This window comes from Budorcas taxicolor, chromosome 3 (genome assembly GCF_023091745.1).
Source record: "Budorcas taxicolor isolate Tak-1 chromosome 3, Takin1.1, whole genome shotgun sequence".
Classification (NCBI taxonomy): Eukaryota; Metazoa; Chordata; class Mammalia; order Artiodactyla; family Bovidae; genus Budorcas; species Budorcas taxicolor.
The window spans coordinates 26,128,109-26,416,466 of NC_068912.1; the positions used below are offsets into that span (position 1 = coordinate 26,128,109).

Consider the following 288,358-nt stretch of genomic DNA (forward strand, 5'->3'; position numbering starts at 1 on the left):
AGTATGAAAGGGGAAATTAACAGTAACACAATAATAGTGAGAGACTTTAATACCCCACTCACACCTATGGACAGATCAACTAAACAGAAAATTAACAAGGAAACACAAACTTTAAGTGATACAATGGACCAGTTAGACCTAATTGATATCTATAGGACATTTCACCCCAAAACAATGAATTTCACCTTTTTCTCAAGCACACACAGAACCTTCTCCAGTATAGATCACATCCTGGGCCATAAATCTAGCCTTGGTAAATTCAAAAAAAATGAAATCATTCCAAGTATCTTTTCTGACCACAATGCAATAAGATTAGATCTCAATTACAGGAGAAAAACTATTAATACTTCCACCATATGGAGGCTGAACAACACACTGCTGAATAACCAACAGACCACAGAAGAAATCAAAAAAGAAACCAAAATATGCATAGAAACGAATGAAAATGAAAACACAACAACCCAAAACATGTGGGACACTGTAAAAGCAGTGCTAAGGGGAAGGTTCATAGCAATACAGGCATATCTCAAGAAACAAGAAAAAAAAGTCAAATAAATAACCTAACTCTACACCTAAAGCAACTAGAAAAGGAAGAAATGGATAACCCCAGGTTTAGTAGAAGGAAAGAGATCTTAAAAATTAGGGCAGAAATAATGGCAAAAGAAACAAAAGAGACCATAGCAAAACTCAACAAAGCCAAAAGCTGGTTCTTGGAAAGGATAAATAAAATTGACAAACCATTAGACAGACTCATCAAGAAACAAAGGGAGAAAAATCAACTCAATAAAATTAGAAATGAAAATGGAGAGATCACAACAGACAACACAGAAATACAAAGGATCATAAGAGACTACTATCAGCAACTATATGCCAGTAAAACGGACAACTTGGAAGAAATGGACAAATTCTTAGAAAAGTACAACTTTCCAAAACTGAACCAGGAAGAAATAGAAAATCTTAACAAACCCATCACAAGCACAGAAATTGAAACTATAATCAGAAATCTTCCAGCAAACAAAAGCCCAGGACCAGACGGCTTCACAGATGAATTCTACCAAAAATTTAGAGAAGAGCTAACACCTATTCTACTCAAACTCTTCCAGAAAACTGCAGAGGAAGGTAAACTTCCAAACTCATTCTATGAGGCCACTATCACCCTAATACCAAAACATGACAAAGATACCACACACAAAAAGAAAACTACAGGCCAATATTACTGATGAACATAGATGCAAAAATCCTTAACAAAATTCTAGCAAACAGAACCCAACAACACATTAAAAAGATCATACACCATGACCAAGTGGGCTTTATCCCAGGGATGCAAGGATTCTTCAATATCTGCAAACCAATCAATGTAATATACCACATTAACAAATTGAAAAATAAAAGCCATATGATTATCTCAATAGATGCAGAGAAAGCCTTTGACAAAATTCAACATCGATTTATGATAAAAAAAAAAATCCTCCAGAAAGCAGGAATAGAAGGAACATACCTCAACATAATAAAAACTATATATGACAAACCCACAGCAAACATTATCCTCAATGGTGAAAAACTGAAAGCATTTCCCCTAAAGTCAGGAACAAGACAAGCGTGCCCACTCTCCCCACTACTATTCAACATAATTTTGGAAGTTTTGGCCACAGCAATCAGAGCAGAAAAAGAAATAAAAGGAATCCAAGTTGGAAAGAAGAAGTAAAACTCTCACTGTTTGCAGATAACATGATCCGCTACATAGAAAACCCTAAAGACTCCACCAGAAAATTACTAGAGCTAATCAATGAATAGAGCAAAGTTGCAGGATATAAAATCAACACACAGAAATCCCTTGCATTCCTATACACTAATGATGAGAAAATAGAGAAATTAAGGAATCAATTTCATTCACCATTGCAATGAAAAGAAGAAAATACTTAGGAATATATCTACCTAAAGAAACAAAAGACCTATATATAGAAAACTATAAAACACTGGTGAAAGAAATCAGAGAGGACACAAATAGGTGGAGAAATATGCCATGTTCATGGATCAGAAGAATCAATATAGTGAAATTGAGTATGCTACCCAAAGCAATCTACAGATTCAATGCAATCCCAATCAAGCTACCAATGGTATTTTTCACAGAACTAGGACAAATAATTTCACAATTTGTACGGAAATACAAAAAAACCTTGAATAGGCAAAGCAATCTTGAGGAAGAAGAATGGAACTGGAGGAATGAACCTACTTGACTTCAGGCTCTACTACAAAGCCACAGTCATCAAGACAGTATAGTATGGTACTGGCACAAAGACAGAAATACAGATCAACGGAACAAAATAGAAAGCCCGGAGATAAATCCACGAATCTATGGACACCTTATCTTTGACAAAGGAGGCAAGAATATATAATGGAGAAAAGACAATCTCTTTAACTAGTAGTGCTGGGAAAACTGGTCAACCACTGGTAAAAGAATGAAACTAGAACACTTTCTAACACCATACACAAAAATAAACTCAAAATGGATTAACGATCTAAACATTAAGACCAGAAACTATAAAACTCCTGGAGGAGAACATAGGCAAAACACTCTCTGACATAAACCACAACAGGTCCTCTATGACCCACCTCACAGAATATTGGAAATAAAAGCAAAAATAAACAAATGGGACCTAATTAAAATTAAACGCTTCTGCACAACAAAGGAAACTATAAGCAAGGTGAAAAGACAGCCTTCAGAATGGGAGAAAATAACAGCAAACGAAGCAATTGACAAAGAATTAGTCTGAAAAATATACAAGCAACTTATGCAGCTTAATTCCATAAAAATAAATGACCCAATCAAAAAATGGGCTAAAGAACTAAACAGACATTTCTCCAAAGAAGACATATGGATGGCTAACAAACACATGAAAAGATGCTCAACATCACTTATTATCAGTGAAATGCAAATCAAAACCACAATGAGGTACCATTTCATGCCAATCAGAATGGCTGTGATCCAAAAGTCTACAAGCAATAAATGCTGGAGAGGGTGTGGAGAAAAGGGAACCCTCTTACACTGTTGATGGGAATGCAAACTAGTACCGCCACTATGGAGAACAGTGTGGAGATTCCTTAAAAATCTAGAAATAGAACTGCCATATGACCCAGCAATCCCACTGCTGGGCATACACACTGAGGAAACCAGAATTGAAAGAGACACATGTACCCCAGTGTTCATCGCAGCATTGTTTATAATAGCCAGGACATGGAAGCAACGTAGATGTCCAGCAGCAGGTGAACGGATGAGAAAGCTGTGGTACATATACACAAAGGAGTATTACTCAGCCATTAAAAAGAATACATTTGAATCAGTTCTAATGAGGTGGATGAAACTGGAGCCAAGTACAGAGTGAAGTAAGCCAGAGTGAGTGAAGTAATACAGAGTGAAGTAAGCCAAAAGAAAAACACCAATACAGTATAATAATGCATGTACATGGAATTTAGAAAGAGGGTAACGATAACTCTGTATGTGGGACAGCAAGAGAGACACAGATGTGTAGAACAGTCTTTTGGACTCTGTGGGAGAGGGTTCAGTTCAGTTCAGTTCAGTCGCTCAGTCGTGTCCGACTCTTTGTGACCCCCCAGCATGCCAGCATTGAAACTTGTATATTATCATATGTGAAACGAATCACCAGTCCAGGTTCAATGCATGATACAGGGTGCTCAGGGCTGGTGCACTGGGTTGACCCAGAGGGAGGGGATGGGAAGGGAGGTGGGAGGCGGGTTCAGGATGGGGAACACATGTACACCCGTAGTGGATTCATGTCAATGTATGGCAAAACCAATACAATATTGTAAAGTAAAAACAAATAAATAAAAGTTAAAGACGCAAATGGCAAAGTAATTCTCTTATATCCTTGCCACAAAAAGATAACTGCTGTTAACTTTCAGGTTTTTTTCCCTCTGTGTTTTAACAAAATGTTCTACCATACAGTTTTAAAACTGATTGGTTCACATATATTAATATATTTGTGTGTCATTAATAACAAAACTGCATGGACCACTTCATGAAACGATACATGATGAAACTGAAAACCACTTTGGGGATCATCCAATGCCTTAATTTTACCCCCTTTTGGTTTCATTTCCTTACATATAAAACAAGGAAGTTTTAGAACTAATTTTGTTGGTTCTTTGCTGCCCTGAACCTCTTTATTAAATTTTTTCTACTTCTTTTGGAATTATTACTCCAATCTGTTGCTAACATAATTTAAAAATAGCAACTAACATTGCAAACTTATTTCAGCCTGGATACATGGATTTTTCATATTTAATTCTCCTAAAAAATCTGTATTATCTTCCTTTTACAATAAAAAATTAAGATTTTCTTAGGGTTAAGAAATTCTCTTGAGGGAAGGAGAGAATGGGAAATTATTGCTCAATGGTTACAGAGATTGGAGTGATGAAAAAATGTTGTAGATTGATACTGGTGATGGTTGAATAACACTGTCAATGTAATTATTAACACTACTGGGTTATACACAAATATGGCTGAAGTGGCAAACTTTATACTTAATTACAAAAAACTTTTAAAGACATTTGTTAAGTCAGCCAACAGGACCCTCTTTTTTTTTTTTTAACAGCCTTAATGAGGTACAATTGGCATAACATGCTGTGAATTGAAGCTGTATATGGTATGATATATGCATACACTGTGTAATGATTACAACAGTAACATATTCATCACCTCACATACATTTTTTGGTGTGAGATGGTGTTAAACCTTCTAGTAACTTTCAAGTATGTTTGCATGTTGTTAACAACTTTCCATGTTGTTAACTATAGCCATCATGCTATACATTACATCTCTTCAACTGACCTTACAAATGGAAGCTTGTACCATTTGACCAACATCTCCCCACCCCTCAGACTCTGGCAATCACCAATGTACTGTTTCTATGAACCCATACTCTTTAACATGAATGCTATTTGCACGGTGACAGTGTTTCGTAACCCAGTGAAATAATGGTGAAAATCTGATACCTGACAGAGGCTCAGATTTTATAGTCACTCAAGCTTCCGAAAAGGTAAGTCCACAATTAATTTTAATACATCTAATACTTCAAATTTCCTAGTTTAAATTTTTGATCATTAAAAGCCACTGTGGCAGGAAGAAGACGACTTCAGGGATGTAAACTGGTTATTTTGGCTTTATACTACCCTATTTGATGATTCAGGGATACAGTTTTAAATATCCTTGGACTGCAAGGAGACCCAACCAGTCCATTCTAAAGGAGATCAGCCCTGGGATTTCTTTGGAAGGATGCTGAAGCTGAAACTCCAGTACTTTGGCCACCTCATGCGAAGAGTTGACTTACTGGAAAAGACTCTGACGCTGGGAGGGATTGGGGGCAAGAGGAAAAGGGGACGACAGAGGATGAGATGGCTGGATGGCATCACTGACTCGATGGACGTGAGTCTGAGTGAACTCTGGGAGTTGGTGATGGCCAGAGAGGCCTGGTGTGCTGCGATTCATGGGGTTGCAAAGAGTCGGACACGACTGAGCGACTGAACTGAACTTTACAGTATTGATAGGTTAAACCACTATCTGTATTATAGCTGATTCTATTCCTCAAGTCCCATAGGCCTGTTTTTGCTCAAGAATCACTTAAGAGTCAGATAACAGAAAGTGATCCAGTGATTATATAATTTTTAAGCTTGATGGTCTCAGAGGTTGGAGTAGACTAGATAAAAATGTCACACAAGCCTATAGTTTGTTTTCTTAAAATTAGATGGCACGAAGATTTCATCTGGCAAGCGCTCATCTTTCTGTAACATTGCGGAATATTAAGATTAGCTGAACCAGAACAAATAACTCTCTGAATGTTCCCAGTCTCCCAACTGAAAGTCCAAGTTGTTCTAGAAACAGGAAGACTGAACTGTGCTGTCATCAGTGGGTACAAATAAAGGATAAACAGACTTTTCACTTAAAGAACATCTTTATTTAATCTTTAATATACAATATTACCTTTAATTTATAAAAATTACGTATGGAGGACATAACTGGAAATCAGTTCAGGAGTGGCCGGTGGGTACCGATTTAGGAGGTTATACTTGCCCCACTTATTAGTTTAGGGAAAAATTATACCAGTGAATTTGAGACCAGTAAGACTGAGAAATGGCATTTCAACTTCTGAATCCAGTATTAAAACTGGGGATGCTTTATTCAACTTATCCAACAAAAACTAATTTCTAAATTTTCTAAAAAATAACTTTTCCCAAGAGGTGAGCTTATCTCCATGGATTTTTCTGATATATAATTTGCAGTAGAAGTCTGTAGCTTTCAAACAGCTGTAACACATTTTTAATTATTTAAAATCTTCTGCATATTAACATGTACGTATGTGGGTGTACGTCTGTGTCCTCACTTACATTCACACTGATTCACACTGAGCCAAAGCCATCTGTATTGTATGCTGGACCTAGAAAGGTAATTCATTTATGGTGTGTGTCCCCCCCTGTCATTCTGGGTACAGGCTTCCCCTCTTCTAGGATTTCCAAATATAGTGAAATATTTGGTAAACTTCTTTGTGAAAAAAGCTATCCTCAGGAAGCTCGGTGCACTGCAATGTACATACGTACTAGCAATGTGGTATCGTGTAATTTCATGAGTTCTGCTGGGCTCAAAGGTTAAAGTGGATTAGTTGTTAAGCAGTTAAAAGACTGAGGATGCTTTAATTTAAATATAATGCACACTGACATTCTGAAATAATTTTGACTTGAAAAGGATTGAGCAAGTGCAAGAAGAGAAAGGAACTCTTCTTTTGGACACATCTTTTTCTCTGCATTTCTCAGATTTAGGCTGTTGCAGAGGCAACAAGGACAACAGTACCTTTCTGCAGTCTAAAAAGGAATAGTAGTCGCCACATGGCAACTGAGCCATATAACCCATTTTCTGTTGCTTAAAATTTTTTCAGGAGATTGACTTCTGTAGCACAAAGGTCAGAAATATAATTTCACTTTCTTGCCATAGGGCCCTAAGAGTATTCAAGCGGAGGAATTTTTGCAGCTCCATCCATCCAGAGTCCTGGTCCAAAGGTCAATGAGCAGGCAGAACCTGGAGCAAATACACTAATTTTGATACCACAGAGATCCTTCCTTTTACATGGAGACTCTGGAATTGTGGCATTAAATGACAAGAAAGGATAAGGGCTGACAGCATACCCCACAAACAAACAAAATGCCTCTTTCAAGATAGTTGTACCATACTGAAACCTGAATAGCCTCCAGAGTATAGCTATTTTCAAGACAACAAATATATAGCTTTAGGTTACACAAATACATATGATCGTACATACACGACTATTTTTTTGCTTTAAAAATGAATTACGTATTCAAAACACAGATAAAAGATGCATATCAAAGATTATAGGGTCTTACACAAATTAAAATTGGGATCAGGGTTAACAACTATGATCCATGGGCCAAATCTAGTCCTCCATGTTCCAGAAAATAAAGTTTTATTGGAAAACAGCCACCGACACTCCTTCCTTTACATGTTGTCTATACTTGCTTTGATGGCTCAAAAGCAGAACTGAGTAGTAGAGATAGAGACTGTATGGCTCACAAAGCCTGAAATATTCACCGTCTGACTCTGTGGAGGAAAGCTTGCTAATCCATAGATCACAGAGAACATGACCTGAATGAGTTGAAGGAACAGAAAATCATCTTCATCAGTGTTCCAGAACCAAGCACATTAAAATATCTCCAGATCATATTTGGTTACTCAAATACTCTGCTTAAAATCTGTGCAGCCAAAAGTAGTTAACAACAGTGTTCGTTAATTAACAGAGACAATACTAAAAATCTTTCCGTGTATCATTGTATTTATGTATGTATCTACATAAAGAGTGGATTAAGATATGAGCTAGCCAATCTGAGTGTAAGGAAACCTAAAGAAAAATAAGAACTCAAAATACCATTACTAGGAACTGTTATTAGGAACTCAGAAATATTTCAGTATATTCTTCTTTTATATTTAACAGCATGAGACCATTGCTAGGAACCACAGCAGAGCATAAACAATTTACAACTAACTGCAAATTTTACCCATTTAATTATGTGACAAAATTTTTTGAATATAAAATAACCAGCATTTCTATAAAACATTAACTTTTAATTATGTAATTAAAGTGATAATAGCAAAATAAGAATGTTTTTATTTCTAAAGTATATATTTTAGTCAAAGTTGCATCAGAAATCAAGTATTTCTTTTGACATTTTTCAAGAGACTTTAGTTATTAACTACAATTATAGCTGTTAGTAGTATATAGTAACACATTGTTTAAAATATATTATAAACCATTTCTTTTCTTCTTTAATTTAAAGGAAATATAAAATTAAGGGTTTTGTAACATGAATCATACTGTAAAACACTTAAAATGGTATGAACAACTCTTATACAGAAAATGCCACTGGAATCACAAAGTGTTCTAACACTTGAAAGTGCCGAGCACAGTGCTTGGCACACATTAGGTATGCTGTGCTTGTTCACTCACTCACTCACTCATTCATTCATAAGGAATCCACGCCTAAGGAGAAACTCCAAGGGCAAGCACAACAAATTTTACCAACAAATTTGAAGTTTTGACAAAGACTTTGGCAATGGAGAATGAGAGAGGAGACGTTAATGATCAAAATTTCAAACTGCTTGGTTAAAATCTACCAACTGAAGCCCTGGGTTGTCCTAGAGAACATCACAGAGAATCAGGGTCAATATTCCACAACAGAAATATATTCCTTCAATACCCAGGCTTTGCTTTTACACATAAACATCTGCTCAAAGACAAGAATAAGTTGGTGTCAGACATAAGACAGCACATCTCTGCAACCCACCAGAAAGTACCCCTGACTGGGTACCTATTTTTCTGCACTGAGACTTCTTTTTGGTTGGGACCACATTGTCTTGGTTTTAACAACTTAATACTGGTTTGAACCAAAAACGTGATTCTAAAATTCTTAAAGAAAGAAAAATAAATATAGAAGGTAGAGAGGTGTTCAACATCTATTTTTTTCTCTTGTATACCAAATGATTTATCTACTCTGCACATTTGTGCCAAAGGCACAAAGTAATATGTCTGCTTTTGAGGAGGCACCTGGAAAGGAGCATTTCTAGGCTCTTTGCAGAAGGTCTTAAAAATGTAACGAATGTTTAACCTGAGTCATAAGGTCTACAAAATGCAAAGGACTGTAAAGGACAGAAAAAAGTAAAGAATAAGCTCAGAAACTAGCAGAATATGGGAATGATATAGGATAAGGATTGATCTTGGAGAAAAGAAAATTTTAAATCCTTAACAAAAATGAAACACGAAACTGGCAACTTGTAGCTGACTTAAATGTAATTGCCTTTGGTATTCAGAGAAGAAAAAAAAGAAAAAGGAAGCACTGTCATAAGCTCTAGTCTTCTCACCATCACAAGGAAGATAAGGAGATGATGAAGACTCTTCCTCTGTCCCTCTCAAGAGTTTTTGCTTGTACTAGAACTAGCCATGCTCATACACCTCTGTCTTTTCTTGAGCTCCAGAAAGACAAACAGAGCACTTGGTGTGGGGGTTTTGTCTTCTCATTCCTTGAGAAGTTCCTGGGGAACCAAGAAGGTTCCTTTACTCTGCATTCTTCTAAACGAAGTGAGGAAGTGTTCACTGCCATCTACAAAGCTGTTCTGGGTCTTTTGCCAAGTCAAGTTATTCATTTTTTTAAAGTGACTCATAAGTGGGCTTGTGCTATTTTTAGGAGCAAAGCTGATGTTTTTTGAGAACCAAACACTTTTCCTTTCTCTTCTAAAGTTAGTCATCTACCCTTTTCATTTAAAATTTTTAGTTTTTCAACTAGTAAAAGATATTATAATTTCAAAATATGTACTAAAATTTAAGTTTCCTAAAGATTTAAATAATGCAACTGGCTCTACATCCTTACTTTCTATGTAGAGTGAAAATCTTAAGGTGGTTATCATTTATGGATCATTTTCTGAACTATGTGAACTGTTTTGACTATTTGTGGTATAAGATGAACACCCTGAAAATATTTAATCATATTAATTTACTACATCTTTTTCCAATATAAATCTACCACATGCTAATAAAAAAATTAAAAAAACTATCAAAATAAGACAATAAACCTTCAGAACTCTAAAGTGGGCTTCCTACACATTGTTTTATGAAATCTTCAAATTCATAGTAAATATTAGACTAATACTACTACTCCCAACTATTACTGCAAATGGAGGCTGTTTGTATTAAATATAAGGAAGAAAAAGCATCTTGTACTGTGACATAAATTTAAGGGGCAGAAAATTTATAAGCCTTATTTATCTTTTAGTTCCTGATAAAATTTAAGTTATTCCCCCACAAATATAAAGAAATATTGCAAAATCTATTGATGGTAAGAGAAAGCCCCTTAGATATATTTCAAATTTAGTGTAATATAATGAAATTATACCACATTTTAATTACTAAATATTACTTTGAAACTACTCTAATTCTTTGGATTTATATAAACATCCTTGGGGGAAAAAAGTTGAATTTATTTTTTACATAAAATGTTTATGAAAAGCTCACTCATCTGATGGGATAATAAAGGATCCCCTGTCCCAAAAACAGTTAAGGAAATTTCACTACATTTTGTTTTTGATTTAATAAATTGTTAAAGTAATCTGGTTCATCAAGGTAAATTCAGAGCTGCATAACAGTGCAATGAATTTTGCTAAGCCACACAAAGAGCTGAAAATTGAGGGAGTCTATTAAGGTCAAAGTGAACAAAATTTACTTGGTAGATTTGCTGGTTTGAAAAAATAATCTCCTACCAACAAAACCAAAGCTTTCTCTTAGAACAGGTTTCAAGGCAACAAACTGCAGCATTTTCCCCACTTTTTGTCATGCTACCAACACGAGACTGAACAACATGCACGGAATTCCAAACCCAGGCTCGTAAGTAGTGGTGATGATAAATAGTAGTTTCAGTGATTCCATATGGAGACAAAGACTTGAAGAGTATTCTTTGTGAATCATGTCCCCAGAGAAATCAAATTTAACCAAGAAATTTCAATGGACTAGACTGCGATTTGAAATGGCTGCCAGTCTGCATCTAATGGGAACTTGAACCTTCAGAGAGGAATAGGTATTCTGTTTCTTTTTCCAGTCTTCTGTGGTCTATGCAGTTACATTGTTCTTTTGCTCTTGTTTATTTTAATCCATTCCATTATTAAAAATGGAGGGGAAAAGAGGACAAACAATGTGTAAATATTGTGACTTGAGAGCTGCTCCACTTTGGGAGGAAACTAATGTGTAATTGGTTCCAAAGGCCATCTCCAACTCCTGCAAGGTGCTCCACATTCTTTGCTTATTCTTAGGAAGTATAGCCTCCAGATTCCAGGACTCTAGAAACAACAGCAACAGGCATAATTTTTCAAGTGACCATCTCATTAAGAATCAAAGCACATCAGGTCTCTGTCTTACATACACCAGAATATGTTTTGGTCAGGTATAAAATGGAATCATTTCAAAGTTGAAATATCTACAAGTTGAAAAGTCTTGCAAGGAATAGTCATGTTTCACCCTGCCATGTTGACTTAAGAGGTCCAGGTTTCCAAAAGGCCCCTCTCCAGACTAATTTCTGTAGTGGTCCATGTAAACAAAACACAGGTGAGAATGGTCTTTCTGGAGCTGCATTCATCGAACAGCAGGATTTCTTGAAAGTGTGGTGTTGGCTAAATGCAACACGGGCAGAGGGTGAGCCTCTGTATTAAATACCCAGTGGTCTAAAGGTAAAAGGTCATCACCGGAGAACAGCAGATACAAATACCTGAAAATTTAAAGGAAAAAAAATGAGTTTCAACTAGAATTCAACAAGATCAGGTGATCTCAGTTATAATGGGAGAATACACCAGTAACCTATTTTGAGCAACTTTGATGAAAAACAGGCTTCCCTAGTGGCTTAGACGGTAAAGCGTCTGTCTGCAATGCAGGAGACCCGGGTTCGATCCCTGGGTTGGGAAGATCCCCCTGGAGAAGGAAATGGCAGCCCACTCCAGTATTCTTCGCTGGAAAATCCCATGGACCACGGAGCCCTGTAGGTTACCATCCATGGCGTCGCAAAGAGTCGGACACGACTGAGAGACTTCACTTTCACTTTCACTTTGATGAAAAACACACCAGAAAATGAACCTCAGTCATTCAAATGATTAAAAACAGAAAAGCAATGTATTCCAGAAAAATGCCTAATAAAATTCAGTAAGATGAACAACTAGACCTCTGAAAGAAGGCAGTTAAAAAGCAAATTCCACATACCTGTCTGAAGCACATAAAACAATAATGCTGTAAAATGGCATAAAACAAACCAAATCCATGGTTTTTTAGAGACATTCTTTTAAAATTCAGATGTACTATCAATCATATGTTTTGGCAGCTTACAGAGATCACAACATAACTTCAAATTAATGTGTGTGTGTGTGTTAGTTGCTCAGTCTTGTCCGACTCTTTGGGACCTCATGGACTGCAGCCTGACAGACTCCTTCGTCCATGGGATTTCCTAGGCAAGGATATTGGAGTGGGTTGCCACTCCTTTCTCCAAGGTATCTTCCCAGCCCAGGGATCAAACCCAGATTAATAAACACTAAAGAAAGTAAGTGAAGCATATTATTTGGACATAGCAATGACTTTATATACTCCTAATACATTAGTTTTTATAGTTCTTGGAGCAGATATTACAAACTGTTCAAAAAAAATTTCTAGAAACATTATGGATTTACAGGAGGGTTAATCATTTATTAGTCTCTCTTAATAGGTAATAGCATTGTTTATATTTACACCTCTCCATGAACACTGCAGGGCACAGGGGTAACTTAGAAATTTAAAACAGTTTACACAACAATTCTTACTGTTATAGGTAAAAACATTATATGTATATCACATTATATATTATAATTGGGCAAATTCCAATATGAATTCTATTAGGGGGTTATCAAAGTGAGCATAAAACAACTATACAGAGTTGGCAATCTGGGTTATAACTCTTGATCTTAGCAGTAAGTAGCTGGGCTTTACTTAAGGCTTTGGTGAAGATTTCTTTTACAGTATTTTAGCTAAACTTTCTTTATTTTAAAAATAGGCACATTAACATCTTTTCATTTTACTGTTACAGTTCTTGACGAGAGAGTAAAACCATACAGCACTGCGGTAAATGGAGGCTGCTTATCAACTGGTACAGCTGGAAAGGAGAGTAACAGGGCCTCTAGTTTCCCTCTTTGATCCCACACCTTGAGATCTGCTTGACTGACTTACTCACCAGGTAACAGGCAGAGAAGCTGGAACTGAAAAAGGCTTGGATGGACACAGCAAGAGAGACTGCTGGGTCTGCTTACTGTATGGAGATGAGAAGCACAAGCTCTCTGTGTTCTGGGTGCAAACATGTCTAGGAAAGCTATGTTCTGTGCAGTTTCACGTCTTTTGGCTAAATGTGGGCTAATGTAGCAGGCTCCCTCTAATTGTAACACTTCTTGGGAGAGGAGTAGGTTTAAGGAATAGAGAGAAAATGCAGTTTCTTGTAAAATTATTTCTTTACATTGGAAAGTGCTATAGAAGTACCTTATGTAAATACACAAAAAGCTTTAGATAACAGAAAGTGGTATTTTATTTTTAAACAATCATGAAACAATCTTAATAAAACTGTAGTGGGTTGAGGAGCCCCCTTATTCCTCAACTCATGTCCATCTGGTGCCTCAGAATGTCACTTTATTTGGAAATAGGGTCTCTGGTATATAATTAGTCAAGAATCTGAAGAGGAACCCATCCTTGATTTAGTGTGGGCCCTAAAACCAATGGCTTCTATCTGTACAAGGGAAAGGAGAGTGAGTGATCTGGACCCAGAGACATGAAAATCATGTGAAGGCAGAGGCAAAGAGTCAAGTTAAGCTCCCACCATCCAAGGAATACCTTCAGAGGAAAATTATTTCAGACTTCTGACCTGCAGAGCTGTGAGAGAAAAACTTCTGTAATGCCACCAAGTTTGTGGTGATTTGTTACTGCAGCTCTAGGAAATCAATACAACTTTCATGCCAAGCCTCCAGAGGATTCCTCTGGACCTTAACCTCTGGGTTTGAACGAACTAATTGGACAATCAAATAGGCCCTAGACAGCAGGAGGTAGACTATAGATACATATTTAAAAATTTATAGCAACATAAATGTTTGAAATTAAAGTAAAATAGCTAAACAACTCATGTCAAGGCCATGGTACATTATTACTGACAGAGATTTTTAACTTGGATTTTAAATACAGAACAACCGGAGAGTGTGATCTTTGCTGTGAAAGTTGAGAAAAATCTAATTCAAATAAGCTGTCAGACTACTAGATCCTCTAATAAGTATTTTTTATAACTACAGTTCAAAGTTGGAGATAACAGATGACAAACGGCATTGCCAAAGGCCTGTAAGTATATAAAAAGGCTGCTATTAAGTACCTCGGTTTTACTGGATGTCTTGCTTGCTTTTTAGAACTATTTTAAAATGCTGTTCAAAAAAAATAAATAAATAAAATAAAATGCTGTTCACATATGTCTTTTTTATCTATAAAGACAAGACCTTCAGAGGAGGTGATGGTACCAGAAGTAATCTCAACTAAGTGTCGGTAGCATTCACCAAATAGGAAAGTTTTACAGTCAAACAGGAAAGAACAGTCAACCAAATCTGAGAAGAAACATTTAAGTGTCTATGGAGAAATGCTAAGGCTAAAAAAGAACCAACTACCAAGCTACTGTGTTCTTTACTTAATTCTTTATGTCTATCAAATGAGCCTAGCTGACTTGTTTATTCTTTTCCACAACTACCAGGGGCAGTGTTCAGGGTATTGTGGATAGATGCTACAACCCTAAATGCTTGCATTAAGGACTACAACTAACTCACAAGAAAATCTCAGACTGTCTGAAAAATAATTTACTGAAATCTTCCATTTCATTTATACTCCTAATGTTTAAATAATGTCTTAGGATGGATAAACTGAAGACATGCAGTGGAAATTATATTCTAAAAGAGGATAAATTAAAATATACAATTATTAATCTCTCCAAAAGATCTGTCCCTCTCTGCCCTTCTTAAATCTTAAAGTTGTTTCCTGGTAGGAAAGGGTGGGGAAGAAAAAAACATTGAAACAAACATGGCAGTACTGTGGATTCAAATCCATTTTTTTTGAAAGATAAACTGGAAGTGGAACATTTGTGATATTCAGACACAAAGGGGCTGGGAAAAATTCATCTTCCTCTCCTTTAGGGGTCAAATAATTTAGGGTGACTTTCCTATAGGTCAGAGAACACTGAAACTACATAAACAGTTGGGATTATTTCTTATAACAAAAAGCCCAGAGGTAGGTGGTAATCTTGGTTAAATATTAATGAAAAAATATTAATTTTTTTCCGGGTGCCAAAAGGCCTTATCTCTTTTTCCCTTTTCTTAGGTCACTGCCTTGAGAAAACTTCTAACTGTCCCTTTGATACATATGTAAATCTTTTTTTAAAGCTTCATAAACCTCTTGCCAGTGTTACAATCCAGGAATGTTTTTCTTAAAAGGCCTGGGAGCCATGCCTCTGAAATATAAACATCAAGGAAGATAGCACCCCAATCTCTCTGTCACTGTGAGTTTAGCTTAGGTAACTTCCTCTAACCTCTAATTAACCCCTTGTGATAAATATAGAAGTACTACTTTTCCTTTGGATAAAGAGAATTAACACACATGGCCTCCCCAGTTACCTTATGAATTCAGAATGAACTAAGTATAGCAAATGGTGCTGTCAAGAAAACTACCCGTTTCTCATTACACTGCCTTTGTACCTTTGTCAAAAATATGTCTTTCCACCACTTCCTAGATCCTGTTTCAAATATTTGTCCATCAATTATTACTATTTCACCAATACACACTGGTCTAATAATGATAGCTTTATAGTTAAGTCTTGAAATCAGGCAGTATTAGGCTTTCAACTTTGCTTTTTTTTGAAACTTGTTTTGGTTATTCTAAGTTCTTTGTATTTCCATATGAAATTTAGAAACAGTTTATTGATTTCTACCCAAAAGAATCTCCAGGAATTTTGATTGGGATTATGTACTACAGAATAATTGAGGGAGAGTTGACAATACTGAATTCTCAGAACCATAAAGTGAATATCTCCATTTATTTAGATCTTTAATTTCTCTTAGCAATGATTTTTAGTTTTCAGTGTACAGGTCTTTAATGTGTTTTGGCAAGATATCCCTAAAATTTCATATCATTTCATATGCTATTATAAGGGGAAATTTTTTCAGTTTCAATTTCTTGATTGCTCACTGCTAGTATATATAATTGATTTTAATATATTAATCTTCTGTCCACAACCCTGCTAAATTAACTTACTAGTTCTAGTAACTTTTTGAGAAACTCCATAGGATTTTCAAAGATGACAATCGTCCTCTACAAAAAAAGTGTTTTCTTTTGTCTGGCTGCAGATAGAACCTCCATTACAAGGCTAAATAGAAGTGAAGAGAACAGACATCCTTGTCTTGTTCCTAATCTTAGGAAGATCTTAGTTCTTCAGTATGATGTAACTATACATTCTTCATACATGCCATTTATCAAGTTCAGAAAGTTCCTTTCTATTTTTTGTTTGCTAAGAATTTTATCAGGAATGGATATTGGATTTTGTCAAGTGATTTTTCTGTCTATTGAGGTAAGCATATAGTTTTTGTTTTACAGTTCACTGACTGATTTTCAAATGTTAAATCAAGCCTCCATACTTGGAATAAACCCACTTGGGTCATGATGTATTAACTATTTAATACGTTGTTAGACTTGATTTGCTAAAATCTTGTTTAGCTATTTTATAGTTAACTAAGTTCATGAGGGATATCAGTCTTGCTTTCAACGAGGACTCTGTCATTGTTATATTTATTCCTTTTTGCTAATTTGTCTTTACCCTCTGGTTGCTTTTAAGATTTTTTTCTTTAGCACTATTTTTGAGCAATGTGATTACAATGTGCCTTGGATTAAGCATTTTTTATGTTCCTTTTCCTTGAAGTTTAGTCTGCGAGTATAGTATTTGCAGCAAGTTTGAAAAGATTGGGATCAGTTTTTCATCCATACCGCTGTCCTCTTTGCCAGAGACTCCACTTTCACATATTTTAAACCATGTGCAGTTGTTACACAGCTCACAATATTCTTTTCATTTTTCTAAGATTCTTTCTTTTGTTGTTGTTCTTGTTTCATTTTGATTTCTATTCCTATGTTTTCAAATTCACTAACCTTTTTTTCCTGCAATGTCTAATGTGCTATTAATCCTATTTGGTATATTTATTTTCCAATCCAGACATTGTAGTTTTCATTTCCGGAAGTGTGATTTGGGTTTTAACATCTTCCACATCTATACTTAATGTTTTGAATACACAGAATACTGTTATAATAACTATTTTAATACTATCTGCTAATTCTAACATGTCTATGAGTTCCAAGTTAATTTCAATTGATAACCTCCGTGTTTGTTCCTGGATAGTTTTCTATCACTATAAATCTTAAGTTTTGTTCAGGAATATCATTAAGTTACTAGGAAACAGTTTGATCCTTTCAGGTCTTGTTTTTATGATTTGTTATGTAGATTCAAAGCTGTAGATTATTCCCCTCTACTGAGGCACAAGCTGGATTTAGAAAAGGCAGAGGAACCAGAGATAAAATTGCCAACATACATAGAATCACAGAAAAAGCAAGGGAATTCCCAAAAAAATCTACTTCTGCTTCACTATGCTAAAGCCTTTGATTGGGTGGATCACAACAAACTGTGGAATATTCTTAATGAGATGAGAATACCAGACCATATTACCAGCCTCCTGAGAAACCTGTATGCAGGACAAGAAGCAACACTTAGAACTGGACATGGAAAAACAGACTGCTTCAAAACTGGTAAAGGAGGACGTCTAGGCTGTATACTATCATCCTGCTTATTTAACTTATATGTAGAGTACATCATGTGAAATGATGGGCTGAATGAATCACAAGCTGCAATCAAGATTGCTGGGAGAAATATCAACAATCTCAGACATGCAGATGATACAACTTTAATGGCAGAAAGTGAAGAGGAACTAAGAGCCTCTTTATGAAAGTGAAAGAGGAGAGTGAAAAAGCTAGCTTAAAACTCAACATTCAAAAACTATGATCATGGCATCTGGTCCTATCACTTCATGGCAAACAGATGGGGAAAATGTGGAAAGTGTCAGATTTCATTTTCTCGGGCTTCAAAATTACTGCGGACGGTGACTGCAGGCATGAAATTAAAAGACACTTGCTCCTTGGAAGAGTAGCTACGAGAAACCTAGACAGTGTATTAAAAAGCAGAGACATCACTTTGCTGACAAAGGTCCATATAGTCAAATGTGGATTTTTGGTTTTTCCAGTAGTCATGTATGTATGGATGTGAGAGCTGGACCATAATATACAAGGCTGAGGGCCGAAGAGTTAATGCTTTCGAACTATGGTGCTGGAGAAGACTCTTGAGAGTTCCTTGGACAGCAAGGAGATCAAACCAGTCAATCCTAAAGGAAATCAACCCTGAATATTGATGCTGAAGCTGAAGCTCCAATACTTTGGCCACCTGATGTGAAGAGGTGACTCACTGGAAAAGACCCTGATGCTGGAAAGATTGAGGGCAAGAAGAGAAGGCGGTGACAGAGGATGAGATGGTTGGATGGCATCACTGACTCAATGGACATGAGCTTAAGCAAACTTCGGGAGATAGTGAAAGACAGGGAAGCCTGGCATGCTGCAGTTCATGCTCTTCATGATCACTGATTCTTCTCTAAAGACTTCATACCATGACCTTCTAGAATTTTGTGAAAATGGACATTAAGTTCATCTATCTTCATTTTTCTCAATCCAACTTTTCCCTTCTTTAAAATTATATATCTATTCTGTTGGGCTTCTCTCCACCATTCCCGAAAGAACATTAATACTGATTACAAAATCATATTTGTAGTAGTACCTTGGTGTGTAATTTCTTTGGATAATTGCAATCATTTAAAATAACAAGTTACCTTTCTCCTTTTGGGCCTCTCTCTGTCATATCTGTTTTCCTTTCATTACATTCCAGGGTAAGCTATAGGGAATGCAGTTAAAAGTACAGATGCTTTGGCTTTTTTTTTAAAGTTCCCTTGGTAGCATGCCACTGATTCTCTAATTTTTCATTGGTGTAAAAACACACAACATAAAATTTACCATCTTAACCATTTTTAAGTTCAGTAGTATTATGTATATTCACATTATGTGAAACAGAGCTCCAAAACTTTTTCATCTTGCAAAACTGAAACTCTATACCCTTTAAACAACAACTTCTCTTGTCCTCCTCTCCATCTTCTACTTTCTTTTTCTATGAAACTTATTATGGATATTTCAGGTAAGTGGAATCATAACAGTATTTGTCTTTTTGTGACTGGTTTATTTCACTTTATATAATGTCCTCAGCATTCATCCATATTCTTGCCTCCCTAATTTTGATTCTAGAATCTTAGCTTCCATTACTTCTAGTGAATATTCTTTAGTCAGGCTAGTATTCTTCCTGTATTTTTAAAGAAAGGTAGCATTTATTTTCTCAAGCTGGATCCATGAAATGACGTTCTGCTTTACCTCACTTATTAATACCTTATGCATTACTTACCATCATTTCAATCTTTTGTCATGACTACTCCAGCTCACACCAAAGTTCCTTTCTCTGAATTTCCAAAACATTTATATTCTCTTGAGCACTATTCGTGCACACGCACACACACACATTTTATACTTTTACTGAGTTTGTCCATGACCAGAAGTAAGAGATTTCTTAACCAGATTGTAAGCTCATGCGTATAGTGTATGTTTCATATATTTAATTCTCAAATAGCACAATTCTGAGAGTACAGCTACTTAATAAATACTTTTGACTTGATTCAGTTTATAAATCAGCTTTCAAGGGTTAAGTGAGCAGAGAATAGCAGAAAACAGGAGATTTAAAGCTACTTTTCTCATCTAGCTGGAAAAATAGTTCTCTCATGTTAGAAAGCTAACTTTAAGATACAGTTACAGATAAGTTTATAAAAGATAAATGGAAGAGAATAGTGGCTTTGTTTTTTCAATCTTCCCTCTTGCACTATTTTTCCTGTGTAAGAATTCTCACCCCAATAATCTATCTCATTGATTCTTCCTCTCTCACAAATAAATTACTAAGACACTTCTGATAACAAACTTGAATACTACTCTTGATGCTTTGTTGACAAAACCACTATCAAAACTGTCTTTGAACCTACTTCAAAGACAATTTTAATAGTCTGATAGCTGGCTAACTATACATTCATTTATGTATATGGAGAATAACTTTACAGGCAAAGGAAGATAACTAGCTATAAAAAGAATTAACTGAAACTACTACAGGAAATGACAACAATATCAGCAACAATATCTGGCTTCTGGATAACAATTTACTATCTTTTCCCTCCTCCCACCTCAATATTATAAAACTTTCAAACCTACAGAAATTTGGAAAGAATTTTACAGTGAAAACCATACACATTCCCTTTCTAGATATTACCATTAACATTCTGTAATCTCCTTATCACAAAGCTATTACTCTATTCAAGTATTACTAAAATAGTCCCCTAGAAAAAGCATCTAATTATTCAACTTAGCTAAGTATCAAGAAAAACATACTCAGTAAAAATGCTTGCAGGACTTCCTAATGGTACAGTGGATAGCAATCTGTCTGCCAATGCAGAGAGTAAGGGTTGAACTCCTGGTCCAGGAAGATTCCATGTCATGAAGCAACTAACTCTCACCATAACTACTGAGGCCCTGCACCAGAACTCCTGGAGCCTGTGTGACCTAGGGCCTGAGAGTCAGAACTACTGAGCCTGCGTGCTGCAACTACTGAAGCTGGAACGTGGCTAGAGCCCACATGGCCTATCTACGGAAGCCCGTGTACCTAGAGCCTATACTCTGCAACAAGGGAAGCCACTGCAATGAGAAGCCTGTGCTCCACAACCAGAGAAAGCCCACATGGAGCAACAAAGACCCAGCCAACCAAAAATTAATAAATTAATTTAATTTTTTAAAAAATTGCTTGTGAAGGGAGAAACAGAAGTCTCACTAGAGTTTGTTTGTTTTTTTAAACCAAAACAAACTTAGGACAAACTTCAGTCAACAATATTTACTGGAGTTTTGAGAAGATTGTTGCCACGAACTTTAACTCTCTGTCATCTCTGCTCTAAGAAGCACCAAGATTTTTAGAATTTTACTTAATAGCAAATTATTTGATAGTAGCAAAATAGATGACATTAATTAGTTTTAAGGAAAGAATAAAACATTTCTAGATAGAAAAAACTAAGATTAAGACACTTATATGCAGTCAAACATAATTCCTTTTTTCTAGATTCCTTTCAAAAGTATATGATTAACGGACCACCAGTAAGTGAATAAATAAATAAAATGTGGTTAGCCAGCCATATAACAGAATACTTAGCGACAGAAAGGAATATACTGATGCATGCAACACCAATTGATCTAAAAAAAAAATTTATGCTAAAAAGAATGTCAAACAAAGATAAGTGCATAATGCATGATTGCAATTATATGAAATTCCAGAATAAGCAACCTACAGTGACACAAAGCAGCTATGTGTTCAGGGACTCACTGGAAGATGAGGACAGAAATGTTCCATATTACCTGTGGTTGTAGTTACTCAGGCTTATATACTTGCCAAAATAAAATGAACTGTACACTTAGAATACTTCAATAAAGCCAATTTTTAAAGTTAAAAAAAAAGATTGATGGAAAAGAAAAATAATCTTATTATGTGTTTGTTACTGCTACATAAGTACAATTTGAGTTGTAGCTCCCTCTACTGCAGGAAAAGAAAACTGGCAAGGACATTTCAAAATACAGTTTGGAAACTGAAAAAATACTCATATTAAGCAGTGAAGTGAAATCCATTGTGTGTGTGTGTGTCCCTTAGCGTCTATTATTTAGATTGCACTGACATCGTAAGTCCTGCATGCTTAGTCACTTCAGTCATGTCTGACCCTCTGCGACCCTATGGACTGTAGCCTGCCATGCTTCTCTGTCCATGGGATTCTCCAGGCAAGAATTCTGGAGTGGGTTGTTATTTCCTTCTCCAGGGAATCTTCCCAACTCAGGGATCAAACCTGCATCTCTTATGTCTCCTGGACTGGCAAGCAGGTTATTTACCACTAGCACCACCTGGGAAGCCCCAGGTTAAGTCCTAAGAGGGATTAAAAAATGTGGAGACCATGGCTGTGGTCCTTCAGTATACCACTTCAGGAGACTGGACTACATAAATATAACACTTGAGCAATGATTTGCTCACCTGACCTCACGGTATACTAGCTATTCCTTGTCAGGATAGGTAATTCCTTGATCCCTAATTGCTTCCATTAAGTGGTTTCCTGAGTCACAGATATCAGTGGTTCCCGAAGTGTGATCCTCCAGACGGCAGCATCAGTGTCACCTGGTAACTTGTTACAAATGCAGATTCTCAGACTCCACTCTAACCTGCTAATCAGCAACTCTGGCGAGGGAGTCCAGGATCTGTGTTTTAAGTAGCTTTCCAAGTGACTGTGATGCATGCTCAAGTTTAAGAACCACTGCCCTAGGTTTACCAATTTTTGTGACTTGTAACACCACTTAGTTTGTACTGTTTCTGCTTTTCTCCCTCATCTTGGCATCTGAATCTGTGACTCTCTACTGAAAACAGGTCAACTTTCTTGATTCTCTCACTTTTCACATCTTGCCTTCTTTTTTTTGCTTTATCAGTTTCTTGACTTATTATTAGCTATATTATCTAGCACTAACTGAATTCACACACTGAGTCTCAAGCAGGAAATAAAATAGGTCTATTAGTCTCTTCTTCCCACTCCCATTTTGGCAAAATCTTATAAAATTGCTGTTTTTCCGCTCTCGCTCTCTTGGAATCAAATAATTCCAATGCTTTATCCCACAAATATTTAATACTGAAACAAGTATATATGACTTCACCATTGATGCTGGGGATACAACAATAACTAAAATACACAAAAACACCGTCCTTGTCAGTTCATATTCTAAGGCATATATTCTTATATCCCTAGGGAAATTTTATACTATACTAGAATATAGATGCTATGGTGAAAATTAAAGTAACAGAAAATGAGAGAATAAGGGGACAATTTGAAATTTTACATAGGAAATCAGGAATGCTTTAAAAATTAGTTAGAAATGATAAAGTGATACAATTAAAAACTACTACTTAAGATTTGAAACTATAAGATGCCTAAAAGAAAAAAGAGAAACTGCTTCTTGACAGGGGTCTTGGCAATGAATTTTTTGGATATGACACCAAAAGCACAAGCAACAAAGGCAAAAATAAGTCTAACTATATCAAATTAAAAAGCTTCTGCAGCGCAAAAGACTCCAAAAAATGAAAAGGCAACCTACAGAATGGGAGAAGATAATTGCAAGTCATGTATCTGGCAGGAGTTAACACCCAAAATATATAAAAAATACACCTCAATAGCTAAAAACTAAATAACCCAATTAAAAACAGGCAAAGGAATTGAGTAGATATTTTCCCAAAAATACACAGAAATGGCCAATAGTTATATATGCAAAGATGCTCAACATTATTAATCATTAGGAAAATGCAAACCAAAACCACAATGAGGTATCACCTCACACCTGTTTCAATGACTTACCAAAAAGGCAAGAAATAACAAGTGCTGGTGAAGATGGGAAGAAAAAGAAACCCCTGTGGACTGTTGGTGGGAAGGTAGTACAAGTCTTGCACATAATGTTCCACACGAAGAATACTTAAATGATGATGACGATGACATAAGAACATCTCATTCCATACAGTTCTTGCTGTATAGTTATTAGGTTTTCACAGAGACAAGCACATGCACATACAGGTAGGTTTAGTAACTAAACAGCATGATGATCTATTCATTAAGTGGAAGTGGATCATCATAAAGGTCTCCATCCTCATTATCCTCATGCTGAGTAGGCTGAGGATGAAGAGGAAGAGGAGAGGTTGGTCTTGACATCTCAGAGGTGGAAAGGAAGGCAGGTACTCAGTATAGCTTTATGGAAATACAGCATAAATTCTGACTTTTTTCCTTTTGCATTTCTCTAAAAATGTTTCTATGTGGTACCAATTACTCATATCATAGAAGGCCCATGTCATAAAAGAATTCAAAAGCTGTTTTAAATAATCAGAACCCTCCTACGAGGTACTCTAGGGTCAATTTGTTTCCCGGAACTACTTCTTCCACATCATCTGCCACTGGTTTGGAAGGGCTCATCTTCTGTTAATTCTTCTGGTGTGATGTCTAATAGCTCTTAAATTTCTGCAAGATCCATATCTTGAAACCCCTCACGTCTTTTTTAATTTTTTTCCCCCATATCCACAATTTCTCTCATGATTTCCTTGACTGGCTCTGTTGTAGATCCTGTGAAGTCATGCCTAACATCTGGACAGTTTTCTCCAGCAAGGATTTACTGTTTTGGGCTTGATGGCTTTCATGGCTTTTCTTTAACAATGATGGCATCTTCAAGGCTGTAATCCTTCCATTCATGATGTCTCTACTGGGGTTCTCATTCACAGTATTAAGTCTTTTATATAAGTACCCTGTGTAATGAGTCTAAAACATCTGTATGACCCCCTAATCTAGAGGCTGACTTAGAGACGTTGTGTTTGGAGGCAAGTAGACCACTTTGATGCCTTTGGTGGTGAACTCTGGGGTTCTAGGTGGCCAGGGTCATTGACCAATAATGAAAGAATTCTAAAAAGCAGTCTCTTATTGGCAAGGTACTTTCTGACTTCAGGGACAAAGCAACGATGAAACAAATTCAGAAAAGGGTTCTCCTCCAGGCCTTCTTATTGTGCAACCAAAAGATGCTGTTTTTCTTTTTCCTTCAAGGCTCAAGAGTACAAGAGCTTTGTACATCAAGGCAGTTCTGATCAACCCAACTGCATTTGCACAAAATAGCAGAGTTAGCAGTTAACAGTAGAGCTATCTCTTCCTGCCTTAAATCCTGGTGCTTACTTGTCTTCTTTACTAATAAAGGACCTCTGTGGCATTTTTTCCTCCTAGAATAGGGCTCTTTTGTTTGCATTAAAAACCTGTTTAGCCAGATATTCTTTCTCCTCAATGATTTTCTCAGTGGTGTCTGGGAACTCATCTGCTGCCTCTTGGTCGGCAGAAGCTGCTTCTCTTGTTATCTTGACATTTTTTAAAGCCAAAATCTCTTTCTAAAATTTAGCAAACCATCCTTTATTGGCATTAAATCCTCCAGCTTCAGATCCTTCACCTTCCTTTTGCTTTGTCTTATACTCATTTTTTTTCCCTCAAATTATACTAGTCTATAGGAATGCCTTTCTTACAGCAATCCTGCATCCACATAAAAAGCTGCATTTTCAAGGCAAGATAAAAGGTATTTTGCAAAAAGTGCAAGGTTTTTGTGTCTGCTGATCTAGCTGCAGAGATGAATCCATGAATTTCTTTTTCTTTCCCACAATCATCCTTACACAGATTCATTTATCATGCAGTGAGAAACCCTAGCCACAGACCTCAATCTATAGTAAATGTCAAGCAATTCAATTTTTTCTTGCAATGTCAATGACTTTACTTCTTAGGAACATGTTCGGCATCACTAGTGGCACTGTAGGGGTGCCACAGTGTTATTTACAGTTCAGAATATTGCACTAAACATGATGAAAAATATTTAAAAACTACGAGACCACTTTTTCCTTGATAACACAATTTACTAGAGAGATGAACTGCTCCTATGGAGATGATTAGCATCACTCTTCATTTTAAGCATATACGCAAATCACTGGACTGCAAATATAGTGCCATGTATATAGTCTGTGTCAGTGTGAGTTTTGAGAAATTTTAATTTTAATAATAGATCTGTATATATTTCATGGCAGTCTATGATAAAATAGACTAGTATGTACATATACTTTATGAATTCATGATGTACCTGATTTTTTTCCCTTAATTTTTTCAATACATTTGCAAGTTTTTTCAAATTGCCACCAAACTCCGAAAAACTTTCCAATATATTTATTAAAAATAACCTATATATAAGTGAATCTGCACAGCTGAACCTAAGTTTTTCTAGGGTCAACTATAACTATCTTTGGGAAGTAAAACTAGATGCGGCATACTGAAAAACTTTATTTTTCATTTTTTCTGTTCCATACTACTTAATTCATTTTGCTACATCCACAGACTATTTTTACACTTTAAAAATCTCAACATTCAAAAAACTAAGATCATGACATCTGGTCCCTTAACTTCACAACAAATAGACGGGGAAAATGTAGAAACAGTGAAAAACTATTTTCTTGGGCTCCAAAATCACTGCGGACAGTGACTGTAGCCATGAAATTAAGACACTTGCTCCTTGGAAGAAAAGCTATGATAAACCTAGACAGCATTAAAAAGCAGAGACATCATTTTGTTGACAAAGGTCTGTCAACTCAAAGCTATGGTTTTTCCAGTAGTCATGTACATATGTGAGAGAAGGACCATAAAGAAGGCTGAGCACCAAAAAAGTGATGCTTTCAACCTTGGTCCTGGAGAAGACGCTTGAGAATCCCTTGGACAATACGGAGATCGAACCAGTCAATCCTAAAAGAAATCAACCCTGAATATTCATTGGAAGGACTGATGCTAAAGCTGAAGCTCCAATATACTTTGCCCAGCTGATGTGAAGAGTCAACTCACTGGAAAAAACCCTGATTCTGGGAAAGATTGAGGGTAGGAGGAGGAGGGGGTGACAGAGGATAAGATGGTTTGATGGCATCACTAATCAATGGACATGAGGCGAGCAGACTCCAGGAGATGGCTAGGGACAGGGAAGCCTGGTGTGCTTCAGTCCATGGGCTCACAAAGAGTCAGAGATGACTTGGTGACTGAAAAACAACAACAACAGACTGTTTTTATACTTTAAAAATATCTGTATTAAACAACCATATTAGCCTTGATTACTGAGGAGCTACACAAGACAAAGAAAACAGATGTTTATCTGACTAATGTTAATGTGACAAGTGCTATGCTCTTCATTCTGTATAGTTCAACAAATGTTTGTGGAGTGTATGTACACTCTATCCCAAACATGAAGCAGTGATGATATTCATATTTGCAGACTATCAAAACAAAGGAAGTACTGTAAGTATACATAAAGATGGCTCAATTCTGTCTTAGTTTTGGAGAGGACTCCCAGAGACAGTGATATTTGAGCTAGACCTTGAAAAAGTAATAGAATTTTGTAAGGGATATAAAAAATAAATGATAAATTTCATGCACAAGTGAAAGCAAGAATAAAGACACACACACTCAACAAATGTTTGTTGAAAGGTACAGAATGAACAGCAGAGCACTTGTCACATTAAAATTAGTCAGATAAACATCTATTTCCTCTGCCTTGTGTAGCTCCTAAGAAATCAAGACTCATGTTAATTGTTTTTAATACAGATATCTCTAAAGCATAAAAATAGTATGCAGATATAGCAAAATGAATTAAATAGTATGAAACAGAAAACATACAGTAGGCAGGTATGGATCAAATAAATACAGGGGGAAAGTGGTGTAGTAGCAGATGTGACTAAAAAGGTACATGCAGAACTCACTCAATCTTAATCATTCAGTAAAATAGGAAGGAATATAAAAAACACAGAAATAAGGAACAAACTTTTTTGTCCATCTTTCTCACTTGTGCAAGTATACCTGTAGGATAATGTCTAGAAGTAGGATTACTGAGGCAAAAATAATATGCTGTTAATAGTTCGACACGTCCTTTGTAAAAGATTTCCCCACCCACAACAAACAATGTACACTGTCACTTCCAGTGCTTTTAAGTGACTAGATCCATACGTTCTTATTAACACCAGAATGCAAACTTTTAAAATCTTAAGTAACTGATAGGGAAACATGGTATTTAATTATTCATTTCATTTCTTTATGAGTGGGTCAAATATGTATTTTTCATGTATTTATGGTATTTCCCATCTGTTTTCCAGTGAACTGCCTTAAGTTTTTCCTTATAAGAAAATTTACCCATTGGCAAGCAAAAGTATTGCAAATATATTTACACTGTAAAAGACAGTGTATCAACTGTCTTTTACTTTGTCTGATGTTCTTCCCCACCATTCCCCACCGCAACCCTTGCAGATGTTTATTTTTCTGCAGTTAAAAATTTAAACCTTTTCTTCCATGGTTTCTGGGTCGTGTGTCCTGCCATCTTCATCCCAACAGCTGGGGAGTAAAAAAAAACTTTGAGTTGTTTTAGAATTTTACTTCATTTTTAATATTTAAAGCTATGTTTTATATAATTTCAGTTTTACTATTTACAGGAACCCAGTTTTTTTTCTAATGGATAATTTTTCTAACTTCATTTATTAAATTATTTAACTTTTCCTTAATGATCTGAACTGCCTTTTTTCAAAGATAACATTTCCACATATAAGTGGACTTATTTTTGAAATCTATCGTGTTTCACTGTTTATTCTTACATGACTTCTAAACCTTTTTAATTAGCATAGCTTTATAATACACTTTTAAAATGATCTATTTTATATACAAATATTGTATACTATATGATATTAAGTAGGTTATATTTTTCATTATCTACAAGATTTGTCTCATGTGGTGATCATACTTTGTCAGCATAGCTAAGATGGAACTATATTTGTCAGAATTACCTTCTCTGTACAATTCTGAGTTAGGGTTTGCTACAAAAAACATACATATGATGTGGAGGAAGAAAAAGCATGAGCCATTATGCTCTCAGGGGCAGTGCAGGGTTGCCACATGCTGTTAAAGTTATGCATATTGTCAGTGATTACCTGGCTCACCTTGGAGGTGTGGGGCAGCTGCAAGACCTGCAGTTTCTACAGTTCCTACTGGAGTTCCTCATCAATTTCTCCAATTTCCAAGACAGGCTTGTATAGCCCCATGGCAGAAGGTGCCAAGTACTTCTGCAAGTCACCTGCTTATCAACACTGGAGGAAGTGAGACAGATGTGGGATCGCTTGTCCTTGTGAGTTCTCCAGCTTGTCCTCATTCTCCTTTGCTTCACATCTGCCTTCTTTCCCCAGCTCCTAGCCACACTGTTCTATAGCCACTTTATATCTTCCACCTTGTATTTTGTGCCAGGTATAACTCTAAGGGCTGTGCTGTATTAATCCTCATAACAACCCTTTTAGGTGATACAATTATTAATTCCTCTTTTACAGATGATGAAACTGAGGTAGAGATATGAAGTAACTTGTCCAAAGTCACACAACTATTAAGAAAAAAAGTTGGGAAAAAAAGATAAATATGAACTGGTTAAGAATACATGGTTAGATGTCTTTAATGTTTGATTAACTTGGGTACATACAGAAAAGACATACCTATTAAATCTGTGCATGACACAAAGCTGGAATAGATAATACACTAAAAGAAAAACTCAAGGGTTCAAAAAATTTTCAATTAATTAGAATATGTTAAATCTACCAAAATAAAATTTAATGATGAAGGAAGGGAAAAGGTAATTAAATTTCAGAAAAGCTAATCATACCAATGTAAGAGAAAAAATAATTATCTTAGTTCATATTTAAAAGAAAAAAGACCTACAGCAAAATTTCAAGATATATTATCATGGCTATCATAAAACAGAATACAATACTATCTTCACGTGTAAGTATGGCTGAGCCCCTTTGCTGTCCACCTGAAACTGTCAGAACATTGTCAATCAGCTATACTCCAATAAAAAATAAAAAGTTTAAATAAATAAATGGTTTTTTAAGAAAGAATATAATAGTATCTTGCACTAATGAAGGTATAATGAGCAACTTAGTGACTAGTACTCTGCACTGGTTTATTCACATCTTATACAGTGTTCAGTCTAGGAAACCATGGAATCATTCTCCAGAGAAACCAACCAAAATGGTATCAGAAACAAATAATTCAGAAACTTGTCATCTTTAGCCTAATATATGCAAATATTTTTAGTTAACATCCATGTAGAAGACTCCATATTTCCAAACGGTAAAGCATGGAACATAGAATAGAACTCACAGTGAAGCAGATTTTTAACTCAATATAAGAAACATGCTTCTAGTAAAGAGAATTCAAATTGGAAAAGTTAACTGTCACTATTCGCAGATGACATGATACTATACACAGAAGATCCAAAGGATGTTATCAGAAAACTACCATCAGAGCTCAGAGCTCTGGAATGAATTATCAGAGCTCAGCAATGAATCTGGTAAAGTTCCAGGTTACAAAATTGATACACAGAAATCTGCTGCATTTCTATACATTAACAATGAAAGATCAGAGAGAGAAATTCAAGAAGCAATTCCATTTACCATCATTCTTTGCATCACAAAGAATAAAATATCTAGGAATAAACCTACCTAAGGAGACAAAAGACCTGTACCCTGAAAACCATAAGATGCTGATGAAAGAAATCAAAGGAGATATAACAGATTGAAAGGTATACCATGTTCGTGTTTTGGAAGAATCAATACTGTCAAAATGACTATACTACCCAAGGCAATCTGAGATTCAATGAAACCCTTATTAAATTACCAGTGGCTTTTTTCACAGAACTAGAACAAAAAAAAAAAAAGTCTCAAAATTTGTATGGAGACATGAAAGACCCTGAAGAGTCAAAGTAATCTTGAAAAAGAAAAATGGAGCTGGAGGAATCAGGTTCCCTGACTTCAGACTATACTATAAAGCTACAGTCATCAAAACAGTATGGTACCACATAAAACCAGAAATATAGATCAATGGAATAGGATAGAAAATCCAGAAATAAGGCCATGCACCCACAGTCAATTAATCTATGACAAAGGAGGCAAGATGATACAATGTTGGAAAGACAGTCTCTTCAACAAAGGGTGCTGGGAAAAGTGGACAGCCATATGTAAAAAAAAAAAAAGAAAAAAAAGAAATTAGATCATTCCTTAACTCCAAACACAAAAAGAAGCTCAAAATGGATTAGAGACCTAAATGTTAGACCAGACACTATAAAACTCTGAGGAAAACATAGGCAGAACACTCTCCAATATATATCACAGCAACATCTTTTTTAATCCATCTCCCAGAATAATGGAAATTAAAGCAAAAATAAACAAATGGGGTCTATTTAAACTCAAAAATTTGTACAGCAAAAGAAACAATAAACAAAATGAAAAGACAACCCACAGACTGACTGGGAGAAAATATTTGCAAATGATATGACTGATAAGGGATTAGTCTCCAAAATTTACGAACAACTTATTACATTTAATAGCATCACAACAAGAAACCCACTCAAAAAATGGGTAGAAGACCTGAATAGACATTTCTCTAAAGAGGACATACAGCCAAGAGGCACATGAAAAGATGTTCAACATTGCTAGTTATTAGCGAAATGCAAATCAAAACTACAATGAGATATCATCTCATACCAGTCAGAATGGCTATCATCAAAAAATCCACAAACAACAAATGTTGGAGAGAGTGTGGAGAGATGGGAGCTCTCCCGCACTGCTGGTGGGAATGTAAATTGGTACACCCACTATAGAGAACAGTACAGAGGTTCCTTAAAAAACTAAAAACAAAACTACCGTATGACCCTGCAATCCCATTCCTGGGCATACATCCAGAAAAAAACATGGTCCAAAAAGATACAAGCACTTCAAGGTTCCTGCAGCACTGTTTACAATAGCCAAGACATGGAAACAACCTCAATGTCCATCAACAGAGGAATGGATAAAGATGTAGTACATATAGGCAATGGAATATTACTCAGCCACTAAAAAGAATGAAATAAGGTCATCTGCAGCAACATGCGTGGACCTAGAGAGTCATATTGTGTGAAGTAAGTAAGAGAGAAGGAGAAATATCATATGACATCCTTTATATCTGGGATCTAAGAAGAAATGATACAAATGAACTTACTTACAAAACAGGAAAAGACTCTCAGACTTAGAAAACAAATTCATAGTTGCCAGCGGGTTGGGGGTGAAGGGTGGGGTGGAGCGATAGCTAAGGACTTCAGGAAGGTCATGTACACATTGCTATATTTAAAATGGATAACCAACAAAAACCTACTACATAGCACATGGACTCTGCTCAATGTTATGTGCCAGCCTGGATGGTAGGTTTAGGGGAGAACGGATACATATTATGTATGGCTGAGTCCCTTTGCTGTTCAACTAAAACTATCACAACATTGTTAATCAGCTATACCCCAATATAAAATGTTTTGGTGTTAAAAAAAATAAAATTAAAAACATGAATGTGCTTCAAATATTAATAATAGAAGCTTCTGAACAATGTAATGTTAGCCTTATAAGGCAGTGATGTGCTTTATCATCTAATGAGATTAACAAAACACCTTATGACATACTTTTCTTTATGTTGTAAAGAGATCTGTAGCATTGGGAATGTCCATATGTAGAGAGGAGGAATGGACTGCAATGGTGTTTGCTGGATCTCTCAATTTTTTGCAGCTCAAAAAATTTCTTTTGATTCTAGGCATAAAGACAGCAACTGAATTTGAGGCAGGGAAATAAGCAGTTTAATTTATTTTTACCTGATAACAAAAGCAAAACCAGAAAAGGATCTAAAAGAATAATACCAATTAAGGTATATCACAGTATACATTTTGATGTTGTTGAAATACATATTAAGATATTCATCTACATATGTATATGTATATATGCACTTAATAGCCTACTTAATATTATACTGTGAAGAGTCTGTAATATCCATTGTGGATGTGCAATAACTTATTTAACTTTCCAACTAATACTAACCCAACAGTAACTTTTTATAAACATTCAATAAACATTCATGTACATAAATCTTTTTCCATAGCCTTGACTATTTAAGAGTATTGATGTATTCTTATTTGGCTTTCCAAGAATTCTGCCATTATATTCAAATACTGAATTTTAAGATAGACAGGGTGAAAAGGCACACAAGCAAGATACACAGGCACACATATGCAAAATAATTTCTGCCCCAGAGATTATGATACCAGTGAAAACAGACACACCATAGTCAGTTGCTCTTGATTTTATGCATTTCTTTTTTAACAGTAAATTTGTTAAGACAATGTTAATGCATAGTAAAGGGCTAAAGACAAAATAAAGGTACTCTTCTCTGACAAAGTAAGAGTCTAAGTCTAAGTCATTCTTCCATAAGATGAAACTAAAAATTGAAGATTCAACTATATAAGACTTCACTATATACTTGGAATAAAATTTACTGGAATAAAACATAGTCACAATTGATCATGTACTGACCACATAGCAAAACCAGCCTACAGTTTAAAAAAATTTTACAGCATCTACTTACTTTAATGTTTCAGCAAGAAAGAAGCTCTGCTGTACATCATCATGCGTAGGAGTAGAGGAGTACACATCCTTCACCCCAGAAAATCCGCCACTGACTCGGCAATACTTTTCAATAGCCTGTGAAAGAGATCAGACAAGAGTCAGTTCCACAGAATTTCAAGTTTTGAAGGACAAGTTAAGGAACTATAGTCAAAAGTTCAGAGAATCTCTATGAGAATTTTACAGTTTCAGAATAAGACTTTTTAAATCAAATGGAAATAGCCTTGCACTAGAAAAATTAACTGAAGCATCCTGTTTGATGTATGTCTCTCTCTCCAAAACTCTTAAATCTTTTTAAGACATTTTATATTTTCCTAAATTAGGAGTCAAATTTAGTCTGTTCACACTGAGTCAGAGATCTGTCTGGTACAATAAAACCTCATTAATTCTGACAAATCAAGAGGGAAGTCAGTTTGAATTAAAAATTTTAAACGCAATTTTATCACTTCCAAGGATAAACAACAATCCAAATCATACTAAAAAGTGTATTACTGAAGGAGCTCTCCACAGCAACAGCAATATGATATTTACTGTAAACATACTATATGCCAGACAGTGTATTATCATAATCCTATGAATTAAGCATTATAGTTGGTATAAACTGGCAGGAAGAGCCCACCCTCACACCTATTACAAGAATAATCACAAATATTGAGAGTTAACAATCATTAAGAATTTACTATATGCTGAAGGCTTAAGAGCTTTAAACCTATTAACAATTAAATTTCTAACAACCCTATGAGGCTATCTTAATAGCTTTACTATTCAGATGGGAAAACTGAGGCAAAGAGTAGTTTGCTCCACATTATTATTAACTACTATGTTCTACTGCCCAAAGGGGAGTTCATATTCTTAATTTGTCTTTCTTCATCTTTGAACATATCTGAATAAAATATTCTGAATTAAACAGAATCTATTCAAAACCCTGTTAACTCAAAACTATCAAACATTCTGCTTTTGTAGGTGTATTACACTTTACAATTAAGCCATACAGAGAAAGCTGAAAGCACATATGGTTCTTTTCTTTCTCTACTCCACCAAACCCAGAGAAACTGAATGAAGGTATGGTTATTTAACTCATCATTTTGCTGTGGCTTACTGTTTCTAGCCTTGCTACTTTTCTTATGTGGTCTTCCTCCTTTCTGAAGAAGAGCTAATTAACATTTAAACTATTCATTTTTACATAATTCCTCTAAATAAGAAGCATTAAATGTTAGGGGACATTCAAGTCATATTCATTGCGGGATTACCTTACCTCTTTCCCCTATACTGGAGAACGGAATGGCAATCTACTCCAGTATTCTTGCCTGGAGAATCCCATGGACAGAGGAGCCTGGTGGGCTACAGTCCATGGGGTCGCAAAGAGTCAGACACAACTGAGCAACTAACACTCACTCACTTCTCCTATATATTGGTTTACCTCAGCACTAGTAAGCCGTTACTACACAACAGAAGTGTGTGTGTGTCCTATTCTCAAACCACTGTGCCAACACTGTGTCTCTTTCTCAACTGCGGCAGGACCCTCCTGCACAAAGTTCCCCTAACAGCTGTGTTCCTAATTTTGGACCCAGGCAGAGAAAAGCAGCAACAATAAATGCTTTGTCTGTTCCTGCTCTGTATTTGTGATCACCTTGCTTCTGTTAATAAGTCTCTTAAACTCCATAAAGAACATCTACGTCTGAATGACAAATGACACATAAATGTCCTCACCTTAGTTCAAGTCTTTATCACATCATTTCTACATTATTGCAATGGTCTCCAAAACCCACCAACTTGCAGATTACAATCAGATCCTTTTGTTGTGTTACTCCCCACTAAAAAGTCTTCAACAGTTCCTTCCCCTTTCAAAAACCTTTAGAAGTCCCAGGATGGACTCTTAAAGATAAGGAGTTTTAGTGGGTAAGAGACGGAGAAGAAAAAGATCAGAGAGATTGTGAGCTAGGCAAAGGACCTTCTACCCCTACTTTGCAAATGAGAAACACTTGCATAGTACATGAGAAAAGTGTGTGTGTATGATGTCTGAACACTGAGTAAAGCATTCATGCCTTGACCTGACATGCAAAACTATCTACATAATGGCTCCAAACTTTTGTTTGTCTAGTTGACCCGTGAAACCTTCTTTTTACATAAATTGGGCTATATTCTGACCTAAAATACATCTTACACATTCTCGTCTGCACAATTTATTAACACTATCTATCTCACCTAGAATGTCTTTGGTTCTATCTAGACTCCAAGTTTAAGGTAAATAATTTGAATACGACTATCCATTGTAATTAGTACTATTTATCATAATTAGTATCTCAGAGAATAAAACACTTCCTCACTTCCAGTGATAAGCTATACTTTCATGAAAAATCTTATTGATTTTTCTTTCTCCCAGGTACTGATGACAAAGGAATTCTCTGAAAGGTTAGCGTTTTATAAGTAAACCATTTGCTTACTTTACTTACTAACCATTAAAAATTCCTCATTTCTAATATATGTACGTGAATAAACACACCCCGGTGGCACAGTGGTAGAGAATCTGCATGCCAATACAGGAGACACAAGAGAGGTGGTGGGTCTGATCCCTAGGTCAGAAAGATCCTCTGAAGTAGGAAATGGCAACCCATTCCAGTATTCTTGCCTGGAAAATCCCATGGACAGAGGAGCCTAGGGGGCTACAGTCCACAGGGTTGTGGTCAGACATGACTGAGCATGCACACAACACACACACATATATGGAGAGATAGAGAGTATGTGTGTGTGTTGGCTTTATCTTTCAGTGTAGAAAAATTTTAACAATTCAATAATCCTTATAGTGCCACTAAGGAATTACTCTGAACACAAACTGAAGTGAATGGGGGTTAATCTACCTAAGCTGTGAATCTGGGCAATTTTACAATGATTTTACTTTACTCTAGAGGTTAATCATTAATAGTCAAGTATAGAAATTTTATAATCATAGTGAAAAACTGCCATTTAAATGATTCTAAACATGAAGTAACATGGATGAGGACACACGGCACTGTAAGAGGCTTAATTTAACAGTCTTGCACATAAAATGAAATACTGGCTTATTTACCAGTGCTGCTTCCCAGCCCCACTCCCGGTATCTTGGATCGTGAGTGAATCGCCACAGGTACCAATAGGTTTCAATGACTTCTGGACGGAGGATGTAATACTTTTCAGCCTGCCGGACTGCCACAGCTTCTACTGCACCATCAAACTTGAATGATTCAGGACCAAGCTTTAATGCTGTAACATTACGGAAGAAATAAATGAGCACAATAAACCATTTTTGTTGGGTTTGCCAGAGATGTTTCCTCCCTTGAAAGAATACAGTATGAAGTAATTTTAGAGCTGTTTTATTGTTGCTGTTTTGTAAAATCAGTGACTTTAAAAGCTCCACATTTTCTTATAAATATTTCTATTATTCTGACATGAAATATTTTCCATAAATAATATATATCAACATACTGCTACATCTAACTAAAGTGACAAGAGTCTAGTAATTCTTTAGAAACAAATGTAAGGCTAGACATAAGCACATTACATTTCTGTTTTGGTCAAAAATCAAATGAAACAGATAAATGACTGTATTGTGCAAAATTACTTTTTAGAAAGTCAAGACAATTTAAGTCTTTTTAACATAACACATACATGTAAAAAAACATTTCAGAGCTCAGATTTTGAGTTAGATTTAGTTGCAGATTATAATCTTTTAAAGTATACCATAGTACGTTAAGAAGCAATACATCTTAAAACTTAAGCTAGTTTTAAAAATCATCTCTCTTCTATAACCTCTGTATATACAGCTAGGAAGAGGTTCAAATCGCCAACCACTAAGAATTTCATCAGTAAACTGCCCATTTATCAGTCTGAATAAATACCTGAAACTAACAATACTGTAAATCAACTACAGTTAAAGAAAAAAGAAATATGGCCATTACACATATATAACATTACATAAAATACCTTAAATGATATGATTTCCATTCAGGCTGGAATATCGTACTACATGAAAGACTTTTGAAAAACCTCTTTCTAATCACACCCAGCACTCTAAACCAGGGCAATATAAAAATCAACCTCCACTGGGATGTTGGAGTCACACACAATTACCACTCTCAGCTCTCACCTTTCTTTCTTTTTACTAGTTTGTATCCATGCCAAATAATTTCAAGGTCTCTCACTTCTTTCAAGAAATGCTAGATACTTTTTTATTTTCTCAGAAAAGGTAGCATAAGAACCATGCCAAAACAAAAGCATGCCACAGTTGTTAGCATGACGTTTGCAATGGCCAAATTTTAGCATTGTAAGGGTGACATCATAAACTCCAAATAATCATAATTAAAATAAAGCATTTCATATCACTGCCCACACTGAAGAAAAAACACAAAACCAAAAAACAATGTAGTGATGGTAGCTCTATTAAAAGCAAACCATGATCCAGAAGAGAGCTAAAAACCAAGTTATTATTGCTAAGTCTTGGAGAACTAAAGTAGAACCTAAGCGTTTTTAACCTGAGGACATAACTCCATGGTAGGCTTTCGAAGAGGGAGATAATGTTGTGTCTGAGAAGCCTCTGAAATTGCATGCAAAACCTTATGTGTGCTCATATAGTTCTGACCACCTCCTCAATGGGATGTAAGGTAAGGACTAACCAAGAAATTATCAATATATTGTAAGAAAACTTCTACTCAGCTTACTGACAAGATCTGGCATACAATCAAATATTGTTTGTCATTTAAAAATGTTTTTAAAATAAGAAAAGTCAAACAAACATCATAGGCACCGAAATGAGAGCAATCCAATAAATAGGAAGAAAAGTCATTTATTCTGGGTTTCATGTTTTCCTTTTCTCAAAGACCAGGACTGTTAAGTGATTGTATGGAGTTTTCAAATGTTAACCTTTTAAGGCTAACTTTAAATTAGATAATAATCCCATAATCATAATGATATCACTTGAATTAAAGTAGACATTGGCTGTGTGGAACTAATATTTTAGACTTCTTACTAAAATTTATTTCACTGATTAATCATTCATAACTTCATTCATGAGGAGTTGGTGAGTAAAAACATATAAGTCTAATACACATACCATATCCATTATTTTTGCCAAATCATTGCTTTGATGTTTCTGAGGGCATTACTTCTCAGGTGCTCTTTTGCTTAAGCAATGTTGTAAACAATAATTTCATAACATTCTACCTCTACTTAATTTCTATTCCTTACCTAAAATTTCCCACTTACAATTGATACATCATTTCTAAAAGGAAAATAATTAATCCAACAAGTAAAAATTGAGTCAAAATCATAAATAATTCAGTGCTTGAGTAAAAAGAACTCTAGAGGATGCAAAAATCATATAATGAAGGTGAAGGAAAGAGATACGCACAAATTTTAAAAATGAAAGTAAAATATCAATTGAAATAAAAAGTCAGTTGTAAGACAGTAAGAGATAATTTTAAAGCAGGCACAGGTTTGTAAAGTCATGGGAAATATTCATGTGTCCTTCAAGGCAGGTAGAATCTGTAGAGATGGAAAAATTTAAGTCAACAAAGGATATTTAACAAAAGCTAAAAAACACATGACAAAGAGGATGAGATGGTTGGATGGCATCACTGACTCAAAGGACTTGAGTCTGAGTAAACTCCAGGAGTTGGTGAGGGACACAGAAGTCTGGCGTGCTGCAGCCCATGGGGTCACAAAGAGTCGGACACGACTGAACGACTGAACTGAACCGAAAAAGCACAAAGAATATTCTTGGACATGCAATCTTACTACAGTTTGAAAGGTCTAATAGCAAGAGAAGAATTTAAACTATTTTCCTGTATCCTTTCCCATCAACTTCTCTTAAGGAAACAATAGCTGTAAAAACTCTTAAAATATGTCCATTTCTCCATGTTCAATGGATGTTGTCCATTGGATGTGTTATATCTAAACAGATTAAATTCCCGCCCCCCAAGATGTGACAGCACATAGTCTAAGGAAGGTTTTATCCAATTCCAATGTGAAGTAATTAAGTTATATAATGGTCATTTTTTTTAATGTCCAGCAGTTGTCTGTCTTTTTAATCTAGAAACCCAGATAGAGAAAGTACTATATTCTGGAAGTCTTAAGATCTGGTTTGGCATTTATTTTGCATTATACCTCAGAATATGGGCTTCCCTGGTGGCTCAGATGGTAAAGAATCTGCCTGCAATGCAGGGAACCCGAGTTCAATCCCTGGGTCAGGAAGTTCTCTGGAGAAGGAATTTGCAACTCACTCCAGTATTCTTGCCTGGAAAATTCTATGGACAGTGGAATCAGCAGGCTTATAGTTTATGGGGTTGCAAAGAGTTGGACATCACTGAGTGACCAACACTTTCACTTTTCACACCTGAGGTATGAATAAACTAAAACAATGTATCAATCTAGCTTCCCATGTAGATATAATGTCTTCCCAGGTGGCACTAGTGGTAAAGAACCCACTGGCCAATGCAGGAGACATACAGGACATGGGTTCGATCCCTGGGTCGGGAAGATCCCCTGGAGGAGGGCATGGCAACCCACTCCAGTATTTTTGCCTGAAGAATTCACAAGGACAGAGGAGCCTGGTGGACTACAGTCCATGGGTTCACAAAGAGTCAAACACAACTGAAGCAACCTAGCACACAACACTAAATTACTGCTCTGTTTCATGAAGATTCAGCAGTGTTTCCTACAAACCTAGCTAAATATTAAGCAGTAGGCCATGTTTATCAGTAAGCGGAATATATGAAGAATACCAGATTTTGAAATAATGTTAATTCTAATTCCAACAAACTGAAGTGAAATCCCAAGGCAGTAATTACTGCATGAAATTAACTCAAATAACTACTAAGAAGTGGATATATTTTTAAACAAGTTAGCCAAAAATTATAGCACAGCTATAAGAAAATACAGCAGAAGATGTAATAACCTGGCGGGAAGTAAGCAAAACTAGGACTGTACTTTTTAATTAAAAGATCTAAGCTGGAGATTAAAGATAAGTAAAAACCGTGAAAGACTTGAAAATACAGGATACTAATCAAATAGTAATCTTTTGGGGCATACCATGGGAAAGAGAGCCACAGGTTCATTGACCGGCAATATGAAAATGACATCAGAACAAGCACGACAGCAACAACCATAGACTGCATTTTCAAAAATCGTATTTAAACTCAAAACATTCTGTAGAAGACAGGTTGGATATTATTATCCCAATATTTTGCAGATGGAGCAGCTGAGGCTTAGGAAGGTTAAATGATTTGCCTAAGACTCAGATAATAAATAGTGGAACATGGGACTTTTCAACCTAGTTCACACGTTCTTTTCATAGTATCAGTGTTTCAAATCAGCACTGGCAATATCATTATGAAATGTGAAAGTCACAACTGTACAGTAATATGAGGAATCCTTTCATAACGCTGGTATTCTATGAATTTTTCAAAGGCAAGGAAGACATCTGTTCACACTTTAACCCATAAGAATCCAGCATAATGCTCAGCACAAAATATGTGCTTCATGTTTAATAGAATGAATGATTAAGTATAATAACCATAATAGACCATATTTTAATGTGTTTGTTGCATGAAATCCTACTATTTTAGATCCAGTATTTGATTTGTGGTCAAAATTTGCATAACAAGTACTATTATCATGGGTCCTAGTACAAACCCTTAATATCCATTCTGTTCCTCTATGTCATACTAATTTCAGCTATATTTTAAGTATGTATTTGATATTCTACAATATATTTTAATTTCCATTTCTAACTCAGGTCACTGAATTCAGATGCATTATGTACTAAGTTAAATCACCACAAAACGATCTCTGCTTCAATGTCCTTTTGACTTAGTTATATTTTGTCAAGAAATGGAATCTTCACTTAGTTACTGAGATAAAATGAAAGGTCAACTTCTTAGTAAGTTCAATTCCTTATTATATAAAAATATGACAGATTAATAAACTAGGATAAATTTTAAACCAATCATATCAGTTTCATAGTACCTGATGATATATTAACTCTGAAACACAAATTTAGTTATTTAACTAAAGCAACAATTCAATTTCTGCAATCACAATAGAAATTCCCAGCTTTCAGTTTTTCAGGGAGCCCATTATCCATTATTTCATGCACATTCATTTTTAAAGCCAGAGGAAAAACTCGGAAGTCCTTGCTCAGTGTTTCTCAATGCTACTCTTCAGGCTTTTATTTAAATCTAATTGCCTTCTCCTTCAATGAAATTCTATATTTAACAAATAGATATATACTATCTATCTATGACTAAATGCATGAATGTATACGTGTGTGTGCACAGGCGCACATACAACAATGTTTTTCACCCTCAGGAACCAACTTTTGTCACCTGTAAAACTGAGAATCATTTCATTTTTTTAGGTGAGGACACTGAAGTCCAGAAATGTCACCTATTTCCCTAAAGCAACATGAAAACTTCTTTTTAAAGGCACAAACAACTTAAAAATTATTGGTGAACTAAGAGACAAACTACCAGTTATCTAGATACCAATTATATATTCAATTTAACTAATATCTTTTGGCTATTCCTATTTTCACAAGATAGGCAAGGCATGTAACCTAAATCAATTCTATATTCTTTTAAGCAACTCATTTTATAGAAGTGGAAATAAACTAACTTTTCTATATTAAAATAATGTTATCCCATACATTAAGCCCTACCTACTGTCTTTAAAACAACTTCTTCAAAATCTTTATTTAAAAAAACAGAATTCAGAAAAATAATTTAAAAAAATATTCAGGAACACATATTTAGAATTAAAATTCAAGTTTAAAAAAATAATTTACTATGTTAGAATAAATTATTTTGATGTGAAAAATGCCTATTTATTTTCCTTCTAATTTCTGGACATATTTTTATCTTAAGATTATTTTAAACTAAACAATTAGCATTATTAATATTCTTACCAGTTCTGTCATAGGACTCATGACATGTACGTGCAATTTCCGCCCCTAGCTCTAAATAATGTCCAGCTTTATCCATTCTGGAACCATCTGCTCCTAGTACAAACATTCCCCCAGCAAAGCAGGCCAAATGCCCCATCTTCTTTTCCAAGTGCCCATTCTTCCATTCTCCAATAAAGGTAAGACCTCCACGAGACTTCCTAATAAGATGTTTTTCTATAGCCTATAAGAAAGAGTAGATATTCAAAATTTTAGAGGCAAAGTGTTAGTATTTACCACATCCTTCTGGCACAAAACCTTGGTAAGACGATATTCTACAAAGCAGTAACTATCCTGAACTGAAAGACTTAATTTACAATAATTAAGTTTGGGAATGAACAATCAAGTTACATATAATCTTAAACAAGTATTTCAATCACTACTATAATGAGACAAGGTGGGAGAGAGGAGACTGGCCTGAAGATAACCTTTCAACATAACACTACTCATATTACTGTTTTTCTTTTCTTGCTCTAAATGAAATGCATAATAATCAGTCAGTTGAGGTCATGATGACAAGTTATAACTCAGAGACCCTGCTAACTTATTTTCTATTTCATACAACAAAATGGGAAGAGAAAGAATAACACTCAGGTTAAACAGAAAAATATGATTTTGATAATTAGTTAAAATGGCTTCTTTTTCATATAATTGTTCAAGTATTTTAAGAAGGTTTAGTAGGTGAAATATCTTAATGTTACAAAATTTAGAAAAATAAACTGAAAGTTCGAACATAACTCCTTAGTCCCTTACTTCAAAAACTCAGGCGTTTGTTTTGGAGGCTGTGCCATGGTTAAGAGAGGCCATGAGATAATATCAATTTTATCCATTCTCCTAAAATGTCAATTTTACTTCTTCCGAAATGTGAACTTTACTTAAAGGAATGGGAATGATGAGAGAAATCTTTATTAAACCTGAATATAACACAAAGTAGAGTCCAACAATCACGCTTAATTTTAAAAATGAAAAATTTTAAGAGCTTTGTTCCTTTGGACCATGTTCTTAGATTTTGTTGAGAGGGGCTAAAGATTAATTCTTCACCTTCTTTGTAAAACTATAAGGAACTGCATTGATTTAATTCTCTTTAGTAGAAATTATTATACATGATTAAATATTATACTTTTCTGATAATAAAAGGTACTAAGACTCAACTCATATTTATTATGGGCTGTTCTCTGACAAGCTCAATAATGATCAGCTTTCAAATGTTTTTTCTATATTCTTTGTCACAATAATGTTTGTTTTACAGAAACATAAGGACTATGCCTTATTCGTCATCTTACACTCCACAAGCCCTGCAGGATACCTTCAATGATTGTTTAAGTCATTTTATAAATAAGTAGTACTCTTTGATAATTTTATGTAGCCTGTTGAGCAAAGAGGGGTAGCTGATAATCATAATGATAATAAACATTCATTGTTGCTTTAACTGTAATATTCAAGCACAAATGAAAAATTAGTTTTTATAATGAAAAGATTACTTCCTTTTGAATACAAGGACAATGTTTTTTTTTTAATCTTTCTGGACCTCATGGTATCCAGCATGTCTTCCATATATAAAGTGAAAGTGAAAGTCGCTCAGTTGTATTCAGCTCCAAAGAGCCCATGGACTATACAGTCCACGGAATTCCCCAGGCCAGAATACTGGAGTGGATAGCCTATTCCTTCTCCAGTGGATCTTCCCAACCCAGGAATTGAACTGGAGTCTCCTGCATTGCAGGCGATTCTTTACCAACTGAGCTACGAGGGAAGCCTGTATATATGTGTATATATATATATGGCACCCAATAAATGCCGAAAGGACAATATCCATAGTTTAGATTCTAAATCTTTGTGTGATATTTGTATCACTTTGTTACTTCTGCTCATCACAGTAATATAGTATAGTAGATTTACAGTAATATAAATATATTTATAGTAATTTTTAGAGTAATTTATAGTTAATTACTATTTATAGTAATATAAATCTTACTATGTTATGAGTAAAAGATATCTAAACATATCCCCATTGGCCTACTGGGGTTAAAGTAGAAGGCGGGTAAAGACAAGACTTTGTACCAACAATTCTCTAACAGACTCCTAAAATTTCTTGTACAGCTCCCTTGTCTCTAAAAATGAGACAAAAGCCTAAGAGTTCAATTTAAGAGTAACTGCCATTCAGAAGTTTGACATTTTTTGAACAAGTGTGAGCAAGAAAGTAATGCTCCAAAAGGACTGAATAAAAGGTATAGTTTTTGCTATTTCAAATAAGGACTAAATATAAACTTGATCAGAATATAAAATCCATAACTACACAATTTTTAAAAAGAAAGCTAACATGTAAGAACCAAGGATGTGGATACCTGTAAGTATAGAGGAAGGCCAGACGAGGATGGAATAATTTAAATACACTAGTTTAGAAAGACAAATTTACAAATGATTTATCTTAAATTAGAATGAATCTTAAAATTCATAATCATTCCTATCTCCTCCATGCATATAACATGTCATTAATTTTACTATCTGTATATACTCTATCTTCTAACATAATTGTTATCAAAGATAATTAACATTGCAAAAACTGCATACACGTCTCAAAATGAAAGTTAGCTAACTGGTTATTTAATAGGTGCCCATTTTCGACCTAAGGACTAATAAAAACAGGATACAGAAAACAAATATAGAAAGAAAATTAGGACATATAACTTATATAGCAGATGATTCATGGAAAATAAATTTTAATTTATGAGATTAACTTTCAAAACAGGCATCATGCTTTTAAAAGTATTAATATATATAATTTTAAAACAAGGACAAATAGGTTCTTTTCCCTGTAGGAAAAATTATTAAAAATAAAAAAGAAAATGTTTTCAGATTTGAATTATTACAAGAAAGCAGCAAACTATGAAGGAAAAAATGATTACACAATATATGACATGTCACACTTTATCAAAAATAAAAATATTAAATATACTCATTTATCAAATACTTACTGAATACCTATTGTTTCAGGTCATGCAAGACAATAAGAAATAAATTAGTCTGTCTTCAAAGAAGCCACAGTCTAGTGGGGTTGATATGGGTGGCTATTTTCAACACTGTGATACTAAAAATACTACATTCTTCCTAGATAGTAACTTTATACCTGCATCATAAAAATTTCTAGGTTTAAAGTTTAATAACAGAATAAAATTCTTCAACTTTTCAAAATGTAAGTCTTCATAAAGAATTTTAGAAGTCATCTACTAAGGTACAGATTCCTGATTATAATTTAGTTCATTTTCTTAGTCAACACACTCCTTCAAGAAACATTTATACCTGGTAGGCAAACCAGTACAATGCAACATATCAGTTCAACTCCTGTGCATTTTTATAAAACTACAGAGATTAGTTCCTTAAAAAGTGAGGATATGTATGGGTAATAAGATCCTTGGTTTAACTTAAAGACAAAAGAACTATAACTCTGAGTATGGGTCATTGACTAGAGTCAGAATGGTGTTGCTGTGTATAAAATATACAACTTTTAAAAGTGGTTAAATGATTAAAGGAATACGGGTTTATACTAGATCAGAAGCAGATAATTTATAAAGTGACTAACACTTGGAAATGCCACATATAAGTGTTTCCAAGAATGAAATCTGTCCCGATTTTAAATTACCACAACACTGTAGCACAAGGTTACATAAATATAAAATATACAACAGGGGTTAAGAGTACAGGCTCTGGACCTAGACTGTTCAGATATGGGTTCCATCACTAACTAAGCTATGCAAACTTTACTTCTCTGCACCTTGAGGTCTCATGAGTAAAACGGTAGAGAAGATTAAATGATTTCACATATGTAAAAGGAATCAGAACAGTGCAAATACTATAAAATGTAAAAAATACTGTAAGAGTTTTGTCCTCACATTTCACCTATAAGGCTCTCGATGTGTAGGTTTAATTGGTCATTTCAAAATAGAAATGTTTATGGAAAAGTATGTTAAGTCAGAAGTTTTTCCAGGCTCTGCAGAAAATAGCTACAAATAACTGAAATAAATTTTCATACATAAATATGCTACACTAAATTCCCCAACAATTAAAGTGCTACAATAAAGGAAAACAATACATGACTATTATATTGAAATACTAACAAACTCTAAGTGAATGTAAATAATAAAATATGTACAGGATGTTCATCAATTTCTATCAAATACATAATATATTTGAGATGTTAAGCAGGTAAATGTTCCGATAATAATTACCTCAACAGCATCATCATACATTTTTCTGGCTTCATGGTCTGTTTTATCCGACATCAACCATGCTTTTAGTAAGTACTCATAAAAACTGTCTCCTAGCCCGCCAACTGATGTATGATCTGCAACAGAAAAAGGATGGAGGTGGAAGAAAGAGAAGATAGAGGACAAAAAATATTTTTTAATTACAATGACTATATTATGTATCAATAATTTAAACATTATTTTGACAGCCCTGTTGCCAACATACTTCAAATTTAATCCAGTAGGAGGGTACCATAATCACTCTTCTCTACATCTGAACCCAATTTTCTAGAAAATCTTTTTCTGCTGGATGTGATATTTTACACGGTTAGTAGTCTTTTTCAAGTATTGATGAGTACGTGGAAGACCACCACTGATGGGAATGTAAAATGGTACATCCACTTTGGAAAACAATTTCTTTAAAAGATAAACATATATATCTACCATAAAATACAAATATTCCACTCTTGGATTTTTACTCATGAGAAAAAAAAGGACATACATCCACTAGAAGGCTTGTGTGTTCACAGCACTTTATCTGTAACAGCCCCAAAGTGAAAATAACCCAAATGTCCATCAACAGGTGAATGGATAAACAAATTCCACAAAGTGGGATTACATTCAGAACTACTGATACACACAACATGGATGAAGCTCAAAATAATTATGCTGAGTTAAAGAAGCCAGAAAAAATATAAGTACATACAAAGGATTGCATTTATAGAAGATTCTAAAAAATACAAACCTGTCTATAATGATAGAAAGCAGATCACTGGTTGCTTGAGAAAGGAGTGAGAAGAGAAGTAACAGAAAAAATCACAAAGGCGCATGAGGAAGTCTTTTGGGGTGAACATATGTTCATTATTTTGATTGGAGTGATAGTTTTCATAAGCATATACTTATTTTAAAGCTTACTGAAATGTATACTTCAAACACATACAGCTTATTGTATGTCAATTTTACCTTAATAAAACTGTTTTTACAAAAGCAAGTAAACAAAATAAAAAGGATATTTGGAATCAGTCCAAATTGATCAGTAATATCAACAAACTTAATTTGTTTTAATTCATCTTTTAAAATAAACTGAGACTCACTCTGGAATTTTTTTTAATTCTATCTTCTTAATCTATATAAATACTTTTTAATAAAGACATACATAAATACTAAAATTGTGCAGGAAATTAAAAAGAAATGGTGAAAAGACAGATGAGGGTGGATAGAAGTTTTATACAGAAGATTTAAAGAGACTAAAGAAAAAGAAAGTAAACTGATCAAAGTTAGAGCTGTCAGGGGTACTGGTAATCCAGTTAGAATTGCAGATTATAAATTTGTAGTCATCTTAGTCGTTCAGTTGTGTCTGACTTTTTGCAAGCCCACCAGGTTCCTCTGTACATGGGATTTTCCAGGCAAGAATACTGGAGTGGGTTGCCATTTCCTTTTCCAGGGGCTCTTCCTGACCCAGGGATCGAACCCAGGTCTCCTGCATTGCAGGCAGATTCTTTACTGTCCAAGACACTAGGACCCAGTTTTGTTATAAATTTGTAGTGACTTTAACCTTTATTATTGATGATTTTCACAAGCAATGCTCAGCTGACTATAGATGAATGAAAAAGGTACACAGCTGAGTTGATACACGCATTGGATTTGTAGGATAGATAACACAGAAGACTAAAGGTATTCTCACATTGGTTCAGATACTATACAGTCTAGGCTGGATAGGAAAGGAAGCAACAGGTGATCTTTACTCCACTGTTTACCTATTGCACCCAGCCAGTAAAATGTCAGCCCACCTGAGAGTCTACTTTGCTATTATCCTCAAATTCACAATTTTCACCATCAATGAGAACCTCTGCACTGCTTGTCAAGTTTTCTATGACCCCTTAATTTGTGATCTTTCCCATTCCCTAAAGCAGAGATTTTAAATCTCTTTTTCAAAAGGGTCCCTCTAAGGGACTTCCCTGGCAGTCTAGTGGTTAAAAATCTGTTTTGCAATGCAGGGGATGTGCATTTGATCCCTGGTTGTGGAACTAAGACCCATGTGCCACGGAGCAACTAGGCCCGTGTGCTGCAACTACTGAGCCTGTGTGTTCCAGAGCTCATGTGCCACAACTAGAATCCGTGCTCTGGAACGAAGATCCTGCGTGCTGCAACTAAGACCCAACATGGGAAATTAAATAAAGAATAATAATAAAAAAAGACCTCTACAGCTCTACCTCTTCCTCATCTCAGCAGACAAACAAAACTTCAAATTCACAGAAAAAATACAGATCACTGACCCCCAAAATGCATCTTTCAACTATCTGTACCCCCATCTATTAATTTATCTGTTTCTCTTGCCTGTTAAAGAGGAAAAAATGTTCCTTCTCAACTGTATACACTCTGCCTAGCTCTGAACACTAACTACTTCTCTTTCCTTTTCAGGAATCTCTCTCTTGGTTTATCTCTAACTTCTACCTGTCAACTGAAACTACCTCTTATTATTAACACCTTAAAATAATCTATCTTTCCTGACTCTACCATAATCTTTGGTTTGATATCTATCAGGTATTTACTGAAAGGATGAAGAAAGAGAAGTCATGGATGAAGTCTAGATTTCTTGCTGAGGCAAATGACTGAATGAACAGCGGCGCTCTTCCCTGAAATTGGGAATACTAGAGGGGGAAATGACTTAAAGTGGAAGGAGTCTGAATCCTGGGCATGATGAATCTGAGGGACTAAATGGATATCTAAATGGGTATAAAAAAGATGGAAATCCAGAGAGATAAGTTAGCGGTATACCTTTGGGAGTTGTAAAATTGGGATTTATAAAAATATATCTGAGCCATCGTGGAGTTCACTCAGACAGCATGTAAGACATGATCAAAGGACACAAATGGTCCTTTGGAACATAAGAGTTATAAAAGTAATTAAAATAATATGTAGTGCAGTTAAAAATTTTGCACTTTGGCCTCACACATATATATCTCAATATATTGTAGATCTAAGGATTAACAAATGAGCAGGAGAAGAAAACAAAAAATTAAAGTAGATGAACTAATGAGAAAAACCTTGGAAAGGTAAATGTCTTGTCATCACCGTTTGGAGGCAATGATTTTTAGATATGTGAATTATTGCCAGGGTTTACAGATTTAGTTACAGGTTACTTAGGTTATAGGCTGCAGTCCCAGTCCTGCCTAACAGGTTCTCGTCAGCTCTTCTAGAATGTTATTTCAGTAGATGTTTATATATTCAATAAATAAATTCACAGCAGAAGCCTGAGATCTTTAGTTAACTATGGAATTTATCGCCCAGTAGTCTGACTTTATTTGAACCACTAACCCATGCCTGCCTTGGTGTCAAATTTGATGTACCTTGTCACTCCCTGATCCTTTTGAAATTCAGAAACAGATAACACATTAGAAAGTACTACTAAATACCAATGGTTACATTCTCTGCCTTAACATGTCATAAAGTTAATGAGGTTCTAAGAAGCTAATTCTTAAAGTGTTCTTATAGGAAATTCTAGAATAAACATGATCTCTGTTCGTTTCCAAGGCAAACCATTCAATATCACAGTAATCCAAGTCTATGCCCCAACCAGTAACGCTGAAGAAGCTGAAGTTGAATGGTTCTATGAAGACCTATAAGACCTTTCAGAAGTAACACCCAAAAAAGATGTCCTTTTCATTATAGGGGACTGGAATGCAAAAGTAGGAAGTCAAGAAACACCTGGAGTAACAGGCAAATTTGGCCTTGGAATGCGGAATGAAGCAGGGCAAAGACTAATAAGAGTTTTGCCAAGAGAACGCACTGGTCACAGCAAACACCCTCTTCCAACAACACAAGAGAAGACTCTGCACATGGACATCACCAGATGGTCAACACTGAAATCAGACTGATTATATTCTCTGCAGCAAAAGATGGAGAAGCTCTATACAGTCAACAAAAACGAGACCAGGAGCTGGCTGTGGCTCAGACCATGAACTCCTTATTGCCAAATTCAGACTCAAATTGAAGAAAGTAGGGAAAACCGCTAGACCATTCAGGTATGACCTAAATCAAATCCCTTATGATTATACAGTGGAAGTGAGAAATAGATTTAAGGGCCTAGATCTGATAGACAGAGTGCCTGATGAACTATGGAATGAGGTTCATGACATTGTACAGGAGACAGGGATCAAGACCATCCCCATGGAAAAGAAATGCAAAAAATCAAAATGGCTGTCTAGGGAAGCCTTACAAATATCTGTGAAAAGAAGAGAAGCAAAAAGCCAAGGAGAAAAGGAAATATGTAAGCATCTGAATGCAGAGTTCCAAAGAACAGCAAGAAGAGATAAGAAAGCCTTCTTCAGCGATCAATGCAAAGAAATCGAGGAAAAGAACAGAATGGGAAAGACTAGAGATCTCTTCAAGAAAATTAGAGATACCAAGGGAACATTTCATGCAAAGATGGGCTCGATAAAAGACAAAAATGGTATGGACCTAACAGAAGCAGAAGATATTAAGCAGAGGTGGCAAGAATACACAGAAGAACTGTACAAAAAAGATCTTCATGACCTGGATAATCACGATGGTGTGATCACTCATCTAGAGCCAGACATCCTGGAATGTGAAGTCAAGTGGGCCTTAGAAAGCATTACTACGAACAAAGCTAGTGGAGGTGATGGAATTCCAGTTGAGCTATTCCAAATCCTGAAACATGATGCTGTGAAAGTGCTGCACTCAATATGCCACCAAATTTGGAAAACTCAGCAGTGGCCACAGGACTGGAAAAGGTCAGTTTTCATTCCAATCCCAAAGAAAGGCAATGCCAAAGAATGCTCAAACTACCGCACAATTGCACTCATCTCACATGCTAGTAAAGTAATGCTCAAAATTCTCCAAGCCAGGCTTCAGCAATACGTGAACCATGAACTTCCTGATGTTCAAGCTGGTTTTAGAAAAGGCAGAGGAACCAGAGATCAAATTGCCAACATCCACTGGATCATCGAAAAAGCAAGAGTTCCAGAAAAACATCTATTTCTGCTTTATTGACTATGCCAAAGCCTTGACTGTGTGGATCACAATAAACTGTGGAAAATTCTGAGAGAGATGGGAATACCAGACCACCTGACCTGCCTCTTGAAAAACCTGTATGCAGGTCAGGAAGCAACAGTTAGAACTGGACATGGAACAACAGACTGGTTCCAAATAGGAAAAGGAGTACATCAAGGCTGTATATTGTCACCCTGCTTATTCAACTTATATGCAGAGTACATCATAAGAAATGCTAGACTGGAAGAAACACAAGCTGGAATCAAGATTGCCGGGAGAAATATCAATAACCTCAGATATGCAGATGACACCACCCTTATGGCAGAAAGTGAAGAGGAACTAAAAAGCCTCTTGATGAAAGTAAAAGAGGAGAGTGAAAAAGTTGGCTTAAAGCTCAATATTCAGAAAATGAAGATCACGGCATCCGGTTCCATCACTTCATGGGAAATAGATGCGGATACAGTGAAAACAGTGTCAGACTTTATTTTTTCGGGCTCCAAAATCACTGCAGATGGTGATTGCAGCCATGAAATTAAAAGATGCTTACTCCTTGGAAGAAAAGTTATGAGCAACCTAGATAGCATATTCAAAAGCAGAGACATTACTTTGCCAACTAAGGTCCGCCTAGTCAAGGCTATGGTTTTTCCAGTGGTCATGTATGGATGTGAGAGTTGGACTGTGAAGAAGGCTGAGCACCGAAGAATTGATGCCTTTGAACTGCGGTGGTGGAGAAGACTCTTGAGAGTCCCTTGGACTGCAAGGAGATCCAACCAGTCCATTCTGAAGATCAACCCTGGGATTTCTTTGGAAGGAATGATGCTAAAGCCGAAGCTCCAGTACTTTGGCCACCTCATGCGAAGAGTTGACTCATTGGAAAAGACTCTGATGCTGGGAGGGATTGGGGGCAGGAGGAGAAGGGGACGACAGAGGATGAGATGGCTGGATGGCATCACCTACTCGATGGACGCAAGTCTGAGTGAACTCCGGGAGTTGGTGACGGACAGGGAGGCCTGGTGTGCTGCGATTCATGGGGTCGCAAAGAGTCGGACACGACTGAGAGACTGAACTGAACTGAACTGAATAAACATATCTGTATCATATGCTTTATAGTTTATGAAGTATTTTTTAAATATATTCATTATCTCATAAATATGATTCACCTTACTGTCTTAATAAAATAAGTACAAATAACAGATGAAGGAACAAAGGCATGAGGTTAATTAAGTTACCTAAGTTATTAGGCAGAAAAACCTGGATTAGTCTTTCAACTCCAAGTATTATACCCATTCTTACTTTTTTCACATTTTAAATCAGTAGTATGAAATTTAATGAATCAGTAATGATAAGTTTCCTATATCTTTTTCACTTAAGTCATTAAATGGCATAGGTTAAGTACTGTATTTAGAAAACTAGTGAAAAAATGAAGCAAAAAAAAAGATATTAATGATGTGCCTTTAAATCTAGGTTGCTTACTACATTCTTTTATATCTGTTGCTAAGTACTTTTCCTGAAGGTAATTACCATAATTCTTCTGTGATTGCTATGTGCATGTCACAGACATTATCATTACTCTAATTATAATACAGTTAGCCAAAGCTGAATTGTTAAATTTCAGTTCAATTCAGTTTGTTTTGCAGACTATTTATAGTTATGACAGATGCCTACTGCTCAAAGATAATAATGGAATTTGATATACTTTTCAGAAGCTGATATGAAATATACAGAAACACCAAAAGGGACAAACTGAACAATTTAATAAGGACTGCAGCTGCTAAAGGGATATCAGGGTAGCTCCCCTAAAATTGTAAAGACCTCTTGCCGAAACAACCAGTTAATAGTTCTTTTTGCAAGATTCTCAAAATTAATAACTGCTGCGGGTGAAGAAATTCTAAAGAAGTAATCTGGATTCATTTTGTGGGAAAAAAACAAGGATGAATAAAAGAATTGTTTTTTACTGTAAGTTTTACTGTGGTAAATATATGCATATAACATGAATGTTGCCATTTTACCATTTTTTAAGTGTACTATTCAGTGGCATTAATTACATTTACAATGTGGTACAAACATTGTCATTATTTCCAAAACTTTCTCATCACCCCAAACAGAAATGCCGTACCTATTAAGCAATAACTCCATTCTCCTCTCAGCCAAGCCCCTGATAACCCCCAATACACTTTCTGTCTCTCTAAATTTGACTACTCTAGCTGTTTGATATAACTGGAATTATATAATATTTGTCATTTTGCAACTGGCTTTCATTTTAGAATATTTTCAAGGTTCATCTACATTGTAGCACGTATAAGAACTTCATTCATTTTTATAATTAAAAAACATACCACTGTATATATATACCACATTTTATTTATCCATTTGAAGGACACTAGTAAATGGTAAAATGGTGTAGCCACTGTGAAAAACAGTTTGGTGGTTTCACAAAAAGTTAAGCATAAAATCCATATGATCGAGCAATTAAACTGCTAGATAGATACCCAAAAGATTTGAAAGCAAAGACACAGAGAGCTATTTGCATGCCAGTGTTCACAGCAACATTATACACAATACCGGTGGAATCAAGAAGTAAGTAAAGTCACTCAGTCGTGTCCGACTCTTTGCGACCCCGTGGTGGGCTGCAGTCCGACTCTTTGCGACCCCGTGGTGGGCTGCAGTCCAACTCTTTGCGACCCCGTGGTGGGCTGCAGTCCGACTCTTTGCGACCCCGTGGTGGGCTGCAGTCCACAGGGTCGCAAAGAGTCGGACACGACTGAGTGACTTTACTTACTTACTTCTTGATTCCACCGGTATTGTGAATAATGTTGCTGTGAACACTGGCGTGCAAATAGCTCTCTGTGTCTTTGCTTTCAAATCTTTTGGGTATCTATCTAGCAGTTGAATTGCTCGATCATATGGAATTTTATGCTTAACTTTTTGTGAAACCACCAAACTGTTTTTCACAATGGCTACACCATTTTACATTTACTAGTAGTATAAGAGGGTCCCAATTTTTCCACATCCTCACCCACACTTATCTGTCCTTTTGATTACAATCTTCCTAGTAGGTGTGAAGTGACATCTCATTATGCTTTGATTTGCATTTTCCTAATGAATAATGATGTTGAGCATTTTTTTCATGTGTTTATTTTCCATTTGAATATCTTCTTTGGAGAAAACTCTATTCAAGTTCTTTATCCACTTTTAATTGAGCGTTTGTCTTTTTGCTGTTGAGTTTCAACATGAGTTTGAGAAGTTCTTTATACATTCTGGATATTAAACCCTTATCAAATATATGGTTTGCAAATATTATTTCTTTACAAATAAACTCTCATTCTGTGGGTTGTCTTTCAATCTCATAATAATATCCTTTGATGCACAAATGTTTCTAACTTTAATGAAATCCAGTTTATTTTTTCTATTGTTGCCTGTACTTTTGAAGAATTCACTGCCAAATCCAAGGTCATGAAGATTTGTCCTTCTAAGAGTTTTATAGTTTTGGTTCTTAAATTTAGGGTCTTTGATGCATTTTGACTTAATTTTTGAATGTGGTATAAGGTAAGGACCCAACTTCATTCCTTTTCATGTGGCTATCCAGTTTTCACAATACCATTTGACGAAGAGAAAGAGTTATAATTTTAATTAAGATGCCATCAATGAGATACTGTTGGTCATTTGAAAGGCTGGTAATTCTCAAACAGTGGTTTATTTTTCAGTATTCTAAGATTTTGGTGTGCAAGACAGCATCTTCATCTTATTTAAAAATGCTTTTACTTCAAGAGTAACAGATATCCATTATCAGATTAGGTTAATAGAGGTAAACAAAATTAGAAAATAAAAACAAACATTCAGAAAAAAAACACAGGGAACACTCTGGTTCCTATTCTTGTGGTGTTTGTTTTCTCTGTTTTCCTAAATATCTTTCTGCCTCTGCTGCTGCTAAGTCGCCTCAGTCGTGTCCGACTCTGTGCAACCCCACAGACGTCAGCCCACCAGGCTCCCCTGTCCACACAATTCTCCAGGCAAGAATACTGGAGTGGGTTGCCGGTTCCTTCTCCAATGCATGTGTGCACGCTAAGTCGCTTCAGTCGTGTCCGACTCTGTGCGACCCCATAGACGGCAGCCTACTAGGCTCCCCTGCCCATGGGATTCTCCAGGCAAGAATACTGGAGTGGGTTGCCATTTCCTTCTCCCAAATATCTTTCTAGATACTTCATATTTATCTATGTCAAGTATTCTAATAACATAACTTTTAATATCTATATAGTATATCACATCTGGAGGGATATAACCTAACCAAATCTCTTTCACAAGAAGTTTAAAAACTGCACTGTCCAATGTGGTAGGCTTTAGTCACAAATAGCTAATTAAACAGAACATTTTCTTCATCACAGAAAGTTCCAATGAACAGGAGTGCTTTAGAATGTTTCCAAATTATCCCTATTATATATATATATATATGTGTGTGTGTGTGTCTGTGTATGTATACACAGACACACATACACACACAGGTCTGAAAATTTTTTGGAATAAATGTCTAGAAATGAGTCACTGCTTCAAAGGTCATACAAATTTTCATATTTTCTGAAGCACTAGATATACTGGGATGTGTCCATTCTGTTTATCAATTTAATAGAAAAAAAACAGTATCTTCTGTTTAAAAGCTTCACTGATTTGCTTAGGGACACAGGAAAGTGGAAAGACAGCAACAAAGGTCTCTGATGACCAAACTAAGGAGATGCTACAAATATGGTACTAAACATAGCAGTCTTTTGTACATTCTACTGAAGTAGCACAGAAGGAGTGCATTGTCTCTGTGTCACTTATCTTCGTTACACCACTCTTAGGATTAAATAGGAACGTCTGTATACTGTCCATTTGTGTTTTGCTTTTTCATAAACTAACTACAAGAGATTAGTTTCATGTTTTTCATGAAAACTTTGTTTAATGTTTCTGGAAAATCACTTCCTTTAAAGATCAGTTCTAAAACTCTAATGAGATATCATCACCCCCTTCCCAAACAAAACACAGTCTCCCGAGACAGAGGAAATCACTTCTACCACAGTCTCACCTAACAACTGGTACATTTCCTCTACTATAACATTTATTTCATTATATAAAGGCTGCTTGCTAGCCTGAGAGCTGCCTGAATTCAAAGTCCTATATATTCTTTCCCAATCTCCAGTCTCATCCAAAAGCCTGGTAAATAACAGACACTGACGCTGCTGTTCACTCAGTCATGTCCGACTGTTTGTGACCCCATGGACTGTAGCACGCCAGGCTTCCCTGTCCTTCACCATTTCCCAGAGCTTGCTCAAACTCATGTCCATTGAGTTGGTGATGCCATCCAACCATCTCATCCTTTGTCGCCCCCTTCTCCTCCTGCCTTCAATCTTTCCAGCATCAGGGTCTTTTCTAATGAGTTGACTTATTGCATTAGGTAGCCAAAGTACTGGGGCTTCAGCTTCAGCATCAGTCGTTCCAATGAATATTCAGGACTGATTTCCTTTAGGATGGACTGATTTGATCTCCTTGCAGTCCAAGGGACTCTCAAGAGTCTTCTTTAACACCACAGTTCAAAAGCATCAGTTCTTCAGCACTCAGCCTTCTTTATGGCCCATGTCTCACATCCATACAGGACTACCAGAAAAACCATAGCTTTGCATACACGGACCTTTGTTGGCAAAGAAATGTCTCTGCTTTGTAATATGCTGTCTAGGTTTGTCATAGATGCTTGCTTTTCTTTCAAGGAGCAAGTGTCTTGTAATTTCATGGCTGCAGTCACCATCTGCAGTGATTTTGGAGCCCAAGAAAAGAAAGTCTGTCACTGTTACCTTTTAAAATGAATGATCAGATGTGGCTTGTCTAAGAGCAAGCACACTATTTTCTAGTCATTTAACACACACAACCCTTCTTCATATTACTTAACTAAATACTTATCTCAAGCAATGCTCTTATTTATACCAAGGTACAGTTTACAAATAAGGGCCTAAAAGTACAACCCTTTGCAAACGTCACACTATATTTTAGCAAAGTACCTACACATACATGAAATAAAATACTCTCGTGAGAGGGGTTATTACTATTTCCATTTTAAAAATATAAAAACTGAAACTGCCAGAGATGAGAAACTTGCCAAAGGTCACAGGACAGATCATAGGGTCATATACAACCTGGGGTTTCTAATACTACATGTAGTGTACTTACCACTACATCAAGCACAAGTTTTCAGACCACCTTTCAACAGAGCATCAGTTGTAACAGAAATACTTACATTGACCCCAGCGACCTGTTCTTGGGTTCAAATAATTTGGATAAAGACCATTTGGACGATCCATTTTCTGAAGTAGTTTCCGAATGTGCATGACCTAAGCAAAATAAATGCAATCATGAAGAAAAAAACACTAAAGTTTTATATTAATCTGGGTTTTGGTTTTTTTCCCCCTCACTCAGAACCTACACTCCTACCCCCCGACTGTGTGTGTGTGTGAGACAGACAATAAGTCTTCTCTTTTTTAAATGACTCATTATTTTTATAAGATAGAATATGCGGAGAAGGCAATGGCATACCACTCCAGTACTCTTGCCTGGAAAATCCCATGGACGGAGAAGCCTGAGCATTATTTAAAAATAATAAATAAGCAACAGTAAAGCACAAAGAAAAGGGCATAGAAACCAATTTAAATTTCAACATTCTACTCTCCAGAAATAGTCATCAGAAACATCATTGGTAAACATTATTCTAGACATATTCAATATGTACATGACTAAATGTTAAGAACAGAAACAATTTCATAAACATATAATCATAATAGAATATTTGTAATAAAAAGTATGAAACCACTCTGAAGTTAACAGATGAAAAAGTAAAACTAAATTGCTGAACTTTAAACATTGATCCCATAATAGACATCCCTAAATTCCTAGAATTCCTAAACTTCCAAACCCTAAAAGGTATTCCTTAAGTTAAGGAGGGGAAATCATGAAATATATTAAGAAGCTGGAGACTTTTCCAGGGACTTCATTTTGATTCATCTCTAGATTGGATGATGGATTTTTTAAGTGCTTAAAAAAAATTTTTTTTAAAGCACAAACGTGTTCTTTCTTGTATTCTTGTTTTAGAATGTTATCATCACATCTGAATGATAACCTAGTTGGCATAAATGACTTGAGGAAACATTTTTTTATTCACAGGGCCTTATATATACACTTCACTATTTTCTGGACTTGAGCACAGCACTAACCCTTTTAACTTACAGTTTCCAATCTTCTTTTATTCAACTGGATTCTGTCATCATGGAGTTCTAGGAATTGGCTCAGGGATGCTTATTACTTGTGTTCTAACAAATCTATGTACAACAATCTCAATCTGAATAATCCATGAACCAGGTTTAGTCAGTTCTCTCGTCTTCTGAAAATTATGCATACATTGAATCCCCTCTGCTTCTTTTCCACGTCTATCATTTCCTTTGCAAACCTTTTTACCTATCTTTTAATTTCCATGTTCACTAGCTTATCTCCATTTTGCCTTCCAAGTCTCTCACTATGTTTTGAATGCGTTCTTTGTATTGTTTCCATTTTGTCCTTCATTTTGACTATAATTTGATTTTTTCTTACACTCTATTACTGATATGGTATCTTATTATCTCTGCGTACCTGTATCTCTGTTTATATTCTGGTTTCACATAAATGAGAGCTTCATTATCTTCTCTCTCATAGTGATGTTTGGTCAGTTCTTTAATTGCTGTTTTCTGATAAATATCTTTTGGCCATCATTTATTTTTCACATTCCTTCCCTTTTTTTCTGGTAATATTTTTGTATAAATTCTATGTGTTCTTTTTTGATGACTTATTACTATTTTTCTTGAGTCAGCAATTCACAAGAGCTCTGACATGAAAGGGTAGGTAAAGTCCAGATGTGAAAGTGGTTCCTTAAGCCTTTGTTTCTCATCAGGCAACTGAAACCAGGAATGCAGCACTAGAGAATCATGTCATTCATTGCTCTTCTGTCACTAAAGTATACAAGTGCAAATACAGCTTGTCAGTGAGATCCTTAACTGAGTCATTTTTCTAGCTTCTCAACGCATCATATTTAGTGGGGTTCAAAGAAGAGTCTACCATCAGTCTGTACCCTGTTCCCACTGCTGCTAATGAGGATTTGGTTTTGTACCTCAAGATGTACCACTTAAAGAACTGCTCTACGAGCTTTTATTTTTGAAAGCTACAGCCACCAATATCCTCTCCTCAGTTACCCAAACCACGCTCTGACCTTGATTGCTTATGCCAACCTTTCTTCCTATTTTGTTACATGAAATATCAAGTATCTCAATTTTGTTAAAAACAAGTTAATAGTTCCATTTCTCCTTTTGTTGTTTTCAGGCGATTTCTATGCGTTAGGTTAAGATTTCTCCACTTAAGAAATATCATATGCTAGATTATTTCTATTTTACAAATTTATCGTTTTAAAAAGTCCCTTTATGTTTTTCCTTATTTTCACAATGGTTATCTCTTGGCCTTTATTTCATGCCAATAATTCAGTTTTCAACTATGTTCAGGTTACTTGATATTGTTCATTTGTTTTACGGAAGCATATAAGGTCTCAATTTGCTTTGTAGCTCTACTGTCTTCCTGTACGATTTTATTTTTGGCTTTGTAGCGTCTACACTGGGCTCTTCATCAGTCTCTTACTTGTGATCTACCAGCCTGCTCTTGTCTCCTACAGCATGTCTGCATAATTGCCATGCTTTCTCTTTTACCTCGCTCATGTTCAACTGGGTCAGCGCTAACCTGAACTTCGGATAACACAGTGGAGCTGAGCTGTCCTCAAATTCCTTCCTGTTGTGTGCATGTGGTGGGGGGTAGGGTGGGGCAGGGGGAGGTGTATCTCCCCTCCAGGATACACCAAGATTTGGAATACTAGTGTACTAGCTCATTTCCTGAGGCCTAAGTGCTCATGGAGGACGGAAGGTGAGAACACATTTGGAGCTGTGGGCAGTTGTATACTATGGCACTGTTCTCCCTTGTAAGATTAATAGGGAATATCAGGAATTTATAGACTTTCTCTGCCCAGTAAGGATTCAGGATAGGGCAAGAGACAGACTTAAGATACCACAGCCGAAATCTTCTATTTTTTATGGCTATCACATGTTTATGACATAAGGTTTCAGCCTTTCCTTCTTTCATTGTTACTGATTAATTTTTGCTGGTCTTTATTATCTTTCTTGTTATTGCTAATTTAATCAAGAAAGGGAAAATTCTGTGATTTGGCTCCCTTTTGCTATCTTTACCTGAAAATTTTTCTGACTGATAAAATATTTCATACACAGAAAGGATTATATAGAGAGATTCTAGTCATACTCATTTTAAGAAATACAACACGACATAACCTTTGCTATTCTGTTTACCATTACACATTCACATATCACTGACTCTTTCCGAGATGTGGTCACAGTCTTGAATTTTACATTCGTTATTATCTTGATTCTATTAAAATCACTTTTGAATCCCTAAACAATATTCTCTTCAGCTCTGCCTCAACTTTTTAAGAATTGTATTATATATACTCTTTTTATTAATTAATGTGACCATAATTAATTTTCACTGCTGTATTGAATCTTATCATATAAACTGCTAATACAAACAATGATTATATATGTATGATGTAAAGGTACATACCAAAGACTGGGCCATAGAGTATATGTATTTTCAGCTTTACTAGATTTTGTATTTTAAATTTACGTCTTTAATGCTCCTAGAATCGTTATCATCTACAAAGGTACCATTGTCACACTTCCACATATATGTGGGGCTCTTTGAGGGCTATTTATTCTGTTTATCAGTTTTACTTGTCTCTATGTACCAACACTAATATTGGTAGTGTTGATAATTGAGTAATACAAATCCATCCATCCTGTTTTTGTTCAGAAGTATTTTGAATGTTTCTCTCCTGTTTAAATTCTAGAAATGTCTAGTCAAGTTTCATTAAAAAAAAAAAAAAAAGGCACCGGGAAACTGACTGGCATTGAATTGAGGCTACAGATAAATCTGGAGGTAACTGACATTTGCATGTTTCCCTATATATGAATATAATGCATCTCTCCATTTACTTAGGGCCAACTCAGTGTCATTTAGCAGTTTTGAACTTTGCTTCTCTGTTGTTAGATTTACTTGTGGAAAACTTACACTTTTGTTCCTACTACATAAGACATGTTTTTATAAGTGATACATTTTTGCCTGCTGCAGCTGGTATAGAGAAATACTACTGACTTTTAATATGTATATTGGTCTTTTGGCTTCCCAGGTGGCGCTAGTGATAAAGAAACCGCCTGCCAATGAAAGTCATATAAGAAAAGTGAAGTGAAAGTTGCTCAGTCATGTCTAACTCTGAGACTTCATGGGCTATACAGTCCATGGAATTCTCCAGGCCAGAATACTGGGGAGGGTAGCCTTTCCCTTCTCCAGGGGATCTTCCCAACTCAACCCAGGGATCAAACCCAGCTTTCCCGCATTGCAGGCGGATTCTTTACCAGCTGAGCCAGGAGGGAAGCACAAGAATACTGGAGTAGCAGCCTATCCCTTCACCAGGGGAATCTTCCCAACCCAGGAATTGAATCAGGGTCTCCTGCATTGCAGGTGGATTCTTTACCAACTGAGCTATCAGGGGGAGATATAGGAGACACAGGTTTAATCCCTGGGTTGGGAAGATCCCCTGGAGGAGGAGATGGCAACCCATTCCACTGTTCTTTGCCTGGAGAATCCCATGGACACAGGAACCTGGCGGGGTACAATCCATGGAGTCACAAAGAGTAGGACACGACTGAAGCGACTGAGCAGAGCACATCATGTTCATCTTTTATTCAAAACATAAATTAAGCTCTTGTTTAATAATTTAAGTGTGAAAGTGAAAGTCTCAGTTGCTCAGTCGTGTCCGACTCCTGCAATCTTATGGGCTGTAACCCGCAAGGTTCCTCTGATTATCTTAATATTTTAGGTAATCATTTAATCTGTGAGTAATTACTGTTTTCTTTCTTCCTTTTCAATCTACCTTTTTGTTCACTTTGTCTTATTTTACCATACTGACTAGGAACTTCAGCACAATGCTAAATAGAGACTATAATGTAATTTCTTGAAAACCTACTAGTGATTATATCTTCTCAGATAAGAGAAAATATATCAAATCTGTTCTAAATATACGATACATTTCTTTATATAATTTTTAAAAAGGCAAATATTTTCTAAGCATTAATCAAATCTCTGGAGTACTCTTATAACAAAGAAAAGAAAGCAAGAATACTAACCTTTTTGTAGTAAATTGGGTTTCCTGTCAAGTAGCTAAGGTGGACAAACTCCATATGTAGTGTGCCAAATTCAGCAAGAATGCTGCTACCTGCAGATGCCCAGCCCCAGTTTCGTCCTACTCCACTGAATGAAAGAAAAGGTAAAAGGAGACAGAATTAGGAAAAGACCAAAACATTTTTTCAATGAGTATATAACGTTTAAATAACTCTCTCAGAAATTATCGCAACATAATAGATTATTGTACCTAAAATCTTACTATTTTAAAATTATTTTGAATAGAATATTCACATGTCCTAAAAATCAAAACAATGTAAAACGTATATGTTAAGTATTTCACCCCACTCTCATCTCTCTTCCCCTTACAAGCCCACAATATAATCATTCATTAGCTTCTTATATGTTAGCATAGAAATTTCTATGCATAAATAAGCAGTCCGAATACATATTCTTCTTTTCCCTCCTTTCTTAAAATACAGCAAAGTATATTTACTGCTCTGTACGTTAGATTTTAAGTAACATTTTAATGAGGTAAGATGTACCTCATTCGGCTTTCCAAAGTTTATAAACAACTTTCTTTTATTTTTTACTTACAAATGCATAGAATTCCATGACATTAACGATTTTCAATTGAAATGTCTCATTCACACAAAAATGTGTGAGGGCATTCTAAGTAGTTTCAAACCTTGAAAGTACAACTCACATTTATTATGCTGGGACCACTGATGTTACAGGACAGTATCATGAGAAAGAATTGTCTTGCCTCCACTGCTGATAGTGTATGAAAACTACTATATTATACAAATAGATATACTTCAATCAATCCTCTATTACTGGTCCTCTGGCACATTTCTAGTATTTTGCTATTATGAAAACTTTTATAGTGAATAATCTTGTGTGCACTTCATTTGCGCAGATATATTTCTAGGATATCTTTTTTTTTTCCCCAGGGTGCCTTATAAATTTTTTACTGGAAGGCAAACTATAGAAATGAAAAGTACAGACTCTTTGGATGTTATCCTCTTTCCCAGAGGGTTAAGCTTCCTCTGAAACATAGATTGAGTACAGGCAGATAACCTTGGCTCTGAGCTTTGTTAAGGGTTAAAACTATTCTGGTTTTACCTATACTTCCAGGAAGTGGCCCTATGGGATCTCAGCTGAAAGCCTGGGGTGTTTACCAAGGGCCCTTCACCATGGCAGCTTCAAATACTAACTCTGACTCCTCAGTACCATGTAGTTGTTAAACTTTCTTCTTTATATCTACTTGTATACTGGCAATTCAATACACTATGTTGTATTTATCCATGTGGAGAAGACACTGAAATAGGTATCAGGATACCACTACCTTAAAGTTCTTTAATTTTTTTGGTGCTATTTTTGTACTGTTTTTGAAAGTATGAAAGGCAAATACCACTAACAGATTTTTTAGAAGCCAGACATAAGAATCAAAGAAGAAATATGGATATAGTAACTATGTAGGACAGTCATTCATTTCACAAATATAAAGTACCTACTCATATCTGGGAAATATAACAGTGAACTCAGAGGGTAAAACGTCTGTCTGCAATGTGGGAGACCTGGGTTTGATCCCTGGGTCAGGAAGATCCCCTGGAGATGGAAATGGCAACCCACTCCAATATTCTTACCTGGAAAATCCCATGGATGTAGGAGCCTGGTAGGCTACAGCCCATGGGGTCACAAAGAGTCGGATACAACTAAGCAAATTCTCTCTTCTCTAACATATAACATTACTGTTCCCATAACAAATGATAATTGTTATGAAGAAAATTAAACATAGAATATTGAGTTGAATAGAATACTGAGTACTAGTGATAGAGGATGAGTTTAAAGACTTTATGTATAATGTTCAAAGAGTTTCTAAAATGACACAATTTAAACTGAGAACTGAATGATTAGGAGGAGCCAGTGATGAGTAGATCTGGAAGAAGAGAATTCTCAGTAGAGGAAAGAGCAGTTGGAATGGCCCTGAGGAAAAAAGTTGGTTAGTGTGGCTAGATTATTCAATGCAAAGTCTATTGTCGAAACTGAAGCTCCAATACTTTGGCCACCAACTCATTGGAAAAGACCCTGATTCTGGGAAATATTTAAAGCAAAAGGAGAAGTGGGTGGCAGAGGTTGAAATAGTTAGATAGCATCACCAACTCAATGGACATGAATTTAAGCAAATTCCAGAAGATAATAGAGGACAGAGGAGCCTGGCGTGCTACACTGCATGAGGTCGCGAAGAGCTGGCTGAACAACAATTACAAGGCAGTTTGGCTGGAGCTCAGGAAGGAGAAATGATGATATAGGATGAGGTTAGAGAGCTGGGTATAATCTAGACTGTGTAGAAATTCTGTTGGCTATGGTGAAATTTAAGTATGAAGGAATATCATATAGAATTTTAATGAATGTAACATAATATTTAAAGGATAAAGCATACCATTTGGAAAGAATACCTAGGCATCAGCAATGTGAATGGATTATAGTGGAGTCAAGTATAAATACAAAATCTCATTTCCATGTAAAAACTTTCTATCTCAAAGTTTCATTCATAGTGCATATAAGCACTATCAAAACTCTAAGTTCTAAAAACATTTTTTCGTATTTTTACATACAACCTCACAGGGCCCTTCACCTTGGCAGCCTTAGACAATACCAGTTCAGTTCAGTTCAGTCGCTCAGTTGTGTCCAATTCTTTGCGACCCCATGAACTGTGATTCACGCCAGGCCTCCCTGTCCATCACCAACTCCCGGAGTTCACCCAAACTCATATCCATCAAGTCGGCGATGCCATCCAGCCATCTCATCCTCTGTCATCCCCTTCTCCTCCTGCCCCCAGTCCCTCCCAGCATCAGAGCCTTTTCCAATGAGTCAACTCTTCACATGAGGTGGCCAAAGTACTGGAGTTTCAGCCTCAGCATCAGTCCTTCCAATGAACACTCAGGACTGATCTCCTTTAGGATGGACTAGGTGGATCTCCTTGCAGTCCAAGGGACTCTCAAGAGTCTTCTCCAGCACCACAGTTCAAAAGCATCAATTCTTCGGTGCTCAGCTTTCTTCACAGTCCAACTCTCACATCCATACATGACCACTGGAAAAATCATAGCCTTGACTAGACGGATGTTTGTTGGCAAAGTAATATCTCTGCTTTTTAATATGCTATCTAGGTTGGTCATAACTTTCCTTCCAAGGAGTAAGCGTCTTTTAATTTCATGGCTGCAGTCACCATCTGCAGTGATTTTGGAGCCCCCAAAAATAAAGTCTGACACTGTTTCCACTGTTTCCCCATCATTTCCCATGAAGTGATGGGACCAGATGCCATGATCTTAGTTTTCTGAATGTTGAGCTTTAAGCCAAATTTCCCAATACCCAGTAGCTGTTAAATTTTCTCCTTTGCCCTTCAGCCTCCAAATGCTGTTTTCTAGTTTATTTCTTTGTCCCATGCATGTGCAGGTACACAATCAGCCAACAACAGGAGGAAAATCTGTAGATAAATTTTGGGGCTTTTCCTCTGCAATTCCTTCCTGATTTGAGATACTCATCCCTTGTATCTCAGCCCTTTTGGCAGTTCCAAGACCTGATCACAGTCTTCTTTGTTCTACATGAGTACTGTTTTAGGGTTGGCCTCAATCACACTCAATTTAGAATATACCCTTAGGGGAAAAGCCAGCTTTCTACAGTGATGAGCTTCAAGTAGGCCCTTTGGGTTCGCCCTTAGGTATTGCTCTCCAATCCCTTCAAACCATTTTGTTGGGCTTTTGTGATTACTTTTGATGGGAGAGTTAACCTGATATAAGTTACCTCAGGGCTGGAACTGGAAGTCTAGATTCATTATTCAAGAAAGTCATGGTTATTCCCACTAGAACTCTAAAACCATTCTCTAGGGTCTTTTCTGTTTTTAGGAGGAAATGAAAAATATAAATCTTTCTCTCATAGAAAGATGGACACTTTTGGTTTCAGCTTTTCTAGCACTAGTGAAAGTGAAAGTGAAGTTGCTCAGTCGTGTCTGACTCTGTCCGACCCCATGGACTGTAGCCTACCAGGCTCCTCTGTCCATGGGATTTTCCAGGCAAGAGTACTGGAGTGGACTGCCATTTCCTTCTCCAGGAGATCGTCCCGACCCAGGGATCGAACCCGGGTCTCCTGCATTGTAGACAGAAGCTTTACTGTCTGAGCCACCAGGGAACTAGTTGATTTTAATTTAAACTCTGTATCACCTAGAATAATATTAAATTAGGTGAGTCGAATGACAAATACAGAATAAATATGAGCTTTTCAGAGACAAGAATCTTAAAATAACCACTAAAATGTATGCAGAAAAGAGTAATACATGACTTGGTAGAGAAGTTGAAGTACATGTAGAAGGTGAGGACACAACCTTAATACTGATGTAGCACATAGGCTCCTACTCCTGCCGTTAATGAACTGAACGACCTTGAGCAAGATTTCCTTCTCTGAGACTCAGTTTCCTCATCCATAATATAAGGTTTTATGATAACTAGTTCACATGACTGTTAGGAAAATTAAAGACATTTAAGATTGTGAAAACACCTCACAAAGAGCCTAGCAAGAATAGTATCTAATGAGTTTTTGAATAATTTTATTCTAAGTTATTTTAAGTTTATCTAGAGGAAAAAAAATTTCCTGAATCTGCTAAAGGCAACTGATAAAAAAAAAAAGCTACAGCCAACATGATATTGATAATTTAAAAAAATATATATTATAAAAACATTTTATGGAAATCCAGGAGACTATAAAATACAGGTGAAGATAATCTTTTTAACCAACATTGAAAACCTCAAAGTTATAAAAGACATATTTGAATATATAAAAAATCAAAACTTAAGGATGACAAATTATTATAAAAACAACAAACAAGCAGTAGAACAGGGGGGAAAAGTAACTCTATAATCTGTAAGGCTCTTTTATAAGCTAACTAGAAAAACACAACTCAATCAACACTTGCTGCTGCTGCTGCTGCTAAGTTGCTTCAGTCGTGTCTGACTCTGTGTGACCCAATAGACGGCAACCCACCAGGCTCCCCCGTCCCTGGGATTCTCCAGGCAAGAACACTGGAGTGGGTTGCCATTTCCTTCTCCAATGCATGAAAGAGGAAAGTGAAAAGTGAAAATGAAGTTTGTCAGTCATGTCTGACTCTTAGCGACCCCATGGACTGCAGCCTACCAGGCTCCTCCGTCCATGGGATTTTCCAGGCAAGAGTACTGGAGTGGGTTGCCATTGCCTTCTCCACAATCAACACTTAGGAATAGACAATTCAGAAAAAAATATCTAGATGTCCAATAAATTTATGAAAAGGTGCTTGAACTCACTAAGCAGAAAATACAAATGAAAATAACAATGGTAACATTTCATAGCCATTATTCTCTTGAAAATTAAACAGAACATATAGACATTTTGGTACTCTCACATACTGCTGGTGGAAATATGATGAATTACAGCCTTTTGGAAAATATGTGGGGAGTAACTACTAAACTCAAAAATACATATAGCCTTTGATCCAGCAATTCCACACTTGGGAAATCTATCCTACAAAAAAAAAAAAGAAGACATATGCCCTTTGATATAGCAATCATATTCTTAAGAATCATTTTCAGAAAAACCTCCTCACTCTACGAGGACATATATGGTGGTGGTTTAGTCACTGAGTCGTGTCCGACTCTGTGACCCCATGGACTGTAGCCTGCCAGACTCCTCTGTCCATGGGATTCTCCAGGCAAGAACACCGGAGTGGGTTGCCATTTCCTTCTCCAGGGGATCTTTCCGACTGAGGGATCAGACCCGGGGTCTCCTGCATTGCAGGCAGATCTTTTATTGAGTGAGCTACAAGGGAAGGAAATATATAACAGGATGCTACTGTAACTTTTATGGTAGCAAAATAATGGAAATAAACAAATACCACTGATATGGAATAATTAAATAAATCATGGTATAACCTATGTATTTACAGTATATCCTATCTTCTACTCTGTAGTTATCACAAAGTTTGATTTAAAGCTCTGTGGCATGACCTGGATGAGTATTTCCGTGAGATTTTGCTGAGTGAGAAAAATAAGAAGTAGAAAGAAAATAAGAAAAAAAAACAAGTATCCAAACAAATCATATAAAATTTTAAAAGCTCCACCAGTACGTATGTATGTATGTGCTTCTGTGTGCTAATCATATTGCAAGAGATAAATAATGCTAGATTATTAACATAGGTTGGATTTCAGACATCAAGACTGGAATAAAGTCTACGTGAGAGATATGTATAATTCAATCAAAACACAAAAGCAAAAACCTTTAAAAATAGGTAAATACATCTATGCTCTATAAACTCAAGTAAAATATGTATTTTGTATGAATATATAAAGATATAGTATGAAAATTAAGCTTATGTTCAAGACATGGTCCTTGAAAACTCTACTACTTTTTTGTCTCAATCTAAATTTGAAGTTTTGCAATGCTGGACTTTTGGTTACTGTTTATCTAGATAATAACAATATCCTGCATATTTCTTCATCTCAAAGTTAAACTGTAATTTAATTAAAATTCTAATCATATAAGAAAGTTATATGACTGACAATGCTACTGAAGGAAACACCAGAAAATCTGGAATGAAACTAAGAACAAAAGAGAACAGGTATGTGCTTAATACCTTTGGCCATATCCTTTTGTGGAGGCTGGTATGGAACTCTAGCTAGCTTTTTCCTCACAAAGAGTTAGTTTACATTATATATAGTGTATGACAGCAAAGAACAGTAAAGTTAGATTTCATGGTATAAAATAATGACTTCTTGATGAAAATCAAAACTTCATCAAGTTCTCCATTAAAAAAAAATTCATTTTCCCAAATAAAGCTGTCAGAGAATCATGCTTCACTTTGAACTTCAATAATTTGGATATCATAAAAAGGACCCTACAGTCAATGTCATGAGTTATGTCTTCCCTTATCATTAGTAAGACATTCAGCAACAGGAAGCCCTGATTTTAAGGTATGTTGTGTTCTATTCCGACTTAGAAAAAAAATAAGTAGTATACAAAAAAGGAAGAGAGGGAAAGCACTTTAATCCATTCCAGCACTAAGTAGACATAAATAAGCAATCTTAAAGAAACAACTATATTGTTAACAATAAAGGTGTGGGAGAGAAATCTAGACTTACAGAAACAAGCAGTAGAAATGAAATAATAGTTTTACTGTTTCAAAGCAAAGAATGTATTTTAAAAATCAGGCAATGCTTTAAAGAAATATGCTTCTGTATACATACAGAGAAAAACAGTTTTAAGTCTTAAAAAGGATGGTGAAGGCTCAAAAAAATCAGTTAATCTAATATATTTAGAACAAGAATAACCATATAAAAATAGAATTTACCTTTTCAGATTCACCATTGCCCAAGGAATTCCCGTAGGTGTGTTAAAGGCAGGAAGGAGTTTCTCAGCCAACTGGACTGCTTTAATCTTGAATATCTGGGACAAAAACACAAACATTCATAAATTATGAAATTACTGCTGTCAAAATTTCCTGATCTCTTCTACAATGCATACCACAACATACTGGATATATGAAAGCACTGAGGGAAAAATGGCATCTCTTAGTACCATGGAGTATCCAGCAATCAGAGAAAATTGTTGTAAAGTGGATGGATAGTGAAGAAAAAGCTGAAAGTGAAATGGCCTGAAAACTATAATTAATTGAAAGGGAAGGACTGGTTTTGGTGTTAATATCTGTATTTTCAGCTGGCAAAAAAATCTGAGAGAAAACACTAGGCTATGAAATTCATCCATGGTATCAAGCTCAGAACAAATATTAAAACAAAACAAAGAGTTGCAATTGAATTTCATAAATGCCCTTGAATTACTATAATCATGTTTCTATCTTACACATTTATATCTTGACATTCTCCATCAAGGTTCACCCATAATTATTAAATGAAAAGAAAATATTTATGTTCACATTCCAAGCTTATTTTATGAGTTATAAATGCTTCACCCCTTGGTCCCAATTACTGCTTTTTTTGGTATACAAAACAATAAGCTGCTGAAATATCAATGGTTCTTAAACTTTTAAAATCAAGGTACTATTACCAATACATTTATAGTATAATTTCTAATATTCTTAACAAGTATCTCATTTTAGAGATTACTGACTTAGAGACTCAAAACACCCTGCTAAGAAAAGCGGCATATTCTTCTACACGCCTCAAGGCTACCCTCTCAAAATCATCCAACACGCAAGGCTCCATCTTTTCACTGTGGCCAAGTACTGTTGATAAAATATTATTGGATTTTTCAAATAAGTAAGTAGTTGAAAGAATGGTCTAGATCAAATTCCTAAGTTGAGATGATATTAAAACACACCTACATTACTGGGGGTATAAACTAGAGAGGAGTATGTGCAAGTATACAAAGCAATATGACATTAATATATTTTGAAAAGTTTCTCAAATGATAAGAAATTTTAAGCAGAATTTCAAACTAGATATTCTTATACATCCACAATTTACCACTTCCTTGAATACCTACATAAATACTACTAACAGTTATATGTTAGTAAAGAGAAATTGAGGGTTTCCCTTGTGGCTCAGATGGTGAAGAAACTGCCTGCAATGAGAGACATCCTGGTTGGATCCCTGGGTTTTGGAAGATCCCCTGGAGAAGGGAATGGCTACCCACTCCAATATTTTGCCTGGAAAATTCCACAGAGAAACCTGGCAGGCTACAGTCCATGGGGTCACAGAGTCGGACACGACTAAGTGACTAACATGCACAAAGAGACATTACGTTATTATTGAATAGCACTTCTTCTTTATCTCACACTTTAGCAGCGAGGCAAAGGGACCAAGTTCTTAACTAAGAACTAATAACACTAATGACATGTGTTTGCTGATCATATCTTTTACATGTAAAACTAATATTCCAAACAGTAAAATAACTTACAAACATAAGCTTTTTTCTAAACAGAAAGTATTCTTATTTCACTTCAAGAAGTAATTAGTAACATAGTGACATATTTTCTAATTTTCAATTACCTATGTCAGTTAACTTACATAGTACCAATAATAATAATACACAACTCAATGAAAGCACCATCCCAATGTCACTGAGGAAAAAAAATTCCTTACCTAGAAGGCTTAATACAAAATCTTTAATGATAAATATACCACAGCCTTACAGTTCCTATATTCACATTTTGGCAGACAACAGCAACAGCTAATTTAAAACAAATTAGCTAGTATGCAATGCAAGAGAATAATACAAATTTAAAACGTATCAAAGTAAAAGGTAAGTCTCTTTTCTAGTCCTAACTCTTGATCACACAATTCCTTCTACAATGCAAACAGATATTAACTTATTGAGTATCTAGTAAATATTCTGTGCTAAAATCAGTTCCAAGGTATACATGACTCCTAGCATGTCACACCAAATCCTCATTTTCCATTTCTCAGAATAGAAATTCTATTACAGTTTTCACACACACAGTCTTCTGCCTCTGTTTCCCTCTCTCTCAAAGAATATCATATACACTATTCTTAACTTGCTTCTTTCACTTATTGTATATTGGAGATCTTTCCATATCATTCCACCTCGTTCTCTCTAGTGGCTATCAAATTTATCCTTGCATAGATAATACTGTAATTTACTTAATCAGTCTTCTATTCATAGACATATGTTTCCAAAACTATGTACCTCTATAAGATAAATCATGAGTGGAATTACTGAAGCCATGTATATTCATTTGTAATTTCGATAATTAATGCCAACTTGTTCACATATTTCACATATTCACATTTCTATCAGAATTTATGACCTGCTGTTTCTCTGTATTTTTGTGAACATAAGAGTTGTCAAACTTTTGATTGCTGCTAACCTGAGAGTTGAAAAAGACTACTTCACTGTCAATTTTATTTTCATTTCTTTTAATATGATGTGGTAATATTCAGTTCAGTTCAGTTCAGTTCAGTCGCTCAGTCGTGTCCAACTCTGTGACCCCATGAATCACAGCACACCAGGCCTCCCTGTCCATCACCAACTCCCGGAGTCTACTCAAACTCATGTCCATTGAGTCGGTGATGCCATCCAGCCATCTCATCCTCTGTCGTCCCCTTCTCCTCCTGCCCCCAATCCCTCCCAGCATCAGAGCCTTTTCCAATGAGTCAACTTTTTGCATGAGGTGGCCAAAGTATTGGAGTTTCAGCCTCAGCATCAGTCCTTCCAATGAACACTCAGGACTGATCTCCTTTAGGATGGACTCGGTGGATCTCCTTGCAGTCCAAGGGACTCTCAAGAGTTTTCTCCAACACCACAACTCAAAAGCATCAATTCTTTGGCACTCAGCTTTCTTCACAGTCCAACTCTCACATCCATACATGACCACTGCAAAAACCATAGCCTTGACTAGATGGACCTTTGTTGGCAAAGTAATGTCTCTGCTTTTAAATATGCTATCTAGGTTGGTCATAACTTTCCTTTCAAGGAGTATTCTTTTCAAGCAAAATTCATAACACTGCAGAGGATGGAAAACTATACATAACATTTCCCAGATTTCATCCCACCTAAACTTCAAGATAAGGCCTAGGCATTGGTAAGTATACATAAATAAGCAATATCTGGATGGAAGAAGTAAACAATTTGAAGCAGTGGTCTTTCATGCACAGATGCCTGATTCTGATATGGTAGCTCTGACAGAAGTTCTAATGACTAGTCCCAAGTTTCAAAGATAACATGTGGGCAACGGAGGGAATGGGTCTGGATCATATCATAAAAGCCACAAGATAAGCTTTAAGCATTCAAGTACTGCATTTCGGACTCTTTTGTTGACTATGATGGCTACTGCATTTCCTCTAAGGGATTCTTGCCCACAGTAATAGATATAATGGTCATCTAAGTTAAATTCATTCATTCTACTCCATTTTAGTTCGTTGATTCCTAAAGTGTCGATGTTCACTCTTGCCATCTCATGTTTGACTACTTTCAATTTGTCTTGATTCATGGACCTAACATTCCAGGTTCCTATGCAATATTGCTTTTCACAGCATTGGACTTTACTTTCAACACCATTCACATCCACAAGTGGGTGCTGTTTTTGCTTTGGCTCCGTCTCTTCATTCTTTGTGGAGTTATTTCTCCACTGATCTTCAGTAGCATATTGGGCACCTACTGACTCTGGAAGGAATGATGCTAAAGCTGAAACTTCGGTACTTTGGCCACCTCATGAGAAGAGTTGACTCATTGGAAAAGACTGATGCTGGGAGGGACTGGGGGCAGGAGGAAAAGGGGACGACAGAGTATGAGATGGCTGGATGGCATCACTGACTTGATGGACGTGAGTCTGAGTGAACTCTGGGAGTTGGTGATGGACAGGGAGGCCTGGAGTGCTGTGATTCATGCGGCCGCAAAGAGTTGGACACGACTGAGCAACTGAACTGAACTGAACTGAACTGACCTGGTGAGTTCATCTTTCAGTGTTCTCTGTTTCTTCCTTTTCATACTGTTCATGGGGTTCTCAAGGCAAGAATACTGAAGTGGTTTGCCATTCCTTTCTCCAGTGGACCACGTTTTGTCAGAACTCTCCACCATGACCCATCTGTCTTGGGTGGCCCTACAAGGCATGGCTCATAGTTTCACTGAGATAGACAATGCTGTGGTCCATGTGATCAGATTGGTTAGTTTTCTGCGACTGTGGTTTTCAACCTGTCTGCCCTCTGAGGGAGAAGGATAAGAGGCTTAAGGAAGCTTCCTGATGGGAGAGACTGAGGGGAAAATTGGGTCTTGTTCTGGTGGGTGGGGCCATGCTCAGTAAAACTTTAATACAATTTTCTGTTGATGGGTGGGTCTGTGTTCCTTCCCTGTTATTTACATGGGGGCAAACTATGAGGCAATGCCAAAGAATGCTCAAACTACCACACAACTGCACTCATCTCACATGTTCAGTTCAGTTCAGTCGCTCAGTCGTGTCAGAATCTTTGCGACGCCATGAATTGCAGCACGCCAGGCCTTCCTCTCCATCACCAACTCCTGGAGTTCACTCAGACTCACGTCCATCAAGTCAGTGATGCCATCCAGCCATCTCATACTCTGTCGTCCCCTTTTCCTCCTGCCCTCAATCCCTCCCAGCATCAGAGTCTTTTCCAATGAGTCAACTCTTTGCATGAGGTGGCCACAGCACTGGAGTTTCAGCTTTAGCATCATTCCTTCTAAAGAAATCCCAGGGCTGATCTCCTTCAGAATGGACTGGTTGGATCTCCTTGCAGTCCAGGGGACTCTAAAGAGTCTTCTCCAACACCACAGTTCAAGCGCATCAATTCTTCGGCGCTCAGCCTTCTTCACAGTCCAACTCTCACATCCATACATGACCACAGGAAAAACCATAGCCTTGACTAGACGGACCTTAGTCGGCAAAGTAATGTCTCTGCTTTTGAATATGCTATCTAGGTTGATCATAACTTTTCTTCCAAGGAGTAAGCGTCTTTTAATTTCATGGCTGCAATCACCATCTGCAGTGATTTTGGAGCCCCCCAAAATAAAGCCTGACACTGTTTCCACTGTTTCCCCATCTATTTCCCATGAAGTGATGGGACCGGATGCCATGATCTTCATTTTCTGAAAGTTGAGCTTTAAGCCAACTTTTTCACTCTCCTCTTTCATTTTCATCAAGAGGCTTTTTAGTTCCTCTTCACTTTCTGCCATAAGGGTGGTGTCATCTGTATATCTGAAGTCATTGATATTTCTCCCGGCAATCTTGATTCCAGCTTGTGTTTCTTCCAGTCCAGCGTTTCTCATGATGTACTCTGCATAGAAGTTAAATAAACAGGGTGACAGTATACAGCCTTGACGTACTCCTTTTCCTATTTGGAACCAGTCTGTTGTTCCATGTCCAGTTCTACCTGTTGCTTCCTGGCCTGCATGCAGATTTCTCAAGAGGCAGGTCAGGTGGTCTGGTATTCCCATCTCTTAAAGAATTTTCCACAGTTTATTGTGATCCACACAGTCAAAGCCTTTGGCATAGTCAATAAAGCAGAAATATGTTTTTCTGGAACTCTCTTGCTTTTTCCATGATCTAGCAGATGTGGGCAATTTGATCTCTGGTTCCTCTGCCTTTTCTAGAACCAGCTTGAACATCTGGAAGTTCATGGTTCACATATTGTTGAAGCCTGGCTTGGAGAATTTTGAGCATTACTTTACTAGCGTGTGAGATGAGTGCAATTGTGCGGTAGTTTGAGCATTCTTTGGCATTGCTTTTCTCTGGGATTTGAATGAAAACTGACCTTTTCCAGTCCTGTGGCCACTGCTGAGTTTTCCAAATTTGGTGGCATATTGAGTGCAGCATGTTCACAGCATCATCTTTCAGGATTTGGAATAGCTCAACTGGAATTCCATCACCTCCACTAGCTTTGTTCGTAGTGATGCTTTCTAAGGCCCACTTGACTTCACATTCCAGGATCTCTGGCTCTAGATGAGTGATCATACCATCGTGATTATCCGGGTCGTGAAGATCTTTTTTGTACAGTTCTTCTGTGTATTCTTGCCACCTCTTAATATCTTCTGCTTCTATTAGGTCCATACCATTTCTGTCCTTTATCAAGCCCATCTTTGCATGAAATGTTCCCTTGGTGTCTCTAACTTAACTGAAGAGATCTCTAGTCTCTCCCATTCTGTTGTTTCTCTTGATTTCTTTGCACTGATTGCTGAAGAAGGCTTTCTTATCTCTTCTTGCTGTTCTTTGGAACTCTGCATTCAGATGCTTATATCTTTCCTTCTCTCCTTGGCTTTTTGCTTCTCTTCTTTTCACAGATATTTGTAAGTTCTCCTCAGACAGCGATTTTGTTTTTTTGCATTTCTATTCGATGGAGATGGTCTTGATCCCTGTCTCCTGTACAATGTCATGAACCTCATTCCGTAGTTCATTAGGCACTCTATCTATCAGATCTAGGCCCTTAAATCTATTTCTCACTTCCACTGTATAATCATAAGGGATTTGATTTAGGTCATACCTGAATGGTCTAGCGGTGTTCCCTACTTTCTTCAATTTAAGTCTGAATTTGGCAATAAGGAGTTCATGGTCTGAGCCACAGCCAGCTCCTGGTCTTGTTTTTGCTGCCTGTATAGAGCTTCTCCATCTTTGGCTGCAAAGAATAAAATCAATCTGATTTCGGTGTTGACCATCTGGTGATGTCCATGTGCAGAGTCTTCTCTTGTGTTGTTGGAAGAGGGTGTTTGCTATGACCAGTGCGTTCTCTTGGCAAAACTCTATTAGTCTTTGCCCTGCTTCATTCCACATTCCAAGGCCAAATTTGCCTGTTACTCCAGGTGTTTCCTGACTTCCTACTTTTGCATTCCAGTCCCCTATAATGAAAAGGACATCTTTTTTGGGTGTTAGTTCTAAAAGGTCTTGTAGGTCTTCACAGAACCATTCAACTTCACCTTCTTCAGCATTACTGGCTGGGGCATAGACTTGGATTACGGTGATACTGAATGGTCTGCCTTGGAAACGAACAGAGATCATTCTGTCGTTTTTGAGATTACATCCAAATACTGCATTTTGGAATCTGACAGAATGTGGTCCACTGGAGAAGGGAATGGCGAACCACTTCAGTATTCTTGCCTTGAGAACCCCATGAACAGTATGAAAAGGCAAAATAATAGGATACTGAATGAGGAACTCCCCAGGTCAGTAGGTGCCCAATATGCTACTGGAGATCAGTGGAGAAATAACTCCAGAAAGAATGAAGGGATGGAGCCAAAGCAAAAACAATACTCAGCTGTGGATGTGACTGGTGACAGAAACGAAGTCCTATGCTGTAAAGAACAATATTGCATAGGAACCTGGAATATCAGGTCCATGAATCAAGGCAAATTGGAAGTGGTCAAACAAGAGATGGCAAGAGTGAACATCGATATTCTAGGAATCAGCGAACTAAAATGGACTGGAATGGGTGAGTTTAACTCAGATGACCATCATATCTACTACTGTGGGCAGGAATCCCTCAGAAGAAATCTCACACGTTAGTAAAGTGAAAGAAAGTGAAAGTGAAGTCCCTCAGTCATGTCCGACTCTTTGCGACCCCATGGACTGTAGCCTACCAGGCTCCTCCCTCCATGGGATTCTTCAGACAAGAATACTGGAGTGGGTTGCCATTTCCTTCTCCAGGGGATCTTCCCGACACAGGGATCAAACCCGGGTCTCCCACATTCCAGGCAGACGCTTTAACCACATGTTAGTAAAGTAATGCTCAAAATTCTTCAAGCCAGGCTTCAACAGTACATGAACTGTGAACTTCCAGATGTCCAATCTGGTTTGAGAAAAGGCAGAGAAACCAGAGATCAAACTGCCAACATCCGCTGGATTATCAAAAGAGCAAGAGAATTTCAAAAAAAATATCTACTTCTGCTTTATTGACTATGCCAAAGCCTTTGACTGTGTGGATCACCATAAACTGGAAAATTCTTAAAGAGTTGAGAATACCAAACCACCTGACCTGCCTCCTGAGAAATCTGTATGCAGATCAGGAAGCAACAATTAGAACTGGACATGGAACAACAGACTGGTTCCAAATAGCAAAAGGAGTACATCAAGGCTGTGTACTGTCACCCTGCTTATTTAACCTCTATGCAGAGTACATCATGAGAAATGCTGGGGTGGATGAAGCACAAGCTGGAATCAAGATTGCCGGGAGAAATATCAATCTCAGATATGCAGATGACACCACCCTTACGGCAGAAAGCGAAGAAGAATTAAAAAGCCTCTTGATCAAAGTCAAAGAGGAGAGTGAAAAAGTTGGCTTAAAGCTCAACATTCAGAAAACGAAGATCATGGCATCTGGTCCCATCACTCCATGGCAAATAGATGGGGAAACAGTGGAAATAGCAACAGTATTTTCAAGGGCTGCAAAGTCACTGCAGATGGTGACTGTAGCCATGAAATTAAGAAACGCTTGCTCCTTTGAAAAAGCCCAACCTAGACAGCATATTAAAAGCAGAGACATAACTTTGCCAATAAATGTCTGTCTAGTCAAAGATATGGTTTTTCCAGTAGTCACGTATGGATGTGAGAGTTGGACTATAAAGAAAGCTGAGCACCAAAGAGTTTATGCTTTTGAACTGTGGTGTTGGAGAAGACTCTTGAGAGTCCCTTGGACTGCAAGGAGATCCAACCAGTCCATCCTAAAGGAAATCAGTCCCGAATATTCACTGGAAGGACTGGTGCTGAAGCTGAAACTCCAATATTTTGTCCACTTGATGTGAAGAACTGACTCGTTTGAAAAGACCCTGATTTGGGAAATATTGAAGGTGGGAGGAGAAGGGGACGACAGAGGATGAAAATGGTTAGATGGCATCACAGACTCAATGGACATGAGCTTGACTAAACTCCAGGAGTTGGTGATGGACTGTGAGGCCTGGTGTGCTATAGTCCATGGGGTCACAAAGAGTTGGACATGACTGAGCAACTGAACTGGTGTTTGAGCATTTCTCCTGGCTGCATGTTTTCAAGCTATAAGTAGATGATTTTGTGACCCTCCCAAAGATTCTGTTAGCTGGTCAGTACCTTCTAATAAATCACTAGATAAAATACATTGTTTTCTGCAACTACAACTCTTGACTAATAAGATGATGAAAATGTTTAAGAGTTTCAACATTTAAATGAAGATTTCCAAAACATTTATTTATAGAAAAAACTTTTATGTATTCATCATCCATTATATAAAATCTCCTAGTTATTTTTACTGGAACAATTTGTAAGGAACATTAATGCTGTGAAAGAATGCTTCTGAGTCCACCTTATGTATCCATGTTGTTACTTTCAGATAATAAGATTCCTAAAGTACATTATTGGGACACAGAATTTTAAATGTTTATTTAACAGAAGCTTAATTATTTTTCAAAAAGTTTGTATCATTTGTATTCCCTCCAAAAGTATATCAGACATTTGTCAAAATTTAAATATAATTATATACTATACTTTTAAACTGGATGCATTTTCTTGTATATAAATTAACTTCAATAGAACTGTTTAACATAAACAAATTTGTAAGTTTAAGCTCACAAGCTTTTTTAAGTGCTTTACCAGGCAGAGAATGTGGAAGGTTAAAGTCTTTTTCAGGCAAAAAATTAAGGTATAGCTCTAAAATCACATAGGGAAATAAAACAATGTGGTCTAAACACACAGTTTAGTGAATGCAGAATTTGGGGCTTCTCTGTGGCTCTCTTCTGTCCTGGATTTTATGCCTAAATTTCTGGTAGCTCTAAACTCTGTCTTCTGACAAGATTTTAAACAGGATTTTTAACTTTCTGATATTTCACTGTTGGTGTGAAGAAATGCAACAGATTTCTTTACATTAATCATGTATCCTGATACCTTGCTGAGTTCATTTATTAGTTCCAATAGTCTTTGTGTGGATACTTTAAGGTTCTCTATATAGAGTATCATGCCATCTGCGTATAATGACAATTTTACTACTTCTTCCCTTCCAATTTAGACACCTTTTATTTCTTTTTCTTGTCTGACTGCTATAGCTAGGACTTGCAATACAATGTGGAACAGAGGTGGTAAGAGTGGGCATCCTTCCCTTGTGTCAGAATTTAGTAGGAAAACTTACAGTTTTTTTCACTGAGTACTATGTTGCCTGCAGATCTGCCATAAATGGCTTTTATTATGTTGAGGTATGCTCCCTCTATGCTCATTCTGGTGAGAGTTTCTATCATGAATGGATGCTGAATTTCACCAACTGCTTTTTCTGCATCTACTGGATGATCATATGGTAAACTCTATCTTCTGATCAAACCGGTAATCGTAACGGTAATCAATTGTGAATTGGTATTACTACTGTGACTTTGAACATGTAAGAATGTATACAAACATGTAGATGAAGTCACACATATAAGCAGAAATGTTGGAGAGTGTATTTAAAATGGGATACCAAAGCTTGGTGGAATGTTTTGTCCAACTACCAACACATCTAGAGAAAATGCAGAGGTCAAATTTTGAATGGAAATTGCAGTAACTTCTAAAGCAAAAATAAAATGAAAATCAGTGCAGTAAGGACAATGATGGCTAACATTTAAACCAAGAAAAATTAACACTCTAATGTTTCTCTTTTTTTATTTAGAACTTAAGGGCAAAAAAAGGGACCTCTTTGTGTCTTAGAAAATATCCCTGAACTTTTTCAGAAATGACCTTACCTGCAGACAACAAAGTACACATTTGTGTTTTAGTAAAGAAAAATTTGGCTGTTGATGCTGTTTATTTTGTTTTTATATTCTGTGAAACATGTATTAAACTCTACATAACCATTTCTCTATTTTATCTGACAGATTTCAGACGTTGTTATCCACATAAATTACATTATTATCTTACTCAGGAAAGGATGCCACTTTGATAACCATTAAAAAATGAGAAGAGACAATACTGTTAAAGAAATGTCATATATTTGAGGCGCATCAAGTAAACATAATAAATCATCAAGATTTTTAAACTTGTGAATATTTAAAATAAAGTCTTGTTCTGAGAAAATAAAATGATAAAGTTTCACATTTATAATATTAATAAATCATAGGACAGAGGAACACTTTGTTAGGATAGCATATAACCCTCATTTGGTTCACTATACAAGAACATATTAATAGAATGTATGCAAAATGTTCTTTGTTCTAGTTACACTCGTCCTAAATATAATAAAGCTACTTTGGCATGTTATAAATTATAGTTAATTTTCTGTCTTATTTGAGATATAGGGATTTATTATCTATCCAGTATTAGAATAATCTTATATTCAATGTTTTACTTATTATTAACAGATCTCAAGGATTTATTGTTTGTCTCCTGGAACAGACATGGATCACAGCTTTCAATATAAAATGATGAAGCAGAAAAGTTAATCCACTGTCTAGAGACAAAGCAACTGACAATCCAGACTCAATGAGGTTGAAATAATCATAAACAATTTTAAATGACTATAATTACTATGTTAAAAGACCTAGTAGATAAGGTAGAAAACATGCATAAAAACAATGAGGAATTTTAGCAGAGAAATGAAAACTGTAAAGGTCCAATGAAGTATTAGAAATAATAATTTTAAAAATCAAGATAAAATAGTGATGAAAAATGCCTCCAACACACTCATAGGTTAGAAGATATATCACGTGACATTACCTGAAAGAAACAGTAACTATAACAGAATCAGACACACTAAAGATAGAAAGAATATGAACAGGGATTAAAAACTAAAACAATAAAAAAAACCAGATTAACCAAGGAGACAACAATCCTAAATATGTACACACTTAAGAACAGATCTCCAAAATAAAGTAAAAACTGATAGGACTGAATGAGAAACAAACAAATTCATAATTTTAGTCAGAGACTTCAAGACTCCTCAACTTAGTATTCGACAGAACAAGTAAACAGAAAATTAGTAAATTTACAGAAGTTCTGAGCAACGTAATTATCTAGTTTGACCTAACTGAAGTTTTAACCCAACCACGGCAGAATAAACTTCTTTTCAAGCACATATTTTTTTGATAGACCATATTTTGGCTCATGAAACAAGCTTTAACAAACTCAATAGATTTTTTCTCTATTCATTGCCCATTAAACAAACTAGAAATCAATAACAAAGATATGTTGAAAATTCTCAAATACCTGGAAATTTAACAATATACTTCTAAATAACTCACCAATAATAAGGAAGAGAAATAAGAAAATATTTTGAATAAAAGGAAAACAAAAACATATCAAAATTCATAGGCTGCAACTAAAGCAAGGCTGAGAAGCAAATCTTTGATTATTAATGCTTATAGACTATTAGGAAAAAATTAAGTTACAAGGATTTAATGTATAGCACAGGGAACATAGTCAATATCTTAAAATAACTTTGATGAAGTATATGCTATAAAAATGTTGTATTACTATGTGTACATTTGAAACTAACAGAATATTGTAAGTGAACACTACTTCAGTAAAAAGATAAAAACAAAATAAAAAAAGGTATCAGATTAATGATCTTACAAGCTTCAACCATAAGAAACTGGGGGCAGCAGGGAGAATAGGGAAAAAGGTGCAACTTAACCCCAAAGAAAGCAGAAGTAAAGATATAAGAAAAATTAATAAAACTGAACACACAAAAGTAGAGAAAAATCAATGAAACAAAAACTAATTCTCTGAAATAATAATATTAATACACTTGTAGCCAGACTGACAGCCAAAGAGAAGATGAGAACCCCATAGACGGTAGCCCACCAGGCTCCTCTGTCCATGAAATTTTCCAGGCAAGAATACTGGAGTGGGTTGCCATTCCCTTCTCCAGGGGATCTTCCCAACCCAGAGATTGAACCCTGGTCTCCTGCATTGCAGGCAGATTCTTTACTGCCTGAGTCACCAGGGAAGCCTGAAATAATATTAATACACTTTGTAGCCAGACTGACAACCAAAGAGAAAATGAAACAGGGAACATTACTAAAGACCCTACAGATATGAAAAGGGTAATAACAAATTATGTCCACAATTTAGCAGAAACACATTCCCTGAAATAAACAACAAAAGCCACACAAACTTACAAAAGCCACCTAAGAAGAAAAAACATGAATAGTACTGTATCTACTGAAGAAATTGAATACATACATTGTAAAACTTAGTGGGAAAAAACAAAAAACTCCAACCTCACCTGGTTTCACTGGGAAGTTCTACCAAACACTGGAGCAGGAAATGGAAACCCCCTCTAGTATTCTCGCCTGGGAACCGCCCTGGACAAAGGAGCCTGGTGGGCTACAGTCCATGAGACTAAGAGACTAACTGAGAGACAAACTAAAAGACTAACCAACAATAATATACAAACTTCTCCAGTAGAAAGAAACACCTGAACTCATTTCACATCGTCACCATTACTCTTACACGAAACACATACATACACAAAAAGATATGTAAACTATAGATCAATATCTCATACCAACATATACGTAAAAAATTCTCAACAATGCATCATCAAATCAATTCCAGCAATATTTAAAGAGGATAATACAACATGACCAAATGGAATTTCTCCCACAAAATGCAAGGTGATTTCAAAAATCAACTAGTATAATTCACATTATCAGCAAATAAAGAAGAAACATCATATAATCATCTAATTAAAAGCCAAAAACATTTGACAACATTTGATACCCATTCATGAGTTTTTAAATCTCAGCAAAAAGGAATGGCAGGGAATTTCTTCAAGATGATGAAGGGCATCTACCAAAAAACCCATTATGCTTAATGGTGAAAAACTAAATGCTCTTCCCCTCTTATCAGGAACCAGACAAGGAATACACTCTCATCACTCCCATTTAGCTTTGTATTTAGTGTAGGTTCTAGGCAATGAAAAGAAAAAAGAACTATACAAATAAAACAGTTTTCTATATAGAGAAATAAAACACCTCTGTTCCCTGATGACATGATTCTTTAAAAAGAAATTCCCAAAGAATCTATTGAAAGGAAGGAAGGAAAAGATCACTAAGTTTTGTCCAACTCTTTGCGACACCATGGACTGTAGGTTCCTCTGTCCACAGGATTTCCCAGGCAAGAATACTGGAGTGGGTTGCCACTTACTCAGGGAGCAAACCCACGTCTCCTGCATTGGCAATCAGATTCTTTACTGCTGAGCCACCAAGGAAGCCCCAAAGAACCTATTAAAAATCCATTTAAAAGTGACTAGAATTAACTAGTAAATATAGGATAATCTCAGGCCACAAGATCAATGTAAAAATCAACTGCACAGTGCACAACAATGTGAATGCTATTTTATTATATTATGTACATTTTACCACTTTAAAAAAAAGATAGCATCAGAAAAGTTATCCAGAGAAGAAAAAAATGTCCTGAGCCAGCTGCAAACTTAAACTTTTATTAAAAGCTGTTTTAAATCAATTGTAATTATATATACTGACATTGTACAATCAGCAATTAAAATTTAAAAATGAAGTACCACTTTTAACAGCATCAAGAAACATGAAATATAAACCCATCAAAATATATATAAGATCTATAAAATCTAGGCACACCAACAAACAAAATTAAAGAACTAAATAAATGTAGAGATATGTTACGTTCATGCATTGGAAGATATCAATTTTCTTTAAACTTACTGACAAACTCAATATAATCCCAATCAAAATTCCAGCAAGATTATTTTGTGGCAATCAGGAAACTGATTCTAAAGTTTATATAGAAAATAAAACTAAAATAGCCAAAATAATGCTGAAAAGGAACAAAGTTGTAGGATTCATACAACCTAATTATGAGACCATAAAGACCATGATTTCAATTCCATAAATTCATAATTACGAACACAGAATGGTAATGACAAAAGGACAGACATAAGGATCAACAGAGCAGAGTCTAGAAGTACATCCACACTTGGTCAATAGATTTCATATATGGTCAATTAATTTCGAAAAAGGTGCAAAGTCAATTAAATAGAGAAAGGCTAGTCTTTTCAACAATGGCTGGATTTTCAAATTCTAGCAATGGATATCTATAATGGAATGAGACGAATCTCAATCTCTACCCAACAGCATGTAAAATTTAACTCAAAATGGACTATAGATTTAAAAGTATAATAAAGTAAAACTATAATGTATTTAGAAGAAAATTAGAGAAAATTTTTGTGACCTTGAATTAGGCAAACATTTCTTGAACAAAGTATCAAATACTTTGTACCAAATACAAAGTATCAAATGAACCATAAAAGATAAAACTGATAAACTGGACTAATTCAAGATGTGACAACTTCAGTTCTTCAAAAGATACTGTTAAGTCACAGAAAAGCCACAGAGAGAAAATACTTGAAAACACACAGGTTATAAAGTCCTAAATCCAGAATATACAGAATATAAAATTTAAAAAAAAAAACAAAAAACTCTGACCATTCAAAAATAATAAAACAAAATTTAATGGCCAAAGACTGAACAATTAAAAAAGATATATGAATGACAAGCACATGAAAAGGTGCTCAACATGATCTGTCATTAGAAAAAAGGAAAAAAAGACCATAATGAGATACTACTACACACCTATAGCTAAAAACAATAAAGAAACTGTCAATAGCAAGTACTAGTCATGATAGAAGACAATTGTTGGAAAAAGAATCTGGTGAGTTCTTCCAAAGTTTACTAACCATTTGATCCAGCAATCCCACTTCTAGATATTTACCCAAGAGACATAAAAATTTATGATCCCACAGAAACCTAATGCAAATATTTATAGCGGCTCTATTCATAAATTCCAAAACTAAAATCCACTGGTGAATGGATAAACTACCTTACAGTTACACAATGCAATACTATAGACAGCAGTAAAAAAAAAAAAGGCTACTAAATACATGAATAAATCTCAAATGCATTGTACTACAGAAAGAAGCCAGTATTCCCCCCTGTAGGAATGGAAAACCTATCAATTGTTACCAGCGGCTGGTGGTAATGGTAAAAGGGAATTTCATGGGATGATAAATTCCTGTATATCTTACTTGCACTTACTAGATTGTATGCCCTGTCAAAATTCATGTAAGTATACACTAAAGTGGGTGAATTTTACTGTCTATGTAACACTTCAGTAAGTCTGACAAAAAAAAATCCTATCTATTAACTTACTATGATTTTATTGATGAAAGTGAGGTATACTTGTTAAGTATGTTTCAAGTACTCCTTGTTAAAGGTGATTTTTGGAAATGATGGTTCTGTACTTTGAGAAACTCTAAACTCTAAAAGCTGGGTCAGAATTTCTCAAAGTACAGAACCATCATTTCCAAAAATCACCTTTAACAAGGAGTACTTGAAACATACTTAATAAGCAAATACAACCTTTAACAAGGGTACTTAAAAACATAAATAATGGTCTCTATTTCAAACCAACCGAATTTCAGTCCAAGACTTCCAAAAAGGAGAATTTAGAGTTGTGGGTGTTTTATTTTTTTAATTTACAGCAATAAATTGCATTCAATTTCCAAAGTGAAGTGAAATGAAGTCGCTCAGTCGTGTCTGACTCTTTGCGACCCCATGGACTGTAGCCTACCAGGGTCCTCTGCCCGTGGGATTTTCCCGGCAATATTCCTGGAGTAGATTGCCATTTCCTTCTCCAGGGGATCTTCCCAACCCAGGGATCGAACCCGGGTCTCCCGCATTGTAGACAGACACTTTACCATCTGAGCCACCAGGGAAGTCAACTTCCAAACAGACACTTTTAACAAAATTTTTGGACTAAGGAGGATCGTTCATTCTTACTGATTCATTCCTTAATTCTAATCTTACTGATTCATTTTCTCCTTTTGTTTCAACCATGTAATTAACTGCAATGGCAAATTCTAGAGGATTACTCCTATAGAGGAGACATAGTGTACATACTGTTAGGATCTGTGATAAATTTGTCTTACTAATATTCTCAAAATGAAGAAATCATTATCCCCAAGGAACAGAGCTCTATCTGAAGATCTAGTTATTTCAGCAAACCTGTAGATTAGTTCAATATTAGACAATTTTAAAAGATGACATGCTGCTAGGGAAATCTTTCATTTTACTAAATTTCATTCACAACCTTTTCCCCCAAACAATTTATTACTTGATTTTGCTTACCTCCTCTCCTGAAAGGTAGTACGCTGCAAGTAAGCCTCCAATAAATCGAATGTTGACTTCAAACACAGACACTTCTGAATTCTGTGAAAACATATTGAAAATGCTAACATATACACAAAGCTGTAAAGGTTTCAAAATATCTTCAGTACTTCATATGTTTCTCACAAACACACTGGGGAGAATTTTTTTTTTCCACTTTTTACATCTTCATTTCTCATGCAACTGAAATCTCACCTCCGATTTGTTAATGCTACTGAAACTCCTCTACACCTATCAGCACAGCTCCTAGTTGCCATAACCAATGGGCCATTTTCATGTGCCTTACATACGATTATGAAATTAGCAAGATATTTGATGACTTGACTATTCTCCCTCATGAAAGCCTCCATTTCTTAAATTTTGAAATAGTGTTCTATCTACTGGCCCCTCTCTGTTCTATACTATATTCACTACACTATAATATACATTCAGTAAACTGTATGTCCATTTTTACTTCTATCTCTTCTCATGAATTTTAAACACTTTTCTAGTATGTATAAGTTAATCAATGTTAAAGGAGGTACCAAAAAGTAATGACAAGATGATAGATTTTTCAATTAATAATGTTGAAAAACTGACTCCTAGATGAGAAATTTGACTCTCATATATGATATATACATATTTATCAAAGTGAAACCAAAATAATTTAGAAGTAAACACAGAAGTACAAAAAAAAAAAAAGTAGGAGAAAATGTGACAATATATCTATACTCCCTTGAGAAAGCAGGTACTTTATAAGCATATAAGCAATGGCACTGATAACAAATAATGATAGAAAGACTTGAATTTCCCCATAATGAAAATTACCTATAACAAAAAAATCATGAACAAAATTAAAAGGCAAGAAACAAACAGAAGGGTATCCGCCACAAATATAGAATAACTTACCACATATAGTCTACAGGTTTGTATTTAGATATGGATAAAGATATTGCTGAGAAAGATTCTAATGCATGGAAAGAAAATTGAAGAAGTGGCGAAGAACATGACCAAAGAATCCACAGAATATACAAAATTGACTAAAATAGAAAAATAATATTTCTAATTAACTTTTAAATAAAAATTAAAAGGAAATATGTATTACCCTCAAGTCTTTCCAATATTCACAGGGAGAAGACATCATTTGCTAACACAAGCATAATTCTCTAATATATAACTTTCACAATATAATTATAACATAAACTGTTATCCCATCCTCAAAAGCAAAGCATTTATATTACTTCATATATTCCCAATATAAAGCATACTGCAGGATATATAGTAGACATTCACTAAATATAGAGAGGAAGTGAAAGAGGGAGAGAGGGCCTCTGCCACTCACTCGAACAATAATACCTTCTAACCAGTTTCCCTGATTTCATCCTTCCCAGCACTCTATTTGTTCAGTGCTGTACAGCTAGAGCGTAATGTAACTTTTCAATCTTAAGTCAGCATAGATTACCACTCTGTGCAAACTTTTACAATGATTTCTGGTTACACTTGTGATAAAATGACTTATTAGACCCAACATAATCAGATTCCCCACAACCTCTCTGACATTATCTCCTAACAAACATCCCTCTGACTCACTTTACAATTGCACCAAATGGGCCTACCTGCCATTTGAGAATTGTCGAATTCACTTCTGTGTCAGTCTTTACACAACTTGCACATCTCTATGAGCAAATTGCACTTAGAAAGTTTTTCTGACCACACAATATAAAATAGTGAAGTAGATTTATCTCTGGGCTTTCTATTTTGCTCCATTGATCTATATTTCTGACTTTGTGCCAGTACCATACTGTCTTGATGACTGTGGCTTTGTAGTAGAGCCTGAAGTCAGGCAGGTTGATTCCCCCAGTTCCATTCTTCTTTTTCAAGATTGCTTTGGCTATTCGAGGTTTTTTGTATTTCCATACAAATTGTGAAATTATTTGTTCTAGCTCTGTGAAAAATACCATTGGTAGCTTGATAGGGATTGCATTGAATCTGTAGATTGCTTTGGGTAGTATACTCATTTTCACTATATTGATTCTTCTGATCCATGAACATAGCATATTTCTCCATCTATTAGTGTTCTCTTTGATTTCTTTCACCAGTGTTTTATAGTTTTCTATATATAGGTCTTTTGTTTCTTTAGATAGATATATTCCTAAGTATTTAATTCTTTTCATTGCAATGGTGAATGGAATTGATTCCTTAATTTCTCTATTTTCTCATTATTAGTGTATAGGAATGCAAGGGATTTCTGTGTGTTGATTTTATATCCTGCCACTTTACTATATTCATTGATTAGCTCTAGTAATTTTCTGGTGGAGTCTTTAGGGTTTTCTATGTAGAGGATCATGCCATTTGCAAACAGTGAGAGTTTTACTTCTTTTCCAATTTGGATTCCTTTTATTTCTTTTTCTGCTCTGATTGCTGTGGCCAAAACTTCCAAAACTATGCTGGATAGAAGCAGTGAGAGTGGGCACCTTTGTCTTGTTCCTGACTTTAGGGGAAATGCTTTCAATTTTTTACCATTGAGGGTAATGTTTGCTGTGGGTTTGTCATATATAGCCTTTATTATGTTGAGGTATGTTCCTTCTATTCCTGCTTTCTGGAGAGTTTTTATCATAAATGGATGTTGAATTTTGTCAAAGGCTTTCTCTGCATCTATTGAGATAATCATATGGTTTTTATTTTTCAATTTGTTAATGTGGTGTATTACATTGATTGATTTGCAGATATTGAAGAATCCTTGCATCCCTGGGATAAAGCCCACTTGGTCATGGTGTATGACCTTTTTAATGTGTTGTTGGATTCTGTTTGCTACAATTTTGTTAAGGATTTTTGCATCTATGTTCATCAGTGATATTGGCCTGTAGTTTTCTCTTTTTGTGGCATCTTTGTCAGGTTTTGGTATTAGGGTGATAGTGGCCTCATAAAATGCGTTTGGAAGTTTACCTTCCTCTGCAATTTACTGGAAGAGTTTGAGTAGGACAATCTCTTTAACAAGTGGTGCTGGGAAAACTGGTCAGCCACTTGTAAAAGAATGAAACTAGAACACTTTCTAACACCATACACAAACTTAAAATGGATTAAAGATCTAAACGTAAGACCAGAAAGTATAAAACTCCTAGAGGAGAACATAGGCAAAACACTCTCCGACATAAATCATAGCAGGATCCTCTATGACCCACCTCCCAGAATATTGGAAATAACAGCAAAAATAAACAAATGGGACCTAATTAAAATTAAAAGCTTCTGCACAACAAAGGAAACTGTAAGCAAGGTGAAGGACAGTGTTTGGAATGGGAGAAAATAATAGCAAATGAAGCAACTGACAAACAACTAATCTCAAAAATATATAAGCAACTCCTGCAGCTCAATTCCAGAAAAATAAATGACCCAATCAAAAACTGGGCTAAAGAACTAAATAGACATTTCTCCAAAGAAGACATACAGATGGCTAACAAACACATGAAAAGATGCTCAACATCACTCATTATTAGAGAAATGCAAATCAAAACCACACTGAGGTACCATTTCACGCCAGTCAGAATGGCTGCGATTCAAAAGTCTACAAGCAATATATGCTGGAGAGGGTGTGGAGAAAACTGCTGGTGGGAATGCAAACTAGTACAGCCATTATGGAGAACAGTGTGGAGATTCCTTAAAAAACTACAAATAGAACTGCCTTATGACCCAGCACTCCCACTGCTGGGTATACACACCGAGGAAACCAGAATTGAAAGAGACACATGTACCCCAATGTTCCTCGCAGCACTGTTTATAATAGCCAGGACATGGAAGTAACCTAGATGTCCATCAGCAGATGAATGGCTAAGAAAGCTGTGGCACATATACACAAAGGAGTTATTACTCAGCCATTAAAAAGAATACATTTGAATCAGTTCTAGTGAGGTGGATGAAACTGGAGCCTATTATACAGAGTAAAGTAAGCCAGAAAGAAAAACACCAATACAGTATACTAACGCATATATATGGAATTTAGAAAGATGGTAACGATAACCCTGTATTCGAGACAGCAAAAGAGACACAGATGTATAGAACAGTCTTTTGGACTCTGTGGGAGAGAGAGAGGGTAGGATGACTTGGGGGAATGGCATGGAAGCATGTATAATATCATATAAGAAACGAATCACCAGTCCAGGTTCAATACAGGATCCTTGGGGCTGGTGCACTGGGATGGTACAGGGAGGGAGGTGGGAGAGGGGTTCAGGATCAGGAACATGTGTATGCCCATGGCGGATTCATGTTGATGTGTGGCAGAACCAATACAATATTGTAAAATAATTAGCCTCCAATTAAAATAAATAAATTTAAATTTTAAAAAAATAGTGAAGTAATCCCTCATCACTAATATTCTTTATTCTGTACTATTTCCCCAATTAACACTTATCATCATCTTAATATGATATAATTCTTTATTTGTAAAATTCAAACCTTTCCTTACAAGAAACAGAAGAGAAAGTCTAGAGAACAGATCAGAGAGGATGAGGAAGAAACATTATTTACAGGAATAAAGAGAGAATCTTCCTAAAGTGCTGAAAACAAAAGTCCTCAGACTAAAGAATATTATGAGTCCTTTACAGAACGATCTAAATACAGAATGGTAAAGAAACTGTAGAAAAACAAAGCAAAGAAAGAAAGTGTTAACAAGGGGAGAAAAGACAGATTACTTTTTAAAAATTAAACTGACAGCATACTTTTCAACAGCATATTAGAAAGACAGTGAGACTGTATGTTTAAAAGTTTAAGAGAAAAGAATCATCAACCTCTAATTTTATACTCAACTATAATATCTATTAGGAGAAAGTTTGGCTCTCATATCCACATGGCTCCCCTTGGGTACCTTCTTAGAAATGTTATTACCTTCAATAGTCATCAGATATAAAAACAGCAACTTCTCACCACTGCTTACTCCTGTTTACTCACCAATTTACTCACCAATCTAATTTATTTACTCTTCTTTAAGAGTAAGAACTTATCATTACCTGATATGTTATATATAACTTGAATATGCATTTACATTTTTCTCCCATACTAGAATATAAACTAGTATAAACTAGAGATAAAACTCTGTTTTGCTCATTCCTATATCCATAGATCCAGAACAGTGTCTGTCACAGAGGAAGCACTCAATAAATATGTTTATTTTTCTAATCATTACCTAATTTGTCTATTCATTACTTTAAACGAAAGCTGGGACCAACAAGACAACAATTACACATAAGACAAGAAGCAGATCAGCTAAATTATATTTTTCAGAAGAAAGAGAAACTGATTTATTTTAAACTTTGGTAAGTATACCTATTAAAATTTCAAGAGTAACCCCAAAATAAACAGAAATGGAAAGTATATAATCAAACTAGTAGAGGTAAAAAGAGATACAAACTAAAAAATAGAGGAAAAAACAGACATGAAGTAATTTAATCTAAAATAAGAAAGAGAGAAAGTAAAGGCAAATGAGAAGCACAATAATAATATAGGTAGCAAAATAATGATGGAAGATCCAACTCCAAAGATATGTTACCATACTAAATGTAAATATTTCAAATTTAACAGTTAAAAGATTGCAAGACTGGATAAAAGCAACAAAATCTAAGTACATATCATATGTAAAATATACAGCTAAAACAAATAACACAGAAAGGCTAAAAGTAAAAGAATGGAAAATAACTGTGCTGATTATTAAGCTATTTTTTCCTCAGCTTCAAATCCATCCTTTAACATTCTACTTTGGTATACAGAAACTAGAACTCTTCAAATGCATTTCTCATTTGCCAGTGGGCTCCCTAAGAGGCCCTGCCAATGACAAGAAGTGCTATAAAGATAATACAAGGATGAAGGAAGGAAAAGGAACTTATTCCTTCTAGTTTACTTCTGGTTTCTGACAGTGTCTAACCAGCCATGGTTCTTCACCCTGGCATTTGCTTCCAGGTTACAGTTCCCCTGTCACAGACACATTCCCCAAATCGGCCTCTTTAAGCCCTTTTGAGATACCAAGCTCTAGCTAGGCACCTCTTCTTCATATGTCTGAGCCCTAGCTCCAAGAGGATCCTTTTAAGAACTCCTAAATTATCAAAAACAGAGCCCCAAGCTACTAAATTTTAATGATCTCAACCTCTTTTGATTGTTCTCAGAGTTCCAGGGATGGCAGCTATTTATTGCCATTATTAATACTACCTCTTGTAATACAATAATGTTCTAATTGTCTTTTCAGTGCCCCATTACTTGGTTAACAATTCTAAACAATAAATCCTCTCATTTAAAAAACTGTACAGTTTTGGTTCTTGATTTAGCCAACTGACACAAGATACCAACAAATTATCAGGCATAATAAAACTGCCATGTTAACAAACAGGAGTGTCTGAGAGTCACAAATGCCAATTCTCTCCAAATTATTCTATAAACTGAATGCAATCCTCATCAAAATTTCAACAGGGTTTTCCAGAGCTTAAAAGAACAAAGAACTGAGAACCGCTAAGATAATTTCCTAGTAGAATAACATCAATAATACCAAGATTCAAATATAGATATCAAGTTGTCTTATAAAAATATTATAGCTAAGAGTATAATAAATATTTAGACTGCTAAAATATTCATGTAGGGATAAAGAAGAGAGCCAGTAGAAAACAACAGACTATAACTAATACACGACTAATGTGGCATGTATAAATAGCAGGGAAATATTAATAAACAAAATCAACTATTTGCTGATCAACTGATAATTGCCTATCATATTCTACCTACAAATTCAATTATATAAGGACTAAAGACCCAAATGCAGAAGTTTAGAATTAAACATTGGAATATATATTCATGACCATGAAGTAAGGATATCTTAAATAAGATAAAAAAAGCATAATCTCTAAAGGCTACATAACTATACGGGGTGGGGAGGTGGGGTGGTGTGGAGAAGGGTGGATGGACTACATTTCTCAATCCCCTTTATAATAAGATGGGGCCACATGAGTAAGATTCACTCACTAATACACAAGCAAAAATGGGGTAACCGACTTCTGAACAGTCACGTATCTTTTCTCTATCCCTTCCTTCCTCCTTACTGCCACTAAGCACTTATCCACCTTATCTTGAGGAATCATCTATGAAGATGAAGCTTTATACTGTAGTTGATAGAGCAGTAAGACAAAGGATCCTAAATCAATGAAAGTGAAAGTGAAGTCGCTCAGTCATGTCCGACTCTTTGCAACCCCATGGACTGTAGCCTGCCAGGCTTCTTCGTTTTTGAGATTCTCCAGGCAAGAATACTGGAGTGGGTTGGCATTTCCTTCTTCAAGGGATCTTCCTGACCCAGGGATCAAACCCGGGTCTCCCGCATTGTAGACAGATGCTTTACCATCTGAGCCACCAGGGAAGCTACCCAAATCAGTCCTAAACTGCTTATCTCTGCACTTGATTTTCAGGAAACAGAGATAAATTCTCTCTTGCTTAAGCTGTTTCATACTAGATTTTCTGTTCTGCACAGCCAAACCAAAACCTGATAATAAAAACTGTTGTGATATATGCTCAAAATGCTAAAATAATACAAAAGAAGGTAATCAGTTTTTGTCTAATTAGCATCAGGAAAGGCATCAGAAAAGAAATAATTACAGATTTAAATCATAATTTGAATGATACAGAGTCTGCCAAAGAGAAAAACACATAAAGGAGTGGTTTCTCACTACAGTCAAGAGGAACAGAAAGTACAAATATCATGAAAGATAATAATGAATATGACAAAATAGCCCACACATCTTTTAGGTGAAGACTGGTAGCAATGAAAATAACTGCTATCATTTACTGAACACTGAAAATGTAGCAGATTATCTCAAATAATCCTCACAATACTGTGACAGGATACAAATTTTATGACAAGTTTAGAAAGTAGCACTTACTTGCAGGTAGATTTCCCAAGGAGTACTAGAATGTAGCTGTGCTGGGCTTCAAACCTAAGCAGTACCACTTAACAACTATGCCAAAATTCCAGGATGATGAGCACATGCCTATGAAGACTCATCAAAACTGTGCCATATTCACAACACTTCAACTATCAGTCAGTCAGTTCAGTCGCTCAGTCATGTCCGACTCTTTGCAACCCTATGAATCGCAGCACGCCAGGCCTCCCTGTCCATCACCAACTCCCGGAGTTCACTCAGACTCACGTCCATCGAGTCAGTGATGCCATCCAGCCATCTCATCCTCTGTCGTCCCCTTCTCCTCCTGCCCCCAATCCCTCCCAGCACCAGAGTCTTTTCCAATGAGTCAACTCTTCGCATGAGGTGAGATTCAGCTGATTCAACTACACTTCAATTTAAAAAATAACATTTTTAAAAGACGTTAAAAAAAAAAAAAACTGTGCCAAATCACTCTATCTTTAAAAAAATAAAATATTTATTTTAAAGTTAATTTATGATTTTCCTATATTTGCAGTTCAATGTGCTTTTTCCCCCTAACTCTTGCTTTTAACACACTCAACGTGTTACCTTAAATGATAAGAGCAAGAAAAGTAAAACGAAAATGCTGAGAAAAGGTGTCTATTTTATGCAAAAACTAAACAACTGACAACTGCAAAAGAAGAAAGGAGACTTGGGATTTCCTTAAACTCAGTATAATACTCAAAACTATTGTTAGAGACTGTGTTTTTCTTTATAGTCAACTGAATAAATTATGAACTGTATACTCACCACACTGAAATCAAGGTTGTTTTCAATCCATTTTTGCCCATCTCGGAATTCATCATGAAGTCCCATGATATAAAGGGTATCCAAAGCATCTACTATAGTAGCACCCATTTGTGAAGTTCCTATATTTAGAGAAAAATGTCATTAAAAAGATACCCCTCGTACAAGACTTATTTTCATTTTTCATATATATAGAAAGTAAACCAAAGTAGGAATATAGGGATTAAAAAAATATCCAACATCGTCTACTTTTCCATTAGAATAGACAATATACATTGTTTAAAACATTCTTCTAAAGAGACACATTGATAACTAATAGGAAGATAAAGGAAAACTAAAACTGTAATTCTTCTTAATTTTCTTCCTGGTTCAGAAAATGAAATCTCTCTGTTTAACTGAGATAGATCAAAAAAAAAAAAAAAGGATTAATTTTAAAAATGGTGAGGGTGGTTCAAGATGGTAAGCTAAGTCATAAGACAACCATGAACCATGCTCTTTTGATCCAAATTCATAGAAAGGGCAAAAAATATACTTAAAATAATAATAAAAGTAAAACAAGGCTATATAACTGTAGTGGAAATATAAAGTATAATAATCCTTAACAATCAAAAAGCAGATAGAACATATTTTAAAAGAAGGAAGTCATAAAATCTGAGTAGAGAAAATCAAAGTACTAAGATCTGCCTGTCTTCAAAAAGAGATCATCTTGATCTTAAAGAAAATGTTTCAGGGAAGGAGGAATTAATTGAACAAAACTAGCCTAACTGATACCAAAACCAGATACTGGACACACAAGAAAATAGAACAGGCCCATTTTACTAATGAATATAACTGCAAAAACCCTGAATAAGATACTAGTAAGACAAATCTAGTAGCACAGTAAAAGAACAAATAACAGGAGCAACTGGGTCCTACCTAGCCCTAGGAATGAAATTATTATTTCTACCTTCTGAGAATGAAAATCACCCACACAGCTTACTGCCTATATTAACATAACTTTATTATTACACTGTCTTCATTAATGAGTTTATTCTTACAGGAAACATACTCAGAAAGACAGAAGTTACAAAATGAGTTTATTGTTCATTCCAGGAACTTCTTCAAAGATCCATCAACTCTTTAACAGAAAGTATCAAATGATGGCTAACACTTCAAAACTCTAAACCTCTTTCCTTTAAATTCTCTGATCATGTTGTTGTTGTTTAGTTGCTAAGTCATGTCTGACTCTTTTGGAATCCTATGAATGGTAGCCCACCAGGCTCCTCTATCTATGGAGTTTCCCAGGCAAGAAATACTGAAGTGGATTGCCATTTCCATCTCCAGGGGATCTTCCAGGGATCGAACTCACATCTCCTGAATTAGCAGGTGGATTCTTTCGCATTGAGCTACTAGGTAAGCGCATAACATAATAATCCTTTCACAATCATAACCAAGATATAATCAACCATAATCCACCAATTGAAGGGCCCTTACTAAGCAAGACTTAAAATCTCAATATATATCTCAACTTCGTCCTTCCCTGTCTAACAGGCTACTAAGGTTCTGCTGAGGGAGTGATCTCCCTTACCATGGTAAACATTATCCTCAGCTAGGGCTTCTCTGATAGTTCAGTTGGTAAAGAATCCACCTGCAATGCAGGAGACTCCGGTTTGATTCCTGTGTCAGGCTTCCCTTGTGGCTAAGCTGGTAAAGAATCCGCCTGCAATGCAGGAGACCTGGGTTCAATCCCTGAGTTGGGAAGATCCCCTGGAGAAGGGAAAGGCTACCCACTCCAGTATTCTGGCCTAGAGGATTCCATGGGCTATATAGTTCATGGGATCACAAAGAGTCAGACACGACTAAGCAACTTTCACTTTGTCTTATCAACAAGTTACCTTGGTGATATTTTAGGAATCTATATTCAATACTACTTACCTTCACTGTTGTTACTGTTTAATCATTCATCATGTCTTCACTCTTTTGCAACCCCATGGAATGTAGCCTGTCAGGCTTGTCTATCCATGGGATTTTACAGGCATGGATTCTAGAATGGGTTGCTATTTCCTTCTCCAGAGGATCTTCCAGATCCAAAGATCAAATTCGCATCTCCTTCGTTGGCAGACAGATTATTTAACACTGAGCCACTAGGTTCAGGCAGATTCTTTACCACTGAAGACTATTTAGGTTCACATCTTCCATTTAATATTCCTTCTATCTGTTTATTTATTTTGGCCACACGGCACTGCATGTGGAACTTCTCTAAACAGGAATCGAACCCATGCCCCCTGTAGCAGAAGCTCAAACTCTTAGCCACTGGACTACCAGGGAAGCCCTTTATTTTCCTTCTTAATTCCATACTTTCTTCCCCAAATGTTTTCTTATGATGGTTTAAAGCTATACAAGTTTTTCTTATAATGCTTGTTTTTAACTTACATCACACTTTCTTGCTCATGTGCTCCTAATTATTTCTTCAACTTACCAAGAAGGATATCTTTCTACTAACAAAATGAGTATTCCACCACACTCTTGATAAATTCCTTGGTCTGCTCCCCACTCAGTTCCCTTCATGTTAATATCAACTATAACATTTGTTCTGAGTTATTACATACATACTTTCCTTTTTGTTCCTCAGTTTCCTATTAAGATAACAAAAATGTTATCAAGCCATTTAATCACCCATCTATCACTCTCTCTTGCATAATCTTTGGCCACCTGATGCGTAGAACTGACTCATTGGAAAAGACCCTGATGCTGGGAAAGATTGAAGGTGGGAGGAGAAAGGGATGACAGAGGATGAGATGGTTGGATGGCATCACCGACTTGACGGACATGAGTCTGAGCAAGTTCCGGGAGTTGGTGATGGACAGGGAAGCCTGGTGTGCTGCAATCCATGGGGTCGCAAAGAGATGAACACGACTGAGCAACTGAACTGACTGACTTGCATAATCACTTGAATCAAATATGTGTCTCTTTTTAGTATTTTGTCCACAATATATATCATGCATATTTTAAATCCTTAGGAATCTCTGTTTTTGTTCTTATTTCAACTTTTATAGGTAGCTATGCTCAGTTCTCTAGTTATTTATTTAGTCCTGTAAGTACATGTTCCTCTAAGGTGTTGACTATTCTGAAATGGAAAAAGGCCTGATCCACATATCTGTACTGATTTTGGTTGGTTCCACAAGGAGAGGTTTGTGCCACAGGCTAAGCAACACAAAAAAGTGAAAGGCAAAATTGAAATTACTGGCTATCACTATGACTGTTCACCTAGACAACTGAAGATTTCAATCGGAAAAAATTAAAGGGTCTAAAACTACTCTTGGGTTAAATAAAAATTAAAGTATGACACTACAGAAAATATAAAACATTAATAAAGATTTATTATGAGAACATAGGAATCAATCAGTTCTGAGGAAAACTCGTAACTTGAAAATTTTGTACTACTTAATAAGAACAAATGAAAACAACTGCACTCTGTTCTACTAACAAAATAAGAAAAAGAAGGATAAACGTGAGCAACAAAGTAGAAGAATCAGAAAAGCTAAAGGCAGAAGTAAATGAATTATATGCTTATACATGTACCACAAATATTTTCTCCAATTCTGGGGCTTGCTTTTTCATTTCCTTAACGTCTTTTGGAGAACAGAGATTTTTAATTTTTAATTTTCATGAAGTCCAATTTATCAATTTTTTTCTTTAATGGTTTACTCCTTTTGTATTCTTAAAACTCTTCAGTTCAGTTCAGTTCAGTTGCTCAGTCGTGTCCAACTCTTTGCGACCCCATGAGTTGCAGCACGCCAGGCCTCCTTGTCCATCACCAACTCCCGGAGTTCACTCAGATTCACGTCCATCGAGTCAGTGATGCCATCCAGCCATCTCATCCTCTGTCGTCCCCTTCTCCTCCTGCCCCCAATCCCTCCCAGCATCAGTCTTTTCCAATGAGTCAACTCTTCACATGAGGTGGCCAAAGTACTGGAGCTTCAGCTTTAGCATCATTCCTTCCAAAGAAAACCCAGGGCTGATCTCCTTCAGAATGGACTGGTTGGATCTCCTTGCAGTCCAAGAGACTCTCAAGAGTCTTCTCCAACACCACAGTTCAAAAGCATCAATTCTTCGGCACTCAGCCTTCTTCACAGTCCAACTCTCACATCCATACATGACCACTGGAAAAACCATAGCCTTGACTTAAAACTCTTAGCTCACCTCAAAGTCACAAAGATTTCCTCAAATGGTTTTTACTGGAAATTTTATACTTTTAGTTTTTATGTTTAGATTTATGATCCATTTCAAGTTCATTTTTGTACAGTGTTGAAGAGTCAATGTTTTTGTTTTTTTCTGTGGAAGTATATTACTGACCCAGCACCACTTATTACAAAGACTTTCCTGTAACCCACTGAAAGCATCTTTGTTGAAAATCAATTAAAAAATGTATGTGTAGCTCTATTTCTATTCTTTTCCAGTGATTTCGATGTCTATCTTTACACTAACAACTGTACTGTCCTCATTAGTGAAGCTCCACAGTAAATCTAGAATCAAGTAGCATAAGTCCTTCAACTTTGTTCTTTTTGAAAACTATTTTGATTGTTGTACATGCTTTGAGTTTTCATACAGATTTTAGACTCAGCCTATCAATTTTTATGGAGAAGTCATTTTTACTGGATTCCTTTAAATCTAAAGATGGATTTCAAGGGAACTGACATCTCAACAATATTGAGTATTCCAACTCATAAACATGGCACGTCTCTCATTTATTTCAATTTCTCTCAACAATCAGTTTTCAGTGTACAGACTGTGCACGTAGTATGTTAAATTCATCTACATGCATTTCATGTTTTTATGCTACTGCAAATGATAGTATTTTTATTTTATTTATAACTGTTTACTGCTAGTATCGAGAAATATAATTTACTTTGTATATTCAACTCCTATCCAATGGCCTTACTACTAAATTTGTTTTCATTCTAGTATTTTATTGTTATTGCTTGACAGATTCCCTAGTATTTTCTTCATGAGCAATTATATTGACTACAAATAAAGACAGTTGTACTTCTTCGTTAATAACCTTTGTACTTTTCTGTCTTTTTCTTACTTCAGTGCACTGACCAGGGCTCCTTACATAACGTTACATAGAAGCTGGAGAGCAGAGACATCTTTGCCTAGTTCAGTTTTCAGAGAGAGTATCTAGTCTCTCAACATTAAGTATGTGGGGATTCTTTTTCTATTTGTCTGGTTTTGAGTATGTGTCAGGGGAGCGAGGGTAGGTGTGTTTTAATGCTGTTTATCAGGCTAAGAAAGTTCCCGTATAGTTCAAGTTTACTGAGAGTTTTTATTACGCTTTTATTATGGATGGATGTTGAGTGTTGTTAAATGCTTTTTTAATACCCACTGAGATGATCATATAATTTTCCTCTTTTAGTTTCTTAATATCTTCAATTATATTGACTAAGTTCCAAATGTTAAACCAACCATGCATTCCTAGGATAAACCCCACTTGGTCATGAGGTGTTACTCTTTTTACATATTGCTGAGTAAGATTTACTAAAATAAATCTACTCTAGTCAAAGATTTTTATGTCCATGTTCATAAAGGAACCACGGTTTATGAACATGGTTCATAAAGCAACCATGAGGAACACTGGTTTATAAGTTTCTTTTTACTGTAATACCATTGTCCGGTTTTGGTATTAGAGATTTGGTGGTGGCGCCAAGGAAATACATACATTAGGTGTAAATACCTAACAAGAGCACTTCAAAATATATAAAGTAAAAGCTGACAGAACTGAAAGGAACAAGAAACAAATCCAATAAAGAGTTGGGAACTTCAACACCCCTCACCTAGTAATTAATAAAACTACTAGATAAAAAATCAGCAAGGACAGAGGAAGCCTGAACAAACCCATAAACCAATGAGATCCAACTGACATTAACAGAACATTCTACACCCAATAACAGTCACTACATATGTACACATTCTATTCAAGCATAAATGGAACATTCACCAAGACAGGCCATATTCTGAGTCAAAAGGTAATTCTTAAATAACTTAAAAGACTTAAAGAGTTGTAATCACACAAAGTATATTCTCTGACTATGAGTACGTGTGTGTGCTCAGACTCTCAGTCACTTCTGACATTTTGCAACCCCATGGACTATATATAGCCTGTCAGGCTCCTCTGTCCATGGAATTTTCCCAGCAAGAATACCAGAGTGGGTTGCCATTTCCTTCTCCAGGGGATCTTCTTGACCCAGGGATTGAGCCTGTGTCTTGTGCTTTGGCAGGTGGATTCTTTACCACTGCACCATTTGGGAAGTCCATTCTTTGACCATGATGGAATTAAATTAGAAATCAATAACCAAAAGACAAAAGAAGAATCTCTAAGCGTTTAGAAATTAAACAACTTAAGGTAAGTTTTTAAACATACTGAATTGAGTAAAAATGAAAATACAATATATCAAAATCTTTCAGATGCAACTAAAGCAGCACTTAGCAGAAAACTATTTGGCACTAAATGCTTACATTGGAAAAGAGGATCTCAAATCTATAATCTAGGGTTCTAGTTCAAGAAACTAGAAAAGCAAGAACAAAAGCAACCCAAATCATGCAGAAGAGTAGAAATAACAAAGAACAGAAATCAAAGAAAATTAAAACATAAAGGAAACATAAGAAGATCAATGAAACCGAAAGCTACTTCTTTGAAAATATCGATGAAATTGATAAAACTTTTAGCAACACTGACAAAGGAAAAAAAAAAAAACATAAATTACTAATATTAGGAATAAAAGGGGATTGTAACTACAGCTACCATAGATATCAAAAAGATAGTATTACTCCAAACAACTCTATGCACATAAAATCAATGGCTTAGATGAAACAGACCAATTCCTCAAAACCATCAATTACCAAAACTAACCTAAGGCAAAATAGATATTGAATGGTCCTTATAGTGATGTGAAATAAGAAACTGAAATTGTAGAAGTTGTAGCTGAAAATCTCCCAGAAAAAAAAGCTCCACATGCAGATGGTTTCACTGGCAAAGTATATTCAAAACTTAAGAAAGACTATCAAATCAACAGTATAGAAAAATGAAGAGCAGAGAAAACTTCCAAATTCATTTGATTACACTGATACCAAAACAGAACAAAGATAGTACAAGAAAAATACAAAACAATATCCTTCCCTAAATGTGAATGCAAAAATCCCCAACAAAATATTATAAATAATTAGCAAGTTAAAAATAAAAAGAATTTATACATACCTGGAAGATAAAAGGCACATTTCAAAAAAGCACTGTAAAAACAAACAATATTCTTTTCCAAATCAAAATTCTTTCAAATGTAAGAAGAATTATCCCTAACAGAAATCTTTCAATTCTCCAAAGTATCTAAGTAAACCTAATTCATCCTGATTATTAATCACTGTTGGAAGAATTATTATCAGTGGTAACCTATGTCCAGCAACATTTTCCTCTTCCCCACTCACAAGGTCCAGCCTGAGCCCTAACTAGACAAAATCAAACCAAACTATCTAAGATGTCAATCTGAAGATATAAACACACAGAGGAAAACAGCGGAAAGAGATAAAGAAAAAAGCTTAACTGGAATCAGATCTACTCTAGAACATCACTGATCTCATTTAATTTCTTTTTTAGTTTAAGCCATTATGAAATGAATTTTCTGTTATCTGTACGAAAAGAAACCTTGATGCCAACCAAGTACAAACTAGGCAGAAGTCATGATTTCAGTTACCATAAAAAAGAATGTTTTAATAATCAAGGCTAAGAAAAAGAAAATGGACACATTTTAAACTTCCTTATAATCTAGAATATCATGAAAAGTGAAAAGGAAAAGTGTTGGTCACACTCGTGTCTGACTCTTCACAGCCCCATGGACACTGGGCTTTTCTGTTGATGGAATTCTCCAGGCAAGAATACTGGAGCAAGTAGCCATTTCCTTCTCCAGGGGACCTTCCCAACCCAGGGATCAAACACACATCTCCTGCACTGCAGGCAGATTCTTTACCATCTAAGCCACCAAGATGGTTCAATTCCTGCCTATATGCTCCTATAGTAATAGGTTAAGATTTTTAAAGTTTCTTCCAACTTTTACGATTCTAATTTTATAAAGGCATATGGAATCTGGGATGTCAAGTGAGACACTATGATCCTTCCCTTAGAAGGATCTTCAACAAAAAAGCTAAAAACAGAGTAAAAAAAAAAAAAAATCCCAAATAATACTCACTAGCAAAAAATGAGAATTAGAAAAAGAACAAAGTAGAAAAAAGTCAAACTCTTTTTAATCCTTTAGTAAACCAAATTCATAACTAAAACTATCAGACAAAACAAACAATAAAGGATTCATTCCCACTTAGTTTATTCCACTGGAAGAAAAATGTAACCCCTCAAATATTTTTCTAAAAGTATCAATATAAGCACCTACTTTTGACTACTGAAAATAATATAGATTGCATTTTCATTTTTTCTACCTTTTCAGTACAATTTTGTCATAATAGATTTTCCCATGTGCTAGTATTTTTTTTTTTGTCTTTAAAGTTAGCTGAAGCAGAATGAGAAGCATGAACTTCAGCATGAAGTTGCCTATAATCAAAATCTGGCTCCATTATTTACTAGCTGTACAACCTTAAGTTAGTTAACCCTAATTGTGCTTCAGTTTCCTCCTCTGTAAAATGGGAATAATAATAATAGTACCTGCCTCATAGTGTTCTGAATACTAAATAAGCCCACTCACATAAATCACTTGTATCAGCCCTTGGTATATAGTATGTTTATTATTCTGCTCAGCTTACCATAACAAAACACCATCCACTACGGGGCTTAAACAACAAAAATTTCTTTTCTCACAGTTCTGGAGGTTAGAAACAAGAGAAAGCTTCCAATCTTTAGAGGAACAACTTCCTCTTGGCTTGATGTTCGCCTTCTTGCTATATCATACCCACTTAGCCTTTTCTTAAGAGAAGGCAATGGCACCCCACTCCAGTACTCTTGCCTGGAAAATCCTATGGATGGAGGAGCCTGGTAGGCTGCAGTCCATGGGGTCGCTAAGAGTCGGACATGACTGAGCGACTTCACTTTCACCTTTCACTTTCATGCACTGGAGAAGGAAATGGCAACCCACTCCAGTGTTCTTGCCTGGAGAATCCCAAGGACTGGGGAGCCTGGTGGGCTGCCGTCTATGGGGTCGCACAGAGTCGGACAAGACTGAAGTGACTTAGCAGTAGCAGCCTTTTCTTAGTGTATGTGCAGTGAGAGAAAAGAGCTTGGGTGCTTCTTCATATTCTTTAAGGGTTCCATCCCTTTCTGATTAAGGCCCCTAGTTTAATCTTAATTACCTCCTAAACACTATATCTCCAAATACAGTCACATTGGGAGGTAGAGCTGCAATATGTGAATTTATGGGGCACAAGATTCAGCCTACAGGAGTATGCACTGTATAAATACTGTTGATGCTGCCACTAGTAATGTGTATGTAACTATTGTTATAGTAATGTGTATGTAACATACACATATACAAAGGAAAATACAGTTTTATTCACAAACCCAATTACAGAATCTCTAAAGCAAATAACTGACCTCATACCTCAATGAAAAGGTAAAAAATTTATTGGAAAACACTTAACTGATACTCATTACAAGATGATCCCTCAGAAATAGCAAACCAAAACTGACAAAATCTTCCTTCTGTACCAAGTGAAAAGACTAATTTTGTAAAGTCACCCTTTCCAACTCTCCTCTGTTCATGGGATTTTCCAGGCAAGAATACTGGAGTGGGTTGCCATTTCTTTCTTCATTTCCAACTCTAGGCTCCTTTAATTTCTATGATCTCACAAATAACTTTGTTTATCCAGTAAACCAGTTTAAGTGCTCCTAATGACCAGTCAGTGAGAACTCACCTGACAATAATCTGAATCTGTCATTGCCCTGGTCATCATTTACCAACCTAACCAAATAGTGACTACAAAGGTCACTTGTCAAGAAGTCTGACAAAAAGTACCACAAATTAAAACCACTTTTCATAAGGGAATTCCCTGTTGGCCCAGTAGTTAGGACTCCAAACTTTCACTGACATGGGCCTGGGTTCTATCCTTGGTCAGGGGACTAAAATCCTCCAAGCCACGTGGCGTGCAGCACAGCCGTAAATAAATAAATAGCAAAACCTCTTTCATAAAAATGCTATTTTTAAAAAGAGAAAACATTAAGTCAAAACTTACCCATTAGGATTTTAACAAAATCACATTCATTTAAGAAGGAAATGGGCTTGTCTGCTGGCTCAGATGGTAAAGAATCTGCCTGAAATGCAGGAGACCTGGGTTCGATCCATGGCTCGGGAAGATTGCCTGGAGAAGGGCATGGCTACCCACTCCAGTATTCTTGCCTGAAGAATTCCATGGACAGAGGAGACCGGCAAACTATATAGTCCATGAGATCGCAAAGAGTTTGACACAACAGAGCAACTAACACTTTCAGACTTTAAAAAAGAGACAACCATTTTGCTCACTAAATGAATTATACTGACTCATAAGGAATAAAATTTTAAGAAGTTACCTGAAAGCTCATTTATCTTTAAATTCGGCAAACAATCATACCTTACAGTAACTGATTAAGTAAATTAAGTTATTGATTACAGTCATGATTAAGTAAAACAAATGTATGTTTTTTACCTACTACATTGCCTAGAACCATACTATTTGATTAAGTCTTACTTACTATATTAGATGTTCTGAGCAATACGATTTAAAAAACTAAACAGAAAATTAACATCCAACTCATTTTCAAAGGGCTGAGTTTACCACTGAGTTTAATACAAATGGATGGTTAGTTGCAGAGAGGATCTAATTTTAATTAATCATTAAATATCTTCTACTGCGCTAATGTCTCACTGTTGCCTCCACAAAGCAATAGTAACTCTTAATTCTGTAACCTCTACTAAGGAAATAAACTATACTTCATTAAGTGATAGATGCTAAATTAAATGTCATATGTGAGATCTCTGGTGTCTTTCATTAGCTAAAGAAAAATTTTTTCCATTATTCCTCCATCCCAACATCTCTCAAACCCAGGAGAAATTATCTTTTTTAGTCATTTTCTTTTTTGACAGGAAACAATCAAGCATTGAAAAAAATATGAGATATCACTGCACAGGAAAAATTCTTCCACAGTCACAATAAAAAAATAGTTATTACTGTGGTGTTGCATTACAATTAGTGAAGATGACTGCATTGCATGTGACTGACAAATGTGCTTTCTGATTCCATTAGTATTTTCTTGCCTTCACCTACTGCTATTTAAAAGATACCCATCACATCAAGAAGCACCTATAATGAGAGAAAGATGTGAAGACTCTAAAGAACAACTTGGTAATTTTTAAGACTTATTCTTGGGTTAAGTAAAAGTTGTTAAAGTAGTGAACACTCTTTTAAACTGAGAAATTTAACAAGTGAACTGAACTCAAGTGAGGTAGAAAGTTATTAAATTCAAGTTAAATAAAAAGCTCTTCCCCAAACCTGCATCCACACACACACTGTCAATTTCTCCCTTGGAACTGTGAATATACTGCACATTTATTCAATTTACCAACTGAATCACCTTGGGCATGTTACTTTTTTTTTTTAAACATACATAGCTAACACTACTGGAATTTCCTATCCTTTTCCTCCTCTGTAATGTGTGAGTATCAGAATTGGGACTATGTTGAAGAAAAAGAATTACAAATAGGAAAGTACATTTCTTATACTAAAGAAAAACAATGCAGAAAATGCTTCAAAATACAAATAAATGACTAAAACATCTGTATGCAAATACAAAATTTATCACGTATCTGTGATAACTAAATCTTGAGTGAAACTTGCAAAAAACTACACCTTGCTTCAAATTACAGTTCCATAGAAATATAGTTGTTACTGTTGTTTAGTCACTTAAATTGTGTCTGACTCTTTTGTGACCCCATGGACTGACGCCCATGAGAAATAAAGAAGTCCTCCCCTTATCTCAAGGTGCCCAGATACCTGGAACCCTGGAGAGTACCAAACTCTACATGTTTTTTTCCTATACATACATATGTATAATCAAGTTTAATTTATAAATTAGGCACAGTATGAGATTGACAATAACCAATAATAAAATAGAATAATTATAATAATTTACTGCAATAAACATTATGTAGATGTGGTCTCTCTCTCTTCCTTAAAAGATCTTACTGTACAAACGTAAAGGCTTTTCCATCTTAACTAAGCACTTAATTGCACTACAGCCATAACCTGTGCAGTCTGAAGCACAATACTAAAACTAGCACAAATTTCCTTCCTCACAATTTCATGATTAGAATATTTATTCTTATCTGAGATCTTAACCGCAGCATACGGTCCTTATTAAGTGAAGAACTTTCATCTTTTCACTTAAAGAAAGTACTTTACAGTTTCTCTTTGGCAAATCCAAATTGCTGGCATCACTACTCTTGTGTTGTGGGGCTATTATTAAGTAAAATAAGGACTACCTGAACACAAGCACTGTGCTATCTCCACAGCTGATCTGATAACCCAGACAGATGGCTAACTAAGAGGATACACTGGACAAAGAGATGGTTCATACCATAGGCTGGAAAAGGCACAACATTTAAATTTATGAATTATTTCTGAAAATTTCCATTTAGTATTTTCAGACTGAGATTGACTATAAGTAAATAAAATAGGAAGAAAACAAAAGCTTAGATAAGCAGGGACTACTGTACTCAGGTTTTAGAAAGTAACTAAAAAGTTAGATCCTATTTTTAAAATGAAGGTAGAAAATGAAAACAGTAAAAAGTAACCTTACCAAATATATTAGTGGAGTGTCCTTTCCTTGCAATAGGTCTGAGTTCATTATGCCCCCATCCATATATCCTGTAATTATCCCAGGCATGTTTCATCATCTGAGAAAAGAAAAATTATAACCCATCAATTTACATTTTTCACAGCCTGTTATCCTTATATTTCATGCAATTTAAAGATTCTATTACTATATCCTTACACATTCTCCTGTATCTCCTACATTAGTATATTATTCTGTTAACATTGGTATCAATGTGAAAACATATATAATCATGTTTAACTTAAGTCTACACAACAGAACAAAAAATTAGGTGTAATGAAGAAGCTTTTTATCAAGGAGTAAAGTGTCTATTTGGCATTCTTTCCTTTTAGGAACTGCCAATCCTTTCAGAAACAGCTCCCCTTCCCTCGCTGTGACCATCACAGAGGTGTCAAAAATGGGCTCTGATTCCACAATCAATGAATACAGCCTGGCTAGAGTATCCCTAATCTTTAGACCAAAGATCAGCAAACTCTTCCTATAAAGTAAGCATTTTAGACTTTGAAGTCTGTATGTTATATAAGCTAACCACTAAACTCAGCTATTGCAGCAAAAAGCAGCCCTGGACAATATGTAAACAAATGAGCATGACTAGTAAAAAGAGGAAGCAGGCAGAATTTGGCCAGCAGGTTGTAGCCTGCCAATCCTTGACCTACACTAAGTGACTGGGTACATGAGATTCAGTAAAGACAATCAAGTCCTTTCACACATATTGCTATAGATACCATGAGACAAAGGACTCTCTTGTTTTGCAGTCTCAAGACCTTTGCAATATATAATCCTGGAGCTGATGGGGGCTAACTCTCCCAATATGGAGAAACGAAGTAACAAAAGAAAACAGACAGAGATATACATATCTGTTGACAATAACACCTATAGGGTTGGACTGAGCCAAATTTGAAGCCCTGGGTTAGAGCCCCTAAACTAATAAATATTTTTATATCAATTAGTTTGAACTGAGTTTCTTACAACCCAGTGAGTACTAAGCTATACAAGAGCAGAGTATTTAATTAAATATCAGTTGAATTATGTAATAGTAGCTTGTGGTGTATCAAACGTAATACTCATTAAAACATTTCTCAACTTTTTTTTGCAGCCTGCATTACTAAGACATGAAAACTAGGCAAAAATATTACAAGGAAATTAAAAATCAATATATCTTAAAAACAAAGATGCAAAATTCCTTAACAAAAATTAACAATACATAAAAAGGATACTACACAATGACCATGTGCAATTTAAGTCAGGAATATAAGTGGAATTTAACATTCAAAAACCCATCAATATATTTCACCATGTCAACAAATAAAAGGGAAAAAAAATACAATCATCTTTTAGATGTAGACAAAGCATCTGTAAAATTCAATACCCAGTCATGATTAAAAGAAAATAAACCTCTCAGAAAACTACAAGGCAACATCCTCAACTTACTAAAGGGCATCTTCAAAAAAAACCCTACAGCAGCCATCATACGTAATGGCAGAAGACCCTACTTCTAAGGTTGAAAACAAATCAAATACATGCATGCTCACCACTTCTTTCCAATAATATACTGAAAGTCCTAGCCAGTGCAAAAAGAAAAAGAACAAAAGGCATAAAAATCAAAACAGAAAAAGTACCTCTATTCACAAAGCATATGACTATGTACAAGGAAAACCCTAAGCAATCTTTAAAAGCCAATAAAACTGAAAGATGACTTCAGTAAAAAAAAAATTCAGGTTCAGCAAACTAAAATCAAATACATTTCTACATGCTAGTTATGATCAGAAATGGATATTCGAAAACAATTACATCTATAAAACATCAAAAAACATGAAATAGAATATGTGCAAGAAGTATACACTAAGACCTACAAAACACTGCTGCTAAGCAAAATTAAAGAAAACCAACAAGGGTCACTTGTTGAACAGTCACTGAACACTTTCTCACTCAGTACATTTGTAGGGCTTTTCTCCGATATGAGTTCGCTGGTGTTTTCTGAGGTGCATTCTGGCTGAAGGCTCTACCACATTCACTGCATTTATAAGGTTTCACTCCGGTATGAATCCTCTGGTGCTAAATAAGAGATAAGCTGAACGCACTGGTCACAGCAAACACCCTCTTCCAACAACACAAGAGAAGACTCTACACATGGACATCACCAGATGGTCAATACCAAAATCAGATTGATTATATTCTTTGCAGGCAAAGTTGCAGAAGCTCTATACAGTCAGCAAAAACAAGACAGGGGAGCTGACTGTGGCTCAGATCATGAACTTCTTATTGCAAAATTCAGACTTAAATTGAAAAAAAGGGAAAAAAACTAGACCATTCAGGTATGACCTAAATCAAATATCTTATGATAATATAGTGAAAGAGACAAATAGATTCAGAGGATTAGATCTGATAGACAGAGTGCCTGTAGAACTACAGATAGAGGCTCGTGACATTGTACAGGAAGCAGTGATCAAGACCATCCCCAAGAAAAAGAAATGCAAAAAGGCAAAATGGTTGTCTTATGAGGCCTTACAAATAGCTGAGAAAAGAAGAGAAGCTGAAGGAAAAGGAGAAAAGGAAAGATAAACCCATCTGAATGCAGAGTTCCAAAGAATAGCAAGGAGATATAATAAAGCCTTCCTCCATGATTAATGCAAAGAAACAGAGGAAAACAATAGAATGCGGAAGACTAGAGATCTCTTCAAGAAAATCAGAGATACCAAGGGAACTTTTCATGCAAAGATGGGCACCATTAAGAACAGAAATGGTATGGACTTAACAGAAGCAGAAGACATTAAGAAGAGGTGGCAAGAATACACAGCAGAACTATCCAAAAACTATCTTCATGACCCAGATAATCACGGTGGTGTGATCACTCACCTAGAGCCAGACATCCTGGAATGTGAAGTCAAGTGAGCCATAGGAAGCATCACCACAAACAAAGTTTGTGAAGGTGATAGAATTCCAATTGAGCTATTTCAAATTCTAAAAGATTATGCTGTGAAAGTGGTGCACTCAATATGCCAGCAAACTTGGAAAACTCAGCAGTGGCCACAGGACTGGAAAAGGTTCATCCCAATCCCAAAGAAAGGCAATGCCAAAGAATGTTCAAACTACCGCACAATTGCACTCATCTCACATGCTAGCAAAGTAATGCTCAAAATTCTCCAAGTCAGGCTTCAACAGTATGTGAACTGTGAACTTCCAGATGTTCAAGATGGATTTAGAAAAGACAGAGATCAAATTGCTGAAATTTGTTGGATCATCAAAAAAAGCCCAAGAGTTCCAGAAAAACATCTACTTCTGCTTTACTGACTACACCAAAGCTGACTGGGTGGATCACAATAAACTGGAAAATTCTTCAAGAGATGGGAATACCAGACCACCTGACCTACCTCCTGATAAATCTGTATGCAGCTCAAGAAGCAACAGTTAGAACCGGGCATGGAACAATAGACTGGTTTGAAATAGGAAAAGGAGCATGTCAAGGCTATATACTGTCACTCTGCTTATTTAACTTATATGCAGAGTACATCATACAAAATGCCAGGCTGGAAGAAGCACAAGCTGGAATCAAGATTGCTGGGAGAAATATCAATAACCTCAGATATGCAGATGATTCCACCCTTATGGCAGAAAGTGAAGAAGAACTAAAGAGCCTGTTGATGAAAGTGGAAGAAGAGACTGAAAAAGCTGGCTTAAAACTCAACATTCAGAAAACTAAGATCATGGCATCTGGTCCCATCACTTCATGGCAAATAGATGGGGAAATAATGGAAACAGTGAGAAACTTTATTTTTTAGGGCTCCAAAATCACAGTAGATGGTGACTGCAGCCATGAAATTAAAAGATACTTGCTCCTTGTAAGAAAAGCTATGACCAACCTAGACAGCATATTAAAAAGCAGAGACATTTGCCAACAAAAGTCCATTTAGTCAAAGCTATGGTTTTTCCAGTAGTCATGTATGGATGTGATAGCTGGACTATAAAGAAAACTGAGTACCGAAAAATTGATGCTTTTGAACTGTGGTGTTGGAGAAGACTCTTTAGAGTCCCTCAGACTGGAAGGAGATTCAACCAGTCCATCCTAAAGGAAATCAGTCCTGAATATTCATTTGAAGCTGAAACTCCAAACTCTGGCCACCTGATTTGAAGAACTGACTCATCTGAAAAGACCCTGATGTTGGGAAAGAGTGATGGCAGGAGGAGAAGGGAATGACAGAGGATGAGATAGTTGGATGGCGTTCCGATTCAATGGACATTAGTTTGAGTAAGTTCCAGGAGTTGGTGATGGACAGGAAGCCTGGTGTGCTGCAGTTCATGGGGTCGCAAAGAATTGGACACAACTAAGAGAGTGAACTGAACTGAACTAAGTGGATTGATATAACATGCTCAGGTAATGAAAGACTCAAGTGTTGCTTTCTTTTTCTTTAATGTTGTCGATGAATTTCAATCAAAATTACAGCAACCTTTTATTTTCACAGAAAAGTTAATTCTATAAAGGCAAAGGACTTAGAATGATGAAACAAATTTTAAAAAAAAACAAAGTTGGAGGACCTGATTTCAAAACTTACTATAAAAGTTATAGTAATCAACACAGTGTCATATTCTCATTAAGAACAGGCATACAGATTATTGAGTAGAAAGAATAACATCTGATTCTGTCAACCAATTTTGAACAAAACAGTCAAGGTAATTCAATCAAAAAAGGATAATCTTTCAAGAATAATGTTAGAACACTAAAATGTCCACCCTATGAGGAAAAATGAAATATAATCTCTACTTCACATAATAAACAAAAAAAATTAACTCACAATAGATCACAGACTGAAATATCAAAACTAAAACACGCCCATACAAAGACTTATATACAAATGTACATAGCAATTTTATTCCTAACAGCCAAAAACTGGGCCAAATTTTGAACAAATAAATGGTCAATAGGTGAATAAGTAAAACAAATCATGGTATATCTATACAGTGGAATAATACTGTATCATTTGAGATTCATGGAACGAATTTCAAAAACATGCTGAACAAAAGCCCAGAAATAAAATATCACATCCTTATGATTCCATTTGATTGAAACTCTATCAAAGACAAATCTAATCTTAAATGACTAAAAGCAGATCAGTAGTTGCCTGGGGCCAAGGAATCGGGTGAACTGACTAAAGAGGGACACAAACGATTTCGAGATGATGGATGTATTCACAGCTACTGCAATTGTTACACCGGTGTGTAAAACTGTCCAAACTCATCAAGCTGAACTCTTAAAATAGACACATTTTATGGTACATAAAATATGTCTCAATAATGTTGAATTTTTAAAAAATCTAACAGCCTGTCCTATTTTCCTCATTTTCTTAACTTTCCCTTTTCCTAAGCCAATTACTTAAACTCTTCCACCTGTTTTTCTATTTACCACTGTATAGTTTACCAGGCGATTTCTTGATTTAAAAAAAAGTTTTAGCTATTTACTACATTCCCCTGTAGTTAATTTAGCTTTCTTATAAACTATTAACCCACCCCTATACATACTTTTCCATTTATATTCCCTGTCTCACTCTTTCAATATAGTTAAGTTTTTTTCTTATATTACTATTGACATATTAATTTGTTCAACTTTTGTTTTCTGTGCTGTTAATTACTGGTCTGAAGTTTGGTGGGGTTTATTGTTGATGTAGTTTTAGTAAAATTATTAATTTACTTCCAAATTAAATGAGTTTCAAAACCTCTCTCAAAATAATCAAACACATCAGAAAACTGTCAGTTTCACTTTTTTCTCTGATAAATCCTTTCTGAGGCTCTTTCCTCCCACTCTAAAGGGGAGTTTCATTCTCTCTACCTGAAGCACAGCCAACATCCTACATTCCAACATCCACATCCAACATCCTGATTCCCATTTTCACAATCCTGACAGTGCCCTTGCTTTCTCTAGTGACAGATCACCTGTTTCCAAAATCACTTTATATCCCTATTTTTATGCTGAAGCATATTTTCTAGTAGCAATCTGACAAAATGCCTAAAAATATCTTTCCCTCAGATCTGAGTCATAATTTGGCTGAATACATAATTCTTTCTAAGCCTTAGCTCCACACTCTTTCAGTTTCTAATATTACTGTTGAAGAATCTAATGTGCCATTATACACAATCCGAATCTTTTGGGTGGAACTATTTTTTTTCTCTATAAACTTTTAGGATCTGTTATGCCACTTTTTCTAAAATTTTCTGAAACTTCATTTTCTTTTCTAAAATTTCAGTAGGAACCTTTGAACTGTGTCTCTGAATTCTTCCCCTCTATTTTCCATGTTCTCTTTTCAAAACCACTAATCAATCATTTATTAGATGTTGCAGACTGATCTTTTCATTTTTCTTATTTTCTCAACCTTTTGTGACACAACTGAGCGACTGAACTGAACTGAACTTTGTCCTTCTGAGAAAGATGCTCAATTTTATCTTCCAATTCCTCTCTTGAATTTTAAAACTATCACATTTTTATTTTCCAAGAACTCTTTCTTATTCTGTAAATGTTCCTTTTTATAACTAGTTTGCATTTTATAAATTTAATTTTTTGGCACTCTAAAGATGTTAATTCTTTTTAGGTATATGTATTCTGGTCCCTGCATTGTTTCTGTATCCTCTAAATTCTTTTCTTCCATTTCTCTCATGTAACAAACTTTCTTTACATGTCAGGTAGTCTTTGGTTTGCTCTTCACATATGAGTAAAGCACTTATAAAACAATCAAAGGCTATCAATGAACAGGCCAGACTTGTTGACTGAATTTCATCTTAGGGAGATCAGGTGAAATGCAGGTGGCATTTTATTAAAGAACAGAGTAGCTCTCTCCTCTTGTGCCAGTCATAGTCAGGTCTCCCCAGAGAAAAATCCTTCATTTTCCTGCTTACTGAAAATAAATTTGATTAGCAGAATTTTAAAAGTCTAGCAGAATAAAGCTGTCTCAATATTCAGAATCCATTTTTCACTTAATGTTCTCCACCTCCAACACTCTTCATTTTTTTATAATAACTTCTGCCCTTTCCCCTCAGCCATACCATACCTGCTGCTAAGTCACTTCAGTCGTGTCCGACTCTGACCCCATACACGGCAGCCCACCAGCCTCCCCCATCCCTGGGATTCTCCAGGCTAGAACACTGGAGTGGGTTGCCATTTCCTTCTCCAATGCATGAAAGTGAAAAGTGAAAGTGAAGTCGCTCAGTCGTGTCCGACTCTTAGCGACCCCATGGACTGCAGCCCACCAGGCTCCTCTGTCCATGGGATTTGCCAGGCAAGAGTACTGGAGTGGGGTGCCACTGCCTTCTCCCTGGCATTTCCCAAATCTAGATCTTCTCTAATTCATCCATCCAAAAGTAAACTTTTAGTTTTCTTTTGGGAAAGGGAGGACAGTATCCAGGATGCTTAGGAGAATTGGAGATTTAGGGGTTAAAAGCTCCTTTTAAAACTTTCAAACAATGCTTTTCCAGCTGTATTTTAGACCTCTGTCTTCAGAAGTAAATAGTCCTTTAATTCTTGAAACTTTCAGATATTCTGCAGGTAATGCACATCACCTTGCCTCTTATTAGCATCTTCCCCTGCAGGTTAGGTCTCAACTTTCTCTCCGTGTTAAGACATCAACCATAATCTTTAACAGGACCCTACACAGGGATTCTTAACAAGTTTTATGTTAATCTACAAGAACACTAGATAACGCAATGTTATCTAAAGGATTCACTCAGCAGGTCTGGGTTGTCCAAACCCTGCACATCTTCAGAAAAGATTTGGCCTAAGCCAGCCTCCTGGAAAATAACCTCTAAACCTTTATTATTCTGCCTGTTAAGAGCATTTTTGTTTACCTAAAGCCTTGAGTCATGTCAGACAGTTTATGCTAATAATGTGATTTATGTGAGGACCTTGAACCACATGGAATCAGCCTGATCTCTGGAGGGATTGGAGAATTAACACTACATGGGCTTAATTAAGACTACATGGGCCAAGCCTACATGGGCTTCCCTGGTGGCTCAGATGGTAAAGAATCTGCCTTCAATTAGGGAGACCTGGGTTTGATCCCTGGTTGGGAAGATCCCCTGGAGAGGGGCATGACAACCCACTCCAGTATTCTTACCAAGAGAATCCCCATGAACAAAGGCGCCTGGTGGGCTACAGTCCATGGGGTCACAAAGAGTTGGACACAACTGAGCGACTAAGCACAGCACAAGCAACAGATTTCCCAACCTGGGGATCTGGCAAAGGGACTGAGAACCCCCAGGAAATCTGACTTTGGAGGCCAATGGGATTTGATTATAGAATTTCTGCAGGACTGGGGAAACAAACTCTTAGAGGGCACAAACAAACCTTTAGCAGACCAGGAGCCAAAACAAAGAAACAGAGTCTCCACAAGGAGCAAACTTGCCTGTGAGTGTCCAGCAGTCTCCAGCAGATGTGTGGATCAACAGTGGCCTGCTATGGGGTCAGAGACACTGAATACAACAATGTGTGCACAAGTCCTTTTGAAGGAGGCCACCATTACCATCATTACCTCTACCACAGTTTCATCTCAGGCCAAACAAAAGGGAGGGAACAGAGCCCGGGCCATCAACAGGAAATTGGATTAAACATTTACTGAGCAAGGCCCCACCAATCAGACGCAATTTCACCCCTAGTCAATCTCTCCCATCAAGAAGCTTCCATAAGTCTCTTGTCCTTATCCATCAGAGGGCAGAGAGAATGAAAACCACAATCACAGAAAACTAACCAAACTGATCACATGGATCACAGCCTTGTCTAACTCAATGAAACTATAAGCCATGCCACGTAGGGCCACCCAACACAGACAAGTCATGGTGAAGAGTTCTGACAAAACATGGTCCACTGGAGAAGGGAATGGAAAACCACTTCAGTATTCTTGCCTTGAGAACCCCATGAACAGTATGAAAATGCAAAAAGAAATGACACTGAAAGGTGAACTCCCCAGACTGATAGGTGCTCAATATGCAACTAGAAAAAAGTGAGAAATAACTCCAGAAAGAATGAAGAGACAAAGTAAGAGCAAAAACAATGCCCAGTAGTGGATGTGACTGGTGATGGAAGTTAAGTCTGATGCTGTAAAGAACAATATTCCATTGAAACCTGGAATGCAGTCCAGGAATCAAGGTAAACTGGAAGTGGTCCAACAGGAGATGGCAAGAGTGAGCACCGACATTTTAGGAATCAGTGAACTAAAATGGACCAGAATGGGCAAATTAAATTCAGATGATCATTATATCTACTACTGTGGGCAAGAATCCCTTAAAAGCAATGGAGTAGCCCTAACAGTCAAGAGTCTGAAATGCAGTACTGGGTACAATCTCAAATATGAAAAGAATGATCTCTGTTCGTTTCCAAGGCAAATCATTCAATATCATAGTAATCCAAGCCTATGACCCAACCACTAATGCCAAAGAAGCTAAAGCAGAACAGCTCTATGATCACATACAAGACCTTTTAGAACTAACATCCGGAAAAGATGTCCTTTTCATCACAGCGGACTGGAATGCAAAAGTAGGAAGTCAAGAGATACCTGGAGTAACGGGAAAATTTGGCCTTGGAGTACAAAATGAAGCAGGGCAAAGGCAAACAGAGTTTTGCCAAAAGAATGCACTGATCATAGCAAACATCCTCCTCCAAAAACACAAGAGACTACTCTACACATGGACACCACGAGGTGGCCAAGACCAAAATCACATTAAATATATTCTCTGCAGCTGAAGATGGAGAAGCTCTACACAGTCAGCAAAAAAAAAACACCAGAGGTGACTATAGCTCAGATCATGATCTCCTTACTGTAAAATTCAAGACTTAAAGTGAAAAAAGTAGGGAAAATTACTAGATCATTCGGGTATGACTTAAACAAAATCCCTTATGATTATACAGGAGAAGTGACAAATAGATTCAAGGGATTAGAACTGATAAGAGTGCCTGAAGAACTATGGACAGAGGTTCATGACCTTGTACAGGAAGCAGTGATCAAGACCATCCCCAAGAAAAAGAAATGCAAAAAGGCAAAATGGTTTTCTGAGGAGGCCTTAAAAGATCTGAGAAAAGAAGAGAAGCTAAAGGCAAAGGAGAAAAGGAAAGATATACCCATCTGAATGCAGAGTTCCAAAAATTAGCTAAGAGAGATAAGAAAGCCTTCCTCCATGATCAATGCAAATAAATAGAGGAAAACAATAGAATGGGAAAGACTACAGATCTCTTCAAGAGAATTAGAGATACCAAGGGAACATTTCATGCAAAGATGGGCTCAATAAAGGACAGAAATGGTATGGACCTAACAGAAGCAGAAAGATCTTCATGATCCAGATAACCACGATGGTGTGATCAGTCACCTAGAATCATACATCCTGGAGTGCAAAGTCAAGTGGGCCTTAGGAAGCAACACTCTAAACAAAGCTAGTGGAGGTGACGGAATTCCAGTTGAGTTACTTCAAGTCCTAAAAGATGATGCTGTGAAAGTGCTGCACTCAATATGCCAGCAAATTTGGAAGTCAGCAGCAGCCACAGGACTGGAAAAGGTCAGTTTTCATTCCAATCCCAAAGAAGAACAATGCCAAAGAATGCTCAAACTACCACACAACTGCACTCATCCCACATGCTAGCAAAGTAATGCTCAAAATTCTGCAAGCCAGGCTTCAATGGTATGTGAACTGTGAATCCTGATGTTCAAGCTGGATTTAGAACATGCAGAGGAACCAGAGATCAAACTGCCAATTTCCACTGGATCATAGAAAGAAGCAAGAGAGTTCTAGAAAAACATCTACTTCTGCTTTATTGACTATGCCAAAGCCTTTGACTGTGTGGATCACAACAAACTGGGGAAAATTCTTCAAGAGATAGGAATACCAGACCACCTGACCTGCCTCTTAAGTAATCTGTATGCAGGTCAGGAAGCAACAGTTAGAACTGGACATGGAACAACAGACTGGTTTCAAATAGGAAAAGGAGTACGTCAAGACTGTATATTGTCACCCTGCTTATTTAACTTACATGCAGAGTACATCATGAGAAACTCTGGGCTGGAAGAAACACTGGAATCAAGATTGCTGGGAGAAATATCAATAACCTCAGATATGCAGATGACACGACCCTTATGGCAGGAAGTGAAGAAGAACTGAAGAGCCTCTTGATGAAAGTGAAAGAGAAGAGTGAAAAAGCTGGCTTAAAACTCATCATTCAAAAAATGAAGATCATGGCATACGGTCCCAGCACATCATGGCTAATAGATGGGGAAACAATGGAAACAGTGACAGGTTTTATTTTTCAGTGACAGGGCTCCAGAATCACTGCAGATGGTGACTGCAGCCATGAAATTAAAAGACGCTCGCTCCCTGAAGACAAGTTATCACCAACCTAGACTGCATATTAATGAGCAGAGACATTACTTAGCCAACAAAGGTCCATCTAGTCAAAGCTATGTTTTTTCCAGTAGTCATGTATGGATATGAGAGTTGGACTATAAAGAAAGCTGAGCACCAAAGAATTGATGCTCTTGAACTCTGGTGCTGGAGAAGACTCTCTTTCAGAGAGTCCCTTGGACTGCAAGGAGATCAAATAATCAGTCCTCAAGGAAATCAGTCCTGAGTATTTATTTGAGGGACTGAGAATGAAGCTGAAACTCCAATACTTTGGCCACCTGATGCGAAGAACTGACTCACTGGAAAAGACCCTGACGCTGGGAAAGATTGAAGGCAGAAAGAGAAGGGGATGACAGAGGATGAGATGGCTGGATGACATCACTGACTCGATGGGCATGAGCTTGAGCAAGCTTCAGGAGTTGGTGATGGACAGGGAAGCCTGGCATGCTGCAATCCATGGGGTCAAAAAGAGTCAGACACAACTAAGTGACTGAACTGAATAAAAAAATGATTATTAAAAAAACCAAAAACCTGGACACCAAGGCTCAGGTTTACTTCTCTGGTTGGTAATACATCACACACACTGCCACACATCATTTCTGGGAGAATTAAGCACTGTCCATATCACTCCACTGTGAGAAGACAATGAGAAGCTTTTGCCTGGTCTCTACTGGACTTTGTCCTATATGCCTTTTCTATTTATTTTAACCTGTATGATTTCAATGAATAAACCATAAATACAACAGTTTGCTAAGTTCTGTGAATACGCTCAGTGAATCACTGAACCTGTGAGTGGTACTGGGTCCCCAGGGAATCCTGACATGCTGCAGTCCATGGGGTTGCAAAGAGTCGGACACGACTGAGCGACTGAATTGAACTGAAACACACAGTATTATCTATGTGAATTATTATGTACATCAGAAAGTATTTCAATAAATTCTCATGGCATTAAAAAAAAATTATCAAAGTTTCCTCAACACTGCCCCAAGATGCCACAAGCACCCTGAGCACAAAACATAGAATCCAGAGTAAGGCAAAATCAAAGTACATATCTTATACTAATTCATAAAGGAATGCTTAAAATACCTGCAAATCTTCCATATTCATTACTAGAATATATCCTAATAGATATCTATTTGAACTAAACTTATTGTCTTATGTTATGATAAATAATCAATTCAAAATCTGTTTCTTCACAACAGTAAAACTAAAACTCTACCCAGCATTAGCAGGATTTCTAATTAACAAAGTTCTGCTAAAACATTCACTAGATTTTTTTCTCATTCTGGTATTTTATCTCCAAAGAACCCCTAGAATAACAAAACTGAAAGACTCCTGAGACCAAACAAATTTCAAAAATGTTGAAATCAATCCTTCCCCATTCAATCCACTGAGACTCTTTGGAAAGATGTGTTCCTAATCTGCAGCATGGGTAAGTGGTACCACGACAGGTTCATTGGAAGATGGTACATATAAAGCTAGCTCTTTAGAAACTTGCTAACTTTTCAGAAACTAGTAACCAGCACAGGTCCTGGAAAACGGATACTTATGAAATTTCTTATTAAATGATAAACTGTTTATGGGTCTATTCTACATTATTTATAAAATATTAAGTATCAAAAGTTCTCTGAACACAAGATAAGCAGCATAACTGTCCAAACAACATCATATCAAAAATTGTAAGTATCCTATAATTATGTTATGAATGATATTAAGAGAGAGTTTTAGCACTTGATGCCATCTTTCAAACTGAACTACAATTCTGACCTCAAAACAAACAATTTGATCAAAGTATGACAAAGTTTGTACCACAGATGGCATAAATACAGATAGACAGATAAACTTACACCCAGTCAAATGCATACCTATATCCCTAACCACCCCATATTACAAATCTCAGCTTATTACCTCTTTAATTTTTTCCCTTTTCTCTCTTAGATCATTATCTTCTGGGTCTCCACCATGTGTTCCTATAAGGTTTGGTATAGGAACTGCTGGCAGTGGCTTTTTCTCTCTTATCTTCATTTCTTGGACTACCTTATTTTTCTCTGTCTGTATTTCTGCTCGGATTTCCTCTCTTGACTTTTTTAATTTTTCTTTTGCTTCTTCTAGAGCCTTCTCGTGATCAGCTCGAATTTTATTTCTCAAACGTTCTTCTTCTTCCCTGTAAGAAGAGGAGAAAAATAAATACAAAACTTAAAGCGTCCTTCACCAAACCTTGATAGTTGTTTTCTACTCCTGCCATCAAAAAGAAGGAACAACCCATGAGACAGACTTGGATCCAACTACACAAGTGAAAGTCGCTCAGTCGTGTCTGACTCTTTGAGTCCCCATGAACTATATAGTTGGAGAAGGAAATGGCAACCCACTCCAGTATTCTGGCCTAGAGTATCCCGTGGACAGAGGAGCCTGGTGGGCTGCTATCAATGGGGTCGCACAGAGTCAGACACAACTGAAGTGACTTAGCATGCATGCATGCATTGGAGAAGGAAATGGCAACCCACTCCAGTATTCTTGACTGGAGAATCCCAGGGACAGAGGAGCCTGGTGGGCTGCTGTCTTTGGGGTCACACAGGGTCGGACATGACTGAAGTGACTTAGCAGCAGCAGAACTCTACAGTCCATGGAAGTCTCCAGGGCAGAATACTGGAGTGAGTACCCTTTCCCTTCTCCAGGGGATCTTTCCAACTCAGGGATCAAACCCAGGTCTCCTGCATTGCAGACAGATTCTTTACCAGCTGAGCCACAAAGAAAGCCCAAGAATACTGGAGAGGGTAGCCTATCCTTTCTCCAGCGTATATTCCTGACTCAGGAATCAAACGGGGGTCTCCTGCATTGCAGCTGGATTCTTTACCAACTGAGCTATGAGGGAAGCCCCCAAAATAGGATAAATATATCTTTGTATGAGAAAGAAAATAAGCCCCAGATGCTGCGCAGCAAACACTTTCCACAGTAGGAAGAGGAAACCTAAAGTTACAATTTAAGGGCCAAGTGAAAACAGAGAAAGTAGCAATCAATAACCGATTAGACACATTGGGAAAAAAAAAAAAAAAAAGACCAGTGAAAAACTAGATGGGGGAAGAGAAAATAAATTATAGAATCAAGCTTTGCACAGTGGTAGTATCACAGCCAATTAGGTTTATCCAAGGTGAGACCATTTGTAACTGAAAAAATAGAATTAAGTATCAGAGGGGACCATATAATAAACAACAAGGTCCTATTGTATAGTACAGGGAATTATATTCAATTATTGCTGCTGTTCAGTCACCAGGTGGTATCTGACTCTTCGAAACCCAATGGACTGCAGCATACCAGGCCTCCCAATATTCAACACCCTATAATAAACCATAGTGGAAAAGAATATGAAAAAATACATATGTGTATAACTGAAACACTTTGCTGTACACTGGAAATTAACAGAACACTGTACATCAATGTTACTTCAATTTTTAAAAAATTTTAAATACATAAGCTCACTTCATAAACTGATATGAAAAAGAGACAAGGAGATATAAACATAAGGTCAAAGAAAGATAAGGAAAAAAGATAATAAGAGGGTTGGAAATTTTTTATTTGTTAAATATACCTTACGTTGTTGTTGTTTAGTCACCAAGTCATGTTCAACTCTTTGTGACCCCATGGACTGCTGTAGCCCACTAGGCTCCTCTGTCCATGGAACTGTCCAGGAAAGAATACTGGACTGAGTTGCTATTTCCTCTTCAGGTGATCTTCCCAACCCAGGGATCAAACACACATCTCCTGAACTAGCAGGTGGATTCTTCACCACTGAGCCACCAGGGAAGCCCCATATGCTTCTGAAATTTTTACATTTTGTAAATCCCATAGACCTTATAACACAATGGACAAACTACCGTGGGCATGATCACTTAATATTTGCTTTAGCCCTTGTTAAAAATACAGATTCCAATTTAGCACGTCTGTATGAGATCCATGAATTTGAATTATAAAGAGTTCCCCTGATGATTCTGGTATGCATACAAGTTTAGAAATTACTACTGCAGTAGATACCTACTGGGTTTTTACCCAGTCCTGAATTTTTTCTCCACCTCCACCACAATCCACATGGATGAATACAGGAGTGTTAGTTACTGTTTCCAAATCATCCAATGATGACTACTCTAAGGGGTTACCAGAGTTACTTCTCTAGAAATTTAATTCAAACCCTAGACTTACAACATTGCTAGTGAGAAAGTAAAATGAATGGTACAGCCACTTTGAAAAACTTAAGCAGTTTCTTTAAAAACTAAACATGTAACTATCATAGAATCCTGCAATTCCCTGGGCATTTAACCCAGAGAAATAAAGGCTTATGTTCATATAAAAACCTATACACAGCCAGTCACAAAAAGAAAAATATCGTTTAATTCCACTTACGTGAGAGTCTTAGGGTAGGTTAAAATCAGAAAAACAGCAGAATGATGGTTAGGAGAGGCTTGGGGAAAGGAAAAATGGGAAGCTATTGTTTAATTGATAAGCAGTTTCAGTTCTGCAAGATGAAAAGATTTCCGGAGATGGATGGTGGTGATGGTTGCACAGTAATATGAATGTATTTAATACCACTGCACTGTACATGTGAAAATAGTCAAAGATGGTAAACTTTATGTTATGCATATGTGTGTATGTGCCAAGTCACTTCAGCTGTGTCTGATTCTTTGCAACCCGATGGACTGTAGCCCATCAGATTCCTCTGTCCATGAGATTCTCTAGGCAAGAATACTAGACTGGGTTGCCATGCCCTCTTCCAGGGGATCTTTCCAACCCAGGATTGAACCTGCATCTCTTATGTCTCCTGCATTGGCAAGGGGGTTCTTTACCACTAATGCCACCTGTGAAGCCCTATGTTATGCATATTTTACCACAATTTCAAAAATTGGGGGGAGGGTGGAATCGTATACACAAATGTTTATAGCAGCTTTATTTGTAACAGGCAAAAACTGGAAATCACCCTCATGTCTTTCAAAAAGTAAATGGTTAAACAAACCACTATTTATACTGTGGTACTTTCACACTATGGGAATACTGCTGCTGCTAAATCACTTGAGTTGTGTCCGACTCTAAGCGACCCCATAGACGGCAGCCCACCAGGCTCCGCCATCCCTGGGATTCTCCAGGCAAGAACACTGGAGTGGGTTGCCATTTCCTTCTCTAATGCATGAAAGTAAAAAGCCAAAGTGAAGTCGCTCAGTGGTGTCCGACTCTTAACGACCCCATGGACTGCAGCCTACCAGGCTCCTCCATCCACGGGATTTTCCAGGCAAGAGTACTGGAGTGGGTTGCCACTGGAATACTACTCAGCAATAAAAAAAAATAAACTATTCAAACATACAACTTGAATGAATTTCAAAGGTAGTATGTGAATGAAAGAAGCCAGTATCAAAAGTTATATTCTACATGATTGCTTTTATATGACATTCTCAAAAAGACAAAAACAGAGGAATAATGAATATATACATTTATATATATATCAGTGGATGACAGGAGTTATGGAAAGGGGAGAGGTTAACTATAAAGGAATAATACAAGACAGTTTTTCTGGATTGTAGCACTGTTACATAAATTAATTTCTATGCTTACACAAACGTGACCATGTGTTGAAAACCACAGAATTATATATTGACAGAGAAAAAAAAACAATTCACAGCCTAGTATTAAAAATAAAATGTTAAACATTTAGAGAAAAATAAAATTGGATAGCTCACTATGAAAAGGGGCTAATGGAAAAACAGAGAAAAAAGGAGGAATCACAGCCCAGCCAGACAACTGGGAACAAACAAGGTCGTTTGGGTAGCAAGAAAAACTTCCATCTGCAGAAAAGTATGGCAGAGAAGAAACAAGGTTAGCCCCAGTATGCATACAAGGGTAATTCTGGGCTGATCTGTTCAGGAGACTCAGGCAGATGAGCACATCAGCAGCAAATAAGCACTGAATGAAATCTTAGATAAGATAGTGATAGTTGCTCCAGTCTGTCTGACTGTTGGGACCTCATGGACTGTAGCCCACCAGGCTCCTCTGTCCATGGGATTTCCCAGGCAGGAATCCTGGAGTGAGTTGCCATTCTCTTCTCCAAAGACAAGATAACTACGGTAAATATGCATGTACCACCAAACTGCCTTCCAATCCCTCTCCCCCTCCTTACCAACAGAAGACATTGTGCCTAGGCCTAGAGAACATATCCAAGAAGAATCATTTTGCAGTTCGAAAAAAGGTTACTTGCAGTAAAAGTAATTGAGCAAAAAGTCAGGAGACAAGGATTCTGGTTCCATCTTGGCCCTCAACTCACTGTGTAACCTAATACAGTACATCACTCAAAAACCTCCAAGACTAGTACTTTCCTCAATAAAGATAGCAAGACAGGTAATACTATCCTAATACACTTGGCAAAAAGTGAAGAACTAAAGGGCCTCTTGATGAAACTAAAGGAGGAGAGTGAAAAAGTTGGATGAAAGCTCAACGTTCAGAAAACTGAGATCATGGCATCTGGTTCCATCACTTCATGGCAAATAGATGGGCAAACAGTGGAAACAGTGGCTGACTTTATTTTTCTGGGCTCCAAAATCACTCCAGATGGTGATTGCAGCTATGAAATTAAAAAATGCTTGCTTACTCCTTGGAAGGAAAGCTATGACCAACCTAGACAGCATATTAAAAAGCAGAGATATTACTTTGTCAACAAAGGTCCATCTAGTCAAGGCTATGGTTTTTCCAGTGGTCATGTATGGATGTGAGAGTTGGACTGTGAAGAAAGCTAAGCACCGAAGAATTGATGCTTTTGAACTGTGGTGTTGGAGAAGACTCTTGACAGTCCCCTGGACTGCAAGAAGATCCAACCAGTCCATCCTAAAGGGTGTTCATAGGAAGGAAGGACTGATGTTGAAGCTGAAACTCCAATACTTTGGCCACCTGATGGAAAAGCTGACTCTTGAAAAGACCCTGATGCTGGGAAAGATTGAGGGCAGGAGGAGAACGGGACGACAGAGGATGAGATGGTTGGATGGCATCACTGACTCAATGGACATGAGTTTGGGTAGACTCTGGGAGTTGGTGATGGACAGGGAGGCCTGGCGTACTGTAGTTCATGGGGTCACAAAGAGTCAGAGATGACTGAGCAACTGAACTAAACTGAACTGAACACTTGGCTAGTGATATCCAAAGTAAGTATAAGGACTTAGTAAATTGTAATTTTCTATACAAATGTAAGCTATTAATTATACCAATTCTTTTCATCTCTGTTTTTGTGTATATATAGTTTTTGGGTTTGCTGTTTATGTGAGGTTTTGATATAGCAATCTATATATGTAGCACGAGGCTGTTTTAAGTTGCTGATCTCTTTCCTGCTAAAGAGTTCCTTTAGCATTTGCAGCAAAGGTGATTTTGTTGGTGGTGAGCTACCTCATCTCCTGTTGTCTGAAAGTTTTTGATTTCTATATCAAATCTGGATGAGAGCCTTGCTGGGTAGAGTATTCTTGATTATAGGTTCTTCACTTTCATCATTTAAATACATTGAGCCACTTCCTTCTGGCCTGCAGAGTTTCAGCAGAGAAATCAACTGACAAGCTTATGGGAGCTCCTTTGTATGTTGTTGTTTTTCCTTCCTTGCTTTTGTTATTTTAAATTTGTCTTTAATTTTTGTCAGTGTGATTACTATGTGTTTCTCGGCATGTTCCTCCTTAGGTTTATCCTACCTGGGACTCTCTGCACCTTCTGAACTTAGATGGTTGTTTCCTTTGAAACGCTGTGCTGTCCTTAGTCACTCAATCATGCACGACTCTTCACAACTCCATGGACTATAGCCCACCAGGCTCCTCTGTCCATGAGGATTCTATAAGCAAGAATACTGGACTGGGTTGCCATGCCCTCCTCCAGGGGGTCTTCCCAACCTAGGGATCAAATCCAAGTCTCCCGCATTGCAGGCGAATTCTTTACCATCTGAGCCACCAGAGAAGCCCAAGAATACTGGAATGGGTAGCCTATCTCTTCTCCAGGGGATCTTCCTAACCCAGGAATTGAACCAGGGTCTCCTGCATTGGAGGCGGATTATTTACCAGCTGAGCTACCAGGGAAGAGTTTGCGAGGGAAGTGAATTTTCAGCTATTTTCTCTTCAAGTATTTTCTCAGATCCTTTCTCTCCTCACCTTCTGGGACTCCTATAATGCAAATGGTAGGTAATACATTTAATGTTGTCCCAGAGGTCACTTATACTGTCTTCATATCTTTTCATTCTTTCTGTTATTCTGTTCCTCAGTCATGATTTCCAACATTGTCTTCCAGCTCAATTATCTGTTCTTTTGCTTAAGTTATTCTACTGTTGATTCCTTCTAGTGTATTTTCCATTTCAATTACTGTATTGTTTATCTCTGTTCGTTCTTTAGTTCTTCTTCAGTTCAGTCATTCAGTCGTGTCTGACTCTGTGACCCCAAGGACTGCAGCACGCCTGGCTTCCCTGTCCATCACCAACTCCCAAAGCTTGCTCAAACTCATGTCTATCAAGTCAACGATACCATCCAACCGTCTCATCCTCTGTCATCCCCTTCTCTTCCTGCCTTCAATAGTTCCCAGTAACAGGGTCTTGTCAAATTAGTCAATTCAGATCAGGTGACCAAAGTATGGGAGTTTCACCTTCAGTATCAGTCCCTCAAATGAATATTCAGGACTGATTTCCTTGAGGACTGACTGGTTTGATCTCCTTGTGGTCCAAGGGACTCTAAAGAGTCTTCTCCAACACCACAGTGGTTCAAGAGCATCAATTCTTCAGTGTTCAGCTTTCTTTAGAGTCCAACTCTCACCTCAATACATGACTACTGGAAAAACCATAGCTTTGACTAGATGGACTTTCGTTGGCCAAGTAACGTCTCTGCCTTTTAATATGCTGTCTAGGTTGGTCATAGCTTTTCTTCTAAGGAGCAAGTGTCTTTTAATTTCTGCAGTGATTTTGGAGCCCCAAATAATAAAGTCTGTCAGTGTTTCCACTGTCTCCCTATCTATTTGCCATGAAGTGATGTGACCAGATGCCATGATCTTCATTTTGTGAATGCTGAGTTTTAAGCCAGCTCTTTGACTCTCCTCTTTAACTTTCATCAAGAGGCTCTTTAGATCTTTTCTTTTTGACAAATGGTAATGTCATCTGCATACCTGAGGTTATTGATATTTCCCCCAGCAATCTTCATTCCAGCTTGTGCTTCATCCAGCCTGGCATTTCACATGATGTACTCTGCATATAAATTGAATAAACAGAGTGACAGTATTCTTTTCCCAATTTGGAACCAGTCTGTTGTTCCATGTCCAGTTCTAACTGTTGCTTCTTGAGCTGCATACAGATTTCTCAGGAAGCAGGTTGGATGGTCTGGTATTCCCATCTCTTGAAGAATTTTCCCCAGTTTGTTGTGATCCACACAGTCAAAGGCTTTGGCGTAATCAATAAAGCAGAAGTAGATGTTTTTCTGGAACTTTCGTGCTTTTCTGATGATCCAACAGATGTTGGCAATTTGATCTCTGGTTCCTCTGTCTTTTCTAAATCCAGCTTGAATATCTGGAAGTTCACGGTTCACATACTTTTGAGGCCCAGCTTGGAGAATTTTGAGCATTATTTTGCTAGCGCGTGGGATGAGTGCAATTGTGTGGTAGGTTGAACCTTTTTTAGCATAGCCTTTCTTTGGGGTTGGAATGAAAACTCACCTTTTCTTAGTTTTTCTAGGTCTCCGTTAAACATTTCTTACATCTTCTCAATCCTTGACTCCATTCTTTGTCCGAGACTGGATCGTCTTCCCTATCATTATTCTGAATGCTTTTTCTGAAAGGTTGCCTATCTCCACTTCACTTGGTTGTTTTTCTGGGCTATTATCTTATTCCTTCAACTGGGACATAATTCTCTACCATTACATTTTGTCTTAAGTTTCTGTGATTGTGGTTTTCGTTTCACAAGCTTTAAGACTGTACTTCTCCTTGCTTCTACTGTTTGCCCTCTGGTAGATGAGGCTATCTAGTAGGCTTGTACCGGAGAAGGCAATGGCACCCCATTCCAGTACTCTTGCCTAGAAAATCCCATAGACAGAGGAGCCTGGTAGGCTGCAGTCCATGGGGTCGCTAAGAGTCAGACATGACTGAGGGACTTCACTTTGGCTTTTCACTTTCATGCACTGGAGAAGGAAATGGCAACCCACTCCAGTGTTCTTGCCTGGAGAATCCCAGGGATGGCAGAGCCTGGTGGGCTGCTGCCTACGGGGTCGCACAGAGTTGGACACGACTGAAGTGACTTAGTAGTAGTAGTAGTAGTAATAGGCTTGTACAAGCTTCCTAATGGGTGGGACTAGAGATTGGTCCTATCCCTCTGGTAGGCATGGCTGGCCTAAGTAAAACTTTAATGTGCTTATCTGTTGATGGATGGGGCAGTGTTCCCGCCCTGTTCATTGTTTGTCCTGAGGGGTCCCAGCACTGGACACAGGATGTTTGGTGAGGCTGACGTTGGCCTCTAGAGGAATCACATGAATGAGTAATTCCCAGAACTGCTGCTGCCAGTGTATTTGTCCCAGCAATGAGCCACCAGATACCCCTCACCTCTGAGGTGAGGTAAGTCTGGCTCAGTCTTTTATGGAGTCACTGCTTTTTTTCCCCTGGGTCCTGGTGCACACATGACTTTGTGTGTGCCCTCCAAGAGCAGAGTTTCTGTCTCCCGCCCCCCACCCTCTGTCCTGAGGAAGTCTTGCAATTAAACTTCAAAGCCAGATTCTCTAGGGACTCTTCCTCCTGTTGCCAGATACCCCCATGCTGGATAGCCTAGCACAGGGCTCAGAACTTTTATTCCAGTAGGAGAACTTCTGTGCTGCAATTGTTCCCCAGTTTGTAGGTTGCTTATCCAGTGGGTATATGATTTGATTTTATCACAATTATGCCCCTCCAACCGTCATATTGTGATTTCTCCTTTGACTTTGGGTGTAGGCTATTTTTTTTGCCAGGTTCCAGAGTTGACTTTGTTGATGATTGTTCAGCAGTTAGTTGTGATTCCAGTGTTCTTCTAAGAAGGAGTGAGCGCATGTCCTTTTACTCCACCATCTTGAGCTAATCTGTCCTCATTTCAATCTCACTTTCAAGAGGCTCCCCAAATTTTGCTTTAGCGCCCAAATTTCTAGATTTTAAATTCCATCAGTTGGATCAAATTTCTAGATGTTTATTTTCACCTGAATGACCTTACTTTTACTTACATCTTTTTAAGATTTGTTTTTGTAACTTTGATATCTTCAACAGATAATCATGGTGAACTTCCATTTCTCTCTTGCTTTTCATCAGTGCCTTGTATCTTTCCATGTAGTAAAGAATTTTGCATTGTCCAAAGGCAAATCTGGCCTTGTTGTCACTTAATGGGAGGTAATCTGTCTACTTCATAGATGTGTCCTTGTTTATTTATGGTGGGTGCTGGCCACACCAGCTTTTAGGGTGGGGTTGGCCACATCCAACCGTCCCAGGGTGGGGGCTAGCCATACTAAAAAAATAAATAAATAAATCCAACAAAACAACTTAGGGTGAGGTTCTGGGTCATAAAGTATCAGCCAACATGGAGACTAAGTTGCTCATTCATGGAGGCAATCAGGGTTACTCATTCCTGGAAAACTCTAGACACCAAGGCTCACATGAGCTTACCTGGGTGACAATACACACTGTCACAACGTGATGTCCTGACTTTATCAGAGGACATGAGAAGCTCTACATCTGGAACCTTCCTGGAATATATGCTATGTGCTTCTTTCCCTTGGCTGATTTTAAACTCCATCCCTTCACTATAATCTGTAACCCTTTCATGAGTGGATAACTTTTAGTGAGTTTTGGGAGTCCTAGCAAATTATCAAACCTGAGGGTGGCTTTGGAGTCCCCTGAAATTTCAGGTGGTGTCAGAAGTAAGGGTAGCCTTGTGCAGGACTGTGCCATCAAACTTTGCAGAATGGCTAACTATGGGTACCTTCCAAGATTTCCAAAAAATATCTAATCTTATATCTGAAAGTTTGCATGAGATTTGAAATTACTTTTTCAAAAAAAAAAAAGAAATTACTTTTTCAATTATATCCCATGTGTAAGAGTTAAATCACTTTTTAATATCCCATAAATAATATTAGGTTTGCATTTTTTTAAGTTGTTGTCTCGTTTTGTTTTTATTTTTTGTTTCCAGACACTCCTGTCCTTGAAAATCAAAGGCAAAGGACAACAAAACTAATAATTGTTGTTGGCTTAGATGTACCAGGCACTGACTTAGTCAAATACAAGATTACCTTATTTAGTCCTCACACCAATTTATGAGGCACCCTATACTTAACACTGTTCTCCATCTTATTAGGAAAACACTATGACACAAAGATAAAAAGGAAACTGTTCAGGGTCATGTATGGATGTGAGAGTTGGACTATAAAGAAAGCTGAGCACCAAAGAATTGATGCTCTTGAACTCTGGTGCTGGAGAAGACTCTTCAGAGAGTCCCTTGGACTGCAAGGAGATCAAATAATCAGTCCTCAAGGAAATCAGTCCTGAGTATTTATTTGAGGGACTGAGAATGAAGCTGAAACTCCAATACTTTGGCCACCTGATGCGAAGAACTGACTCACTGGAAAAGACCCTGACGCTGGGAAAGATTGAAGGCAGAAAGAGAAGGGGATGACAGAGGATGAGATGGCTGGATGACATCACTGACTCGATGGGCATGAGCTTGAGCAAGCTTCAGGAGTTGGTGATGGACAGGGAAGCCTGGCATGCTGCAATCCATGGGGTCAAAAAGAGTCAGACACAACTAAGTGACTGAACTGAATAAAAAATGATTATTAAAAAAACCAAAAACCTGGACACCAAGGCTCAGGTTTACTTCTCTGGTTGGTAATACATCACACACACTGCCACACATCATTTCTGGGAGAATTAAGCACTGTCCATATCACTCCACTGTGAGAAGACAATGAGAAGCTTTTGCCTGGTCTCTACTGGACTTTGTCCTATATGCCTTTTCTATTTATTTTAACCTGTGTGATTTCAATGAATAAACCATAAATACAACAGTTTGCTAAGTTCTGTGAATACTCCCAGTGAATCACTGAACCTGTGAGTGGTACTGGGTCCCCAGGGAATCCTGACATGCTGCAGTCCATGGGGTTTCAAAGAGTCGGACACGACTGAGCGACTGAATTGAACTGAAACACACACTCCTTCAAAGGAAAGTTACGACCAACCTAGATAGCATATTCAAAAGCAGAGGCATTACTTTGCCAACAAAGGTCTGTCTAGTTAAGGCTATGGATTTTCCAGTAGTCATGTATGGATGTGAGAGCTGGACTGTGAAGAAAGCTGAGCACCGAAGAATTGATGCTTTTGAACTGTGGTGTTGGAGAAGACTCTTGAGAGACCCTTGGACTGGAGGAAGATCCAACCAGTCCATCCTGCTGCTGCTAAGCTGCTACGTCTCTTCAGTTGTGTCCAACTCTGTGTGACCCCAGAGACAAGGCTCCCCTGTCCCTGGGATTCTCCAGGCAAGAACACTGGAGTGGGCTGCCATTTCCTTCTCCAATCCATGAAAGTGAAAAGTGAAAGTGAAGTTGCTCAGTCATGTTCGACTCCTAGCGACCCCATGGACTGCAGCCTACCAGGCTCCTCCGCCCATGGGATTTACCAGGCAAGAGTACTGGAGTGGGTTGCCACTGCCTTCTCCGAACCAGTCCATCCTAAAGGAGACCAATCCTGGGTGTTCACTGGAAGGACTGATGTTGAAGCTGAAACTCCAATACTTTGGCCACCTGATGTGAAGAGCTGACTCAATGGAAAAGACCCTGATGCTGGGAAAGATTGAGGGCAGGAGGAGAAGGGAACGACAGAAGATGAGATGGTTGGACAGCATCACGGACTCATGAACATGGGTCTGGGTGGACTCCAGGAGTTGGTGGTGGACAGGAAGGCCTGGTGTGCTGCAGTTCATGGGGTCGCAAAGAGTCGGACATGACTGAGCAACTGAACTGAACTGAACACATTTCAAACTACTGTACAAATGTGCTCATTTACATGCCAACAAGGTTATGCTCAAAATCCTTCAAACAAGGCTTCAGCAGTACATGAACTAAGAACTTCCAGATGTACAAGCTGGGTTTAGAAGAGGCAGAGAAACCAGAGATCAAATTGCCAATGTTTGTTGGATCACTGAGAAAGCAAGGGAATTCCAGAAAAACATCTATGTCTGCTTCACTGAGTACCCTAAAGCCTTTGACTGTGTGGATCATAACAAACTGGAAAATTCTTCAACAGATGGGACTACCAAACCACCTTATCTATCACCTGAGAAACCTGTATGTGGGTCAAGAAGCAACAGCTAAAACCAGACATGGAACAACTGACTGGTTCAAATCTGAGAAAGGAGTAAGATAAGGCTGTATATTGTCACCTTGCTTATTTAAATTATATGCAGAGTACATTATGCGAAATGCCAGGCTGGATGAATCACAAGTAGGAATCAAGATTGCCAGGAGAAATATCAACAACCTAAGGTGTGAAGAAAGTGAAGAACTAAAGAGCCTCTTGAGGAGGGTGAAAAGGAGAGTGAAAAAGCTGGCTTAAAACTCAACATTCAAGACACGAAGATCATGTCATCTGGTTCCATCACTTCATGGCAAATAGAAGGGTAAAAGGTGAAAGCAGGAACAGATTTTAACATCTTGAACTCCAAAATCACTGTGGACAGAGGCTGCAGCCATAAAATTAAAAGATGCTTGCTCCTTGGAAGAAAAGCTATGACAAACATAGACAGTGTATTAAAAACAGAGACATCACTTTGCCAATAAAGGTCCATATAGTCAAAACTATGGTCCAGTAGTCATGCACAGATGTGAGAGTTGGATCATAAAGAAGGCTGAGCACCAAAGAATTGATGCTTTCAAATCATGGTGCTGGAGATGATTCTTGAGAGTCCCCTGGATCGCAAGGAGATCAAATCAGTCAATCCTGAAGGAAATAAATCCTGAATATTCATTGGAAGAGCTACTGCCAAAGATCCAATACTTTGGCCACCTGATGCAAAGAGCCAACTCACTGGAAAACACTCTGACGCCAGGAAAGATTGAAGTAAAAGGAGAAGGGAGCAGCAGAGGATGAGATGGTTAGATAGCATCACCAACTCAATGGACATGAATTTGAACAAACTCCAGGAGATAGTGGAGGACAGAGGAGCCTGGGGTGCTGCAGTCCATGGGGTCACAAAGAGTCAGACATGACTGAGCAACTGAACAACAACACAAGCATGACTTGAATACAGATTTACACAGGAAACTAGCATTAGAAAGGCATACTCTTCAAATAGAAATTAAAAGGGGAAAAAAAAAAAAACAAATTTGCCAGGCAGATCAAGAAAATAAGGGCATAAGGAAATGGCAACCCACTCCTGTACTCTTGCCTGGACAATTCCATGGACGGAGGAGCCTCATAGGCTACAGTCCATGGGGTCACAGTCGGACACGACTGAGTGACTTCACTTCACTTTAGGACTAAGTTTAAAACAAAGCTAATTAAGTTTACCTTTTAAGTAAAGTAAGCTGGTGCAAACACTTGAATTTAGCTTCTCTCTCTGTTAAGAGGATACCTTTTCCTCAGATATCGAACTGCCTTTGATGATAGATTAACGTTTCTTTATCTCTTAAATGATCTGTTCTGAAACCCCTTATTGTTACCTTGGCTAAGTGAATAGTATTGTTTCACAATGACCTATAATCCTATCTGACTGAGTGTTCTAAACTTTTTTGATATTTGTTGACAAAGCTTCCTAAATCATTCTAATGAAGACTTCTAGCTAACTTTGGGATGCTTCAGAGGGTCCCTGAAACATCCCAAAGAGAGATATTACACTAATTAGGTTCATTTTGTATACAGAATAACATGGGAGTATTGTCAAGTGAGTAATAAGTCTCGGGTTATATTGTATGGTAAATGTTACTAATATCGGAGAAGGCAATGGCAACCCACTCCAGTACTCTTGCCTGGAAAATCCCATGGATGGAGGAGCCTGGTAGGCTGCAGTCCGTGGGGTCGCTAAGAGTCCAGCATGACTGAGTGACTTTACTTTCACTTTTCACTTTCATGGATTGGAGAAGGAAATGGCAACCCACTCCAGTATTCCTGCCTGGAGAACCCCAGGAACAGAGGAGCCTGGTGAGCTGCCGTCTATGGGGTCGCACAGAGTCGGACACGACTGAAGCGACTTAGCAGCAGCAGATAGAAGTGATAGTGTACAGAGAAGAAGCAACACAATCTACCAGTTAGGAAATAAGTTGGTATGGCCACTGAAGTCTAGTGTGCAGAGTGGAGAAGGTGCAGTAGAGTAGAGCAGACTGGGCATGGTAAGAAAGCCAGAGAAGAAAAGCTCAACCATGAATAAAGTTTGTTTTGCAACTGAAGGACAAAACAAGCCATTAAAGAATTCTTAATTGAAAAGAGAATACCTGATGTAAACACAGAAGACTCCTAATACCCAAAGCATTCTTGAGATGAAAAACAGAGCTGCAGGAATCAATCTTTCTGACTTCAGGGTATACTGAAGCTACAGTCATCAAGACAATATTGTATTTTGACACAGAAACAGAAATATAGACCAAAGGAACAAGACTTAAAGCCCAGAGATAAGCCCACATACCTATGGGTACCTTATCTTTGACAAAAGAGGCAAGAATACACGATGGAGCAAAGGCAGCCTCTTAAATGCAGTCCCCAATCTTTTTGGCATCAGGGACCAGTTACATGGAAGACAATTTTTCCATGGACTGGGGCGGTACAGGGGTGAAGGGGAAGGATGGTTCAGGTGGCAATGCAAAAAGCAATAGGGAGTCCCAGATGAAGCTTCACTTGCTCGCCAGCTCCTTACCTCCTGCTATGCAGTCAGGTTGGTTTCTATTATTTAAACAGCATGCTATGCTAGTTAAACAAATATAGAGAAGGACATAGAGAAACCAGAAACAAAGATAATAATATGAAAAATTATTATCAATGAGATGGTTGGATGGCATCATTGACTCAATGGATATGAGTTTGAGCACGCTCTGGGAGATGATGAAGGACAGGGAAGCCTGGCATGCTGCAGTCCATGGGGTCACAAAGAGTTGGACATGACTGAGCAACACCAACTACATAAAAATCCAAAAAGCAAAATATCATAAAGGAAAATATTATCAATTGCATTAAAATTTAAAACTTTTATAAAACTGGAGTATAAAAATAAACAAAGCATGAAAATCAGACATCCACTGCAAGAATTTATCTTTAACGCATATAAGTAATGAAGAATTCATCTAGAATATATAAATAATTCCTACAAATGAAGAAGAAAAAGAACAAGCTCAAAGAAAAATTGGCCAAAAAAGTGAACAAGCAACTCAAAGACTAGGAAACTCAAGCAACCAATAAATATGTTTTTTAAAAATTCCGTCTTACTAGTAATCAAGAAATAAAAACTAAAATTTGTATCAAATTCCTAAAGATTTCTAAAATTTAACAAAGCCATGGTTTACAAAGATGCAAGTGGGAGGTAAATTGGTACAAGCCCTTTAGAGACTAACATGCAGTCAATGATGCATATAAATTACAACTGGAGTGAGCTCCAGGAGCTGGTGACAGACAGGGAGGCCTGGCGTGCTGCGATTCATGGGGTCACAGAGTCAGACACGACTGAGCGACTGAACGGAAGCTTTTACCTTGGAGAAAAAAACACGTGTGCCCAAGTACACATGGACAAGAATGCTTTTGCAGTTAGAATATGGAATTAACATAAAAAAGATTTATCAACAGGAACATATATAAATAATCTGAGGTTTAATCATACAATAGAATATCTAGGTGAATAACTGAACCAGAGTCCAATATGATGATATATCTGATATGATAATACATATAAATCATTTTTAAAATGTTGAATTAAAAAAATTTGCTGAAGGAAATATACAATGTTTAAGAGCATGCAGAATATAATTATATATTTTACAACTGTTTGTATATATAACATATCAATATATATGAAGCATAAGCATAAAACCATGTATTGAGAAAGACAGTATCAAACTCAGAATAGAGGTTTACCTCAAGAAGGGTAATCTTCAGCTAAAACAGAAAAATCTTAAGATCTGAAACAGTGGATACAGTGACAATGTTAGCTGTTAAAAGACTTTTATGTATGCTTATAACAAACAAAAAAGAATGAGAGGACTTATACCTGATATCAAAACATACTATGAGACTTCAAATGGTGGTTACTTTGGGGAGTAATCAGAAAGATCCATGGGGGTTTAAAGAAAAAAAGAACTCTGTATACTCTGGGATACATCATCTTTTATTATATTTTTAATTTTTTTTTAGTATTTGTCTATTTGCTTATTGGGGTTGCTGGATCTTAGTTGCAGCACTCAGAATTTTTTAGTTGTAGCATGTGAACTCTTCACTACAGCATGTGGGATCTATTATAGTTCCCTGGCCAGGGATGAAACCCTGGGCCTCCGCACTGGGAGCACAGAGTCCCAGCCACCAGACCACCAGAGAAATCCTTGGGATACATGATTTTTTATTTAATCAATTCCCTGAGGACAGACATTTGGATCATTCACATATGTCCTGTTACAGCTTCCAGAGACATTCTTAAACATTTCTTTGTGCACTGATGTAAAGATTTACTAGGATAAGTTCTTAGAAGAATTTCTATCTCAAAGAATATGTACTTTAAATTGGTTGGTATTTAGTAAATTAATTGATTACTAAATTGTTCATTACAAAAATCCTATTATGTTACACCTTCACCAACAGTGTAAGTGCAGCTGGAACCATCCTGCTCAATATACACTGCCCCTTGATATAAACAATCTTTTTAAGTAGAGGAAAAAAACCTAACTCATGAAAAGGTAAATGTTGATTAACAGTATCACAAATTAATAGAAAAATAATTTATATTTATTATACACACCAAAAAGATATAAACTTTATATCAGATGCCACCTTACTGCAAAGTAATGGAAGAAGTCATGTACATACAGAAACATTTTAAATAAACTTATGAATATAACTCTATACAGCGATATATAAATAGTTTTAGATACCTGAAGATATATAATTGTATGAGAGCCCAATTTAGCACAATGATTGGCATACTTTTTTAGATGACAGGGTCTGGTTCCTTACTGAAAAATGCTTCAGAACACTGCACCTCACTTCCAGATAAACCAGTGCATATGCCATAAATGCATAAATCAATGACACAAATGTTTATTAGGAGAAAAAAGAAAGGAAAAAAGACAACAACTTCTCTAAACTCTCAAAAAATACCAATGACCTAAATGCATACCTGAGCCTCACCTAAGTGAAAAAGCATCCTAAGATCCCTAGAATCTGATTTCAGAGATAATTTATGCTTGAAGACAATGTTAAGATTTCAATCTCAGGTTGAACATTTTCAATAGTGTCCAACTAAAACTTTATCTTCTATAATATTCTCCAATAACCCCAATACTTCTGCTTTATTGACTATGCCAAACCCTTTGACTGTGTGGATCACAACAAACTGGGGAAAATTCTTCAAGAGATGGGAATACCAGACCAGCTGACCTGCCTCTTGAGAAACCTGTGTGCACGTCAGGAAGCAACAGCTAGAACTGGACATGGAACAACAGACTGGTTCCAAATAGGAAAAGGAGTACGTCAAGGCTGTATACTGTCACCCTGTTTATTTAACTTATATGCAGAGTACATCATGAGAAACACTGGGCTGGAAGAAACACAAGCTGGAATCAAGATTGCCGGGAGAAATATCAATAACCTCAGATATGCAGATGACACCACCCTTATGGCAGAAAGTGAAGAGGAACTAAAAAGCCTCTTGATGAAAGTGAAAGAGGAGAGTAAAAAAGTAGGCTTAAAGCTCAACATTCAGAAAACGAAGATCATGGCATCCGGTCCCATCACTTCAAGGGAAATAGATGGGGAAACTGTGGAAACAGTGTCAGACTTTATTTCTGGGGGCTCCAAAATCACTGCAGATGGTGATTGCAGCCAGGAAATTAAGACACTTACTCCTTCGAAGGAAAGTTATGACCAACCTAGATAGCATATTCAAAAGCAGAGACATTACTTTGCCAACAAAGGGCCTTCTAGTCAAGGCTATGGTTTTTCCAGTAGTCATGTATGGATGTGAGAGTCGGACTGTGAAGAAGGCTGAGTGCCGAAGAATTGATGCTTTTGAACTGTGGTGTTGGAGAAGACTCTTCAGAGTCCCTTGGACTGCAAGGAGATCCAACCAGTCCATTCTGAAGGAGATCAGCCCTGGGATTTCTTTGGAAGGAATGATGCTAAAGCTGAAACCCCAGTATTTTGGCCACCTCATGCGAAGAGTTGACTCATTGGAAAAGACTCTGATGCTGGGAGGGATTGGGGGCAGGAGGAGAAGGGGACAACAGAGGATGAGATGGCTGGATGGCATCACTGACTCGATGGACGTGAATCTGAGTGAACTCCAGGAGTTGGTGATGGAGAGGGAGGGCTGGCATGCTGCAATTCATGGGGTCACACAGAGTAGACACGACTGAGCAACTGAACTGAACTGAACCCCCATACTTAGTTTAATACTTGCTGCTGCTGCTAAGTCGCTTCAGTCATGTCCAACTCTGTGCGACCCCATATACAGCAGCCCACCAGGCTCCCCCATCCCTGGGATTCTCAAGGCAAGAACACTGGAATGGGTTGCCATTTCCTTCTCCAATGCATGAAAGTGAAGAGTGAAAGTGAAGTTGCTCAGTCGTGTCCGACTCTCAGTGACCCCATGGACTGCAGCCCACCAGGCTCCTGCGTCCATGGGATTTTCCAGGCAAGAGTACTGGAGTGGGGTGCCACTGCCTTCTCCGAGTATAATGTTTAGTGCATCCTAAATACTCAAGAAAAACCACTTGATGAATAAATGAATGTGTTATCACTATGGAGAGGCCAAGAGATCTGCACAAGTAATAGAGGTTGTTATCATGAATGTGTAAATGTCAAAAAGTAAAAAGAAAAACGAGACACACGTTCTTTGCACCAGATGTTCTTTGCACCAGATTACATCATATCCTTTCTTTTTTAAAACTATATAACTTATCTCTAAAGTTCCTACTGATATGGAAGGCAAAAGAATGGACACTTTCAATGGCATCTTTCCACATTAAGGTTAGGAAATTATTATCTTAAAGAGAATTCTGTACTGGGGTAATAAGAGCCCTACAGAGTCTGAGGCCTGAATTTTCAAGAACTCTTTTTTTCCACAGAATCTATCCTAAAGTTTCATGTAACAAATTAAACAGTTATATAAAACTTTATATGTAACTGTTAACTGAGCTCAAAAATGACACCTGGAAATACTTTTGTAAATATACCTATTATCTTCAGGCTGGTGTAAAAAAATGTTCAGTAAGTTATACTTTTAAACTTATGTGAGTTAGCTAGTTAAGTCACTTGCTCAGTCGTGTCCGACTCTTTGCGACCCCATGGACTGTAGCCCACCAGGCTCCTCTGTCCATGGGATTTTCCAGGCAAGAATACTGGAGTGCGTTGCCATTTCCTTCTCCAGGGGATCTTCCCCATCCAGGGATCGAACCCAGGTCTCCCACATTGCAGGCAGACGATTTAACCTCTGAGCCACCAGGGAAGCTAGAAACTTATGTGAAATAATGCATAAAAACACCATTTCAGTCATTTACACTCTTTAAACTGGCACATATTTCATTATAAAAATAACCATAATATCTATAAATGAACAGACATTTATAAAATTATTTTTCAAACCTTAATTTTTATATGACTCTAATTCCTACTTAGAATGCACTTTATTTTCAAAGTATCTGTCATGCCTTGAACTAAATTACTACACATTCTTCCATCCCCACTTCATACAATTACTGGTATTTCATATGCATGAGCTGGAAGAAATCTTTGAAGGTTCAATCAATTCCTTCATTTCATAAACAAGGCACAAAGAAGTTAAATGGCTCAAAGAAATACATCCAATAAGTAAGGACAACACTGAAACTAGAGCCCCTGCCTGTTAACACTGAGCCCAATGCCCTTTTAAATATACAATGATGTCTTCTTTCTGGACTACATAAAATTCCAAGATAGATATTGGAATGAATGCCTTTAAAGGAGATTTTCCCTTTATAATAAATCCTATAAGCCAATCTGTATATAAATCTCCATCCATGCTTCATTTTAACTGAGTTCTAAAAGGAAAAATTTCCAGCAAAAATTTAATGGTAATCTAAATAAACTTTTCTGACAGAATATGCACAGTTATGAAAAATAAAAGAGCAAAATGATTCACCTAGCCAGCCTAAACCATAATTTAAATACTTTTCATAACTTTCAAACAATAGTAAACATAACATTTGCTCAGTTAATCAATTAAATTAATGTTTACCATGTACTATAGATTTCATATAGATGTTTAGCTTCTGTGATACCAACTTTCCAACACTGTCATGATCATTATATCTGTAAAAATAAGGTTAGTAATACCTAACTTGCAGGTCTAATGTAAAGAATAAATGCTAAATATGTGAAAATATTCATCACATATTCTCTATTATTTTCTCTTTTTTTCCTAAAGAAGGAAAAAATCAATGTAAGGGCATGCAAAATAACTTAGATACATGTTTATGGATAAGTATTTTCTAGAGAGGGCCAAAGTGAATAATTTGCAAGTTTTTTTTAATTATTTTTAATAAAGGGCCTTTATTAAACACTGTCCTCACTTTAAGACATTATTCATCCTACTTTTGCATCTTATCTCTCAATATTGTCTTACATTGTTTATATCTCCTTTTGCAGAATTTGTCACCTTGCCATGGACATTATTTATTTAAGAAACATACTATTCTAGATGGCTTCAATGGGGAATTCTACCAAACATACAAAGAAGAACTTATACTGATCCTTCTCTACTTCTTGACTGAAGAGAAGGAAACACTCCCAAAGTCATTCTATGTGGCCACCATCATCACCCTGATACCAAAACCTGACAAAGCAACGCCAAAAAAAACTACTACAGGACAGTACCTTTGATGAATATAGATGCAAAAATTCTCAACAAAATATTAGCAAACCAAATTCAGTAAGACATAGAAAAGATCATACCCCATACACTGGATTCATCCCAGGGTCACGAGGATGGTTCAAAATACACAAATCAAACAATGTGATACACCACATCAATAAAAGAAAAGACAAAAATCACATGGTCATCTCAACAGATGCAGAAGAAGCATTTGTTAAATTCAACATCCATTTATGAATAAAAAATCTTACCAAAATGAATATAAAGAGAACGTATCTCGATTTCTGGGGGGTGGTCCTAAAATGGCAGAGGAATAGAACGGGGAGACCACTTTTCCCCCCACAAATTCATCAAAAGAACCTTTAAACACTGAGTAAATTCCACGAAACAACTTCTGGATGCTGGCAGAGGGCATCAGGCACCCAGAAAAGCAGCCCATTGTCTTCGAAAGGAGGTAGGAAAAAATATAAAAGACAAAAAAAGAGACAAAAGAGGTAGGAACGGAGCTCAGTCCCGGAAAGGGAGTCTTAAAAAGAGGGAAGTTTCCAAACACCAGAAACACTCTCACTGCCGAGTCTGTGGTGAGCCCTGGAAGCACAGAGGGCAACATAACAGGGAGGAAAAATAAATAAATAATTAAAACCCACAGATATATGAGCCCAACGGTAACTCCCCCAGTGGAGAAGCAGCACAGACGCCTGCACCCGCCACTAGCAAGTGGGGGGCTGGGCAGGGAGGCGTGGGCTGCAGTGCTTACAGTAAGGATCTGGCCTGAATGCCCTGAGGGCAAACTGAGCCAACTAACTTGGGCTAGCAAACAAGACTGGATGATAACTACCACATGAAAACCCAGCCCTAACCTAAGACACTGCCAGGCCCGAACACAGAACAATGGACTGAACAGAGATAGCTGGCTGCAGAACATCCCCTCCGGTGACAGGCAGCCAGAGCTGGAAGGGGGCAATCGTAGCCCCAGAGAGACATTATCTACAAACCTGTAAGCAGGCTTCTTTGCTAACTAAGACTTCTTGGGGTTCTGGACGGTCAACATCCTCCTGAGAAGGTGCGCCGGTTGTACACCCAGAAAACCGAGTGGCAGGATCATGGGAGGCGATAAGTTGCAGCGACCATACTCACCAAACACCTCATCACCTGAGCTGCTCGGACGTGGGAAGGGCACAAAACGCAGGCCCAACCGAGTCTGTGCCTCTGAGGACTACCCTAGTGCCTGAACCTGAGTGGCTTAGACCTGGGAGGTGCATGCAACCCAGGGCCGACCTCAGAGGGTTCCCGGTGGAGCAGCCTATAGCCTGAGCAGTGTGGGCAGGGAGGGTACACACGCTGTAAGCAGGGGCAGGCCCAGTGTAGCTGAGGCACTGTGAGCACACGCCAGTGTTATTTGTTTGCAGCGTCCCTCCCTCCCCACAGCGCGACTGAACAAGTGAGCCTAAAAAAAAGTGTCCACCACCGTCCCCTTTGTATCAGGGCCTAAATCAGACACTGAAGAGACCAGCAAACAGAAGAAGCTAAAACAGAGGGAACCGCCTTGGAACTGACAGGTACAATAGATTAAAATCCTGTCGTTAGTACCGACTACATAGGAAGGGGCCTTAGATCTTGAGAAATATAAGCCGGACCTAGGAACTATCCGAAAATGAATTGACCCCACAATACCCACAACACCACCAGAGAAAGTTCTAGATATATTTTTACTATTTTTAGGATCATTCTTTTTTTTCAATTAAAAAAAATTTTTAAGTCCTCTATTACTCCTTTAATTTTCACTTTTATAACCTACTATTACTTTGCAAAAAAAAAAGACACTATTTTTTAAAAGCAAACTTCATATATATATATATTTTATAATTTTTGTGACCTTGTTTTTTTTTTCTTTCTTTTTTTTTCTTCTTTTCTTTAATATTGCATTTTTGAAATTCCAAACTCTACTCTAGATCTTTAATCTTTGCTTCTTGGTATTTGTTATCAATTCTGTACCTTTAAGAACCCAATCCTCAGTACCCATCTTTACTTGGGAGCAAGATTACTGGCTTGACTGCTCTCTCCCCCTTTGGACTCTCCTTTTTCTCCACCAGGTTACCTGTGTCTCCTCCCTACCCCTTCTCTTCTCTACCCAACTCTGTGAATTTCTGTGTGTCCCAGACGGTGGAGAACACTTAGGGAACTGATTACTGGCTGGATCTGTCTCGCTCCTTTTGATTCCCCCCTTTTATCCTCCTGGCCACCTCTGTCTCCTTCCTCCCTCTTCTCTTTCCTGTATAACTCCATGAACATCTCTGAGCGGTCCAGTTGTGGAGTGCACATAAGGAAGTGATTACTGGCTAGCTTGCTCTCTCCTCTATTGATTCCACCTTATCTCATTCGGGTCACCTCTAACTCCCTCCTCCCTCTTCTCTTCTCCATGTAACTCTATGAACCTCTCTGGGTGTCCCTCACTGTGGAGAAACTTTTCATCTTTAACCTAGATGTTTTTATTAACGGTGCTGTATAGAAGGAGAAGGGTTGAGACTATTGTAAAAATAAGACTGAAAACCAGAAGCAGTAGGCTTAAGTCCAAACCCTGAGAACACCAGAGAACTCCTGACACCAGGGAACATTAATTGACAGGAGCTCATCAAACCCTCCATACCTACACTGAAACCAAGCACCACCCAAGGGCCAACAAGTTCCAGAGCAAGACATACCACGCAAATTCTCCAGCAACACAAGAACACAACCCCTGAGCTCCAATATACAGGCTGCTGAAAGTTACTCCAAAACGACTGACATCTCATAACTAATTACTGGACACTTCATTGCACTCCAGAGAGAAGAAATCCAGCTCCACCCACCAGAACACCAACACAAGCTTCCCTAACCAAGAAACCTTTACAAGCCACTTGTACAACCCGACCCACAGCAAGGAAACTCCACAATAAAGAGAATTCCACAAAATCAGAATACCAAAATGCCACCACAAACACATCAATATAAACAAGATGAAGAGACAGAGGAATACCCAGCAGGTAAAGGAACAGGATAAATGCCCACCAAACCAAACAAAAGAGGAAGAGATAGGCAGGTGAAGTCACTTAGTCGTGCCCGACTCTTTGCGACCTCGTGGACTGTAACCAACTAGGCTTCTCCGTTCAAGGGATTCTCCAGGCAAGATTCTCCAGGGGATCTTCCTGACCCAGGGATCGAACCCGGATCTCCCGCATTGGAGGCAGACACTTTAACCTCTGAGCCACCAAGGAAGCCCAAATCTACCTGATAAAGAATTCCAAACAATGATAGTGAAAATGATCCAAAATCTTGAAATCAAAATGGAATCACAGAAAAATAGCCTGGAGACAAGGATTGAGAAGATGCAAGAAAGGTTTAACAAGAACCTAAAGAAATAAAAGAGAGTCAATATATAATGAATAATGCAATAAATGAGATCAAAAACACTCTGGAGGGAACCAACAGTAGAATAAAGGAGGCAGAAGATAGGATTAGTGAAATAGAAGATAGAATGGTAGAAATAAATGAATCAGAGAGGAAAAAAGAAAAACGAATTAAAAGAAATGAGGACAATCTCAGAGTTCTACAGGACAATATGAAACGCTCCAACATTTGAATTATAGGAGTCCCAGAAGAAGACAAAAAGGAAGACCATGAGAAAATACTTGAGATAATAGTTGAAAACTTCCCTAAAATGGGGAAGGAAATAATCATCCAAGTCCAAGAAACCCAGGGAGTCCCAAACAGGATAAACCCAAGGCAAAAAACCGTGAGACACATATTCATCAAATCAACAAAGGTCAAACACAAAGAACAAATATTAAAAGCAGCAAGGGAAAAACAACAAATAACACACAAGGGGATTCCCATAAGGATAACAGCTGATCTTTCAATAGAAACTCTTCAGGCCAGGAGGGAATGGCAAGACATAAAGTGATGAAAGAAAATAACCTACAGCCCAGATTACTGTACCCAGCAAGGATCTCACTCAAATATGAAGGAGAAATCAAAAGCTTTACAGACAAGCAAAAGCTGAGAGAATTCAGCACCACCAAACCAGCTCTCCAATAAATGCTAAAGGATATTCTCTAGACAGGAAACACAAAAAGGGTGTATAAACTCGAACCCAAAACAATAAAGTAAATGGCAAAGGGATCATACTTATCAATAATTACCTTAAATGTAAATGGGTTGAATGCCCCAACCAAAAGAGAAAGACTGGCTGAATGGATACAAAAACAAGACCCCTATATATGTTGTCTACAAGAGACCCACCTCAAAACAAGGGACACATACAGACTGAAAGTGAAGGGCTGGAAAAAGATGTTCCATGCAAACAGAGACCAAAAGAAAGCAGGAGTAGCAATACTCATATCCGATAAAATAGACTTTAAAACAAAGGCTGTGAAAAGAGACAAAGAAGGACACTACATAATGATCAAAAGATCAATCCAAGAAGAAGATATAACAATTATAAATATATATGCACCCAACATAGGAGCACCACAATACGTAAGACAAATGCTAACAAGTATGAAAGGGGAAATTAATAAGAACACAATAATAGTGGGAGACTTTAATACCCCACTCACACCTATGGACAGATCAACTAAACAGAAAATTAACAAGGAAACACAAACTTTAAATGATACAATAGACCAATTAGACCTAATTGATATCTATAGGACATTTCACCCCAAAACAATGAATTTCACCTTTTTCTCAAGTGCTCATGGAACCTTCTCCAGGATAGATCACATCCTGGGCCATAAATCTAGCCTTGGTAAATTCAAAAAACTGAAATCATTCCAAGCATCTTTTCTGACCACAATGCAATAAGATTAGATCTCAATTACAGGAGAAAAACTATTACAAATTCCACCATACGGAGGCTGAACAACACACTGCTGAATAACCAACAAATCACAGAAGAAATCAAAAGGAAACCAAAATATGCATAGAAACGAATGAAAATGAAAACACAAAAACCCAAAACCTGTGGGACACTGTAAAAGCAGTGCTGAGGGGAAAGTTCATAGCAATACAGGCATACCTCAAGAAACAAGAAAAAAGTCAAATAAATAACCTAACTCTACACCTAAAGCAACTAGAAAAGGAAGAAATGGAGAACACCAGGGTTAGTAGAAGGAAAGAGATCTTAAAAATTAGGGCAGAAATAATGGCAAAAGAAACAAAAGAGACCATAGCAAAACTCAACAAAGCCAAAAGCTGGTTCTTTGAAAGCATAAATAAAATTGACAAACCATTAGACAGACTCATCAAGAAACAAAGAGAGAAAAATCAAATCAATAAAATTAGAAATGAAAATGGAGAGATCACAACAGACAGCACAGAAATATGAAGGATCCTAAGAGACTACTATCAGCAATTATATGCCAATAAAATGGACAATGTGGAAGAAATGGACAAATTCTTAGAAAGCTACAACTTTCCAAAACTGAACCAGGAAGAAATAGAAAATCTTAACAGACCCATCACAAGCACGGAAATTGAAACTGTAATCAGAAATCTTCCAGCAAACAAAAGCCCTGGTCCAGACGGCTTCACAGCTGAAGTCCACCAAAAATTTAGAGAAGAGCTAACACCTATTCTACTCAAACTCTTCCAGAAAATTGCAGAGAAAGGTAAACTTCCAAACTCATTCTATGAGGCCACCATCACCCTAATACCAAAACATGACAAAGATGCCACACTCAAAATAAAACTACAGGCCAATATCACTGATGAACATAGATGCAAAAATCCTCAACAAAATTCTAGCAATCAGAATCCAACAACACATTAAAAAGATCATACACCATGACCAAGTGGGCTTTATCCCAGGGATGCAAGGATTCTTCAATATCCGCAAATCAATCAATGTAATTCACCACATTAACAAATTGAAAAATAAAAGCCATATGATTATCTCAATAGATGCAGAGAAGGCCTTTGACAAAATTCAACATCCATTTATGATAAAAACTCTCCAGAAAACAGGAATAGAAGGAACATACCTCAACATATTAAAAGCTATATATGACAAACCCATAGCAAACATTATCCTCAATGGTGAAAAACTGAAAGCATTTCCCCTAAAGTCAGGAACAAGACAAGGGTGCCCACTCTCACTGCTACTATTCAACATAGTTTTGGAAGTTTTGGCCACAGCAATCAGAGCAGAAAAAGAAATAAAAGGAATCCAAGTTGGAAAGAAGAAGTAAAACTCTCACTGTTTGCAGATAACATGATCCTCTACATAGAAAGCCCTAAAGACTCCACCAGAACATTAGTAGAGCTAATCAATGAATATAGTGAAGTGGCAGGATATAAAATCAACACACAGAAATCCCTTGCATTCCTATACACTAATAATGAGAAAATAGAAAGAGAAATTAAGGAAACAATTCCATTCACCATTGCAATGAAAAGAATAAAATACTTAGGAATATACCTACCTAAAGAAGCTAAAGACCTATATATAGAAAACTATAAAACACTGGTGAAAGAAATCAAAGAGGACACTAATAGATGGAGAAATATACCATGTTCATAGATCAGAAGAATCAATATAGTGAAAATGAGTATACCACCCAAAGCAGTATATAGATTCAATGCAATCCCTATCAAGCTACCAATGGTATTTTTCACAGAACTAGGACAAATAATTTCACAATTTGTATGGAAATACAAAAAACGTCGAATAGCCAAAGCAATCTTGAGAAAGAAGAATGGAACTGGAGGAATCAACCTGCCTGACTTCAGGCTCTACTACAAAGCCACAGTCATCAAGACAGTATGGTACTGGCACAAAGACAGAAATATAGATCAATGGAACAAAACAGAAAGCCCGGAGACAAATCTATGCACCTCTGGACAACTTATCTTTGACAAAGGAGGCAAGAATATATAATGGAGAAAAGACAATCTCTTTAACAAGTGGTGCTGGGAAAACTGGTCAACCACTTGTAAAAGAATGAAACTAGAACACTTTCTAACACCATACACAAAAATAAACTCAAAATGGATTAAAGATCTAAACATAAGACCAGAAACTATAAAACTCCTAGAGGAGAATATAGGCAAAACACTCTCCGACATACATCACAGCAGGATCCTCTATGACCCACCTCCCAGAATATTGGAAATAAAAGCAAAGTAAACAAATGGGACCTAATTAAACTTAAAAGCTTCTGCACAACAAAGGAAACTATAAGCAAGGTGAAAAACAGCCTTCCGAATGGGAGAAAATAATAGCAAATGAAGCAACTGACAAACAACTAATCTCAAAATTATACAAGCAACTCCTGCAGCTTAATTCCAGAAAAATAAACAACCCAATCAAAAAATGGGCCAAAGAACTAAATAGACATTTCTCTAAAGAAGACTACAGATGGCTAACAAACACATGAAAAGATGCTCAACATCACTTATTATCAGTGAAATGCAAATCAAAACCACAATGAGGTACCATTTCACGCCAGTCAGAATGGCTGCTATCCAAAAGTCTACAAGCAATATATGCTGGAGAGGGTGTGGAGAAAAGGGAACCCTCTTACACTGTTGGTGGGAATGCAAACTAGTACAGCCACTATGGAGAACAGTGTGGAGATTCCTTAAAAAACTGGAAATAGAAATGCCTTATGACCCAGCAATCCCACTGCTTGGCATACGCACCAAGGAAACCAGAACTGAAAGAGACACATGTACCCCAATGTTCATCGCAGCACTGTTTATAATAGCCAGGATATGGAAGCAACCTAGATGTCTATCAGCAGATGAATGGATAAGAAAGCTGTGGTACATATACACAATGGAGTATTACCCAGCCATTAAAAAGAATACATTTGAATCAGTTCTAGTGAGGTGGATGAAACTGGAGCCTATTATACAGAGTGAAGCAAGCCAGAAAGAAAAACACCAATACAGTATAGTAACACATATATATGGAATTTAGAAAGATGGTAATGATAACCCTGTATGCGAGGCAGCAAAAGAGACACAGATGTATAGAACAGTCTTTTGGACTCTGTGGGAGAGGGCGAGGGTGGGATGATTTGGGAGAATGGCACTGAAACATGTATAATATCATATATGAAACGAATAGCTAGTCCAGGTTTGATGCATGATACTGGATGCTTGGCGCTGGTGCACTGAGATGACCCAGAGGGATGGTATGAGGAGGGAGGAGGGAGGTAGGTTCAGGATGGGGAACACGTGTATACCTGTGGTGGATTCATGTTGATATATGGCAAAACCAATACAATATTGTAACGTAATTAACCTCCAATTAAAATAAATAAATTTATTTTTAAAAAAACAGAATTATCTCAACATAATAAATGCTATTTATGACAAATTTAAATAGCATTTATTATGTTGAGATACATTCTCAACATTCTCAATATATTTATGACAAATCTAGACTTCCCTGGTAGCTCAGATGGTAAAGAATCTGCTTGCAGTGCAGGAGACCTGGGTTTGATCCCTGGGTCAGGAAGATCCCCTGGAGAAGGAAATGGCAACTCACTCCAGTATTCTTGTCTGGAGAATTCCATGGATAGACCATGGGGCCACAAAGAGTCAGACATGACCGAGTTACTAACTCTTTCTTCTATGACAAATCTACAGTTAATATTCAAGTGAAAAGCTGAAAGCCTTCCTGCTAAAATCCAGGGTAAAACAAAGATGCCCACTTCTAGTATCAGAAGTCCTAGTCATAGCAATCAGACAATAAAAACAAAGGTATCCCTTGGAAGAGAACAGGTAAAATTCTCATCATATGCAGATGAGATGATACTGTATACAGAAAATCTTAAAGACTCAACAATAAAACTACTAGCACTAATAAATTCAGCAAGGGAACAGGATGCAATATTAATATATAGAAATCAGTTTCTTTAAACTAACAATGAAATATCAGAAAAGTAAAAAGCAATACCTTTTAAAATTGCATATATATATATATACACACTTAGGAATAAGCCTGACCAAACTGGAGAAAGATTTATATGCTGAGAACTATAAAACATTGATAAAGGAAACTGAAGATGATTTAAAAAAATGGAAAACTATCCCATGCTTTTGGACTGGAAGAATTAGTACTGTTAAAATGGCCATACAACCCAAAGCAATCTACAGATTTAATACGGTCCCTATCAAATTATCCATGACTTTTTCATGGAACTAGAACAAAGAATCCTAAAATCTTTATGGAACCATGGAAAACTCAGAATTACCAAGGCAATCATGAGGAAAAAGAATAAAGCTGGAGGCATAAGTCTCCTAGACTTCCGACAATACTACAAAACCATAGCAATCAAAACAGTGTGGTATTGGAAATTTCCTGGCAGTCCAGTGGTTAGGACTCAGTGCTTTTACTGCCGTGACAGGGTTCAATCCCTGGTTGGGGAACTAAGATCCCACATGCCAGGTGGTGTGGCCAAAAAGGTGGGAAAAAGCATGGTATTGGCACAAAAAACAGACAATATGGATCAATGGAACAAAATAGAAAGCCCAGAAATAAATCCACACACCTCTGGTCAATTAATTTTCAACAAAGGAGACAAGAAAATACAACAGAGATGATAGTCTCTTCAGGAAGCGATACTGGAAAAGATGTACAACTGCATGTAAATCAATGAAATTTGAACACATCTTCACACCATACAAACTCAAAATGGCTTAAAGACTTAAACATAACACATAACACCATAAAACTCCTATAAAAGGACACAGGCAAAGCATTTTCTGACATAAATTGTACCAAAGTTTTCTTAAGTCAGTCTCCCAAGGAGATCGAAATAAAAGCAAAAATAAGTGGGACTCAACCAAACTAACAAACTTTTGCAGAGCAAAGGAAACCTTCAACAAAACAAAAAGACTACCTAATGACTAGGGAAAATTATTTGCATATGATGCAATGGACAAGGGCTTCAATATCAAAATATACATATAACTCAGAATGTAACAACCCAATCAAAAAATGGGTTGATGACCTAAACAGACATTTCTCCAAAAGACATACAGATGCCAACAGACATGAAAAAACGCCCAACATCACTAATTATTAGAGAAATGCAAATCAAAACTACAATGATGTATCACTTCAAACTGCTCAGAATGGCCATCATTTAAAAATCTACAAATAACAAATGCTGTAAAGAGAGAAAAGGGAAACTTCCCACCCTGTCAGTGGGTATGCAAACTGATGCAGCCATTATGAAGAACAGTTTGGACGTTCCTTAAAAAACTAGAGGGGCCGTATGACTCAGCAATCCCATTCCTAGGCATATATGAAACTCCAACTTGAAAAGATACACGCACCCCTATGTTCACAATAACACTGTTTGCAACAGCCAAACATGGAACCAACCTAAACTGTCCATCAAAAGATGAATGGATAAAAAAGATGTGGTATATTTACATAGTGGAGTATTCAGTTCAGTTCAGTCGCTCAGTCGTGTCCGACTCTTTGCAACCCCATGAATCGCAGCACGCCAGGCCTCCCTGTCCATCACCAACTCCCGGAGTTCACTCAGACTCACGTCCATCGAGTTAGTGATGCTATCCAGACATCTCATCCTCTGTCGTCCCCTTCTCCTCCTGCCCCCAATTGATGCTTTTGAACTGTGGTGTTGGAGAAGACTCTTGAGAGTCCCTTGGACTGCAAGGAGATCCAACCAGTCCATTCTGAAGGAGATCAGCCCTGGGATTTCTTTGGAAGGAATGATGCTAAAGCTGAAACTCCAGTACTCTGGCCACCTTGTGAGAAGAGTTGACTCATTGGAAAAGTGGAGTATTACCAAACCATAAAATAGAGAGTGAAATAATGCCATTTGCAGCAATATGGATGGACCTAGAGATTATCATACCAAGTGAAGTAAGTCAGAAAGAGAAAGATATATCACTTATATGTGGAATCTAAAATATGATACAAATGAACTTATGTATCAAACAGACTCACAGACATGGTTTTCCAAACTTACCCTTACCAAAGGGGAAAGTAGGTGAGGAAGGGATAAATTAGAAGTTTGGGATTAGCAGATATAAACTACTATATATATAAAGTAGATAAACAAAATGGCCCTACTGTCTAGCACAGGGACCTATGTTCAATATACTGTAATAAACCATAGTAGAAAAGAATATATAAAAAACTGAGCCACTTTGCTGTACACCAGAAACTAACACAACACTGTAAATCAACTATAATTCAATTTTTTAAATATATATATACTTTCATTAAGGGTAAAATGAACATTAAGCATTGGAGAGATAAAAATAATTAAAAGACAATCATCTGTTCACAAGGTAACCATGTTCTGTTGGGAGCAACAAGTAAGCAAATGACTGTAAATATGCAATCAAGACAATATATGAGAAACATAAAAGTACATGGGAAAAAGACTACCCAAAGGCAGGAAAAGTAAAGGAATAAATTTGTCTGTGAAAGTGAAAGTCACTCATTCTTGGGTATTGGCAATCTAAGATGTTAATGGGTAAATTAATATTAACCAAAAACCTATAGATCAGAGAGCACTATTACAAAATAAGATTAAATGCAAATCAAAGTAATTCAAGCACAGATTTATAATACTAAATAATGATGACAAAATCAAATCTTAGACTACATATTAAATAAGCTACATAAGTCTATGTAAATATTCATAATATGGAAGGAATATTCTGAGATTGTATGTTTGATCCATTAGTAAGAAAAATCAAAAGAAATATTAATAAATAAGAGTAAATAAACATTTTATAACCCTAAAACACTTGTTATAAAACCCAAAAGAAATTTTGGAATGATCATTACAGCTTAAAGCAAATAAACTATATTTGAACAAATTTTATTTCCTTAAAACATTTAACTTCATCTAATAAATAATGCTTACTTATTAACATTCAACTTCTGGGGCACTGAACAGCAAGCAATTTCTAGTACATGCTGACCACCATGAAAATCAGGACTTACACCTTGGCATTCTGCATTTTAATCATACCATACTAGTTCTTTTTTCATTTCTCAGAAAAATGAAAAACATACTGATTTTATAGCAGTGATTTTATAATGTAAAAGCAAAGTCACTGTCACTTTGCTTAAGATCAAAATTAGACTCTAAATAAGAGTACACAAATGTCATCTAGTAAGCAGCCCTAAAATAGTCTCTTCCAAATTACTATTAATACTTATGAAAGATGTAGAAAAGAATAAAACTCAGGCTATCAAAGAAATAAGAGCCATTATGTCAGAATGTGGAAGAATTCTTCAGTAACTTATAACCATATCTTACTCATTAAACAAAAAATGTCCAAACTACACTGCCCCAACTGTAACTTATCTCAGAGACCTAATCATAAAATGGGATAGAAACCTTCATGTCATCAGAGCACTGTTCAACTTGCCTTCCCCACAGTATCTTCCCAATTCTTTCCTTATTATCTAACTAGCTAGGCTATATCAGAGAACTGCTGGAGAATAGGGGAAGCAGGATGAAACACTGTATTCTAGCTGGTAAGAGAATCTCCGTAGCTGTCTATGATGTCAACTGTACCCAAAATTGTAAAATCTACTCTAGTGCTACAAGTTGAGAGGACTAAAGATACTAGAACAGAATAAAATAGACTGAAAGCTATATAAATCACTCTGTCCTCCAACTATGGAGCTCAAACAGGTATTCACTTAATATATAAGCAGATCCAAAAAAAAAAAAAAGCATCAAAGACATATATACCACAGATTATTGATAAATGTCAGGTATAATCTGATCTTACTTTATTCACATCTGAGTAAAGGGAAGTGGGCCTTAGGAAGCATCACTACAAAGCTAGTGGAGGTGATGGAATTCCAGCTGAGCTACTTTAAATCCTAAGAGATGATGCTGGATGCTGTTGAAGTGCTACATTCAATATGCCAGCAAATATAGAAAACCCAGCCACTGGCCACAGGACTGGGAAAGGTCAGAATTCACTGCAATCCCAAAGAAAGGCACTGCCAAAGAATGTTCAAATTACCACACAATTGCATTCATCTCACACGCTAGTAAAGTAATGCTCAAAATTATCCAAGACAGGGTTCAACAGTACGTGAACCATGAACTTCCACATGTTCAAGCTGGAATTAGGAAAGACAGAAGAACCAGAGATCAAATTGCCAACATCTGTTGGATCACAGAAAAACCAAGAGAATTCCATAAGAACATCTACTTCTGCTTCATTGACTATGCTAAAGCCTTTGACTGTGTGGATCACGACAAACTGTGGAAAATTCTTCAAGAGATGGGAATAACAGACCACCTGACCTGTCTCCTGAGAAACCCGTATGCAGCTCAAGAAGCAACAGTAAGAACAGGACACGGAACAACAGACTGGTTCCAAAGTGGGAAAAGAATATGTCAAGGCTATATATTGTCACCTTGCTTATTTAACGTATATGCAGAGTACATCATGTGAAATGCCAGGCTGGATAAAGCAGAAGCTGGAATTAAGACTGCTGAGAGAAATGTCAATAACCTTAGATATGCAGATACGCCACCCCTTATGACAGAAAGCAAAGAGGAACTAAAGAGCCTCTTGATGAAAGTGAAAGAGAAAAATGAAAAAGCTGGCTTATAACTCAACAATTAAAAAATGAAGATCATGGCACCCAGTCCCATCATTTCATGGCAAATACATGGGGAAACAATGGAAACAGTGACAGACTATTTTCTTGGGCTCCAAAATCACTGCAGATGGTGACTGCAGCCATGAAATTAAAAGACCTTTGCTCCTTGAAAGCAAAGCTATGTCAAACCTAGACAGCATATTAAAAAGCAGAGACATTACTTTGCCAACAAAGGTCCAAATAGTCAAAGCTAAAGTTTTTCCAGTAGTCACGTATGGATGTGAGAGTTGGACCATAAAGAAGGCGGACGCTCAAGAATTGCTGCTTTTGAACTGCAGTGTTGGAGAAGATTCTTGAGAGTCCCTTGGACTGCAAGGAGATTCAACCAGTCAATCCTATAGAAAATCAGTCCTGAATACTCACTGGAAGGACTGATGCTGAAGCTCCAATACTTTGGCCACCTGATGTGAAGAGCCGATTCATTAGAGAAGACCCTAATGCTGGGAAAGATTGAAGGCAGAAGAAGGAGACAAGATGGTTGGATGGCATTACCAACTCAATGAACATAAGTCTGAGCAAGATCAGGGATTTGGTGATGGACAGGGAAGCCTGGCATGCTGCAGTCCACGGGGTCGCGGAAAGTCAGACACAACTGAGTGACCGAACAACAGCCAAAAAAAAGGGAAGTAGGAAAAATAACCACAAGACAATTAGGGAAATATATTACAAGGAAAAACCCAGCGGACTTACAGGATAAAATAAATGTGCAACCTTTCTAAAACAGAAGCACTGAACCCTAAATAAAGAACAGGATGCAGGGAAAGGAGGCATGGGAGATGAGATGAGGAAAGGTAATAAGAAAGCTACACTCATAATGGTGAGATATAAAATCTCTACTCCTGCAACAGAAAAGTGAATCAAGCCAAAAATACAAACATAACATGAAAAACTTGAGGAACTCTCACTACAGCATGCTACAATCTGGACTAGCCGTATGTCATGTTCAAAAACCACATGACACTAGTGACTACGATATTGTGCACACAGGTTTAAAGTGATGCTAGTACAATGTCACACAGATAGTAAAACCAAGATGCAACTTTAAGTCTTTCTGACTCCAGATCTTTCCTTTTGAGTAAACTATCACAAGTTAACATACACTCAACCCCAAGAATTCAATTTATACTTGCAAAATTTTGACTGGAGGATGAAATTTATTGGTAGTTCAAATAAACATTTCAAAAAACAAAAACACAAAGCCCATTTATTAATGCCAACATATAAAACAAGTCAGTGTCAAAAGTGAAAATTAATAAGTAAAATTCTTATTAGATAGGCTTGTTATGTACACAAATTATGAACATGATACTTTATGTATATCCATGTATATTTATAATACTTCATGTATACTATAACCACTAGCTAAATATTTTGGTTACTTTAAAATCACAGATGCTAAACATGACTAAAATCACAGATGCTAAACATGTATCATGAACATCAAATGATACATTCTATGTCGTTATCATCTGGAAAGTATATATTGTTTGAAAACTCTGTATTATTTATGAACCATATAATGGGAGGGAACACACAGGTTTTCTCAGGAAAACACTTTATCTTAAATTCATGTAATATCAATTACATAAAGTATTAGTTAAATATAGTGTATATTTCTTAGCAATCCATAACCATGTCACTTAGAAACAGTTATGCGAGACTACCTCCTCCTCCTCCTTTAGACTTCGTATTCAACCACCAATTTCCACGTAACTGAACAGTTTGAATGTCTCTTGAATCAAGTACTTTTCTCCACTAATTTCTCTCCTCCACTTTCACCACTGTGGTCTAAGCCAATATTCTCTGTGATCTATGCTCTCCTAACTGATTTCCTCCTGTTCCCCTCCAACCCAGTGTTTACACTGCAACCAAAGTGATTGTTTATATTGTTTAAATACTAAATGATCATGACAGTTCCTTGCTTCAAAGAAAACTCTTCAATGACTTCCCACAGTACTTAAGATCAAAATAGTTAACTAAAAACTCTACAGAATTCTGTCTAGGGATTCCGAACTCAACAACAACCAGGTTAAATATTGATTCATTAAATTTACTTATCTGGCAACTTAACTGTGGCATAAAGTGAGGAGCCAATGCCCCTCTAGAGGGAGCAGCAGCTGCCTGGATCCAGCTGAGCACTGCCATCTGAAAATACAGACTTGGATGTTGCTATATCCTCTACTTTTTCAAGAGAAATTCGAAATCCAGACTTTGTGTGAAATTTCCCTCATATGTCAATGCTGGCAACTCATTCAAACTTTTCAAACAATAAGGAAGCCGAATATGACTCCTCACCTAGTCTCTTCACCTAGCCCCACACCACTAATCTCTATATGAGCCATACTAGCCACACAGAGTATTTCTCAGATCCTCAACAATGCTGAAACCAACTACGATCCTGCACAGCCCTCCAGGGCATAAAACCCTTTTCTGTGTCCCATTCCTCGTTTGTAGGAAAAAGGCTTTCCACTTCCATGACCTTTCCTAAGTCCACAGGGCAGATTCAGTTACTAACCAGGGAAGTGAGGGAACAGCAGAAAGACACAACACAGCAGTGATCAGGGAGGTGCCTAACAATATAACACATATCTCCCAGTTCTGACAGGAACTAGGGCCTCCATCCAGGTGGAAGACAGTATCTTCAGGCTGAACACAAGCATATTCTGGCTCCAACCCTAATTGGTTGGAATCAGAAGGCTGATGACAGATTCCTAGAACACCACCCTGTTATCACCACCAACAGATTAAGAGGAAGTCACACACCCTGCAGCCCTCTCTCCAGAACTTTTGCCTATAAGAACTCTTCCCTGAAAATTACTGGGCGGTTTGAGTCTTTGGAGCATGAGTTGTCCCATCCTCTTTGCTTGGCCCTTGCAGTAAACTTTTCTCCACTCCAAACTCTTAACGTTTGTTCGGCCTCATTGTGCATCAGGCACATGAACTTGGGTTTGACAATAATACTACTTAGGGCTTTCACACATGGCATATTCTCTGCTTTGATCTTTTTTCCCCCACAACTCTACCTGACTTAGCAATCTCCTACTTGTAAGTTTCTGAACAGTTTCCTCAAAAAGCCTTCCCTGCTTCCATTGCCTGTCCCCCACTCCACAGGCTAACTCAGGTCATTATGTGCTCTGACAACACTGAATGTATCTTGCAACACTCATCACACCCAAAAAATAACTTGTTCATTTAATGTCTGTCATCCCTTCCCACCCCTCCCCCTAGGTGGGAAGTGCCATAAAAGCAGGGCCCAATACACAGCAGACATGCGATACACATTTATTGCTAAATAATTTGATGATAAAATATTCCTTTAGATAATAAGGTTCTGGTGCACCTTTAAAAATAAATCAGCACCCAACTTGTCAGAAACATGTACAATATTTAAAGGTACATGTAAGTAGACTCAGAATTAAAATACTCAAAATATAATTATTAATAATAATTGTTAATATTTACTGAGCATTTACTAAATGCTAGGAACTACACTGAGCACTCTGCATGCACTGTATCTCGTTCAATATAACAATCTGTAATCCAGAGGAAGCAACTAAGACACAGAATTTGAAAATCTGTTCCAAATCACATATCTAATCAATGACAAAGTAGGGTATGAATCCATGCAGTCTGACTCCAGAGCTTAAGCACCAAACTACTACACTAAGTAATTAAGAAAAGCCAATTCAACAAGTATCTGTAAAATACTGTGAATAAGAAATAATGGCCAAGATTTATTTTCCATTACTTCTCCATTAAAGTAAGGCTCCTCATCCCTCTATCCTACACTCTTCTCCACACACACAAAATTAAGATAAATCATTTGTACTTTCTCAACTAAGAAAGATGATCCTATGACCACATCCAAAACAGGCATGAACTTAGTTACCATATGTATCTGTTAAAATGACATCTTCCTGAATTACTTTTAAATATGTTAATGTTAATTCGGAAAGACAGCATTTTAACAGATAGAGGATGAGATGGTTGGATGGCATCATCAACTCAATGGACATGAGTTTGAGCAAACTGTGGGAGACAGTGAAGGACAGAAAAGCCTGGTGCTGTAGTCCATGGGGTGGCAAAGAGTTAGGCACAACCAAGTCACTGAACAACACCACTAATGTTTATACATTAATGTTTCATATTTTACATTGAAATTTGATTATTTGAATGATATATTATTTGGAATGTATTTAGTTGCTCAAATTAGAAAAATTACTTATAACTATACACTGTTTTCAGATATGGTGACAATCAATATAAAAATAAACTGATTTACTACATAAAATATGCTCAGAGATAATAAATGGCAATCTACTCCAGTACTATTGCCTAGAAAATCCCATGGACAGAGGAGCCTGGCAGGCTGCAGTCTATGGGGTCGCAAAGAGTCGAACACGACTGAGTGACTTCACTCAAGACCTGAACTCTAGTCCAATTCGTGCTTTCCAAAACTCAAGAACCAAACAGATGTGAATAAGTGTCTCACATAAATGATCTGTCATCCAGACTCTTACTACCCAAAACCTAAGATATGGCTCACTCGCCATACCTTGTTTAGAGAATTCAACAACCAATCTCTCACTGCAAACTCAGAAATCCAACAGTTTTGTACAACAAAACAAAAAGCATATGTATTCTACGGCTATATAAATTTAAGAGTTCTTGTTTTAAGAGATTTAAATAGATTTTTTAAATGTGGAAAAATGCACATATTGCACATATATGTATTTTCATTCAAATTTGAAATTTAAACTCCACTTAACAGAATTTTTCTATGTGAACATTTTTAAACTAGAATGTGCCACATTTCTTAACTTTTAAACCAATTTAAAATATAAAGGAAACTATTAAGTATATGACAAATAAGTATAAGAGAGTTAAATAATGTTAATTTGTGGCTTCAAAGAACTCTGAAGTCAGTCTTAGCATCTTTTTAAAAAAAAATACTTATCATTATAAATACCATGGGAAATAAGGTTTTCAAGGAAAGCAGTACTTTCAGTGTTAATTTTTCAGCAACGTATTTCACAGATCACATCAGATTTTTCTCAAAGTCACAAACAGCAAAGGAGAAAATAAAAGAAACAAATGAAAAGAGTACAAAAGTTGAAGATGACGGCAAAAATTTCAAATTAATTTGGTTACAGACGAATGGTATGAAATAATTTTAGAAGTAACTACTCCATAAGGTTCAGCCAAAAAGTCAAAGAAACACCAAGCAAAGAACTAGACTGAGAAACAGGAAAAATAAGCTCTCATTACAACAGTCCATATTCCTAAAGTATTTAACTTCGGATAACATTTGAACACAAGGTTTTTCAAAAACTTTGTGCTTGAGGAAAAGTTAAAATTAACATCAATTGAGAACAGAATATAAGCCTTTTTTTTTTAAACATACTCAAAAATTAATTTAAGAAATACAGCAAAAGGGGGAAAGATGGAGCACGGGAAAAAAGAACAAAACAAAACTGTAGGTTTGAACACAGCAAACTACTTTCCCAGATTCTTCTTTTGATATAATAAAAGATTTAAAGAGCGCTAGAGCTCCCATTTTATCCTAATTTGGATACATTCTTCCAAGAGCTCACTTCAGATTTAGTGACTGGAAAGAATGTGAACCCTTTAATTAAGCAAATTTCAAGAGTTACTTGACACACACTACCTTCCACATGGGAAAAAAAAAGGTCAGAACAAAATTATATTTAAAAACATAACCAAATCTTGTCTACAAGACTCACAAAGTGAGTGACTTAAGATTCAGTGAGATCTTTAACTTAACTGATTGCACACAGAGCACCAAAATATATCTACTGTGCCTGTCCTACTAAAATGCTTAAGCTTCACTACTGAGGTTAACTACCAGCCAGAGAACGAGGGCCCTTTGAGAGACAACAAATCCATAGAATGTCAGGATTCCATGGATCTATTTCGCAGGGTGGCACAATGACACAAAGCAACACCTTCTTAATAAATGAAGGCATGGCCTATTTCACTATTTCTTCAAGTTAAGTTTTCATACCTCCAATCCCAACTGTTCACATCAGACCCAACATCCCTGAACACAAATGTTCCTCCTACATAACAGGAAGGAGCTGGACGTTGGATGGGGCTCTGGAGTCCTTCCAGTTTGTGGTTCTCTATTTAACTAGTTGTGAAATCATAATTCAGCTCTCACAACTTAGGGAAAGTTACACTTTACTGCCAAAAAATAACAGATCTGATGCAATAAAGCATACCTCGCTCTGCCAAACGTTAATACCAGAACTTCTGAAATAAACAAACCTGTGTCTATGCTCATCTGGTCCATGGATCAGGAAGATTCCAGGGTGTTTCGCCCCTTTGCCGGCATCTACATGAGGAATTAACACATCTTCCAAACCCAGATCAAAGCGTTTGTGTTTTGAAGAGTCTGGAAGAAAGAAGAATGCCCCAAAACACAGGGTGATGAAGGCACTTAGAATAAGGAGGAGGATAAACTTCTCAGAAAGTCTCAAGGTAGCCCTGTGATGCGGGAAGGAAGGCGGCCCCAGGTTCAGCGGTGGTATCCTTCGTCCAGAGAGGGGTAGCAGCGCTGGGGTAGTCATCGTTTAAGCTCTTGGGCAAAATATTTCATAAAGTTCTCATCTTATATCAAACGTACGATACATTGAACAGTCTTCGGAATCTTGGCAAAAATGGGGAAATTCAATTCTTCTCCTTAAAGGACTGTTGTGCTTTTCAATAGGGTACCTCTTTCACGCTCATTCAATTACATGCGGAAACGCGTGTGGCCCCAAAACGATCACTAGTTTAAGTCCTGTGATATTTTCTTTTGCCATCCGGCTTTCGGTACCTCACCGGGTGATTACAAGTCTCCTCTTCATTGCCAAGGGTAGATCGGCCAAGCAACACCGCAGAAAGGATGCAAGGTGGGCTCTTCCATTCCTGCACCTCAGGGAGATGCTCCAGCGTGGTCTCCCGCCCCAAAAGGGTGACTGACGTGATCCCAGAGTTGTAGAAGGTTCACTTGGGCTCCTCTGATGCTTCGATTGGAGAATTTCTTAATCTCAGTGGTTGAAAAACAAGGGGCTCTTCGGAAGTCGGCCAACCGAGAGGAGGGGTCTCCCGCCTCAGCGCGAAGCCAAAAGAGCGACGCTGGGTGAAAAGCAGGAAAGACGGCTCCTACGCCCGCGCCTCCCGACCCTGTCCCCCGGCTCCGAGGGCAGGCTCCGACGCTGCCCCCTCGACAGTCGGCGCGAAGGGCATTCGCGTCCAAAATACCTGCGCCCTCCCAGCCGCGGCCGCTGTTGCTACCGCTCGGGTCTGTCAGAGAGCGGAACTTCCTCCTCCGCGGCCTCTGAGAAGCCCCGGCGTGTGCTGGGGGAGGGGAGGTGCGTCGACCGCCCCCGCCCGGCTCCTCCTCCTCTCGGCGGCCGGTTAAGTTAACCCCGGCGCCGACTCCCCGAGAGAGGCCGCCGCTGACCCCGCCGCACCCGGGCCCGGCGACCGAGCCTCCGCAGCCCGGAGGCGTAAGCAGCAGCCGAGCCGCGGCCCTCAGGTCCGAGAGCCCGGGGCAGGCGCCTGCTCATTCCTCCCTCAGCCCGGGGGCGGCGCCGGCCCCGGGCGCGCGGCAGCAGCCGCGCCTCAGGCGGGCAGAGGTCAGTCAGTTCCGTCTCCTTCCTCCCCGGCCGCCAGCCGCCTTGGGGGCCTCCGCCGCGCAGCCTCGGGTCGTTCGCAGCTGCTCTCTCTGGCGGTGGCGGCGGCTGCGGGAGAGGCAGCGCGTCCACGCGGTGCGGGGCTGCGGCCCGGTCCTCGCCCTGTGGCACTCTAGGCCCCGAGGGCGCGGAGCAACCGGGGGCCTTCACCGTTGGGCACACGCCTGAGAGAGGCCGGCGTGTGGGGGTGGGACGGATGGCGCGGGCCGGCCTTCGGCCCCGACTCGCGAGTGGGCGTCCCCGGGCGGCGGAGTGTGAGGTGCGCGCGCACGCTCCCGGCCCCGCCGCCGCCCCTCCCCCGCCCCGCCCGGCCCGCGCTCCGGCCTCGCGCCGCTGCGGGCTCCAGCGCCGCCCTCCCGCCAGCCGCCGGCGCGCCCCCCGGAAGCGTCCTGCCGCAGCTGTCTGGGCGCTTAGTGGGAGAAGGTTTCCCGTCCGCGTTTCAGTGATAACTTCATCCGTTCCGGGCTTTGCCATCGTCACTCGTGGGACTGACCTAGTGCTTGGGGCGGGGGTGGGGAGTGTTCAGGTCACCAAGCTTTCGCTGCATTCAAGTTGCTGGGACTCAAAGGATCTGATGGCCAAGGTTAACGTTTAATCTTGCTCTGTGGAAATCATGTCTTCAATTGTGGACCGTTGACCCCTTAGGGCTAAAGACTGGGTCTCCAACTTCTTTGCAGCCCCTACGCACGTCTTTGGGCACCTGAGGCTCGAGTCATCCCTGTTGAGCATCAGCCAAGTGCCTGGCTCTGTGTTTGAAATGGCGACCTTTCGTTTAGGTGTCCTGGTTGAGGAGTCTCCAGCAGCGGTCCATATGACCCCACAGGACAGCAGCCTCGTCGTCGTTCAGTTTCTGGAAGACATTCTCCCGTCATCTTCACACTCACCACCACCGCTCCTACAAAAGAGATAAGTATGAACGAGGAGGTGCTAGAACCCCAAAAGACAACAATATTGCTTAAACTAAGCCTGAAAAGCAACCTGAGTTGATTTCTGTTATCCATAGTGTTAAGAACCATGTTGTGCTTGGTGATGGTGGTTTAGTCGCTAAGTCGTGTCCGACTTGCGACCCCATGGCCTGTAGCCTGCCAGGCTTCTCTGTACATGAGATTCTCCAGGCAAGAATACTGGAGTGGGTTGCCATTTCCTTCTCCAGGGGGTTCTTCCCGACCCAGGAATTGAACCCGGGTCACCTGCATTGCAGGCGGATACTTTACCAACTGAGCCCTGAGGGAAGCCCCCATGTTGTGATTAAGAACAAAAAATTTCTGATACACAAATACTCTTACTTCCAACTTTGAGATTGTGTTTGATATTAAAATGTCATTCCCTCTACACATCCTTAGTGATAACTGGGAATTGGAAAGGAGTCCCTTAAGTGGCAGGGACAAAAGGTCAGCCTTAGCTAAAAATCAAACAAAAAATCCTCATTCAGTGGCACAATTCAAAGTACATTCCAGTCTGCACTATTTCCAGAAGTTCTGCATATCTAACTACCTACCATATGACAAAAGAAGTCATTGTCATTGATTCACCAAATGAAACAAAGACATAAAAATGTTATGTGCCACCTCTCACCCATTCAGGCTGGCAGCACCATCCAAAGTGAGATTTGTGTTGGACACTTGTGAAAAGTAAATGTAAGAAATTCCCTGCCTTCCCAATGTGTCTATCAAGTGTGTCAGTTTTAAGAATAAGTTTCTAATGCTGAGCCTCTCTGTAAGCCAAAGGAAAAGAAACACTTGGTTTTCCAACTGTTGAGGTTATTACTTTCCATGGAAAGATCGGGGGAAATAAATTTGATTTCTAAATGAAATAGCAAGTTATATAAACCTTGAAGGACAACTATTATCTAGATCGGAGAAGGCAATGGCACCCTACTCCAGTACTCTTGCCTGGAAAATCCCATGGATGGAGGAGCCTGGTAGGCTGCAGTCCATGGGGTCACTAAGAATTGGACACGACTTCACTTTCACTTTCACTTTTCACTTTCATGCATTGGAGAAGGAAATGGCAACCTACTCCAGTGTTCTTGCCTGGAGAATCCCAGGGACGGGGAAGCAGGGTAGGCTGCCGTCTGTGGGGTTGCACAGAGTCAGGCACAACTGAAGCGACTTAGCAGCAGCAGCAGCAGATCGACACCAAATTGTTAACCACAGACATATCAATCATGAAACCTGCTTTAACCTAGTAGACAAGTATGACTCATAACTGGTGGAGACTTATCTGTGTCCCTCTCTTGCCCTTAGCTGTTTTGCAAAATTCACTTTTCCTTCAGGACAGTAAAAACATCATTACTTAAGTTCGAGGTTATTGCAAATACAGTCTGCAATTCTAAGGCCATTGATGATGCTGTTGATTATCTTACTGTAATCCTGCACAAGCATCCAAAGGTGTGTGTGTGTTCATTCCAGAGACTAGTCCCTGAAATGATTTTTAAAAGAATCAGTCTTATTTTGTTTTGTTGATCTTTAAAAGCAAGTCAAAAATATATTCATAAATTATGACTACAAGTATATAAAATTATGTGTATAAAAAATTTAAAGGGAATATTGAAAAAGACTATAGCTGTTGTGTTAAGATGGTATTATGTATGGTTTTTCCACATGTGCTCTGTTTATGTTACTTTTATAATTAAATAAAAATTTTTAAATAGACTGATATTTGAGAAAGTTAAGGTCAAATTTCAAATAAGTGGACACAGTTGTATCAAGATGAACACACATCTGAGGGCAATCAACAGGAAGCAGAGCCTATGTGAGATATATATATATATATATGTGTATATATATATATATATATATATATATATGTTTCCCAGGTGGCATTTCCCTATAGCTCAGATAGATGGTTAAAGAATCTGCCTACAATGAAGGAGACCCGGGTTCAATCCCTGGGTCAGGAAGATCCCCTGGAGAAAGAAAGAAAGTGAAGTTGCTCAGCCATGTCCGACTCTTTGTGAACCCATGGACTGTAGCCTACCAGGTTCCTCCACCCATGGGATTTTCCAGGCAAGAATACTGGAGTGGGTTGCCATTTCCTTCTGCAGGAGATCTTCCCAACCCAGGGATTGAACCCCAGTCTCCCAGGGTAGGCAGACGCTTTACTGTCTGCGCCACCAGGAAATCTCTGGAGATGGCAACCCACTCCAGTATTCTTGCCTGGGAAATCCCATGGACAGAGGAGCCTGGCAGACTATACAGTTCATGGGGTCGAAAAAAGTCAGACATGACTGAGCATGCACCCAGCCATAGACAAGATTCCAAAATGGCAGACGAATTTCCCTTTTATAAATCCATATAAATTAATATCTTAGGAAATAGGGATTATTAAGTTCATAATAAAATTTATCTCAACGGTTCGATTTATAAGACCATTACTGAGATCCACTTACATATTACAGTGTAACAGCTATTTGTTCAATCATATCTTTTCTATTATTGAAACAATTTAACATCTATTAACACATATCTATTAGCACGCACATATATATACACCATCTAGCTCTGTTTTCAGTGAAACTGAAGTCACATGCTAGAGAGAAAAACTATAGCTGGAATGCAGAAAGAGGCTTTTGATTTACTTATACAACCTGTTTCTTCTTAGTTTCAACTGGTTCTCAAGGAAAATGCTATAGCAGAAATTACATCACCATTAAATGTGTAGAAAAATTACCAAGTTTTGTTCAGCTCTTTCCACTCTCATTCTTCTGTAAAGTTTTTTCCCTAGAGGTCAGGGATAAGCTGAAGTTCAAGGTTATGAAACTCTCAAGTTAGCTCTCTGTAACTAAAGGATAAAGGATCCTTTACCACTGAGCCAGCAAGGAAGCCCCTAACCCATAGGCCCTTGAGGCTTTAGTTTGTCAGGTACTTGTCAGTGCTCACCTATCTCCCTACACCAGACTGTGTGCTTGTTGAGACAGGGATTCCAACTCATTTCTGCAAACCTCTAGCACCTAGTAGAGACTATAGTACATGGTAGTCCTTCAACAAATGTGTCTTTCATAAGCAAATGTGCCTCAAGTATTTTGGCTCAGACAGACAGGTGAAGTTTTTTGGACTCTCCTGACTTGTTGATATCCTTTACCTTGATAAAGGTAAAGGAGCAGGTTAGGGGCTTCCTTGCTGGCTCAGTGATAAAGGATCCTCCTGCCAATACAGGAGATGCGGATTGGATTCCATCCCTAGGTTGGGAAGATTCCCTGGAGAAGGAAATGTCAACCCACTCCCATTCTTGCTTGAGAAATCCCACAGACAAAAGAGCCATGGGGTCACAGATGAGTTGGGCACAACTTCGTGACTAAACAAGTCAGGTGCTAGAGGTTTGGAGAAATAAGTTAGAACCCCTGTCTCAATGAGCACACAGTCCGGTGTGGGGAGATAGGTGAACATTGACAATTACCTGACAAACTAAAGCCTCAAGGCCCCATGGGTTCACTGAAAGGGCACCAAAGTGAGGGGAGGGAGACTGGAAGTATGTCAAGGATGGTTTCTCTATCACATGTTTGAACTGAGCCTTTAACCAGCAGAGAAGAAGGCTAGTGTTCCAACATAGGGAGCAGAACGTGCCACAGGCAACCAGAGTTACTTGTTACTACCACTTAACCAGAAACTTCCCTGCTTTATTACAGTAAATATGTTGCTTGACCTAAACTCTCAATACTCTTGAACCATACATACTTGCTCCATCACTTCAGTCATGTCCAACTCTTTGCAACCCCATGAACTGTAGCCCACTGGGCTCCTCTGTCCGTGGGATTTCCCAGGCAAGAATACTGGAGTGGGTTGCTTCTCCAGGGCATCTTCCTGACCCAGGGATTGAACCTGTGTCTCCTGCATTGGCAGGTAGATTCTTTACCACTGAGCCTCCTGGGAAGCCCAATACTCTTGAAGAGGAAAAATGAAATTTTCAAATTTTAGAAAAACATGTGACTCTGTAAACACATGACTAGGGCCTCTACCGGTGCCTAAATCAGGGCCAAGTAATGAGGAAGCCAGACGCTTCAGCATGACTGGCCACATAGTAAATCTGCTTCTTCTGTGAACCCAGCTATAACTAAGGCTAGTTCATCCTTTAAACTTCTGAGTTACACAAGCCTGTAAATTTCTTTTTATAGTCATAATTAGTTTCTATGATGCACAATGTAAAGAATACCCAGGATATCTTTGCATGGAGGTGCTGTGGCTCTCTCTAGTATATGATGCATCAATAGTTCCACAGGTATAAAAGGATAAGGAACCAGAAGGAACTCTTTCAGGCAACCATCAGACTTGGGTTAGTGATGAAAGTGGGGAGAAGACCTAAAATGGAAAGGGCTGAACACAAGTGACAGCGAAGGTATCTCAACCCTAGCAGCCCCTATTGTTGTTGTTTAGTCACTAAGTTGTGTCTGACTCTTTCTCAGCCCCATGGACTGTAACCCGCCAGGCTCTGCTATCCATGGGATTTCCCAGGCAAGAGTACTGCAGGGTGTTGTACACCAGGGAGTTGTATTCTAATGAAACACTCCTACCCGCCCTTCCCCTACCATGGGAAAAGTGGGGCCAAAGGAAAGGAGTTGCCCCTAGCACATGCCATGTTCTTTCTCCTTCCTCCAACCTTCTCACAGGTTCTTCCCACTTTTTTGCACCTGCCAACTCTACTCATCCTGATGCCTATAGTAAAAACTATCATTCATATTTATTGAATCCCAGCTATGGGGGAAGCACTATCAGATACATGATCTCATTTAATTCTCATAACAACCCTATGAGGTATGTATTTTTATTTTAATCTTATGGATGAAGAAATAAGAATAAAGAACTTCTCCAATGTTTCCAGGTTCACACAGGTCAGTGGCAAAGGTGGGATTATGTCCAAGATTCTCCAGTTGCAGAGCCTGGATTTTTTTCATTATATGCAGCTGCTTCCATATTTCCTTTATCTTTTGATATCTAGAACGTAGTATATCACTGACAATGGATGCACAATACTATTTAATGAATGAATATATAAATCAGTCACATATATTGTCAAGATAACTGCCTTGAGTGGATTCAAAACAGCTTTAATATGAGGCTTTACAAAGAATGCTTAACCTCCTTTGGCATCAGATCGCTCTTTATAAAGGTGGATGGGAGTATCCAATTTTGAAGAGTTCCATAGGGGCTCCTGAGTTTCCTTGGTGCTTGTTAGAGAAATTAAATCAATAGTCTTATTTAGGCTTCAGAAACGAAGCAGAGTAGGCCTCTGACCTTGCTTCTAACCTGCCTGGACATTGCCCCAACTGTGAGTGACTGTGGGTGACTGCCTGTTGTGAGTTTAAGACTGGCAGCACCATAGAGAAGATAGGGAACTAATTCTGAGATTGTTTAGCCCCTGGTCGGGGTCTGGTCAAGCAAGCCCCAGGCTTAGCAACATTCCAAGTTTTACAAGACAAATGACAGTTACTCAGTCTTGTCTGACTTTTGTGACCCCATGGACTGTATAGTCCATGGAATTCCCCAGGCCAGAATACTGGAGAATTTCCTTCTCCAAGGGATCTTCCAACCCAAGGATCAAAACCAGGTCTCCCCCATTGCAGGCGAATTGTTTACCATCTGAGCCACCAGGGAAGACCCTTGTTTTTACAACACAAAGCAAACATCATTAACATGAAACCAGGCTTGCAATTTGCTCGCAGACTAATTATTATATTAACTTGTAGGATTATAAGTGGGAACCCCAAACTGCAAACTTTGAAGTCTCACCGAGGGAGTGGATGTGCTGCCTGGGACCTTTTCCCAATTGGACTCTGGATGTGCTGTGACTTGGGACTTCCCAGTGCTGTTTAAGTCTGGATGTTGGTCAAAACCTGATTTGGTGATGTATCCTCTGCTCTTTCTACTTCTCTTTTAATGTTAGTATATTGAAAGTAATCTAGATAATTCTCTAATAAGTATTTGGATTATTTAAATATATGTAATGAGTGGCTTGGTCTTCCCTCATAGCTCAGTCAGTAAACAGTCTGCCTGCAATGCAGGAGACCCAGGTTCGATTCCTGGGTCAGGAAATCCGGTGGAGAAGGAAATGGCAACCTACTCCAATATTCTTACCTGGAGAATCCAATGGACAGAGGAGCCTGGCAGGCTTCTATGGGATCACAAGTGTCGCACATGACTGAGCAACTAAGCACACAGCACACAATGAGGGGCATGTTTTGTTAACAAAATCTTTGAACCTGAGACACAAGTGAAAACTTTCAGCAAAACTGTGGTTCAGTGGTAAAGAATCCACCTGCCAACACAGGAGATGCAGGAGCCATGGGTTCAATCCCTGGGTCAGGAAGATCCCCTGGAGAAGGAAATAGCAACCCACTCCAGTATTCTTGCCTGCGAAATCCCATGGACAGAGGAGTCTGACAGGCTACAGTCATGGGGTCACAAGAGTCGGACACAACTTAGTGACAAAACCACCGCCACCACTTGGGTACTTATATCACACCCCTTCACACTCAGGAGTGAGCTACCTGATTGGGGAGTACTCTTACATTCATTGGCTCATAGGCCTTGATTGAATGGAACTAATCTATTAAAAAGTCCCAATTACTGATGATTCATTCTTTTGTTCCCTTTCTGCCCCGGAACTAGTGCAACCATCTTTTGTGAACATGTCTGCTTGGCAGAACCATCATTCCCCTTTAGTGGGCTGTCCTGAGGCCAAGTTTTGTGGGAGTGAGCGGTCAGCTGAGAGTGTCTGAAGCTTTTTTGGATTACAGATCTAGAACCTTGTTCTTTATTAGCTTATCTGTAATAGAGCTGACATTTAAAAAAAAAAAAAAAAAAACCTCCACTTTATTATCCTGTATGTCTTCACTCAAACTCTGTGGGGGAAAGGGGTGGGACATGCAATTTACTGATCCTTTAAAATAATTAATTATAGCTATAACATAGATGATAGAGGGAGGGTTGGTGAGAGAAAAAGCCACAGATAAAAGTATTATATCTACTACTGAGGGCAAGAATCCTTAGAAGAAATGGAGTAGCCCTCACAATCAACAAAAGTCTGAAATGCATTTGGGTGCAATCTCAAAAATGACAGAATGATCTCTCTTCATTTCCAAGGCAAATAATTCAATATCACAGTAATGCAAGTCTATGCCCCCACCAGTAATGCTGAAGTAGCTGAAGTTGAACAGATCTGTGAAGATCTATACAAGACCTTCTAGAACTAACACCCAAAAAAGATGTCCTTTTCATCATAAGGGACTGGAATGCAAAAGTACGAAGTCAAGAGATACCTGGAGTAACAGGAAAATTTGGCCTTGAAGTACAAAATGAAACAGGGCAAAGGCTAACAGTTTTGCCAAGAGAACACACTGGTCATAGCAAACACCCTCTTCCAACAACACAAGAGACTGTTCTACACATGGACATCACCAGATGGCCAATACCAAAAAGATTAATTATATTCTTTCCAGCTGAAGATGGAGAGGCTCTATACAGCGAGCAAAAACAAGACGGGGAGCTGATTGTGGCTCAGACCATGATCTCCTTACTGCAAAACTCAGACATATTGAAAAATTAAGGAAAACCACCAGACCATTCAGGTATGACCTAAATGAAATCCCTTATGATTCCATAGAGGAAGTGAGAAATAGATTCAAGGGATTAGATCTGATAGAGTGCATGAAGAACTATGGGCAGAAGTTCCTGATGTTGTACAGGAGGCAGTTATCAAGACCATTTATAAGAAAAAGAAAGGCAAAATGGTTGTCTGAGGAGGCCTTACAAAGAGCTGAGAAAAGAAGAGAAGCTAAAGGCAAAGGAGAAAAGGAAAGGTACACCCATCTGAATGCAGAGTTCCAAAGAATAGCAAAAAGAGATAAGAAAGCCTTCCTCAGTGATCAATGCAAAGAAAGAGAGAAAACAATAGTATGGGAAAGACTAGAGATCTCTTCAAGAAAATTAGAGATACCAAGGGAACGTTTCATGCAAAGATGGGCACAATAAAGGAAAGATATGGTATGGCTCTAACAGAAGCAGAAGATACTAAGAAGAGATGGCAAGAATACACTGAAGAACTATACAAAAAAAAGATCTTAATGACCTAGATAACCACAATGGTCTGATCACTCACCTAGAGCCAGATATCCTAGAATGCAAAGTCATGTGGGCCTTAGGAAGCATCACTACAAACAAAGCTAGTGGAGGTGATAGAATTCCAGTTGAGCTATTTCAAATCCTAAAAAATGATGCTGTTTAAGTGCTGCACTCAATATGCCAGCAAATTTAGAAAAGTCATCAGCAGACACAGGACTGGAAAAGGTCAGTTTTCATTCCAATCCCAAAGAAAGGCAATGCCAAAGATTGTTCAAACTACTGCACAATTGCACTCATCTCACACACTAGCAAAGTAATGCTCAAAATCCTCCAAGCCAGGCTTCAACAGTATGTGAAACGTGAACTTCCAGATGTTCAAGCTGGATTTAGAAAAGACAGAGAAACCAGAGATCAAATTGCCAACATCCGTCGGATCACAGAAAAAGCAAGAGAGTTTCAGAAAAACATCTGCTTTATTGAATTCCCTGGTGGCTCAGATGGTAAAAGCATCTGCCTACAACACAGAAGACCAGGGTTCAATTCCTGAGTTGGGAAGATCCCCTGGAGAAGGAAATTGCAACCTATTCCAGTACCCTTGCCTGTAAAATCCCATGGATGGAGAAGCCCAATAGGCTCCAGTCCATGGGGTTGCAAAGAGCTGGACATGACTGAATTACTTCACTTTCTTTCTTTCTTTCTTTTCTGCTTTACTGACTACACCAAAGCCTTTGACTGTTTCAGTTTCAGTTCAGTCGCTCAGTCATATCCGACTCTTTGTGACCCCATGAACTGCAGCACACCAGGCCTCCCTGTCCATCACCAACTCCCAGAGTTCACCTAAACCTCTTGTCCATTGAGTCGGTGATGCCATCCAACCATCTCATCCTCTGTCGTCCCCTTCTCCTCCTGCCCTCAATCTTTCCCAGCATCAGGGCCTTTTCAAATGAGTCAACTCTTTGCATCAGGTGGCCAAAGTATTGGAGCTTCAGCTTCAGCATCAGTCTTTCCAATGAACACCCAGGACTGATTTCCTTTAGGATGGACTGATTGGATCTCCTTGCAGTCCAAGGGACTCTCAGGAGTCTTCTCCAACACCACAGTTCAAAAGCATCAATTCTTCAGTGCTCAGCTTTCTTTATAGTCCAACTCTCACATCCATACATGACCACTGGAAAAACTATAGCCTTGACTAGACAGACCTTTGTTCACAAAGTAATGTCTCTGCTTTACAATATGCTGTCTAGGTTGGTCATAACTTTCCTTCCAAAGAGTGTCTGTTAGTTTCATGGCTGCAATCACCATCTGCAGTGATCTTGGAGTCCAGAGAAATAAAGTAAGCCACTGTTTCCACTGTTTCCCCATTTATTTGCCATGAAGTGATGGGACCAGATGCCATGATCTTAGTTTTCTGAATGTTGAGGTTTAAGCCAACTTTTTCACTCTCCTCTTTCACGTTCATCAAGAGGCTCTTTAGTTCTTCTTCACTTTCTGCCATAAGGGTGGTGTCATCTGTATATCTGAGGTTATTGATATTTCTCCTGGCAATCTTGACTATGTGGATTACAGCAAACTGTGGAAAATTCTTCAAGAGATGGGAATACCACACCACCTTATGTACCTCCTAAGAAATCTGTATGCAGGTCAAGAAGCAACAGTTAGAACTGGACATGAAACAGCAGACTGGTTCCAAGTTGGGAAAGGAGTACGTCAAGGTTGTATATTGTCATCCTGCTTATTTAACTTATATGCAGAGTACATCATGAGAAATGTCAGGCTGGATGAAGCACAAGCTGGAATCGAGATTGCTGGAAGAAATATCAATATCCTCAGATACGCAGATGATACCACCCTTATGGCAGAAAGTGAAGAAGAGCTAAATAGCCTCTTGATGAATGTGAAAGTGGAGACTGAAAAAGTTGGCTTAAAACTCAACACTAAAAACACTAAGATGATGGCATCCAGTCCCATCACTTCATGGCAAATAGATGGGGAAACAATGGAAACAGTGACAGATTTTATTTTCTTGGGCTCCATAATCACTGCAGATGGTGAGTGCAGCCATGAAATTAAAAGACACTTGCTCCTTGGAAGAAAAGCTATGACCAACATAGACAGCATATTGAAAAACAGAAACATTACTTTGCCGACCAAAGTTCATCTAGTCAAAGCTATTTATTTTCCAGTAGTCAGGTATGGATGGGAGAGTTGGATTATAAAGAAATCTGAGCACCAAAGAATTGATGCTTTTGAACTGTGGTGTTGGAGAAGACTTTTGAGAGTCCCTTGGTCTGCAAGGAGATCCAACTAGTCAATCCTCAAGGAAATCAGTCCTGAACATTCATTGGAAGGAATGATGCTGAAGCTGAAACTCCAATATGTTGGCCACCTGACGTGAAGAATTGACTCATTAGAAAAGACCCTGATGTTGGAAAGACTGAAGGCAGGAGGAGAAGGGGACAACAGAAGATTAAATGGTTGGATGGCATCACTGACTGGATGGATATGAGATTGAGCAAGCTCTGGGAGTTGGTGATGGACAGGAAAGCCTGGCAGTCCATGGGGTCACAAAGAGTCAGACACGACTGAACTAAACTGGACTGGACTGAAAGCCAGGAGGTTAAATGTTAGAATGATTTCTGCTCAAGTTGGTACAGTAAGGTCATGCTTTGATCTATAAACTTTGTTTCACACAAATAGTAATGCTAGTGACAATATAGAAAGAGAAAGCCAAAATGGTGTAACCAAGCTCCATAACAAAATAACTCTTTTCTTAGATCAGAAATGGAATTGAAACAGAAAGCACTTAGCATGTCTGAAGCTACAGACCCACTGAGGTGGAAAGTTTGAAACCCAAAATTTGTGTCTCCTGTGAAGTGACAGCAACTAAATAGGCTCCAAACAAGGTGGAGGACAGTCTTAGTTGTTGAAGTCAGGAACTTGTGAGAGGATATTGAAAATAAACTGCTGCCAGCCCACTGCCTGGGGCAGCAGAAGGACAAAAAGTCACAGCCTTGGAATCAGGAGCTAAGCCAAGTAGGTGGCCAAGTGACTAGTTCTGCAGTATCCCCAGCACCACTGTGGAGTAGGAGTACAAAATGCCAACAGTAATCCTGATTCCAGAACAAAAGTTCAAGAAGGCATCTGGAAGCAAAATCACTGACTGAACAGAAAGTGAAGAGGAACTAAAAAGCCTCTTGATGAAAGTGAAAGAGGAGAGTGAAAAAGTTGGCTTAAAGCTCGACATTCAGAAAACGAAGATCATGGCATCTGGTCCCATCACTTCATGGGAAATAGATGGGGAAACAGTGGAAACAGTGTCAGACTTTATTTTTCTGGGCTCCAAAATCACTGCAGATGGTGATTGCAGCCATGAAATTAAAAGACGCTTACTCCTTGGAAGGAAAGCTATGATCAACCTAGATAGCATATTCAAAAGCAGAGACATTACTTTGCCAACTAAGGTCCATCTAGTCACGGCTATGGTTTTTCCAGTAGTCATGTATGGATGTGAGAGTTGGACTGTGAAGAAGGCTGAGCGCCGAAGAATTGATGCTTTTGAACTGTGGTGTTGGAGAAGAATCTTGAGAGTCCCTTGGACTGCAAGGTGATCCAACCAGTCCATTCTGAAGGAGATCAGCCCTGGGATTTCTTTGGAAGGAATGATGCTAAAGCTGAAACCCCAGTACTTTGGCCACCTCATGCGAAGAGTTGACCCATTGGAAAAGACTCTGATGCTGGGAGGGATTGGGGGCAGGAGTAGAAGGGGACGGCAGAGGATGAGATGGCTGGATGGCATCACTGACTCCATAGACGTGAATCTGAGTGGACTCCGGGAGCTGGTGATGGACAGGGAGGCCTGGCGTGCTGTGATTCATGGGGTTGCAAAGAGTCGGACACAACTGAGTGACTGAACTGAACTGAACTGAGCCTGAAGGGGTGAGCACATGGGGCAGGGAATGGGAGAGCATACTAAATTAAAATAAGACAGAAAAAAGAAAATAAAAACTTCACTCAAAATGAGCCTGACCACCAAATTCCAAAGATATACAGAAGTCTCATACTAAGAAAGATGGCCAACAAAATGAACAGAATATGAACTTACTCCAAACAAAACTACACTATGATATTATGTGGCAAAGATTTTTTAAATTAATGTTTCACATTATCAAAGTGATAAATGAAGGCCCAGCACTCATTTTAAAAGGAAAAGAAATTAGAAAACAGATACAAGCTGCATGAAAAACAGGTAAATGAGGTAAATATAAGGGAAAAAGACAATAGAAATCTTGAAAATAAGTATATGGTCATTGAGATTTTTTTTTTTAATCAATGGACAGGTTAACCCTGGAGCTGGCCAAAGTTGAAGAGAAAAAGTAATTTACCCAGAACATAGTAGGGAAGAATTCACCCAGAATATAATATAGAAAAATAAAGTTATTTAAAAATGTGAAAAAAAATTGGTATTCATGGGATTATATTGAATGGCTTCCACATACGTCTCTTAAGAATTCCAGAAGGAAATACTAAAAACTGAAGGGAAGAGTGGACAAGTTATACTTAAAAAATGAAGTAATAACTGAAGGTTTTCTAATCAAAGCATCAGAACACCATGTGTACTGAGCAAGATAAATAAAAGTAAATGACCACTTCTGTCACACTATAGTGAAACTGCAGAGAAAAAAGGATAAAGATAAGATCTTAAGTTACCAAGAGGAAAATACTGATTACCTTCAAAGAGTCTATCAGTTCAGTTCAGTTCAGTTCAGTCGCTCAGTCATGTCCGACTCTTTGTGACCCCATGAATCACAGCACACCAGGCCTCCCTGTCCATCACCAACTCCTGGAGTTCACCCAAACTCATGTCCATCGAGTCGGTGATGCCATCTAGCCATCTCATCCTCTGTCGTCCTCTTCTCGTCCTGCCCCCAATCCCTCCCAGCATCAGAGTCTTTTCCAATGGGTCAACACTTCGCATGAGGTGGCCAAAGTATTGGAGTTTCAGCTTTAGCATCAGTCCTTCCAATGAACACCCAGGACTGGTCTCCTTCAGAATGGACTAGTTGGATCTCCTTGCAGTCCAAGGGACTCTCAAGAGTCTTCTCCAACACCACAGTTCAAAAGCATCAATCTTCACAGTCCAACTTTCACATCCAAAGAGACTACAGAGTTCTCCAAAGCAACAACAGAAAAAAGAAAACAATTGAGTATCTTAGAAGTATTGAATGGAACATTATCAACCAAGAATTTGATTTCCAGATAAACTACCATTTCAGGAGAGGGCAGAACAAAGACTAGGGAGTCTCCCACCCACAGACCTAAACTAAAAGAACTACTAAAGAATGTACTTCCCCCGGGGAGAAAATTAAGCCCAGAGGGAAAGCATAGGATACAGAAGATTCTAGTGAGGGAAGAAATTAATAAAAGGTGATGGTAGAATTGAAAATAACTATTTTAGGAGTATGGTATTAACAGATACAGGCTACTACACATAAAATAGATAAGCAACAAGAATTTACTATATAACACAGGGAACTATATTCAATATCTTATAAAAACCAATAATGGAAAATAACCTGAAAAAATACATATGTAAAACTGAATCACTTTGCTGAAACTAACACAATATTGTGAATCAGCTATACTTTAATTAAAAAAATAATACTTTAGTATTGAAAAAGGAAAGAAATGTTTTCAATGGGTAGTTAAAACATGCTAAGTCCTTTGTCATATTTGGAAGAGGAATATAAATGATTGTGTTTGAATACTTTGTAAGATATTTTCTATTAATAAAAAACTGATCTAGAGCTTCTAAACTTGCAAAGAAAAAAGAGTAGCAAGGGATGGGGAGATTTGATACGGAAAACTGATCATTCTATAGAAGGCAGAAAAGAAGAAAAAAGCATGTCAAACAAAACCCCAAATTAAATAGAATAGTAGAATTAAATCCTATTATCAGCAAGCACAATAACTAAACAGATTTAAGTTACTTATTAAAAGACTGATTATCAGATTGTTTGGAATAATATTCAGACAGATAACATTAGTGAAAAAACACAAAACTAAACCACAGAAATATTACATAAAAAGAGATTTTAAAAAAGAAGCTATCAAAATACTGACAAAAAAGTTGATGAAGCATATTAATGTGAGACAAAAAAGTATTTTGAATCAAATGTACTAATTAAGAGTATCAGTACCAAGGAGTTGAATGTACCTAATAACATAGTTTTCAGTTAAGAAAGCAAAACCACCAGAATTACAAAGAGAAATTGACAAGCCCACTGTCTGAGTGGGAGATTTTAATCTATCAGACACAACTATTATGTTAGTGCAAACGTAATTGCAATTTTGGACTGTGAATTTTAAATCAACTAGACTTAAATACATCTTTATTAATCAAAATAGGAACCATTATAATCAACACATTTTTGCCAACAAAAGATTAAGTTTGCTTATTCCTATAGCATAAAAATCCATGCTACAGGATTCCATGAACTCTTGGAAAGTATTTTTTGCCTTCTGATTGTTGTGAAAGCATTTTCCCTGCACAAAGTTGGCAAGATGCTTGCAGAAGTGGTAGTCAGTTGGTGAGAGGTCAGGTGAATATGGAAGATGAGGCCAAATTTCATAGCCCAATTTGTAAAACTTTCGAAGCATTGGTGTGTGATGTGTGGTCTGGCATTGTCATGGAGAAGAATTGGGTCCTTTCTGTTGACCAATGCCAGCTGAAGGTGTTGAAGTTTTTGCTGCACCTCATCAATTTGCTGAGCATACTTCTCAGATGTAATGGTTTCACTATGATTCAGAAAGCTGTAGCGGAACAGACCAGCAGCAGAGCACCAAACAGTGACCATGATCTTTTTCGGTGCAACACTGGCTTTGGAAAGTGCTTTGGAGCTTCTTCTCAGTCCAACCACTGAGCTGGACATACCGGCTGTCATATAAACTCCACTTTTCATCACGCAAACTGATTGAGAAATGGTTCGTTGTTGTAAGCAATAAGAAAAAATGACACTTCAACAATTTTCTTGATTTGGATCAGCACATGAGGCACCCACTTATTGAGCTTTTTCACCTTTCCAATTTGCTTCAAATGCCAAACAACCATAGAATGGTCAACGTTGAGTTCTTCAGCAACTTCTCATGTTGTTGTAAGAGGATCAGTTTCAATGAGCCTCTCAGTTTGTTGTTGTCAACTTCTGATGACCAGCCATGGCACTCCTTATCTTCAAGAGTCTTGTCTCCTTTGCAAAACTTATTGAACCACCAGCGCACTGAATGTTTGTTAGCAGTTCCTGGGCCAAATGCACTGTTGATGTTGCAAGTCATCTCTGCTACTTTACGATCTATTTTAAATTTGAATAAGAAAATTACTCAAATTTGCTTTTGCCCAACATCATTTCCGTAGTGTAAAACAAATATAAAATAAACAGTAAGTAGTGTCATTAGCAAAAAAAAGTGAGAAATGTGCATTAAAATTATGTCTAACATAAGCACATTTATTTAAGAATGTATTTCAATATGAAATGCCAAAGTTCAACAGTGCAAAACTGCAATTACTTTTGCACCAACCTAATAGATTAAGCGGACCAAAAAAAAACAAAACAGAGGTAATAGGGATTGAATCATGAAGGGCCTCTAAAAGGCTGCATTAAGGAGTTGGGTTTTATTCTGAGAGCAATAGGAAGCCATTAAAGGATTTTAAACAGAGTAATGATTACATCAGATGTCCTTTTTTAGAAGGATCACTCTGGCTATGAAATGGAGAATGGACTTCAGGATGATCAGACTCATTAAGACAAGAGGACTATTTTAGAAAACTCTTCCTACCCTCTAGCCAAGAGATATTAACCTGAACTAGTAATAGAGTCATTGGTGAAGGAAAAAGTCATTGGTGAAATGTCCCAGACATTTCAAGAGACATTCAGATAGCATTGTTGATCAAATGGCAGAGGAGAAAGATCAAAGACAGTATCTGTATCTGTGTTCTACAAAACCTGATACATAGCAAGGAAGAGGAAGAGCAGGGTTTTGCCAGGGGAAGGGAGAGGAAGTGGGGGTGGTAGGGAAAGGTGGAGATATTGTGTCCTTGTTTTTGATTATGCTGTTTAACTCTCAGTCTGTCAGTTTTGACATTCAAACTGGTTCATCAAAAAGTTAAATTTTAGGGACTTCCCTGGTGGACCAGAGGTTAAGAATCCACCTGCCAATGCAGGGGACACAGGTTTGATCCCTGGTCTGGGAAGATTCCACATGCCACAGGGCAACTAAGCCCCTGCACTGCCCGAATACCCTAGAGCCTTTGCTCTGCAACAAGAGAAGCCTGAGCACAACAGCTAGAGAGTAGCGCCCCCATCTCTGCCACTAGAGAAAAGCCCTGTGCAGCAACAAAGACCCAGCACAGCCAAAAATAAACAAAATAAATAAATTTTTTAAAAAGTTAAATTATGGATTTCCCTGGCTGTCTAGTGGTTAAGACTCTGCACTGTCAATGCTGGGGCCGCAGGTTTGATCCCTGGTTGGGGAAGATTCTGCATGTTGCATGGGGACAAAAATAAAAGGGGCTAAATTATATTCACTGTACAAGATACAAGTCAATTTTAAAAGGTATCTACCAAAAATATACTATTTTAAATTATTGGTGCTTATGGAATATTTCAATAATCTGGGCAAAAATTATACTTTAACAATATCAGAAAGCTATGTGTATATTTGAACTAATCATTTTTCATATAATAATAGTCCTTTAAGATTATTTATATTTTTATTGCATATTTTTGTGCTTTTCTGTACATAATAGACTTTAATTTGCCCAACTATTACAGTATTATACAGTTGGTAGGGCTTTCCTTAGTGTGCAGCTGGTATTATGAACAAGGAATTCCAGTCTACTGACCTGTGAATTTTTACAGAGTCATAGATTTCATGGCACATAACTCCTTCTCTTTTCCTGGTTGTTCTTAATTATCTTAAGCTAATTCCAAGTTTACAGTGTGTGTTTGTCTTTCAGAGAACAATGATTCTGCACTGACTGAAGCTGGGAAGGGTGTGCATATTATACAGCCAAACTGAGGTTACTTACAAATGCTGGAAATTAAGGAGCTATTTTTCCAAAGGCACTTTATTCAGTATCTACAAGCATGAAAAAGTTTAAAGAACTTACAGATTTCCAATTATGAATTTTAAGGTTTTGTGTTTCTTTCGTAGTCATTCCAAATGCAAATGAGGTTCAGAGTTCCAAATGTGCTATGCAACTTCAGCCTAGTATTCTAATGCATGGAGTGGAGTGTGAGCCTATAATACAGAAACAGGACTATTTGAACTGTCGAGAAACCCTTTGGATCCTTTCGGGAAGTCTGCCTGAAAGTCTGCAGACTGGAAGACTCCTGGTAGGAATAGAGCCATAAGGAGATACGTGATTCCAGTATTGCTTCTTAAGTGATGGCAAGGATGTGGTTTGAAAAGACAAAACCCTTTTTGTGTCTGGTTTTTAAGGTTAGCACTTATTTGAGCTAATTAATGCTAATATTGAATTAAATTTCACACACAGATTCTGCTGTTTATTATGAGCCATTATCATTTTAGTTTCAGTTCAGACCTCATTGCTTCTTCAATTGCAGCACCCTACATTCAGGAGTAGCACAAGCAAAATAGTGAACTGGGCTCTTCTCCTTTTGGGCCAGTTGCTGTATCACTCTACTTAAAACATAATTTGGTTACCATCATGCTATATAGACATCTCTGTCTTGATGGAGAAACGCTATAATCAGAGATTCCACTATGAAGATGTTGTAGGGTTCTTCCCTATCATGGAAGTTGAAAGAATGGATGTATTATGCTTTCCTAATATTATTTAAAATTATAGTAGCTTGTTAGTTTTAAACACTATAAAAAAATTAGGCCACATCAATAAAATTATAATTCTTTATATTTCTAGATGAGCCAGATATGTATTAAAATTAAAGGGAGTTTTCATTTCTGTTATTGTGTTAGGTAATTTTTTTAACCTTTATACTTCCTGGAAATACATAAGCAAGGAAGGAGAGAGGGAAAGAATTGATGCACCAGAAGATGTGAATAATGCTGAAGATTTAAACATGGTACACAGAAATTACTGAGGTGACCCAAGGACTAAAGAGTAGATAAAACCAAGGAGGGTCTTGGAATGCAGGAACGGAAAAACCAGACCCTTATCATCTTTCCCTCCCCCCATGTTGTAACTATTAACCGATTTCAGGTCCTCCTGAGCAGTATAACCTGTCTCCCCTCCCACCCCGTCAGTCAGTTCAGTTCAGTCACTCAGTCATGTCCGACTCTTTACGACCCGATGGATTACAGCACACCAGGCCTCCCTGTCCATCACCAACTCCGGCAGTTTACTCAAACTCATGTCCATCGAGTTGGTGATGCCATCCAACCATCTTACCCTCTGTTGTCTCCTTCTCCCACCATCAATATTTCCCAGCATGAGGGTCTTTTCAAATGAGTCAGTTCTTCAAATCAGGTGGCCAAAGTATTAGAGATTCAGCTTCAACATCAGTCCTTCCAATGAATATTCAGGACTGATTTCCTTTAAGATGGACTGGTTGGATCTCCATGCAGACCAAAGGACTCTCAAGAGTCTTCTCCAGCACCACAGTTCAAAAGCATCAATTCTTCGGCGCTCAGCTTTCTTCATAGTCCAACTCTCACATCCATACATGAATACTGGAAAAACAATAGCCTTGACTACCCCATAGGGAAAAGGTATTTGTCTTACTCTTCCTCCACCTAGTATATGTGCCTCATCCAATCAGCAGATGACCCACAAGACCCCTACTCCTTGTACTCTGGGTATAAAAGTGGACTAAGGACCCTGTTCAAGGTCGGTTCTTCCTTGAGCTGGCCTGCTGTTCTAACAGCATTTCCCACTCTAATAAACTTTATTTCCCTCTCATTCTGTCTCATGTCTGGAAATCCTCTTCCAACCCTTGCCTGGACCATGACATTTTTGGTGGCCTGTACAGGGACCTTGGGGTCTCTTCCTCCACCTCTTCACTTCTCCTTTTTCACACGGACCCTCTGCTAACAGGCAAGTGCTGTGGAAGCAACTGAGGAACTCTGGCCAAGGTTACCCTCTGCTGTGTTCCAAAGGCCCCACTGCTCACCAGTAGCTGCCGTCTGAATGGGTGAGGGTCTTGCCTTTCAACTTCTTTCCAACTGAGGACTAGGCCAACCAATATTGTGTGGGCACAGGTCAGGCACTGAAAATCCATTAGGGCGCCTGCCACATGAAGACTCTCGTGTGAGGATGAGGGGGACACGGAACGGATCAGGCCACAAGGACATCTGCCCCTAGCAAGACAACTTCTGAACACTGTGTCAGTTTTTGAAGCAGAACAGACTATTTTCCCCTGGCCACTGCCTCCCCAATAGGATTATAAGGCAGATTCCTCAGCCTTCTTCCTTGTCCCTTTCACTTCTTTCCCTTTCCATCCAGATTGATTTATAGGAGCCTAGGTGTTGCCTCTGAGCCATCCCAAGAGTGCCTTCCATGTTTCAGGGAATCCCAGAATGGTGAGTCACCTGGTTGCTCCCAGGAATCTCTGACTTTCTCTGCCCGGTCACACGATGCCTTAGTCACATGGTTCTCAGAGGTCACCTCTCACTGTTGGATGCGACTGTTGGAACGGTCGCCCATTTTTGTGCCATTAGTAGCACAGAGATGTCACTGAGACAAAAAGGGTTGCCTTTGTGCCAGTAGGTGACTCTCAGTACCCCCATTCTATGGCATGTAGGCTAAGGATGGGTTCTGATATGTCTCAGGAGACTCTCTCAAACTCACTCCTTGGCTACATTCTCAGAAACTGGAAAATTTTGACCCTGCAAAAGGCTTGGCCCCAATGCAAACGGGGGGACCCAAAAAACATGGCCTCTCAATGGCACACTAGCTTTTGCCAAAAGCAGGGAAAGGACTCAGAATTTCCTTATGTTCAGTCCTTCATGGCCCTCAGTCAGAATCCGGATTTTAGGAACTCATGCCGCATGTGTCTTTCTGTTGCCTCCCTATCTCCTGTCCCCCTCTGCCTCTCTCCATCAAATTTCCCAGATGACCTGTACTTGACCTTTTATATTCACATGACCTCTAGGAAAGAATTATGAGGTTCCCTTTGGTCCAGGTCCTTCTCCTATTTTCAAAAGCCTGAGGGATCAAAAAACTCTCCTAACATTCTAAAGAATTTCCTTCTAACTACTCCTGTTTCTCAGTGGAGAAGGACCAAGCTTCCCCAACTCCTGCAAATTCCCTTAACCCTTCCATCTTCTGATGGGACAAAAACATCACTTCTCAACCAGAGGGACAATCCAAGATTTTATCAGCTGATCTGCCCCTGATATCAGAGTCAATTTGAGCACTATTTGGTCTATATTTTAGCTGTGAAACTATGACTACAGAAAAGAAAGATGACTTTTTGACACAGGATGGCCATGATATTCTTTAGACTCCGGAGAAAACTGCTTAAAATGAAATTTTTTTCTTGGAATCTGCAAAACCGGTTCTTTTTGCATATGCAATTAAAAACAACTAGCTTGTTAAAAGGCCTGCCTAGGGAAATGTTTGAAGTTAACCCTTTCCATGTCCTTGTAATACACAGCCCACTTTGCCTGAGACCTCAGCCTTGGACAAATTAGAACCTCAAAAAAAAGGAGGGGGAGATCAAAAAGACATTTTAAATCTCAAGCGGAAAACTATGAAATCTCTGCCTGTCTGTCTGGATTTATACATGTCTCAGTGTGTATCTTTTTTTTATATATATAATATGGCTGAAGTTGTAGAAGAGTTCTAATTTAATCGGCCTAAAGAAAAGTAAGCACTTACAAATCAGACAATTCTAAATACAAGAGAAATTAACCTAGATGAATTTCAAATTATGTAAACTGGGAAATATTCAACATTAAATATCTAGTATTAATGTTTGTTTGCTAATCTAATATAGACATGTCTAAGAGTCATTAACATTAAGCATAATATTTTCATTATGCCTAGGTTTATCATAAGTTAAATATTGTTAAACTGTTACATCTGTTACAAGTTTGTCAGCAAGGAAAGTAACTCTAGTGAAGAAACTTTTAAAAAATATATGAGACAAGAACTTTTAATAAACTATTAAGAATAATTATATTTTAGAAAAATCTATCTAAAACAGTCTCTCTAGATATTGGTAATCTGAATTTCAAAGGTTGTGCTAAACTAAGCGATTGAAGTTTATTGAATAGCTAGGTCATTTCCAAATAAAATAAGATTCTGAAACATTCATTACTGAACACTAACTTCCTATTACAGAGAAACTAGGGATTTTGGACTATTAATGAATAATGTTTGATGTCTTCCTGAGACGTTCTCTAGAATTTTTTTTAGAAATTATCACTGGTAACTATGTTTACCAATCTATAGAATGCTAATATAAAGGTCAGTTCTTGGTTGCTTAAGGAAAGTAGGATGTGTATTTTCAGTAAAGAAGCTATGAGGAATGAAATTACATTTTATGAAGGGAAAAGGAAGTAGGTCTGACATACAGGTGACTGTTTCAGGATGGGAGAATGAAGTAATGGGTACAGAAAGTGATAAGAAGATTTTATGGAAAGTCAACCCCAAGAGAAGAGTTTTGTGCATAAATACAAGTTTTCTTGAGATGTTGAACTGAGGGTTTATTTTTTGTAGAAGCAGAGTCACTCAGTCGTGTCTGACTCTTTGCAACCCCATGAATCGCAGCACGCCAGGCCTTCCTGTCCATCATCAACTCCTGGAGTTCACTCAGATTCATGTCTATCGAGTCAGTGATGCCATCCAGCCATCTCATCCTCTGTCGTCCCCTTCTCCTCCTGCCCCCAATCCCTCCCGGCATCAGAGTCTTTTCCAATGAGTCAACTCTTCGCATGAGGTGGCCAAAGTACTGGAGTTTCAGCTTTAGCATCATTCCTTCCAAAGAAATCCCAGGGCTGATCTCCTTCAGAATGGACTGGTTGGATCTCCTCACAGTCCAAGGGACTCTCAAGAGTCTTCTCCAAAAGCATCAATTCTTCGGCGCTCAGCCTTCTTCACAGTCCAACTCTCACATCCATACGTGACTACAGGAAAAACCATAGCCTTGACTAGACGGACCTTAGTTGGCAAAATAATGTCTCTGCTTTTGAATATGCTATCTAGGTTGGTCATAACTTTTCCTCCGAGGAGTAAGCGTCTTTTAATTTCATGGCTGCAATCACCATCTGCAGTGATTTTGGAGCCCCTCAAAAATTAAGTCTGACACTGTTTCTACTGTTTCCCCATCTATTTCCCATGAAGTGATGGGACCAGATGCCATGATCTTTGTTTTCTGAATGTTGACCCTGCTGACTGGAGTTGACACTTGCCAGCTGTCTCTATAAATATTACATCATGAACACTGCAAGCTGCTGAGCTTCAACACCCCCTGAAAAGTGTTCAGGGTGGATATCAGAAATAAGGCACTCTGCTCTGGGAAAAACCCAGAAGAACTGGCCTTCAGATAGTCAGATATTTTCAGGTAAAGATTTTATGAGCCCAAATTCTTGCATCTTCTTACACCTAGAGAAATGCTAACATCACAAACCACTGTCTGATCCTGGCTCTCCTGGCTAGCCCCTGAGCAGCTTTTCTGCTTCTATTAATCTTTGGGCCATGTACATATTCTGTTGTTTTTGAGATTGCATCCAAGTACTACATTTCGGACTCTTTTGTTGACTATGACGGCTACTCCATTTTTTCTCAGGGATTCTTGCCCACAGTAGTACATATAATGGTCATCTGAGTAAGATTCACCCATTTCAGTCCATTTTAGTTTGCTGATTCCCTGCCACAGGGATGAGGGTTCTCTGGATACAGCCAACTTGGGTGTGGCATAAGCCCTCTTGGAGGAGGTTGCCCTTAACCCCACCAAAGAGCTGCCAGAACTTACACAGGACTGGGAGATAGACTCTGGGAGGGCACAAACAGAACTTTGTGCACCAGGACCCAGGAGAAGGGAGCAGTGACACCATAGGAGACTGACCCAGACTTGCCTGTGAGTGTCCAGAAGTCTCCAGTGGAGGCGGGGGTTGGTGGCAGCCTGCTGCAGGGGTGGGGGCACTGAGTGTAGCAGTAGATGCATGGGATCTTTTGAAGGAGGTCACCGTTATCTTCATTACCTCCACCATAGTTTGGCCCCAGGTAAATAGCAGGGTGGCAAGTAATACACAGGTAAGATGAGGTGGCAAGAATACACAGAAGAACTGTACAAAAAAGATCTTCACGACTCAGAAAATCATGATGGGTGTGATCACCCTAGAGCCAGACATCCTGGAATGTGAAGTCAAGTGGGCCTTAGGAAGCATCACTATGGAGGTGACGGAATTCCAGTTGAGCTATTTCAAATCCTGGAGGATGATGCTATAAAAGTGCTGCACTTAATATGCCAGCAAATTTGGAAAACTCAGCAGTGGCCACAGGACTGGAAAATGTCAGTTTTCATTCCGATCCCAAAGAAAGGCAATGCCAAGAATGCTCAAACTACCGCATAATTACACTCACCTCACACACTAGAAAAGTAATGCCCAAAATTCTCCAAGCCAGGCTTCAGCAATACATGAACTGTGAACTTCCAGATGTTCAAGCAGGTTTTAGAAAAGACCGAGGAACCAGAGATCAAATTGCTAACATCTGCTGGATCATCAAAAAAGCATATGAATTCCAGAAAAAAAACATCTATTTCTGCTTTATTGACTATGCCAAAGCCTTTGACTGTGTGGATCACAATAAACTGTGGAAAATTCTGAAAGAGATGGGAATATCAGACCACCTGACCTGCCTCTTGAGAAATCGGTATGCAGGTCAGGAAGCAACAGTTAGAACTGGACATGGAACAACAGACTGGTTCCAAATAGGAAAAGGAGTATGTCAAGGCTGTATATTGTCACCCTACTTATTTAACTTACATGCAGAGTACATCATGAGAAATGCTGGGCTGGATAAAGCACAAACTGGAATCAAGATTGCTGGGAGAAATATCAATAACCTTAGATATGCAGATGACACCACCCTATGGCAGAAAGTGAAGAGGAACTAAAGAGCCTCTTGATGAAAGTGAAAGAGGAGAGTGAAAAAGTTGGCTTAAAGCTCAACATTCAGAAAACTAAGATCATGGCATCCAGTCCCATCACTTCATGGGAAATAGATGGGGAAACAGTGTCAGACTTTATTTTTCTGGGCTCCAAAATCACTGCAGATGGTGACTGCAGCCATGAAATTAAAAGACGCTTACTCCTTGGAAGGAAAGTTATAACCAACCTAGACAGCATATTGAAAAGCAGAGACATTGCTTTGCCAACAAAGGTCTGTCAAGTCAAAGCTATAGTTTTTCCAGTATTCGTGTATGGATGTGAGAGTTGGACTTTAAAGAAAGCTGAATGCCGAAGAATTGATGCTTTTGAACTGTGGTGTTGGAGAAGACTCTTGAGAGTCCCTTGGACTACATGGAGATCCAACCAGTCCATCCTAAAAGGAGATCAATCCTGAGTGTTCATTGGAAGGGCTGATGCTGAAGCTGAAACTCCAATACTTTGGCCACCTGACGCGAAGAGCTGACTCATTTGGAAAGACCCTGATGCTGGGTAAGATTGAGGGCAGGAAGAGTGGGGGATGACAGAGGATGAGATGGTTGGATGCCATCACCGACTCAAGGGACATGGGTTTGAGTAAACTCCGGGAGTTGGTGATGGACAGGGAGGCCTGGCATGCTGCAGTTCATGGCGTTGCAATGAATTGGACATGACTGGGTGACTCAACTGAACTGGACTAAAATAGCAGGGAGGGAATACAGCTTCATCCATCAACACAAAAATCAGATTAAAACTTTACTAAGCATGGCCCCACCCATCAGAACAAGACCCAGTTTCCCCCTCAGTCAGTCTCTCCCATCAGGAAGCTTCCATAAGCTATCCTTTTCCATCAGAGGGCAAACAGACTGAAAACCACAATCACAGAAAACTAACCAATCTAATCACATGGACCACAGCCTTGTCTAACTCAATGAAACTATGAGCCATGTTGTATAGGGCCACCCAAGACGGATGGGTCATGGTGAGAGTTTTGACAAAATGTGGTCCACTGGAGAAGAGAATGGCAAACCACTTCAATATTCTTGTCTTGAGAACCCCATGAACAGTATGAAAAGGCAAAAAGATAGGACACTGAGAGATGAACTCCCCAGATTGCGAGGTACTCAATATGCTACTGGAGATCAGTGGAGAAATAACTCCAGAAAGAATGAAGGGATGGAGCCAAAGCAAAAATAACACTCAGTTGTAGATGTGACTGGCAATGGAAGCAAGGTCTGATGCTTTAAAGAGCAATGTTGCACAGGAGCTTGGAATTATAAGTCCATGAATCAAGGCAAATTGGAAGTGGTCAAACAGAAGATGGCAAGAGTGAACACCGGAATCAGAGAACTATAATGGACTGGAATGGGTGAATTTAACTCAGATGACCACTATATCTACTACTGTGGGCAAGAATCCCTTAGAAGAAATGGAGTAGCCATCATAGTCAGCAAAAGAGTCTGAAAGGCAGTACTTGGATGTAATCTCAAAAACAACAGAATGATCTCTGTTCATTTCCAAGACAAACCATTCAGTATTACAGTAATCCAAGTCTATGCTCCAACCAGTAATGCTGAAGAAGCTGATGGTGAATGGGTCTATGAAGACCTACAAGACCTTTTAGAACTAATACCCCAAAAATGTCCTTTTCATTATAGGGGACTGGAATGCAAAAGTAGGAAGTCAAGAGATACCTGGAATAACAGGCAAATTTGGCCTTGGAGTACAGAATGAAGCAGGGCAAAGGCTAAGAGAGTTTTGCCAAGAGAACGCACTAGTCATAGCAAATACCCTCATCCAACAACATAAGAGAAGACTCTACACATGGACATCATCAGATAGTCAACAGTGAAATTAGATTGATTATATTCTTTGCAGACAAAGATGGAGAAGCTGTATATAGTCAGCAAAAAGAAGACCAGGGGCTGACTGTGGCTCAGATCATAAACTCCATATTGCCAAATTCTGACTTAAATTGAAGAAAGTAGAGAAAACCACTAGACCATTCAGGTATGGCCTAAATCAAATACCTTATGATTATACAGTGGAAGTGAGAAATAGATTTAAGGGACTAGATCTGATAGACAGAGTGCCTGATGAACTATGGACAGAGGTTTGTGACACTGTACAGGAGACAAGGGATCAAGAACATCCCCAGAAAAAGAAATGCAAAAAAGCAAAATGGCTGTCTGAGGAGAACTTACAAACATCTGTGAAAAGAAGAGAAGTGAAAAGCAAAGAAGAAAAGGAAAGATATACACATTTGAATGCAGAGTTCCAAAGAACAGCAAGGAGAGATAAGAACGCCTTCCTCAGTGATCAGTGCAAAAAGATATAAAGGAAAACAATAAAATGGGAAAGACTAGAGATCTCTTCAAAAAAATCAGAGATACCCATGGAAGATTTCATGCTGAGATGGGCTCAATAAAGGACAGAAATGGTGTAGCCCTAACAGAAGCAGAAAACATTAAGAAGAGGTGGCAAGAATACACAGAAGAACTGTACGAAAAAAAAAAAAGATTTTCATGACCCAGATAATCATGATGGTGTAATCACTCACCTAGAGCAAGACATCGTAGAATGTGAAGTCAAACAGACCTTAGGAAGCATCACTACGAACAAACCTAGTGGAGGTGATGGAATTCCAGTTGAGCTATTTCAAATCCTAAAAGATGATGCTGTAAAAGTGCTGCACTCAATATGCCAGCAAATTTGGAAAACTCAGCAGTGGCCGTGGGACTGGAAAAAGTCAGTTTTCATTCCAATCCCAAAGAAAAACAATGACAAAGAATGCTCAAACTACTACACAGTTGCACTCATCTCACATGCTAGTAAAGTAATGCTCAAAATTCTCCAAGCCAGGCATCAACAGTATGGAACTGTGAACTTCCAGATGTTGAAGCTGGTTTTAGAAAAGGCAGAGGAACCAGAGATCAAATTGCTAACATCTGCTGGATCATCGAGAAAGCAAGAGAGTTCCAGAAAAACATCTACTTCTGCTTTATTGACTATGCCAAAGCCTTTGACTGTGTGGATCACAATAAACTATGGAAAATTCTGAAAGAGATGGGAATATCAGACCACCTGACCTGCCTCCTGAGAAATCTGTATGCAGGTCAAGAAGCAACAGCTAGAACTGGACATGGAACAACAGACTGGTTCCAAATAGAAAAAAGGAGTATATCAAGGCTGTATATTGTTACCATGCTTATTTAACATATATGCAGAGTACATCATGAGAAATGCTGGGCTGGATGAAGCACAACCTGGAATCAAGATTGCTGGGAGAAATATCAATAACCTCAGATATGCAGATTACACCATCCTTATGGCAGAAAGCGAAGAACTAAAGAGCCTCTTGATGAAAGTGAAAGAGGAGTGTGAAAAAGTTAGCTTATAGCTCAACATTCAGAAAACTAAGATCATGGCATCCAGTCCCATCGCTTCATGGCAAAGATGGGGAAACAGTAGAGACAGTGGCAGACTTTATATATTTGGGCTCCAAAATCACTGCATATGGTGATTGCAGCCATGAAATTAAAAGACGCTTACTCCTTGGGAGGAAAGTTATAAACCTAGACAGCATATTAGAAAGCAGAGCCATTACTTTGCCAACAAAGCACTTTGTTGGCATTACTTTGCCTCTAGTCAAGGCTATGGTTTTTCCAGTATTCATGTATGGATGTTAAAATTGGACTATAAAGAAAGCTGAGTGCTGAAGAATTGATGCTTTTGAACTGTGGTGTTGGAGAAGACTCTTGAGAGTTCCTTAGTATGCAAGGAAATCTAGCCTGTCCATCCTAAAGGAGATCAGTCCTGAATATTCATTGGAAGGACTGATGCTAAAGCTGAAACTCCAATACTTTGGCCACCTGATGCAAAGGGCTGACTCATTTGAAAAGACCCTGATGCTGGGAAAGATTGAAGGGGGGAGGAGAATGGGACAACAAAGGATGAGATGGTTGGATGGCATCACCAACTCGATGGGCATGAACTTGAGTAAACTCCAGGAGTTGGTGATGGACAGGGAAGCCTGGCATCCTGCAGTCCATGGGGTTGCAAAGAGTCAGACATGACTGAGCAACTGATGTGAACTGAACATTTAACTTTCTTTTTAAATTTGTTTCTTCTAGAATACAACAAATCTCCAAGTAGTAGTACAACAAGGATATTACCTGTCCAACATTTAGAGGATGCTGAAACAAGTCACCTTATCATTCCATGGACTCTTATCTCCCTCCTTAAATGCACCCTGAGAGAGCAGGCAAAGAGAATCCAGAGCCCCACGATGCCCCTGTACAGCCTGACGAAGCCAGAGTGGTCATCGCCCCCTTTCCCCTGAGACTGGATTCTCAAATGCCTGAGAAGGGAAATAATTAGTTTGTTAAACATGAGCAGGGTATCAAGAGGGGCAAAAGAATTGGCCCTTAAAATAAAGAGAGGGAGGAATGTGGTGACCCAAGGACTAAAAAGCATTATAACCTGTCTCCCCTCTTATCACATAGGGAGAAGGTATTTGCCTTACTTTTTCCCCACCCAGTATACGTGCCTCATCCAGTCAGCAAATGATGCAAGACCCCTGTCTTACTCCTTGTACCCTGGGTATAAAAGTGGACTAAGGACCTTGTTCAAGCTCACTTCTCCCTTGAGCTAGCCTGCTGTTCTAACAGCATCTCCCATTCTAATAAACTTAATTTTCCTCTCCTGTCTCATGTCTGGAAATTCTTTTCCACCCGTAAGACCACAACAATTACTACTACCTCTACGACTACATCAAGATTTGAAGATAGGATCAGAACCTGACAGGACAAAAACTAATTGCATCATTCTCACAATAGCAATATTAATCAGTATATTAATGTAATGGCAAAGAACCTGAAAAAAGTCTTTAGTACTTTCTTTTATTTTTCAGGAAAATATGTACAGTGTCCCCCATAAGACATTGACTATCTGACTTTTATGAATTGGAGGAAAATGAAGACCCCTCAAATGGCTGTCTTGCTTTTATATACAAAATTGTTCTATGCATCTAACCTGAAATTCTTTCCTGTCTTAACTTCTCTATCAGGGATTCCAATAGGCCAAGGGGAAAATGATAGTCACAGCATCTCCTGGGTATCAGGTTCATTTAGGTTGATGTAACAAGAGAAGTGGAAATTCCTCATAGAGATAAAAGCAGAGCTGGGGAGTAACCATTAACCTCAAGCAATCAAACTGAGTACTGCACAAATATAGGAAAAAGAACACCAGAGAGCAATCTAAATAAAACCTGTAGGGAAGATGGACCAAAGGGCATAGAGCTGCAAGTCAATTATAGGTAAGAGACACAGAAGTCCCAAGTTGTAACCCTCTGAAAATGAGATGGAAGATGCCAAGTCTTTTCTTGGCAAGACTATGGCACAGCAAAGGTGGGGAACTATGTTTATTTCTAATGAAATAACCAAATAGTCTGGGAGCATTTAAATCCCAAGATTTCACTGAAGCATTCATTCATTCAACTAATTTTATTACTAGTATCATCATCCTAACCATTACTGGTGTCAAGTATTCTTCACCTTTTTCTTTTAACCAGAGAGATTTATGACTCCCATCTTATTAACCAATTACATGGGTTCTCAATTCTAGCTGTAGGTCATAATTACTGATAGAGGTGATTTTAATCTGCAAGGCCCTTCTTCCCTGAGCCACTAAATGAGAATTGCTTGAGGGCAGGACATGGTCATGTAATGAACCCTAAAACACTTCTCTGGAACAAAAGTCTTTTGTAGCATCCATGCTGTTACTGAGTCCAAGCTTGGTCTGCTATGACAGGCCAATAAAATCAGAGATGAGATATTAAGGCAAGGAATACAACTTTATTTGGAAAGCAGGCTGACTGAGAAGATAGCAGACTAATGTCTCAAAATAGCCCTCTTGTTGGGGTCTGCATGCTGGGTTCTTTTATAGAACAGAAAGGGGGCCACGTTGAGGAAGTAAAGTAAAAAGGCCATTATCTTGCAAATATCTCCTGGAGAGGCCAGCCTCAGGGAGGGGATGTGTTAATCTCTTCTTTCTTGCAGCCATTCTCAGGTGGGCAGAGTCAGATTATCTCCCTGTGAGCTGAACAAAACACTTTTAGTTTAACAGTCAGCCAGAAGGACAGAGTTCCCTGAGGCAAGGCATTATGTATGATTATAATAAGAAAAGGAATGAAAAGCAAAGGTTAAAGTCAAAGAAACACATCCAACAAGAAGTCAGAATTGGCTCTTTCCTGCAACACTGCCATCCACCTTAGACTGAGGATTTCTGGAGCTCCTGAGGAGGAGCCAGGATCCCAGTTTGGGTGAAAAAGACACCCTCTTGCAGACACCCTTCACTTCTGAGGAGCCAAGTTTTGGGTGGTTATTGCTGCTCTGAAAGTACAAGCTTTACAAATGCCCTATTGTTTGATGAAGGTGTAGGGTGTATGATTCAAAAGCATTCAGGGTGGGGTGGGTGGTGGAAATTTATTTACAAGATTGCCTGTAAATGGTTTGATTCTATATATTGCCAGAGAATGAACCGATGGTTTATCTTCTAGAATTTATACAGCAAACACTCCAAAACAGATGAGGAGGGAACATTTGAGCAGGGATCTAGCTATTGATGGTTTGGGTTTCCCTGGTGGCTCAGAAAGTAAAGAATCCACCTGCAATGCGGGAGACCTGGGTTTGATCCCTGGGTTGGGAAGATCCCCAGAAGGAGGGCATGGCAACCCACTCCAGTATTGATGGTTTAGAACTCTGCCGCTTGCTAATGTGAAACTTGGAGCAGGCTGCTTGACTTCTCTGATCCTCAGGAACGTCAAGCTAAGATTACTTCCTTGTAGGTTCTTGCAGTGACTAAAGGATAGAGCATAAGAAAAGCAGCTGGCACAATGCTCAGACCAAAGTTAATCTTAATAGTTAATACACATTTAGAAAAGCAGCACAGCCAAGCTTTTCGTTTTCCTAATTTTGTCTCTTTCCTTATTTAATAAAAATGGGTGTTACATAATTGTCACCATCAAAACCCCAGAAAACAGGGGAGACAGGATGAAAGGTCAGAGGTTACTGCTCTGCAATTCTCTCAGGTAGACACTTAATGAATTCTGATTAATTAATATTCATTAAACAACTTGTAGAGACCAGGTAGAGCATAAAGGGAAAATGGCCAACTGAGAGCTCAGCCTACTTTCATACCAGCTCCTCTGCACAGAAATTAATCCAACACAAAGTCAACATTTGCAGAACTCCAGTATGAGACATTATTTAAAGCTCAGCTGAAATTGTCTCTCTTCCCTATTTGAGAACCTGGGGTCAGGGACAAAAGGATCATCAATCACCCATCAGATGTCATTTAAAAAATCTGTGTCTGTTTTGCTTTTTCTTTTTTTTAAATGATGCATCATTATTTATTTATTCAGTTTTTCCCCATTTTTATTGAGTTCTAATTGACACTCATCATTGCGTAAGTTTAAGGTGTATGGTAGAATGGTTTGACTAACGAATATTGCAAATCCATCTTGCCTTTGATAATAATATCTAGCATTTAATGAGTGCTTACTACAGACCATTTTGATATGTTCTCTCTTATAACTGTCAGAGCACAGTTATTTCCATGTTAGAGATAAAGGAAACTCAGGGCCGCTGAGTAGTGCAGAGGTTTAGAAATGTGCCCAAGATTGTTTGGTTGATAGGAACCAGCCTGTCCCCACCCCACTATCCCCACCCTGCCTCCACACACACACAGCCTAGACTCGTACCTACTGCACTGAACTGTCCTATCAGAAATTAGCCTTCTCCCCAACTGGCCGGGCAGGTCTGGTCCCCATTTTGATTTCCCATCTCATTCTGGTGTCTGTCTTCCTGAGGCTGAGCTCTTCTGGTCCCTGAGCTTAATAGTCTCTCTCTTAGTCTGACGAATCTGTCTGATATTTACTGCAGGTTCATGACACATCTGAATTATAGGGAGGCTGGCCCTTGCCCTGCCCATGGTAAAGAGAATGCTGTGATTTCATGGCAGGATTCCACGGGGATAACTCCTCTCTCTGCTTATTTATTTAGGCAAGCAGTCTCCAGCATGCTCCTCTACTGAGTGGACACAGCCACTCAGGCAGATGAAAGAGTCTATTAACCAACAGCATGAGCTCTGGAGGAGAAAGAGAGCCAAGAATAAGGCAGGTTGTTAGGGACATGCATTCACTGAGTCAGCGCTACAAGAGTGTGGACTGCAGTTGGTAGCAAGCTGCCACTTCCATTACATTTGCACTGGGTGTCTTTCTCACTTAGAGGCCCAGTGACTCCTGAGCTCCCTCCAGCAGAGGCAAGTTGCTCCGAGCTTCACATTGCACATGAAGAATATTCTATTTTGCAAAAAGTTCTAATAGCCTTAATTAAGAGATCTCAAAATATCATAACAACCACATTTCCTCATGTCTCACCCAAATCAAGCTTATAGGATACTTTTGTCTATAATAACTACATTATAATTCATAAAGCTTATATGCATTGGACTTGCTATTTTCAATAACAAGATTAATGTGGCTTATTCTCTAGGTGTCAACCACTTAACTACCCACGCTCAACCCTCACCCCACCCCGCTCCCACCCTCACTGATAGGAAGATGAAGAATGGTCATTTCATATTTCTGAGAAAATTCTCTAAGCCACATTTTTGTACTGATTCTGCATGTGGATTGTTTCTTTGCTAAGAAAAGCCTCTTTTCATTCCTATCCTATGTTGCCTTGGTTCTGTTTCCTGGAATGAGCAGGAGGAAACTGAATAAAATATCACTGTTTCCCATTTTCATTTTCCTGCATGAGGTTAGTGGTGATGAGACCTGCTTCTCAAAGCAATTGCATCTGTGGCAGTTGGCCAGAGTCTGAGACTGTCCCTGGCTGGCCTCAAGGTAGTCACCAATGCAGTGAGCTGTGTCCAAGACCTTTCTTGATTTAGCTGCTATTCCAGAGAGAACACCCACACAAGAAAGGATCACAGCAAAGGCACTGGCAGTAGCTTTTCTTTTTTCTTTCTTTCTTTTTTTTTTTTTAGAAAAGAGGATAGCAGGTGTGGGAATAGGGATGCAGAGATTGAGGATTCAAAACACAAATTTTTAATTTTTTTTTTTCCAGAATTTCACAGCATTAATGGCACCCCACTCCAGTGCTCTTGCCTGGAAAATCCCATGGACGGAGGAGCCTGGAAGGCTGCAGTCCATGGGGTCGCTGAGGGTTGGGCACGACTGAGCAACTTCACTTTCACTTTTCACTTTCCTGCATTGGAGAAGGAAATGGCAACCCACTCCAGTGTTCTTGCCTGGAGAATCCCAGGGACGGGGGAGCCTAGTGGGCTGCCGTCTATGGGGTCACACAGAGTCGGACACGACTCAAGCGACTTAGCAGCAGCAGCAGTAGCACAGCATTAAAGTGAGCAGATAGGTTGACATTGCTGAACCCAAAAGGTAATAAAAGAGTGCCCTCACCCTCTCTTACACACATACCCACCTCCCTCCAACTATTTCTGTTCAAGTTTTTGCTTTCACTTTGGAGGAGTATTTTCTTACATGTGTGTGTGCCAGCTTAGTCACCAGTCGTGCCTGTCTCTTTGAGACCCTATGGATTGTGGCCCACCAGGCTCCTCTGTCCATGGGATTTTCCAGGCAAGAATACTGGAGTGGGGTGCCATGCCCTCCTCTAGGGGACCTTCCCCACCCAGGGATCAAGCCTGCATCTGTTATATCTCCTGCATTGCAGGCAGATTCTTTACCACCTAGTGCCACCTGGGAAGACCCAGGTGTGTAAATTTTCTTATGGCAGGTCAGTTCAGTTCAGTTCAGTGTCTTGGTTGTGTTCGACCCTTTGTGACCCCGTGGACTGCAGCACACAGGTTTTCCCTGTCCAGCACTAACTCCCAGAGCTTACTCAAACTCATGCCCATCTAATCAGTGATGCCATCCAACCATCTCATCCTCTGTTGTCCCCTTCTCCTCCTGCCCCCAATTCTTCCCAGCATAAGGGTCTTTTCCAGTGAGTCAGTTCTTCGCATCAGGTGGCCAAAGTATTGGAGTTTCAGCTTCAGCATCAGTCCTTCCAATGAATATTCAGGACTGATCTCCTTTAGGATTCACTGGTTGGATCTCCTTGCAGTCCAAGGGACTCTCAAGAGTCTTCTCCAACACCACAGTTCAAAAGCATCAATTTTTTGGCGCTCAGCTTTCTGTAAAGTCCAACTCTCACATCCATACATGACTACTAGAAAAACCATAGCTTTGACTAGACAGACTTTTGTTGGCTAAGTAATGTCTCTGCTTTTTAATATGCTGTCTAGGTTGGTCATTGCTTTTCTTCCAAGGAGCAAGTGTCTTTTAATTTCATGGCTGCAGTCACCATCTGCAGTGTTTTTGGAGCCCAAGAAAATAAAGTCTGTCACTGTTTCCATTGTTTCCCCATCTATTTGCCATGAAGTGATGGGGCCAGATGCCCATGATCTTAGTTTTCTGAACGTTGAGCTTTAAGCCAACTTTTTCACTCTCCTTTTGCACTTTCATCAAGAGGCTCTCTAGTTCTTCACTTTCTGCCTTAAGTATGGTGTCATCTGCATATCTGAGGTTATTGATATTTCTCCCGGCAATCTTGATTCCAGCTTGTGCTCATCCAGCCTGGCATTTCAGATGAGGTACTCTGCATATAAGTTAAATAAACAGGGTGACAATACACAGCCTTGATGTACTCCTTTCCCAATTTGGAACCAGTCTGTTGTTCCATGCCCAGTTCTAACTGTTATGGCAGGTGTATAAATCCAATTATGAAACACTACCCATTTCTCTAACCCACAGTGAGGCTATCTCCATACTAAAACAACAACGACAACAACAAATGTGACTGTTGTTTTTGTTTCCCTTGTAGGTATATTAAAATTAGTTGCTGAATTTCCTATTCTTTAAATTGTTTAATGGCAAGTGTTTGGGGGAGTCTTTATAAAAACAAACCTCATTTAGCGAAGCTGTAAGCCTCTAATTGAAGTAAATCTAACTTGCCTAAAGTGATTAAATATAAGTGAGTCCAGAAATTTGACTTACCTCTTTGAAATTCTTTTCTGTCCACAAAGTATATATAAATCTTTATGGAATGACCTATTAACTGCTTGCTACTGGGACCAAGCTACGGACTTTGTTTCCATTAGAAAATAAAGTCACTCTGCTTTTGGCAAAAAATGGATGTAGCTGCTTTGATAATTAAAATCTACAGAGTCTTGAAGTGATGATATATTTAAACTTCTAGAAAACAATGTGGAAGCTGTAAAATTACAAAAAGAGAAGGGATCAGAGTTCCCTACTACTGCTCATCAAATTTTATGTTGGTAATAGGGCATTGATGTCATTCTTTCAAAAGGAATGTCAAGAAGTTTTTTTTTTAAAAACTTTAAATCCAAATCCTGAACCACTTCTTGTCTGTTTCACTACAAACAGGCAGTCCTAGAGAGTGCTACATAGGAGGGTATCATGTAAATGTCTTCAGCTTTCTATGAAGAGTGCTTGTGCTCAGTTGTCCAGTCGTGTGTGACTCTTTGTGACCCTCTGGACCATAGCCCACCAGGCTCCTCTGTCTGTGGAATTTCCCAGGCAAGAATACTGGAGTGGATTGCTGTTTCGTCCTCCAGGGGATCTTCCCGACCCAGGGATTGAGCCCGCATGTCCAGCATCTCCTGTATCACCAGGCAGATTCTTTATCACTGAGCTACCTGTGAAAGCCCTTTGTATGAAGAGTTCTACTAAAAAAATTCAAGGATGCTGCAAGTCAAAGAGTCGAGAGTCAAAGGGAATCAACCTGGCCCTTAATGTGGGGGTTTTACCCATATAGAGACCTACTCCTTGCAAGCCTGTAGGCTCCAACCTGCTCTAGGAAAAACTGTTTCCTGACTTTTTTCTGCTGCAGTTCAGAGCAGGTGCTTCTGGCTTCAGTATGACAACACCATCTGGAGAGGCAGTACCAGAATTGAGATCGAACAAATGTCTTATTCCTCATTAGGTTCCAGTGGTCCCATGAACTAGATTTTTTTTTTTGGTTTTTGGAGGTACGCAGAACTTCCTTGACCAAGAATTGAACCTGCGCCCTCTGCAGTGGAAGTGTGGAGTATTAACCACTGGATCACCAGGGAAGTCCTAGAATTTTTTTAAGTTACGCTTAAAAGTCAAAAAATCTTTCAGGCTAAATCTTTGAGATTTTCCTAACAAAGATACCCTAATCCTACCTTCGTCAAGATCCTTAGCCTCACTAAGCCTCATATTAATCATTTATAGAACAAGGAAATCATAATTTATTTAATGAATCACTAGATTGTTCCAAGTATTTAGAACAGTGATGCCTGTAGAGAGAGCGTTGAGTGTAGTGCTGGCCCCGTTGAGGGCTTCTGAAATGCTACGTACAATAAGTACAACTGGGCAAATAGCTTTAGTTCCATTTTACAGATGGGGAAACTGAAGCTTAGAGAGCTGAAGTAATGATGTATTTAAGTCAGAAAATAATGAGGCAAGAATCTCATATTAGTAGTATAGTGATACAGTGCAGTTACTTCTGAGGGAGATGGTCTACAATTTGCTTCTGGTCACTGGTTGTTGTGCACATCCCTAAATGGCTGATTAGTCCAGTCTTCTCTCCAAATGGGAGGAAAGTCTTCACACTGGCACCACCTCCTGCAATGCTTACCTGGCTCTCTCCCCTAATCCTCTCACCCATCTCAGCCCCCAGAAGAACAGCCATGCTCCCTAGACTAACAGAGGTATACTCTCTCCATCCTGTCCAACCAATTGCTCACACTTGGGTTACTGTGAGATGCCACTGGAAATGTTGATATTTACATCCACTAGAGACTGTATCCTGGCCTTCTTCTCTTTCCCTTCTGTCTCTTCTTTATCCACTTTCCTTTCCTTCTTGATCCCCTTTCTCTCTCTCTCTCTCCCTCCTCCCTTTCCCCCTTTTCCCCATTTCCCTTCCCTTCACCTCCTTTCTCATTCTTCCTTTACTTCCCCTTCTTCTTCTTCTGCCTCCTACACCATCACCACCATCCTTATCATCACTACAGCATTCCCTTCTAGAAGGTCTGAGAGTCTTGAAGGCAAAGAGACCTGGGTTTGAACCTGTCTCTCATAATAGTTGTGTGACTATGGGCAAGTTAATTAATCTGTGTCTAAACTTTTCCCTTTCTAGAATGGAACAGTTGGTGATAATTAATACTGGTAATGATGGAATTAGAAATAATGCTAGGCACACTGTGCCAGGACATGTGGGTATATGTCTCTCCTTGCCCCCTTCTCAACATCCTCCCCTCCCTTCATGTCCATCATCGAACCCCATGGCTGCAGTTTGTCAGCCCACGTGATGCTGCCACAGGGAGAGCATATGGTAGTTTGCCAGCAACTGCATTCTATTTGGTTCACATGCTAGTAACATTCCTCACAATAATAATCAACCCTTTGGTGTAGACTTTGGTCCCTCATGGGTTTGGTCCAGGCACTTCAGTTGACTTTGAGAACACAATTCTGGGGCATTGACCAGGTAGGGACAGATCTTACAACTTGCTGACTCAGTGGAGTCAGGACACCGGTGAGGTCTCTGAGGAGACAGACAGACTCTCTTCCCCAGAGAATGCAGCAGCTTCAGTCCATGCTCATTTGGAGGGGCAGTTTTATTCACTGGCTCTGTGGGCTTGAGCATGTCACTAAACCTTGTTGGACCAGTTACCTTCTCTGTACAGCCTAGCTGTCTCACAGGGTCACAGTGAAGATCAGTGGTGAAAACACTCCATAGACTGCAGTGTGCTATATAAGTGTAATTGATTACGTTTTTAAAATTTACATTAAAATCTAGGAAGTCTTACCATTCTGCTCTATTCTGTCAGTGTGAGATCAAACCAACTTTAAAAAGAACTTTGAAAATTCAGAAAATCGCATTTGGAATAGTACTTGAGAAACACTTTTTGAAGCTCTAAAACTATACATCTTCTTATGTATATATTAAATATGTTATTACATATTTATGGTTATTATGTTAAGTCACTGTTATAACCCAGATGGTGGAATTTTTAAGGCAACAAAACACAGTTTTATGTTAGCATACGTGCAGCTTCTGATGTGATATAAACATATCTTTTAACTTGAGCTTTATTGGTCTTTTACTTATTTACCCTGCCCCAATCATTAAAAATTATTTTCTGAGGCATAAATGACAACTATAGAAGCCCCAACTGACCCATCTTTGCTTTGCTGTAAACTCGATTATATAGCAGAATAGCTAAAGGTACTGAATATCAATGTTTTGGGTTTGGAATTTTATCACTCTCTCTGGCCATTGAGCCTTCTAGTTATAAATTACATTTTATTACCTTCTAGAAAAACAAATTAACTGATGGGCAATTCACATTCCATATGCAAAATTGTTAAACTGAGAAGTAAGACTCAGCTAGACAAATTCCCATTTTTCCCACCGATGGGAGCGGGGAGAAGGGGGAGATGGATGAAGCATGTGTTTGTTTTGAAGTAGCTGAAATACCTGACTTAACAGTCAGTGCTGTTACTTGAGGTGACGGAAGAGTGGGCAGGGAATTCTCTGAGGTCCAGTGGCTAGGACTCAGTGCTCTCATCCCTGAGGCCCAGGTTCAGTCCCTGGTCAGGGAACTAACATCCTACAAGCCATGTGGCACAGTCCGAGGAGAAAAATACCAGTGGACTGTCAGAGTGGTATGTGGGCCATCTTGCCAATATCACCTCCATTCCCCTTCAAGAAAAGAGAGCAAGTGAAATAAGTCAGAAAAATAAAAACAAACTTCATATATTAACATATATATATGGAATCTAGAAAATGGTAGAGATGAACCTATTTGCAGGGCAGGAATAGAGACACAGGTGGAGAGAATGGACTTGTGAACACAGGGCAGGAAGGGAGGGTAGCAAGAACTGGGATAGTAGCATTGGCATATATACAATACCATGTGTGAAAGAGATCGCTGGTGGGAACCTGCTGGAGAGCATAGGGAGCTCAGCCTGCTGCTCTGTGGTGATTTAGATGGGTGAGAAGGGGGTGTGGCAGGGAGGTTCAAGAGGGAGGGGCTGTATACACAGAGCTGATTCACTTTGTTATACAGCAGAAACTAACACAACATTGTAAAGTTGCTATGTGAAGTGAAGTCCCTCAGTCGTGTCCGACTCTTTGTGACCCTGTGGACTATAGCCTACCAGGCTCCTTCCTCCATGGGATTCTCCAGGCAAGAGTACTGGAGTAGGTTGCCATTTCCTTCTCCAGGGGATCTTCCCCACCCAGGGATCGAACTCAGGTCTCCTGCACTCCAGGCAGATGCTTTAACCTCTGAGCCACCAGGGAAGCCCCCAAAAAGCTGCTATACCCCAACAAAAAATAAAAATAGAATAATAATAGCTAATTAATCCAGAAAAAAATAGAAAGGAGGGCAACAGATGACAGTTGATGTGGCCTACAGAGTCAGTCCCCATGCTTATTTGGATAATTTCTTCTCTTGCTCATCTTGGTTGGATGTTGGTTAGATGTGATGTCACTTGGTAGCTGCTTTCAGTCTTTAAAGAGTTTTCCATCTTCCTTTTGTTAGTCATCTTTGCTTGCATTCAAACGAGTTTATCCTCCCAGCTTTTTTATACTTTGCCTTATGGTTTTTCATTTTTTGCTTCTGCTTCGTTTCTGCTTCATAATTTTCCTAATCTGCTTTCTAGACATTTTTTTATACCTTCCTTCTCTGATTCCCTATCTAATTTCTACTCCATTCAAGGTGGATGTGGTTTAGGTCATCTTGGGAGGGTCAAGAACTGTGTTTCCCAAAGCACACAGCATACAAACTATATGTGGGCTTACGCGGCCCTGGAGACAATGTTCAGTCATACCCAGACACTGACATTCAGTGACACTGAATCACACAGTGAGCAAGTTGTTCCCTTTCCAAGTCTCTCTTAGTCTTGCTGATTACTTCAAGGGAAAAGTTTCCATCTGGTCTCTGTTCATCTATCATTTCCTAATCTCCCATTTTAAGAGAGAGCAGGCCTCAGGCTGAAAGCCTGTGGCATGTGGTAGTACCTAGCTAGAGTTTTTTGTTTTTTTTAAGGATTGTTTTGGTTTTTATTACATAAATATGTACTTTTTCTTCTTGTTACCTCCGATTTATGGCAAGTTTTTTTTTTTTTTTTAACAGTCATGATATAAAGTCTCCTCTTTAAAAGAGTATGTGTGTACGTTTAGTTGCTTCAGTCGACTCTTTGCGACCCCATGGACTATATAGCCCACCAGGCTCCTCTGTCCATGAAATTCTCCAGGCAAGAATACTGAGTGGGTTGCCATGCATTTCTCCAGGGGACCTTCCCAACCCAGGGATTGAACCCACATCTCCTGCATTGTAGGCGGATTCTTTACTACTGAGCCACCAGGGAAGCCCTTAAAAGAGTATATGTAACTTTAAAGTGCATAATGGTGGAAAGAAAAACATTAAATGAAGTAAGCACAAAGAAACAGAAAAAAATATTAAGAGTGGTAGCATGGGAACAGTTAAAGTTTGGGAGATAATGGCTTAGAATCACTCCATCAACATTTGTTACTTTTTTCCTGCTTTACAGAATTATAGTTCATTTTCAAAGCATATTTGTTAATAATATCCAGGTCTAGACACAAGTCATTCTACTTCTGAATTTCTCCAATTGAAATTATACACTGATTACGTCATGGTCTCTTTTAACTCCCTTTAGTCATAGGGTTTTGACAAGCTTCTCTTCAAATAGACACTGAAGATCACTGATGTTCCATTTGGCAGACTAGGGCAAGTATTCTAGTTTAATTAATCTATTCAGAGTTCTACAATCTGTACTTATTAAAAAAAAAACTTCCCTCTTCTGCCATGAGACAGAAGATAAAGCCATAGGATTTTAAGGCTTTGACATTTATTAAGAATTCTTCAAGGTGATCTCACTAATCCCAAGCTATGCAAACTCTGCAATGCTTCTCTAAAGAGAAAAAGGTCATGTGTCTTTTGAAGACTACTCAATCTCATCTATAGAAAGGAAAATTTTGGTCTTAGAGAATAATTTTCTCCTCCATGTCTCTTTTCACCCAGCAGGAAAACTCTCTAAGATGTCTAAGTTTATTATTGGAGGTCCACTTGGATCATCCTCAAGAGCAGAGGCCTTTGGCACCCCCTGAAAATATCTAGGTGGGCTTCAGTCTGCAGACATTGAGAGAGAACTTCCCGATCTCCATTCCAACCTGCTGCCCAGTGTAGAGCAAGCCCTCTGAATAAACCAGACCAGGTTGGCATCTATGCAGCTGTTCCTTGTCCCGCCTTCTCTTTCAGGCACAGAGTCCCTGCCATCCACACCCACCTCTTCCTCTCCTTCCAAAAAAGTCAGGCCTTGCTCTCACAGTTTCAAAGTAGGTACAAGTCAAACCTTTGTGTTAAAACCATAACCCACCTAATTCTTGTAAAAGGAAGTGGGTCAGGCATAGGTCATGGAGTGATTGCAAGGTAATAATTACTTGTGGTCCACTGTCCCACACCACTTGACACCAAATCCATCCTTGTTTTTTCTGCTTCTACTCTGATATCTTTAAATCTCTGCATGTCTAATGACTGCTCTGGTGAGGGGTAGGGCCAGTTCTTGTTTTAGCTGCTTTGCCGTGTCTGACTTTCTGCGATGCTTTTACCTTGGGAATTCTAAAAATGGGTTTTCTTCCTCATCACAGTCTTTGCAGTGTAGCCTTGCTCCCTACAGAGACAGCCCATTAAAGGGCAAATATGTTTCATGGATTTCTGAGCACCGTTTCTTGCATTTTTACTTTGAAGACTGAGCCTTATGACTGGCAAAGGGCCACCTATAGGTCTTCTCAGAAGCCTTAGATCTGAGGTCAAGACTTTGCTTTCCTGGCAGTTCAGTATCTGTCCCATTTGATTTGGGTGATCCCTGGATTCCTGTCCTAACTCTTGGCAGCTGGAGCTTTGACTGATGCAGTCTTTTCAAGGCAGCCCCAGTAATTACTTGATCACAGAGAGCGTGATCTATATCTTCTTTATTAATGTCATAGGGTCTCCAATTTGAATAAGTAATCTTTCTTTTTTGTCCCCCTTTCTGGGTCACCGATGACTTAGCAATTTTGTCTGCATAACTCTACAGCTGATAACACTCCCAAATACCTGCTTGAGTTCTCAAACATTAGGAAGTCTTTCCAAAGTACCACATGACTTAATTTATCTATGAATCTCAACTGGCAAGCTTTGAATGCTCTCTGTTAACATCACTCAATTTCCTAAATGAGGTAATGCTTGTAAAGTGCTTTGCACAATGCCTGACACTTAGTAAGGAATCAGTAAATGTGAGCTATTGTCACAGTTACTGTATTTGGTGCTCTTACTGTCTCCCTTCTGATACCTGCCATTTTTGCAGTATCTAAGCAGTTTTCCCTAGCCAGAGTCTAATTTTTTTTCCCTCAGTGCTATGGTAATACTCTTGAGGAACATGCCACCTTTTGTCCCCATCCCCCATGGATTCCACCATTAGTCTGTCCCAGAACATGAGCTTATACACATATGGTGGCAGATGATCCAATTGGGTTTTAAATCCATTGGTCAACTTTCTATCCAAGGACTCTGGTTATGTCTGACATCTGCATGTCTTGATCCAGGAATAAGTTCAATCTCTACAGAAATTCCGTATTTAAGGTAGAGAGGAGAGGACTTAAAGACTACTTTCCAACACTTATCTCTCCAAGGGGTGCAAAATAATTAAGCTCGAGCAAAGCTGCATTTATTTCCTCTTCCTTTCCCAGAAACTTGCCAAGCACTTTATCTCTTTCCAGGAGCCTTAAAGAAGACTGTCAGGTGTTTTTAATTTCAACTTTCTCACTACTCACTGGCACTCACAAACAAAGAGAAAGCACACCTATTTAGATCTCCCACAAAGTCATTGCCATTTCCAATTACCAATTCCCTCTAGTTCTTAGAAGGAAAACTTAGTCCTTGTTATATGTGTGTAGGTATAGTTCCCTGGTGGTCTAGCGGCTAAGATTCAGCACTTTCATTGCTGTGGGTCAAATTCAGTTCCCCATCACTTGAGTCTGTCAAGCAAGACTTATGTACAGAAGACATGCCAGGCCATGCAGTACTGTATTTATAGCAGATTTGGGCTCCAAATGCTATTGCAGTTCCTTGATGAGATCTTTGTTTTGCCTTCTTTTAAGGGACCCAAGTTTGCTATATAAAACTGTAAGTTTTATGTAATCAAATGTATCAATCTTTTCTTTATAACTTCTGGGATTTGTGCTATATTTTTAAAAATCTTGCCCATCCTAGAATCACAAAAATATGCATCCATGTGTTCTTATAGGATGTCTGTGATTTTATGTTCTACATGTATATCTTTGATCCATCTGGAACTTATTTTGGTATAAGAACTCAGATAGGGACCCAGTTTTACTTGTCCCACCCACCCAAAATGGCAAGTCAGTCAATCCGATTACCATTTATTGAATAATCTACCTTTTAAAGAAGTCCTTTAAATAGCAAAGTTCTCCATGTACATTTTAATATGATTCAATTTATATAAGCTCTATATATGCATTTTTAAAAGTTCTTTTTAAAATGTAATGACCGAAACAGCTATGTGGTTGTGGACAGTTGTTTAAATGCTCCTCCTCAGTCTGTTTCCCCACCTATAAAAATCAGGACAACATTGCCTTGCAGCAGTCTTGTGAAGATTTTAAGTGCAAAATATGCAGATGCTTCTACCTGGATAAATGACAATTTATTTCTGTTCAATTTTCTATAATAAAGCAATTTTTGTAGAAAAAAATTTTGTGAGCCCTCAGAACAAGCATCAAATTGGGGTCTTAGATTTGTTTTCTCTTTAGTTCCTGAGCACACAGACATGGAAAAAGGGTCATGGCGTTTTCAGCAATGACATGTAATTGTTTTCCTTTCTGGTCAGTGCTTAAGAAAGTGAAAGTTGTCGCTCAGTTGTGTCCGACTCTTTGTGACCCCATGGACTCTACAGTCCAGGCCAGGATACTGGTGTGTGTAGCCTTTCCCTTCTCCAGGGGATCTTCCCAACCCAGGGATTGAACCCAGGTGTCCCGCATTGCAGGCAGATTCTTCAGGTATCTTATTTAATTTTCTTGAGGTATCAAACTTCACCTTTTTGGTTCCCCAAATATTTCAGCAAGTTATGGTGCTTGGGACAACTGGTATCATACAGACATGAGTTTGAATTCTAGTTCTTCCACCTACCAAGTATGCGACCTTTTTTGAGGAATAACTTAAAGGGGGAGAATGACAGCCCCTATGGATCCTTGTGTATTGCAAGCTCCATGAGGACAAGAACATTGTCTTGTTAATCACAGTATCTATCCCCAATGCCAGAACAGTGCTTGGTGTGCAATTGCCACTTATTAAACCAGTATAGAGGGAAGGAAGAAAGGATGGATGGATGGAAGGAAAGGAGTTAGAGCAATTAGCGAGTAGCTACAACTGTTAGCTCTAAGTGGAGGTCAGAGGTAATAAAATGTGGTCCTGCCTTCTGAGGTTAGAATCTGGATCTAAAAGCTAAGGTGTATAGCACTTACATATGAAGCATAACAAAATCCACGGTATCACATGTGAAGTGAAGTGAAAGTCATTCAGTTGTGTCCGACTCTTTGTGACCCCACAGAGTGTAGCCTGCCAGGCTTCTCTATCCATGCAGTCCCCAGGCCAGAATACTGGAGTGGGTAGCCTTTCCCTTCTCCAGGGGATCTTCCTAACCCAGGAATTGAACCCAGGTCTCCCACATTGCAGGCGAATTCTTTATCAGCTGAGCCACAAAGGAAGCCCAAGAATACTATAGTGGGTAGCCTGTCCTTTCGCCAGTGGATCTTCCCAACCCAGGAATAGAGCCAAGGTATTCCACATTGCAGGCAGATTCTTTACCAACTGAACTATCAGGGAAGCAAGAAAGTGCTTTGGGGGCAAGTGGAAAATAATGAATTTCAACTGGAGGATTAGGGAAATATTTCGTGGAAGAGGACTATGTTTATGTTGGACCTTAAAAGAAAATAGATTTTTTTAAAAAGAGATTTGATTTTCTAGGCTGGGGGAGAAGAAAAACACAAAATGGGGTAAGTGTTTGGCATATTCCAGGACCAGAACTTAGTGTGAGTAAAGAGAGTGCAAGTCTGGTAGAAGAAAGAGTATCTGGAAAGGCAATCATGGCTACCTTGAGTGTTCCACTGTAGGGTTTGACAGTTCACATACTTGAAGGTTTTAAAGTTGCTGAGTCATAGGGAGAGATTGTTATTGATATTAGGTTTACTTATTCATTATTTGTGTTCATTATTCAGAAATCAGTGCAAAAGATGAATTAGGAGGAGTAAGCATTTTAAAAGCTGTTGTAATAACTCAGGGGAGATGTCCTCACAGTCTAAACTCAAGAGCTACCGAGGAATGGGGAAGGATGAAGAGATGAAAAGTGAAGGGAGCGCAGAGTCATAGGTAGTTGAGAGTCTGCTAAGCAGTTAAGTGATGTTTCCTGAGGTCAGAAATACAGGAAGACAAACAGGGTCAGTTTGGTTGGGGAAGTGTTGAATTTAAGGATGTCTTCTGGATACTCAGTTGGAAATAGGGCATTGATAGCCAAGAAGATGTCAGAAGAAGTAGAGACATGTCAGCATTCATCCATTAATGAGATCATCAAAGTTGCTTTTCTAAGATGATTACAGTCAACATAAAATATAGAAATGGAAGTATCTCAGATCAGTGAGGAAAGGTGAACTATTCAATAAATATTGTTGATAAAATTGGCTGGCTTTGTGGTAAAAAAAAATGTGACACCCCATCTCACACTGTATTCAAAAATAAATTCCAGATAAAGCAAATGTGAAATTGAAAATATAAAAAGTCAGAAAAATATTTAGATAAGGAATAGGTATATATATAAGTATCAGTTCAGTTCAGTTCAGCTGCTCAGTCGTGTCCGACTCTTTGCAACCCTATGAATTGCAGCACGCCAGGCCTCCCTGTCCATCACCAACTCCTGGAGTTCACTCAGACTCACATCTATCAAGTCAGTGATGCCATCCAGCCATCTCGTCTTCTGTTGTCCCCTCCTCCTCCTGCCCCCAGTCCCTCCCAGCATCAGAGACTTTTCCAATGAGTCAACTCTTTACATGAGGTGGCCAAAGTACTGGAGTTTTAGGTTCAGCATCATTCCTTCCAAAGAAATCCCAGGGCTGATCTCCTTCAGAATGGACTGGTTGGATCTCCTTGCAGTCCAAGGGACTCTCAAGAGTCTTCTCCAACACCACAGTTCAAAAGCATCAATTCTTTAGTGTTCAGCTTTCTTCACAGTCCAACTCTCACATCCATACATGACTACTGGAAAAACCATAGCCTTGACTAGAGGGACCTTTGTTGGCAAAGCAATGTCTCTGCTTTTCAATATCCTATCTAGGTTGGTCATAACTTTTCTTCCAAGGAGTAAGCCTCTTTTAATTTCATAGCTGCAGTCACCATCTGCAGTGATTTGGGAGCCCGCCCAAAATAAAGCCTGACACTGTTTCCACTGTTTCTCCATCTATTTACCATGAAGTGATGGGACCAGATGCCATGATCTTCGTTTTCTGAATGTTGAGCTTTAAGCCAACTTTTGCACTCTCCTCTTTCATGTTCATCAAGAGGCTCTTTAGTTCTTCTTCGCTTTCTGCCATGAGTATGGTGTTATCTGCATATCTGAGGTTATTCATATTTCTCCCGGAAATCTTGATTCCAGCTTGTGCTTCTTCCAGCCCAGCGTTTCTCATGATGTACTCTGAATATAAGTTAAATAAGCAAGGTGACAATATACAGCCTTGACGTACTCCTTTTCCTATTTGGAGCCAGTCTGTTGTTCCATGTCCAGTTCTAACTGTTGCTTCCTGACCTGCATATAGATTTCTCAAGAGGCAGGTCAAGTGGCCTGGTATTCCCATCTCTTTCAGAATTTCCACAGTTTATTGTGATCCACACAGTCAAAGGCTTTGGCATAGTCAATAAAGCAGAAATAGATGTTTTTCTGGAACTCTCTTGCTTTTTCCATGATCCAGCAGATGTGGGCAATTTGATCTCTGGTTCCTCTGCCTTTTCTAAAACCAGCTTCAACATCTGAAAGTTCACGGTTCACATCTTGCTGAAGCCTGGCTTGGAGAATTTTGAGCATTACTTTACTAGCGTGTGAGATGAGTGCAATTGTGTGGTAGTCTGAGCACTCTTTGGCATTGCCTTTCTTTGGGATTGGAATGAAAACTGACTTTTTCCAGTCCCACGGCCACTGCTGAGTTTTCCAGATTTGCTGGCATACTCAGTGCAGCACTTTCACAGCATCATCTTTCAGGATTTGAAATAGCTCAACTGGAATTCCATCACCTCCACTAGCTTTGTTCATAGTGATGCTTTCTAAGGCCCACTTGACTTCACATTCCAGGATGTCTGGCTCTAGGTGAGTGATCACACCATCATGATTGTCTGGGTCATGAAGATCTTTTTTGTACAGTTCTTCTGTGTATTCTTGCCACCTCTTCTTAATATCTTCTGCTTCTGTTAGGTCCATACCATTTCTGTCCTTTATTGAACCCATCTTTGCATGAAATGTTCCCTAGGTATCTCTAATTTTCTTGAAGAGATCTCTAGTCTTTCCCATTCTGTTCTTTTCCTCTATTTCTTTGCATTGATCTCTGAGGAAGGCTTTCTTATCTCTTCTTGCTATTCTTTGGAACTCTGCATTCAGATGCTTATATCTTTCCTTTTCTCCTTTGCTTTTTGCTTGTCTTCTTTTCACAGCTATTTGTAAGGCCTCCTCAGACAGCCATTTTGCTTTTATGCATTTCTTTTCCACGGGAATGATCTTGATATATATATATGCATGTATGTGTATGAGGGCTTTCCAGGTGTGGTAAAGAACCCACCTGTCAATGCAGGAGACATAGAGAGATGCAGATTAGATCCCTGGGTCAGAAAGATCCCCTGGGGGAGGGCATGACAACCTACTCCAGTATTCTTGCCTGGAGAATCCCTTGGACAGAGGGAACCGGGCAGGCTACAGTTCATAGGGTTGCAAAAAGTTGGACACGACTAAAGCAACTTAGTACACATGAACATAGGTTTATGAATGGGTGTATGTATGTTCAGTCATGTCCAGCTCTTTGCAACCCCATGGACTGTAGCCCATGAGGCTCCTCTGTCCATACTGGAGTGGATTGCCATTTCCTCCTCCAGGGGATCAGCCCAATGCAGGAATCAAACCCATGTCTCCAGTGGCTCTTACGTTGGCTGGTGGATTCTTCACCACTGAGCCACTCGGAAGGCCCCCAAGGTGTATGGATATATACATTTAAATTGGTTTCAATATCTGTATATTTATTGAAATCTGTGAGCTAATGCTGATACCACCAATATCAATTCAACACCACAGTGTTTATTTTCTTTCTCCTTTACCTTATTTTTAAGTCTCTTTTATGACACTGAGAAACAGCTCTCATTATTTTTTTTATTTTTTATTTTTCATTATTTTTGATATATTTATTTATTTGATCAGCTTCACAGTATATTGGCTGTTTCTTTCTCTGAATAGAGCCCTTCTCATTCTACTTGAATTCTGATACCATACATCTGAATACATCTGAATATTCAGATGGCCATACATCTGAATCAATGTCTACCTTGCTTTGCCCCATATGATGGCTATAGGACTGAATTTGTCAGAAAAGGGAAAGGAAGAAGGAGAGGAAAGGAAAAGGAGAAAAGACCTTTCTGTTTATTTATTTCTGTTTGTTTATTGAGTGTGCATCAGAGTGATCCACATTTGCAGTTGGATTCCCAAGGACAGAGGAGCCTGGCGGGCTATAGTCCATAGGGTCACAGTCAAACACGACTGCGTGGCTGAGCAGACACATACACCAAGAAGACAGCTGACAGCACTACAGTGTGACCTGGCATAGCCCAGTCAGTTCAACCAGGGCTTTGTGTTGTTGTTTTTTAGAACACGTATCCAAGTGACCTTTTTTGGATGGGGTATTATTTGAAATGATGAATTTACTTAAGAATGTGCTGCCCATTGGTTTAAAATAGAAAATAAATGTTCTAGGATTCCAAAATCTATACAAATATATTAATATATTTGACTCTATTTCATTCAGCTAACATTTATCAAACATTTTCTGTGCTTAATGCATTCTGGGAAAAATAAGAAAGTTATTTCCCAGAGCATCACTGACATTCACGAATTCACAGTCTCCCTGGGGGAATTAAACACAGAGACTTAAAACCAATAAATATAATTTAAAAATGAGCAGTTCAACACAATTCTGGTGGAAGCTGGCGCCAGATGCCCCATTTTCATGGAGCCAAGTGGATGAAGACATCATTTCTGCAAGCCTGGTTTATCTGGAGGTGGCACTGAAGCCTGGTAGGGCAGGTTGAATACTCCCTCTTACTAAAAGGGAGACAGCCCGTAAGAGCAAGTTTTCTTTCCAAGGATGTTTTATCATAACCATTCCCTGCCAACTAAATAAAAATTGCTACCATCCTGTATATGCAGAACAAAGATATGTCTGCAGATCCTAATAGATCATTGCCGCATTCCCTAATAGATCATGTCTATGATCTTAGGGTTTCTTCTACCACCCAGACTCCAAATGGGAGCTTCTTCAGGAAAAATGAGCATGGGAACTCTGACAGTCTCTTATTTGGTTACATAAATAATACAAATTCTTTTTTAGAAATTACGCACAGACAAAAGTGCGAACATTACCCATAGTCTTACAGCTATTGAAACAAATACTTTCAGAAATTCCTCTCTCTGTGTTTGCATAATCTCAAGTAGGTAATGTAATTAGCTGCTGTATGTCAGTTTCCTCATCTGTAAGATGAAGATACTAGTATATGATCTACCTCATACAGCGAGGGCAAAATGTGAGTTAAATCACACAAAGTGCTCTGGATAGTGATGTTGCATAGTAAGATCTGTAAAAAATAATATGACTTATTTTTATTTAGCATTTCTCTATCTAGATTCAGCTATCTATTTTTATTGAGTGAGAAGGGGATGTTCCTATCTCTTTGTAGCTTGTTTTATTTCATTTAATGACATTACATGAACTTTTTTCCTTGTATGAAAGTTTTAAAAGTGCAAAGAGACAAGTAGATTGTTTGAGTGATTTTTCTAAAGTGAAAAGTAGTGTAGGGAATGGGCCCTGGTCCTGCAGGGGTATTAGTTCTAGGTGATGAGGTAGGTTAGGGCAAGGCCTGGATCTGTTAATAAGACTTTCTGAAACCAGAAGGCTGGGATGCTCTTACATATAATCTTGAGCTCCTCTAGCTCATAAGTTTTCAAAATTGTTAAAACAGTAAAGCCATGTTTTCTCCCAACAAAATCTTACGTGGATCTCTACCCAATAAGTAAAACAATTTTAAAACATCAGAGTAAATGAGATCACTAAGGCTGCTTGACCTGGTAGCTCAGACGGTAAAGAATCTGCCTGCAATGCAAGTGACCGAGGTTCAGTCCCTGGGTGGGGAAGATCCTCTGGATAATGGCCCAGTCCAGTATTCTTGCCTGGCGAATCCCACGGATGGAGGAGCCTGGCAGGCTACAGTCCATGAGATCTCAGAGAGTAGGACACAACCGAGCGACTTTCACTCTTTCACTCAGGCTGCTTGATTAAGAAACATTAGAACTCCAAAGATATGGATGATCATCACATTCTTAGGTAGCATCAGCTTCCATGCAGTGTCAACTTCTATAGCCCCTGTTGCCCCACTGCCATAGAATTAAGTATTAGAACCAATGTTCCAACACTCTTATTTTATAAGGAAATGAAGCCCTAGAGGTGTTGTGTAAAACTGCTTGGGCTTTTAACATGAAATGTCCCCCCAATAAAAATAATCTGGTAATAGGATGAAAATAAATATTGCACTGAGAAGGATGGTAACGATAACCCTGTATGCGAGACAGCGAAAGAGACACAGATGTATAGAACAGTCCTTTGGACTCTGTGGGAGAGGGTGAGGGTGGGATGATTTGGGAGAATGGCACTGAAACATGTATAATATCATATATGAAATGAATAGCCAGTCCAGGTTTGATGCATGATACCGGATGCTTGGGGCTGGTGCACTGAGACGACCCAGAGGGATGGTAGGGGAGGGAGGAGGGAGGGGGGTTTCAGGATGGGGAACACGTGTTTACCTGTGGTGGATTCATGTTGATGTGTGACAAAACCAATATTGTAAAGTAATTAATCTCCAATTAAAATAAATAAACTTATTTTTAAAAAATAAAAAAAAAGAAAGAAAGTATCTAGAATGGTTAAACGTATTAGCCACAAAACACACTTCTTTTCCATTTAAATGATTACCATATAGTTCTCCAATTAATAAAAATGGAAATGGTCAATTAACTTAGCAGCTGTTCTTTATTGTTTTGCATTATCCTCTTAGCTTGTAAGCACTCAATTGTGCTGACTATGTAATTCGCATTTTATTCCATTAGTGGATATAGATTTGCTGATTATCTCTAATAATTAAACTATTCATTTCAACTTGTGAATCAGCATCTCATTTTCTACATATCAGCTCTTTCTGTCTTTTAAATATTCATCCCATCATCTGTAATTTTAGTTGTTTTCTAATCTCGAGGCTTGTTTAAGAGACTCAGGAAACTACTATTGACAAACAATTTCCTTCACTAATTAAACAAGGTCAGTCTTCACTGGTGGAAACAGTTTTAGTTGTTTTCTAATCTCGAGGCTTGTTTAAGAGACTCAGGAAACTACTATTGACAAACAATTTCCTTCACTAATTAAACAAGGTCAGTCTTCACTGGTGGAAACAGAAGTTGATTCTCTGTTAACCCTGCTACTTCCTCCTTATACCCGGGCATTCGATGCCTATGCCTTAGTGTCGTTATAGCTGCTCTACCCCGTTTATATGAGCACTGACAACCCCCTGACCTCTGTGTTGGGCACAGTCCTGCAAAACTTTATATGTATTTCATTTTTAAAAAACAAAAAAAGGAAAAGCAGTTCTCACAAATGATCCAAAGTCAAGGTTTTTAAAATTACATTGAGAAATATAACATATATGAAAAAATGTATATAAGGGTTTACAGAAAAGTGATTTGCTCTTTCAAAAATTAATCATAAAATCACACTTGCTTATTATAGACAGTTTAGAAAATATGTTAAAAGTTAAAAATCTAATAACATAACTGAAAATCACCCACAAATAAATCTATCCTTCTCTGTTTTCTCTCTATATAATACACATATATATACATCTCTATCTATACACATATACATACATATACCAAATATAAGAATAAGTGCATATATATTTTTACATTTTTTGTGTTCATTTTCACTCAATAATATAATGTGATTATATGCATTACATGTTTTTAAACAATCTAGATTTTAAAAACATCTTTATTTCTTCCCCCTTTTTTGAATTCTGACTTTTCTTACAAGTGTTTTCTTATTATGAATAAGATTTTGATGCAGAACTTTAGGCATGAATACTTGTGCTCATCTCTGATTTTTTTTTTTGTATTAAGGTCATATTTCCTGATGTCAGATTTTGTGACTAGATTGACGTTCTCTTAGTAATACTCCTAAATCTATTCTAGTCAGTATATAAATGATTTCAATATTAAAGTTCCTGGAAGAATTGTTACAGGCTCATGTCAATGACACTGGTGAATTCCGGTTCCTGCTTTTACTTGGTTTACTGAGCTTTGGTTCCTGTAAATCTTTTGGCTTCTGGAAGTTTCTTTTGGACTGAATTGTGTCACATGATGATGAATATGCAAATAAAACAGACTGAGATTTGATGGATGTCCAGATTTAACGGGAAGACTGCATCTAGCAAATGAAAGATGAAGAAGGGCAGAAGAGGTAGAAAGGAAAAGAAAGGAAAATCAAGTTGTGGAGTCTGAAATTAGAAAGAGAAAAATCAAGTGAGTCGTTGGGCAATGGTGCCAAAGGCAGCAGAACGAACAAGATGAATGAATCAAAGAGGCATCATTAGATTTCATGATGAGCAGTTTAAGTGGAGCAGAAATAAGAACAGAAGTGATGGGTGGGGATTGTACCAAGGAAATGGAGTTAACATCACACAAAGCCTGAACCTCTTTTCTTGCTCTGTGTTCTTTCTGCTGGTTAGAGTACTATAATACAGACAATTTCATTCATTTTCTCATTCCACAGATATTTATTTAGCACTATTCTATAAATGGCAACCCACTCCAATGTTCTTGCCTGGAGAATCCCAGGGACAGGGGAGCCTGGTGGGCTGCCGTCTATGGGGTCGCACAGAGTCGGACACGACTGAAGCGACTTAGCAGCAGCAGCAGCATTCTATATGAGGCACTGTGCCAGGGCAAGGGAACATAGCAGTGAAAAAGACAGACACGTTTCCTGCTCTGATTAAGCTTACCTTTTACTAGAGAGAGTTGCTTAACAAGGAAACAAGTCATCAAAAAAAGAAAAAAGTGTGAGGTGGTGATAGATGTGAGTTAAATTAGACAGAATAGAGGTGGATATTGTTTAAATTCAGGGGGAAGTTCGTTTACTGATGATAGTTAAAGGAAGTCTTTCTGAAAGGTGATATTTGGAGAAGAAGCCAGCATAGGGGATGAGCATTTTTGGCAGAAAGAACAACAGTTAGAAATCTGGGAGATGGGAATGAACTTAGCTTCCTCTAGAAGCAGAAAGAAACTTCATGTGACTGGAATGGAGTAGATGAAGGAGAGATTGGAGTGGCTAGTGAATGATAGGGAAGAAGACACGCAGATGGAAGCAGGTGGCCTGATCTTGTAGGTCCCTACAGAAGTTTGAATTTTGTCCTAAGTGTAGTTGGAAATCAACTTTGATAGAGAAATAAGCTTGAAATCAAATGACTGTGCCTTTGCCTCATGTAGTTAAAGGCCTGGAAATAAGATTAGCAGGTAATATGTATATCTGATTCACTTTGCTGTACAGCAGAAACGAATACAACCCTGTTTAGCAACTACACTCCAAAAAAATTTTTAAAAATTAAAAAATTTAGCAGGTAGAGAGGACATATCCTTGTTTTGTCCATTTAACTAACCTTTCCGTTTCTTCTGGTAACTGTAGCCACTTGACCTACCCCAAACCAGGGACATCTACTAAACAGAACCTCACTCTCTCTGACCTCAGGAATGCACATATCACCTAGGTCAGGCCAACCAGGGTCCCATTCCTCTGGCCACAGGGACCGGCCCAGGCAGGAGTATATGATTTAAGCCAGAACTATCACATTTGTTCCCTAATACAGGTAGATGCTGGGTGGGAAAAACTGTCTCCATCCTCTGGGGTCACCAAACAGGGATGATGCAAGCTTGACAACATCTGTGACCGCTTCTTCCCTCTCCTACTCTAGATTTCTCCTATTCTCACCTCCTCTGCATAGACTCACGTGTGTAATTGGAAAGAATAAGGTGAACACATAGAATTAAGCTGAAAATGGAGAGAGAGAAAACGATCTTGAGCTAGCAACTGACACACTTCCTCACTTCCTAACTCTCCCAGAGGCCGACTTCTTCCTAGACTTCCTGGTTGGAGGGCCTAATCAAATAAATGTCTCTTTTTTGCTCAAAGCAGTTTGAATTTGGTTTCTGTCACTCACAAACCAAAGAATTCTGACTACTGTTGTTATTGTTGTTTAGTGGCTAAGGATCCTCTGTCCATGGGATTTCTCAGGCAACAATACCAGAGTGGGTTGCCATTTCCTTCTCCAGGGGATCTTCCCAACCCAAGGATCGAACCCGAGTCTCCTGGTGAATTCTTTACCACTGAGCCACCAAGAAAGCCCATCCTGGCTCTTATAAAGAGGGGAAAAGAAAGTCTGTTGACATTTACACACATTCTCCAGGCTTTCTCACTAGAAATAGGGTATGCGAACAGATGGGATGTGTATCACTTGAGACTTCAGTTTCTGCGACAAAGACATTTACAGTAAATTCTCCAATGACCAGTCACTCTTTCTCTCATGCCTTCTTTCCAGTGATATGCTGGTAAATTGGCTTCTTCGGGGAGAAAAAGAACTGATTTGTAACATTTGGCAATTTCTGTTCTATAAATCCTCCCACTATGGCAGATTCTGCCAGCAAAATTCCTGAATGTGAGAGTCAGTAAGACCAGGCTTCAGTACACGATCGCTTTCCTCCCTCTTCCTGGGTGCAGTCTCCCTCCCTCCCTTCTTCCCTCTTTTGTGCACTTAGCTTTCCTCTCTGCCACATGTCACCCACAAGTTCATGTGGGTTTCCTCCCCATTCTCCAAATCTCAGCAGCATTATCATCCTGTTTGATGCCAATGACGCAAGGTTATTGGAAGGAACAGAGGTTTTGGTGTTGTGTTTCGTTTTAGTCACTTGCGACCTTGAATAAGTTACTTAATTACACAGAGCCTTGGTTCTCTAATCTATAAAATAATAATAAAAACACCCCTGTGCCTCCCACATAATGGATATGAGGACTGTACAAGACAACTGATATGAGAAATGCCAAGTGAAAGCTTTTGTCTTTGCTAGGCCGTCAGAGAGAGTGTTAGCACCGCATCTGTGCCCCAGGGCATCCCCCAGCCCCCAGGACTAGTTCTTGCCAGGAGCATTGCACATGTCTCTCCCATCACTTAGGGAGCTCTTTGACTGCAGGGCTTTGTCTTATTCATCTTCATACCCCAGACTCTGGCTCAGTGTCTGGAACATGGTAGATGCCTAATAAATATTAAAGGAATACTATCTTTCTTACCCATTTCCTATTTGATCATGGGAAGAGCTGGGAGAGAAAGAATTGGGCTGCAGAAGAAAATAGGAGGAAAAGGTTTGGGGCTGACGAGACTGGTTGGGATGGATGTGGGCCGCCACCGCAGCAGGTGGGCAAGTGTGGGAAGGCTGGCATGGAAAGCTGATTTGTTAGCATATGGATTGCAGAGTTCTCCCACGGGCCCAGCTCATTAGTTTACTTGGTACACAAAGCTGAACAGAGCCCAGGGGAAAGATAATTCACTCAATAGCATTCATTCTTTTTTCCTCCCTTGTTTATCTTAGCTGCTAGTGTTCATGTCATATCTTTAAGTTTCTTTCACTGATTGCCTTTTTGCTTTAAACCTTTAAGTTATTTTTTCCCTTCTTGTCCTGAAGATATATGAACCAAAGCCAATAAAGTAAGAGCTCTCTTTTTCCTTCACAGCTCTGAAAGCTTTACATAAGTGTTTCTTCACTTCTATTTTATGGCCAGGACCAGATGCAGAAGTGCTAAAATATTTTGATAAGAGCTGTCCTGGCAGTACTTCTTGCTTTTACAGCTATCCAGAGGGAGAGAATTAGCTAGGAAGTCAGCCCACAGAGAGGAGAAGGAAGCTATGAAATCTCTCTACTGACCGAGATTCTCAATTAGTTTAAAAAATCACTTGGATGAAGAGAGAAAGAAAATTTAGGCCATAGAGCTTTCAAAATGAAAACTAGTAAGTAAATTTGAAGGCCATCATAAATCCTAACATTGATGGAGATGAGCTCTTTTGCAGTTTATAAAATGCCTTTACATACAAACATGTCCTGAGACCTCGAGTTAAACACACACTTCCCAATCCCATAGTACCTGTAAAGGTAGGAACTATTAGTGTCCTCATGGAACAGTTGAAACTAAGTCCTAGAGAGATTAAGTGACTTGCCCAAGTTTCCATAGCTCAGAGATCCCTAATCATTCTGGCTCCAGGGACCGGTTTTGTGGAGATAACTTTTCCATGGACCGGGGTTGGGGGGATGGTTTCGGGATGAGTCAAGGACATTACATTTATTGTGCACTTTATTTGATTTTATGGCAATCTCAGGATATTCTGCTTTGACTTTAGGATTAGGGCTATGTTCCTATGAGAATCTAATGGTCTGGTTGATCCGACAGGAGGCAGAGCTCAGGCAGATTTGAGTGATGGGGAATGTTTGTAAATACAGATGACACTTTGCTTGCTCACCCGCTGCTTACCTCCCGTGGTGCGTCCTCCGTACTGGTTCATGACCCTGGGGGTTGAGGACTTCTGACACAGCTGACCAGTGGTGATACTGGCATTTAATCACTATCGTGTTTAGTTGTTCAGTCGTGTCTGACTCTCTACAACCACATGGACTGTAGCCCACCAGGCTCCTCTGTCCATGGGATTCTCCAGGCAAGAACACTGGAATGGGTAGCCACTCCCTTCTCCAGGGGATCTTCCTGACTCAGGGATTGAACTCAGGTCTCCTGCATTGCAGGCAAACTCTTTACCATCTGAGCCACCAGGGAAGCACTGCCTCTCATCTGTTTTGCAGAGAAAAAGTCACAAGTGTAGCAAGGCTGAGTTGTACAAGATGCCATGGAACAGGAAGCAGAAAGGTGACATTTTTTCTTTCTCCACTCTGCAATGGGGTCATCACCTCACTCTGAGCCTGTCTTTTCTCATATTCTTTTCCATCTTAAAACGTTCCTTTCATCTTGACCATGCTTTTGTTTCACTTCATTCCACCTCATCCTGCCCTCTCAGTGTCCTCTGGGGGCTCCATTCTCATCCCTTCTCCTGGGTTCCACACACGTGACTGTGTTTCAAGTGATCTCGCGGGGTCCTTACCTTGTGCCGGGAGCCCATCACCATGCATACAAATAGTAACTCATTTTTATCCCCTACAACAAACCTAAAAAGCAAATGCTATGATTATCCTTATTTTCCAGATGAAAAAAGTCAGGTCACCTCAGCTGCCCAAGATCACACAGCTAATAGGCAAAGAAGCCAAGCATCAAGGCTGAGTGGTCCAGCTTCAAAACCTCATCATAAAGCATTCAGCTGCCTCTCTCCGGGAACTTGACTTTACCTACATCTGTCCTTCAGGATACATTCACACATAGATTTGCCTGGACATCGGTGTTCTGGATGTCATTGCTCTTTCTTCCTTTCCATTGTGTGAAGTTAAGCAGTTTGGGTTGCGAAGTGGCTTTCAAGAAAGGAATTTGTAAGGGATATAGATGAGATGAAATTAAAATTCACAGTCTCTGAGTCTCAGTTCAGGATTCCATTTATTCATTAGCTTGTTCGTTCATCAGCCTGATGTTGCCTGTGACCTCCTTGAGAAGCAGCAGCAAAAACTAAACAATTAAGCCACTTAAAGGATGGCTCATAATGATAAACTGTTTGTTGAATAGTTCACGGTATGTCTGCAGCTATAGGAAATACGTCATTTTCCAAAGGGAGAGAGAAATGTAGCTTGACAGAAGGGAGGATAACCAACATGGGAATAGGTAATAAAATAAAAATTCTGAATCCAATTTCCTTTGGTAAGATGTATTAGATTTTAATCATCTAAACCAAATGGCTGAAACCCATTGAAAGCCAGATCAGCTAAATTTTGCCTCATGTTTGTTTATGTAAGCATCTTCCTTCATTTGCTATTAGATTAAAAGCTCCTTGCATACAACACTGAAGGTTACTCATCTTGGTCTCCTGCTAAATGCCTGGCACATTGCCTGGCACATAGCAGGTGCTCAATAAATGTTTGTTGAATTGAATTAAAAAGAAAACATTCATTACTTATCAATTCTAAACTCACCCCCAGAGAAAAAAGAATAAATGTGATGTTATGCTCTATTAAGTGCAAAAATGAAAACAAATACCATCTCAAGGTTGTTAATTTAAGAATGCGGGGACTCTGAAATGAAACCTCTCCACAATGGAGAATTGCTTGCAAAGCATTTTCTATATCAAGGTTTACTATAACAATACCACAGAATAGTCCAAAGTCTTTCTATTTTAATTCCCAATTTTCCAAGATTGAAGAATAAAAACTCTCTGAAAAGCACAAATAGTCACTCATTATATTTGATCTCAGTTTAAAATTTGTCTTTTAACCTACTTATGTTTGAGGTAGAAGAACACAGGAATTAGAAATAGGCTTGTTAATTTTTCTGGATATGTTCAAGTTTTGTTTTTTTTTTTTTTGGTAGGGGGAGAAATATATAAAACCCTTATCCTTTTCACTGACATAAGAACAAATTGTGTGAGACACACGAGGGTCAGGAAAATGTAAATAAAAAATAAAATCTGTATTTATTTACTTATCTTTATTGAAGTATAGTTGATTTACAGTGTTGTGTTGGTTTCTGGTATACAGCAAAGTGATTCAGCTATACAAAGTTCCCCATGTAAATGGTAAGACCTTGTTGTTTATCTATTTTATATATAGTAGCTTGTATCTGCTAATCCCAAACTCTTAATCTATCCTCCCTCCACTCCCTTCCCTCTTTGGTAACCAGAAGTTTCTTTTCTATGCCTGTGGGTATGTTTCTGTTTCATAAATAATTCATTCATGTCTTATTTTAGATTCCACATATAAGTTATATTATATGGTGGTTGTCTTTCTCTGTCTGACTTCACTTAGTGTGATAATCTCTAGGTGCTTCCATGTTGCAGCAAAGGGCATTATCTCATTCCTTTTTATGGCTAAGTAGTCAAAAATAAAATCTTTATTAGTCATGAGGAAGGTGTTTGGAAAAGGTGCTTAGGTCGGTTAACAAGTGTGCTTGCTGAGACTGTGCCCCAGATTAAGTTTGCCCATCACCCTGCTATGGCAGCCTTAGTCAAAACCGAACAGCCTCAGATCTCTGTCACAGGGGCCTGCCCCTTAAAATTTATGGCAGACTACAAGAGCCTGAGTGCCTGCTCCCTGCAGACATGTAGCTCCCTAAGAAGAGGGAAAACCTGCCAGATAGAAAGTTAAGCCTATTTTCCTGGAAGGGCTAGGAAAAGGGATGGAGCAAAGACTTGGTATGTTATCCTTACGGCAATCTCTCCATGCAAAAAAGATGAAGAGCAGGGGACTAATTGTTCCTTCCAACACATAACATATTTTACAACAGATGTACTCTATTGCCAATAACTTGTAAGCAACTTGAATTTTATCTTTTAGCAGTGATTTATTGAGTCCTATGTGCCAGGCACTATACTAAAAGCTTTACAAATGTGTTGGCTCATTTGATCTTGAAAATAACCCTTCAAGGGAAAATAGTTTGCTGTTTCCTCAACAAGTTTAACTTGGAATTACCATATGCCCCAGAAATTCCACTCCAGGGTACATACACAAAAGAACTGGGAAAGGTGCTTAAATAAAAATTTGTACACAAATGTTCATAGCAACACCGTTCACAATAGCCAAAAGGTGGGAACAACCCAAGTGTATGTAAACGGATGAACAATGAAACAAAATGTGGTCTATTACAATGGAATATTACTTAGCCATTAAAAGGAATGAAATACTGATATGTGCTACAACGTGGATAAACCTTAAAACATTATGTTAAGTAAAAGAAGTCAGGCAAATCCATAGAGACAGAAAACAGACTGGTGGTTGCCAGAAGCTAGAAGGAGGAAAGAATGGGGAGTGATTGCTTAATGGATGCAGTTTCCTTTAGGGGTGATGAAAAGTTCTTGGAAATAGATAGACGTAATGGTTGTACAGCATTATGTACTTAATGCCATTGGACTATACACTTTAAACTGGTCTAAATGGTACATTATGTTATATGTCATTTATCACAATAAAAAACATATAATCTTAGGAAGTAGGGTTCATTATTCCAATGTTACAGATAAGAAGACTGAGGTGCTAAGAGAATTCAAGGAAATTGCCATCAGACGGGGGTGAATCTACGTTTTGTGTGGTCTGAATTTTTTACAATTGAAGAAAGTACCGTATTTAAGAAAAATATACAAAATTATGATTATGAAACTAAACTGCTAGGGTACCTCCAAAAATCTAAAGATCTTTGTAAGGGAGGACTCTGAAGCTTAGCTGTAATGAATCCCAAAATAAATTCACATTTATTCTTAGTATGTAGAACTGGGAAATGAAAACAACTAAAAACCTGTGGTTCCATTTTCAATAGCAGCAAGAGCTGTAATACTTAGCTTTTATAATGTAATACTCAGGAGTAAATTTAACAAAAGATGTGTCAGATTTCTGCAACATAACAAAACATTGCTAGGAGAAATTTTAAAGGACCTAAATAAATGGATAGCTGTACCATGTTTAAGAATTGGAAGATTTAATATTAAGATGTCAATTCTCCCCATATTGATTTATCGATTCAAAGCAATTCCACCCATAATCTCACCAAGGCTGTTTTTCATAAAAATTCTCAAACTAGCTCGAGTTTATATACCAAGTACCTAGATTGCCAAAGAAATGCTGAAAAAGAAAAAGTTCAAGGACTTACACTGGCTTCAATACTTAGAATAAAGCTACACTATCAAGACAAAGTACTATTAAGAGAGAAAAATAAATCAATGGAACCAAGCAGAGTGCCCAAGAATAAGATCATTTATACGGTCAAATGATTTTCAACAAAGGCACCATAACAGTCCAATGAGGAAAGAGAACTGTTTTCAGTGGCTGACGCTGGAATGACTGGACATCTGTAAGGAAAAGTGCGTAGGCAGAGCTAGAATTTGACCCTAGGTCTGTCTGCCTCCGTCTATACCCCTTCACACTACCTCTCGCCCCACCTTGCTTTGTCCTTGCCCTGCGTAAACCCTCTCTGGCCACAGTCCTCAGAAAGGGGACTCTAAAACTTGAGACAGTGAGGCCTCTGAATCAATCCTAGGGCCAATGTTTGCTAGGAAGGTTAAAGGAATGGAATCTTGACTCTGAAGGGGGTTCCTTGCTTTGGGTCTTGAGAGGCCTGGGACCCTACTACCTGTTGTCAGAAAGGGATTTAGGAAGTCTATCAGACAGGAAATAAAACTCATAGTACATTTTCAGTGTCAGTCAAATGATTGAAGCCTGCCATCGGAGGTCACCCGTAGAGAGGGAGAAATTCTGAACTTGCACTCAGAATTCTTGGCTTCTGTTCTCTCCCTGACTCTATACGACTCTAGGTGTGTCCTTAGTTCTTCTTTGCTCCTTGGTTTCCTCACTGGAAAAATACTTCCTCTATTTCACCGCATGGGTTGCCATTAAGTTCAAATAAAGTAGAATATTAAAGTATCCTTTGAAGACTAGGAAATCTTACATGATATAATTTATCACAGTTCTGTGTATACTCTGTGTGAAACTGAAATAAGTAATAATATTACCTTGTCTATTCTTAATTCAAAATTTACATATCAAGTTTAGTCTATAATTATTTTTCTTGTTCCTTTTGTGTTTATAAAAGAAATCAAACATTCTAGTAATGATTCAGAATTCCTTTATTAGTGCAGCTTTTGAGTCAGAGACACTTGTTTTAATTTCACCTCTTCACTTATTTCACTCATTGAGTTTTTAAAAATTTCACTTATTACTTAATTCCTTGTGTTCAATAAGTTTTTATTTAGTACCTGCTATGGGCAAGACACTGTTAAATGCAAGCAGTAAATGGGTGAAAAGACATAATCTCTGTCCACAAAAAGCTTAGGCTGGTGAGGATACAGACATATCTGTAAAAAGCCAATTATGATATAATGTCACCATTGCTATAAAGGACTTATTTGCAAGTTACTGCCCTGGAGGAGGAGCATTTGTGGCTGAGTATCACAACAGGCTTCACAAAGGATGTGATCTTCCAAGTTGGAATTGAAAGGAGAAAAATGATTTCACCAAGACAGTCTAGGGTAGGTGGGCACTATAATTCAAGGACATATATCAAGACAGGAAACATCATGTTGGAGAATTGCAAGAGAGTTTAACATATGTAGAGTTTAAAGTTAGAATAGGTGTGGCCAGAGAAGAGACTGGAGGAGCTGGCACAGAGTAATAAGATCAGCTCTGTAGGTTAGAAAGTAAAACATGGCCAGTAGAGGACAACGCGGGGGGCTGGCTGGAGGTGGGGACAGGGGAACAGGCAGACGGGACCAAAGAAAGTGCTCCTCACTGTCAGAACCCATTTGGGAACTTCCGGACCCTTACCAGGAATCAGCAGTTCCTGGTAAGGGTCTTGTTTCCTACGAAACAAGTAGGAAAACCCCTTAAGCGGTCATTGCGATGGTCCAGACTGAACTAGACTATGGTTATAAGCCTGGTCAGAGGACACTGATCTGAAATTTATTTACGAAGCAGAACTAATAGGATTTAACAATTAGTTAGTTGAACGTAATGAGTGAGAGAAACTCCGTTCCATCCCATGTTACTGACATGACCTTGGATGCAGTGCCTGACCATCCCAATTCTCATTTTCCTCATTTAGAAAATTGGGAGTAGTAATACCTAATCTGTAAGGTTGTTGGGAGCCTTTAAAGTGCTCAGTGTAAAAGCATCTATCAGAGGGCTTTGTACAAATAGATTTTCCACGAAGACTGGGTTTCTCCCCTACTTCCTTCTCGTTTCCTCAGCCCACACTGCACAAGAGCTCTTCTGAATTATGGAGGCTTAGCTCTTAGAGATACTCATGCTGGGCACTAAAAACATTGGGGTTAAAGGCTTTGGGGCCGCATGTTCTCTCCTAATATACATCTCCAGAGTTTTCATGATAAAGCAACTTCCAGGCTGGGTAGACCATGTTTGGGGTTCAGGTGGCAATTCCTAAGCTATCTGAGGAAGCAATCAGCAGTTCCTGATAAAGGCCTGGAAGTTCCCAAATGAGTTCTGATGGTGTGGACCATACTGTTTGGTGCTGGAATTCAGTTAACATTGTTCTCACCTCTGTGATACAAGCTGATGGAGCTGGGATCTAGGGCTCTTCTAGGGCCCAACAGGGCTCAGTGTCTCTTTCCTACAATGAAGAATTCTGGATTTCCCTTCAATTCACATAGGATCTCCCTGCTTCCCATTATTTTCCTACCATGGCAGAGGTCATATAGACCTTAAACACAACCGCAGGAAACACGACTGCAATCCTGCCCTTTCTCTCAGCTCAGTTAAGTCACTCAGTTGTGTCTGACTCTTTGAGACCCCATGGACTGTAGCACACCAGGCCTCCCTGTCCATCACCAATTCCCAGAGCTTGCTCAAACTCATGTCCATCGAGTTGGTGATGCCATCCAACTATCTCATCCTCTGTTGTCCCCTTCTCCTCCTGCCTTCAATCTTTCCCACAGCATCAGGATCTTTTTCAATGAGTCATTTCTTCGCATCAGGTGGCCAAAGTATTGGAGTTTCAGCTTCAGCATCACTCCTTCCAATGAATATTCAGGACTGATTTCCTTTAGGATTGACTGGTTTGATCTTCTTATAGTCCAAGGAGTCTATAGTCAAAAGTCTTCTCCAATACCACAGTTCAAAAGCATCAGTTCTTCAGTGCTCAGCTTTCTGCAATCCTTCCTTCTAGTGTCTTGACTGGATGTCCAGGTACCATTAGAGAAAGCAACACTTGGAGAGAGACAAGATGCTATATGACACATCCCTGAGAAGGCAGAAGCAGATTTTGGAAAAAGTTGACTACAAAAGCTACCGCCTAGAGAGTTGTTGATTGAAAGGCCTGCAGTCTTCAGAGGCTAAGATAATTAAGAATTAAAGAGCTTTCTTAAATTAAATGTTCCCTTTATTTCTGACTGGCATTTCTTGGATGTTATTGCTGAAAAGGAGGGGACTTGTGGGTAACAATATTCTTATCCATGAATAATAATTAACTACCTCTGGCTTCTAGGGTCACTATACCCAATCAGGATTTATACCGCTCTTTTGAAAACCAGAGCAGCTCTAAAAATTTTCCTTTGTTAACCCATTTCCCTTTCCTTGGCAGATCAGCACTACAGACCATTCAGATCCTGAGCTCCTGGGAATTCTATTAAGACACACCAGAGGGAAGTCGTTAATGATCTGCCTGCAGAAAACCTAAGCTCTGCTTCCATCCTGATACCCTTCTTTGTGATAGAGCCTTGTTTAATGGTGTGCAATGACGTGCCAGATCTTGGGGGGAAAGTGAGTTCTCCTACAGGAGCTCTGAGCTCTAGGGGGAAGTTTTCTCTCCTGAGTGGTGTCTGCAGCTGAGAAAGGCTGACTCACTGCCTCGTCCCAACAATTCCTGGGCTGCAGGATGGAGGATTGTGATTAAACCAGGAACATAGAAGAGGCTTGCGGTCCTTGCTTGGCTGCTCAGAAGTCCACAGATGTAATCAAGATAAGTAAGTCAGGGGTCTTATAGGAATTGTAATTCAGGGTAGTAGTAGGAGCCAAGTTATAATTATTGTAATAAAATTTCACACACAGTGAATTCTTAATTATCTGATAATGAAGTTCAAGAAAGGATACCAGAATTGCAAAGTGCAGATAATCCAAAAAGCTAATTTCAGATACATGCTCTTTATCATCGAATATTTATCCAGGGCAGTGAATTTACTCTCTAGTGATAATAGTTCATGTGTATGTGTGACCTGTCATGTATCATAGGCATGAGTGAGTTTCAAGGATGTTTTTAGCAGCAGATATATAGTATCAAACAAAATCTCCTCTAGCATCTCATAATATAAAGCAGATAAAAGTGGACCTGCTCTGGTGCAGCCAGACCTTGAGACATTAGAGCTCCCTCCCTGAGGATAATTCCTCCCTTCCAACTGCCCCATCCCCCTATTAAAGCCATAGCTTCTGAGGGACCACTCAGGAAACCTGGAACCCAGAAGAATGCAATTAAAAAATTGACTTACATTAGCTCTTGACTATCATGTGCCCTATAAAGTAGATATGTCAGGAATTAATATTCTTTTTTTCCTGATAAGGTTCAGGGAGGCTAGGTCACACAGGTAGTAACCAGTGGAGCTGGAACTCGAACTCAACCTTCTGATGTCAAATTTAATATCCTTTTAACTCTACCTATGTTCACTTTCTCAGGCTACCCTCTCGTGCTGGGATGTCTTAAGAAGAAAATTCACAAAGGGAAAATTAAGGGATGAGGTATTAGTTCAATAGAGAGCCTTCCATGTTTGCTGAACTGTCCTTTCTCCGTTTTCCACGTGACAAATCAACCACTGGTCTGATGAGGAGAGTCGGATGGAATGGGAGACGTTTTCTGTGTCACTGATCACCTTTAGTGATTGGAATTTCAATTTCTTAATAATTGCTGTCACTTCCTGGCTGTGTCTAAATATTTAGGCAGATCCGTGCAGAGTGGATTGGTCTATTTGATGTGTTGCATTTATTTTTGTGTTCTGATTGTCAGTCAGTGAGGAAACCACGCCACAGAAAGCAGATGTGATCTGACAGTTGCCAAATGTGGCTCTCACTGTTCCCAGCATTCCCTGCGCCTCTCAAAGGCAGAACTAATTTCTGTCTTTGGAGCACAGACTCTTGGAGAACTCAGCCACCTGACATTTGCTTTCTATATTCACTTTCTGTGAAATCATAGGCATAGCCATGGCTTTAGTCACATCCCTAAACTCTAGTGATTCTCAATTCTATATCCTTAGCCCTAACCTCTCTCTAAGTTCCGGGCCTACATTTCTAATTACCCACTGCTGCTGCTGCTGCTGCTGCTAAGTCACTTCAGTCGTGTTCGACTCTGTGCGACCCCATAGACAGCAGCCCACCAGGCTCCTCCGTCCCTGGGATTCTCCAGGCAAGAACACTGGAGTGGGTTGCCATCTCCTTCTCCAACGCATGAAAGTGAAATTAAAGTTGCTCAGTTGTGTCTGACCCTCAGCAACCCCATGGACTGCAGCCTTCCAGGCTCCTCCATCCATGGGATTTTCCAGGCAGGAGTACTGGAGTGGGGTGCCATTGCCTTCTCCGAGTTACCCACTAGACATGTGTAATTGGAAGCATAAATACTGACTGATTCAAAATTAGATATTTCTAGTGAAAACGCTTCTTGAGTTTCCTGTCTTGGTTAACACTGCTGCAACTTACCTCCTAACAAAACTAGAAAACTCAATTTCCTTAAACCCCTCCCTTCCCTCACCATCCACTTTCAACTAACTACCAATACATTCAGATTCAACATTTTAAATGTCTCCTGTCTTTAGTTCTCCCTTCCCCTTCCAGTTCCCACCATCTTAGTCAGTCCTTCCACCTGACTATCATAATAGTTTAACGGGTGCTTCTCCAGTTAGCCTAACTGGTCTCCTTCTACTATGATTCATCATCATTTCTGCTGCCCCTACACTTAACCCGAGATCAACTCATTAAGGATCTACACAGTTGATCCCTGATCCATCTGGCCAGCCTCTATTCCCATCACAATTCATTCTTCTCTTCTGCTTAACACCCAATTCATCCATCTAGTCAGATATTCCTCCAGACATGTTTACAACATATACCTCATAGCCACCTTGCCCTGCTGTCCCCACTGCTGTCCACCGGATATTGCCAACCCTCATTATTTTTTGCCTGCTCTCTTGCAATCACCCGAGAGTGCAACTGATCTCATTGTTCTCAGTCTACCTTCACTGAGGTTTCTTTTTCAGTGTATCCATGTATTTATTGTTACAGCTTTATTTTTTTTATTATTTTTATTGAAGTATAATTGATTTACAATGTTGTGTTGGTTTTTGGTACATAGCAAAGTGATTCGGTTATATACACAGACACATATATGTATTTATTCTTTTTCAGATTCTTTTCCATTATGGGTTATTACAAGATTTTGAATATAGTTTCCTGTCTCATACAGTAGAACCTTATTGGTTATCTATTTTATATATAGTAGTGTGTATCTGTTAATCCCAAACTCCTAATTTACCCCTCCCACCTCTTCCCCCTTTGGTAAGCATGATGTCTGTGAGTCTATTTCTGTTTTGTAAATAAGTTCATTTGTATCTTTTTTTTTTTTTAGAATCCATATATAAGTGGTAAATATGATGTCTTTCTCTGACTGACTGACTTCACTTAATATCTAAATCTCTAGGTCATCCATGTTGCCGCAAATAGCATTATTTCAAGTGAATTCAGGTTATTTTGTAAGATATATATTCTTTTACTACATGCTTTTAGAATTGCCTTTTGGAATTTGAAGTCATTACATCCCACTATAATTCTTAGATGATAATTTTTTTCCTTATCCTTTTGGCACTCTTCTAGCCTTTCAGTCTGAAATATTTTTTATTTCCGTCTACAGTCTTTTACCCTGGGAATTTTCAATCACTATTTACTTATACTTCCTATACAAATTATCCATTGTTGCATAATAAATTACCCCCAAACATAGTGGCTTCCCTGGTGGCTCAGACGGTAAAGCATCTGCCTACAATGCAGGAGACCGGGGTTCAGTCCCTGGGTCGGGAAGATCTCCTGCAGAAGGGAATGGCAGTATTTGGCAGTATTCCTGGAGAAGTATCTCCTGTATCTCCTGGAGAAGGGAATTGCAGTATTCCTGGGTTCAATCCCTGGGTCGGGAAGATCCCCGGGAGAAGGGAATTTCCAGTATTCTTGCCTGGAAAATCCCATGGATGGAGGAACCTGGTTAACTACAGTCCATGGGGTCACAGAGTTGGACACGACTGAGCGACTTCACTCACTCACTCAAACATAGTGGCTTAAAGAAACAACGTCTTAAGGTTCTGAGTTGTCTAGGTGGTTCTATTGGTTTTACGGTCATACTCCTGTGTCTGCCTTCAGCTGAAGGGAGTCCAGTGGACAAGGATTCTCTGGTCAGCTGGGCTGACCAGGCTTCTCTCATCATGGGGTCTTTCATCCTGAAGGAGGCTCAGCTAGGCTTCCTCACACAGTCTGGGCAGTGCGCACAAGCACTCCTTAAGTCTCTGCTTCCTTCAGGTGTACTGATGTAAATCAGGCTAAGCCACATGATCACACGTGCTCTAGCACAGGTTCTTACATCTCTACTTGCTTTACTGATATCCGATTTGCACAGTAAAGCCCATGATCAAGCTCAGCATCCGTGTGAGAGGAAACTAATTCTGCACTGTGGGAGGTGTGGTTCAGTGGGGGCCACAGTGTTACAACCTACCACGTGTGCATGCATGCTCGGTTACTTCAGTCTCGTCTAACTCTTTGCAACCCCACGGACTGTAGCCTGCCATGCTCCTCAGTCCATGGGACTCTCCAGGCAAGAATGCTAGAGTGGGTTGCCATGGGCTCCTCCAGGGGATCTTCCCGATCCAGGGGCCGAACCCACATCTCCTGTGTCTCTTGCACAGTAGTCAGATTCTTTTCTGCTGAGCCAGCGGGGAAACCCACAACCTACCACATCTCCTTCTAGCCACTTTTTTCTTTCCTTCTGGAACTCTTGTTAAAATCCTCACTTCTTGCTTCCATTATTCTTACCTTTTCTAACTTATTTTTCCTCACTTCATTTTTTCCTAATGCCTTGTGAGCTAGTTGCTCAACCTTATCGTTTGTTCACTTGTTCAATTTTGTCTGTATCCATACCGTTTTTTAATCTCTTTGAGTTCTTAATTAAACTGCTATATTTTTCCTACCTGGTATTTTTACTTGATCTTTAAAAAATTACTGTATTCACTCCATGTTCTTATATTATTTGTCCCTCTTTGTATATATTATCTCTTCAATTTTTAAAATCTATCTCATCTAGTATGAATAATTTAGTTTATTATTTTTCTTTGATTAGTGGCTGCATTCCTTAGCTATCTGGGTACTTTTCATTTACCTTCTAGGTATAAGCTCTTCGTTTATATGCCCTTAGTGGAGAGAGCCTAAACTCAGCCTCTCATTTATGTCGTTCCCGCAGATTTAAAGGAGGATGAGATGGCCCCTTAGGGAAGAGAATCAGTGGGTCGGAGTCTGGGTTTGACTCTTTCTGACTGCTGCCTTCTAATAAGGTGATCTGTCCCCATAGTCTGAGTCCTCGTGCTTCTGTCCTTGGCAATGATTTGTTTGTTTGTTTCTTTGTTTTTGCTTTAACAGGAGTTTTCCTTTCTCAGCAGGAGGGTAGGAAGAATGGGCCCCTTGGTCTAAACTTTTCACCCATGGCCATCCATTCCCTCCTTCTCACACCAGGCTTCTACGCTCACATAATGTTAATTTCCCAAACCTCTGCTGGCCTGAGATTCTGTTTTCCTGTCTCTCAATAATGTTGGGGTGAGCAACAATCCACTCAAAGCTCTTCTCTTTTGAAATCTTTTGGAAAAGTTTTCTTCACTCTAACTCTTCCTCTCAGGGGAGAGTTTGCCACATGCCAACTATGCTGGCATTTAGAGTCTGAAAACTCCCTTAAACAGGTCTGTCAGACTTAACACCCCTATGAGATCCCGTCCTGGTGAAGATGAGTACTAATTAGTAATCTCTAGGTTTTCTGGCTCTTAGAGCTGTCTTCCCTCTGCTGCTTTCCATTCTGCTAGTGTGTTTGTTTTGCTGTCTTAGGGGTCATCTCTACTTTTGTTGTGGAGGGATAGTCAGGAAAATTAAAGATCACACCATCTTAGTCACCATCGTGCCACTAGGCCACTTCTAGCTTCACTTTTTCATCTCAACGACAGGGAAATGTTCTGATACACTAAACAGATGAGATTTTTTCTGGCTCAAATACATTCAACAGTTTAGCTTTTTCCTTATTGGACAACACCCAAAATCCCTGAACCCCACTATTATCTCAGTTCAGTTCAGCTCAGTCGTTCGGTTGTGTCTAACTCTTTGTGACCCCATGGACTGCAGCACGCCAGGCTTCCCTGTCCTTCACCAACTCCCAGAGCTTACTCAAACTCATGTCCATTGAGTCGGTGATGCCATCCAACCATCTCATCCTCTGTTGTCCCCTTCTCCTCCTGCTTTCAATCTTTCCCAGCATCAGGGTCTTTTCTAATGAGTCAGTTCTTTGCATCAGGTGGCCAAAGTATTGCAGTTTCAACTTCAGCATCAGTCCTTCCAATGAATATTCAGGACTGACTTCCTTTAGGATGGACTGGTTGGATCTCCTTGCTGACCAAGGGACTCTCAAGAGTCTTCTCCAACACCACAGTTCAGAAACATCAATTCTTCAGTGCTCAGCTTTCTTTATAGTCCGACTCTTACATCCGTACATGACTACTGGAAAAACGATAGCTTTCACTAGACGGACCTTTGTTGGCAAAGTAATATCTTTGGTTTTGAATATGCTATCTAGGTTGGTCATAAATTTTCTTCCAAGGAGCAAGCATCTCTTAATTTTATGCCTGCAGTCACCATCTGCAGTGAGTTTGGAGTCCCCCAAAATAAAGTCTGTCACTGTTTCTATTGTTTCCCCATCTAGGAAGCATCACTACAAACAAAGCTAGTGAAGGTGATGGAATTCCAATTGAGCTATTTCAAATCCTGAAAGATGATGCTGTGAAAGTGCTGCACTCGCTATGCCAGCTAATTTGGAAAACTCAATATTGACCAGATGCTATGATCTTAGTTTTCTGAATGTTGAGTTTTAAGCCAACTTTTCACTCTTCTCTTTCACTTTCATCAAGAGGCTCTTTAGTTCTTTGCTTCCTGCCGTAAGTATGGTGTCATCTGCATATCTGAGGTTATTGATATTTCTCCCGGCAATCCTGATTCCAGCTTGTGCTTCTTCCAGCCCAGAGTTTCTCATGATGTACTCTGCATAAAAGTTAAATAAGCAGGGTGACAATATACAGCCTTGATGTACTCCTTTCCTGATTTGGAATTAGTCTTTTGTTTTACGTCCTGTTCTATTGCTTTTTACCTGCATACAGTTTTCTCAGGAGGCAGGTCAAGTGGTCTGGCATTCCCATCCCTTTCAGAATTGTCCATGGTTTGTTGTGATCCACACAAAGGCTTCGGCATAGTCTATAAAGCAGAAGTAGTTGTTTTTCTGGAACTCTGTCTTTTTTTCAATGATCCAGCGGATGTTGACAATTTGATATCTGGTTCCTCTGCCTTTTCTAAAGCCAGCTTCAACATCTGGAAGTTCATGGTTCACGTACTGTTGATGCCTGGCTTGGAGAATTTTGAGCATTACTTTGCTAGCATGTGAGATGAGTGTAATTGTGCAGTAGTTTGAGCATTTTTTGGCATTGCCTTTCTTTGGGATTGGGATGAAACTGACCTTTTCCAGTCCTATGGTCACTGCTGTGTTTTCCAAATTTGCTGGCATATTGAGTGCAGCACTTTCACAGCATCATCTTTCAGGATTTGAAATAGCTCAACTGGAATTCCATCACCTCCACTAGCTTTGTTCATAGTGATGCTTCCTAAGGCCCACTTGACTTCGCATCCCAGGGTGTCTGGCTCTAGGTGAGTGATCACACCATTGTGATCAGGTCCCCTTCTTTTGCAGCCTTGTTTCTCACTTCACACAATCTTATTCTTTCTTGGAGAACAAATAAGGCTCCTTCCTGCCTCTGCCTCTCCTCAGAATGTTCCCCTAACCTTGAACACTCCCAGCCCTATCTTCTAGCTTACCACATCTTCATTGTTCTCCAGGACCTGTTAAGTCCTGCGCTTCGTAAGACTTCCCTCCTATCCTCTCCTGTAAACAATTATATTTATTGAGCACTTATAGTTAAATGCCAGGCAAAGCTCTAGTTAATCCTGATGAGAACCCTATGAGAGACAACAATTATTATCTGGCTTTAAGAAAACAGAAACTCAGAGGGGCTAAATAGAACATTAACAAGGTAACACAGTCAGTGGCAGAATGTCAATTTAAACGTGACTTGTGTCTTCAGAGACTACACTCTGAAGTATTTCACTACTCAGGTCTTGGAGATGCAACTTAATGTTTTTGGTCAGCGTCCTTGCAGATGTTTCCTTTTCTGTCTTTCTGTTTCTAGATATACAGATACATGTGCTCTCTCATCTCTCTCCCTCCCACTCTCGCTGTCTCTCTCTCAGACACACACTCATGTAGATAGAAAGTTTTGCATCAGCTTCATATAAAATTTGCATACATCACTCCCTTGATTCTTATAGTTATTAGCTACAGAAGCAGGAGCAGTCCCGTCTAGTTCTGCCTTCCAACTAGATTTAAAATTCCTTGGTGGCCTCTTGCTTCTGAATATCTCCCTTCATATTGCAAGTAACTCAGTACCGAGCCCTGAGTAGGAGCTTCGTGGATGCTTGTTGAGAGACTAACAGGAAGAAAGGATATAATTGGGAAATGCTCATTTACAGATAGAGTCACTGATATGCTGTCACAAAGCTCTATGGAGACACGAGAAATGCCTCATCTCCCTCTGGTCTCACACGTCTAGGTGACTTTAGGCAATATACTTGGGCTTCCCTGGTGGCTCAGTGGTAAAGAATCCATCTGCCAATGCAGGAGATGCCAATTCAATCCCTGGGTTGAGAAGATCCCCTGGAGAAGGAAATGGCAACCCGCTCCAGTTTTCTTGCCTGGAAAATCCCATGGACAGAGGAGCTTGACAGGCTATGGTCCACAGGGTCACAAAGAGTCAGACACGACTTAGTGACTGAGCATGCATGCACGCAAGCAAGATACTTAGGTGCGAAGGCTAAGAAATGAAGATCCTGTCTGCAGCTGTGAAGAATGGCTGGGCATATCTATCATGATCATCAGCTTGCATTCTGTGGAGGGAGGTTCAGAGCAGAAGGGAGGTAACATCTATCAACTGCTAGGAGCTTCCTACAGTCAGGACCACACATGCACCAAGGATAATTGCTGGGGGGAGGAGGAGGCAGAAACCAGAGGGCCGGTCCTTGTGCTCACCCAGCAGGATGTGAAAAATTCAGCTGGGTTCTTTTTATAGTTTCAATCATCCCTGGTAATGAAGATTCTGCAATTAGAACTCAGCTGGCAGTTGTGTTGGGGATGTGTGAGGCAGAATAGACTCCCGGGTCTGCAGGAGGGCAGGCCTGTTTGTCAGAAAGGCTTGAAGGCACTGCTGGGAACAAGCGATGTGATATAAGGACGAGAGCTATTTTTACAGACCATTTTCAAGCCATAATCACTCCTTAAATAAGTTCCACTTGGGCATTACAGCTTTAACATTTTATTGAGACTGCATTCAGCTGTCAATTATCTGTACAAATAGAGGGAAGTGTTAACACAGATGATAGAAAACAGCGATACCACATTTATGTAAGCCACCACTAACTTGGAATTTATGATCATTTCACCTGGGATTGATTGGAGTTTACCTGTGTATATTCTATGAAGAGAGCATTTGATGAAAAAGATTCAAGGCAGATTAACCTACTTAAGAGGAAGTACTCTCTTCAAATATGCATGTGTGCACGTGTGTGCTAAGTAGCTTCAGTCAAGTCTGACTCTTTGCCACCCCATGGACTGCGGCCTGCCAGGCTTCTCTGTCCAAGGGCTTCTCCAGGCAAGAATACTGGAATGGGTTGCTGTGCCCTCCTCCAGGGGATCTTCCTGACCCGGGGGATTGAGCCCGCATCTTTTACATCCACCTGAATTGGCAGGCAGGTTCTTTATCACTAGCACTGCCTGGGAAGCCCTCAAATATGCATATTGATAAGTAAATTTTTATTGAGCATTTTCTATGCATTTAGGCACCATGCAAAACTCTTTCCATGCATTATTATCCCTAATCCTCTTAGACACCTTATTAGATAGGCACTATTATTAGTCCCGTTTTATAGGCAAGGAAATGGACCCTTGTCCAAGATCACATATCCAGTAAGTGGCCAATTCTGGCTCTAAATCCAGCCAAACCTGACCTGGCCACTCTTATTCTCAATTATGAAATAGTAAGCTGGTAACAAGCCAGTCTCCTGTAATCAAAAAAAACAAAACAAAACAAAACAAAACTCTGGTCACCTCTGCAAGGCATTTGCTGTTAGCAATTGGATTTATTATCACTGCTTCTTAAAAATCTATGAAGTGAAGGATGGGGGAGAAGCATCAGTTTCTTGCTAAATTCTGCAATGCCTTTCTCATTCCTTGCTTGTGTAGGTACCTCTTGGTTCCTTCTCTGTTGAATTTAAAACTCTCACTAAAACTCCTACACTATGACAATCATTCCATTTCTCTAAATTTTCTTATGAAAACAGAAAACACATCTGCTCAAATTGACATTTCTATCCTGACAAACTCATCTGGTGAGCCCCAAGCTGCAGCTTGTGTTCAAGTCATGTGTCTGTATCTGGGCTAGGCTGACACTACCTATCTCTTCCTGAGGTGTAAGCCCTGGGGTCACTTGTAGTAAATAGACTGCTGGGTATGGGGCAGTGGAGGCCCCATGAAAATATGAACGAGAAAGAAGGAAAACTTACTGCTTCTCAATGCTCTGATGGACTTCCCTGGTGGCTCAGAGGATAAAGAACCTGCCTGCAATGCAGGAGACACGGGTTTGAACCCTGGGTTGAGAAAACCGCCTGGAGAAGGGAATGGCTATCCACTCCAGTATTCTTGGCTGAGTTATTCCATGGATAGAGGAGCCTGGTGAGCTACATTCCATGGGGTTGCAAAGAATCAGACACGACTGAGCAATTAACACTTGCAGTAATACTCTGATAGAAAACAATGAGCTTTTATACTTTTTAGAGGAGGGGTCATGCTGATAGGCCCATTCATTCATATGTGAACTTAATCTGTCATGTGAGGAACAGTTATCGGTCTGTGGGTATGTTACCTGAGAAAATGTGCTGATCTTCTAGGACAGGCATAACTTTCACAAAAGATGAGTAAACACACACACACAGAGCTAGTGTATACAATCTATATATTGGAAAATCCCACTCTTCTGACACCCTAATCCACAGGTAAAATGTGAAGTTTAGTTTATATTTAGTTATGACAGTGCAGCAAGTCTTTCTTAGTGGTATCTGGTGCCAACATTCTGAAAAATTCATAAGCTAGTGATGCTTCCCTCTGAAGATTAGACCGGAGAAAGTGGCTTGAGATTCCACGAGACTTAGAGATTCAAGTGGATACGACTAAAACAAGAGAAGGCTTGGGATGCTTTGTAAAATCATATTTACTAATACCACACACAGAAAAGAATTTTATTAAACATCAGAAAACGGTTTGGAGAGTGTCTTGCTTGGAGGTCCAGTGGTTCAGACTCTGCATTTTCACCACAGGGGCACAGGTTTGATCCCTTGGTCAGGGAACTAAGATCCTTCAAGGGAGCTCAAACCTGGTGCTTGGTGTCAACCTAGACCGACGGGATAGGGTGGGAGGTAGCAGGGAGGTTCAACAGGGAGGGGACAGATGTATGTCTATGGCTAATTCACGTTGAGGTATGGCAAAAACCAATACAATATTATAAAGCAATTATCCTCCAATTAAAAATAATTTTTTAAAAAAAGAAATGAGAAGTACTGCTTTAAAAAATGATCCTGCAAGCCACAGGGCACAGCCCAAACACAAAAAAAAAACAAAAAAACATTTTGAAGAAATGCTATTTTGCCCTTGGGTTGAAAATTTAGTTTCACAGAAAGGCTGCTATGTTACAATAGAGAGAGAAACCTAAGAATGTTTTTAATAGAGTGAACTCAGCCCTTTCATGCAGATTATCCAAAACAAATAGTTAATTTCTGGTAGGTTTGCTCTAACTTCCTTCAGTCCTACTATAGTCAGTAGATAAAAAACAGAGAATACACATTAATTATAATTCAAGCAAATCTATGGTAGGAAAACATCTACATTAAAAAGAATCACCAATTACATTCCAACAACAGCTCTCCAAAGCTCTAATTTTGTGATCATCTGTTATTTTGAATGATATGAGCCAATGCTCACTGCCATTTGTGTGGCTGATTAAGAACTGACTGTGCATGATAAATATTGACACACTCACATGCAGAAGTTGGGGCAACATGAAATTTTTTGCTGACTTTATTTCAGGTAAGTCAAGAGACCTCCCATCCAAGCTGCTCGAAGCCTTCAGGTGGCCCCAGCAATGTTTCTGCCACCTCCCAAACCCTTCCCCTGCGTGTCCTTACGTGCGTACCCCTGCCTGCCACACTCGGTCCCACCTTGAGCCCCAGACCCCTGCTCCCACTGTGCCCAGATATGCATGTGCTTGGAGTAGCTTTCTCCCTAGAACATTCTATGTACATAGCTAGGTTTACAGCCCTGAATGCTACTTGAGTTCAGGCTGGGTATGGCAGTGGGTAGTTCTGGAGTTAGACTGAGCCCTAGACTAAGCAGTAGGCGGCTGGGATGTGAAAGATGGTCTGAAGAGGTTAGTTGAGGGGGACAGGTTGGAAGCGAGAACCAAATCAAACTGTGCTGCAAAGAGTGAAAGCTAAAACGAAGAGCTGTGCAGAGCTGCCACCAGCCCATATGGTACATTTTAGAACTTAGGGAAAGATGAGTCTGTGTGTATGCGACCTGGTGCTGCGGTTTGCAGCCACACACCTCAGGCTGGATTTCAGCCCTTACTTGTCCCCTGGACTGGGTGTTTGTGTTTAGGATACAGACTGCACAACCCTGGAAGGTTGCCCTGGAGTCAAAAGGAAGAGTCTGGAAAGATCCTCTGGGGAATGGATGGGGAAACATTATAAAGTTAAGAGCTATATATTCTTAGCATTAAAAAATATAAGGAAAAGAAATAAAAGTAAAAATCTCTTATCTCACCGAAGAAACCACCATCGACACTTTCTTGAACATTCTAAAAAAATTTTTATGTATGTACTAGCATTTGTAGTATTTACATTAAGTGTCCCTATAACACATAATACTTTTTGCCCCTTACTTTTTTCACTTAATGTATTTTGAAGTAATTTAATATTAGTGTAGCTTTACCATCTTCTTATTTTACTGGCTATATGGTGTCACATGACATAGATGCATTCTATTCAGCCAGTTTTTGTTATTGGATATTTAGATTCTTTCTTCCTTCCTTCCTTTCTCTCTCTCCTTTTTAGAGTCAGTGACTTATTTATTTTATTTTTTGGCTGTGCTGGGTCTTCGTTGCTGCATGCAAGCTTTCTCTAGTTCTGGTGAGCGGGGGCTACTCTTCAGTGTGGTGTGCAAGCTTCTCACCGTGGTGGCTTTTCCGGTTGCGGAGCACAGGCTCTAGAGGGCATGGGCTTCAGTAGTTGCAGCACGAGGGCTCAGCAGTTGCCCCTTGCTGGGTCCAGAGCACAGACTCAGCAGTTGTGGCACGCAGGCTTAGCTGCTCCACAGCATGTGGAATCTTCCAGGGCCAGGGACTGAACCCATGTCCCCTGCACTGGCAGGTAGATTCCTCACCACTGGGCCACCAGGGAAGTCCAATTTCTGATCTCTTACTATTTTGATTTTTCATGCTGCTGCTGCTGCTGCTGCTGAGTCACTTCGGTCATGTCCATAAATGTCCTTAAAGCCACTCTTGATATATTGGTTGGGTAAGGAGAGTGACATGGAGTCACAGTGTCCACTTCAGGGCACTGAGACCAAACGCTGACCAGACCCATCTCTAGTCTTCTATAGACCTGACTTACTGTTGGTGGCTGATGCTGAGTGGGGCTTGGGGAGTGAAGAATGTGAGCAGCGCATTAGGAATGCCTGTTTTTCTCCCCATGGGTCTGACACAAACAGCAGCTCTCTTTCTAAGGAGAACCACAGGGGGACCCATGACCTCGCCTCTGCTGTGCCCACCCTCTCACCAACCATGAGATGCAGAAAGACCTCCTTGTACTTAACACCCCTGGCTGGATGACAAAGCAGGTGAGGTTGTGAGAACAGTCCCCTGATGAATACAAACCTTGAGGGGCAGCTGTGGATTCTGCTCCACTTGGCAAACTTATTTCCAAGAAATGGGTCTTTTGAGAATTTCCCTGACTCGGTGGTTGCAATGCATTTCAGAACTCGCGTGCTCTATTTACGCTTTCTGAGGAGAGTGGCTCAGTGGGCCGAAGTATGCCTGCCTCTGCTTTCAGGTTTTCTCAAACAAGAAATTGAGGAAGAAGTCACATTAATGACCTTCTTTCTTCCTGAAGGTTCAAACGACAGGAAAGCAATCTACATAGTAATTATAGCACCCCTCCAAGTGAATCCCTGTGCCCAGCAGAGAAGAAGAGTGTGGAAATCATATCTATAATGAAATTCAGACCCAATAGCTTTTAAATCACAGGGAGGTTAATTCAGGCTGCATGGTCAGAAGCAGAGGTGGTATAATATACTGGTCACGGAACAGCTCACATTGTTCTCAATAGCAGAGGGCAACAGGAAATAAGGCAACGTGGAGACAAGGCTGGTGCTAAGAGAGACCTTAGTCCGGGATTGCTTGAAGTATTTTATGAAGGTACCATGGACCATTCTTGAGTTTTGCATGGAAGCCTGGCTTTTTCCCACATCAAAGGAGAAAATACAATAGTCAGAGTTCTTGTCCTAAATCTGAAAATCAAAAGGTCATGAGATGAATGGATGCTAATGGTGTTAATGGATCATTTTTTAGGGGAGGTAGAGGTGTCTGGGGGGAGAAGCACATATCTCTAAACATTTGAGACTGTTCATCCACAAGTTTCCACTGGTGCCTCTGTCGGTCATCTCCGTCTGTGATGCTGGGAGGATTCATTCATTCTCATGACCTAATGTAGCATTTCTCATGTCCTTATTAATAGTGTCAATGAAACTAAATCTAGTCTTTCTTTTGCAATCAAATAATATTTACCTTTTAAAGATGCAGTAGATCATCACTATCTTCAGGGCTCTGATGATAACTAGAGAAGTACAACCTGCCAGCATTCAGCGAAATTCCTGTCTCTTGCCCATTCCCCTGGAGTTCACTTGCCTCTCTGTTGCTGGGTTACCTCCAGCTCTACCCACGGCCAGCAAATTAGTGAAGTCCTTGCCATTGGATCTGTACATGGTCCAGGTAGGCTTTTCAAACAGAAAGTCAGTTTTATTCCTTTTCTGTTCACTCCTGGCAAGAGCTCCGGTCCCAGCAATGTTCCTGAGAATGATTTCCTTCCCAAAGCCTCAACACAACTCTTGTCTTTGTTAAGCTTGAGGTTCTTCTTGGTCCTGTGCTGCCCCTTGTCACTGCAAGTGGTGTCACATGTGAGGTGAGTCTTTAAGCAAGTGCTGAGTTAGAGCCAGCAAATGACCATCAGGGATTCCACAGGATGTCTGCACCATAAGATGCTAAAGCACCTTGACATTAGATTTCACCCTGTATTGTTGGTTTGATGTGTGTGTGTGTGTATGTGTGTGTGTGTGTGTGTGTAAATCAGCACACCCCATTCTCATCTTGGGTTCCAAAATCACTGCAGATGGTGACTGCAGCCATGAAATTAAAAGACACTTGCTCCTTGGAAGAAAAGCAATGACAAACCTAGACAGCATATTAAAAAGCAGAGACATTACTTGGCCAACAAAAGTCCATATAGTCAGAGCTATGGTTTTTCCAGTAGTCATTTATAGATATGAGAGTTGGACCATAAAGAAGGCTGAACACCAGAGAATTGATCCTTTTGCATTGTAGTGCTGGAGAAGACTCTTGAGAGTTCCTTGGACAGCAAGGAGATCAAAACAGTCAGTCCTAAAAGAAATCAGTCCTGAATATTCACTAGAAGGACTGAAATTGAAGCTGAAGCTGCAATTGTTTGGCCACCTGATGTGAAAAGCCAACTCACTGGAAAAGACCGTGATGCTGGGAAAGATTGAGGGCAGGAGGAGAAGGGGACGACAGAAGATGAGATGGTTGGATGGCATCATCAACTCAATGGACATGAGTTTGAGCAAACTCTGGGAGATAGGGACGGACAGGGAAGCCCGGCATGCTGCAGTGCATGGGGTCACAAAGAGTCAGACACAACTGAGCAGCTGCATAGCAACATTCTCACCTCTGTTCTAGCTAACTGAACGATTTCCAAATTGTTATTAGATGTCTTGGTTCCTGTGGCTGCTGTCACAAATTATTGAATACTAGGAACTTGGTGACTTAATGCAACAGAAGTGTATTATCTCACAGTTCTGGAGCCAGAAGTCTGAAATCAGTTCCACAAGCTCAAGGTGTGAGCAGGGACATGCTTGCTCCGTAGGCTCTCAGGAAGCATCTGTTCCTTGCCTCTTCCAGCTGCTGGTGGCTGCTGGGAGCGTTCCTTGGCTTGAGGTTGCATCATCCAGTTTTCAAGGCCAGTATCTTCAAATCTCTGTGCTGCATCTTCTCTCCTCTGAGTGTCTGTGTCTAATCTTCCTCATCCTCCCTGTATAAGACTGTACATGGAGAAGGATACATGTGGGTGCATTTAGGATCCACTCAGATAATGCAGGATAATTTCTTCTTCACAGAATCCTTAATTTAACCACATCTGCCAAGAATAAGTTAATATCACCAGTCCTGATATCTTTGGGGAATGTTACTCAGCCTACTATACTTGCTTCTGTGTATTTCCCATGTTGTTGTATATATACAATATTTGCTTTATAAATGCTTCTTTTTTTAAATTTGCAGTGCTGTGTTAACTACTGCTGTATAGCAAGGTGACTTAGTTATACACACATATACATTATTTTTCATATTCTTTTCCTTTATGGTTTATCACAGGATATTGAATACAGTACCCTATGCTATCTAGTAGGACCTTGTTTATCTAGTCTATATTTAATACTTTGTATCTGATAATCCTAAACTCCCAGATCCATCCCTCTCCCATCTCCCTCCCCCTTGGCAACCGCCAGTCTATTCTCTGTGTCTATGATTCTGCAGCTGTTTCATAGGTTATAAATGATGCTTTAATTAAGTCAATCATTTATTGGAATGAGCCCATAAGTTCAAAGGATGAGCCCATATGAACTGATTGGCTAGGACCTCATACCAGATTTTCTGCTTCAGGAAGAAGGAAACCAACATATAGGTCAGGTTAGACATTGCCCTATGCTTTCCCCACACCCTGACTTGCTGTATTCTCTCTGTAGCTTGTGCCACCTACTGGAATGAGCCCCAAAAAGAGGAATGGAAAGAGAACAAGGTGACCAAATAAAAGAGGAAGAGAGAAGTTGTTTTGGGATTGTTTTTCTTTTGTTCAAAAGGTGGAGGATAAAATCAAAGCCTTAAGGAGAAGGATGAGACCATCGACTCCCATTCCTTCTGCACCCCCATCCATTCACATTCTATTGCAGGAAAGGATGAGTGCCATGAGCATAGGAACCTCTGAGCTAGACGGTCATGGGCACACGGTGCACGGCTGGAGTCAGGACCTCAATGACCAATCAAGAATTCCAATTTTCCCATGAGCCTGGGGCAGCTTCTGTCTCTTTAGACTTCTGCCATGTGGTTGATGAGTCCATAAGTCAATAGACCATACCTGAATCTCACCCAGGACAGATAAACTGGATTTGGCTCTAGAACATAATAGGAAGTCCAAGAGGAAACTGAAGTTTGGGGCTGGAGGAAAAAAATGTTTAGTTTAGAAAAAAATTGGCAATAAACAGAATATAGAGTAATTGGATAACCAAGGACAGGGAAAGTTCTCAGGCAGAATGAAACAAGAGGGTAATCGCTTGTCTAAGGATACAGGATAATTGTGTACACAAAGACAACCATTCAGACTCAAGAGGTAAATCTTAGGCAGTCAAGGGGAGAGAACTGTTTGTTCTTCAATTTCAAGCTGAACTACCTTCATGATGGATTTCCCAGATGGTGCTAGTGGTAAAGAACCCACCTGCCAATGCAGGAAGCATGAGACACAAACTGGCTCCCTGGCTTGGGAAGATCCCCTGGAGGAGGGCGTGGCAGCCCACTCCAGTACACTTGCCTGGAGAATCCCATGGGCAGAGGAGCCTGGAGGGCTACAGTCCATGGCATCGCAAAGAGTCAGATACGACTGAGCGACTAACGCACACACTCTGCTCCAAACTCTGTCATCTTCCTAGATGACGATCTTTGTAGACAACTCATCTCAGAGCTGATGATGCCACGGATTCCACTTTCACCAAGACACTTTGACCAAGCTATTATACCTGATGGAGACCTCTCAGTTCCTAAATACCTTTCTCTGTGTCTGACATTTGACCCTGTTGGCCATACCTTCCTCTGAAAGTTTCCTCCTCCCCTGGTGCTCCTACCACTGCTCTCTATTAGGCCTTCTCTCTCTCTGGATATCTTCACCTCTGTTATGAGCTTTTTTCTGGATATCTTCTCCTCTATTATGAGCTTTCTTCCCTCTAAGTCTTGGTGATCCTCCAAAGTTCTCTCATCAGATTGCTTTGCACTTATCTGTGGTTAATCTCATCCATTCCCATTGTTTCAATTACTATCAATATCCTTCTGGCTCCCAAACATCCCTTTTCAGCCTGCCTCTTGCCTTTGAGCCCTGGACCCATATATACAACTGTTTGCTGAACATTTTCACCTCCGTATCCTCCCAACACATCAATTTCAATATATTCAAACTGAATTCACTACCTACCACTTCAGGTTAGCTCCAATCCTGTATCATTATTTTTAATTGATAAGTATAATTATTCATATCACAATGGGCTCTTGAGTTCATTATTCTTATCACTATTTTTTAAATTTAACTTTTATTGAAGCCTAAGATACATGCATAAAAATTCAAAATCCTTACACAATCCCTAAGTGTACCGCTTGGTGAATTATCATCTGGGTACACAAGTGAAGCATCCATCAGCATCTCGGGAGCCCACCTTGCACACTTTTGCATCACTAACTCCTCCCTAAAGATAACTAGCATATTGATATACAACATCATAAGTTAGTTTTGTCTGTTTTAAACTTTATAGAACATGTATTCTTTTGTTTCTGGCTTCTTAATACCATGTTTGCAAGATTTATTCAAGTAATCAATTTAGTGCCGTTTTTTCATTTTTATCCCTGTATAGTACTGGTGGCTCAGATGGTAAAGAAGCTGCCTGCAATGTGGGAGATCCAGGTTCGATCCTTGGTTTGGGATGACCCCTGAAGAAGGGAATGGCAACCCACTCCAGTTCTCCCCTGGGGAATTCCAAGGAAAGAGGAGCCTGGAGGGCCACAGTCCATAAGGTTGCAAAGAGTTGGATACGACTAAGTGACTAACACTTCATTCTGTAAATATACCATAATTAATTTTTCCGCTGTACAACCAATGGGCATTTGGGCTGTTACCAGCTTGAAAATATCAAGGATGATGCTATTTTGAACATTCCAGTGCGTACCTTTTGGAACATAGACCTCTTCAAGCTTTCATCCTTGGATCTGTCATTTTCAATGCTTGAATTAATGACATCAGAACCATGAATCACACAAGTACATTAGGAAAGTCAAAACTCAAAAATCTGTTGCTATGTTGTAGTTATTGGCAAAAACTAATAAAGTTAAATTTAATGGGGATTAATGTAAAAATTTTTTAATATAAATTTATTTATTTTAATTGGAGGTTAATTACTTTACAATATTGTATTAGTTTTGCCATACCTCAACATGAATCCACCAGAGGTATACACCTGTTCCCTATCCTGAATCCCCCTCCCTCCTCCCTCCCCAGACCATCCCTCTGGGTCGTCCCAGTGCACCAGCCCCAAGCATCCAGTATCATGCATCGAACCTGGACTGGTGATTTGTTTCATGTATGATAGTATACATGTTTCAATGCCATTCTTCCAAATCATCCCACTCTCTCCGTCTCCCACAGAGTCCAAAAGACTGTTCTATACATCTGTGTCTCTTTTGCTGTCTTGCATACAGGGTTATCATTACCATCTTTCTAAATTCCATATATATGCGCTAGTATACTGTATTGGTGTTTTTCTTTCTGGCTTATTTCACTCTGTATAATAGGCTCCAATTTATCCTTAATGAATGTATCATTGTACACGATATCAGTTAAAACTGATATCCAGTTTTAAAAATAAAAATCCAATAATATGTAAATGGTTAAGTAAATTGTTATTTGTCTTCTCAATGGAATATTAAATATTCCCAAATGAGAATTTAAGGTTGTTTGAGCTTCAGAAAAATATTTCTGACACGTTATGCTACAAGACACAGATGCGTATATATGTTATGATTAATTTAGAATAATTATATGTATACGTAGCAAAATGTTGAAAAATTTTAAGAGAGCTATGAGGAAATTGGAGATTCAATTCACTTTCAAAATTACCTTTAATATTTTTAATGATATTATTTCCATGAAAATTAAAACTAGAAATTTTCAAAATTGTTGGACAGAGGGGCAAGGAAGCAGAGATGTGAATATGAGATACTAACCAACTTGGGGATAAAAATGCATTCATCTTGTAGGTCATAATAAAGACTAAAAGTTGTATGAGCCCAATCATTTTTGGAAACGGCCCTACTACTGGCACTGGAAGGGTGTGGGAGCAGGAGTGTGATGTAGGAAGCATCTCGGATGAACCATTAGGGGGAAGATGTGGGAACATGTTCATGAGCGGGTCTTATCCCTTTCCAGTGAAAGCCAAACAAGCCTCGCAATAAGCCTCTTCCACCCCCCTCCCAGAGCATAAGTGTTGTGGGGAAGACAGGGAGGATACAAAACAGCAGCATCACAAGGTTGTGGAGGGTGAGGGTCAAGGCAGAAATGAATGTGATCCCTGCTGGTGCGGCAGTTGCCGCTGAGAAGCCAGTCAGCTGCCTAGGGAGCAGTGCGGCAGGGCTGTGCTAGGAGCAGAGGGTGCTGGCAGCAGAGGCCCTGATGCCTGGCACTCTCCATCCATCATCTGAGTTCCCCTCCACCAACGGTAAATTTATGGCGTTGCATATACACTGAGATGGGGATGCTGGGAGGCTGTTAGCCTTGATGATTTGTAACCTATGGATTTAATGTTTGCTATATATTTTCTCTATAACTAAACTTCTTTCTACAGGTTACACTGGTAGAATATGTAATGTGGTTGGGCAAGACACCATTTGCCCCATTCGCGTCAGTGCTTGCTCTAGAACGGTAATCATCCTTAAATGGGTGAACTTCTTCCCCCTCCTAGGTAGCTGTGACTTTGAACTTGAACATTGTTACTCTTTATCCTGCTGTATTAACTTCTATCTCTGCCCAGGATATCTGTAGTATACTTACTCATGCATGCATGTGTTATATAACAAGCATACAAAAAAGTATGTTTTTAAAAAAAGATAACGATTTAGCAATTTGTAAAACAAACCCCGTGTAATGATACAGAATATTGCTAGGACCCCCAAACCTTTCCTAATTATAACCCCTTTCTCTCCCTAGAGGTATATACTTTCTTGATTTTCACAGTGTTTACTTCCTTATTTTTCTTTATAATTTGTCCTAAAACTTATTTAATTTTGCCTTTATAAAATTTTAATATAATTTATACCATACAGTATGTGCCCTGTATTGTTTGGCTCTTTTCAATTAATATCACATTTTTAAGATTCATCTTCTTTGCGTCATGTAGCTATACTCCACCACCCCAGCTTTTCACTGTGTAGCATTTTATAATATGAATATACCATAACTTTTATTTACTCCACTCTCTATAGACATTTAGGTTGTTTCAGCTTGGAGCTGTTATTCAATACTGCTATGAGCATTCTTAAATATGTATACTGGTGCAATAAGCATATGTTTTATGGGGACATATGACTCGGAGGGGAATTGCTGGGTCATAAATTATGCATATCTTCTGTTTTACAAGATGATGTCAATCTTTTCCACAGTAAAGTGCCAGTTTATAGTTCCACCAGCAGCCTGTCAGAGTTCTTGGCACTCAATATCTTAGCAACACTTGTTGATGGCTCTCTAGTGAGTGTATGTACAACAGTGTGGCTTCCGTGGCATTTCCCTGCCAACTAAAGAAGTGAAGCATGTTTTGGGGTTGTTGTCTATTCAGGTTCTCTTTTGTGGAGTGCCTGTTCAAGTTGCCTAGCCACTTTTTATTGTGTTGTTTGCTTCTGTCTTCTTGTTGATTTATAGATTTGTGGGAATTCTTTATATAGTCTCTTGTTGGTTAAACTTATTGCAAAGTGATCCCAATTTGAGCCTTGACTTTTCCCTCTTTTAGTGGGATGTTTTAATGAACAGATGTTCTTAATTTTAATGCAGTCCTCTGTTTCAAACATTTATTTACTGGCAAGTGTTTTGGTATCCTGTTTAAGAAATTTTTCCTGATAGAGGATTTGTAAAGATATTCTCCCATATTACCTATTAGAAGCTTTACTGTTTTGCTTTTCTCATTTGATTTATGATCTACCTGGAAATGATATCTGTATACAGTGTTATGTAAGAGTTTGTTAATTGGTCTTAAATAATTCATCCTTTCGGTGATGTTGAGCTTCTGCATGCTTGGTTCTACATACCCTAAATTTGAGGTTAATCTAAGTGGCAAGTCTACCAAATATCTTCACAGAATAATAATCTACCAGGTCCTTAAAATATAGAAAAGAATGTACAAAAGACCATATGTACAGCTATACATAAAGTATATATTATGTATAATAGTATTATTATATGCAACACACACACACACACACACACACACACACATATATATATATATAAGAAATAAAAATAACAATGAACAGGACTGAGAAGATGTGCCCTTTACAAGGAGATGGAAAGATATGATGGTGAAGGTTACAATGTTTTGCGAGAAGGCCAAAGAGAGGAAATCTGAAGGACTGGTTATTGACAGAGAGGTCAGGAATCTAACAGTTGGTAATTGTGGTGGATATCTATTGTTTTTCATGGTCAGAATGATAGGCCTCTTCTAAAAATCTTCATAGAATGTTTGCTTATGAGATCAGGCATTGATGGTCTTGTTTTCCACATTTAGCATAGCATTAATACCTAGCACAGCAGAAGCACTCAATAAATATCTGTTGAATAAATAAATGAAATACTCCTACTAAATCATAGTTGAGAGCTATCATCTTTTCACAGACCACCTACACAGCCTTCATGATAATGTTAATGATAACTTTAGTTGCATGCTTACTTTGTGTTAGGCAAGATGCTAAATGATTGACATTCATCATCTCACTTACTCCTTGAAACTACTTCACAAGATAGGAACCATTATTACCCCCACTTTAGAGATGAAGAAGCCAAAGGCATAAAACAGTTGAATAACTTGCAGAAAGTATAGCTGGCAAGTATGGCAGTTAGAATTTGAAACCAAATCATTGGACCTCAGAGTTGATGTTTTTAATCTCGCCATTAAATTGCCATAGCGATTGATCTAAGCATGGCCTCCTAATCCTGCCAGCTAAACCAGTAATAATAGCTAGTGATTATTGATGACTTACTTTGTGGCAAGTAATACACAAAATTATTTGTACATGTTTCATCTCCTTTAAAACATCACATGAAACCTGTTAAAGTAGACAGTATTTTTATACACATTTTACATGTAAGGAAACTGAAGTAAATGAGCTTAAAGAACTTTCCCCAATCATACAGCTAGCAGGTAAGGGAGTCAGTATTTGGACCTTTTGCCTGCCATGCTATCTGCCTCTCCTAAGACCCTATATCCCTTTTCTCAGAAACACCTCAACAAGAGAAGCTCACCAGAGTCCTTTTCTGTTCTGAAGGACTTTTGAACTTGAGTCTGTTCCTTTCTGGTGGAGGACACATGAGGCTCTGAGCCCATGACAGCCGTAACCCCCATGGTGCGGCTGACCCATCTGCAGAGGAAGAAGAGTGATGCTGACTGACAGAGAAAAGCACAAAAGAGAGAGAGACTGAGAATCCCAGTGACTCTTTCACTCACACCCAGCTCTTCCTTTTGGAATGACAGCTTTCCAAAGAGCTATTCCCTTCACTCCTTCTTAGTCTAAGTTAGTCCAGTCTGGTTCTTGTCACTAGCTTCCAGAAAAGTCTTAGCTAAAACAGAAGGTAGTGGCACTCTCCCAAATGTATTAACATTTATGAAAAAGCATCAGAACACTTTAGAGTTTAACACATACTCTCTTTCCTGACTTTCCATTTGATGAATGAATGAAGATGATGACTTTTATAAAAGTGCCCTCTGTGGGTTTCTAAATGAATAATACCTGGTCTTGTTTTGTCAAATGCTACAACATCTTGTGTTTGACTTTCCAAAGAAGGGGATGGCCTGATTTATACTCTTTTGAACTAAGCAATTTTTTCTACCTGCTGATTTATTTTTTCTTTTTTAATGTGTACACTTTACAAGGGATAGGTCCTCTGGGGAAAATGTTTCTAAGTCCTGGGCTCCCACAGGGAGGTTTTATGGTTATTTTCTTCATTGGGTTTTGAGACGATACTCTTTTTTGGAGCTGAAGAGATTTTCTTTTTCCTTTTGGTTTATTTTTTAATTGAGGCATTGCTGCTTTTCAATGATGTATTAGTTTCAGTGTTGTACAGCGGCGTGAATCAGCTGTATATAAACACATATCCCCTCTCTCTTGGACCTCCCTCCCAACTACTCCCTCCAACCCACCCATCAGAGTCATAGCAGAGCACCAAGCTAAGCTCCCTGTGCCCTACAGCAGGATGGCACTGGCCATCTGTTTTATACATGGCAGTGTACACATGTCAGTCCCAACCTCCCAGTTCACTCCAATTCCCTCCCCAACCCATGTCCACACAACAATTTCTACATCTGTGTCGCTATTCCTGCCCTGCAAGCAGGTTCATTTGCACCATTTTATCTAGAGTCCACATTCCTGTGTTAATAGATGGCATTTGTTTTTCTCTTTCTGAGTACTTCACTCTGTATAACAGATGCTCTAGGTCCATCCACATCTCTACAAGTGACCCAATATTGTTCCTTTTATGGCTGAGTGATATTCCATTGTATATATGGACCACATCTTCTTTATCCATTCATCTATTGGTGAACATTTAGGTTGCTTCCATGTCCTGGCTGTAAATAATGCTACAGTGAACACTGGGGTACATGTGTCTTTTTGAATTATCGTTTTCTCAGAGTATTTGCCCAGCCATGGGATTTCTGGATCATATGTATTTTCTTTATAGAAAGTCTCTGAGTCTCCAGCCTTGTTTACAAAATGAAAAGATTGGATTGCAAGAGATCTTTAGGATCTTAGGGTCTCTTCCAGCTCTGAGCTTGGTGTTTGAAAATGAGTATAATGTTAACTCGTGAGATATTGGAGGTTATTTGCATCACTGATCCTGGTATTGGCTTGAGTGAGATAACATCTGTCCTTTCATAATGTGGAAGGGGATCTCTTTTTCTTAGCTCATCTCATGAATGTCTAGAGTTGAAGTGTCAGACTCATCTACAGGATGGGACGCTAGTCCTTGGAATGCTCCTCAATAAAGGATCTGTTATTCAAAACCTGTATGTGTTATTTTCCTCAAAGATTCACAACTCTTAGTTTAAAGGCCCTGAGAAAGCTTTCTTTACCCTAAGATTTTCCTTACTTATTTGGTCACAGATCACTTATCTTTTTGAGGAAAATGCATGTTGCACATTATACATGGGAGCCACAGATTTTATATCTTCTCTCTAGGTCTACTCTGTAGAGTAGATGTCACAATTGCCTTAATGTGACCGTATTGAACTGCAATCATGTTATCTTTAATTACTCCACTTTTGGGGTGTAGCTTTTTGTGAATTGAAAGTCCAAAGTTTAAGTGGAGATTGTGATTTGATTTCATTGCTAGTTACCAATGGGGCTTTCCTGGTGGCTCAGTGGTAAAGAATCCACCTGCCAGTGCAGGAGATGCGGGTTCGATCTCTGGGTAGGGAAGATCCCCTGGAGAAGGAGATGGAAACTCATTCCATTATTCTTGCCTCGGAAATCACATGGACAGAGGAACATGGCAGGCTGCAGTCCATGAGGTCACAAGAATTGGACATGACTTAGTGGCTAACAGGTTAACCTTTTCACTGAGCTCTACATGGCTATAAAGAGTCCTTCCAATTGACCAGAAGAGGGAAGCAGAGGATCTGGGATGGCATCCAAGGTCCCAGTCCAGACTTGGGAACAAGCCTAAGACAAGGCAACAACCCTCCAGGAGTCTGTACTGAGAGGATCAGCTCCAAAGCAAAGTGATCCATTCACATTTCAACCACGCCATTGGCAGAGCATGGGGTCCCAGTGCTGGAAGCCATCGCCTTTCATCATTATGCATTTCTCAGAGTTTGCATAGGGACCAGGTTTCCTTAAAGTTGGGGAGCACCAGGAGATCCATTAGGAAGAGAGAGGTGGAAACAGCAGAAAACAGGTATGGCCAGGAAAGGAGGTCACAGCCGCAACGCTCAGAACCCGGCTTCCTCGCTGTTGTGTGTGCGTTCCCTCCACTCCCTGCGAGCAGTCTCTGCTTGGCTGGGCTCAGGTCAGAGGAGCCGCTTGCCGGGGCATTGGCCACAGTGGCCTTAGAATAGCAGCCCTGTCATCACCTGTGCCGCTTGTTTGGGGTGACATGGCATTCTTTTGGAGTGGTGTCAGCCTTGGGCACAAGGTTCTGAAAACCAAATCCAGTCTTGTCCAAGGGATGCCCATTGCCCATGTGGTTCACAAGGAGGATATCATGCTCAGAGGACAGAGCGGGGCAATCACATAAATTCTTTATGGCATTGCAGCCTCAATCATTACTCTAGGCCATTGAGAAGCCGAGAGTAACCACTAAAGGGTTCTTCTTGCCTAACTGAAAGGCAAAAGTCAACATTAAAAGTAGACCAAGAACTCCTTGGTTTTTCTAGTAGTTATGTATGGATGTGAGTGTTGGGTCATAAAGAAGGCTGAGGGCCAAAGGATTGATGCTTTCGAACTGTGGTATTGGAGGGGACTCTTGAGAGTCTCTTGGACTGCAAGGAGATCAAACCAGTCCATCCTAAAGGAAATCAGTCCTGAATATTCATTAGAGGAACTGATGCTGAAACTGAAGCTTCAGTACTTTGGCCACCTGATGTGAAGAGCTAACTCATTAGAAACAGCCTGATGCTGGGACAGATTGAAGGCAGGAGGAGAAGGGGACGATGAGGACGAGATGGTTGGATGGCATTAATGATTCAAGGGACATGAGTTTGAGCAAGCTCCGAGAGATGGTGAAGGACAGGGAAGTCTGGCATGCTGCAGTCCATGGGGTCACAAAGAGTCGGACACGACTGAGTGACGAAATAACAACAAAGACCTCCCTTGGCACATTTCTCTCTATGTTTATACCTCTTTGGGCTTCTATATTTTAACTTTCTGATGGCAAGAAAAGATGAATCCAAGGAGAAGCGTGTTAAGGAAAGGAGAGAGAAATAAGTTTCTTCCAAAAGATCTGGAAGTGAGATATTGTAAGCCACTGAATGTAAGCCTTCTTAGCACACCAGGGATTCAAAAGAAAAGTTTCCAATACGTGTACACTCAACAGAATGACGGGGCCAATAAAAATACCTATGAACTTGACTCATCCTCATTACCTTTTTATCACTCTCTTGCTTGGATGTGTGGGTGGGAATTAATGGGGGTAGGGAAGTGAGGAGAGGAGAATGAAGTGGGGAACACAGAGGAGACTGTTTCCTTATTCCCCTTCTTTCCCCTCCCGCCTGCCTCCTCCTCACCTTCTGTCTACCCTGTCCCCTCTTGTCAGAGCCCCGAATTACAAATTTGAGTGTTCTGTGTTGAATGTCAGCACTCCTGCTGTGTTCCCTTGCAATTTCTGCTTCCTATCTCTTGGTGGTACTGTAAGAATGAGAGAGGGGTTTTGATGTGACTTGATGATGTTACTTCTTTTCCGCCTACACGCAGGGAACCCAGAAATACCTGCACCCTCCTCTTTCAATGTTCTTCTAGCCATTAGTTTCCCAAGGGAGATCTCTGCAAGGCACGGAAGAGCAACAAATGAGAATCAGTTGCTGAACTGGCACCTGGTAATTCTTAATGAGGGGCTTTCTGATAAAAGACAGAGCTTGAGCCTGTGGCTTAAGCCTCCAAATCTGTGTTGGGGTCTTTTGTGTGTGTGTGCTTAATCACTCAGTTGTGTCCTACTCTTTCTGACCATTTAGACCATGGTCTCAAAATCTTTGGCATATTGGTAGATAGAGAGCTCCAGGCCCAGAGAGGAGTATTAAATTCACATATCTTCTAGCACAATGTTGAGGAAGAGCTAAGAGATCTCATGGCTGCACATTAAAGAGAGATAAGAAATAGAAAGTACGAAAGAACAGGGCATGGGTCCTGACTTGTCAACATAGTGACCTTCCCTACTAATAACTGGCTCTAATCAAAACCCTGGACAGAAAATAAGTTTATAGATATTCTTCCTTTGAGTTGGGGGAATTGATGAGAGCTACAGAGGGTGTGGTCAGAGGCAGAATTCCCTCATGCATAGAGAGGAAATTTCCCATACAACTTCTAACATCTGGAAAGAAGTCATTGCAGCTTTTTGACTCCTAGGAAGAAGGCCAGCATTTCCTGAATATCTATTGTGCTCTACACTGGGCTAAGAAAGTTTCCCAGGACTATCTGTTGGGTTTCTTTAGGTGCAAATAACAAAAATAATTCTGATCTATTTTTTAAAGCTGACGAGGAAAGTTGTCAGGAATTTTTTGTCCTTAGTGTGTATACTATGATACACACACACACACAGTCAAATTACTGTCTTAAAGCCACGTTGGATGCTTCATAAAATTGCTAGTCAGATTGGGCAACCAGGCTCAGACCGTCTGTAGTCAAAATCAATTTCAAAATCAAATTATCCCATCTTAGTCTAAGGGAGGACCCCTCAAGTCAGTTCCTGAGGCCTTTGAAATAACTTTAACAACTTTCTTGCTACTTGAATGACAAGATATTCTATGCCCAGCTTGCACATTTCCCTTCTCAAGCCTGGAATCCAACATTCTCTAAGGAGCTCTCATTCAATTTAATGAGAAATGATATTTAGAGGGAATAATCTGGGGAACTAGTGGCCTCATTGTTAGTAGATTGTTTCTATATCTTTTCAATGGGTGGATACAGTGTACATATTTATGTAATATATATTGTATACAATAAATAATATATATTATATAACACATATTTAAATTAATACTAATTATAAATAAGTTATTCATTAAAATACATTATGAGCTGATACTGATAGTTTCATTTGAATTCAGGACTACAGAGATTTTATTTGCCGTTATCATCATCTTACATCCATATTCCCTTTCTCCCATATCTGAAATTTTACTTCTCAAGGATACCTATTAGGGATTGAATTGTGTCCCTCTCAAATTTATATACTGAAGCCTCAACGTCAATGAGCCTGTATTTAGAGATAAGACCCATAAGTAGGTAATTAAGCTTAAATAAGGTCACTAGAGCGGCACCTGTAAGAAAAGGACGAGATGCTATAGGGCACTCTCTCTGCTTGTGCACAGTTCAGTTTAGTTCAGTTGCTCAGTCATGTCTGACCCCATGGGCCACAGCATGCCAGGCGTCCCTGCCCATCACCAACTCCCAGAATTTACTTAAACTCATCTCCATTGAGTCAGTGATGCCATCCAACCATCTCATCCTCTGTTGTCCCCTTATCCTCCCGCCTTCAATCTTTCCCAGCATCAGGGTCTTTTCATTTTGTTTTTCTTTTTATTATTATTATTTTTTTACTTTACAATATTGTATTGGTTTTGCCATGCATTAACATGAATCTGCCACGGGTGTATACGTGTTCCCAATCCTGAACCCCCCTCCCACCTCCCTCCCTATATGAGTCAGTTTATCTCATCAAGTGGCCAAAGTATTGGAGTTTCAGCTTCAACATCATTCCTTCCAATGAACACTCAGGACTGATCTCCTTTAGGATGGACTGGTTGGATCTCCTTGCAGTCCAAGGAACTCTCAAGAGTCTTCTCCAACACCACAGTTCAAAAGCATCAATTTTTTGGCATTCAACTTTCTTTATAGTCCAACTCTCACACCCGTACCTGACTACTGGAAAAACCATAGCCTTGACGAGACGGACCTTTGTCAGAAAAGTAATGTCTCTGCTTTTTAATATGCTGTCTAGGCTGGTCATAACTTTCCTTCCAGTGAGTAAGTGTTTTTTAATTTCATGGCTGCAATCACCATCTGCAGTGATTTTGGAGCCCCTAAAAATAAATCAGCCACTGTTTCCACTGTTTCCCCGTCTATTTGCCATGAAGTGATGGGACCAGATGCCATGATCTCAGTTTTCTGAAAAGCTTTAAGCCAACTTTTTCACTCTCCACTTTCACTTTCATCAAGAGGCTCTTTAGTTCTTCTTCACTTTCTGCCGTAAGGGTGGTGTCTTCTGTATGTCTGAGGTTATTGATATTTCTCCTGGCAATCTTGATTTCAGCTTATGCTTCCTCTAGCCCAGCGTTTCTCATGATGTACTCTGCATATAAGTTAAATAAGCAGGGTGACAATACACAGTCTTGACGTACACCTTTTCTTATTTGGAACCAGTCTGTTGTTCCATATCCAGTTCTAACTGTTGCTTCTTGATCTGCATACAGATTTCTTAGGAGGCAGGTGAGGTGGTCTGATATTCCCATCTCTCTCAGAATTTTCCACAGTTTGCTGTGATCCACACAGTCAAAGGCTTTGGCATAGTCAATAAAGCAGAAGTAGATGTTTTTCTGGAACTCTCTCAGTTTATCGATGATCCAGCAGATGTTGGCAATTTGATCTCTGGTTCCTCTGCCTTTTCTAAAACCAGCTTGAACATCTGGAATTTCACAGTTCACGTATTGCTGAAGCCTGACTTGGAGAATTTTGAGCATTTCTTTGCTAGGGTGTGAGATGAGTGCAATTGTGTGGTAGTTTGAGCACTCTTTGGCATTGCCTTTCTTTGGGATTGGAATGAAAACTTACCTTTTCCAGTTGACCTTTTCCTGCAGCCGCAGCTGAGTTTTCCAAGTTTGCTGGTGTATTGAGCGCTGCACTTTCACAGCATCATCTTTTAGGATTTGAAATAGCGCAACTGGAATTCCACTAGCTTTGTTCGTAGTGAATGTGCACAGAGGAAAGCCCATGTGTTGACACAGCAAGACGGCAGCTGTCCACAAGTCAGAAAGAGAGGGCTCATCACCCTATTGGCATCTTGACCTTGGACTACCAGCCTCTAGAACCTTGAGAAAATAAATTTCTGTTAAGCTACCCAGTCTATGGTATTTGTTAAGGCAGTCTTAGCAGACTAATGCAGTAGCATAATTACTTCGTTGCTTTTCTTACAATGCACATACAGTAATACCATTGCTGCCACTAATAATACAATTATTGTAAATAGTTTAAAAATTTTATGTAATTTTTTTTGTTCTTAGATTATATACAACTAAAGATAAACACTCTGCCACAGTGGTAATTTGTGTTTTCTCTCTGCTTACTTTTACATTTTCTCTTTCTCTTTTGTGCTTTATAATTTATCGTAGTTTTGCATGTGTGTGTGTGTGTGTGTGTGTGTGTGTGTATTCCCATAAGACTTAATCCCATCAAGACGTAATGTGCTTCTTGAATTTAAGGTTTATGTTTTTTAATAATTCTGAAAGTTGCACAGAAATTTTTTTCTTGAAATATTTATTCTCTGTCATTTTCTTTAACATTTTTTTTGGAACTACAACTAATTGCTCTCAGTCTATTCTTGACTCTTTAAGTCTTTTTCGTATTTTCTATTCCTTGAACACTTTGTTACATTCTGCTTAATTTTCTTAGATTTACCTTCCGCTCCACAGTTGCTTCTTCAGTTGTCTTTAAATCTGCTGTTTAATTTTTCATTTGAATTTTAATTTCAGTTACTGATTTTTCTTTAATAGATGTTCTTTTAAAATCTACCTCCTTTTATCTCTTAATCATTTAAAAATATTCATTGTGTAGTCTCTTCAGTTTGCATTATTTAACATTTGCAAGATTGCTTAATCTACTATTGTCAAGTCTACTGACTTTCCTAAATTGTGGCTAGCTTTGCCACATATTAACTTTTTATCATAAGCTGATGTTTAGTGAGGGATATTTTCCCTTTGGGGGCTTTCATTGTGCTCTTGATCAGATGTTGGTAAGCTTTTTATATAAAAAGCCAGGTAGTAAATATTCTGGGGCTTCCTTTGTGGCTCAGCAGAAAGAATCCACCTGGCAATGCAGGAGACTCAGGTTTGATCCCTGGGTCAGGAAGATCCCCTGGAGAAGGAAGTCCACTCTAGTGGGAACCCACTCCAGTATTCTTGCTTGGGAAATCTCATAGACAGAGGAGCCTGGCAGGTTACAGTCCATGGGGTCGCAAAGAAGCCAAACATGACTCAATGTCTAAACCGCCACCACTATATATTATCTACTATTTCTCCATGTTGAAGCAAGGAAGAGATCCAAGTTAGCTTATTCTTCCAAGTTGCCAGGGGAACTCTTAATCAGAAAAAGTGTTGAATTTTATACTCACTGGGGAAAAAAGGACATCCCATGTAAATTATGTTAATGTGTTTTTCTGATTTCAAGTTACACTTGAATTTCTAGAATGAAAGTTTCTTGGTTGTGATGTATGAGTCGTTTAATATACTATGAATTCAATTTAGTAGGTTTATGATTCCAGATTCACAAAGAAGTTTGCTGTAAGGTTTGGTATGTTTTTCTCTCTTTTTTCCATCCTTCCTTCTTTCTTCTCTCTTTCCATCTCTCCCACTCTCTTCCTTTTTTTTTTTTTTTTTTTGTAGATTTTGCATTTCAGTTGGGCTTTCCTAGTAGCTCAGCTGGTAAAGAATCTGCCTTCAATGCAGGAGTCCTGGGTTCAGTCCCTGGGTTGGGAAGATCCCCTGGAGAAGGGAACAATTACCTACTCCAGTATTCTGGCCTGGAGAATTCCATGGACTGTACAAGGTCCATGGGTCACAAAGTTGTCTCAGTTCTATTAAAAAATTGGATAACTTTCTATATTTATATTCTTAAAAACTTGATTAGATGGTTATCTTTTATACTTTACATCCAAAATAAATAAGTCTTGGATTTTAAATATCAATCCTGCTTTTTAAAAAAAGTTATTTATTTTTAATTGGAGGACAATTGCTTTACAATATTGTATTGGTTTCTGCTATACATCAACATGAATCAGCCGTAGGTATATATATGTCCCCTCCCTCTTAAACTTCTCTCCCACCTCAAACCCTGCTTTTTTGTTTTCGCATTAATTATTTTGCTTGTCATCTTTATTTTTCTTTTCTCCTCTTAAAAGGATTTTTTATCCTTATTCTAACTTCTTGAATTGAATCAATAATGCAATTATTTTCATTCTTTCTTCAATAATGAGGAAACTTACAAGTTATCAATTTTCGCATTGGCTGCATCCAATTTCCTAACTTTGATTCACAGTGTGTAGGTATTCCTCTCTAAAGGAATGTTCTTTTTCCAGATCCTGACGTGGTGAATTCTTCCTGACATTCAGAGCTCAGCTTACATGCCATCTCCGAGGGGCTTTCCCAGACAAATGTACTACCATCCTCCCCACCCGCATGCCAGGCACTCCTAGTCATATCATTCTGTTTCCTTTTGTTAAAGCAAGTATCACCCCGTGATATTTTCTTGTATTGTTGGCGTACTTCTTTATCAGCCGTCTTCCCCTACTCTAGTAAAATACAAGCCCAAGAGAAGAGAGTTTGTCTTCTCAGCGCTGTGTATCCTGCTGTGAGACGATGTCTAGTATCTAATAGGTGACACTAAGTGTTAATTGGGGCTTCCCTGGTGGCTCAGATGGTAAAGAATCTGCCTGTAAGGTGAGAGACCTGGGTTTGATCCCTGGGTTGGGAAGATCCCCTGGGGAAAGAAATGGCTACCCACTCCAGCATGCTGGCCTGGAGAATTCCATGGACAGAGGAGTCTGGCAGGCTACAGTTCATAGGGTCACAAAGAATTGAACACAACCACATGACTTTCACTTGCAAGTGTTCATTACATGAATGCACAAAAGATATTCTCATTTCATTATTTTAAAAATAGCATAATGTCATATCATGTCAATTATACCTCAATTTGACTTTTTAATTAAAAAATAATAAATAAATAATTATAAGCCTATATGTGTCATTTTTATTTCACTTCCTCATAATAACTGTTTGGGAGTTTGCCCTTCACCTCAAGTGGATGTTTTATTTGTTTGTTTAAGTTCCAGTTTATCACTTTCTGATATGATAAAATGGCTCATATAAATTTTGCTTTGAAACTTATTGAGTTCATCTTTGTGCCTTATTTATGATCATTCTTTGGAAACATTCCACAGAAGCTTATAAAGATGTCATATTTTCTCTTTGTAAAATAAAAATTCTATGATTCAGATTTTTTTCTATGTTTTTGACAACTTTTGTTTATTTCAGCTGTCAAAATTTGAGATATGTGTGTTTAAAAGTCTCCTATAAATACAGTATTTCAAGCATTTTTCCCCTTATGTTTCTAGCATACTTTGTTATTGTTACAGAAAGCTTCCAGTGATGAGATCTTCAGTGTAGAATGTATCTTTGTTGAGTATAAAATGTTCTTCTTTGACTCGTTTAATACTTTTTGACATGAATCCTATTTGTCTGAAACAAGCTACTCTGTTCTTTTTCTGAAGACAGAATCTGGGAACCTCTGATGGCTCCAGGAACTCCTTTCCTGATATAGAGCAAAAGATAAAAACAAAGCCTTAAGGACCATCTGAACTCCAAGGGGAATTAATGCACTGTATGTTTCAAACTCTTATCATGTAGGAAAAAAGGATGTATTGGTGAATCCTGAAGGAATGCTGAAATCACAGTTTTTCTAGGGCCAGGAATTGCATACCTGTCAGCTAGCTTAGAAATATCCTGTAGTGTCCAGACATCAAGACTCTTCCCCGAGTGGTTACACCCTGGACGGTGTAATTGACCCTCTTGGAAGCTGTCCCTAGCTCAGACTGTGATTTAAGATAGTTGGATTCCTAACATAGCTGAGAGAGCAGGATGAGGGGCAAGGTGTAAGAAGACCTGGCTCCTGGGTGTCTGGACAAGAAGTTCTGCTTCCCTTAGACTCCCCTGCTTCATGTGATTGGCAAGAGTCCCAGGCATCCTCATCCGCTCCCACCTTCCTAGTACTGAAACTGAGTTATGGCCATGGAAGATGCTTGAGAAAGTTCATGATGCTCTTAAAATGGGGTGGCGCCCTGAGAAGTCATCATTCTCCGTGAAACAAAACCCCAGATAACATTCAGATTGCGCCTTCAGGGCATCTGGCTATGGCAGCAAAATAAGAAGCAAGCAGTAATGCAGCAGCAGAATCCTTGCTGAATGGCAGGACCCCCGTGTGTGATTTCCCATCACTGCACCTGGCTTGCCACGGTCACTTCTCATTATGTGAAAATGGCCTGAGCAGGGCAAGGAGCCCCTCACTTTTTCAAGAGCCATCTGCAAGTGGATGAGAAAAATGTGCTAGTTTGTGAAGTGCTGAGAGCTCTTTAGACGAAAAAATACAGCTCTTTTTTTTTTTTTTTTAAAACACAGAAAGAGTCCAACGAGTTGTAGTGGAAACTGGGATTTGCCACCAGGCGCCCCTTCCCTTTCAGTGAATGGCTGGCTGGTCTGCTGCTGGAGATGCTATTGGCTGGTCACCCTCTCTTGCCCCCCTGCAATGAGTCTCCCCACTCAGGTGAGCCCCTTTCTTGGGTTAACTCACAACCAGTGACTGATCAGTAGGAAGTATAAAGCTCCTGTCACTTTGCTCCAACTCAGGAAACCCTGAAGGTCAGTCCGAGTCTAAAACTCCCTTGTGTCTTCAGGAGCCGTCTCTGTGATGCTTTTAGGGGAAGCCCCGATACACGAGCCTTGTAAAGTAGTTAGAATGATTTATCTCTTCCATGTACTTCCTCCAGAAACTGAAGCACATCTTCAGTAAGGAAGGTTTTTCCTTTTTAAGGAAAAGCCACTTTTTAAAATGTGGATTAAAAAAAAAAAAGTGAAATTGGAGGAAATTTTAACAACAACTAACATTAATTTGCCTGCCAATGCAGGAGACATAACAGGTATGGCTTCAATCGTTGGGTGGGGAAGATCCCCTGGAGGAGGGCGTGGCAACCCACTCCAGTGTTCTTGCCTGGAGAATCCCACGGACAGAGGAGCTTGGTGGGCTACATACAGTCCATAGGGTCAAAAAGAGTCAGACATGATTGAAGCAACTTTGCACACACATTTGTTTAACACTTAATAGTGGTGGTTTAGTCGCTAAGTCATGTCAAACTCTTGCACTTGATATGCACTCGCTAAGTATTTTATGCCCATTAACTCATTTGATTTTCAGAAGTCTTCTGAGGTAGAGCCTCATATTAGCTTCATTTTATAGCTGTGAGAAACTAAGCTTGGAAAGATTCAGTGATTTGCCCAAGTTCACATCTAGGGAGTGGTGAGGTAAGACCTGAAACTCTGTTCTCTTCGACTCTAAAAACCTGGCAAATGAACAACCACACACTATCACCTCTTAGAACTATGCTAGAACGTGCTTCCCTGTAACTCCTATAAATAATGAATTCTTTTGTAACACTGACAAGAGAATTGGATTTGGGAGAAAAAAAGGAGGGTGGATATATTTTCTAGAAAAAAAAGGGGATACTAGGTACTACGTAAATATTAAATCTTTCCTCTTGGTCTATTTTCTTCCATGTCTGTGAAAGGAACTGGAAATAGAGTAAGAAGCATTTTTCCAATATACAATTCATCAGGAATTTATAAAATATTCAAGACAGTAGTGTCCACAGAATGGGGCATCTTTAAAATAGTCCTTATCTGTTGCCTGAGAGATAGGGAACTATTTATCATTTCAGTGACCTCTGGTTTATGCAGATAGTGTTAAGCAAAATAACTTTTAGGACATTTAAAAAAATCTCTTCAAAAGAGAGTTAATTCTGTCAAGGCTATTTTCAATGTTTCCATCCTTCCTGCCTGAGTGTTTCATGTGTTGGCTTCCTCCATCCTGGCTGTACCCACTGAGGACTATGCCCTGTGAAGTCTTGAAGCCCTGCTCACTTGAGCAGCTTTTGTATGCTCTGAAGAGATCCAGCTCCCAGCCTTCAGTGAGCAGAGGTAAATTTGCATTTCCACAAGGGCACTAAGACCCCCAGATACCAAGCACCACAAATATCAAGCACCACAGCATCTCTTTCTTTTCTTTTTTTAAAAAATTTTTGGCCACAGCGCCCAGCTTGTGGAATCGTATTAACAGTTCCCCAACCAGGGATTGACCCACGATCTCTGCAGTGAAAGCGCAGAGTCCTAACTACCAACCATCAGGGAATTCCCAGATTCTCTTTTCAAATTCTTTTCCATCCTTGCTGGGAATTTAAGTACCACCCAAAGCACTTGTTGGGCAGCATTTCAAAGAGTTTTCAACCATGCTGAAGCCTTCATGGGCCCCATCAGGCACTGCAGGCCAGATCCCAGTCTTGGGCACATCATTTGTGGCTGCCTGACTGGCTGAGAAAGAACAGGACCAAACTCTCTTTCAGGTCAGGGGCCACATTCTTATACCAGATTGTCTGAGCTGGTATTGGACTGGTGTTCGCCTCCTTACCCAACATTGCAGGCCTAGCACCTGAGCCATTCTTCCCTCTGTGCATGCTCAGAGCCCCTGGCCATGCCCTGGAGCCCTCCAGGTCTCTCCCCTGTGATTTGAGCAGCCTGCCAGGTATGCTGGATTTGTCCATTCCCACCGGGAACTATGAGCTTCCCAGGTGGCTCAGTGGTAAAGAATCTGCCTGCCAATGCAGGAGACGCAGGTTCCATCCCTGAGTCAGGAAGATCCCCTGAAGAAGGAAATGACAACCCACTCCAGTATTCTTGTCTGGAGAATTCCATGGACAGAGAAGCCTGGTGGGCTACAGTCTATGGGGTCACAAAGAAGTTGGACACGACTGAGCGACTAAACAACAACAATGGGGAACTACCAGCAAGGATGCTGTTATGCTAATGAAAGATGCTCAGCAGAGGTCGCGGAGTCACAGGAGCTGCTGTGCCGAAAACTGGCCACAAGGGACTGCAAGTGCTGGCCTCGCTTGAGAGTTTTCTGGGCGGAGCTCTGACTGGGGAACCTTCGGGCCATTATGATCCAGTTTATAATAGTGACAGTGCTAACTTCTATCGAGTATTGATTATGTGCCTGGCAGACTTCTGAGTGCTTCATTTACACGATGGCACCTAATCTTCCCAAGAACACAGTGAAATAAGACCAATATTACCTTTGTTTTATGGATTAGGAAACCAAAGTTTAGAGAGGTATATTGCCCAAGGTCACAGACAGGGGCTGGGCCAGGATCCGCATTGGTCTGTCTTGCTGCAGTGTCCATCATTAACCTATGCTACGCTGCAGCAGCTGTGTCGGCGGCTCATGGGCTGGGTTGTGTTTAGCCTGCGAGGGTTTTGAAAGACATTTAACGTGTGAGCCAACATTTTCAATGTGAGAGATTTGACTTATAGACACATACAAAATTCTACTATCTTTTTAAAAAATGGGTCTGTCTGGTATCCGTGGTCCCTCAGTCCAAAGTCTCCCATCTGCCGGAGGTGTGTATTGTTAATAGCTGCCTTGTTAGATGGAGACTGTGCTCTGTTTCTACAGAACCTGGTCCAGCAGCCTGGTTCTGTTCACCTACCTGTGTGCCTCCCAAGTGCTCTTGAATCACCCAGTGCTGTGAGACAGCCCCCTAGGCCTTGGTATGGGGTGGTAGGTTTATCCCTGACCTTGTACTGCCTTGGAAACAATTTGGGGCTAACATTCCTGTCCTCGGTTGGTTTGGAATAGAGAACACAGATGTAGGCTGGTGACGATATGAAGCAACATGGCAGGTTACTAGTTTAGAGTTAACTTGAGTCAGTTTATCTCCCGGGCAGATACTGGTAGGATGAGAGGGTGGCTTGGAAAGCTCTGGAAAGTAACTGGATCTGAAATTTACCCAAGGTTGTGCCACAGGCTAGTTGTAAAAGCCAGGTTGAGTCACTTTTCTCTGTACCTATAAAAGGGAGAGATTGAAGTTGATAAGCTGTAAGACAGGTATCAGCTCTGAAACTCTGCTACTGCTTGTAAGCCATATTTTCACATGAGAGGACTGACTTTGAGAGCGTCTCTTAAGGAGGGGACAAACCTTTGTACAGATGAAAGATTTCAGTGGGTCCAGATGAAAGGTAGGTAGTAAACAATTCTCGCTGGCTCAGCTGAAGAGCCAAGGAGAGGCCATAGACCCAGCCCAGTGAAAAAAGGTGTGGCCTGAGTCTCTAGAACGCTTTGGATATCAGAGCTTTCCTTTATTTTAGTTCAGGGTCAGGATAGGGCTTGGTTTTTTATTTAGAAAACCATGATAGTCATCACTGAAAACAGTCCTTGCCAGAACAAACATCTCACCCCAAACAATATCACTGGGAAATATAATTATGTTAATAGATGGAATTTCACAATCTTTCAGAGCATTCAGAGGCACTCATCAGAGCTGTACCATTTTCTACTCTCTCTTTTAAAGCACACACCTTATCACAGCAAAGTAAACCTGTTTCTCAAATTAGAGTAGCCTTGAAAATAAATAGTTATGTAACAGATTGCACTAAAAGAATGAAAGATAAGCCAAGAGATCAGGCATGAGTCCAAGAAAAAAAAAAACTTCATAATACATTTCTCTTGTACACTTTTTTAACTTCTAGAGTCTTGTAATTTCCTCTGGCCCATTGGCATCTCTCAGTGTAAGTCTCACTGGCTTCTCAGAGTTAGCCTTATTTTCTCTCTGGCAAAGGTGGTGTTTACAACCTGAAATTCAGTCGCTTATCTGAGAACTTGATCCCAGGTGTGACTTCCCAGTATCCCCCAAACTTGGGCAGGTTTGAGGGTAGATGTGGGGGACCTATAGGAGAGGTGTGGCCTCTTACATGAACCGGATACTCCCTGAGGCTCTCTGGGACCTCTGTGAGGAGGCCAACTTGACTGGGACTGAGCCTTCTGGCTTGACTTTATAGAACCTGGCCTCTATATCCGGGGCCAGTTGGCTTCCCTACTTGTGCTAGGGCCCATCACTTAATAGAATGAAAAATTTGATCCCACAGGTCTAAAGGTACAGGCAGAAAGAGAGAGCCTGTGTTTCTAACAGGCTCCCTAGTGATGCTCACGCTGCTGGTCCATAGACTGCATCTTGAGGTGCAAGGTCTTACACGGGTGGTTCTCAGAGTGTGCTACCAGGAAGACCAGCAGCAGCAGCATCCATGGGAACTTGGTAGAAATGCACACTCTTAAGCACCACCCCTGATCTCCTGAATCAGAAACTGGGTATGTGACCCAGCAATCTGTATTTTAACAAATACTTAAGGTTATTTTGGGTTTCCCTGGTGGCTCAGTGGTAAAGAATCAGCCTGCAGGGCAGGAGACACAGGAGATGTGGGTTCGATGCCTGGGTGGGGAAGATAACCTAGAGGAGGGCATGGCAGCCCTCTCCAGTATTCTTGCCTTGGAAATCCCATAGACAGAGAAGGCTGGTGGGCTATCGTCCATAGGGTCACAGAAAGTCGGACACGACTGGAGTGACTGAGCACGCATGCTACCTTTTGCTGCATGCTCAAGTTTGAAAAAACACTCTCTATACTACGGGTACATGTTGAATTGTGTCCCTCCCCAAAGATGTATGAACACTTTAATCTCTAGTACCTGTGAATGTGACCTTATTCAGAAATAGGGTCTTTGTAGATTCTATCAAGTTAAGATGACATCATTAGCATGAGCCCTAATTCAATATGAGAGTGTACTAGTAAGAAGATGACCATACGAAGACACAGAGGCAGAGGGAGAAGGTGGCCATGTAACAAAGGCAGCAGAGACGGGAGTGATCCATCCATAAGCCACAGAATGCCCAAAATGCCAGGAAAAAGCAGAAGCTATAAGAAGTATTATTGCCTGCATGTTTTACAGGAAGTGAAGCCCTGCCAACACCTTGATTTTGAACTTCCAGCCTCCCCAACTATGAGACTATAAATTTCTATTATTGAAGCTGTCTGGTTTGTGGTAGCTTATTATGGCAGCCCAAGGAAACTCCAACTGTGAAAGGCTTTCCCTGCTCTGATGGAATAGCAGCTGTTGACAGGGCCTGGATGCAAGAGTTTGACTGATAGGTAAAAGAATACAGAGGAGGAAGTAGAAGAAAGTAAAAAAGCAAACAGGAAGCAGTTATAATATACAGTCAGAGGTATGTGTGGTACTGAATTTTTTAAAGATATTTGTAAGTTAATTTAACAAACATTTATTGAGGCCCTGGAAACATGACAATGCTCAAGAAAAGATCCTTTCCCTCAAGAAACAGCATGAGAAAACAGGCACTTACCATTCAAGGTAGCTGCTACTCTAACGGGAAGTACAGAGAACTGTGGGAGCAAGGCAGCCATAGACAGTTGTTCAGGTTGTACACTATGCAACATATCTCTGATGTCAGCGGCCTTCCTTAGGGTCCTATGGTTCATAACTGCTCAATTGAATATGGTTACTACATTGGAAAGATATAAGAAAGACATTTAATTCATTCTTGAAGAGGAATAAAAGCTCCCCAAGGGAAGTGGGATCTAAACTGAGACCTGAGGAGTGAGCAGAAATGAGTCAGTTGAAGGAAGATGAGTGTGGGGGATTAAAAAGGTAAGTGTTTAGAAAAAGAAAAGAGCATATGCCAAACCGAAGGATGGTCAGAGTATCTGTGAGATGTGAGTCCAGTCAAGGACTCTATAGGGAAGAAGTTAACTATTAATTAAGGGGATCATCCTCTTACATTAGAGCCTAGAGCCCTCCAGGTAAATTCAATTTTGTAGCAAGGCTTTCTTTGGTGACTCAAGTATCCCCCAAGGTAGTTAAAGCTGGTAAGTCTTGGTCATAAAACTGATGCAATTTGCTTGTAATAAAACAGAGTAGATATCGAATGGGAGAGGAGAGGAGAAAAGAGGGTAGGATAAGATAGAATAGGATAGAAGTCAATGCTGTGTTCAAAGTGTTTGTGTATGTGGACTGAAAACCTGTAACCTCAGCTTTCTTTTCTGGCCAGGAGTCCTATCCTTTTTTGCTGCAGTGAAGGTCAGGTACTGACAAGGCCATATTGAAGCTGGCTTGTGTTTTTATTGTATCCCCTTGGAAACCTGAGACTGTGCAAAGTCCATTCTTATAGAGGGAAAGAACTCGCTCAAGTTCTACCCTTGGATCTAGAGAACTAGTCTTCCCCTTTGTGCTAAGGTTGAATCTCTAATTGCATAGTCCAAGCTGAGGGCTTGGCACTAGCGTGGACGAGGTAGCCACAGCTCGGCGGGGCAGCCGTGAGCCCAGGGTCAACTGGCCAGGCTGTTCCTAATGACACAGGGTCTCCAGAGAGTGTGCTCGGTGCTTTCCCAGCAGCACATAGTAATTTCAGGTGAGATTAGGCTACAATGAGCTCCTGGGCGGCAGATGGGGTGTGGGGGGTGAAGGTGCGGCGGGGGTACCAGGGGAGGCCCAAAGGGCAGCACACAGATGGAAAGCAAAAGAGCAGGTCACAGTCTCATTCCTAGACTTGGGACCTGAGGGGTAAGCTAAGGGCTGGTTGCTTGTTTATAAGCTTCAGATTCCTTTTGGAGCAACTGATGCCATTTCCCCCAACATCAGAAATGCCAGGGATGAAAGAAATCTAAGGGTTATCACATACAAGAATCCTCCACTCCTGTCCTCTGTCTCTCCAGAGCTTTCCAGGCCTCCAGCCCACCAACACCCGGGCACCTTGGAGGCAGCTCCCCTTCACCTCCAGAGAACAGCTCTGCCTGTTAGAACTTTCCCTTTGAATTGAGAGAAAATTGATCTTTCTGTAGCTTTCCTTCATCTGTTGTCCTTTACTTGGAGAGTGTTGGCTCTTTTTCCCCCTTTATTTTACCTTGCTGAGTGACCTTGGGTGAGCAATTCTCCTTGGCTTTCTGTGCCTGTACCCTCTCTGCTGGTCTGAGAGAATTTCTGTCAAGATCAAATAAAATAATTATATGAAAGCACTTTGAACAAGTAGATCAGTCCTACAACACTGCAAGCCCTAGTGGTTCTCGGTTTGTTTGGCATTACCGTGTTTTGGCTCTCTTTGACTGTAACTTCCCTGAGACCTGCCAGCTGACTCTGCAGAGAACAGCTCATGTTCAGCGCCCAGTAGTCTGAGTGAGTCACTCACTGGTCTGACCTCCCCAAAAGGAAGGAAGTTAAAACAAAGCGAGGACTCGGAAGCATTTTGGACCACATCCCTAAACATAGCACTAAGACACAATACACATCCAAGTGTTCTGAAAGGATGGGATTTGGTCCAGGTATCCCATCAAGGACTATGTCCTGGTACATCCAAGAACTCTTCAGCAGTGGTGCTTACACAAACCAGCCACTGAAGCCACTTGAACTTCAGCTGCTGGGTTGCTGCAGCAGCATCTCCTGAACCTCTGGTACTTGTGTCCTTTCCCACTCATTGTCCCCAAGCCAGTGATGCTGAGACACTGAACATCATCAGAAAGTCCCACTGCTCCCAATTAAGAATCCCCTTCCCTCTAACCAAGAGTCAGGGCCCACAGCTACCTGCCATGATCCTACTCACCTGTAAAGAAATGACTATAAATGCAGTATTTCCTAATTATTATTTTGGTTGCACTGGCTCTTCATTGCAGCATGCAGGCTCAATAGTTGTAGCATGAGTACTTAGCTGAGGATGTGGGATCTTAGTTTCCTGACCAGGGGTCGAACCTGGGCCCCCTGCATTGCAAGTGCAGTGTTTTACCCACTGGACCACCAGGGAAGTATCAGTAAGTATTTTAATGAGTGTAGGTTCCTTGCTCTGGAAGTATATTCCAAGCCGTGGACTGACTTCCATCATTCAGTATTTGCTGAATGTCTTCTGAACACCAGACCCTATGTGACATGCTAGGAAATATGGATATATAAGCACAGCGCCTGACCTCAGGGAGCTTTTACTGAGGGGAGTCTTAGAGACCTCTGAACTGTAAGTGCTCTGAAGGGCTGCAGGTGCTGTGACAGACTGAAGTGTAGGGAACAATAGGGGGCACAGGGAGGAAGGAATCGGGGCTGTCTGAACAGGGCAGGGTAGGGTAGGGGGAATCAGAGAAATGGCCATAGAAATGTGATGCCCACAGCTGAGTCTTCAAAGAATGTGTACTTAGTGTGGCTGGGGGCCTGAGGCAGTAAGCCATCCATCTGAAGCATAGCCTCTAGTCACATGTCAAGGTTGGCAGTCCCATTGGGTGCAATCTGATTTCTCCGTTGCTTGGTTGAGGAGCAGAACCTGGATTTCAGCTCTGTGGCATTCAACGACAGCTGCCATATTCTCATTTGGAGGTTATCTTCTTTGTATTTTCTTGTCAGTTTCTGAATTCCACTAATATTGGACTTGCCCAATGTAGTAACTGCATGTGTGTCTGTACCTCCACTTACCCACTTAGGTTGTGACTAAGTCTCTCTTTGTTACCCCTTCATTCAACAAACATTTACTGGGCCCCACTAGTGCCAAGCCCTGTGATAGCACTGCAGATACAGCATCGAATAAGACAGATGTGGCTTCTGTCCTCATGCAGTTTCCATTCTAGCAGAGAAGATGGTCATTAGACAAATGACCAATTGCAAGTGTGATCAGAGCTCTGAAAGGAAAAGCCCACTGTGGTGTCACAGGGTAAAGCAGGGGACCTGATCTGGTCCGAGGATCCCTGGCAGGTGACCCCAAAGGATGTCTAAGCTGGAAGACACTCATCATCGATTCCTGTCTGACTGGTTTTACCCCTTGGTGCCGTGATCTAGGACTTCCCTGGTGGATCAGAGGGTAAAGCATCTGCCTGCAACGCGGGAGACCCGGGTTCGATCCCTGGGTCGGGAAGATCCCCTGGAGAAGGAAATGGCAACCCACTCCAGTACTCTTGCCTGGAGAATCCCATGGAGGGAGGAGCCTGGTAAGCTATAGTCCATGGGATTACAAAGAGTCGGACATGACTGAGCGACTTCACTTCACTTCACTTTGCCATGATCTAAGGGACTTTCCAGGCGGGACTAGTGGTAAAGAACCCACCTGCCAATGCAGGAGACATAGGAGAGACGGGTTTGATCCCTGGGTAGGGAAGATCCCCTGGATGAGGGTATGGCAACCCCCTCCAGTATTCTTACCTGGAAAATCCCATGGACAGAAGAACCTGATGGGCTACGGTCCATGAGATCACAAAGAGTCAGACACAACTGAAGCTACTTAGCACACACTCCATGCTCTCATGTCTACCCTCCAGTTCCAAATTCTGCAAAAACTCCAATATTTATTCTTCCCTCCTTCTTCTCTTCCTTCTTCCTGTTTCTTCATAATAAAATACCAAGATTTATCTGAGCAAAAGTTCATCCAGGAAGCAACCACACTCCCCAGCCTCCCTTGAGGCTAGGAGAGACATATGACTACTTTCCTGCTACTGGAATGTGAATGGGAGTGATGTGGGCAACATCAGTACTGTATTCTTTATAGAGAAAGGGTTTGTGCTCCACTCTCCATTTCCTACTGTGTGGGAAAGAACAGCAACTGCAGTGGCCACCTTAAACCAAAGATGGGAGCTACCTCTGGGGATGGGAGAGCTGCCCAATGCCTATATGTCTAGATCACCTTGGGCAACAGTGCTGTGTGTCTGCTCTAGACATCCAGCCCATCTGTGAACCTCCCAACGAGAAGAATTAGACTTCTGCCTTTTTGAGCCACTGTATTTTGGGTCTCTCTGCTGGAAAGTTAAGTCTATAAGCTGACTCACATATCCAGGGTGTGTTTCCAGCATGTCTTTAGCTTAGCAGGAACCACAGAGGCATTTACCCAATTTTTCATCATCTGTGAATAGTTTTAGCATGAGGTTTCTCTCTCTTCAGTTTAAACACATCATGGTCCCCATCTGGCTGTTGTTTCTTTGAACACTTCCTCCCTCTTTCTATGCTTACTTGCTCCTTCTCTCATCATTTGGGGGCACTAAATATCTGAAGGAGAATGAAAGTCATACTGTCATGGTTTTTTTTTTTTTTTTTCCTTCTTGGCCAGGTCACAGTGCCTTCGGAAGAGTGGCCTAGGAGAGAGAAGGGCTGTGAATGAGATTCTGAGATGAAGAGGAAAGCCTTAATTACCTGAAACTTGGTGAATCACAGCTCTCTATTAATGAGAATGCTTCTACCACATCTTTAGAAAGAAGAAAACTGCAACCAAATAAGCTGTTATGGAGAGATGCATTCAAAAAACCAATTTTCTAGCTTGTGCTAGAGTTTCAACCCAGTTGGCTCTTCTCTCATGGTGGCAGCCACAGCCCAGTGGGAGATGGGATGGGAATTTGCCATAATGGCTCTGAGGCTGTCCTTTCAACCTTGCTTTATTCCTGCTTTCATATCATGGGGAAATGGGCTATAGGGTCCATCTATTATGCTTAAAAATATTCTACAAATATGCAAGGCTACTTGTATAACGACATCGGTTCTGGTGTTGTTTTCATTAGTGAAACAATTAAACAATATAATGTGCATCAATAGGAAGACACTTAAATTTAAAAGTATGGTTTATCTTATAAAGAAAACAAAGGCAGTCACTTCAAAGGAGATAGTTTTCTATGGACTGACCTGCAAAAAATGTGCATGGTGTGTGTGTGTTAGCCAAACAATTGTTTTTAAATACAAATGAACACCTGATGTTTATGTATGTATTTTCATATGCCTAGAAAAACAGAGTGGAAGGACACACATGAAATTATTAATAATGGTTATCTCTGGAGAGCAGATCAGGGGAGAAGAGGGTAAGTTTTCATATTTCACTGTATAATAATTCAATGTTGTTTGTATTTATAGTAGTAGAATTTCCCTGTGAGGCGAGATCACACTTATCCTGCTCATTGCCCGTTCATGGAGAGAATATGGGGGTGATAATGACAATGACAGTAATAATAATAACAATTATTATTATTATATAGGTTATATAGCATTTATAATACAGTAAGCACCATCCTTTGGATTTTATATATATTAATATATCTAATTTTCATAAATATGCTATGCAGTAAGTACTTTATCATCTCCATCTTACATATAAAGAGACAGAAGCACAGAGAGGGTAAGCAAGCTGTCCAAGGTAACCAAGTGACAGAGCTGGCATTGAATCCAGGGGGGCCTGGCTCCAGGGATTATTCTTAATCACTCTGTGTTACGTTGATTAATGGATGTAATGAATGAATGCTACATTTTTTTTTTAATGTATTTTGGCTAAGTCTCTGATAAGTAGAAGAATCAATGAACCAATAAAGTTCATTCCCAGAGCATTCTGCTTAATCAAGGTCCTACAATTTATCTTTCATTGCAAGGTAATGGGCTGTTTATACTCAGAGCTTTCCAAAAGCTGAGAAGACACTGATGTTAACAGATGTTGATGAGTGACTGGGAAAGGCTGATTGTTTTAATTTAAAGTAAGTGAAAGAATTAATTGCTAGCAAATTAAATGGCTTCATCTGCCGTTTCTCGGTTCCTCGGTTTTCTGTCTTCCACCCAGAACAATAACAGGGGCGTTCCGAGCACAAGCATGACTGCCTGGCTTTTCCTGTCTAAGCAGCCTGGTTTTGCAGCTTGTGCTTACATCTGGGGATCTGGAAAGGTAGGAAAGAATTCTGTACTCCAGAAGCATCTCTATGTACTTAAGGGACTAATAGGAACCCTCACCTCTCCATTCAGGGAAAAAGGCTAAAGCATAGGCTATGAGTCTTGGAGTAGAGGAATTAGATTTCATTCCATTTTTATTCTCTGCATCTCAGAGTGCCTGGCATCTAGCGCATGTTTTACACAGGAAAGGTTATCGACACTGTCTGACCAGGAGAAATTTTGATGATATAGAGGAACCTCTAAGAAAAGTAATAAACACTCCTTGATTGAAACAGTTTTCTGGATCTGCAAATAACATTCATTTGGCAATTATGAGCACATACTCTTTGCAAAGCCTGTTACTAAATACAGGTGGACACGAAATGGTCTCAGTCTTCAAGAAGCTGAAAATAGAGTCTGAGAGATGTACACATGGTGTCAGCGCTCTGACTTTAGAATAAGGAGAAGACGTTTGTAAATTTGATGTCGAGGAAAGGCTCTCTCTCCTTTTCTCCCTCTCTACTCTCCACTACCTCTCTCATCATAAAGATTACTCAGGAGTAATTTTGTGGATATATGAGATTTGTATACGTGTGGGAACTGAATATTGGCAGTACATGGGGAACAAATTAAAATTACTTCCCCAGGACAATTGAATGTGGCTTCCTGGCAGAGTGGAGATTGGTTTATCCATGCAGAGTTGAGTTGAAGGTTTGTGTGCAGATAAATCACTCTTCCATGGAACATCAGAAGAAGAAACCACAGGAAAAAAAAAAAAAAGACGTGTATCAACGTGCTTAATGGGACTAACGACCTGGGGGAAGGAGAGGAGAGTTTAAGTTAGCAGTTGTGCTGGCTGTTGCTCTTTCCCAGTCTTACAGAAAGGGCCCAGAGCACTACTTAACTGAGACAGAACTGTGACGGAGTTAGAAAAGTGCTAGAACAGAATTGGTGCCCCTTGCAGATTGCTCTTCCTCAGAGTAGATCTGTGCAAGCACTGCAGTTCTGAAAAGTGAAAATGTATCAGTTGCTCAGTTGTGCTCTACTCTTTGCGGCCCCATGGACTGTTCCCCCATGGACTGTAGCCCGCCAGGCTCCTCTGTCCATGGGATTCTCCAGGCAAGAACACTGGAGTGCGTTGTTGTTCCCTTCTCCAGGGGATCTTCCCAACTGAGGGACTGACCCTCTATCTCTGCATCTCCTGCACTGGCAGGCGGGGGCTCTTTACTAGCTGAGCCACCAGGAAGTTAAAGGACACCACAATTCTCAGATTGTTTCCAGTCAGAATACTGACACTTCATTGATTATTTTTCATGAATATCTTAGTCTTTAGGAAGACAGCACAGTGTAGGGGAGGCCTCGGTGTCAGACTGCCAGTGTACAAAACTCATCAGCTATGTAATCGTGGATCAGGAAGATTTATGTGGACGGTAATCTATTCAAAGGGCATTGTTAAGATTAAATGAGATGATATATGTAAAATATGTGGCAATCCATAAATCCTCAATAACTGCTAGATATTATCATGTTCCATAGTAACAACAAGCAGTAATGTGTACAGGACCTTAATTTACCAAGTGTTTCATATGAATGTTCCCAGATGAAACACTGTCCTTAAGAGTCAAACCTCTGGGCTCATACAGATCTGAGTTCAAATATTGGCTCCCTTCGCACCAATCTTGCAAACATTAGCAAACCAGTTAACCTCTAAGCCTTAGTTTCTTTATGTGTAAAATGGGATAACAGTACGGCAGATGCATAAGGTAGTTCTGAAGATTAAATAATGTAAATTGTTCAGCACATACTAAGTGCTTGATAAATGTCAGCAATTACTTATCATCCCATTTCTCCTCCTAATAGCTCTGTTCTGAGGGACCTATGACTCTGTACATTAGAGTTTTCCAGGTTAGGTTGACTGCAAACATCCACCACATTGACTTCCCTGTAGCTCAAACGGTAAAGAATCTGCCTGTGATGCAGGAGAGCAGGGTCTGATCCCTGGATCAAAGATCCTCTGGAGAAGGGAATGGCAATCCACTCCAGTATTCTTGCCTGGAGAATTCCATGGACCAAGAAGGCTGGTAGGCTACAGTTCATGGGATCGCAAAGAGACGGACATGACTGAGCAACTAACACACACACAAACATCCACAGCAGGACTTAGATCACACTCCGTACAAGCCCAGCACCTGGCTGAAAACAATCTCCAGTGGTGATGTAAGGGAGATGTTTCAGAAAATGAACTGGAGATGACTAAGAGGAGCAGCGGCTGCACTGTGCTGGAGCAGCCGTGAAGAGATACCCCACATCCAAGGTAAAAGAAATTCAAGTAAGACAGTAGGTGTTGCAAGAGGGCATCAGAGGGCAGACACACTGAAATCATAATCACAGAAAACTAGCCAATCTGATCACACAGACCACAGCCTTGTCTAACTCAGTGAAACTAAGCCATGCCATCTGGGGCCACCCAAGATGGGAGGGTCATGGTGGAGAGGTCTGACAGAATGTGGTCCACTGGAGAAGGGAATGGCAAACCACTTCAGTATTCTTGTCTTGAGAACCCCATGAACAGTATGAAAAGGCAAAAAGATAGGACACTGAAAGATGAACTCCCCAGATTGGTAGGTGCCCAATATGCTACTGGAGATCAGTGGGTAAATAACTCCAGAAAGAAAGAAGGGATGGAGCCAAAGCAAAAACAATATCCAGCTGTGGATGTCACTGGTGATAGAAGCAAGGTCTGATGCTGTAAAGAGCAATATTGCATAGGAACCTGGAATGTTAGATCCATGAATCAAGGCAAATTGGAAGTGGTCAAACAGGAGATGGCAAGAGTGAACGTCGACATTCTAGGAATCAGCAAACTAAAATGGACTGGAATGGGTGAATTTAACTCAGATGACCATTATATCTACTACCATGGGCAGGAGTCCCTTAGAAGAAATGGAGTAGCCATCATGGTCAACAAAAGAGTCTGAAATGCAGTGCTTGGATGCAGTCTCAAAAACGACAGAATGATCTCTGTTGGTTTCCAAGACAAACCATCCAATATCATGGTAATCCAAGCCTATATCCCAACCAGTAACACTGAAGAAGCTGAAGTTGAATGGTTCTATGAAGACCTACAAGACCTTTTAGAACGAACACCCAAAACAGATGTCCTTTTCATTATAGGGGACTGGAATGCAAAAGTAGGAAGTCAAGAAACACCTGGAGTAACAGGCAAATTTGGCCTTGGAATATAGAATGAAGCAGGGCAAAGGCTAATAGAGTTTTGCCAAGAGAACGCACTGGTCATAGCAAAAACCCTCTTCCAACAACACAAGAGAAGACTCTACACATGGACATCACCAGATGGTCAACACTGAAGTCAGATTGATTATATTCTTTGCAGCCAAAGATGGAGAAGCTCTATACAGTCAGCAAAAACAAGACCAGGAGCTGACTGTGGCCCAGATCATGAACTCCTTATTGCCAAATTCAGACTTAAATTGAAGAAAGTAGGGAACACCGCTAGACCATTCAGGTATGACCTAAATCAAATCCCTTATGATTATACAGTGGAAGTGAGAAATAGATTTAAGGGACTAGATCTGACAGAGTGCCTGATGAACTATGGAATGAGGTTCGTGACATTGTACAGGAGAGAGGGATCAAGACCATCCCCATGGAAAAGAAATGCAAAAAAGCAAAATGGCTGTCTGAGGAAGCCTTACAAAAAAACTATGAGAAGAAGCAAAGTGAAAAGCAAGGGAGAAAAGGAAAGATATTCCCATTTGAATGCAGCGTTCCAAAGAATAGCAAGGAGAGATAAGAAAGCCTTCCTCAGCGATCTATGCAAAGAAATAGAGGAAAACAACAAAATGGGGAAGACTAGAGATCTCTTCAAGAAAATTAGAGATACCAAGGGAATATTTCATGCAAAGATGGACTCGATAAAGGACAGAAATGGTATGGACATAACAGAAGCAGAAGATATTAAGAAGTGGCAAGAATATGCAGAAGAACTGTACAAAAAAAGATCTTCATGACCAAGATAATCACGATGGTGTGATCACTCACCTAGAGCCAGACATCCTGGAATGTGAAGTCAAGTGGGCCTTAGAAAGCATCACTACAATCAAAGCTAGTGGAGGTGATGGAATTCCAGTTGAGCTATTTCAAATCCTGAAAGATGATGCTGTGAAAGTGCTGCACTCAATATGCCAGCAAATCTGGAAAACTCAGCAGTGGCCACAGGACTGGAAAAGGTCAGTTTTCATTCCAATCCCAAAGTAAGGCAATGCCAAAGAACGCTCAAACTACCGAACAATTGCACTCATCTCACATGCTAGTAAAGTAATGCTCAAAATTCTCGAAGCCAGGCTTCAGCAATACATGAACCGTGAACTTCGAGATGTTGAAGCTGGTTTTAGAAAAGGCAGAGGAACCAGAGATCAAATTGCCAACATCTGCTGGATCATCAAAAAAGCCAGAGTGTTCCAGGAAAACATCTATTTCTGCTTTATTGACTATGCCAAAGCCTTTGACTGTGTGGATCACAACAAACTGTGGAAAATTCTGAGAGAGATAGGAATACCAGACCAGCCGACCTGCCTCTTGAGAAACCTGTATGCAGGTCAGGAAGCAACAGTTAGAACTGGACATGAAACAACAGATTGGTTCCAAATAGGAAAAGCAGTACGTCAAGGCTGTATACTGTCACCCTGCTTATTTAACTTACATGCAGAGTACATCATGAGAAATGCTGGACTGGAAGAAGCACACGCTGGAACCAAGATTGCTGGGAGAAATATTAATAACCTCAGATATGCAGACGACACCACCCTTATGGCAGAAAGTGAAGAGGAACTGAAAAGCCTCTTGATGAAAGTAAAAGTGGAGAGTGAAAAAGTTGGCTTAAAGCTCAACATTCAGAAAACTGAGATCATGGCATCTGGTCCCATTACTTCATGGCAGATAGATGGGGAAACAGTGGAAACAGTGTCAGGCTTTATGTTTTGGAGCTCCAAAATCACTGCAGATGGTGATTGCAGCCATGAAATTAAGACGCTAGCTCCTTAGAAGGAAAGTTATACCAACCTAGATAGCATATTCAAAAGGGGAGACATTACTTTGCCAACAAAGGTCTGTCTAGTCAAGGCTATGGTTTTTCCAGTGGTCATGTATGAATGTGAGAGTTGGACTGTGAAGAAAGCTGAGCACCAAAGAATTGATGCTTTTGAACTGTGGTGTTGGAGAAGACTCTTGAGAGTCCCTTGGACTGCAAGGAGATCCAACCAGTCCATCCTAAAGGAGATCAGTCCTGGGTGTTCATTGGAAGGACTGCTGCTGTCACTGAAACTCCAATACTTTGGCCATCTCATGTGAAGAACTGACTCACTTGAAAAGACCCTGATGCTGGGAAAAATTGAAGGCAAGAGGAGAAGGGGACAACAGAGGATGAGATGTTTGGATGGCATCACCAACTCAATGGAGATGAGTTTGGGTAAACTCTGGGAGTTGGTGATGGACAGGGAGACCTGGCATGTTGCAGTCCATGGGGTTGCAAAGAGTCAGACATGACTGAGCAACTGAACTGAACTGAAACCTAAACATCTTGGTTTGCTAAACTAAGGCAAGTCTGAAAGGTTAACTTTCCTTAAACCTAAAAGCTTAGAAGAAAATGGCTTGGTTCAACGTAAGACAAGTAATAGAATTTTTCAAAAATTGCTTATTCTTTTAAGCATAGATAACACATTTATATGATTCAAAATTAAATTATTTACTTATATGTTTCTATTTTCTATCCCTGTCTTCTACATGTCCAGTTTCACTTCACTTTCCCAAACTGGTGAAGTGAAGTTGCTTCAGTCGTGTCCGACTCTTTGTGACCCCATGGACTGTAGCCTATCAGGCTCCTCCGTCCATGGGATTTTCCAGGCAAGAGTGCTGAAGTGGATTGCCATTTCCTTCTCCAGGGGATCTTCCCGACCCAGGAATGGAACCCAGGTCTCCTGCATTGCAGGCAGACACTTTACCGTCTGAGCCACCAGGGAAGCCCTCCCAAACTGGTAGCCATGTTAATATTTCCTGTGAATTCTTCCAGAGATTTTTTAAATGTATGCAAGAAAACACAGGAATGAGAGCATGATATGTATTTTAGTCTGCACCTTACTTTTTAAATATTATAATTCATGTTGGTAATTTTTTAACTCATAAGAAGTACCCTCATTCTCATTTTATAACTACACAGTATTCTGTTGAATGGATGTATCATAATAGGTTTAGCCAACCTCTTATTGGAAGACATTTAAGTTGTTACCAATTTCTTACCATAACAAGTAGCTATTGTTTAGTCACTTAGTCATGTCTTACTCTTTTCTTGACCCCATGGACTGTAACCTGTCAAGCTCCTCTGTCCATGGGATTTCCCAGGCAGGAATACTGGAGTAGGTTGCCATTCCCTTCTCCAGGGGATCTTCCCTACCCAGAGACCGAATTCCCATCTCCTGCATTGGCCGGCAGATTCTTTACCATTGAGCCAGCTGGGAAGACCATAGCAAACACTACTCCAGTGAAAAACCAATTTTGATGTTTATTACTAAATTGCCCACCTATGGGAATGGCAAAGACAGGAGGAGAAGGGGGTAACAGGATTAGATGGTTGGATGTCATCACTGATTCAGTGGGAATGAGTTTAAGCAAACTCCGGGAGATAGTGAAAGGCAGGGAAGCCTGGCAGTCCATGGGGTCGCAAAGGGTAGGACACAACTGAGCGACTGAGCAGCAGCGGCAACGGGGGTGGCATCAACTGGCACTTGAATGACAGGAACAGTAGAGCAGAATGCTCATTTTCCTCTTCCTTGCCCAGATCGTAGATTAATATATTGTAATTGTGATATGGTGATTTTTTTTATAGCAACAAAACTTGGTGCTTTCACTGCTTTTGTTTCCTGTTGGCTGGTGGGAAGGGTTCTGGGCTTGTCTATTGCAAGGGGGTGGTGGATAGTTGACACTGTCCTCAGGCAACGTGCAAGAAGCCTTGGCTGGAGGCAATGGCACCCCAAGAATCTCATCTGGTTCTTTGTTTTCTCCCTGGCAAGTCCTGCTAGGGAGATTTCTTTCTTTTTTTTTTTTTTTTACTAATTTGATAGCAAAAATGATATGATATTATGATATTGTATTTTGAATTTATGTTGCTCTTAGTATAAGAAAGGTTGACTATTCGTGTCTTTAAGTTGTTTGTATTTCTTTTATCTGTGAACCGTTTCTTTACAGTCTTTTCCCAATTTTTCCCTGGATAATTTTTTTTTCTTATTGACCCATAGAAGCTCTTAAAATATTAAAGACATTCAACTTTGTAAAATGAATTATAAACAATTTGCTTCCATTTTGCCATTTGTCTTTTTACTTTGCTCAAGGAGATTTTGCCAAGCAATGATTTGTATGGAACTTAATTTTTAACTCTTTTACTTTATGCCTTTTAGTTTTTGTATCATAGTTAGAAGGTCTTTTCTACTCTGAATTTATAGAGGAGCTTTCCTTTTTGGATTTATGTTTTACTTCTTTTATTTGATTCATTTGGAATGGATCCTAGTATAAGGCACTTTACAATTTCAGTGAGAATCTGCAAAGTAGGGCAAGGAAGAAGGTCAGAAGGATATTCCCATGTGGGCTGAAGACAAGTCAAACACATCCAGAAGATTCTCATAGCTTTGCCATGTTCTTTATGCCTCTCCACCCAGTCCTTTGGCTCAGAGGTGAGTATCTGGCCCAAGATAGGGCAATCAGAGCCCTTCTCCAAAATTTCTGAACTTGGGGCCAGAACGAGAATCAGTCAGGCAGCCATAAAAGGTAAACCTTGTGAGTTCCAGGGGCCAGACTTCCTTCTGCCTGAAATAGCCAGACAGCACTGAAAGAACACACCAACCCAGAGGAAAAGGCAGACATGATGGAAAACTATTCTGGAGTACAAAGGAATGAGCTGCAGATACACACAACAGCATGAATCAGCCTGGGTGGAAGAAGCCAGACAAAAATAAGTATCGACCATATGATTCCATTTTACAAAACTCTTGAAGACGCAAACTAACCTAGAATGTCAGAAATCAGATCAGTCGTTGTCAGAAGAGGATGAAGTGTGCCAGAGTGGAGTGGGAGAGTGGAATGACAAAGGGGTGTAGGGAAAATTGGGGGTGACAGATATTGTCCCTATCTTGATTGTAGTGATGCTTCCATGGATGGGTGCGAGTTTCAGAACTTTTCAAATCATACACTATAAATCAGTACAGTTCACTTTATGTTGATGCTATCTCAACAAAGTTGTTTCAAAATAAAGCAGAGATGAGGGGAAAAATAAATCAAGTGCAAACAAGGAATGTATGTATAGGAGGAAAGGAAAACAAGAGAAAATGAATTTAGTTGGGATCTAGTTCTCTCATTCTAGATGCCCACACTTGCCCTTGAGTGCGCCTATCCTATTTGTCCACCTGACAAACTTCTAACATACTCCAAGTCCAATTCGGATGTTATCTTTTTATAGCCTTTTTGACTCTCTCAGGATGAATTAATTGCTCCTTCATTTCTGTATGTGTTCCCATAGCTCTTATCATCGCTGCTGTGGTGACTGATGAGTCTGTCTTTCCCACAAGATGATAAAACCTCTGAAGAGCAGGAAGTGTGTCTTATTTATCCTTAAAAACCCAGAAACCAGCATAAGTCACAAAATGTAGCAAGTGCTCACTTAATGTCTTTTAATTGATTTAAATGGAGGGAATCAAATTCAACCAATGGTTATCAAGTCTTTTTGAACACTCCTTAATATAACTCTTTTTTAAAACAAAATATTGCAAGGACTCTCAATAGAGAATTCAGATAAAGGTGGAACTGACCTGGCTGACAGAGTCAATTTGAGTTTGAATCAGAGGCTATTTTCTCACTCTGGTTTTCAATAGTTTTCTATCTGCATCCATGTACAGCATATTTGTTTTTCTGTCGTCTTCCTCTGTTTCCCGATCTTCTCTGCTACCTAAAGAAGACTCCACTCACCCTCTCTGGGAGCACCCATAACCCTCCTGTATCTGTCTTTCTCTTTCTGACTTACTCCACTTTGTATAACAGGCAAATACTGTACCTTGACGTATATATGGGGAATTTAGAAAGATGGTAATGATGATCCAACAGGCTGGGTGGCAAAGGAGACACAGATGTAAGGAACAGACTTTTGGACTCAGTGAAGAAGGCGAGGGTGGGATGATTTGGAAGAAGAACATTGAAACATATATATATTACCATTTTTACATATTTACATCTATATGTAAAATAGGTGGCCAGTGCAAGTTTGATGCGTGAAGCAGGGCATCCAAAGCTGGTGCTCTGGGACAACTCAGAGGGATGGGGTGGGGAGGGAAGAGAGAGGGGTGTTCAGGATGCGGGGACACATGTATACCTGTGGCTGATTCATGTTGATGTATGGCAAAAACCACCACAATATTGTAAAGTAATTATCCTCCAGTTAAAATAAATTAATTTTTAGAAAAACCCTCCTGTATCACAAGAGAGCCCAGAAGAAAACTCTCTTGTGTTACCAGGTGTTCCTGCTCCAAGCTTTCCTGTGCCGTAAGAAATTGCCAATTGTGGGGGTGGGGTGGGAGAGAAGGTTTTGGACAAAGAGATCCCTGACCACAAAAACAGATCTCATAAAAAAGGCCTCTAGCTACTTGCTTAAATTACTAAGCTAGTTTCCAAAAAGTTAGGTGATAGAAACAGCTCACCTCCAAAGGGCCGAGGAGGCTGGGAGTTAGGCCACTGCTGTTAGGTGCTTCTCCTATCAGTTGGTCCTGCCGGCAGGGTCTTAGGGCTTCCCTGGTGGTTCAGGTGGTAAAGAATCTGCCTGCAATGAGGGAGAACTTGGGTTTGACCCCTGGGTTGGGAAGATCCGCTAGAAAAGGGAAAGGCTTCCCACTCCAGTATTCTGGCCTGGAGAAATCCATGGACTGCAGTCCATGGGGTCGTCAAGAGGTGGACATGACTGAGTGACTTTCTCTCCCTC

General features: G+C 39.1%; 1 protein-coding gene, 1 long non-coding RNA gene and 1 other non-coding gene across 4 annotated transcripts; 1 reads left to right on the forward strand and 2 right to left on the reverse strand.

Annotated features, from left to right (window-relative positions):
- Nucleotides 1–11,696: 11,696 nt before the first annotated feature.
- On the reverse strand, nt 11,697–163,789 carry MAN1A2 (mannosidase alpha class 1A member 2). The gene is made up of 13 exons (XM_052637341.1): nt 163,488–163,789; nt 122,362–122,617; nt 109,054–109,150; nt 96,255–96,373; nt 87,544–87,624; nt 70,319–70,413; nt 62,949–63,072; nt 57,926–58,019; nt 46,633–46,748; nt 42,374–42,593; nt 36,506–36,678; nt 33,401–33,516; nt 11,697–11,829 (listed from the first exon to the last, which is right to left on the reverse strand). The coding sequence occupies exons 1-13, from the start codon at nt 163,787–163,789 to the stop codon at nt 11,697–11,699; spliced, it is 1,926 nt and encodes a 641-aa protein (XP_052493301.1).
- Nucleotides 163,790–165,686: 1,897 nt separating this feature from the next.
- Nucleotides 165,687–194,643, forward strand: LOC128045437 (uncharacterized). Of its 2 annotated transcripts, XR_008199149.1 has the most exons (4): nt 165,687–165,809; nt 171,582–171,736; nt 185,027–185,123; nt 194,220–194,643. It is a non-coding gene; the product is annotated as an uncharacterized LOC128045437 (long non-coding RNA). The 2 variants fall into 2 exon arrangements; XR_008199148.1 differs by lacking the exon at nt 185,027–185,123.
- A 79,767-nt stretch (nt 194,644–274,410) lies between these two features.
- Nucleotides 274,411–274,483, reverse strand: TRNAA-UGC (transfer RNA alanine (anticodon UGC)). The gene has a single exon. It is a non-coding gene; the product is annotated as a tRNA-Ala (tRNA).
- Between the last annotated feature and the right edge of the window lie 13,875 nt (nt 274,484–288,358).

Bases quoted from the DNA above. Each gene is read 5' to 3' on its own strand.
- MAN1A2 (XM_052637341.1), bottom strand. From the start codon at position 163,789: ATGACTACCCCAGCGCTGCTACCCCTCTCTGGACGAAGGATACCACCG. The intron at 109,151-122,361 runs GTAATAAGCTGA...TTCTTTTCTCAG, and splicing joins AAAGGGAAAAAATTAAAGAG to ATGATGAAACATGCCTGGGA. The intron at 70,414-87,543 runs GTAAGCAAAATC...TTTTTGTCCCAG, and splicing joins ACTACCTTTCAGGAGAGGAG to ATATTCAAGATTAAAGCAGT.